At 44.7% G+C, this 288,358-nt stretch overlaps 3 protein-coding genes and 1 pseudogene across 8 annotated transcripts; 2 read left to right on the top strand and 2 right to left on the bottom strand.

Annotated features, from left to right (window-relative positions):
* Positions 1 to 52,835: 52,835 nt before the first annotated feature.
* On the top strand, positions 52,836 to 262,935 carry WWC2 (WW and C2 domain containing 2). Of its 6 annotated transcripts, XM_078445268.2 has the most exons (24): positions 53,251 to 53,364; positions 62,912 to 63,196; positions 153,677 to 153,786; positions 165,206 to 165,409; positions 166,219 to 166,295; positions 186,345 to 186,424; positions 192,782 to 192,911; positions 196,075 to 196,221; positions 197,247 to 197,320; positions 201,039 to 201,281; positions 206,889 to 206,978; positions 208,031 to 208,650; positions 211,824 to 211,953; positions 212,807 to 212,887; positions 212,988 to 213,074; positions 215,485 to 215,677; positions 217,313 to 217,477; positions 229,864 to 229,994; positions 232,184 to 232,382; positions 233,600 to 233,764; positions 235,146 to 235,238; positions 237,858 to 238,100; positions 256,765 to 256,892; positions 259,169 to 262,935. In XM_078445268.2, coding segments are annotated over exons 2-24 (3,459 nt in total). In that variant the 5' UTR covers positions 53,251 to 53,364; positions 62,912 to 63,194; the 3' UTR covers positions 259,236 to 262,935. The 6 variants fall into 6 exon arrangements, with proteins under 6 accessions (XP_081651772.1, XP_078301391.1, XP_078301394.1 ...); XM_078445265.2 differs by lacking the exon at positions 62,912 to 63,196 and having other exon boundaries at positions 52,837 to 53,364; XM_078445267.2 differs by lacking the exons at positions 53,251 to 53,364; positions 62,912 to 63,196 and adding an exon at positions 56,217 to 56,278.
* LOC132691508 (mitochondrial import inner membrane translocase subunit TIM14 pseudogene) lies at positions 169,161 to 175,500 on the top strand (annotated as a pseudogene).
* CLDN22 (claudin 22) lies at positions 262,801 to 263,716 on the bottom strand. The gene is made up of 2 exons (XM_078445270.2): positions 262,996 to 263,716; positions 262,801 to 262,878 (listed from the first exon to the last, which is right to left on the bottom strand). The coding sequence occupies exon 1, from the start codon at positions 263,714 to 263,716 to the stop codon at positions 263,054 to 263,056; it is 663 nt and encodes a 220-aa protein (XP_078301396.2). The 3' UTR covers positions 262,801 to 262,878; positions 262,996 to 263,053.
* A 1,544-nt stretch (positions 263,717 to 265,260) lies between these two features.
* LOC132691509 (claudin-24-like) lies at positions 265,261 to 265,923 on the bottom strand. Its single transcript, XM_060652877.2, has one exon. It carries the CDS (start codon positions 265,921 to 265,923, stop codon positions 265,261 to 265,263), a length of 663 nt encoding a protein of 220 aa, XP_060508860.2.
* Between the last annotated feature and the right edge of the window lie 22,435 nt (positions 265,924 to 288,358).

Below are 288,358 nucleotides of genomic sequence, written 5' to 3'. Positions count from 1 at the left end.
GCACTAATCATCACCCCGCCCCCCCGCACCCCTGCATCCTCGCCCGCTCCCAGAATTTTGCTGGCAAGACGGAAGGCTACGCCTTCACGTGACTCGGTGGTCTTCCTCCAGATCCCCACGGGGGGGGGGGAGGGGGTTCCTATTTTAAGAAGTGGCTTAGTCCAAAAGAGCCACTCACTTCTCCAAGCACCAGTCAGCACAACAGAGCCACGCTGGGACAGATACCTCGGAGAAAGTGCTTTCCTCTGCCAGAGGAGCCGCTTTGGGGTCCTTGAGAAACTCCTGGTTTCTTCTCGTCCTGACCTGCAGGGCAGCCCCGGTCCTGAAGGTGGCAGAGCGCGAGCAGCCGGGCGCCGCCGCCTCGGGACCCGGGGTCCCCCCAAAGCCTTGCCCGCCCCCCAGACCCTGGAATAGAAGGAAATGCTCCACCCGAGGAAGTGAAGCGTGCGCCCGACCCCGACGGAGAGGGAAGCATAGGGGGAAAGTGACGATCTTCAAGGGCGAAGGCCAGCAGTGAGAGCAACGCTCCGTCGGGCTGATGGAGGCGGAGGGGGCCAAGGGGGTGGGGAAAGCAAGTGCGGGGCCCTCTGCGGTGCACGCAGCACCCACGGGGGCCGCATCACAGCTGTGCCCAGGTAGGACCTGCCCTGGAGGAGGTGGGGGGCACAGAGGGGGCTGCCCCACTGTAATGCCCCCCGGAGAATCCCTGCCTGGGGTTCTGACTCCCTTCCCACTGCAGGAGACCTCGGGGCTGGCCGTTCTGCGTTCTCACCGGGCCCACCGAGCTAGCGGCGTCCGAAGATACAGATTTCACAGCAAGGTAAAGGAGAGGGATGCCTCTTCCTCTGTGAAGCCTTCCCTGATTTCCCCTTTCCTGGCTCTCATACCATCGCGCTGTGTTCTCACGTGTCGGCCTCTCCCACCGGGACTGTATCTTGCTCCCTGATATCTTCTCGGCGCTCCCCCCTCCCCATGGCGCCTGGAACGCGGTAAGAGATTAACCGTTAATTCAGTGGACAAATGAATGAAAGGAACAGTTCTTTCCCATAAAAAGGCAATGCTGGGCGTGATATTGTTCAACAAGACTGGAACCCACGTGTATGGTTTGTCCCTGTTGAGTGGTAGGTGTATTCAGCCCTCCGGGACACCGTGCCCCGGAGGATAGGTGTGCTTGGCACATACAGATCATTCTATTTGCTTCCATGACATCTCCGACCACACAGTGTTCTTTACTTAACCCTGTGAATCCCTTTACGTGTTCATTCTTTTTTTTTTTTTTTTAACGTTTATTTATTTTTGAGACAGAGAGAGACAGAGCATGAATGGGGGAGGGACAGAGAGAGAGAGGGAGAGAGAATTCCAAGCAGGCTCCGCACTGCCAGCACAGGGCCCGACGCGGGGCTCGAACTCACAGACCAAGAGTTCGAACTCACAGATCAAGAGTTCGTGACCTGAGCTGAAACCAAGAGTCGGACGCTTAACTGACTGAGTCTCCCAGGTGCCCCTCAATGTAGATAATATTTGTAAAATAACTAAGCGGGGTCCTATGGATGACAGACTATGGCGACAGAGCCTAGATGCTCTGGAATAACCATCATAGAAACAGAAATCAGAACATGGTCATTTTCATTTCCAAGGAAACTTAGAACGCTGATTTATTCACTCCAAGTGACCCCTTCTCTGCAGACAGTTTAGAGTTTAGTCCCTGGGAATGGAAATCACGTAACTTTCTTTCATCATTCAATTCCTTTTTCTTTACTTTTTAAGTAACTGGCTCAAATTGATCATCTTCTTTTTAAAGTGTGTTAACGTCTATTTATTTTTGAGAGACAGAGACAGAAACAGAGTAGGAGTAGGGGAGGAGCAGAGAGAGAGGGAGACACAGAATCCGAAGCAGGCTCCAGGCTCCGAGCTGTCAGCACACAGCCCGACTCGGGGCTCGAACCCACGAACCAGGAGATTGTGACCTGAGCCGAAGTCAGATGCTTAACTGACTGAGCCACCCAGGCGTCCCTCAAATTAACCATCTTTGAGAGACGAAGGGTAAATGAAGAGTCTGGTGCCTCATAGAAGTCTAACTGGCTAGAAACCCTATAGAGTGGATCGAGCTGGCCAGACCAGGTTCAGCCTCTACAACTATATGCTGAGTGACCGAGTCTCCCAAACACCTGCTTAGCTCCTGGGCTCCTCCAAGTGGCTCTGTCCCTCCCCTCCCCTCCCCCGTGCCTGTGTCTGTGTTCTCTGGCACTTGGTCCGTGAGTCCTCACTACTGTTCCTTCACCAAAATGTCTCAACCCGTGGCGCCGGTGGACTGACCATGGCCCACAGTCATAATTTCTTTGGCTCGCTTAGCAGTGTTAAAAATTTGCATTAGGTGCTGACATTTTTTTAAGTGGGGAGACCTCGCATTTAAAAAATAAATTCTAGATTTCCGTCTTCTCTTTAAAACTTGGGAAGTGCAACCCTGGGCAACACTGTATGGCCGCACTGAGCTCAGATAAGATTGAATGACCCTCTAATAACACCGGTCATAGTGGTAGTGGTGACAGCTAATGCTTTTTATTGTTAAGTTTATTTATTTTGAGAGCGACAGAGAGAGCGAGGGTGGGGGAGGGGCAGAGAGAGCGGGAGACCGAGAATCCCAAGCAGGCTCCATCCTGCCAGCGTGGAGCCCGGCGTGGGACTCAAGCTGACGAATTCGTGACCTGCCTGCACTGTGGGCCACACCCTGTCTTAAGTGCTTTGCATATATTGTCATCGAAGCCACACCCTGTCTTAAGTGCTTTGCATGTATTGTCATCGAATCCTCACCTCAATGCTACGGGGGGAGGGGAAACTATAGTTATCTATCTCATTATCTTTAGTGAGGAAAACAAGGCACAGCGAGGTCAAGTAACTTGCCTCAAGCCACATAGCTTTAACTGGCAGATCCAAGATTTGAACCAACCAGCCAGGCTCCAAAGTCTGAATCGTTAAGTCTAATTAAGTGTCGTCTCCCAGAAGATGCTGTCCAGGAAGGGACCGGTGTAGGCATATGGATGGTTAGATGTGAAAGTTACCGCAATTAATGCGTAGTGATTAAAGATCGTATGGGCCCTAGAGTCAGATTGCTTCCGTTAGAACCTGGGCTCTGCCACTGGGAGAATGTAGGCAACCTGGTTAATATTTTTACGCTTTAGTCTCATCTGTAGAAAGGGAAAGTAGTGACATTTCCATGGATTCATTGTACTTTACAGAATTGAGGTACTAGGTTTCTTTTTTTTTTAATGTCTTCTAAAAAATGTTTTTGAATGTTGATTTATTTTTGGGGGGGGGCAGACTGCAAGTGGGGGAGGGGCGGGGGGGGCGGGACACAGAATCCGAAGCAGGCTCCAGGCTCTGCACTGACAGCACAGAGCCCGATGCGGGGCTTGAACCCATGACCTGAGCCGAAGTGGGATGCTTAACGGACTGAGCCACCCAGGCGCCCCCTCGAGTTCTCATCATAGGTAAGTGCTGACACCTAGTAAGTGTTTAATTAATGCCCACTATTATTACTTTATGTGGGTAGCTCTTACAACGAAGAATTTCATCTGTGTTGGATTAAGAGAAGGCTTCAGCATCGAGCACCTTCTCCAATTTCTAACATTCTGCATTTTGTCACTTAAAAGAAATGTTTACAGACGAAAGTAATGTGCTCCGTGTCTAGGAAATAGCGTTCAGGTACGATTTAGCTGGAAAGCATCATTCTATAAAATAAAACTAACTTGGAAAAAACACGAAACCAACTTCTAACTTTAGTGTCCTTCAGCAAGTGTCTATTGAGCATCTAGAATGTTCCATTCATCATCGCATCGCTAATGCTTCAGCCGGGCTCTTGGTAGGGATGCAATAAAGATTTGTAAACTGCGTAAAAGATAAAAGCGAGAAGTTGACACAACTTTGTTGGTTCTTCTAAAAGGTAAGAAACCAGAAAAAAAAAAAAATTCTGAGAATCCCTTCACGTAGAGTAGGCAAGCAGACAAACATACGAAATGTAATCAAAGAAATTTTTCTTGCTAGGATCAGAATACATTAATACTAATGAAAACAGAACCCAGACCCCTTCTGACATATTTTATACTGTTTAAAGATAAACATTTGTGCACTGCAAGCCACAAATGGATTTAAACTCCAATGAGGACTTTATAAGCCATCTGCTAGTCTCCTAATGAGGCTAGTAACTATCATTGTTTACATCTAGGCACCGGGGGTCATGGATATTTGTTGTAATGAAAACTGCAATGCATCACTGCAGAATCTGAGAGTCTTTCTTCACAAGGGCTAATTACAAATATAATAAGACAACATTAAAAAAAAAACTCCTGGAGTCCGCAGAGAAACCTAATTTGGCACAACAAATACCAACCATAGTAAGCGCTCTGTTTTCATTTCACGAATTCGATTACAGAAGCCAAATCATATTTAACTACTAACAATACAAGGCCTTCAGTGGGTCCTTTGCTTCAGATCACTTAATCACAAGATGCTTCGTGAGCCATCTGGATCCGGAAGACGGTTGCTCTGACACTCGAGCATAAAGTGTGCAAATGCTCAGCAAGACCCACAGGTTATTTTGGGGGGGGGGGTGTTTTTAATAAGGTGCTACTTTGAACTGGTGCCCAAACTGAACTTGCTGATTTGTCAGTTCAGCTGGGGTGGGGGTTGAGGGAGGGAGCATGTGAAAAATCCTTTAGGATCATAGAAAAAAGAAACTGATTGGCTGACTGGATTTTTACCTTCCAGTTGGCAGTCTGAACATCCCAGAAATGTAGTCTGCATCATAATTGCCTTGATCTGCGTATGGTGGCAGTGTTTCCACAGTCCCCTGGAGAAAAAAATAGCCTGTTGCATTGATTGGTGATATCCACTTGAGTTCATTATTCTCAGCATCCCAGAAAATGGGAGGAGAGTCTAGGAAAATGTAGACTCTCGGTACGAAGGGTTCTTACAAAATGTTTCATATTGATAGCACTATCAGAACCTGAGATGTCAAAAATGAGATAATGTTTTTGATCTCACTTAAATTGCCTGTTAATGGTAATAATAAGACTACAGGAATAAACATATCTGGCCTTTGTAGAGTGTTTCTCATATATTCCGAAGCCTTGTGAATAAAACACAAAACCAAACAAAATCAAAACACAAACAACAACAACAACAAAACCCCACTAAGTAATGCATGTATCCCCTTGGGAGAGAATAGAGTTTGCCAATAATGTTTTTAAAATAGGAGAGAAATTGGGTGGATCCCGCACTACCACATATCAAAACATATTAAGCTTTCATAAGGTTGTATGGTCCAGGTACAAAAATAGAATGAGCACTCAAGGAACTGAACAGGAAGTGAAGATCCACAGGCAGGGCTGTTATGAATGGAGCCCAGGAAAATTGTGCCGAAGGTATTTAAGAAAGTGTATGTGATATTTGAAGTAAGTGGAGAAAATCTGGGTGGCTCACTTGGTTAAGTGTCCGACTCTTGGTTTCTGCTGAGGTCATGATCTCGCGGTTCAGGAGTTCGAGCCCCCCGTCGGGCTCTGTGCTGACAGCCCAGAGCCTGGAACCTGCTTCAGATTCTGTGTCTCCCTCTCTCTCTGCCCCTCCGCGCTCGCGCTCTCTCTCTCTCTGTCTCTTTCTCAAAAATAAATAAACATTGAAAAAATACTTAAAAAATTTAAATAAGTGGAGAAAATAAAAATTATTTCATCAATCACACCAAGATAAGAAGGTAATTTTGGGGGGCACGGGGGGCATCCTTCATATCTCTCATATGCCAAAACAAAGTCCATAGAATTAAGAATTGCATGTAAAAAATGAAACTGTGAAAAAAATCTTTTAAAAAATGTAGGCAGATATTATTATATTATATTATATTATATTATATTATATTATACTATATTATATTATTAATATAATCTCTGGGATGGAAAAAGCAGAAACCGCAAAGCTTTGTGGTTCACAGACCACAGATCGTCCCTAGCAGACTATCAAGCAGCTCGCAGGAATCTGCAGAGGAGAAGCTATAAACCGATTTTGTTCATATAGAAGCCATAAATTTTAAATGTGAGACAAGCTGTGATTTTCACAGAAATGCCAATAAATTACTAAAAAGATTATGGGTTTAGAGGTTGCACGTAAGCTGTAAGGTGTGTTGACCATTTTGGAGGGAACGCCGTCCGGTAAATAGAAGCTACTACCTTCTGGCTCATGTGCTTCCAAATCGTTCACGTGGTACCGCTTGTTTAATTAAATGTGCCTTTTTAGTTTTACCCTCACGTTGCATGGTAGCTCCATTTCACAAAAGTGGATTAGTGGCTCAGAATGGTTTATTGAAGGACAAAAACCACAATGAAATAATAACACGCAGACGACAACTCAGAGCAGCGTCATCTATCTACGTAGAGCACAGGATTGCGGTGTAAACCGAGAATGTGGGTTTGTGCATGCTGGGACAGGTGCGTCTGTGAAGGTGCTGATTTCACGTAAGCTTCGGAAAAGAAAAGTGTGCATAATAACGTAGGCTTCGGATATCTGAACATGGAATTTTCATTCCACTCATAAGCCAGGCACTTCGTCCCTAGTGCACTGCCTGCATTGAAATTTTGTCACACAATGACATGAAGCCATCACGTTTTTTGCATCGTTTTCAATCCGGTCGGTGACCTTTCTAGCATCCATACAAGGTTTGCTGGGAGAAAGGCGAAATACTGCTTTATAAGTAGGAAGCTGATCAGTGTCATCCCTAATGGCAAAGAAGAGGCAGTGATGCTACTAGGTGTCGGTGACACAACCGATAAGAAACGTCAAACCAGCCCCGGAGTCAATGGCAATATTATGCTTATGGGGAAGATAGGACAGTTCTTGGCAAAATGCCTCTGTCCAAGGCCACTGGTGGACATCATATCAGATCAGTGGCAAAGTGAGAAAGTTATTACCATGTCTGCCTCCTGGTGGAGATTTCTCTCTTTCCTGCTGGGCAAGAGCTCTGAGAAACAGAGCACGAGTCTGCTCTTATATGCACAGGACAAGCGCAGGAAAGACGTTCTTTGTGGCTTTTGACTCTATGTAACCTCTGAAAACCCTCACTCCATAAACTGATACTTTCTTGTTTAGTTAGCGATTATTTAACCAATTAAGTGACAACGTAGTTAATTTGTCCACCGCTTACTCATGGGGAATGGTTGCTGGACAAAAAGATGCCCCTTGACCTTGGTTACTAAGTGTTGAAGAAAATAGCGAAATAGGTAAATATCATCCAATTGCCAGCCCTACGCATACACTGTGTGAAGAAAATGACGATGAGTGTAGACTGCTTTTCCACACTGAGGTATGCTGGTGATTTCAGGGAAGGAGGATCACCCAAGACTTCAAAGTCTTTAGACAATTTCTGTAACCTCAGTCATACCTTGAACAACCATTTTATAATTTCCAGTGACTCGTTACCAGCGATCTAATAGAAATATATTTGCTACCGTCTCCCAGGTTGAAAATCTGTCTTACACGGCTTTGACTGTGACGGACTGTTGTGTTAGCGTCTCACAGAATAGTCAACATAGACCAGCTAAGAAGCTTGTCATATTTGCTAGGTTTTTATTCTATCTCAATATGCAGAAGTAGCTGACAAACCATCAACTACTCACTGCCATTCCTGAAAACCTGAAACTTATTCAGAACAAACTAGAGGGGGGAACATAACATAGTTCTGGGGCAAGACGACGAAGGCACCGTCTACTGTGAGTATGAGAAACGGCCCTTCTTCCTGGTGGGCGATGAAAGAACATACTTTCCAGATCAGCAGCCACATACCATATAGCCATTCTGAGTTCATCTGTCCTAGTAAACATACCACATCCAGAATGGCAGCTAAAACTGGGCCATTACATGCTAAGTCTGTGCTAGTCCACGGTCATCTGCCATGCCCCATCCAGATTTTGCAGGGCCAGACTGGTGAATTCAGTGGGGTTCTAATGAGGGCACCATTTTGAATTGCTTGGTCAGACTTTGAATTATTTGAGTCTTTGACGGTGGCTACAGTCTCCGCTATCCCTCCGACATGATCTAGTTACCGTCGTGTTTGGAAGGGGTAGTTTTGAGAGCTTCCCCTCGGTCTTTCCTTCTATGGTGGTTCCTGCTCCACTACCTATTCCATAGGTAGTTCCTATGCCAAGTGTGATCAACCCCATTATGTGCCCTGGAACTAGGGCGCAGAATAGAGGTGAGCAGGTGGGCAGGATATGTGGACTCAATGTGCCACAGGCTTTATTTTCAAGGGCTTTATTTTCTGACGTCCACACTGCTGGGCTCTCACAGAGAGGCCGCAATGGCATTTGGCTCCCTGACTATCAGTGTCAAGCCCGATGCTGTTCCCAAGAGCCCTGGAAGGACCCGGACATCCCCCTCTTTCTAGCAAATGGCACATGCATACACGGCCAGAGTTTCTTCTGGGATGCCCCGGGGGAATTCGTACTACAGAGCCTGTGCGGGAGATGCTGTATAGACAGGGCCTTCCTGCTGGGGACCTGGCCTCGCCTTCAGTCAGTGAGCTCTGCGTTGAGAATCAACTTAGATCTTGAAGTAGGGGCAAGAGGTTCTAACCTTCCATTGAAAGACGGCTGACTTTGACCTCCCGATCATCTAAGCTTCGTCTCTTTTTAAAGCTTAAGACAGCACTAAGACTGTTAGTATCTCAAGCGGGACCCGTGTATCTTGCTTCTAGAAACACCGTGTTCTGTGGGCCACAACAGACTCCCCACAGACTCTGCCACAGACCCCGTTACAGACGACCCTCTGTGGAACCCTCCAGTCCAGCTCTCATTACACACGTACTGTCCTTACAACGATCATGCTATCTAGCCCCTGACAATTAAGTTCTGCCCCTGCTACTGTGGAGAGCCCATCACCCTTATTGCTACCAGAGAGGACAGTTCTCTAACTGCGTCTCCTACGTCAGCCCTGGCCTGTGTAAAGACAGCCACCACTGAGTTCTTCAGTGACGCCGGTGCCCCTCACCGGTGCACGTCTTATCACCTTCGGAAACGAAGGGTCCCCTCAGGGAACGCAGTCAGCTGATCTCATGTAGGACACCTACCCTAGCACGCCCCCCTTGCTTGGTCTTTGATTCTTTGCCCCAGAGCCGGCCAGGACCCTTCTGTCATCGTTGTTCATCTCGCATAGGCCAACACTTTCTCCAAGTTTCTAAGAGTCACCCAAGCAGGATATTAGACCCAATTCCTGGGGCCTTTGCCAGGGAGTTAAATCCGGAGGGGTGGGGGGGGTGCTCCCACACTGACCAACTGCCCCCTTCGCCGGCTGTATTTTCCACCCCCACGACCCAGCTGCTCACAGCTCACTCCCAGGCAGAATCACAGGTTCCTGCCAGGACGTGTTAGCCAGGCTCTACGGCTACTTTGCCGTGGAACCCCTGCTTCCCTTCGCAGGCTTCACTGTCCCCCAGTCACGTCGTGCTGAATTGTTGGCTCTAATTATGGGTCTGGGGGCCAAGAACAGAGGTGCAGGCAGATCCTGGGGAAGCCAAGCTATTTCTCAGAAGGCACTGTCTTACCACGTCGTCTTCAGGCCGAGGGGACCCACTGTCTTCCAACCAGGCAGTGGGGGCCACTCCTGCCATCCTGCAGCTTTCAGGGGACTATCACTGTTTAAAGTTTTCGAGCACGTGTACCTACGTACCCTGTCGTAAGCCGTGAGGTCCTGTTCCTTCCCTAGCAAAGCCCTGAATTTATCTTCTCCCCAAATCACCGCTTCTTGGTTCTTTTCTTTCACATCACAGAAAAGCAGCATCTCTTGAGAGCGTTGGGTTAAATGTTGGAACGTAAAGAGATGTGACTGGTGCCTCCCTTCGTGGGGTTCCAGTGTAGGATGGAAAGCAGAAAATGTACATCAAAAGCAGAAATACAGAGGGACCGCTATTTAAGCCACATCTCTTGAAGTCACTGCCCCTGTCCCAGAAGCAGACACGGAAGCACGGAAGTTCACGAATCACTCTGCAGAGGGTAGCTGTCTCTACAGTGAACAAGCATAAAGTGAGGGTTTAGGATATATTCGCCATTCACTGTGTCATTGGGGAATTGTCACTCTTCCCTTGCCCAAACCTACCTTCAAATTTCTTGGTCACAGACTTCGCTGTTTACTCTTGCCTTTCCGAACTCTCCTTACCCCTAGATTTGTCACACCCAGCTCACTTGGCATGGAACCACCCTCCAGTAAGACCCCTTCTGGTTAAAACTGTCCCCCTGAGGCTCTCCCAGCTTAAATCCTGGCTTCCCGACTGAGCTGTGCGAGTCTAGGAACTCGGGAACATACCAACAGTGTGGAAACGCTGGCAACCGTTCAGTTCTGAGCTCAGGACACCTTTTTCTGTATTCGGCCAGTAAGCTAGGAACAGGAAACACGTCCCAGACTAAAGAGAGAATAGACGCTCTAAAACTCAAGGGTGAGAAAAGATGAAAACAAACTCCAGGAAGACAACAGGTCACTGAAACAGAGCTGTCTGTTCCCATCAGCAGGTGAGGAAGCCCCCCCAACGCTTTAGCTGGCCCTCCTCGATGCCCCATGAATCCCTCCTCCATGTGGTTGAGACATGGCTCTCTTCTCTCTTTCTATCCAGCAAGTAACCAGGGTTGTGGTATCTGTTTCTTTCCTTACGTCAAGCATACCTCGAGAGCAGGAACTATGTTTATTATGCAGTTCCCCACATCTACTTGGCCCCACTTGGGGGCGGGATGGGAAATGTCTTATGCAGAAAGGCAGGAAGCATTCTGGCTAGAGGTGTCCACAGCTCCAACATATGTGAATCCAGGATAAGCCAAGGAAGCGGGCCAAACCACAAGTTGCTGAGAACCGGGGTAAATTTTGCCAGAGCAGACAGATATAGGAAGCAGTCGGGACAGCGAAACATCAGGAGAACTGGGCAGGGGCCAAAAGTTTGAAAAAAGCATGTGGTCATTGGTTCACAGATGCCTGGAGACCATGAGGACCTTAAAGGTCATACGGGGGTGCCTGGCGGCTTAGTCGATTAAGTGTCTGACTCTTGATTTCAGCTCAGGTCATGATCTCACAGTTCGTGGGTTCAAGCCCCATGTCGGGGCTCTGCAATGATGGTGTGGAGCTTGCTTGCGACTCTCTCTCTGTTTCTCTCTCTGTCTCTGCCCCTGCTCAGGTGTTTTCTCTCTCTCTCTCAAAATAAATAAATAAACTTTTTTTAAAAAGGTCATGTGACATAATTGAGACCCTATGAGCTTAAGAAATAGGACTTGAACTTCCCTCCATCCTCAAGTGATAAGAACAAGTAGGGCTTGGTTTTCAGAGGAGTACTGGGATAGTAGGCAGAGGAAGAAAGAGTTAGGAACTTAGAAACCAGAAAGCTGGGTACAAGTAGTGTTCAAGGTTAACCTTGCTCCTAAGGTATAAGGAAAAATCAGTTACGAAACCAAATAAAAAGTCAGCACAGCAAAGTCTTACCAAATACATCACTAGGCCAAATGAAGACAAGTAGAAATATTTTGGGAATGGATGGATGGATGATTAAAAGGAATTTAAGATTCTAGACCATCTGTATACAAGGCTAGAACTCCTCAAATTCTTGCCTGCCAGGAATCAGATTGGTTCCAGATTCTGGACATTCTAGGTGAGGACAAAGTGGCCCCTATTGTGGAGATTCTCCATGCCATGGGGTCAAAGGAGGCACCAGAACATGGCAGAGCTTACAGTTAGAGGAAATAGCATGGGTGCCAACTCACAGAGGAGAGAACTGAAGGCTACGTCATCCCAGGTTTACCTCAAGCTAGAAGGGTTGGTAGCTTGGTCTTATATTCACCCTCTCAACCCAACCGACGGCCCATACCAACTCATCAGCCATGTGCGTGCGCCATCTTGAAAGTGGGTCCTTCAGCCCTCAGTCAAGGAACTGTAGCAAAGGCCAAGTAGAACAGAGATGAGCTGTGCCCTCCACGCACTGCCCAAGCTACCAAAATGAACAAATAAATTAATTTGTTGATTTCGGCCACAACATTTTGGGATGGTCTGATACACAGCAATAGACACCCCCGACTATCCTGTTGTTCCTTCTCCCTCATCATTTCTTACATGTGCCCCTTCCTCTTCATCTCTCTTGCCACTTGCTTATTTCAGGTCCTCATCATGTCTGACTGCAACAGATTCTAACTAGTCTCCTGTCTTCTGCTTCCTTTCTTTCCCACCCCCCCGCTTCCCAAAGGCATACCCTCAATCTCTTCTGCCGAGTAATTTTTCTAAAACGTCCATCTGCTAGAAATCCTCCACTGGCTTCCCGTGGCTATCAGAATAGAAGAGAATCTTCCTTACTGGGTGTGTAAGGGCTTCTAATGTCTACGGTCGTGCCCACTCATTCAAGTTTCAAAACATCCCCCTCCTTCACCGCCCTCTACAGTCATGTTGACCTACTTAAATTCCCCGAATGGGCCACGCATTCTTCTGTTTCTGTGCATTTGAAGACGCTCCCCCCGACTTCGAATGCCTTTGCACCACACATGCCCAGCCCGCAACGCAAGGTAGAAAACACTGAGCTCAGGCACCACCATTTCTTGAGAACTTTTGTTCACCTCTCTCCACTTCCCTTTCTCTGCCTTCTCACTGGCGCACTAGGAGGGGTGACTTCTCTGTGTTCTCACAGAGCCCTCTGCGTGCCTCTTCTCAGAGCTCACAACAGTGCTCTCTCTGTATACAGACCTTCCTGCCTCCACCCTATTATTTCGGGCTCCTCAGTGTGGGAACAGCATATATCTGAATCCCCAAAGCACGGCACGTTGTCTGAACAGCCCAAGTACGTACAACTCAGAATATTTTGTTGAGTAGATGATTGCGAGTCATTGCGGAGGACACGTGACGTTTGTTTTCCAGGCTCCGCGTTCTCCCGTGCTGGAAACTTCACTTCGGCGTCCTCTGGAAAACCACTAATGCTGCCGCCTGCTTATGAGTTTTGCATGAGGCCGAGCCCCCCTCTGACTGCAAGAGTGAGTTCACGGAGGCTCAAGCCAATCACTGTTTTCTACTCCCTTGCCCCACGATTGCTTCAGGGTTGGGGATTTAACCCTGGAGGAGCCAAGAGGACATGAAGACACTTGGCTGAGGCTTCTGGAAAGAGACGCTTGCGATCTTTATTAAATTGCCGTTCCAAAAGTGCGAGGCTGGCTGTGGCGTTCCCCTGCCACATCTTGTAACCAGGATGGGGAAACCAGGGCTTCCGGGAACTGGGGTCAGGAATTGCCACTGTAAACACCTGAAAAAAGGAGCCAGCCTAGGGGAAGTACTACAGAGAGGAGAATCCTGCCACACCGCTTCTTCTGTCAGTCAGGCCAATCGGAAGCCATACCCAACGGGATATCTCAGTTGTGGGAAACTATTTCATGCTATTATCTCAAAAGCTAGGGTGCCTGGGGGGGCTCAGTCGATTGGGCGGGCATCAGACTCCATTTCAGCTCAGGTCACAATCCCAGAGTTGTGGGATCGAGCCCCGAGTCGAGTCTCGTGTCCGGCTTCTCGCCGAGCGTGGAGCCTGCTTGAGATGCTCTCTCCCTCTCCCTCTGCCCCTCTCCCTCACTCATGCTCTATCTCTCTCAAATTTTTTTTAAGAAATTCAAAAACTGTTCAGCTTCACGTATCATCGTTTCTTTGTGTTTGCTTCCTGACTAGATTGTCTGCTCTGTTGGGTCTTCTCCAACAGAACGCGCGTCTATAGAAGACGCTCAGTATGTATTTGATATATTGATTGTGTGGAAATAAACGAAGACAAAACGAGAACAAGCAAAGGTGATTTATTCAGAACTTGCCAGAGCAAGGAACTCCGCTGTCATCACGTGAGTTTTGGCAGACTCGCGGCAGGCAGAGAGTGGGAAAGCCTTACCGTGGAAGAAAGGGAAAGCATCCGATGGGCCCTGCTTGGAGGCTGTTGACAGTCGGAAGCTAGAGCGGGCTAACTGGGAGCAGGGCATTTGGTGCGACTGGTTAGGGGTCATATTTGGCTTTCTCTGGTTGGTCCTAAGTTGGAAGCAGAGACAAGAATTAGGGAAGCTGTCAGTTACTAATTAAGTCTTGGCCTTTTTGGACCAATCTGGACAGAGTGGCTGTTTATTTTCCTGAAATTGCTACTAGAGGCAGTAGTCTGACCTCCCACAAGCCTGAGAGCAGGCTGGTTCCCGGGCTGGTTGCTGAAGGCTTGGGAGTCAGTTTTATGCTTACATATGGTCTGGCCGTTGTTTGTTTGTGCATCTCGTCTATTGTCGGATCCTTTCTCTGACCTACCTCAAGAGACAGACTTTTCCAGAACAGTTGGAAATTGTTATCTTTATTGCTAAAACTTAAACAAAAATGTGTCTACTATTTTTAATGCTCGGGGTTGGCTCAAATCCAATCTGGATTTGGAGCATCAGATCCAATCTGTGGTGATATGTAAGACAAGCTCGAAAAGAGAAAAACAACTCGGCCCACGTAAACCAGACAATAATGAATTGGATGCCGTACCTAGCGGTAAACAAAATAAGCTAGAAAGGCATTTCTCCACCTGTGTGGTGGCTTCAAGAGAAGCTGAAAACTCCCTGAGGATTAAGAATGTCAAGTTTCCCTTACGCTGCAGAAATTCTAGAGAATTACCGGTACATTTCACATATTGAATAATATACCAAGTATGGATATAACCTAAGTGCAGCCACATGTCCAGAGCTATAAAGTATATTTTTAGGCTTGAAGGGACTTGAAAAGTGCGCCACAAATTTTTTAACGAAAAAAGTAATAAGATTCCAGGGTAAATTTAATCTTTGTAAAAATTCCCCTTTTCACCATCGACACTTTATCGGTAAGAAAGCCTCCTGATAATCAGGTTCACAATGATACTGCTACATTTTCACAGTATATGTTCATAAACTTTAATTACTGGAATTAAAAGACAGCAGCACATATGGTAAGACTATCTTGAAATGTAAAGTGACAGATGTCTATAAATATTAAAATTCTGTAATTATCAGTCTAGTTCATTAATTATCTGCCTTTGGATCATAAAAATAGGAACAATACTGATCACAAACATTCAGTCATTTAATGAATAACGCCCTCTACGAGGAAAATAAGACGTGGTAAGCTGAGAGGCCTTTTTCGGGTACTATTTTACTTTTAATAATCATGCAGTCAGAGGTATTGTGTTGACTCTTTGTACACTTTCATAGTGTGGATATCGCAAACCAGGTCTCAATTTGGATTTAACTATATAAATTTCCTCCATATTTTTTTTTCTGAGGACAGAAAGAAAACCGGGACTAGTATATTGATGGGAAAAAATTAGAATATTGTTTGACCTGTTTGATATCAACGTGATTATTAGAGTCAGCAAAAGAGTAATGTTTGGCTTTCCTTGCACTAAGGATCCTTACCAGGGGGCCAGAGGGTTCGGGCAGAGTGATTTATGGCTTCCTCTCAAGATGATCGAAAACAGGGCTTCTCAGACTTTAATGAGCATACAAACTGCCTGGGGATCTGGGTCTAGGGTGGGGCCCTGAGTCTGCCTGTCTGCAGAGAGATGCTATGTTGCCAATCTAAGGATTCTGAGCCACAAGACCTGGGTTATCAGTCACCAAAGACCTTTAAACTGCCTTACGGTACTCAACACCTTCCTATAGCTTGGCTTGTCAAAAGTCTTATGAGCGTCTTTAAAGACATGTTCATGATACGCTATCAGTCCTTTAGCGCTGATTGCTTTAGGGAAATGTGTTCTTCAGGGCAACCTTCCCAATGGAAATCTCTATGAGCCCAGGGGCGGGGCAAATTCCCGTCTATCATTGACTGCGGGGTGCAGGCTGGGAGAGCTTGCCATCCTAGCTCTCTAGGAAACAGGACTGTTCAAAATGGTTAGCAGCAAGTGTGACTGTGGAAGGGTATTGTAAACGCCGGTGGTTTCAGTAAAGGAGGCTTCAGTAAGGAGGCTCTGTGCCTTGATTTACGCTCCCGCAAAGATCCCAGGGTCTTGGGATCCAGCCCTGCATTGGGCTCTGTTGGGCTCTGTGCTGAGCATGGAATCTGCTTAAGATTCTCTCTCTCTCTCTCTCTCTCTCTCTCTCTCTTCTGCGCCTCTCCCCCACTCGTGCTCTCTCTTTAAAATAAAAATTTTATAAAAAAAAAAAAGGAGGGTCTGTATTATGAAATATTCTGAAGTAGTCCAGTAAAAGATTTCTACTTGCCCATTCAAATTCTTCATAAATGAATGAACTGGTAAATTTTGACTATGGAGATAGTTTATAGGATTTGATTAATTTCTTTGAACAGGGGGGATGGCGAGCTCCTTCCCCTGTGCCTGGAGGGGAGGGGCTGGACAGGCATCACTTCCAGTTCCCTGCTGACACCTTGCCAGGCTGGATGAGAAGAGGGTTGGGGGGCGGGGGGTCTGGGACTTGGAGTTCCCAGACCACCCCCCGGCCAGGTCAGGTACTTAGCTAGAAACCCGAAGACTCTTTTATTCTCCAGCTTGTCTTAAGTGTGCCGGGATCCCTAGGGGTTTTCCTCTGTTTCCAGAATTTTGCCACTTCTTTCCTAATCCAGTGCACCTGACCCACATCCGTGTTCCTCAAGGCAGGGATGCGCGACTGGCAAATAATCCAAATATTACGTGAAAAAGACATTTGGGTAATTTTTTTTTTTTTTTTTGTCTGAACCCTCTCTCCATCTCTTTATATCCAAGTGTTCCCTGTCCTTCAAGGTCCACGCGGATGTCACCTCCTCAGAGCCTCCTGGTTGCCCACAGCCGACGATAGGACGTGTTATTGTTCTCACGGTGCTCACCCCATCTGCCTGCCGTTGTGTCCGAGTGCCCAGTCTCCCCTAAAACACTGCAGGCTCCTTGAGAGCAGACACTGTGTCTCTTTCATCTCCAGCAGGCACTCAAGAAAGATTTTGGAATGAAGGAATAAATAAAGGCGGGCAATGCCTACCAAGGTGTTACTGCAAAACTAAATCTCGGATGGGGCGCCTGGGTGGCTCAGTGGGTTAAGCACCAGACTTCCGCTCAGGTCATCACCAGGTTCCTCAGTTCAAGCCCATTGTTGGGCTCTCTACTGTCAGCGTGGAGCCTGCTTTGGATCGTCTGTCTCCCTCTCTCTCTCTCTGCCCCTCCCCCGCACTCTCTCTCTCTCAAAAATAAACATTTAAAAAAATTCTCAAAAAAACCAAATGCTTGGCTTATTCTTATGTGTTACCTTACCTTTGATAACTATAATGCCACTTAGCGTGTTAAAATTTATAAAGCATTTTGGGGCACCTGGGTGGCTCAGTCGGTTGAGTGTCTGACTTCAGCTCAGGTCATGATTTGTGGGTTCGAGCCCCGCATCGGGCTCTGTGCTGACAGCTCAGAGCCTGGAGCCTGCTTCGGATTCTGTGTCTCCCTCTTTCCCTGCCCCTGCCCCGCTCATGTTCTGTCTCTGTCTCTGTCTCTGTCTCAAAAATAAGTAAACATTAAATTTTTTTTTTAATTTGTAAAGCATTTTAACAACTGCTTTTTTATAGACCATTTTTTTAAACCATTGGTTTCCAATGCTGTGCCACGAATGCGATGTTTTGGGGTTGGCACCTCTGTTCTTCTGCCCCTGAATTACAACTAGTAGTTGGTTCCCTCACCCCCAACTGGAGATGTTGCCTGGGTAATAGCTCTCGACTCCACCAAAAGGTCATAGCCAGGGACTCAGGACGTGAACACAGCAGTTAATTCTCTGCTACAGCTGAGGGGGAAAGAAGAGTGTTTGGCTTAATATATTATCAGGGTTGGTGGATATTCCCTCCGTATTCTCTTTAAAAGTAACACTCCTTGTTCCCACAAATCTATTTTACTAGACTCAAATTGCCATTTTGTTTTATTCTACTCTTCATCTAGATTGCCTTATTTTATTCTGTTTTTTTTCAAATCTTTTTTAAAAAGTGTATTCATTTATTTTGAGAGAAGGAGAAAGAAAGAACACAAGCAGGAAAGAGGCAGAGAGGCAGGAGAGAGAGAATCCCAAGCAGGCTCCATGCTGTCAGCAGAGAGCCCAACGCAGGGCTCGATCTCACGAACTGTGAGATCACGACCCGAGCCAAGATCAAGAGTCGAACTCTTAGCTATCTGAACCACCCAGGCACCCTGCCTTATTTTGTTCTATTTCTTTTTTTCCTATTTCTTGTAGATTTTCACCTCTTCTTTTCTACTTGCCAATTCTTTGAGCCCTTTATGTATTTGTCGTCTAGCCGTTTGCAATGAACTGGATGTTGTATATCCCCCTCAAAATTCATATTTTGGAACCTAATGCTCAGTATAAAGGAAAACCTGCTGTCCGATATAATGGGATTGGGAGGCGGGGCCCTTGGGAGGGGCTGAGCCCTCACGAATGGGATTAGTGAGTGCCCTTATGAAAGAGACCCCACAAAGGTCCCTTGCCCCGTCCGCCATGTGAGGGGACAGTGAAAAAGATGAATCAGGGAGCGGGTCCTTATCAGACATCAAATCCGCCAGTGTCTGAATCTCGGACTTCTAGACACCAGAACTGGGAGCAAGAAGGTTCTGTTGTTTATAAGCCACCCAGTCTGTGGTATTTCGTTACAGTGGTCAGAACAGACTAAGGCACTATCTAAAGTGTGGTACCGACAATGGTCATCTTCTTCTTGTTTATTTAAATTTTCTTAGGGATTATTCATTACCCGTTCTTTTACCCGTGTCTCAATTTTATGAATGTTCTACATCATCACTTCCTTTATTATTTTGGTTGTTTTTCCACTTAACATTCAAATGACCCCCACCCAAAACAAACAAATCAGGAATCACAGTGTCATCGCTTCGGGCCCACCACTTGGCTTTACTTGACATTTTGCCCAATTTGCTTCAGATTTTTATTTTCTTGGAAAATGAAAAATCGCTTACGGAAGTTCATTTCTATTCCAATTTTGTAAAAACAAGATGTTACCATGAACTGACACTGAATTTTAGCAACCGCTCCTTCTGTGTTTTCTAAGACATTCTCCTTCTTTCCCCTTTTAATCTGTTAACATCACAAATAACAGAAACACTGGGGCGCCTGGGTGGCGCAGTCGGTTAAGCGTCCGACTTCAGCCAGGTCACGATCTCGCGGTCCGTGAGTTCGAGCCCCGCGTCAGGCTCTGGGCTGATGGCTCGGAGCCTGGAGCCTGTTTCTGATTCTGTGTCTCCCTCTCTCTCTGCCCCTCCCCCGTTCATGCTCTGTCTCTCTCTGTCCCAAAAATAAATAAAAAATGTTGAAAAAAAAAAAAAAAAAAAAAAAACAAATAACAGAAACACAACTTTCTCATTTTAAACTATTTTGCACCCTGCAATAAATCCAACTTGCTCTCGATGTATTCTTTTATTTATATATTGCCGATGCTCAGTTTGCCGAAATTTATTTAGGCTTTTTTGTGACTGTGTTCACAAACGAGATTCTTTATAACCTTTCTTTCTTGCACTGTCCTGGCCAAGATTGCATTCACTGGGAGCATTTCTTCTTTCTTTATTTAAAAGAGTTTTTATACCATTCAGATAATCATTCGTTATACACTTAACGCTTCTAGGAGTGGGGTTTTTGATTGGTTGATTTTTTTTAACTACTGATAAAATTATTCCATGATTATTGACAGGTTCAGGTTTTCTGTTGCTTTTCGAGTCCCTTTTGATAGGTTATATTTACTTCGGGAAATTGTTCATTTTATCAGTTTTCCTATTTTTTTAATTTGTATTTATTTTTGAGAGAGAGAGAGAGAGAGAGAGAGAGAGAGAGTAAGCAGGGAAGGGGCAGAGAGAGAGGGACACACAGAATCTGAAGCAGGCTCCAGGCTCAGAGCTGTCAGCACAGAGCCTGACGCGGGGATCGAACCCACGGGCCGCGAGATCATGACCCCAGCTGAAGTCGGACACTTAACCCACTGAGCCATCCAGGCGCCCCTTGGTTTTCCTATTTATTGGCTCAAATCGTGAAAAGCATTCTCTTCCGGTTTTCAAAATCTCTTCTCTCTTTTAGGCAGTGTCTCCATTTTAGTCCTTGTGTGCTGTGAGGGTGTCTCATTTTTTGTCCCATTGTTGTCTCATTTTTTCCAGCCCAATCTTGCTCGCTCACCCTACCATTTTATTAGTTTTTGCACTGAATCAGCTATGGGTTTTCTAGTCTTCTCTGTTGTGTGTTTGTTTCCTCTTTCATCAGTTTATGCTTTCAACTAATTCCTTGCATCTGGTATTTTGGGGTTTACTCTGTTGAACATCCCCGTATATCATTGTTTCCTCAGGTCTTTATTTTTTAAAAATTAAAATACAAGCAGTTAAGATGGTTAATTTCCCACTCATGACCACCTTTGTTGTACTCCCCACGTGTTCTTTTTTTAAATTAATTAATCATTTAAAAAAATTTTTTTTAGAGACAGAGCGTAAGCGGAGAGAGAGGCAGAGGGATGGGGGGGTAGGGAGAGAGAGAATCTTAAGCAGGCTCGGCGCTGTCAGCGCAGACCCTGACTCGGGGCCCCATCCACCACCCTGGGACAGTGACTTGATGTGAAATCGAGAGTCAGAAGCTCAACTGACTGAGCCACTCAGTCGCCCCGCCCACACATTTTCACGAATCTTACTTTCATGATCACTTGTCTGCCTGCTTGTTTTCTAAGTGAAGAGGCAGTTTGGGCTGTGATAAGGAGGATGGTTCTGCCCCTTGGGCAGGTTATCGAATCACTCTGTGCCTCAGTTTCCCGACCTGTAAAGCGGCGAAACTGATAGTTGTCCGGGTGCTATGGAGATTAAATTGGCGCGTGGGAGGCCCGGCGGCTTCTCCCACCTCCTCCCACAGGGCCTGGCTGGCCGAGCTTGCCTGATGCTGGTTGCTGGGGAGGTGCTGATTCCACACCCACGGGGAGAATGGAAAGGAGAAATCGCAGAGCTGTTCTGGCGGAAGGCTGTCAGGTTTCCGCAAACCATTAGCTGCTTTTTCCACGGGGTTGCCCAGTTGAAGAATCTATAGCAGTAAAGTGCTTTATGTACTGTTAAAGCCAGTGATAAATCAAACATCCGTGTAACTAAGAAGTAAACACAGGCAACACCCCAAAAGTCCCTCCCTCATTGCTTCCTGTCCCCAGTAGAAATAATAACCATTTGTCCTCTTTATTGTTTTTTTTTAATGCTTATTTATTTTTGAGAGAGACAGAGACAGAGCACCAGCAGGGGAGGGGCAGAGAGAAAGAGAGGGAGACACAGAACCCAAAGCAGTCTCCAGGCTCCGAGCTGTCGGCACAGAGCCCATCGCGGGGCTTGAACTCACAAACCGTGAGATCATGACCTGAGCGGAAGTCTGACGCTTAACCGACTGAGCCACCCAGGCGCCCCTATCCTGACCCTTTCGAGACTCATCTCCTTACTTTTGTTTGTAGTTATACCATCTACGAAAGCATAATTTTGTGTTTTTGAATTTTATACAAGTGGAATTTTATTATCATTATTTGTGACCTACTGCTTTTTCTTAATTGTGATAAAATACACATAAGCATGAAATTTGCCATCTTAACTATTTTTAAGTGTACAGCATAGTTATTATGCCATCATCAACACCATCCACCTACAGAACTCTTTTCACCCGGGGCACCCGGGGGGCTCAGTCGGTTAAGCATCTGACTCTTGATGTCGACTCAGGTCATGATCTCATGGTTTAGGGAATCAAGCCCCATCTGGGAGCACAGAGCCCGCTTCAGATTCTTTCAGTCCCTCTCTCTGCCCCTCCCCTGCTCTCTCTCTCTCAAAAGAAATAAATTAAAAAAAAAAAAAAGAACCCTTGGGGCACCTGGGTGGCTCAGTCGGTTAAGCGTTCACCTTCGGCCCAGGTCACGATCTCACCGTTTGTGAGTTCGAGCCCCATGTCGGGCTCTGTGCTGACGGCTTCACATTCGGATTCTGTGTCTCCCTCTCTTTCTGCCCCTCCCCCGCGCACGCTCGGTCTCTCTCTGTCTCTCTGTCTCTCTCTCAAAAGTAAATACCCATTAGAAACGTTTTTGAAAAAAGAACTCTTTCCATCTTACAAAACTGAAACGCTGTACCTGTCACATAATAAGTCTTCATTCCCCTCTCCCCCAAGTCCCTGACAACCACCATTTGACTTCTGTCTCTGGGAATTTGACTGCTCTGGACACGACAAATACATGGAATCCTACAGCGTGTGTCCTTTAGTGACAGGCTTATTTCACACAGCGTAACGTCCACGGGGTTCACTCACGTTGCAGCCGGGTGTCAGAATTTCATTCCTTTTGCAGGCGGGCCACTATCCCACTGCCGGTACAGACCACACTCTGTCTACCCATTCGTCCCCTGATGGCCACGTGGGTGGCTTCTGCCTTGTGGCTGTTGTGCATGAGAGTGCCGTGAACGTGGCTGCAGGAACATCCCCACCAGTCCTCGCTTTCACTTCTCCTGGGCACGGACTCAAAAACAGAATTGCTGGATCACGTGCAGTTCTAAGTCTTTGGGGGCACGGCCGTGCTGTCTTCCACACCACCTGCCCTATGTCACACTCCCACCAACAGGGCACAAACGTTCCAATCTTTCCACATCCTCACCAACACTTGCTAGTAGGTATTTTTTTCTCTTTTGACAGGAGCCATCCTGACGGGTGTGAGGTAGGATCCCACGGTGGGTTTTTTAAATATTGATTGATTGATTGATTGATTGATTGATGAAAGAGAGAGAGCAAGAGTGGGGGAGAGGCAGAGGGAGACAGAGAATCTGAAGCAGACCCCACCCCGTCAGCGCAGAGCCTGACGGGAGACTCGAACTCACAAACCATGAGATCCGTGACCTGAGCCGAAGTTGGACACCGAACCGGCTAATCCACCCAGGCGCCCTTGGATCTCACTGTGTTTTGATTTGCATTTCCCTAATGATTAGTCATATTGAGGATCTTTTCATGTGCTTATTGGCCATCTGCATATCTTCTTGAGAGAAATGTCTATTCAAGACCTTTCCCTATGTCTTAATAGGCTTGTTTGTTTTTTGTTACTTTGTTGTAGGAGTTCTTTATATATTCCGAGCATTAACTCCTTAACGAGATATGTGATTTGCAAATATTTCTCGAATTCTGCAGACGGGCTTTCACTCTGTTAATGGTGTCCTTTGATGCACAGAAGCGTTTCATGTTGATGTAATCTAGTTTATCTAATTTTTCCCTTTTTGGTCTGTGTTTTGGTGTCATAGCCAAGAAATCATTGCCAAATCCAACGGCACGAAGTTTTTCCTGTCTTCTTCTAAGAGTTTTATAGGATCTCGCAGTCTGTGGGTTGGAGCCCTGCATTGGGCTCTGTGCTGACAGCTCAGAGCGTGGAGCCTGCTTGAGATTCTGTGTCTCCCTCTCTGTCCCTGTCCCTCTCCTGAGTGTGCTCTCTTTCTCTCAAAAATTAATAAATAAACTTAAAAAAAATAAACTAAAAAAAATCATTTGACTATACGTATAAGGGCTTATTTCTGGGTTCTCTATTCTATTGCATTATTCTAAATGTCTGTCTTAATGCTTGTACCACCCTGTTTTGAAGATAGGGTCTTTAAAGAGATAATTAAGGTAAAATGAGGTATTTAGCATAGGCTCTAATCCAATATGACTGGTACCCTTATAAAAAGAGAAAATTTGGGCACAGATAAGGTTTATTTCCCACCCTCTAGATTTCACATAGCTTACCAAGACCTCTTGCCCATCCTATCCCATTGAAACTACGTGATGTGTAATGCATCATTGTGATATCATATGAGATGTTTTTATTTCCTGCCTCGAGAAGGGTAGTTTCAGAGGCTTCCACTTAGCTGTCTCCATTCTGAGAGCAGCTAAGGGACCCAACGTAGAAGTTAATGCAACTGCAAAATATGTTGATTCCAAATACACACTCAGGGACTGGGGCAATCACTCCTGGATGGGTCCATGGACCCGAGATCACTGTGGACTGGACCTTAGCCAGGACTCCATCTATTACCCGGCCAATATATGCCTGCAGTCTAACAGTTGGAGAGGAGCATGATGATCTTTTGGGTCTTTGGGTTATCCGTGTCACCTCAGACCCTGTGTCCAATAATTCTAGAAATGTCTGATTATCTCTCTTCCTCCAGTCTGCCCTCCTGTTTCGCTCCAAGGACACTATAGCTTACCAACTATTGGGCCATCTCCTTGCAGAGGGGGTTACCCCTTGGCTCTCCTCTCTGAGCTTTCATGGTCACAGTGATCGTAACCCCCTGGTGCCTAGTGCGTCAGGGCTCCGACCTCGCCTCCATTACTGCAGCTCCTTATTGTTCCATGGCTGACAATGAACCCAGCTCCTCCCATCAGCCCTGGCCGGCAAAGGAGAGCCATTGCCGAACTTCCCACCAGCCCCTCTCTGGAGCACATCTTGAATGGCTTTGGTCAAGACCCTCCCGTAGTACATAATCCACTAGTGGGTTTTTGGTCTCACATAACCTGTCCATCCCAGCATGATCACAATGTCTCAGACTCTACCATTTGGTAGGGCAACTCAGGCATTTCCACTCAGCTGGGTGTTGGTCATCCCTTTCTCCAGGCTTCCAAGAGCCATCCCGACAAGGAGTTTGCCCCGATTGCCTGAGGTCCTCGCCAGGATATTAAGTCTCATCTCCCAGGAAATTGCTTATCCAGGCTGACATTGCACTAGCCTTCACTGAGCATCATTAAAGTTCAAATCCAGGTTGCATCCTGGCTAATTGGTGCCATCCTTGTGGGATATGGTCTCTTTCCTCCCTTTTCATGTCCCACATGCCTTCAGGTGGGTTGCACGGGGGTTCAGTCCTAGCCATCATCCTGGCAGCCAAGATAGGAGGCAGGACACTCCTAAGATGGGACAACGGCTGTCTTGTGGGGAAAAGGCCTCCTCAGTGTTCTCCAAGATGGCAGAAGTGCTCTTACTGGAGAAGGCTGGGAAACCTGGAAAATGGGGGGTTACAGAGCCAACATCTGTAGAGCATTCATTCAGATGTCTCCCTTCCGGGTTTCAGAGTCCCCGGCTTTTCCCCAAAAGGACCCTAACTGTCGTGTAACAGATCTGTCTGGGCTATACACGCAAATGTCTCCAAGAGCTCTGTCTTCAGCCTGCTGCTCCACTGCAGGGGAGAAGGGCCCCTTTGGAATCTACCACCGAGGCTCTCACACTTAGCCATTAACTGCTTGTTAATGGCCCTTAGTTTGTCATTATCCCTCTGTAGGCCATCGATACAATTTAGCGGCAGCCAACTGTTTTCGTAGCCATCCCCACCCCCTTCCCGCCATATTGCTTGAATGCCTGCATCACTGACACAACCCCCTCACTGGGACATTTGTTCAGAGGACCACTGGTGAAATCTTTAGCAACTAAGTCTCCACTTTGTGCCAGGGACTACTCAGGCCCCATCTACCAATGGGGATAGTGCCCTAGTGTCCTCCCGGCCCCCTTGGCAGTGTGCAAAGCAATCTCAAATCCCCATTCATCATCTATGGTCTTGGATTATTCCTGGTACCACTTGTGTCAGTCCAGGTCTTCCAGAAAGCAGACACCACGACAAGAATTTATTGGGGAGATGCCTGTGAAGGAAAATAAGCACATGGTGAAGGGAACAGGAGTTGGGGGTTATGCTACAAGGCAGTTCTGGACCCTGGGAAGGAGGAAAGGGAGAAAAAAGAAGGTCAGGTGGGAGAGTCTTAAACCACAATGTAGTTGTAAGGAAGTGCAGTAAGGCCGTTAGGGGGTCATTAAGCCAGACTAGCCTGTCACAGGAGTCCTGTGTCTCCCAGAAATAGGCTTCCCTCGGGGTTCTTGCTGTGTCCAGTCATGGGCTGGGAGCAGCCTGTGGAAGACAGGTCCTCTGCACGAATGTGCTAATGGGTATCAGAGCACAGCAGCTGGCGCCATCAGCCATTTATGGTCCCCACCCAGAGATCTGAGGCGCATTTTCATGGCGGCCACAGAGACACTGCAGTTATTGGAATTCTCAAGGACAGACTGTGAAACAACTACTTCTAGGTATTAAGAAGTAAAAACAAAAACAAAAACAAAAAAACAAACTAGCTTGAAAATATCTCCAGGGAACCAGAAACTATAAATATTTCCTTAACAAAGAAACAAATAGAACATCTCAACTTGGAAAAATCTAGAGCTGAAATGAATTCCTTACATATAGTTTAACAGCAAGTTAGACAGATCTAAAGAGAAAATTACTGAGCTGGATGTTAGAAGAAATTGTCTAGAATGCAGCACAGAAGACAAAAAACACAGAAAAAGAATAAAAGATGTAGAAACAAGAATAAGAAGGTCAACTATATATTCCGTGAGAGTCTAGAAAAAGAGGATAAAATAAATGAGTAAAAACAATATTTAAAAAGATAATAGCTAATAACCGATAAAAGACACAAATCCACAGATTTAAGAAGTTCATCAAATACAAAGCAGGAAAAAAACATCCACATCCTGACATATCAAGTGAAACCAAAACAAAACAAAACACATTTTTTAAAGCCTAAAACAATAATAATTATTTTTAAGATCCAACGAGAAAAATCTTAAAAAGAGCCAAGAAATAAAATGAATTGCCTTGGAGGGATTTACAGGCAGATGGATACCTGGCTTTCTAACAGCAACAAAGGAAGAGCTTCAGGGTGCCGAGAGAAAAGAATTGTCAGCCTAGAATTATTTCAGGAAGGAGGGCAAATAAAGCCATTTTCAGACAAACAGAACAGAGAAATTCAGAAACAGCAGAAATTCACGAAAAGGAAATTCTAAAGGATACACTTTAAAAAAGGTAAATGATCCCATAATCGAGGGCCAGACATGAGAAAGAAATGAAGAGCGGAGGATGTGATAAAATAAATGTTTGGATTGGGGCACCTGGGTGGCTCAGTCAGTTAGGCATCATCTGACTCGGCTCAGGTCATGATCTTGCGGTTCATGGGTTCGAGCCCTGGGTCGGACTCTGTGCTAACAGCTCAGAGCCTGGAGCCTGCTTCGGATTCTGTGTCTCCCTCTCTCTCTGCCCCTTCCCCACTCACACCCTGTCTCTCTCTCTCTCTCTCACAAAAAATAAATAAACATTAAAAAAATTTTTTTTAAATAAATGTTTGGATAAGTCTAATAAACACTGACTGTTAAACCAACAATAGTGATGTCTTTGGGAATTTAACAGAATGATAGAAACATAGCTGGTATAATCTCTATGGAGGGAAATTTGGCAATAGCTATCAAAATTACAAATGTACAGGGGCGCCTGGGTGGCTCAGTCGGTTAAGCGTCCGACTTCGGCTCAGGTCATGATCTCGCGGTCCGTGAGTTCGAGCCCCGCGTCGGGCTCTGTGCTGACAGCTCAGAGCCTGGAGCCTGTTTCAGATTCTGTGTCTCCCTCTCTCTCTACTCTGTTCATGCTCTGTCTCTCTCTGTCTCAAAAATAAATAAACGTTAAAAAAAAATTAAAAAAACAAAACAAAACAAATGTACATTCTCTTTGATTAAGCAATTCCACCGGGAATTCTAGGAGTGTATCTGAAGGTTACATATTTCTTATTTTAATCAGTCTTCCCGATTGTTTCGACTGAAAATAAGGATATTTCAGACATGTGCACACTTCAGTGGAACTAAGAGAATGCTCAGAATTCTGAAATTGTGTAATTCTTACTAAATTCTTTAATCCTTACTGGCTTTCCGTTTACCCTCACTTGATTTATAAGTACGTCTATTTCTAAATGTTTTACAATTGAATCACAATTTAAATGCCTTCAGGACATCATGTTATTTAGACATTCCATGAGATGTTAGTCTATGAGATAACATTTTTTTTTACATTATAAACCAAAGAGTCCCCAATTTTTGTGTTTTAATTGCAGACAATTCTCGTCTTGAAGTGTTCTACATTTCTAAAGTTCTAGCTGCTTGTTTGGATTCAAAGTGAATTTTCCCTAAAAATGGTTTTATTAATGATGTTTACAAATAATCTGGAGAAAACTGTTTAACACACAACAGGCTGAGATGGTCTACCCTTATGATGAAAATTAGCAAAAAACATCATTTATTATTGCTAGAAAATTGAGAATGGATGGGAAGAATTAGAAATCTTTGTCTTCCATATTGGTGCCTCAGAATAAGTGGGTAAGAGTGCAAACATCATTAGGTGAGAAGACAAAAAGAGACTTTTGTGAAACTCTGGGCCCCTTGGAAGGCTTGAGAATTTCATGGAAATATCATAAAATTGGTGATATCCTTTTTTCCTGGAACAATGTCCAAGAGGGTGGCATTTTTACTTTAAGTCATGATGGGTATTAATGCTGGTGCACAGATGGAACCTAGGAAAGGAGAAGGGAAATAACCATTTCTAAGGAAACCAAGCAAGAACTGAGGGAGGGAAGAAAGGCAGAGGGTGAAAAAGAATGTTCCCAAGAAAGCGAGTGCATGGGATTAAACTGAAGCGCAAAAGTAAAGGAGATAGACAGGTCTGCCCCTAGGTAATTATCACCTGGCCTGACTCTCATGTAAACTCAATAAATGTTTACTGAGCAGAGCGAAACTGAACTGAACTGGGTGTAGGATGCCCTAGAGAAAATCGTTCGGGGGTAAATGTTAGTTACCCCTATTGACCGCCAGGTGGCAGCATCATCTCATGACCCCTTGGGTGTCCCAGGTAAAACCCCCACAGGCAAGGGGAGCCAGTCTACAAACACGGGATTGTACATGGATGTTCATTAGTCACGTGTTCACAATTTGGGAAGAGCTCGTATGGACTCTCCAATCAAGCCAAGTACAGCTAGCGTCATCTTATGATGGATTTTTGGTCCCAAATTCCCCACATATTTTACCCTGAAATCATTGCTCTTCAAAAATTGTCCCCCCCAAACTACATTTCTAAACACCAGTATCAAGTTAAAAACCCATGGAATGGGTAACATAGCACCAGTTTTGATGACAGACATTCAGAACGAACTATTGCTTTGAGATGTTACTTTTCTGATGGTAGTTGTGAGCTGACCTATTTCCAAAAAAAATACAATTATTCAGGTTTCATTATTTCAGGCTGATTCATACATGAATATTCTTCTGGGTATTACTAAAATAAAAAATCAGGTGAAACAGATTAAAACCTATATTTAATGGTCCCCAAAGAAACCCTTTTAAAAAAAACCTTCTCTCTGCCCATGCTAGAGAATACTATCAGAACAGTTTGAAAGTTGAAAGCAAGTAAAGTAGAAAGTAAAACAAAATGTCCTTAGAATGTGTTGACCAAGATTTGGATAAATGCTGAAGAGCACGAGAAACGTAACTGAGAGATGAGCCTTTTTGTTTGTTTGTTTCTTCTTTAACCTCTTGTTTATCTAAGTGCTGATTGCCAGATTGGGATCGCTTCCGTGATCCTCCTTTCTCTGGATACACTCGGAAGATTCAAGCCCTCCTCTTCTGCACTCCGTGGCTGACAATGCAGCCATCAGCACAGTTCTGTTTATCTCCAGGGGTGGAAAACTCCAAAATCGCCCTCTTCACACAGATCTCCCTTTCACTACCAAGACTCATTTCTCTGTATGCGGAACATCTACCACGGAAAACCCGTGGAGCTTGGAGAACAAGATAGAAGTCAGATGCCATTTCCTTCTCATGGCCCTGCAGGATTTCACACAATAACCATTATTTACCCATGAGTCATTAGCCTCACTGGAGATTCATTTGATTCCAGTGGACTTGAGTCTTGTACTTCTAACACTTTGTAAGGAGTGGCACTAGGTAGGCATCGACCGTTGAAGTAGTGAGCTCAGGCCATGGTATTCTTGAAGTTTTATAAATATGCCCAAGACGAATGAGGGACACCGGCGCTCAAACTATTACCCTCAGTTCTACAAAGTAATGTGGATAATACGTAAGGAGGTCAAACCCACAATAAGATATCAACTCGTACCTGTTAGCATGGCCATTGTCAAAAAGACAAGAGATTGACAAGTGTCGGTAAGGATGCGGAGAAAAGAGAAGCCTTGTGCACCGTTGGCGGGAATGTAAATCGGTGCAGCCACTGTGGAAAACGGCATGGACGTTCTTCAAAAAGCTAAAAATAAAAGTACTATGTGATCCAACAATCCCACTGCTGGGGATATATCTCAAGGGAAGTGTGTCAAAGAGATATCTGCTGCCTCATATTCACTGCAGCATCGTTTACAACAGCCACGACTTGAGAACAACCTGAGAAGTCATCAAAGGATAAATGGGTAAAGAAGCGGATATAGATGTACGCTCTCACTCGATACGTGGAATCTAAACAATAGAAGAAGAGATCGGATTTGTGGTTACCAGAGGTGGGGACAGGAGGGGGTACTGGTGAAGGGGGAGGTCAAAAGGTGCAGACTTCCCGATATAAAATACATGAGCTCTAGGGCTGAATGCACATGATGACGACAGCAAACACTGTGCTATGATATGTAGGAAAATTGTTGAGATACAGCAAATCTTAAGCCTTCTCTTCACAAGAACAATTTTTTTCTTCTTTTTCATTTTCTTCTTCTTCTTCAAAGTTTATTTATTTTTGAGAGAGAGAGAGAGAGAGAGAGAGAGAGAGAGACAAAGCATGAGAGGCAGAGGGGCAGAGAGAGAGGGAGACACAGAATCCGAAGCAGGTTTCAGGCTCCGAGCTGCCAGCACAGAGCCTGACGCGGGGCTCGAACCCACGAACCGTGAGATCATGACCTAAGTTGAAGTCGTATGCTTAACCAACTGAGCCACCCAGGCGCCCTCCACTTTCTTTCTTTCTTTTTTTTTTTTTTCTGTATCTGGTGAGATGATGGATGTAAACCAAACTTACTGTGCCAGTCATTTCCCAGTATATGTAAGTCCCAACATGGCATACACCTTAAACTTACACAGTGCTGTGGGTCAGTTATACCTCCATAAAACTAGAAAAAAATAGTGACTGGGAACAGGGAGAAGGTGGAAAGTAAGTGAAACTCTGTGGGGGATGGGTTTTGGGCCTTGGAGACAAGGCCTGAGGAGGGAAGGGGATTCACGACGGTTGAGTGACTTCATAGCTCGGGTCACCAAGAAGATAATCAAGTCATTAAGGGAGGGAGGGAAAAGAGGAAGACGTATGGATGAAAAGAGAATATTGGGTGAGGGAGTTCGAGCAAGATACAGCTGTGAAGGTGTCAACACGGCATTTGGAAAAGTCTGCGTAGACCTCAGGAGGGGTGAAACGAGGGCTGTAGATTCAGAATTCTTCAGCACGAAGGCCACAGTCGGGGCCACGAGCGTGAATACTGGAGACGAGATACGAAGAAAACATACAGAAAGATGGATAAGAGTGCTGAGAAAGAACCCAGAGAGCCTGGACAGTGCGGGGCAGAGAGAGGGGTGGAGGAAGCAGGGGGAAAGCCTGAGTTCCCAGAAATGGGGCACAATCAGCAGGGTTCAAGGACAGAGAACCCGCAGCGGGAGCCAGTTTCAAGGCTAGAGCTCGAGACTGCGCTGCGTATTAGCTCGTTAGGGATGTCGTAACGCCGGAGCAGAACATTAGTACCACAGACCACGTGCCTTAATTGACAGGAATTTATTTCCCGAAAGCTGGAAGTCCAAGGTCATGGTTCTGGCAGTGCTGCCTTCTTCCGGAGGCCTTTCTCCTTGGCTCGTAGATGGCCGTCTCCTCCCAGTGTCTTCACGTGGCCTTTCCTCTGTGTGTGTCTGTGTCTGATCTCCTCTTCTTACGAGAACACTTGTCACACTGAATTCAGGCCCATCCACAGGACCTCATTTTACCTTAATTATCTCTTTAAAGTCTCTATCTCCAAATACAGTCACATTTTGAGATACTGAGGGTTAGGACCTCAGCCTGTGAATTTGAAGAGGACACAATTCGGCGCATAATAGACTGTGGGATCTGAAACTTCCTCACTGATCAACCAAGGGACGTGCATTATAATGACCATAGCTAGTCCTTACTGAGCACATATTATATGCCAGACCAAGTCTGAGCACTTCACGTGTACTAACTCAGTGTATACTCTCAACAACCCTGTGAAGTAGGTACTGTTATAATCACTTCTTTCTCCCATAAAAAGAAACAGCAAAGCCAATGGATAACTTGGCCAAGGTCCCACAGCTTGGCAATACACAGTGAATTTTGGTCAGTGATTTCTGTTGGGTTTTTTTTTCAAGTTTATTTATTTATTTGGAGAGAGAGACAGCTTGAGTGGGGAAGGGGCAGAGAGAGAGAGAGAGAGAGAGAGAGAGAAAGAGAGAGAAAGAGAGAGAGAGAGAGAGAGAGAGAGAGAGAGAGAGAATCTCAAGCAGGTTCCACTCCACCAGCGCAGAGCCCGATGTGGGGCTCGAACCCATGATCCTTGAGATCAGGATCTGAGCCGAAGTCCTATGGTTAACCGACCGAGCCCCCCCCAGGTGCCCCGGTCAGTGAATTCTTAGTTTGCTACCAGCAGCACCAGAGAGAATAACGACAGAGGTTGCCGAATACTAAATGGAACAGAAGCATTTTCCTCTGAGCTGCGGTCGACCGCAGGCTTTCTCCGGCATGAGAGGAGAATTCTGGTGGCCAGAAGCAGCAACCTGAGGAGGAAGGAAAAGAAACAGTAACTAATAGATGGTTAAAATGCCTCAGACTGAAATGCAGAGGAAGCAACCCCATTTTGACTTCAAACCTATTACATCTATTATGACCAGATATTTATTTCAGTTCTGTTTCCTACCTTTGGCATTGTAGTCCCAGAAAAGTACTATAAAATACAGTGAGGATATATTCTACACTGCATTTCTATGCTTAAAGATTTTAAAAATGTGTAGTTTGCACAAGAATCTTATAATCCTGTATTTCCTATTGATTTTGGCTTTCTTGGTTTTTAATCAGAGGTAACTTTGTGACCTTCGACTCCAAGGCAGACTTTAATGTGAGAAGACTGGAGAGAAAGAAACACTAAGATTACACACACACACACACACACACACACACACACACTCAACATGTACACACCAATAAAGATGTGAGAGGAAAGGAAATAAAATTAGGTTACTAAAAGTAAATTTCACACAGCACCCATCAGTGAGGGTTCCTAAGAGAAGCTGGGTAGCCTGTCACTTTTACCTAGGAGACAGAGTCCCACGGCCATGGTACCAAAGACCAGAAATGGCTCTAGAAAGGTCTCAGACTGCTTTACTCTGTAGACCCCTCTCCAGAGGAGCAGTCTGGAACAAGAAGCCACAAGAAGTTGCATGAAATGAATTGCCTCTTCTGTGAAAACTGGGAGGTGATCCGTGGCTCGAGCTCTGACCACTGCTGAGAGTCTGGCCCACCACTGGCACAAGAGACCCTTGGCACTAGACCTCTGCAGTACTCGAAGTCCAGTGCTGAGGCTGCCTTCGCCCTCCATGCTTCTTTGAGTCACTCATCACGGTCACATCTCACTGGGAGCATCTGATTGGCTGGGCTAAGTTGACGCACCGCCTGTGTTCCCATCCTGGTCCCTCTAGCGGGAGGCATTACCTGCCTTCCATCGAGTCTCCCATGCTGGGCTGCACCCAAGCTTAGGAAGAGGGTTCAGATGTCGGGAAAAATAAAGTCCTTTACGATTTTTCAACAGCTATTGTCAGAGACGGTGAAATGCTTGAAATCATGAGCTTTCTAAATTAGAAGCTTAAAAAAATTAAATTTATTCAGTAAGGATTAAAATATTTTAAAATGTACTTCCAAGATAATGAGAATCACCTGTTGGGGTAAGGAGCTAAACACAGAGGGAAGGAGGACTAAGACAGACAAGACTGTTAGAGGCTGGAAAAGAAAGAAGGAGAAGGGAAAGTGAACCACTTTTGAGCGGTGCTAGCCTATGTTAGACACTTGCAGCCACAGTGTCTCAATGCTCACTGCAACTCTGGGAGGAAGGTGTTTGTATTCCCACGGAAGGAATAAAATTGGAACTCATAGAAAGTGATTGGTAGGGTCACCCAGCTAGTATATGGTGCTTCCAGGAATTTAACAAAGATCGTTCTGGCTCTCAGAGTCTAAGCTGTTCCCCTGGGCTCTTATAGCTTCATCTAGTGCTCCTACCAAAAGTTCCTGGACATGTGCACACACAAAGAATACAGTCCAAAAAAGAATGACAGAAAGGAATGCACACACATATCTCCATATTTGTGCATATGTCTGTTACCTCCACATTCACTGAAAGAGGAAGCCAGGGTAGCAAAGGCATTCGTCCATGCCCCAGGAACTCTTGAACGGAGCCGAAAGCTCCTACTTGGCCAATAGGTCAGAGGTTGCTTCACCCCCTTTGTAGGGAGAGTCTTCTAGCTTGCACCTTGGACTTTTCAGAAAGGGGACAATAGTGCCGTCTGCTAAAAGGAAAATCCCCTGTTGTCGACACACTTGTTTTGTTTTTTTTTTTTTTTGCATTGAGAAACCAAAGCAAAACATGGGAATGAACTTTGTAGCTATTTCACTCAAAGAAAACAAAGACCAACTGGAGTGGACAGCCATGACTTTTTACTGTGTGTTTGCAAACACAACGTGCACATTACCTGGAATATCTTTGTGTACAAAATTAGAATGCATGTGGACAACCTTTCTGCAGTTCGATGCAAATCGATACTGGCTCTGTGATACATTTCTCTGCTTTACGGAGTTAAACAGGAATCCACCAAGAGGATTAGCTAATAATATGTGGCTCTAGTGAATATATTTAAGTCAAGAACATCTCAGTGTGTGATTTCTCTGGGCATTGAGCCCAAATTAGTTTTACGGTGCTCAATCTCCCATATTTATTTTTAAGTGAATGCTTTATAAATTATTATTCTATTATCCATGATATAAATTTTGATGGGTCAATATATAAGAATGAAAAAGCATTAGGCTCTGCAACTTACAACCGCAATGGCAGAAGAATGGACTTTTCCTGCCAGTTACAGTATAAATGCCAAAATAGTCTGGAGAAACTTCTGGACTTTATGGCAGTTCAGAGCCCATCTGTTTCATCTGCTATCTGGCTGTCTGAGTGGTTGGACTTTATTTCCTCTATGTTCTACTGAACTTTTAAGAACAAAGACTTATAGACAAGGATTGTGCACAGATGTGTGGCATTACATATTCAAATAGGTTTTTATATGCACTTAATTTGTATACCTTAAATAATGTAGTGTATGATGTCTTCCGAATGATATTTTTTTCACCTGGTGTACTGAACAGTGTCTTACACAAAATAGCCATTCAAGCATACCGGATTTTTGAAAGGCCTTATTAGGCCACATAAACGGGAATTTTTCCAAAGAAGAATTATTTAGAATTAATACTATTTAGAGATGTGTGTGTGTGTGTGTGTGTGTGTGTGTGTGTTTAAAATTTTTAATTATTCTTTTTTGTCCCCCGAAATGTTAGTTCAGGAGATTTGGTTGTGTCATACAATAAAAATTGTTATACACAAAATATACGATGTTTCAAAATAGATAAGACCGACATTTCTTGGCTTTTGTAGATTACTAGCCAACGGTGCATGAAATGAATCAAATGAAATTCTTATTGAGCTGGAGTCATGGATCCGGAAGAAATTTCGAGATGCAAATGGTATCGCCCCCTCTGGTGCAGGTAGACCAACTTACCTGCTATAAAAGGCAACGATTGAATTTGTACATTTCAAGATATCTTGGGTCCTGACTGGCTCATTAGGAAGAGCATGCAACTCTTCGTTTTTTTAACTTTTTTAATGTTTTTATTTATTTTTGAGAGAGAGAGAGAGAGAGAGAGAGAGACAGAATCTGAAGCAGGCTCCAGGCTCTGAGCTGTCAGCACAGAGCCCAACGTGGGGCTTGAACTTGTGAACCACGAGATCGTGAACCGTGAGATCATGACCCAAGCTGAAGTCAGATGCTTAACCGACTGAGCCACCCAGGCGCCCCAAGAGCATGCAACTCTTGATCTCCGGGGTTGTGACGTTTGAGCCCCATGTTGGGTATAGAGCTTACTAAAAAAATAAGCAAAAAAAAAAAAAAAAGATATATCTATCTTTAAAGAGAGACATCTCCTGATTTCCTGTTCCCGTACAGTGTTTGAACTCACAGAAAAGAAGCTGTCTTAGGTCTACCTAAACTAATTTTCTTTCAGTCAGCTCTCTACTTTGGAATGATTTTAGGTTTACATACACACTGCACCCAATTGCCCCTAACGTGCAAATCTTAAAAGCCATGGTCCATTTGTCAAGCTAGGAAATTAACATTGGGACGTTACTACTCACTAAACCCCTGACTTTGTTCAGATTTCACCAATGTCTTTTCTGTTCCAGAATCCAACCAGATGCCTTTTAGTTATCATATCTCCTGAGTCTACTCCGGTCTATGATAGTTTCTCGCTCTTTCCCTGTCTTTCATGACCTGTTTTGGAGAATGTCCCTCAATCTTAGCTTGTCTGATGTCTTTCCCAAGATTAGACTGGGGTTAGGGGTTTGGGGCGTGCATAGTACAGGACAAAATACACTTCTTATGACATCATATCAGGGCACATGTTATCAATATGACATCACTAGTAATATACTAACCTCGATCACTTCATATTGCCAGATTTCTCCACTATAAAGTTACTGTTTTTCCCTAGTCTATTTTTTATTTTTTTTTATTTTTTATTTTTATTAAAAAAAAATTTTTTTTTAACGTTTATTTATTTTTGAGACAGAGAGAGACAGAGCATGAACGGGGGAGGGGCAGAGAGAGAGGGAGACACAGAATCCGAAGCAGGCTCCAGGCTCTGAGCTGTCAGCCCAGAGCCCGACGCAGGGCTCGAACCCACGGACCGTGAGATCATGACCTGAGCTGAAGTCGGACGCTTAACCGACTGAGCCACCCAGGCGCCCCCCCAGTCTATTTTTTAAAACGAGTCACTGACTCCAGCTCATACTTGGGAGGGAGGAGAATGGGCTTCGTCTCCTGGAGGGAGAAGTAGCCGCATAAATTGTTATGAATTCTTCTGTGAGAAAAATTTGTTTCTTTCCCACATGTATTTATTCAATCACTGACTTATTATTGGACTCACATATATTTATTTTATTTTGAGTTGTAACCCAAAACAGTGTTACTGATCTTGTTGGTCAAATAGTTCCAGCTTTGGCTATTTTATGCTATCTCAGGTTGGTGTGTTAAAATGTACCCATGAGAGGGGCACCTGGGTGGCTCAGTCGGTTAAGCGTCTGACTTCAGCTCAGGTCATGATCTCACAGCTCGTGGGTTCAAGCCCTGCGTCGGGCTCTGTGCTGACAGCTCAGAGCCTGGAGCCTGCTTCGGATTCTGTGTCTCCTTTCTCTACCCCTCCCCTGCTTGTTCTCTCTCTCTCTCTCTCTCTCTCTCTCAAAAATAAACAAACATTTAAAAAAAATTTTTTTTAATGTTTTTATTTTTTATTTTTGAAGGAGAGAGAGAGAGAGAGACAGAGCATGAGCAGGGGAGGAGCAAGAGAGAGAGGGAGACACAGAATCCGAAGCAGGCTCCAGGCTCCGAGCTGTCCGCACAGAGCCTGATGCGGGGCTCGAACCCACAAACTGTGAGATCATGACCTGAGCCAAAGCTGGCCGCTCAACCGACTGAGCCACCCAGGCGTCCTAAAAACTAAACAAACATTTTTACAAATTGAAAAAAGTTGAGGAAAATAAAATAATAAAAGACAATGTAGACTGAGTGACAACACAGAGAGAAAAATGGCATCAAAGAAGAATTTGTTACTTACGGTTCCTGAAAGAAGGGGACATATCACACCACACAGGGCCACGGGGGGAAGAACCAGGTTTGGTCAGGAGGTGGATGCAGGCGTGAGGGGAAGGCATAGGCCACAGTCTTGACTGGGGTTTCCTCAGGAGAGGCAAGACAGAGCGAGGCAAACACCGTAGGACTGGTTGGCTTTGAGCCGTAGGGACTGTCGCTGGCTGTCTGGTACCTGGCCCTGGCTGGATACGGAGCCAGGGAAATAGTGACTCGGTGTGCGTGATTCAACGAAGGAGGTGGCTGGGCACATGGATCTGGGAGTAGTTAGCGGGCTTGTGAAATGATTTGAACACACCCACAGAAACTGGATCGCAGGGGAGATACAGGTTTGGCCTTTAGTTTGGCCCTGTGAGGCCAGGCAGACAAATACAGGATCCAAGAAACACGGTTATGTCAGTAGACTCTTGTCTATGTATATCCCCATTGTTTTGTGCTTTGATCATTTCGTTACTTGCTGGCACCACAAGGTGTTCCAGGCTCAGCCTGGACTTTCCCTGGCTCTAGAATCAGCCATTTCTTCAAGGATTCCTGGTTCTTTTATTGGAGGGGCAGAGAGAGAGAGAGAGAGAGGGAGACACAGAATCGGAAGCAGGCTCCGGGCTCTGAGCTGTCAGCACAGAGCCCGACGCGGGGCTGGAACCCATGAACCACAAGATCATGACCCGAGCTGAAGTCAGACGCTCAACTGACTGAGCCACCCAGATGCCCCTATTATTATTATTATTATTATTATTATTTAAAGATTTTATTTTTAGGAGCGCCTGGGTGGCTCAGTCGGTTGAGCGTCCGACTTCGGCTCAGGTCATGATCTCACAGTCTGTGAGTTCGAGCCCCATGTCTGGCTCTGAGCTGAGCGCTCAGAGCCCGGAGCCTGCTTCGGATTCTGTGTCTCCCTCTCTCTCTGACCCTCCCCTGTTCACGCTCTGTCTCTCTCTGTCTCAAAAATAAATAAACGTTAAAAAAAATTTTATTTTTAAATAATTTCCACACCTAACATGGGGCTCGAATTGACAACCTCAAGATCGAGAGTCACATGCTCTTCTGACTGAGCCAGCCCGGTGCCCTAATGATTCTTAACTTTTTTTTTTTTTTTTAATTTTTTTTTTAACGTTTATTTATTTTTGAGACAGAGAGAGACACAGCATGAACGGGGGAGGGGCAGAGAGAGAGGGAGACACAGAATCGGAAGCAGGCTCCAGGCTCTGAGCCATCAGCCCAGAGCCCGACGCGGGGCTCGAACCCACGGACCGCGAGATCGTGACCTGAGCTGAAGTCGGACGCTTAACCGACTGAGCCACCCAGGCGCCCCGATTCTTAACTTTTTAAGAAAGTCTATGGCAGAAGATTTACTTGACCAAAACATCCAATAGCCAACAGTGACCTGATGATGTTAAATTTTACAAATGTTCATAAATATGATTCATAAATCAATACGAGACAGAAAGAAAAATCATTTTGCTATGGAAAATCTTCAGCAGTTTAATATTCACTCTGTATGAATCAACGCATTCCTCTGTGGCAAAGCCCTCAGCCATAACTTCTCCAAATTACACGTTGTTCCTTTAGTTCAGTGGTATAAGATCTACTCTCTATCCCTTTTTGTCATTATTATTGTTTTCTGCTGGACCTATTTCCTTTTTTGCTGAGAAAGTAGACTTTTTTTTTTTTTTTACTTGAAGCCCGATCTTCCTTTGGGTCTGGAGTTTTTATTTTATTATGTAGTATTTCATCACTTTAATATCCCCAGTGAGAAAGCAGCACAGTAGTATTAGCATGTAACCTTGACATTCAAGGAATATCTTAAATCTTTGCAGTGGCAGTTTCTTTAACAATGTAAAAATATCTGAAATATTTAGCCTTGACAAAGATATAAGAGATATGTTCTGAATCTATCATTCGTCCATATCTCATTTGAGCATTATAGCTGCTCTGTCTACAGTCTTCCTTTCAAGTTCATGGCTATTGGTTCATAATTAAATAAGATCTTGTATGATTAGGTGGAAGGAAAATATCATAGAACCAGAGAGACCATTCAGAGTCGATCAGGGCAATATTTACAAAACTCACTTAATCAAAGGAGTAATGTGGAACTCATTCAAGAGAACCTCAGGTTATTGGTAAACATAGATTCCACTCCCTTCCGATCGGCGAGTCTGATGCCATAGTCCTGACCCTGAACACCCGAATGCTTAACAAGAGTTCCAGATGGCGTTCACCATTAGGCAAGTTTGGAAACACTGGTTTCATCCAAGACCCTGATTGTGTGTTAGGAAACTGAGGCCCGGAGAAGAAGATCCGCTTTCCTCTGAGTGCCCCTCCCCCAACACCCGTTAAACACCTGCTTGTAGATAGCACCAGTAAAATGGGAGCAGATGGCAAGGTTTGGGACAGTGCACGGCTGTGTTCTGCTGGTGGAATTGTACATTGGTACAACCTTCCAGACAGACAGTTTGGCAATTCATGTCAAAATATGAAACGCGCTCATCCTTTGATCCAGGAATCCCAGATGAAAACGGTATTTCTTAGACTGTCGCTGAGACCAGTTGCATCAGAAGCACGTAGGAGCGGTGCTCCTGTGGAGAAGGCACCATTAGGATCCATTTTTGAGAGGTGAGGAAACTGAGGCACAGATATTTCAATTTGTTTACCCAAAGTCACGCAGCTCCGTGAGGAAACTGGGACTCAGACCCCAGGACACTGACTGGAGAGCCCGTGTTCTTGGCCATCTCACTGCAGGGCAGTGGTTAGTGCGGACCATGACTATGAGGTGCCCACTGCCTCTTTTCTTTCTGGGCTCATTCAAAAGTGAGTCATGGCTATTAGTGAAAGTAATTTAGGTAGACTTAGACCAGGCTTCTCACTGTCAATTGATGTCAGTTGGTGGTTGCACAATATGAATGTACTTCATGCCGCTGACCCGTATTGTTAAAAATCATTAAAGTGACGCATTTTGTGCTATATGAATTTTACCGTAGTAAAAAATGATGATAATGGGTTATAACACACTTTATGAAAAATAATCCATAGGTCCTTAATGAGCAATAATAATGGTAATAATGATGACGATGGCAAAAAGAGATAGGGAAAGTTCTCCACACACACAAAAATGCCATCTGCTAAATGTGGAAAAAACCCCCACCATTTTGAAAAACCGTCAAGGTAACAATTGATATGTGCAAGTATGGATCTTCAATAAAATGCCAGATCCAGTGGGTGAAAGATTCGTTTGGGAAAAGGATGTTCATGCGATCTCAAAGCGTCACCTCACAGATCATTTTTTTAGAGTTTATTTTTATTCTTTAAAAAAATTTTTTTAACGTTTATTTATTTTTGAGATAAGAGAGACAGAGCATGAGACAGAGAGAGACAGAGCATGAACGGGGGAGGGTCAGAGAGAGAGGGAGACACAGAATCTGAAACAGGCTCTGGGCTCTGAGCTGTTAGCACAGAGCCCGACACGGGGCTCGAACTCACCGACAGTAAGATCGTGACCTGAGCTGAAGTCGGACGCTTAACCGACGGAGCCACCCAGGTGCCCCAGAGTTTATTTATTTTTTGAGAGAGTGGGGGGGAGGGGCAGAGAGCGAAGGAGACAGAGATAATCCCAAGCGGGCTCTGTGCCATCAGCAGTGGGGAGCCGGGCACTGGGCTCGAACTCACGAACTGCGAGATCATGACCTGAGCTGCAATCAAGAGTCAGATGCTTAGCCGGCTGAGCCCCCCAGGGGTCCCATCACCCCACAGGTAATCAGTAACTACAGATGGAGAAAAGACATCTTTAAAATGGCATCAGAGGCCCCTGTCAGTTGCCGCGTTAAGTGAGCAAATCAGGTTTCGCCAGTGGTGGCACAACACCAGCGACACGTGCCTCCAGATGTGATGAGGTGGCCAGTGTGCAACCCCGACTGTGAAGTTCTCTTGACACGAATTTTAATCTGGAACTAATCCTGGGGAGCTCAGCTAAAACCAGATAGTGAGATGTTTTGCAAAACTGCTGGTTTAGACGCTATGTCGTTGCCATGAAAGATGAAAAAAAAAAAAAAAAAAGCAAGGGCATGTTTGAGATTAAAGGAGACTAAGCAGGCAGGACAGTTAAGTGCAATATGGTTAAGTTCGTTTTAAACAAACAAAGAGAGGACGTCTTGGGACAATGGGGGAAATCTGAATACTGACTGCATATTAGATAATATTTATTATATCAATTTTAATGTTTTAGGTTTGATAATAATGCTGTGGTTATGTGGGAAAATATTTTTTTAAGAGATATATCTTGAAATATTTAGGAATAAAATGCCATATTTGTAATTTACTTTCAAAAGGCTGAGTAAAAAAGTCTAGACCTCGAGCTATAGACAGAATTAAAAGCAGTGTGGCAAAATGTTAATATTTGCCTCTGAATCTGGAAGATGACACCTAAATGCTCGTTATTCTTTCCATTTTTCTGCAGTCTTTCCATTTTTCAAAATAAAAAGTCGAGTCTAACTCTCTAAGTTATGTCTCAAGAAGTAAATGGTTTGGATTTCTTATTTCAAATATACGAAAATAGGGGCGCCTGGGTGGCTCAGTCCCATCAAGCGTCTGAGTCTTGATTTCGGCTCAGGTCATGATCTCACGGTTCATGAATTGGAGTCCCCCACCTTGGGCTCCGTGCTGACAGTGTGATGCCTGCTTGGGATTCTCTCCTTTCTCTCTCTCTGCCCCTGCCCTGATTGTTCTCTCTCTCTCTCTCAAATAAGCATTAAAAAATAAGTAAACAAAAGTCACAGTATTACACCCATAAAATTATGGATATTTAAAGACACAAAAATAGCGCAATCTATGGGAATACCCAAATGCTGAGACTCAATATTGCGGGCCAGCAGGGACCTTGTTCTTATTCACCTTTTAGTCTTCAGAACCCTGTTCATGGTAAGGGCTTAATGCATGTTGAATGGAGAAGTGAGGAATTTGTTTTATTTTGTAACCGGATGTTTTAGGCAACTCCTTGGAAAGGTGATTTGGATGTTTTATGCAGAAAGAGGGGAGGTGAGCTGGAGGGTAAGAGTAACAGAAAGTGGCTTGCATGGAGTGCCTGGGTGGCTCAGTCAGTGAGGTGTCGGACTTTGGCTCAGGTCATTGGGTCTGTAAGTTCAAGTCCCGCATCGGGCTCTGTGCTAATAGCTCCGAGCCTGGGGCCTGCTTCCAATTCTGTGTGTGTGCCTCTCTCTGCCCCTCCCCCCCTCAAAATTAAATAAACACTTAGAAAAATTTTGAATTGAAAGTGTTTAGTAAGTAGGTAGAACCTTCCCTGTGTAGAATTATTGTTGTGTATAATTTGTTATAGTTTTTAAAAAGTTCTGGTACAGGGGCACCTGGCTGGCTGGGTCTGCAGAGCACGTGACTCTTGATCTTGAGGTTGTGAGTTCGAGCTCCACGTTGGGTGTAGAGATTACTTAAAAATAAAATCTTAAATAAAATAAAAAAAATTAAAACTTCTGGTACAGGATAATAATTTGAAGGATATAGTTTCGTTTTATGGAATTATCATAGTTGGATCTTCTTTGTATATATGTCCCCAAATCTGTAAATAAATGAACAAGGAAACTCTTAGTCTATTTTAGGAAGAATAACCTTCAGTGTGGCATTTGCTTTCACACACACACCAAACGTGCTAATTATAACTAGATTTTTCATCTGTTCATGAAAGCACGTTTCCCAGGTGTTGGGGTAGGTGTTGGGTATTCCTCACACTTCGAGATCAAACTACAGTATTTCCGTGTGTGTGTGTGTGTGTGTGTGTGTGTGTGTGTGAGAGAGACAGAGAGAGAGAGAGAGAGACAAAGAGAGAGCAGTTGAACATACAGAAAAGTGTGTAAAACAAGGCATACATTTTGACCAATAAATAGTAAGCAAACAAGTGAAAAAACAGAACATTTTTAGAATCCCCCTTCCCATGTCCTTTTCCCCAGGTTCAACATCATCTCTCTCTTTAGAAGTGAGCACGACCTTGACCCTTGTGACAATTCTTTTCCTGTCTTTCTCTATATTTCTACCTCTTTGTATACATCTCTAACCCATACGGCTTGGTTTTACCTGTTTCTGTGAACTTCATGTGAATGAAATCATACTGTACAAATTCTTCTGTTTCCTGCTTCTTTTCTCCAACATGACGTTTTTAAGGATTCACCCAAAGGGTTTTGTGCACGTGTGGACAATGCATTTATTATTACTGTATTGTACTCCATTGTTTAAACATGCTACAACTTATTCATCCACTATATTCTTTATTGTACATATGCAAACTTCAGTTTTGGGGTTACTGCAAGTAATATTGTTATAAACATTCTTGTACACAGACCTGATGCATATATATGTGTCTTTCTAGGGGTATACCTGGGAGTGGAATCACCAGGTCACAGGTTGTGGATATCCTCAGGTTTCTGAGATTAGGCCAGAATGTGATTATACCCATTTGTATTCCTACCTGTCATTAATAAGAATTCCTTTCGCTCTACATTCTGCCCAATACTTGATATTATTTAAAAAAATTTTTTTAAGGTTTATTTTTGACAGAGAGAGAGAGAAAGAGAGAGAGAGAGAGAGACAGAGCCCAAGTGGGGGAGGCAAAGAGAGAGAGGGAGACACAGAATCCGAAGCAGGCTCCAGGCTCTGAGCCATCAGCGCAGAGCCCGACGTGGGACTTGAACTCACTAACCGTGAGATCATGACCTGAGCTGAAGTCAGACGCTCAACCAATTGAACCACCCAGGCGCCCCATACTTGATATTATTAATATTAAAAATTTTTGCCAATCTAGTAGTTGTAGTAGTTATCTGGTTGTGCTTTGAATTTTCATTTCACTTCATTCATTTTACTAATGATGTTGAGCACCTTTACATGTGTTTATTGGCAAGATAGATTTCTTTGAACATGTTTTGTTCCATGGACCCTTCCCCCCCGCCCAATCAATTTGAATATCCCCCAAATCGGACACGTTTGGGAGATGATATTGTAGCTAAATTTTTTTTCTACTTTTTTACTTCTAGTTTTAATTTTTTTAAGCTTATTTATTTTGAGAGAGAGAGAGAGAGAGAGAGAGCAGGGAAGGGGCAGAGACAGAGGGAGAGAGAGAATCCCAAGCAGGCTCTACACTGTCAACACAGAGCCCCACTTGGGGCTCGATCCCATTAGCCATGAGATCACGACCAGAGCCAAAATCAAGAGTTGGGTGCTTAACTGACTGAGCCATTCAGGTGCCCCACTTTTTTTTTTTTTTTAGAGTAGGCTCCACACCCAATGTAGGGCTTGAACTCACGACTCTGAGATCAAGAGTTGCATGCCCTCCCAACTGAGCCAGCCAGGCACCCCAATTGGAGATAAATTTCTTAACATCAAATTCAAAGCATTGAGGTCAACATCAGAGAACCAAGAACTGAGGGGAAGACAGAAGATGAAATGAGGCAAGAGAGACAGGCTGATAAATAATTACTAGAATAATAGTAAACTTTTTAAAATGTTTATTTCTTTTTGACAGAGAGAGAGAGAAAACACAAGCGGGGGAGGGGCAGAGAGAAAGGGAGACAGAATCTGAAGCAGGCTCCAGGCTCTGAGCTGCCAACGCAGATCCCAATGTGGGGCTCGAACCTGCGAACTACGAGATCATGACCTGAGCTGTAGTGGAACGCTTAACGACTGGGCCACCCAGGCGCCCCAGAAATAAAAACTTTAATGGAAATTTCAGAGTGGTTGGAAGGGAGAGGTCAAATTCCCTCCATAGGAGAGAATACAATCCCACCTTTTATTTTATTTTTTAAAATTTTTTTTTTTGTTTAACCTTTATTTTTGAGACAGAGAGAGACAGAGCATGAACGGGGGAGGAGCAGAGAGAGAGGGAGACACAGAATCTGAAACAGGCTCCAGGCTCTGAGCTGTCAGCACAGAGCCCGACGTGGGGCTCGAACTCACGGACCGTGAGATCATGACCTGAGCCGAAGTCAGACGCTTAACCGACCAAGCCACCCAGGCGCCCCCCAATCCCACCTTTTAAAGAAGCTATTTTTCATAGACTGTAAAGCTGGATGGAAACAAATGCAAATTAAAGATGGCAAAAGAAAAATAGAACGTCGTATTATTTCATTATATAAGAAAGAATGTTAATGAACACCTACTCCAAGAGTCTACCGCACAGGGTATACAAGAGGTGCCCTCTGAGGGCCTCACTCACATAAATGTGCATTTAAGCTTTTGTTCCTTTCCACTATAAGTTGGAGATTCTAAATGTTCAATATCTTTTTAGCAACCATAGAATTTGCTCTGTGTGGGGCTTCCATCTGCAGTGAATAAGGTAAAACCTCATCTGTTTGATGTTGCTTACAATTGAATTGCAATGATGGTTGTTGCCTAAGGTGTTGTTATAATAATAATTAACTGGGGTTGGGGGGGAAGTAGCTTATGGTAATCAAGATTTCTGGTTTGGCCTAGCGCTGGGAATTCTTAAAGATCACATGCCTGTCTTCTGAAGGACTGTCTAGACCCAATACATTTTAGGAATTATGGATTCGGGCTACCTAGCCACAATAATAGAGGTGTTATTTATTTCAACCAGTTCCGTGGCAAAGAACAAAAACAAGAACAAAAAACCCACTCTGGTTTGATTCAGAAAAAAAGGGACGTTCTCTTTATGAAGAAGTTCCACTTTATATAATCGCTGATCTCCCGGAGGAAACGGGGAATATTAAAATATTGAAAACCTGGTCATCTCGTCCCACACGTGAGTTGGTGCAGTAGCATAAGGATAAAGGTTACGGCAAGAATTCATTCACAGATGGTTTACACGCTAGGAACTACTTTGCACACACATCCTGAAAATGGGGACCACATTTTACAAAGAAACAAACTAGATCATATCGCATGACTGAGGAGTCAGAGGCCAAATACAGGATTATAGATGGGTTGCTTACATCTTATTGACTTGCCCTGACATGTCCTTTCCCACATTCAGTCCAGAATCCTCGACCCTCTACAGACTTTCAGGTGGGTGACGCCCCACCATACATTTGCAGTCCTGGCCTTTTGTTTGAGCTCAAGTCCCGACCTTTCACTTTCTGCTGGGTATCTCTGATTTCTAGAAACAACCTCCCTATCAGATCCCCCTTTGGACTTCCTCATTTATTTCAGCTATTTGAGTCTCTCTTGACGGCCTAAAATCTTGGACTCCTACCAGACTCCTCCTTCTGGTCTATTCACTGCGCCCTTCTTAATCTAATCAGCGGCACATTCTTGCTAGATCATTTCTTTTCATCCCCCCTTCCCCCACCCCGCTTGCCTTATTTTTAATGCAGACCTTTATCTCTCTCATACCTATATTATCACACCAGCCTCCTAACTCCACGGCTCCAGCCAGTCTTGGGCTCTTTTGAGCCAGATTTATCTTTGAGCTTTGCACACCCGTTTCTTTGCACAAGCATGCCCTGCCTTGCCAGTCCGTTCTGGCGTCGTGTCTGAGCCCAACTCTACCCCATCCCCTTTCTTTAGTGATCATTTTCCTCATGTATACTTCTTTGACGGACCCCCCCCCCCCCCCGACGGCCCCCTGTCTCTCTTAAAACTCCCTTAGTTTACTGTCTCACTTCTTCCTTAGACACTCCGGAAGAGTGCAGAACACTGCTGTTGTTCTTTACATTTTATGATTGGCTCTACCTCCAGGGAAGTTAGCAAGCGTGTCTTTTTTCCACTCAGTGTATCCTGGACATCTTTTTTTTTTTTTTTTTTCCAGCACATATATATTTATCTAATGCTCTTTATTTTATTTTATATTTATAAGTAGGCTCCATGCCCAACGTGGGGCTTGAACTCACGACCCTGAGATTGAGAGTCACGTGCTCTACTGACTGAATCAGCTCTTTCAACGCCTGCTGAGTATGGGTGCATGAAAACTCATGGAACCAGTCTGTTACTCATGGACACTGGTGGTTTTGTTACCATCAAACACACTGCAATGAACACCCTTGCATATCTTGAGGGGCTATAATACCCATAGGTAAAATTGTAGCACTGGGATTGCTGGATTGAAAAATATTTTTTAAATATGTTTAAACATATTTTAAAAATATTTTTATCTCCTTTATATATTATATATATTTATATTTTTTACGTCTTTATATTTTATGTTTTCTATGTTTTATATTTATACATATTTATGTTTATTAGTATATACTTTTAAAACTTGGATTCACATAATTTGCACCCTCTGCTTTCATTTCTTTTCTTTTCTTTTCATTTATTTTTTTAATATAATTTATTGTCCAATTGGCTAACGTAGAGTGTGTTCAATGCGCTTTTGGTTTTGGGGGTAGATTTCCGTGATGCATCGCTTACATACGACACCCAGTGCTCATCCCAACACGTGCCCTCCTCAGTGCCCATCACCCATTTTCCCCTTTCCCCCTCTCCCCATTCATCCTCAGTTTGTTCTCTGTATTTAAGAGTCTCTTATGGTTTGCCTCCCTCTCCCCTCTGTGTGTATCTATTATTTCCCCCTTCCCTCCCCCATGGTCTTCTGTTAAGTTTCTCAAGTTCCACATATGAGTGAAAACATATGACATCCGTCTCTCTCTGACTGACTTATTTCACTTAGCATCACACTCTCCAGTTCCATCCACGTTGCTACAAAGGGCCATATTTCGTTCTTTCTCATTGCCACGTAGTACTCCATTGTGTATATAAACCACAATTTCTTTATCCATTCATCCGTTGATGGACATTTAGGCTCTTTCCATAATTTGGCTATTGTTGAGGGTGCTGCTATAAACATTGGGGTACAAGTGCCCCTATGCATCAGTACTCCTGTATCCCTTGGGTAAATTCCTAGCAGTGCTATTGCTGGGTCATAGGGTAGGTCTATTTTTAATTTTCTGAGGAACCTCCACACTGTTTTCCAGAGCGGCTGCACCAGTTTGCATTCCCACCAACAGGGCAAGAGGGTTCCCTTTTCTCCACATCCTCGCCAGCATCTATAGTCTCCTGGTTTGTTCATTTTAGCCACTCTGATGGGCGTGAGGTGGTATCTCAGCGTGGTTTTGATTTGCATTTCCCTGATGAGGGGCGACGTTGAGCATCTTTTCATGAGTCTGTTGGTCATCTGGTCTACTTTCATTTTAGATATCACTCATCTTCCTGCCCCCCGGGATTTAGACATTGACCGTGGGGGTTTTGTTTAATGGCAGCTCATCCCCTCAGACTATTACTACCAGGAAGGTGTTAAGCCAGGTAGAGAAGAAGGGAAATGAGGGCCAGAAAACAGACTCCTCAGTGGCCAGTGTATAGCTTCTGAGACTGGGGGAATCTGCTATCCTCTGCCAGTTATTACCTGGAGCCCAAATGAAATCTGAATGTATCTATTTATAAAATAGGGATAATCTTTACTTCATTTTTATAGATATGAATATAGATGAAATAAGATTTCAGTGTCTTGGGGCGCCTGGGTGGCTCAGTCGGTTAAGCATCTGACTTCGACTCAGGTCACGATCTCGCAGTCTGTGAGTTCAAGCCCCGCGTCGGGCTCTGGGCTGATGGCTCGGAGCCTGGAGCCTGCTTCCGATTCTGTGTCTCCCTCTCTCTCTGCCCCTCCCCCGTTCATGCTCTGTCTCTCTCTGTCTCAAAAATAAATAAACGTTAAAAAAACAAACAAAAAAAGAATTAAAAAAAAAAGATTTCATTGTCTTAACCATTAGGAATTCTCCAGGAGGTTGGTACTGTGCAATTGTGTGAACTCAGAACAGCAGAGTTCAAACTTGATCAAGATAAAAAAAAGCGGTAGAGGGCGGTGAGTTTCTTGTCACCTTAACCGCTTTTGTGTGACCAAATGCTTCCTGTGCCTACAAGTGGGAAAGAAGGAGTGAGCTTGTCTCTTAATTGCTTTAGAGTTTTATTTACTTAACGCACCTTTTTGAAGTCCCGCAATTTATGGAACAATAAATGCCATTTTACCGCAGTGTGTTATCTTGGCATGCTCATCGGTTTTAGAAGTTTGGGTAAAAATATTTATCTGAGGGGCGCCTTGGTGGCTCAGTCGGTTAAGCAGCCCACTTCGGCACAGGTCGTGATCTCACAGTTTGTGGATTCGGCCTCCACACTGGGCCCTGTGCTGACAGCTTGGAGCCTGGAGCCTGTTTCAGATTCTGTGTCTCCCTCTCTCTCTGTCTCTCTCTCTCTCTGCCCTTCTCCTGCTTATGCTTGCTCTCTCTCAAAAGTAAATAAAGATTAAAAAATATTTATCTGAAAGCTTATCAAATATGAAATTGTACCAAGAAGTATTTTGCAGTTATTCATTCTAGTGAAACAAATTAAGTTGTGGCAACTGGAAAGTTACTTTCTTTTTTTTTTTTTTCTAAATAGCAGGATGTAGACATTTTAGTATAATACATGTTTTTTAATGGGTAGGTGCGGGAGCCTGGAAGGAAGGCTGAAACAAGAATAGTTTGGCTGCGTTGCTGAATGATGTTATTAGTATACTAGAATGCAAATTTTGGCCATGCAAGTAAGTGAGCCAGTTCAGAGTGGTCCAAAACAAAGCCCCTTCACCTTCTCACACCTTAGTAGTGTGAGAGATTAGTTTCAGACAGGCCTCATTTTTTTCACACCATTCGGGAGTCCAAATTTAAGATTACCCACCAGGATGTCACATGTCACTGGAAACTGGAGAAGCTTGCCTTGTGTGATCACGTCTCGGTGAGTGGCGTGGGGGCAAAACGAGAGACCGGGAGCTGGGGGCTTCTCTTTGGAAGACCTAGAAGGACAAAGGGATTGACTTCATTGGATGACTCCCTTCCTCACCTTCTGCTTTTCAGAGTTTCTGGTGCTTTAAAGTTTCCACGCCAAGGGCAAATACAACTCTTTCTAAGACTCCGGCGGGAGAAGGCAAATCCAGTGGCTGCCGTGAAGCTGTTCCAAGCCTGGCCCTCAGTCCTTACTCTTCAGGACCTCACTCCTCCCTCCTCCACCTTCAAGACTGACTGCAGATGGCCGGACTCCCTGGGAATCTGAAAGCCCTCGACACCCCTGGGGCAGCTGCTACCCCAAACCTCGGTGTGCTGTACCACTGTCAACCCTGAGTCACTTGACTCCCTTACCGATCTGTGAGCCCAGGAGACAGGACTTTGTTCCAAACGCTCGGAAAGCCCCTGTCCCCTGTCCGACGCTGTGTCCTGCACAAGGTGGGGAAGTCATCTTGCGTTAGCCGGCAGGAGTAAGCGAATTCATACCAGGAGGTGAATGACTGAGCTCCGGGACCCTTCTTTAGGGTGTTTTACTTTTTAAAAATTATTTATTTATTTATTAAAAAAAAAAATTCTTTTAATGTTTATTTATTTTTGAGAGAGAGAGACAGAGCATGAGCGGGGGAGGGGCAGAGAGAGAGGGAGACCCAGAATCCGAAGCAGGCTCCAGGCTCTGAGCTGGCAGCACAGAGCCCGAGGCCGGGCTCAAACTCACAGACAGTGAGATCATGACCTGAGCCGAAGTCGGACGCTCAACCGACTGAGCCCCCCAGGCGCCCCTAAAAAACTTTCTTTAATGTTTTTATTTATTTTTGAGGAAGAGAGAGCGAGAGAGTGGGGAGGGGCCGAGAGAGAGAGGGAGACACAGGATCCAAAGCAGGCTCCAGGCTTTGAGCTGTCAGCACAGAGCCCCACACGGGGCTCGAACCCACGAATAATGAGATCCTGATTTCAGCTGGAGTGGGATGCTTAACTGACTGAGCCACCCAGGTACCCCACACTTTAAAAGAGGCTGTTAGTAACCCGGAAGAATATGAATGGGGGATGGTGTAGACCCAGGTGGAGAATACTTTTGGGCCTCGAAGACGCCCTCCCAGACCCAGGGGCTGGGGGCACTGAATGCCCTGCGACAGGGCTCTGCCAGTCCTACCGCTCCTGGCACTGTCCTACCCGGAGCCGGAGATCCAGCCCCTGGTCAGTGCCCACCGGGAAGCAGGAGAGGCTGAATAAAGAACTGCTTGTGGGCTAAGAAAGATCCACGTTCCATCTAAGATTCATCCAGGGCCTAGGAAAGCCTGGCTTCCGGGCCGCAGTGGGCTCCCTCCAGCGTGGTGGCCCACACCTTCTTGGCCACAGCGGGGTTCGGGTGGGGGACTTCCCGCCGCGGGGGCTGGGCGGAAGGGACCGGTTCCAGGATTTGTCCACGTCCAACTGTCCTAAACCCCTGCAGCGGAGGCCAGCGGCAGAGGCGCCCTGATGGCTGGCCTGGCCCCCGCGGGTTGAGCTGCCCGACCCGGCGGGAGGCTAGGGTGCCTTCTGCTCCCTGGCCCGCGTGGGGGTGGGAGGCAGTCGCTTCCCAGGATCAGGCTGGAGTTTCCCCCACAGGCCACAGGGGCAGGCGTGTCACTGCGCTCTGGGACCGCTGGACCCGCCTTCGCTTTCCGCCGCGAGGCCCGTGGCCTCTGGGCTGAGGTCATGGAGGGCCAGGCTCCCTGCAGAGGCCCCAGGGGCGACACCGGCCCGGACACGCCACCGACACGCTTCTGAGCGCTTTCGGTGCTTTTTACACTTTTCCACCACCCCGAACCGCCCTCGGGTGCCGAAGTAGCCCGGGGAGCGGCGTGGGGAAGCCTTTGTGCCCTCGCTGCTTGCTGGGACTTTTTCTTCCCGAAGAGAGCTTCCCCCACCCCTTTCCTCTCGAAAGTCTTGTGGTTTCCCTAGAAGTCGGAAAGAAGTTGCGAAGGTTGCGGAGCGCTCTCTGGCTCTTTTCTGTCCCGAAAGTTTAAAAATCCCAAGGAGTGTGGCCGCCGGGAGATACTTGGGGTCAAGGGGAGGGAGCGAACACCGCATTCCTTCGCCCTCTTCCCGCCCACCTGGTCCCTCAGCTCCCCTCCACCGCCCCCGCCCCGGGCTCGGCCCGGCGCCCCAGTTCTTGCAGCAGGCCCCGGGAGCTGCAGGGTTAAGCCCTGGAATGTGGCGGCGAGGAATGTGCATGCAGATGAGCCCAGCGTGGGGAGGGGCGGGTGAGGGCGGGCCCGGGGCGGGGCGCATGCTAATAGCATGCAAATGAGGAGGCCCGTCGCCGCCGGGGCCGCCGCTCCGCGGAGCTTCCCGGATCCGAGCCCAGACGGCGGCGGCTCGGGCAGCCTGGGCGCCGCGACCCTCGGCGGCCACAGGGGGACGGGGAGGAGGAGGAGGAAGAGGCGGAGGCAGCGGTTGCAGCCGCGAGGAGGAGGAGGAGGAGGAGGAGGAGGAGGGTTCGCTCGCCTGCTCCGACGCAGACATGGTGGACTGATCCCCGGCGGGGCCGAGAGCAGGGTTTCCTGAGGCGCCCCCCGCGCGTGGCCCCGCCGCGCCCCGCGCCCCGCAGCCCCTCGCCGGCGCCCGCGTCGGGTGCGGCGGTCGGGCCGGGCATTCGCGTTCCCGCCGCGTCCCGCGCCCGGTCCCTATGGAGGCGCCGCTCGCCGGCGAGGCCGCCGACCATGCCTAGGAGGGCCGGGAGCGGGCAGCTGCCGCTACCCCGGGGCTGGGAGGAGGCCAGGGACTACGACGGCAAGGTCTTCTACATCGACCACAACACCAGGAGGACCAGCTGGATCGACCCCCGGGACAGGTGGGCGGCCGGGCCGCGGGTGGGCGCGGGGACCCGCCTCAGTAGCGCGGCGGCGGCTGTTGTCCGGGAGATCCGGCCGATCGGCGGCGCCCGCGGCGCGGGGGGCGTGGGGCGTGGGGCGTTGCCGGCCCCGGGGTGCCGGGAGGGGTCTCGGGAAGGAGGCGCGGGACCCTCAGCCGGCGAGGAGCCCCGTAGGGGGCCAGTTGGAGCCGCCCCTTCCAGGGCCTCTTTGCCTTGCTCCCTTCTCGACGCCCCCTGGGACCTTTAGACACTCCCGGCCGGGAGGCAAGGGTGGCATTGGCGCTCCGGGCTGGCACTCCGTGTCCAGTTAACGGACCCCGAGGGGCCACCTGAGCCCCGTGGCGAGCTCGCTTCCGCCTGAAGTGGGCCACATTAGCGCTGGAGGGTATCTTCGGCCTTTGGGAGGAGGGGACGGGCCGGGAGCCTCCTGGAGAAGGCCTGAGTGCAAGGTGGGGAACCAGCCAACCAAGCCACCTGTGGCATCTTCTCTTGGCTGTCCTTGGCTCCCTGCCTTGACTGCAAGCTCTTGACGGGGCGCGCCACCGGTCAGGCCGGAGGTCCTGGGCGTGGAGCGGGGCTCCAGGCACCCTTCCTCTCCGAGCCCTGGCTGTGGGTGTGATTAGCTCTGCCCCTCAGAGTTTAGAAACACTTTTTTGGGGGTGGGGGGGGGGGTTGGTGTTACTGCGTACTGCCCTCACCAGAAACCTTGAACTGAGTCCCCACATCTTGAAAAGGCAGATTGTGTTTTGAAGAAAGAAATGCAGTGAACATTGAAACAGACTTGAGCTTATCACGATTTCTTGTAGTTTTCAACCCACACTTGTTAGTCCTGCTCGGAGGTAAAGAGGGGAAGCATAACCAAATCATCGTCTAGGAAGTTCCGGAGCTGAAGTTTTGCTGAATGTTCACAAATGTTGGTCCTTTATCCCGTCTTGTTACCCTTCAAAGGAAAATTTCTTATAGTGAGATTTATTATAAGAATAATAGGAGATATTCCTAATTGTAAATTTGTAAATTGGCCATTAAGGAGGTGTTCCTAACTGTAAATTAGGGGTTTATAACCCTTTTTTTTTTTTTTAGGTGCTTCTACTAAACATTGCCCCGTTTCTCAATTTGAAGCTGGAAGAGTTTCATACTATATGTTCTCAGTTAACTTTTCTCTTACGAATATTGTTTTTGAAACCTATTAACGAGTAATTATAAAAAAGTCATAAATGACATTATAAATTTATGGAACAGTCCTTATTAAATTATCCATGAGGGTATCAGTTTTGGTTTCCCTTCTGAAATGAGAAAAGGCACCTTGCTGAGGTTCTGGCTTGCCCCAGCCTGGCTGCCTGTTGCTGGCCTGATAAAAAGTTATGACAAACATCACACCTTCACAGTTTCTCCAGACATACTAGTTGTTGTCATAAACTTCCTGCTCCAGGTCAGTTATTTGACTTCTGCCCTTGCACTTGAAACTATTTAACAGATAGTAAATGTCAGTGATGATGGTGTGCACCCAGCAGTGACTTTTAAGGCACCTGTGTAAATATTTGGCTTTTACAGTTCTGTGGTCATTCTGCTTTCTGATACTTGGAGTTTCAGGCTATTGAAATCACAGTGAATTCTTGAAATATTTAGGCATTTCAGAGTCTCTTCATTTTGCATCTTCTATTATATCGTGTCATTTGTATTTACCAACAGAGATTACAAGAATATGTAATGCCTGGGTAAAGCAAATAGAAAGTGAAGTAAGAAATGACTTGGCTTATCCATATCACTACTTCTTAAACAAGTTAAGCATGCCTTTTATTTTAAACTGTTAATGGATTAACAATTATTATGAACTCTGCTTTCAGGAAACTGGGTAACCAATAACCAATTCATTTGATGTGGATAAACAGTTTTGACTAAGATAATTTGTTATGATTCTAGTTTTCTGTGAAGCGGTTAGGTCTTTAAGTATTTGGCAATATGAATTTGGGTTATACACATTTCTGGATCTCACTCTGAGTTTTCAAAGATTCTACGAGACCAGGGTCAATATTGACAATACTTAGTTTAAATTTGGTTGCTTTCTTTTAGGGCAACGAAGTGACTGTAGGTCTTGCTAAGTTGTGTAAGAGATGGTGGGAGAGGATATTTGGAGGATATATTGAACTCTAGTCGATTTTGTTAGACACGCACCAAACTTACAGAGAAAGAGATGTGACACGGGCCTTTTGGGGTGTGCCCCTTCTTCTACAGGATCACATGACAAATCCTGAAAGAAAGTGAGTTGGTAAACTGTGGGTAGGCAGTATTTTGGAACCCTCAAAGTCATTTAATTAAAATGGTCATGATGGCTTACCCAGTTCTATTTATGTTAAGAAAAACTCTGACAGTCTATCAGAGTTTGTGAAGTGTTTCCGATTGTATAGATGAATATGCATATTTGCAGGGGGAAGCTGGAGGCTTTCATGAGAACGTAATTTTGTTCAGTAAGTAGTGATTTTGGAATACCGAAGTATTAAAATTGCCCCAGCACTTATTGACTGAGTAAGCTTAGGTGAGTTTGTGAGTCCCTCTAAACCCCCATTCTCAACTCTAAAATGGAGGTAAGACCACCTACCTCATGGCGATGGTTAGGGATCCATAATTAGGGCCCAGCCGAATGGTGGTGGGTGTGGTGGTGTCGTTCCAGTTCAGGAACTGAGGGGTGGTTCAGGTTACCCCTGGAACTAGTGGGTGTACCAGCACATATTTATTCAGTATTTATTGTGTGACACTCACTGTGCTAAGCTCTTTAACTGTGATCTCCTTCTATTCTCCCATTAGTCCTATGAGGTCGATGCTAGGATTGTCTTGCAGTTACAGAGGAGATGGAGAGACGCCATGGCTGTTCAAGGTGGCCAGGATTTGAAGCCAGGTAGTTGGACTCTAGAACCTGTGTCCTGTGTCATTCCTCCAGACCGCTGGAACACCTGGACGTGCTTAGAGGTTGTTTGGGTGGAGTGGAACCTCTTTGCCCGGTGTTGATTTCTCAGGCCGATTGACCTGTCTTTATTGGTCTTCAAAGGTTCCTGTTAACTTTTTATGATCCTTAGATACATGGGGGATCTGGTTCATGAATGCTTTGAGCCTAATGGGTTGAAGGCCTGCCAGGTTGACCCCACTGAACAGCAGTGCAGGGCCAGGTAGAACTTGGAAATTCATTGCCCTCTTGGGCACATGAGAAGTTCTGTCTGGGGAAGAGTTAAGGGCTCTGTCTCATTCCTGAATAGACTGCAATTTTGCTATATAACAGGCTTGACTTTACCCGCCCCCCCCCCCCCCCCATCACCCGTTCCTGGGGAAATCTCCCTGTCCGTGATTCCTTGCTCCCCTCCCCCACCCCCCAGCGGGTCAGCTGTTATTTTGCGGGTCTACTCCCTCCCTCACCTCTTATTTTGCCCACCGTGGACACCCTTTTGACCACACCAGTTGGTGTTTATGGTGGCCCATAGATCATGGCCAAATGGTGTGGTGCTTAAAAAAAAAACAAAAACGGCTACATTCAGCATAGGAGAAAAAGGTAGGATTCATTGCCTCTGAAGGGACTAGGGGGCTAAGGTGGGCAGGCCTCGGAGACTTGGGTGAATGGTGGTACAAACTCTCAGTAGAATTTCTCTCATTTTCTGTGCTTGGATTGAATGTTATCCGGAGATACAATAACTTTGTCTAGTTGAACGTGAAAGATTTGCCAGCACACAAAAACTTGCTGATTTATATAGTCTTTGGTGTATGGCTGGGATCAGATATTGAGTGCCCTGTGTGCTTTCTAACTGAAGGGAAGAAGCTCTGGGGGGTGGGGAGGGTGACCGGGAGGAGGAAGAGGATGTCAGCTGGGTATCCTTGATGGCTGAGCTAACTCTTGGCTCTTTACACCCAGTTTATGGCACGTGATTAGGCTCTGAGGAACTCTGTATTGTCTTTCTTTCAAAGTCAAAGCAAGTAATTTTGCTAACCCTCCTGCTAGAGTGTAAATTCCTCAAGAGACCTAATTGCTTATTACTGCTTTCTGTGTCCTTTGTAGATGGTACATGTTAAATGAATATTGCTGAGGTCAATTAATGAAGAAAGTTGTTAAATTAATGAAAGAATGCTAGTTGAGCTACTCTCTTATTTCCAGTTGCTTGTTGTTCGGCTTTCAGAAAATAAACCCATAACCACCAACAACCAGAGACAATTGATTTTCCAGTTAGATTAAAAATAATGAGAGAATTAAGCCGCTACATTTTGACTAATCGTATAAATATGGGAATTACTTCTAAGAGCAAAGAAAACAAAATCAGTCCTTACAGTCTTAATCACCACTGCCGATGTCATAGATTTTGCCGGAAGTCGTTCCTCCCCGGCCGGCTGAGTTCGGGTGCCAAGTGGTTACTGTGAATTATTTGAGTGATTATGGTTTTTGAAGTGTGGAGAGGTTGTTAAAAGAAGGGTTGTTTTTGTTTTTTTGTTTTTTTGAAAAAAACAAAAAAACAAACCACTCTGGGAAGCACTAATTTAAACTCCACTGTGCTGTCTTCCAGAAATTCCCAAAGAAGTATTTCTTGTTTTCAACACAGTGTGCTGTAACGCTTGCAGGAGGGCATAGTGCTTGCTTAGTATTAGTACTGAGATTTCTGCAGTGACTTTAATAGTCCATACTTTGCAGTTTCATTTTGTTGCAAGACCTAGGGCCATACTTGCTTTTTCCAGAAAGACTGTTATCTATAAATAAGTGATTTTTTTTTTTTTTTTTTTTTTTTTTTTGTAGCTGCAGATCACTAAGTTGTGAGTTACATAGTCAGCCCTTGTGAGGCGTGGCCTGCCAAGGCCCTGCTCTGCCTGCCTGTGCCTTAAAAATGGCGCCCTCTAACTTGTTTCCAGTAAATGTCTGTAGGAAAAAAAGATGCCGCCATTAAAGAGGGGCGTGGCCACCTTCATTCCGCCGATGGGGGAGTTACTGAAATGGTAGCACACAGTGGGAGCCCTAATGCAGTGTAAATTCCAGGAGTTAGGGCCTGGGTCTGTGTATGCTCTCGTCCTGTGAACTTGATTTAAAATCGGTTGACCTGATTTCTTATTAGAATTTTGGACTAATTTCTTCATTTCTGAAGCTCCTGTTATTGGAAAAATGATCGCAGAAGTATATAGAATAGGAAAAGGGAATTTTCAGGACAGTGTATGTATAAGTTGTGGGTTAAAAGTAACATTTCAGAATGCTTTCACTGTCTTCAGTGGCTTTTCTTTCCACTTACTTATTTCATTTTTTATTGACAGAAAAAAAATCGCATAAAATTCACCATTTTAACCATTCTCAGGTGTACCAGTAAGTGATTTTTAGTATATTCCCAGGGTCGTGCACCCATAACCATTATGTAATGCCTGAACATTTTCTTCACTCCAGAAAGAAACCCAGTACCCGTCCGTTCTTTCGCCACCCCGGCTGCCTCTGGCAACCAGCAATCTGCTTTCTGTCTTCATGGTTGTACCTATTCTGGACATTTCATGTAAATGGAGTCATACGGTGTGTGTCCTTTGTGTCTGGCACAGTGTTTTCAGGATTCATCTGTGTTGTAGCATTGTGTCAGAGCTTGATTCCTTTTTATGACTTAGAAGAATATTCTGTTGTATGGCTACACCATACACACTGCGTTTATCCATTCGTCAGTTGATGGGCATTTGGGTTGTTTCCCCTTGTTGGCTATTCTGAATGATGTCGCTGTGGACATTCACGCGTCGTTTTCGTATGGACGTATGTTTTCAGTTCGCTTGGGTAGATACCTAACAGTGGAACTGCTCCGTCATGTGGTAATTCTATGTTTAACTTTTCGAGGGATCTGCCAAACCATTTTCCAGGGTGGCTGTGCCATTTCCCATTCCTACCAGCAGTGTCCTGAGATTCGAGTTTCTCCACATCCTCACCAACACTTGTTATTTTCTGTGTGTGTGTGTGTGTGTGTGTGTGCGCGCGCGCACGCGCGTGTGTTGTAAAGTATTTCTAGTGGGCATGAGGTAGTATCTTACTGTGGTTTGGATTTGCGTTTCCCTTTTCAGGGTGTTTTGATAGCCTTCATGTGACCCGAAGCTTTCCCGCCTTTCTTCTAGCCTTTTAGTCCTTCCCACTCTCCCCACCTTTTTGTGCCCTCTTGCTAATTACCTGACCAGGAAAAGTTAGGTAAGAGACATTAGTTCTTTTTAGTCTCGCATCGTGCTTCCCTGTTTCCCCTTTCTGACCCCTTTGAATCATTTTAACACTGAAGTTGAAGATACAAGTTATTCAACAGTTTTTACCGTGCCAGCCAGCTAAGTGCCCTGGACTCCCCAGCTCAGGCTACTCACTGTGTAGTTTGCATAAGCACCATTTAAAAAGTGAAAGTAGGGGCGCCTGTGTGGCTCAGTCGGTTAAGTGTTGGGACTCTTGATTTCTGCTCAGGTCATGATCTCAAGGATTGGGAGATCGAGACCCACATGGGGTTCCACACTGTCTGCTTGGGATTCTCTTTCTCCTCCTCTCTCTGACCTTCCGTGCTCAAGTGCACACACTCTGTCTTAAAACAGGTACAATTAAAAAAAAAAAGCTAAAAAAAAATAAAAATCTTAATTTTTTTTTTTTAAAGTGAAAGAAAGAAGATTTGGGTAGTGTGCGTTAGATTTTCTTTAGCTATCCCTTTAATTTAGCCTAACAGTGAGGAGGAAGAGTTGAGAGGAATTAAAAGTAGAAGACAGTGACAAATCATATTAACTTTTGTCTTCATCTCAAATATGATATGTTTAAGAGGCATAGATGTGAATCATATAAATAATGAATGATGATGTATGTGTATATGTGTATAGCCAACTTATTAAAAATGATTTTGACATTTAAAAGCTTTTAGTTTAGTCCTATATGGTAAGATTCAAGTTCATTTTCATTATGTTCATTTTTTTATTTTGTAATTTTTTAAAGTTTATTTATTTTGAGAGAGAGAGAGGGAGTGCAGGAGGGGCAGAGAGAGAGGGAGAGAGAGAATCCCAAGCAGGCTCCTCACTGCCAGGGTGGAGCCCGATGCTGGGCTCGAACTCATGAACGTTGAGATCATGACATGAGCCGAAACCAACTCGAATGCAAACGTTGGACACTTAACTGACTGAGCCACCCAGGCACCCTATTAATTTTTCTTTTTTTAAACAGTTGGAGGAAACCTGGCAAGACTGCTTCAGCCAGGTGATCAAGGTAAATGTCAACAGTGATGGTGAGTCCTGTTGAGGTACCCTTGATACGATGTGGTGACAATGGCACTTTTTCTAGGTGGTCTTCCTCCCCCCAAACTAGCATAACCCCAACGTAATCATGAGAAAAGCACCCACCAAATCTCAGAAGAGGGACATTCTACAAAATAACTGCCCCATACTCCTTAAAACTATTGCGATCATCAGAGACAAGGAAAGCCTGAGACACTGTCACAGCTGAGAGGAGCTTCGGGCGACATGATGAGGAATGTAATATGGCATCCTGGATAGGGTCCTGGAACAGAAAAAGGACGTTAGATAAAAGCTAAGGAAATCTGAAAAAAAGTATGGGTTGTAGTAATAATAATCATAACATCTTTATAGGGGGAACCGAGTGTGGGATATATGGAAGTTATGCGAACTACGTTTTTTCTATAAATCTAAAACTGTTCCCCCAAAACAGTTGAATTTAAAAAGATTACAAAAAAAAACCACACAAAACAGTTGGAAGTGTTTTTCTTTAGTCAAAATGTAGCCGTGCTATATAATTATGGTTTTTATGGTATCCTCGAAAAGCAGGGGTGGCCAAACTATGGCCCAAGGGCCATATCCCAGCCTGCAACCCTCTTTCCATATAACCCTCCAGCCAAGAATGGCTTTTACATCATTAAAAGGTTGTAAATAAACAGCAACAAAGAGGAAGATGTGTCCGAAATAGTACGTGGGCCACAAAGCTTCAAACACTTCCTCTGGCCCTTGACGGAAAGATTTTGCCGACCTCTGATATAAAGTGAGATGATAAAGTTCTTAAAATACTTTATATAAGCATTTCAAAGAAATATTGATCTTCTCTGATACAGTGGCATGTTGTGTATCAGTCATCCTTGATCGTTCGTTTATGCCACAAGTAGCCCGGGCTCTATGCACTGTGTACTATAATGATGAATCACACACGGATGCTGAAGGTGAGGAGTCGCCTTGATTTTCTTATCACTTTTCTTTTAACGGAACGCAGCGTGTCACGTGGTTTTCCAGACCCGTTCTTCTCTGAGGTAGCTGGAATTGTATGCAGGGACCTGAGAAAAACAGGCAAAAATGAACTTTTGGAGATACCATAGTTGTACCGTTTACAATTGGAAGGATAAACCTAGTGATCCGTGGTGATGGTTGGAAACACTGATTTCCCCGTGATAGACTGATGGTATTTATAAAATCACAAAGTGGGTGGTGATGATCAAGGAGAAAATAAGTCCACGTTTGACCTTGATAAAGCGGGTGCCTGTCACAGCCAAGGGTGTTCCAAAGATGCCGTGAAAGGCTAAGATTGTATTGCTCTGTGAATGAATTTTCCTGTGCTGTTAGCCCTGATGCCAATAAAGAAATCCTAGTTCTGAGAGACCCGTGGGGAAGAGCACTGAAGATGGAACCAGCTGGGCAGTTGGGCAGGATAGTGGGGTAACAGAGTTAAGCTCTGGGACCCGGTCTTTGACTCCTGTACCACTTGAGGAGTTGAGGTGGTCCCGACAGAGACTTTGAACAGAGGTGAACATCATTTACCTTACTTTGGTCTCAGTGGCAGTAGGGGTAGAAAATGTAAAGAAATGTATAGGTTATCTTTTTTTTTTTTTTTAGAGAGGGAGCGGGGGAAGGGCGGAGGGGGGGGGGAGAGAGAGAGAGAGAGAGAGAGAGAGAGAGAGAATCCCAAGCAGGCTCCGTGCTGGCTCTAAACTCCTGATTAAGAGCCTGTCTTCGGGGGAGCCCGTGGAATGTGTTGTGCACGTCACTGACACGGCTCCATTCTGTGAGAAGGTAACTTTATCAAGCGGCACTGATCCTCGGTAAAGTTTAAAGCTTGGGACACAACGCGTAACCGCGGAAGAGCGGGAGAGCACGCGGTTTCAGGCAGTGTAAAACTTTGCTCTGCAGCTTCCTCAGTGGGATGGTTTTTCACAGAGGTAGATGTAAACGCGGGCCTTTTTTTGTTTTTTCTTTGAAATCCTAAGCGCGAACGAACGTGTGGGATCCGTGTCGTGCGTGGCGTCCCCGGGCTGCCAGTTTTGTCGGCTGACGGGTGTAGGCCGGTTCATCTGTGGCCGGTCAGCGGTTCCGTCCACACTGTGGGTTCCTTCCCTTTTTGCCGATCGTCCGGTGTTTGAACTTGCTGGGGGTTTGCTTTCTCGCCTTGCTTACTTTCTCCCCTCATTGCCTCCCTTCCCCCCTTTCTGCTAAGTGGCCCAGCTCATGACATTTCTCATAGGACCGGATGACTGTAAACCGGTATTTAACTTGGCTAGACATTAATGCCCTGGTTTGCTGTTTGCAGATCCAGACTGCGGGGCTGACTTGGATGTCTAATACTCTGTCCGCACCCCCACCGGAGGGATGCCTTTCGATGTATATAGATGCATTCTTGAGAGATTTCCTAACGTCTCGCATGTAAGGAGCATCTGTGTGTCTGCATCACTAATGTTCTCGTAAAATTGAGTTCAAGTCAGTTGAGGACGGAGACCCGCTTTGCACGTACGCCGTTCCTTTGTGCTGTGCTCACGCCGCCGGTCCCCACGGGACGTTTAAGAACCGCAGAGCCCCGTGCCCCTATACACGAAATGTAAGTATTCGAAGGACCTTCGTCTTCTTCCAGCAGCTTCCATAGTCTGTCCCCAGCCTACTCTTGACTCACTTGACCCTCTAGTCACTCACGCACTCGTTGATTTATTCGACCCTTCATCAAAGATTTGTTAAAAACACTACATGCCTACCATGTGTCTTGGGGACATGGCATGGAAGGGGAGAGGCAAGGTCTCTGCTTTCATGGATTTTACATTCTAGTTCAGGGAAGAGAAAGGATAAAGGCAGTAGTGAAGGTGTTTTGATGAAAATAAACAAGGTGACACGGTGGGTGGTGTCCGTGGGAGCTGCTTTGGGCGGGGTGCTAAGGAAAGGCCTTTCTGAGGAGTGGACGTTTAACGAAAACATCAGGGTGAGAAAGAGCCATCCCTGGGAAGAGCTGTGAGAAAAGTGGCCCAGGCAGAGGAGAAGGCTAGGGGGAATCCCAGTCTTGTGTCATAGCTGCTGGGAGTATGTGGCCATTTAAATTAATCAAAATTCAGTAAAGTTAGAAACCTGCTTTCTCAGTCTCACTAGCCACGAGTTAAGTGCTCAGGGGCCACACGTGCAGGTCTAGGGCATTTCCATCAGGGCAGAAAGTTCTACTGGACTGCACTGTCCTGAAGAGAGCTAAGGAGGTTGGTACGTTCAAGGAGCTGACTGGCAGCCTGCATGACTGAGGTGTAGAGACACAGAGGGACGAGGGTCTCGTGAGAAGGAGGCGGAGAGGTGGAAAGGGGTCCGATCGGGTATGCCTTGTAGACCGTCAACGCTTTCAGGGCATTTGGGAGCCGTGGAGGAGTTTTAGGTTGAATGGAGGTATGGTGTGCCTGTGTGTGTTCCTGTCTTTCCATTAAGGGCACATCGCTTTGCAAGACCTTATCCATTTTCAAAAAGAGGTCACTGCTCTGTGGAGAAGGAGTAGTGGATGTTACTGCAAGGAGGTGATCGAGGGGAGAAACCATGAGATCTTGGCTTTGGCGGTGGAGAGAGCAGTGAATGGATTGGGATGTTTTTTAGGTAAAAGTGACACAATTGCTCACGCGTTGGCTCTGTGAGGCGTGAGGAAAGGAGAGGAACGAGGGATTTGCTGGCACACCGATGGGGAAAGGGTGGAGTACAGCCGGTTGGGATGCAGTTGGGTCCGTCATCTGGAGTAGTTCCGTTTCAGATCCGTAGGTCTGAGATGCCTGCTAAGACGTACACATAGATACCCAATAAGCAGCCGGATATAGAGTCTGGAGTTTGGAAGACAGCTCAGAGCTTGAGATAGTAAATTTGGGCGTAGATGGATAGCATTTTTAAATGGTGGGATGGGATAAGGTCCCTGGGAGAGAAGGAAAAGAAGAGGGGCCAGGACTAAGGACGGGCCTGAGGCTCAGTACAGGTCTTTTTTGTTCGTTTGTGAAGCCTTGTTCCAACGACGATAGATGGTTTACTTATCATCATTGGAAAATCCCTTATACGTTGCACCAGGTGAAAGATGATGGGGGCAAAGATGACGGTCATTGTGGTGGCCGTCACCGAAGCCTTCAGGTATGTCATCTCGGGCCCCATGAGGGTACGTACTGTGTCTGTCTTGTTCACCGTTGCATTTCAGCGCCTAGTTCTGTGGCTTCATAAATGTTTATTGAATAAATGAAACCTTTGATAGGTACCGTTATTGCCCCCATTTTAGGAGGCTGAGGCTTCGCAGGTTGAGCGACTTGTCTCGGGCACAAAGCTGTTAACGTGGTGGCGGCCGAACTCATCCGTGTCTCTCTGACTTCAGAGCTGTGTGTTCGGCCATGTTCTGCCTCTGACAACCGCCAAGAAGAGCCCTCGGCCTCTTCTCTGGGGTTGGAAGTCATAGTGAAGTTTCAGCACTTGGAGCTCTCCCTTAACAGCTTAGCCACATGCTGTCCGCTAATGCCTTCGTCCTCGCGGCACTTGGTTTTTGCATCTGTACCGAACCAAATTGTGCGCCGTGTCGTCACCGTTCAAACTGAGCTATTCGTTTTTCAGACTTCATTTTTTATTTTCCCGAACAAGTTGGTAGGCTCTATTTGGGTTAAGTCCCATACACTGTGGTTTAGTCAGGTCCCTCCCGGGATGGCCAGCACGTCTTGTGAGTAACCTTGCGTTGATTCTGTCACTTGTGCCTTATTCCAACGCTTTGAGTTCCTTCAGAGGCCGAGATCCCATATGCGATATATCCTCTTTATCCTTGTCTTCTGGTGCTAAAAACCCTTTGACCTTGTACCACAACCTTCTCCCAATCCAGGCTTCTGTGGGATCGTCCCTTTCGCAAGTGTGCCTTATGCTACCTGCACCCTTCCAGGTGAACCGATTAGTAAGGATAGAGAATTTTCAAAGCATAAAGCTGAATCCCAGGGCTTCCAGATTCTTTTCTAGAGCTCTCTTTCATCGGTGTAAACCCTGGTGGGTGATCCATTCATTGTCTGAGAATACCTTGGTTTTACCACGAGTGTGTACCTTACAGACCTTGACTGAAACTGCTTTTTACTTTGACTCCTGTGGTTGAGTGTAAGTCTTGGGGGGAAAATCATCTTTTTCTGTAAATTGCTATGCCCCAGTTTGCTTTATATTGCTTGGATTTGGAGTCAAGCTCTAGTCTTCATAAATGGGAAGTGATAGAAACTGAGAGAGTGTGTGGTATATTTTTGTTTGATTTACTAATGCTGTGAAACTTACCTGGAAGGATACAAGCCCTACTAAAACGATGGTTCTTAAGGAACCTTGTAACTTGTATATTCTTTAACCTCGGCACAAGTCGCCGTACTTGTTTTGGTCTTTGTGGTAGCTAAACAATATATGGTGTATCTGCTTCTGCTTGGGAATCTAGTATTCTTACATTTCTACTTTTGACTTGGTTTGAGATCCAAGTTTGTGAATTTTAATTAAATGCTTAGATGATGCATGTGAAAAATCTTTTGTTCCTGTGTTGCTATGCGCAACGGTTGTTAAAGTTCACCTTCCCCTTTCTAAAGAAATGTAGACAAATAAATACATGAATTGTAACGCTCAAAAAAGGGTCATCATTTAGTGTTGTGACTGTTCTGCTTATAAAATAAATCGTTCCTGTGACCATAATTATCATGGCGAAGGGAAGAATGCAGTAGAAGTGAATAATCATCCGACACATTGACAAAACATTCCTAAAATACTATTCAAATGAGGAAAGACTTACGGGGCTGCAGCGAGTAGCCGTAGCCGAGCGTTGAGTCCTTTTAGTCGGTGCGTCTGACTGCGCTTACTGTTGTGGCTGAAAAGAAGCTGTGTGTAGAGTGGTTTGCATAGAAAAACCATGACTTATCTGAAATCCCCCAACCTTTTTTCTTTTTTTTAAAAACCCTGCCTCGCATCCCCCCACACCACACTTTATCTCACTCTTAGAAGACTTCTTTTGTCCTGACAGTATTTGTTTCGTTGCTTTCCACCCTCCTTCCGTCTAAACTTTACTGACTCCTGGTGATTGCTTAGGCTTGCCGTTTGATTCTGTTGTGTGATTTTTGATTACACTCCTTTGTGCTGTTTAAAGTAGCAGTGTTTACCTAAATTAGTGGTGGCTGCCAAGGACTCAGGTTGGCCCATTTGAATGAAAATCGAGACAGCGTTGCCCGATGCATTTCCCTAAGCTCACTCCGCCGAGGGGCGCTAAGGAATTTGGCCGGACGGGGAAGCCAGCTCCCCGGTCAGAGGCAGGAGGGCTGGGAATGGCCGGCTTAGGGACTTACAGTGATAATGTAATTCATTCTCCCGCGGGGAATACAGGACTCCGGGAAGAGACGCCCTTTGCCTCCTGCTTTCTTGCCTCCGCCCGGCCCGCTCTGGAGAACGGACCCCCCCACCCAAGTGCCAATCCTTTACACGGTTTGCAGGGAGAAAACAGGACTTTCTTCTCCCAGATTTCAGCACCTCCTGCGGAGCTCTCCACCTCGAGGAAGGGGTGTGGGTTCCTCCGCACGCCAGCGTCTCTGTAGCCGCGTGCTTTGGATGTTGGGAAGCAGCGATTTCTGTCTCAAACGGAAGTCTTATTTTTAATTCTGAAAATGTAAATTGGGCTTTTGCTTTGTAGTTTTTGGTTAAGATGCCAGTTTTAAAAGCACAGGTAGAGTGTTAGCATGCTAACTCTAAAATACATTCTGGGGGCGCCTGGGTGGCTCAGTTGGTTAAGCGTCCAACTTCGGCTCAGGTCATGATCTCACAGTCCGTGAGTTTGAGCCCCGCATCGGGCTCTGTGCTGACAGCTCAGAGCCTGGAGCCTGTTTCAGATTCTGTGTCTCCCTCTCTCTCTGACCCTCCCCTGTTCATGCTCTGTCTCTCTCTGTCTCATGCTCTGTCCCTCTTATCTCAAAAATAAATAAAAGTTAAAAAAAAATAAAAAAAAATACATTCTGGGAGAAGAGTCGGAATTTAAAATGAGCATGTAGTATTTGGGATGGGTATTCATTCACCCAAACCCTGCCTCTTGTGTACGAAGTTCATTTCCTTTCCACTCTTGTCAATTCTTGTTCCAAGGGCCATCTTTAAGTGCTTTATTGTGATATTCACCCACGGTGTTAATTATAGAGTTCCTAAGCAATCTGTCCAAAGAACTTGAATTTGTTTATTGATGGGTTTTTCAAGAAAGTCACAGTGGAAAGTCACATTTCTGGATGGAAATCATCTAGACATCTGGTTTTATCAAGGTATCAGAGGTGACGTCCTGGCGGTGGAAATGAAAAGTTACCTTTGCAAGTATGGAGAAGATGTTTTTACTCCTTTAAGATGAACTCCTTCTAAGTTAACTAATAATTTCAGGATTAGAAAAAAAAGCAGGTAAGCTGGTTTTCCTTTTGTGGCCTTGAAGAGTAAAATGAAGAATCACTTCGTTGGAAAACCAGTTATTTTAGAATTTTTAAGGTCACGAGGTCAGTTGTTTGAAAACGGGTGTGTGTGTGTGTGTGTGTGTGTGTGTGTGTGTGTGTACATTTCATTGAAAAACACCTTTATTCATGTTGAACAGTCATGGCACATAGAAATGAAATACTGTGAACTGATAAAGACGTATGGGTGCCGAGATAACAATGAGAAATCTCTGCTGTGGTCCCATCTGAGTTAAAGCATGAACGCACTCCTCCACACTCCTGCATTCTGATACTTGTCGACTGGAATGGTTTTGAGCAAGGAAGCTTTATTAGCAGCTACTTCGGGGGAGGAAGACTGCGATTGGGATAAAAACTTGGATTTTCTACGATCACTTCTGGGCCACATTTATTATTATGTACATAACTTCTCACTTATTGAAACAAAGCTCCTCTTTACAGAGAAGAAAAAGCCCAAGTATTTTATAACTAAAGAGTGTTAAAATCATAATATCCCTAAATTTCCATCAATTAATATTGTATAATTTTCACCCCTCTGAATTTTGCAGGAAATTCTCTAAGCTCCTCTGGGATAAGATGGATGGAATAAATAAAACACATTTATTAATTTGTGAATGTTATTTATTGTTCTTAAAACTACCATTGTGGAGGAAAACAATGAGATTGTTGATATGTGTGATTCTTGCTGATGATTGTTTCCCAAAGATAGAAGTAGAAAGATGTCTATAATCTGTTGGTTGTCTGTGGAGAGAACATTTCTAATATCTACATATTTTAGTTTTGCCAGGTAAAATAGTTTAAGTGTTATGCAGTTGCCTGGTTTAGTTCGAAAATTAATTTAAAAAGTTACATTTAAAAAAAATAAAAATAAAAATAAAAAGTTACATTTTATTCAGTGCGTATCATCTACACATGAAATATCTTTCTTCTCTTTGAGTGAGGACTACTCCAGGGGAGTGGACAAACCGTGGCCTGGAGGTCAGATCCCGCCCACATTTGGTTTTTTAATGGCCTGTGACCTAATCAAGGGTTTTACATTTTTCAGTGGTTGAAAAAAAATCAAACGAAGAGGATTTTGTCACGTGAAAATCATATAAAATTAAAACTTTTGTGTCCATAATTCAGTTTTATTGGAACATAGCCACACTCATCCGTGGACATGTTGTCTACTTTCAGACTATAAAGGCAGAGTTGAATAGTGAGACAGAGACTCCTTGCCCCCAAAGGCTGACTTACCTGTTATCGGTCCTTTTTAACAAAAAGTTTGCTCAGCCCTCAAATAAGATAATACTAAAAGAAAAAAGTAGGAATGCATTTCTTTGTGGAAAACTATGGATGACAGTGAGTCTTCTTGATAAATCGTTTACCCTAATTTGGCCTCACTACATAGCATGTGTACTGGATCTATGGCTGTGTGTGTGTGTGTGTGTGTGTGTGTGTGTGTGTGTGTGTGTAAACCAACTCACCTCCTTTGCTTCTCTTTGCTAACTTTTTCTTACTTGACTTAAATTTCATTTTGCTAGGCTATGTTTTTATAAGCCGCCATCAATAGAATTGGTAACCATAATAGCATTCCAGTTAGTTTTTGAGGGCCTTTAATGTGCCAGAAGTATGGTAGGTGTGTTAAATATATCATCAATTATCATAGCTTTTTACAAAAGTTGTCAGAAAACACATAAAATTTACCGTCTTAACCTTTTTTAGCATATAGTGCGGTAGTGCTAACAACATGCACATTGCTGTTGTGTCACAGATCTTTAGAACCTTTTCATCTTGCATAACGGAAACGGTATCCCCTGAATAGCTCCTCTTTCGCCCTCCCCCGCTGCCGACAACCACCACTGGCAGTTTCTGAGCGTTTGACTTAGCTTCCTCGTGGAAGTGGAATCATGGAGTACTTTCCTTTCTGTAACTGGTGTATTTCACTTAGCATAACGTCCTCAAGGTTCATTCATTCATGTTGTTGCACGTGACAAGATTTCTTTCTTTTCTAGGGCCGCATAATATCCCGTAACTTGTATATACCATATTTTCTGTTTCCATTCATCTGGTGATGGACATTTATTTATTTAAATTTATTATTATTATTTTTTAATCTTTATTTTTGAGAGAGTGAGAGACAGAGACAGAGTTGAGAGCAGGGGAGGAACAGAGAGAGAGGGAGACACAGAATCCGAGGCAGGCTCCAGGCTCCGAGCTGTCGGCACAGAGCCCGACGTGGGGCCCTGAACCCACGAACCGCGAGATCATGACCTGAGCTCAAGTCCGACACTCAACCGACCGAGCCACCCAGGCGCCCCTTACTTTCTTTTCTTTTTGTTTTTTTTTTTTTGGTGATGGACATTTAGGTTGATTCCATCTCTTGGCTGTTGTGAATAATGTTGCCATGAGCACAGCTGTGCACATATCTCTTTGCGATCCTGTTTTTAATTTTTTTGGATACATACCCGAAGTGGGACTGCTGGGTCATATGGTAATTCTATTTTTATTTTTTTAAAGAACTTCCATCGTGTTTTCCATAGAGGCTGCACCACTGTACGTTCTCACCAATAGTACAAAAGGGTTCCAATTTCTTCACATCCTGGGGCTCCTGGGTGGCTCAGTCGGTTAAGTGTCTGACTCTTGGTTTTGGCTCAGGTCACGGGGTCGTGTTTCCTGAGTCCAAGCCCTGCATTGGGCTCCGTGCTGACAGTGCAGAGCCTGCTTGGGATTCTCTCTCTCCCCCCTCCCCGCCCCTCCCCTGCTTGCTGTCTCAGTCTGTCTCGAAATGAATAAATACACTTAAAATTTTTTTAAATTTCTTCACATCCTTACCAAATAACATCCTTGTTATTTGCTGTTTCTTGTTTGTTTTGATTTTTGTTTAGTCGCTATCCTCATGGGTGTGAGGCGATACCTCATTGCGGTCGTGGTGCGCATGACTGCTGATGGTGAGCATCTTTTCATATGCTTCTAGGCCGTTTGTATATCTTCTTTGGAGAAATGTCTATTCAAGTCTTTCGCCCATTTTAAAATTGGGTCGTTTGTGTTGTTTTTGAGTTGAGCAAGTTCTTTGTATATATCAGATATTAACCTCTTATCACATATATGGTTTGTAAATATTTTCTTCCAGTTCATGGATTGCCTTTTTACTCTATTGCTCGTTTCCTTTGTTGTGCAGACCTCTGAAGTTTGATGTAATCATACATGTCTATTTGTGCTGTTGCCTGTGCTTTTAGTGTTGTAACCAATAAATCATTGTCAAATCCAATATCATGAATCTTTTCACTATCTTATATGAGGTTTAGTTTCTGGTCATGTCTTTAATCCACTTTAAGTTAGTTTTTGCATATGGTGTAAGCTAAGGATCCAAGTTCATTCCTTTGCATGTGGATGTCCAGTTTTCCCATCATCGTTTGTTGAAGAGACTACCCTTTTCCCGTTGTGTAGCCTTGGCACCCTTATTGAAGATCCTTTGACCATACGCACAAGGATTTATTTCTGGGCTTTGTTTTCTGTTCCTTTGGTCTATACGTCTGTTTTTTATATCAGCACTTTTAGCAGGATAGGTAATATCCCCCTATAGCTAAGAAAACAGGTTTAACTAGAAGATAAGGAGTGAGAATTTGACCACAGGCTTTGAATTTATACAGTACACTAAGCTAGTTTGTCACTCTTCAGAAATCAAAAGGTCGTTAGTACATATCCAAAACAAGAAATATCTGAAGATGTAACGTGTTTCACTTTTAGATATGATTATATGTGTATATAAGTATATATGCATGTTTCCTGTCTCTCCTGCTAAATTATAAATTGACTGAAGGTTGCAATGAAGATTTTTTGGTATGTTTCCCAGCACAGCATATATCACCTGCTGGGAAGTAGAGGTTGGTATACACTTGAATGAATGTGACCTAGATGACATAATAATGATCTTACATTTGTAGTGTTTACTATGAGCTAGGCACTCTTCTAGGCTCTCCACATGCCTTATCTCATTTAATTCTTACCAAAACACCTTGAGGTAGCTAGGTTCACAGTCTTCGGTGTTAGCCTTCTGACGTCGTTTGCTTCGTTATTCATTTATACGCAAAATTCCATCACCTGCCCTGTCTTTGCTCTCTCTCCTAGGCTCTGCAGTTCTACTGTTGTTATGGTTCTGTCTTTAGGGGGTAAGTGAAATCCTCTTTCCCCATCCTAGTAAGAGGTGGAAGATACCTCATTACTTTAGCAAGTCAGGATCAGTTAGCAATTTTTTCCCTTTATTTTTCAATTTTTCTCATGTTTTGAATAGGTGGTTACATGTTACACAATTCAAGAGCAAAAAGATAGTGAAAAGTCAACCTCCTTCCCACCCCTCTCGGTGCCCCATTTCTCTCTCCAAAGGGAGACCTCAATTACCAGTTTCTTGTGTATTCTTCCAGAGATATTCTTTGCATAAGCCTATGTGGGCACATGTATGGTTCTCCGAATATCTTAGCTTTTTATTTTTTGATACAATTGTACTGCCGCTCCGTGTTTTCCTCTTAGTAGGTCTTGGAGGTTGTTCCATGCTGTTGCATATAACCTGCCTCTTAACACTCTATTTTGTGGGTGTACTGAACCTTTTTGAACCATCGCTTCATTGACGGACGTTTAAGTTTCTCCCAGGTTTTGTTTTTCTATTACAACAGTGCTTCACTGACACTAATGTGTGTTAAGTTTCTTTAATGCAAGTGAATATCTAGGAGTGAAAGGCTGGGTCATCGGATTTGCATTTACAATTTTGATAGGTTGCTGTCCGTTGAGGTACCCGGTTCTGCTCCCGGCAACTTTCTAATTAGTGACTTTTCCCCACACCTTTGCCAACCATTATGTTTCAAAACATTTGGTATTTTTTACTGATAAGAGAGATGCAAATTAAAATGACAGTGAAATAGCATTTTCCACCTTTATGAGTGAGATAGAACATTATGTCACTTACTTAAAAGCCATTTATTTCTCCTCTTTTGTGAACCAAGTCTTTATATTCTTTTTTTTTTTTTAAAGGATTTTATTTTTAAGTAATCTCTATACCCAATTGGGGCTTGAACTTACAACCCTAAAATCAAGAGTTGCACACTCCACCGACTGGGCTAGCCAGGCACCCCAAGTCTTCATATTCTTTATTTATTTATTTATTTTTTTGCTATTACTGATTTGTAGACTTTATTTTATATTAGGAAATTGTGAAATCAGTGGGCAAAAATAGATGATTCAAGAAAGGGTGCTGGCCCAATAGGCCATCCATACCAAAAAATCCAATTCAGATTCCTGTGCTTTCCATACACAAAAATTTGTAGATTTATCAACGTGGAAAAACAGATTTTAAGCTACTAGAAAATTAGGTAGATGCATGTCTGTGTGACTCAGTAGCAGGGGTTAAGAAGTCCAGACTGTTTAAGAAAAGGTTCATACATCTGACTACAGAAAAAACTTGACATGGCAAAAGTTACAAATTTAAAAGACAAAAGGGTAGGAGGGACAGGGTTGCATATAACCATAGAAAGTTAGTATTTAAAAAAAATTTTTTTTAACATTTATTTTTGAGAGAGAGAGAGAGAGAGAGACAGAGCACAAGCAGGGGAGGGGCAGAGAGAGAGAGGGGGAGACACAGAATCCGAAGCAGGGCAGGCTCCAGGCTCTGAGCTGTCAGCACAGTGCCTGACACGGGGTTTGAACCCACAAACTCTGAGATCATGACCTGAGGCGAAGTCAGGTGCTCAACTGACTGAACCACCCAGACGCCCCAAATGTATGGAGAAATCTTGATCTCACTAGTAATAAGCGAAACACAGAGTAACACTCCCAACGAACTACCATCTCATTTTCATCAGATTTACTAAAGTTAATAAGTCAAGATAACATCAGATATGGAGAGGATGTGGGACTTAGGAGCTTTTATCACTGCTGATAGAAATGTGAGCTGGGGCACCTGGGTGGCTCAGTTGGTTGAGCGTCGGACTTCAGCTCAGGTCATGATCTCATGGTTGATGAGTTCGAGCCCCGTGTCAGGCTCTGCACTGACAGCTCAGAGCCTGGAGCCTGCTTCGGATTCTGCGTCTCCCTCTCTCTCTGCTCCTCTCCCGCTCCCACTCTGTCTTTGTCTCTCTCTCTCTCTCTCAAGTAAACAAACATTAAAAAAAAAAAAAAAGACACGTGAGCCGATAATATCACTAAGGAGAGCAGTTGGCAACGTATGTCTGCTTAAACATTTGTACTCCTCTAAGTCCAGGGTTCCATTTGCATGCCCTAGAGGAGGGCATATGTACAAGTGAGCTCATTGTAGCATGATTTGAAAAAGCAGAAAGTTGGCAACAATCCAAATGTCCATCAATAGGGGATTGTAATGAACAACTTTTATGGTTTAGTTATGTAATAGAATGCTATACAGCAGTTAAAATAAATGAGCTAGACTCTTCTTACATATATCAACATAGATAAATCTTGATGACAGTGTTTAGAGAAAAAAGCAAGTTTCAGAAGTGTATATTCATGTAAATTTTTTAAAAAACCCACAAAACTAGAGTTTATAGCATTTGTGGATACATATGTGTGCGGTCAAGATGTAAAAACAAATGATCCACCCTGACATAAGGAAAGTAATTGCCTGGGAAGGGAAGGGTATGTGAGGGTCTGTCCTCAAAGAGATTCATATTCTTGGGGTGCGTGGGTGGCTCAGTCGGTTGAGCATCTGACTTTGGCTCAGGTCACGATCTCGCCGTTCGTGAGTTCGAGCCCCTTTGCCGACAGCTGACTCAGAGCCTGGTGCCCGCTCCTGATTCTGTGTCTCCCTCTCTCTCTGCGCCTCCCGCACTTGTGCTCTGTCTCTCTCTGTCTCTCAAAAATAAATAAATGTCAAAATATATGTATATATATTAAAAAAGAGATATTCGTATTCTTTGTGTGTTTAAATCTTCGTTCCTTAAATCTTGGTATTGTACACATAGATGTTCATTTGTCTCTGTATTCTCTGATACACTTTAAATATACATTTTGAATCTTGCCACGGGCCTTTTCACTGTGTAGAGATACTTTGTGTTTTAAGCTAATAACATAGTGAAATTTATTGATAATTTAATGAATTTTATTAATTTTGAATTGTGATATAAAGCCCACTCAGTCATTTAAAAAGTGTATTGCTGGATTGTTTTCTAATACTTTATTTAGGACTTGTACAGTAATATTCATGAGAGTCATCTCATTTTTTTCTTCCTCTCTTTTGATGCTCCCTTTATTAGATTTTGGTCTCAGTGGTACACTGACTTCCTAAAATCAATATGGAAACTTTCGTTCGTTTCCATGGTGCAGCTCAAGTATCACTGGAATTGGGTGTTCCTTGCAGCGTGGTAAGGTTCACAGTTGTGACTTCCCGTACGTATTTGATCTGCTTTTCCTGAAGGGTTAGTTCTTGCATAACCGTTTTCATAGCGGTATGGCTGATCAGGTTTTTTGTCCCTGTCTTCAGGGATCAGTTCAGTATTTATATTTTCCTGGGAAATCATCAGTGTTTCAAATTTATTGGACAAGATAATCCCTTAATGTTCTTTTCCTTTCTACTACATCTGTGGCGGTTTTCCTGTTCTCATTTATTACTTCGTGTATTTGTGCTTTTTCATTTTTTTATCCTAGTTTAGGTTAGCTAATTGCTCAGCTATTTGGGTATTTCTTCTTAAAGCAACCAGCTGTTGAATTTATTCTTATTAAGTCGTCTTTTTCTAATTCAGTAGTTTTTGCTTTTATCGTTATTCATTCCTTCCTTCTGCTTTGTTTCTCATTTTTTGGGTAATTTCTTGAGATTGCGTAATTTATTCTCATTGTTATTTATCAGTATTAGCAGTTAAAGCTATGAATATTCTTTGGATCTGATGGGGTTCAGGACATACTACCCCCAAATATGGCACACTCCTTAGTCTGTCATATTCCTCAACCGTTGTCCACTCTTCATCAGACCTAGCGTAAACATACACAAGTGTAACCACCTCTTTGGCTCGTCGTTTCCTTAGGAAGGCTTCCGTGTCGCATAAAACCTATTACATACATTTCTATGTTTCTCTTCTGTTAATTTGTCTTTGTCGATTTATTTTTTTAAAGTTTATTTATTTTTGACAGACACAGAAAGAGAGAGAGAGAGACAAAGTGCAAGCATGGGGAGGGGCAGAGAGAGAGGAGACACAGAATCTGAAGCAGGCTCCAGGCTCTGAGCTGTCAGCAGAGAGCCCGACGTGGGGCTCGAACCCACGAACTACGAGATCATGACCTGAGCGAAAGTCAGATTCTTAACCGACTGAGCCACTCAGGCACCCCTGTCTTTGTCAATTTAATTTTTGGACCCAGCCAGGGACCTTAAGAGAGTCAAGGAGAAGTTTTCCCTGTTTTAGTTGTATCAGAGCTTCTAATACGTTATGACTTCGTCGTTATTGTTTACTCATTCATCATTACACAGTTTTGAATTCCTCTTTATGTCAGAATTTAGAATCTCTGGTAACTCGGACTTTCTCCAGAGAAGCATAGAAATGACTAACCTGCTAAATTATTCAGATGTGTTGTGTAGCCAAAGAGATGATCCCAAGTGTGGGAAACGTCCCAAGTGTGGGAAATGTCCCCGGTGCTGCATCCCTGCCAGGGGTTTGGAGGTGACACGGGCTACGAGGCTGTTTGTAATGTGCATGGGGCACTGGGGCGGGGAAGGCTGGTGTAGAATTGCAGTCTTTTCTTTCAGTTGCCTTCATTCCCCTCATAGCTCAGGGCTGGAGGCTCTTACATGGAACAAGGTATTTTTCTCGGAACAAGGTGCAGGGGCGTGCTCGATTTTGCCAGTTCTGTTTCCAAATGACTCCCATTCAGGGGTGCCGTGGGATCTGCCTTCATATGCCGAATTCAGGTTATCTGACACACAGTTTTAGCTGCGAATGGGTGCTCCCTGGCAACTGTTCTGTTTCGGTGTCATAGCCATGATTGCCTATAAAGCACTGTTTTCGTAATTATGAAATTTTAGATAAGTTGGTTGTTATTTTATAAAAATGAATGCTAAAAAATGGAAAATACTCCTACGAGTGAAAAATATGACGACTCCTTCGCTTCAATCAAATGCTTATTTGATTTAAGGTAGCTGTCTCTATGTTCAGTTGTGAAAGAAAATCAAAATTAAAGATACTCATGTTGGCATTGTATCATACAATATTAGGTCTAAAATTTCATGATATCGTCTACTTCCTTGCTCCCTCCCGCGCCCATGTAATGTAAGGCCTATGGAAAACTTTTCCTACTCAACTTAGTGTGCTTTTTTTTTTTTTTTTTTAGTGTGCTTTTCTAGGAATTTGTTTTTTAATATCAAAGCAGAAGATTCTGTATACTCCTTGCTCAAACTGCCTCCTGTCTGTAGGTGTCTTCAGCGTTCCGGCAGAATTCATGCTCCTTCTCATGTCCTTCCCTTCCAAATTAGAGGAAGAGTAACCTCCCACCTTCTCAGCCGCGCCGAACGGAAAGGCCTTTAAGACTGTGTAATGAACGTCCACGTTGGGCAGATGGCAGGTGTTGGCATCGGTCACGTCCAGGACTGGACGGGGGTGAGGCATAGGACGCGGGACCCGAGGAACCACTCCCCCCTGTGCCGGTGCAGGTTTGGGCTCAGCCGTCGCATGGCGTGATGCCGAGAGGGAGGGCCTCCTCGAGTTTCGTGTCCTGGGGCCCCGGCTTGCCTCCCCGTAGTCCCGGCCCTGTCCGCTTCCTCCGCCCGTGTCCATCTTTCCTACTTCTGCACAGACCGTCTCTGGGGGCCTGTTTGTCCCCCGAGTAACTGAGACGCCACCATCTCGTCCACTGAGGTACCCGGGTAACTTTTGTCCGCTGCCGACCAGAACCGGGTGAGAGCCAGTTCTTGTTCTGGATGGGTTTGAGAGATGATGCCAGTGCTGCTCTCCCGGGATTGCACACTGTGGAATCAAGACCTGCCCCTGGTAGCTTGTTTCTCAGTTGAGTCCTCCAAGACCCTATTATGGCAGGTGCAGTGACTGGCCCTTGTCCTCCTCGGCCCGGGAGGCATCCTGGTGCTCCTCAAAATAGGACTTGGTGGTAGACGTGTGATGTCCTCCTCTCTGCTCTGGTCATTTTCAAGGCTACTAACACTAGAAGTTTCTTAGGAGTAGCAGAGGAGCTATTGTAGATGAAATGGAAGTGATTTCCTTAGAACTTTCCAGGATTTTCAGGTCAGAGGATAGATGAGCTTTTTTTTTTTTCATGAAGTTTATTTATTTTTGAGAGAGAAAGTGAGTGAGCACCAGCAGGGGAGGAGCAGAGAGAGAGAGAGAGAGAGGGATACACAGAATCTGAAGCAGGTTCCAGGCTCCGAGCTGTCAGCACAGAGCCCGACGCGGGGCTCGAACTCACGGACCGTGAGATCATGACCTGAGCCGGAGTCGGACGCTCAACCGACTGAGCCACCCAGGCGCCCCCGGATAGATTAGCTTTTACATCAAACCTGGTTGAGTGAATAGGAAGAATAATTTGGAAAGTCTCTAAGGCCTGTGTATGCTCACACTAGTTTATTTTCACTTACGAGTGAGAATGGGGAGATGATTTGGAAAAGGAAGCAGAATGCTGTACCAGAACTCTCTATTATTTACTACGCTCTGAGATTAGTTGCATTTTGAATTAGGTGCAGGGATGAGTGTGGGTAGATATTCGGCACATCAGTTATTTATTGCTGCGTAACACGCTACCTCTAAATTTAGTGGCTCGGGGGTGCTTACGAGTAGTTTCGTGACTCCCAGGCTCACTTGCACACCAGACTTCCTTCAGAGTATGAGCCACGTTTCTCTAATGCGAGTGGGGTCTTCACTGTCCAGTGAACAGACACATTTGTGTTTCGGGCTCCCCACCGTCCCCGCTTGGAATTCTCCTGTTCCTCTTGTCATCCGTGTCCTGTGGATTCAGTAGGAGACACTTGCCGTTTTCGTTCTCTTTCAATACATCTGTTAACTCTTCATTCCGTCACTGATACTTAGTGTATGCCCGTTGTGGGAATCTACCCCTTTTGTTGAGGACTGGGTCAAGAATGGGCACGTGACCTGTTCTGGCCAGTGAGAGGTCAGGGGCAGTCCGCTGGAGGCCGGGGGCGGTGGGGGGGTGGGGAGGCTGGACGAGAAGACGGTCTTGTTCTCGTCCATGGTGTTTCGCCTGGAACTGTGGCGTCCGTCGTGCTGCCCGCAGACGGTGAAGCCACGGACAGCGGCACGGTCCTTACCGTTGAGGCGCCGCAGCCGTCGGCTCTGGGGTGCCCACTGTCGCTGTGATCGGTGGAATAAAAGATTTTCTTACTGTCCGAACCAGCTTCAGGCCCAAAGCTTTTACTGGCAGCAGAAAACTTGTAACCTCACCCATGGCCCTTCACATAGTATTGCGGTTCTAGAAAGCAGGATTTGGAATCTGATGGACTCTTAACTTTGTTTTGGTGCCTATGTAAGTGTATCATTTAATCCTTCCAATGTGATCCTTTTGTAGAGTAAGGAAACTGAGGTTCCGAGTTAGCTGAGCTTGTTGGGACTGAGCTAGGGCCCGAAATAAAATCAGGTCTATGTGACTCCGCTCCTCAGGGCCTCACCATTTAATGTGAAAAGTGGAGATAGTCTATAATGCTGACCTCATAGCGTTGTTGGGGGGATTAAATAGGTAATTTAGAGTTTTAAGTATATGGTCTGCTGAACAGACATCAATAAACAGCTGCTGTTATCATTCGTGTTGCTGTTATTTTTCCCTGTCGTGTGCTCACCGCTTCGTATGGTATCTGGCACGTTTCAGGCTCTGCGTAAGTATTTGCTGACTCATGAATGATTCAATGGCTAATTTCTCGGATTCTGTGACTTCTGGTGCTCAGGCATGTGGCACCTCATCGTGCGTGCCATTTGACTACTTCACTAAGATTTCTGGCCTCCCCAGTGACATTGATTTGCATGTTCCTTGGCAGGAGGGAGCAAATCTTACCCTTTTCAGTTCTCCTACCTGGTTCAGTGGTAGGCATTTGAAGGCTATTAAAAATTAAATACTTGCCGTATTAAGAAGTGTGTTTCAATAACTTTCTGTTTGGAACACTTGGCCCCTTGCGCTGACTATAACATTTTCATGGGAATTGAAAGTTTTGTAAAGTATCCTATTTGTTACCAGTTTTTTGGGCCGGGTTAATAGATTGAAGAGAATTTATTTTATGGATCACTTCTGAAATTCCTGTTTGCCTTACGCTTTGTATCAGAGGAACTAAAAAATTCTTTAGAAATATTTCCTTTGTTTGTCAGATTCTCACTGAGACGTGAACAGAGATATAGCACCTCCGTCTCATGAGTTGAATAACTTTTTTTTTTTTTTGCCTTCTGAAAGACAACTGAATCTGAATTTTACTCTGAATTTCTGATTTCTGGCTTATTGTTATCTACTACATCATACTTTCTCTCAGGAGCTATAGATCTGTATTCTTTCCTATGACGAGAACAATGGACATTCCATTCTGTCTGCCCTCTACGCGAGAAGGTCATGGCACAGGTACAGTGAGACCTTGGAGGGATAGTTTACGTTAAATGTGTTTGGAACAGCCCAGTAAGCTCAATTTCTCTGTTTTAATCCATTGTTTTACTGTTGTGATAATCCTTTTTTTTTTTCCTGCCTACATAGATAACTTTGCTGTATTTGTATTACCCATCAACACAGAAAAGAGTTGTCATTTTGTCCGTATGCTTCAGTAAATTAAGAAATGCTTTTGGGGCCTGGTTTCCTCTTTCTTTTTTTAGGGATTTTATGAAGAATGGATATGCATTGTTTTGTGAGAATTAAATCTGATTTGCCAATAATGAGTAGGGTTGGAACATACAATTGTCTTTTATTTCCACGTCGAAGTGGTGTTCAAGAAGATCGTGGATCCTTTGGGTCCTAGAGACCACGACTAAAAACGACCCAAGCCCCTTTGAAATACCTTGATACTTCTTTTCTTTCTTTTAATTGCTCATCTCCTTGAAATAAATTCTTCCACATTCAACAGTCAACAAATAGTTAGTGGGCATCTGCTCAGAAAATGATGTGACTGATGCTGGACTACTTAACGACAACAACCACCACCACCTGAAACCCCTGGTCTCGTTTTCCTGCTCCTTTGCTTAATTATACTCTGACTTTTCAAAAGTAAACAGAGGCATGGGAATGCAGGCTGGTGCAGCCACTCTGGAAAACAGTATGGAGATTCCTCAAAAAACGAAGAGTAGAACTACCCTAGGACCCAGCAATGGCACTACTGGGCATTTATCCATGGGATACAGGTGTGCTGTTTCGAAGGGACACATGCACCCCCAAGTTTATAGCAGCACTATCGACAAGAGCCAAAGTATGGAAAGAGCCCGAATGTCCATTGATGGGTGAATGGATAAAGATGGGGTATATATATAAATGGAGTATTACTCGGCAATCAAAAAGAAGGAAGTCTTGCCATTTGCAAGTACGTGGATGGAACTGGAGGGTATTATGCTAAGCGAAATTAGAGAAAGACAGCTATCATATGACTTCACTCATAGGAGGACTTTAAGAGACAGAACAGATGAACATAAGGGAAGGGAAACAAAAATAATATAAAAACAGGGAGGGGGACAAAACAAACGAGACTCACAAATATGGAGAAGGAACTGAGGGTTACTGGAGGGGTTGTGGGAGGGGGAGGGGCTAAATGGAAAAGGGGCACTAAGGAATCTACTCCTGAAATCATTGTTGCACTAGCTGCTACCTAAGTTGGATGCAAATTAAAAAAAATAAAATTAAAAAAAAAAGTAAACAGTGGTCTTCTTAAATCCAGTGGCGAACCAATCACGGCTGATTCAGGAAGACAGAAGCTATTCCCTTTTCTAAGGCATAGCGAGCCTAGGACGCGGTCAGCTGCGCATCGCGGAGCGAGGAGAAGCTGGTGTAGAAGGTGCAGGCCTGAGCCAGCACGGTCGCTTCTCAGGGTTCCTGGCAGTGACTGCAGCTCTGGCCGGCTTAGCTCCTCCGGCTGCAGGGGTGCAGTTCTCCCGATCTGGGGGGTCGGAAGGCTGAGGCCAGCCTCTGTAGGGGTTCCACCTTCTACCTTCATTTGTGCCTGCTGATCTCACGGGAGCTCCTCTCCTTGCAAAGCCGCCGCGAACCCTCCAGGCGGAGGGGCGCGGGGCCAGGATTTGTGGCCGCCCTGGGTGGTGGGTCGGGGGACAGCCAGCAGTCCCGCACGAGAGAAGCCTGCTTCTCAGGCTTCCTTTCATGTAGGACATGGTGGCCCCTTTCACCTGCTTGGGGCTTATCCGCCTTGCCTTGCATGAGGGTTCCCCCCCCCCCCACCTTTTGTCTCCTCTCCCTCCGTGTGTGGCCCTCTTCCCGTTCCCTCCTCCCTTCCCACCCACAAAGTTTTGTGTCACAACGTCTTAAGAGCTTCGTCCTGGTGTCTTCGTTCTTCACCATGCTCTCTCCTTTGGGGGCCACTGTCGTCACACGGGCGATCATTGTTTTCTGTTAGCCAGCCTCCCTGTGCTATGTACATCACGGAGACCAGGCGAGTCCCTCGTCTTTGCGTCGTTCTAGTAGTTCCCACAGTCGTAACTCCCTCCTTTACTGGCTGTATTATTACACAGTGGAGTCTCCTGCAGTCCCACCTCGAAAGAGGCTATATCGTTAGCAGTGTGTTATGTATTTGTCACCTTTTCTAAACAAAAAAAAAATGCCTGTACTGACATATTTACTTTTTGTAAACAAAATGGGATAATATTAGATACAGTTTCTAGCTTGAGCTTTTCACTTAATATCTTAGTTGTCTTTCCCTATTCGTTCAGGTAGCTTTAATGCAAGCTTTTAATTAACAGCATCGTATAGAAGTTTCTTATAGTATTTACTTGTAGTATTTACGTGTCTATTGATAGGCATTGGGATCGTTTCCAGTTTTTTGCTCTTGTAAACGATACCCCAGTGACTGTCCTTACATGTACAACGGTGTGCGCTTTTGAAAATGTAAATCTTTTACGGGCACCTGGGTAGCTCAGTCCCTTAAGAGTCCGATTTAAGCTCAGGTCATGATCTCGAGGTTCGTGGGTCTGAACCCTACATTGGATACACTTCGGATCCTCTGCCCTCTCTGCCCTTCCCCCTCGCGCTCGCTCTCTCTCAAAAGTAAAAAATAAACATGCAAACAAATTTAAATCCTTTATTTTGAAATTATTTTAATCTTACAGAAAAATTGTAAAAGTAGCACAGAGGACCCTGCCTCACCTTTTCTCCAGGCTCACCAGGTATTGTGAACATTTTTGCCGCATTTGCTTTATGATTTTTCTCTTTTGAAAATTTATGGAGAACTTTTGTTTTCTGAACCACGTGAGACTTTGCATATACATTTTGTCCCTTTCCCCCCGTGTTACTTCAGAATGTGCACGTTCAAGAACAAAGTTGGTTTCTTATCCAACCGCAGTACAGTTTCAAGATTCGGGAAATCGATGCCGCGCTCTCATCTGCTGTCAGCACAGCATTTCATCAAGGGAGCATTGCTCCCTTGATGTCCTTCCCCGCTGCCCGCGTAGGGGTCAGAGCTGAGCATCGCAGTTAGTTGTCACGTTTCTTTAGTTTCCTTTAATCTGGAACCCGGATCATCAACCCTTTATGGCCCTGACATTGCTGAAGACTGCAGGTCAGTCGTTTTAGAACATGGTCCTCAGTTTGGGTCTGTCCGATGCTACTCCGCGATTAGATTCTCGACTCTGTGTCCTGGGCAGAGTATACTGTCACCTTGTGCCGTGTTGTGTCCTTTTCATGCGTCACAGCAGGGGCGCGCGGGGTCCTGGTCCTCCTCGGTCGTGGTCGTGCTGTGTTGATCACATAGTTGAGGTGTTGTCTCGTCTCTTCCCTTGCTTCTTCTCAGTCTCCCGTGTGCTCCTCTCGATGCCAGCTCACCGGGAACCATCCAGACAGAGGGGTGCTGAGAAATTATTTACTATTTTCTACCTTGTAAGCGAACAAGGGGTGTGGGGAAGACACTTTGAGAACGTAAAAAAGTCCTGTTCCTCTTCAGAATTCCCCTTAGATTCAGCATCCATTGATGCCCACGCTTTGCCTGCCTCCCATCTTGATAGATTTCAGAATGTTGATTTTCTGTCCTTCCCATTCCCCCCGCTTGTACTCCTCATCATAGTATAAGGACGAGCCTTCTGCTGTCACCTATTTTTATGTGTCCGTTTCATTATCATTGTGGTTGATACGCTATTACTGTCCTGCGGGTACTTAAATTCTGACCCCTTCAACGTGCAGGATCTTTTTGGAGGATACATTTCTACGTGTGAAATGGCCTTCTCTGTACATGTACGCTTTTCATAGCTATTTTCAGTGTTGCCCTCACAAAGTGTGTTCATTCCCACCAGCAGTGTTTGAGAATGCTTGTTTCCCTCACAACTTTGCTGTGATTCTGGGGTCTGCCTGTCTTTCCTGATCTGACGGGGTGGAGTTCTTTAATCGTTAGACTGGATTCTTTTAGTAGCTTCCTTGGAAAATGTTTTTCTCATGTTTAAATTTGGTTGTTTTTTTTTCTTCTTATAATCTGCAAAAGCTCGTATTTAAATGCTTATAGCAGTTAGTCATTTGTTAATGTACTGTATTTTTTTCCATATAGATGTTATAGAGTTTTATGGTGTTTAATGTTTTGAATCTTTATTTAATGGGTTTTCCCAGTCTTTTCCCTTGTGCTTTTGGGTTTTGTCAAATGCCTATACAGGCCTTCTCTGTCTGAAGATTATGAAAATATTCTTCTATTTTTGTCTAGTCTTTAAAAAAAATTTTTTTTTATGTTTTATTTTTTATATCTGAGAGAGACAGAACATGAGCGGGGGAGGAGCAGAGAGAGAGGGAGACACAGAATCCAAAGCAGGCTGCAGGCCCCGAGCTGTCAGCACAGAGCCCGACGCGGGGCTCGAACCCACAAACCGTGAGATCATGACCTCAGCTGAGGTCGGACTCTTAACCGACTGAGCCACCCAGGCGCCCCTTGTCTCGTCTTTTTTTAAAAAGAAATTATTTTATACATTTAATCTTCAACTCATCAGGAGTACATTTTCCCGTTATTATTTCACATGTTCGGGGCCAGACTCCCCTTTCCGCTGCACAGCAGTTGCACCTTCTGGCGATGTTTGTACCATTCTCGTTTCCACCACCCAGGAACAGGGTCTTCTTCGACTCTTTTTTTTTTCAACTTTTTTTTTTTTTTTTTTTTTTTTTTTTAAATTTATTTTTGGGACAGAGAGAGACAGAGCATGAACGGGGGAGGGGCAGAGAGAGAGGGAGACACAGAATCGGAAACAGGCTCCAGGCTCCGAGCCATCAGCCCAGAGCCTGACGCGGGGCTCGAACTCACGGACCGTGAGATCGTGACCTGGCTGAAGTCGGACGCTTAACCGACTGCGCCACCCAGGCGCCCCTTCTTCGACTCTTCTCCAACGATTCTTTCTTTGGCTCTTGCTAAGGCACTCTCCTTGTTCTCTACCTTGATCTTTGACCGCCCTCCCCCCCCCCCCCCCCCGCTACTTGTTTTTTTTTTATCGGGTCTTTAAAAATCAGTCTTTTTAAAATTCTGTGTCCGTAGGGGCCATGTACCCGTGACCGTTGCATCACCACTGCCAGCCACAAATGCCTGGCACATAGAGAAGCTGCACTTCTTGAGTTGACCGGCTGTTCCAGGATTTTGACAGTAGCTCTCAGTTCAGTCTTTTTTATTAGTGTCTTAGAGGAATGTCTATCACATTAGCAGATTAGATAAAGCGGGGGAAAGATCAAGTACACGGCACATCACAGTGCATTGTGGATTTGAGTAAAGTAATGAACTCAGTGAAACCTAATGCAACAACGTACGGCCTTGTAGAAGGATCTAAAAACCTATTGTATAAGTACGGTATTTCCTGATGGAAACGTAAGGGGAAATGACTTAAAAGTTTTCATTGATAACTTGGGTTTAGCATGATTGAAGAGGGTGATCTTGTTTCTGAAGATGTTAAGGTGTCCTTATATGACCAGAGGAGTAAATTCTGCTTTTTCCTGTGAGGAAATATATTTAGAATATTCTGTCTGGTTTAGGAATGTCAGTCCTGTGGAGCGCCTTCAGAGCCGAGGGCTTAGGGGATGGTGCGTCATAGGAATTGCGTCACAGGAGGATGCTTGGTGAAAAGGCAGATGCTTAGCCTGAAGAAGAGAATATTTCAGGGGGCAGGGAAGTGTCTCACAACTGGATGATCATATAATTTTATTGTCTAACGCAGGACTCTTTGAGAGTGAAAGAGGTCAGTGTTAATAATTATGCCGGGATGATGGGCGTAAACTGGGACTCTTCAGGGCAAGTGGAAACATATGGTCGTCTACTTAAAATAGTCTTCAAACATTTGAAGGTCTGTTATGTGAAAGAAAGATTAAACCTCCTCTGTGGGAGAGATTGGGCCAGTGCATTTGTACCAACCCATCAAATATTTGTGTATGTATTTTTTGCAGGTACCGTGCAGATGTCCATTTTCTCATTACCTGTAGCATAACCATTTGTGGGCTGAGGGTCCTGTACCTTTCACTAGAGGAAGTTAGAACCCATGCCTTTGATGGCTTTTATGGAGACCTCGCCCCGCGGTCGTGGGATCAGAACCTGTGCATTCTGGATTAGGGCGTGGCCCCTCCCGCCCATTCTCCACAGTACTGGCCGGCAAGCCCTTTGTCTCTGGCCTTCCCCCCCCCCACTTTCAGCTCTAGTGCTGTTGTCTTGTTCACTGTAACACCTCTCCTCCTAAATACCTTTCTGTTAAATGTTTTATTTCTGTGAGTCTTGGTTTTATGCTAAACAAAAGAGGTACCTTTTCTTCCTCGTGGCAGGGCCATCTCTTCAGCTTTAAGGGGTACAGACTTTGGATGTGCTCATTCTTTCTGTGGGTGCTGTGGTCATTCCTTGGCTTCCACCGGGCGCTGATGGGGTGCTTGGTCCTCTAGTACCTTGTTTAGCCCTTCACAACAGCTCTGAGTGGCACATGGGACTGTTTCCATTTTCTGTGTAAGGGTTGAGAAGGGTTCATCTCCACTGGAGGTGACCCAGCCCGTAGGTATACCAGATGGATCTAAGCCCAGGTCTCTTCCTTTGTCCCCTTATGTATGTATTTATTTATTTAAATTTTATTTGATGGGGGGAGGGGCAAAGGAAGAGAGAATCCCAAGCGGCTGCACGCTCAGCACAGAGCCCGATGTGAGGCTCGATCCCACGACCCTGGGATCATGACCTGAGCTGAAATCAAGAGTTGGATGCTGAGCCGACTGAGCCATTCAGGTGCCCCATCCACGTATGTATTTATTTGACCAGTATCAGAGTGCATTGTGCCAGACTTTGTCTCTCCCAGATTCGTAGCAAGTCTCCTCCCCCTGCTTCTTCCCACAAGCGCACGCTCGAGTCACATGGGGCATTTTTCTGTCTTCAGAGTGCCAGATTTCTTCCTGCTGGGGTCAGTAAGACAGACCCAGCCACTGTCCCCATGTTGTTGGGGGTCTAGTTGAGTAAACAGATCGAGAATATCAGTTTTGTTTTACATATCACGATATTTAAGAAGACAAGTACAGAATGTAATGGCAGTGTGCTGTGTGGCCCTTGACCTACTCTGGGAGTCAAGGAAGCTTTCCAGGGGAGCTGAGGAAGTGCCATTGAGACAGAAACCTGAAGGATAGTAGGAGTTAGCTAGAGAGGAGTGGGATGAGACTGCTTTGGGGGATAGAGGACAGTGCACGTGTAGAATCTCTGGGGGAGAAACTTGATGTCCTAGAGGTTCAGAAGGAATCCGTGTGTGTGTGTGTGTGTGTGTGTGTGCATGCGCACCTGTATGAGGAGAGAGAAAGAGAGAGGGAGATGCTTGATACGAGACTGGGGAGTTACGCAGGGGCTAGATCAAGGTCTTGGTAGATTCTCTGGACCACCAGGTAGTTTTTCTTTCCTTTTAATTTTATGTGTTTTTTGCATACGTGAAGCGATCACGTAATTGGATTTTCAAAGGACCGCAAAGGGCCCGGTGGTGTTGTCTCCTTCCTGCCTCGTGTCTTCCGCCCTCCAGTTCCCTTCCCTGGAGACCCCTGTAGCCTCACTTCTTGTGTGACCTTCCACAGAAGCTTGTGCACAGACGGGTAGATAGGCGACGATGTATTTTTCCTCCCCCCTTTTTACGCAAATAGCAAAATATTATACAGACTGTTTGGCATACGTTACTTTTTTCAGTTAACATGTTTTAGATGCCGTTCCATGGCAGTAAAGAAAGAGCTATTTTGTTGGCCCGCAGCCCTCTCGGTGGCTTCCCAGGTGTCATCTGAAACCGGCCTCCATTAGTGGAAGGCAAGGAGAGACCGGACAAGAAGGCAGGCGCTCCAGGTGTAGGTGGCAGTTTTCACGAGCAAAGGAAACTGCCTCGCAAGGCTTCCCTGGGTGGCAGCAAGACAAGTGGATCCCTGCACCGCCCGCCAAACCGTGGAAGTCTGTACGGAGGCCCAGCCCGGGTTCAGTCAGCATACCGTGCAGGTGTTCTCAACATCACATCACTGTCGCAAGGCTCTGTCCCTGGAGCAGCCTCTGGGAGCGGGACAGGCAAGCCGAGCCTACTTCCTAAGAACAAGGGAGGCGGTGAGGAGCCTCTGATTGCCCAGGTCCGGTCATGGGTCACTCGGCAGCTATGTCTGTCCGATGACCTCTCTCAACCGATTTCGTTCTTTCTTCTGGCTGCATGGTATTCTGTTGCAAGTATATATCTAACGCCAATATACCTGACGAGTGCAGTATTGCCGAGGTAGAAGATAACTAGCAAACCGTTAGTGTTTCAGGCGGGAGATGATGGGGCCTTGGATTCAAACAGCGGGGGTGGAGCTTATATGTGATCAATCGATCTACAACAAAAGAGGCAAGAATATATGGTGGGGACAAAACCATAAATGTGAGACCTGCAACCATAAAACTTTCAAAAGAAGACATAGGCAGGGATCACTTGAACATCAGCCTTAGTAAGACATATTTATGGAAAGAGAAACAAAAGCAAAAATAAACTAATGGGACTGCACCAAGATAAAAAGCTTTTGCATAGCAAAAGAAACTCTCAACAGAACAAAAAGGCAACCTACTGAACGGGAGAAGATACTTGTTTTTTTGTTTTGTTTTGTTTTTAATTTTATTTTTTAAAATTTACATCCAAATTAGGTAGCATCTAGTGCAACAATGATTTCAGGAGGAGATTCCTTAGTGCCCCTTCCCCATTTGGCCCATCCCCCCTCCCACAACCCCTCCAGTAACCCTCAGTTTTTTCTCCATATTTATGATCTCTTATGTTTTGTCCCCCTCCTTGTTTTTATATTATTTTCGTTTCCCTTCCCTTATGTTCATCTGTTCTGTCTCTTAAAGTCTTCATATGAGTGAAGTCATGATTTTTGTCTTTCTCTGACTGACTAATTTCACTTAGCATAATACCCTCCAGTTCCATCCACGTAGTTGCAAATGGCAAGATTTCATTCTTTTTGATTGCCGAGTAATACTCCATGTATATATATACCACATCTTTATCCATTCATCCATCGATGGACATTTGGGCTCTTTTCATACTTTGGCTGTTGTTGATAGTGCCGCTATAAACATTGGGGTGCACGTGCCCCTTCGAAACAGCACACCTGTATCTTGTGGATAAATGCCTAGTAGTGCAACTGCTGAGTCGTAGGGTAGTTCTAATTTTAGTTTTTTGAGGAACCTCCGTACTGTTTTCCAGAGTGGCTGCACCAGCTTGCATTCCCACGGGAGAAGATATTTGTAAGTAATATGTCTGATAAGGGGTTAATATCCAAAATGTATAAAGAACTTACACTCAACACCAAAAATCCCAAACAATCCAATGAAAACGTGGGGAAGGACATTTTTCCAAAGAAGATACACAGATGGCCAAATGACGCACGAAAAGGTGCTCACTGTCATTCATCAACAGGGAAATGCAAATCAGAGCTACAGTGAGAGATCACCTGATACCTGTCAGAATAACTAGCCTAGAAAAGACCAGAAATAACAAGTGTTGGCAAGGATATGGAGAAAAAGGACTTGTGAGCTGTTGGTGGAACGTTGGTGCAGTCGCTGTGGAGAATGGTGCGGAGGTTCCTCAAAAAATTAAAACTAGAAATACCATGAGATCCAGTAATTTCACTCCTGGGTATTGACCCGAGGATAATGAAAACACTAATTTGAAAAGATACTCGCAGTGCTATGCTTATTGCAGCATTATTTATAATAGCCAAGATGTGGAAGCAACCTAAGTATCCATTTGTAGATGAATAGATAAAGAGATGTGGGATATATAAATGGAATTTTATTCAGTCCTAAAAGAGAATGCAGTCTTGCCATTTGTGACAACATAGGTGGACTTAGAGGGTATTAAGTGAAATAAGTCAGAGGGACAGATTCCATATAATTTCACTTATATGTGGAATCTAGAAAACCAGATGAAGAAACAAAAAACTGAAAAAAAACAGACAAATACAGAGAACAAATTGGTGGTCGCCAGAGGGGAGGTGGGTAGGAGTAAGGGCGAAATAGGCGAAGGGGCTTAAGAGGTATGGAGTTCCAGTTATAAAATAAGTAAGTCGTGGAAATGAGAGGTACGGCATAGGGAAAATGGTCCATAAAATTGTAAGAACATCGTATGGTCACAGATGGCAACTACACTTACTGTGATGAGCACTGAGTAATGTATAGAATCGTTGAGTCACTGTATTGTACACCTGAAACTAATAGAATGTTGTAGGTCAGCTGTATGTCAATGGCTTATTTAAAATTTTATTTATTTACCTATTTTTTCACAGAAAAATAGTGGTGATGGAAAGAGAGCTTAAGTGGCTTTATACAAGAGAGATTTAGTGTTAAACAACGGGAGGTTCTGTTGATTGATGGCATATTAGGGGTGAAACACAGGGCTGTCTTCCAGCCTTTCAAGCTTGAGCAGTTGGGTGGACGATGATGTCATTTTTTAGGTTGGTTAACGCTAACGGAAGGTTAAGGTTGAGTTCAGTTGTACACCTCTTGAATTTAAGGAATGGGTGAGACAAGCAGATGTGAAGCAGTCACTTGACTGTTGGGAGTCCAGAGCTCAGGAGAGAGGATTAGTCCTAGGATATAATTTGGGAGCTGATATTGTAGAGTGATACACAGTGACAACAATGGTAATTCACATTTGGGGAACGGGTGAGGTCACCCTGGTCGGTGACCTGATGAAAATGTTGTTGTGGTGGAAAGTGCTTAAAAAAGCATGTCCTTGTAGTCTTTGAGATAATGACATATAGCTGACCCTGGAACAGCATGGGTTTGAACTGCATGGGTCCACCTACGTGTAGATTTTTTATAGTACAGGACTGTCATTGTTTTTCTCTGTCTTAGGATTTTCTTAACATTTTTCTCTAGTTCACTGTATTGTAAGAATACAGCATATAATATATATATATATATATATAAAACATACACAATATGTGTTAGTAGACTGTTTATGTTATTGGTAAGGCTTTCCGTCCGTAGCGGGCTATTGGTTAAGTTTCAGGGAGTCCAGTTATACGTAGATTTTTGGGTGCATGGGGTTCGGTGCCCCTAATCCCCGTGTTGTCCATGGGTCAACTATACCCAGTGTTATAGGGTGTTATTAAAGTCCAGTGAATGAGTGTGGAGACGATTACAGTTTGTTGTTCGATAACAATTAGCATATGAATAGAGTTTCTTGTGAAGTTGGCTATCACACAACTTGACAACAGCTTATTTATTACAAATGCATTACAGATAGTTGGAATCATTCATTTATTCATGTAACATGTGTTGAGTTCCCACCTCGTTCTGGAAGGATGTTCATATTTAGTGTTGTCCGGAGATAGCCATTGTTTCCGGTTGCTTCTTTCACTTTGTAATTCTTGATTTCAGTTACTGGGGTGTCGTTGTCTTCAACTGAGTTGTCGGAGTTATTTTAGCTGAATGTAGTCATGCATGTTTACACCAAGGGTATCTTTTACCCCTATTTCCTGACAAAACTTCAGACACACTAATTAGGGTTAAAATATGAACTGTCCCATATACGTGCTTATTCCTGAATTGGGAGGTATTTATAATAGTCATCCCAGACTTTTCTGAGATAGCTACCAGCTTTTTGTTTGTCCTGAGTTCTTTTTCCCAGAAAGAGGAGAAATGGTGGGTGGAGGAAGTGGCCCGTGAGGAATTTCGCTCCTTCAAGGTGGCTACCTTGGCCAAAGAAATTTCCGAGCCATTGGTCTGGTGTAATGGCTGTCAACTCTGAGGTAAGCAGTAACTAAAAAAAAAAAAAAAAATTATACGTGCTTTGTCCTTACCCTAGAGAGAAACAACACAAAACCAAAAAATTTTTAGAAATGGAAACCATTACAAAAAGCAAAAACATTGTGTAACTGTTTGGGAACTATGAACATTCTGGTAGTTAACGTATAATAGTTTTGTAAGGGAAGTAGGGTGATAGATGCAAAGTTTAATACTGTATTTGATAGATACAGTCCCTCTTTTGGGAGTCCTGGCTGTCTAAAAAACCGTTCTAACCACATTAAAACTGAGCTGTTTCTCACAACTCAGTAATTAGAAAGCCGGCAACGTAATAGAAGGTGGCAAAGGATTTGGGCAGACTCTTGACCGAAGAAGATACAGTGACGGGAAAACAGTACGTAAAAGATGCTCAGTATCATTTGCCATTAAACTGCAAATTAAGTCCTCCAGAGGTCCCACCGCACACCTACTGGAATAGCGAAAGCAAGCAAGGCAGCAAACGGTTGCTGACGCCGACTGCTGGTGACGACGTGGCCGCCGGACCGCTCGCGGACTGCTGGTGTGCAGTATGGGACGGACGCTCCGGTGAGCAATTTCATCTGCCTACACAGTTCCATCCAGCAATCCCACTCCTCGGTTACTATTCAAGAGAAATGAAGACACGCGTCCACTGATTTCTCGTAAACAAACTGGCGCTTCTGTATCGAGATCCTGCTCGATCGTAAAAAGCAACAAGCTGTTGGTACATGAGACAGTATGGATGCATCTCAGGTGCTACGTCGGTATTTATCAGCCTTGAAAAATTGCTATACGTCCTCTAACCTTTTTAGATTTCCCCCCCGAACTGCCCATGTCCCTTGTAAAATTTTATTTATTTATTTATTTATTTAATTTATTTATTTATTTATTTAGGTTTGTTTATTTTTGAGAGAGCGAGAGAGAGCTAGAGTGTGAGCGAGGAGGGGTAGAGAGAGAGGAGACACAGAATCCGAAGCAGTCCCCAGGCTCTGAGCTGTCAGCACAGAGCCCAGCGTGGGGCTCGAACTCACGGACGGCAAGATTGGACGCTCAACCAACTGAGCTATCCAGGCGCCCCTCCCTCATGAAAGTTCAATACCTCGGGCCTTATGTGCTGAGGCCCTTTGGAGGACCCAGACCAGTGTAATATCTCAGGTTTTTGCACCTGCCCGGAACCAGTTTTTACCTCCTTGGGGACAGTATCGCTCTCACTTCCCCATTGAGAATGCATGGGCTAACTGAAGGAAGCCGAATTCATGAGTTTATATGCCATTCTCAAAAAGGAAGGATTGTCAGGTCACAGGAAAGGCCCGTGCTTACCAGGGTAGAAGGAGGGGTCACAGACGGTCATGAGGCAACTTTGGGAGGTGATGGGAAGGTTCTGTTTCTTGATTGATTGTGGTGGTTGTGCTGCAGTATGCATTTGTCAGACTTACTAGAATTGTACCCCAAGAGACCGAATGTTACGGGATTTACACTTCAATGAGCCTCCCTTTACCAAACGTAGCGTCCTGGAGAAGCCTGGAATGGTTCGTGGGGAGTAAGAAGATCGGAAGCGTCAAAGGCTGATCACTTGGGAATCCTGCATCACAGAGTGTGGTCTGTACGCTGACAGATTAACGTATGAAATCATAAGTAAACCCACAAAACTTGCTGGAAACACATAGATGAGTGCGTGTTTGTGTGTGCACGCACGTGTGCACACAGGCATGCGCACATGTACACACACTCACCCAGTGGGAAGCCCAAGGGACAGTAAACGATGGTGTAAATAGAGATTGTCTAGGGAGTCATTGAGGGTTTGATGGCCCAGCCTCCTGAGGACAGAGGCTTGATAAATCAAGGTCAAAAGTCCTAGTTTTCCCTAGAGACCTGCTAAAACCAAGTGGAGGTTTGATTTGCAAAAAGAGAACAGAAGAAAAGCCGCCTTCTGTTTCTTTGTGGGAGCTGAGCTGGCTTTTTGTCTGTCAGTCTGACTTCAGGTAAAAGTTCCCCAGTTCCTGTGGCATCCAATTGGGGAGAAGTTTTTATGCTACATTTGCTTTTTGTTAATACACTTTTTTTTTTTTTTTTAAAGTAAGCTCTGCGTTCAGCGTGGGGCTTGAACTCATGACCCTGAGATCAAGAGTCACTTGCTCTACTGACTGAGCCTAGCCAAGCGCCTCTACATTTGCTTTTTCTTCAGTTAAATCTGAGACTTTTTTTCTCCTACTGCAGTCTCCAACTGAAGTACATGTTATCATCTTCTATCAAGAGGAGCCTGGCGAAGCAGGGCTGGTGGAAATACAGGTTTTGCTTTTGGAATATCTTTAACAAAGGTATTTGAATTTGCAAGTGTTGCCAAGCAATGGAGATTCCTCTCCCATCAAAGCTCTTATGTGTAATCATTGTATGCATCTCTGAGCCAAATGCATGCATCCCTGTATGCATTCTGAGCCAAAATGTTATATTTTTAAATGCTCTGGTGACAAATGAGCTTTTTTTTTTTTTTCCCTTTTCTTTTAAAAGCCCTTACTGAATTATCACATATTTTGGGAAGTTTCGCAGATAGTACTGTAAGGAAAATTCTGCTTCTTGTAATCTTTCTCTTGCGGTAGTAGGCATAGGGGTTGTAGTAAAGGTTGTTGACTAGTGCAGATATTAAGGACAGCACCTTATGGACTGCATCTTAGTATATCTGAAAGCCGTGAAGAAGATATTACTGACTTCGTTGATCACAGGGAGACAGGCATCTTGTCAATACCTGTTGGTTGATATTTACAGCATGCCTTCTGGGGTTGGAGAGTGCTTTTTCTAGGAACACAGGGAATACAAATGAAACTGAAGATATGCAGTCTTCAAGTTCAGTCACACTTTCAACTAGCCTCGTGGATCACTGGCCCCTAACCTGTCACCTACCGCCGTTACCACAGTGCTTCTGTAAGATTTATCACTGTTGACACGGCCTTTAATTTGGCTGAGGTAGTGTCTTTCAGGGTTCTTTTTGCTACAGAGTTACCTCTTCCTTCCCTCTTCCCCTGCTACACTACGCGTAGCCCTCACTTAGGGAGTGGGGGCTTATGCTCTGCCTCCTTGAAGGCACAGTATGTACATACGTGACGACAGTGATTTTATAAGCTGGCAATAGAACATTTGAAACCAAAATTATAACAGTAGCATTACCAAACCTAAGGTACACAAAACTACCATCTTTAAAGTGCCTAAAATGCCAGTGGAAGAAATCAAGGGATACCTAAATGAATGGGGAGACATAGTCATCGATGGGAAGACAAAATAGTACGGATGCCCACTCTTCTCAAACTGAGTAAATTCAATTCCCGTAAAAAGCTCAACAGGATTTTCTTTCTGGATATACACACGCTGAGTCTAAAATGTATACGAAGAGGTCAAGGAGCTAGAAAAGAGAAAAGAATTTGGCAAAGGAAGCGTAAGTTTGGAGGTATCGCACTATCCCCTGGTAAGACCTACTGTGCAGCTGTAGTAACTGTATTAGGGTTCACCAGAGAAACAGTCGCTAAGAGGTATGTTCAAGGAATTGGCCCACACAATTAAGGAAGCTGCTAAGTCCCCAATCTGCAGGATAGGCCAGCAGCTGAAGACCCAGGAAAGAGTCGATGAAGCTTGAGTCTGAGGGGGTCTGTAGGCAGAATTTCCTCTTCTTCTGGGATCCATCTTTTTTTTTTTTTTTCTCTTAAGGCCTTAACATCTAATGTGAATTTCTTCTAGAAAGTACCTTCACAGTCATGCCTAGGCTCAGGTTTGACCAAATATCTGGGTACTGTGGCTCAGCCAAGTCGACATATAAAATTAACCACCAGTAACTAAGACAGCGTGGTACCATGAAGGGCAGACATGGAGATCAATGGGGACATAATAGAGAATCCAGAGATAAACACACAAATATGGGCAGTTGATTTTTGGAAAAGGCTCAAATGCAGTTTAATAATGAAAAGATACTCTGTGTTCAACAAATAGTATTAAAACAATTGAATATCTATGCAAAAAAACAAACTTCCATGTAAACTTAACATTCTGTACAGGAATGAATTCAAAATGGATCATACATGTAAATGTAAAATATAAAATGAAAATTTTAGAGAAAGCATCAGAGAAAATTTTCATGACCTTCTGTTAGGCAAGGAATTCTTCGACATGATACCAAATACATGATTCACAGAAAAGAACAGTAGCTGAGACTTCATCAAAATTAAACAGTTAAGTGAAAGATGTTAAGACAATGAAAAACCAAGTTAAAGGGGCGCCTGGCTGGCTTGGTTGGTGGAGCATGTGATTCTTGATCTCGGGGTTGTAAATTCAAGCCCCACATTGGGTGTAGAGATTACTTAAAACTAAAGTCCTTAAAAGAAAAGAAAAAAGAAAAGTCAGCCTACAGATTGGGAGCAAATATTTGCAATCACATATCTGACTATATTTTATGTAAATTATTCTTAAAACTCAACAATTGGAAGCATAAATACCAATAAAAAGGTGCCCAAAAGAAAGCCTATATGAAAAACCCACATCCTCAATGTGGAAAAGTGGAGAGCTTTTCCTCTACAGTCAGGAATAAGACAGAGATGTCCACTCTCACCACTGTTAATCAACAGTACTGGAAGTTTTAGACAGCTATCAGACAACAAACAAGAAATGAAGGGCATCCAGATTGGCAAGGAAGAAGTAAATCCCTTCCTATTTGCAGACGACATGATGCTCTATATGGAAAACTTGTAAGATTCCACCAAAAAACTGCTAGAACTGATACCAAATTCAGTAACGTCGCAGGATACAAAGTCAATGTGTAGAAATCTGTTGCATTTTTATACATCAGTAATGAAGCCGCAGAAATTAAGAAATCAATGCCATTTACAGTTGCACCAAAAACATTGAGATAGCTAGGAATAAACCTAACCAAGGAAGTGAAGGCATCCACGCTCCCAGATCGGAAGAACAAATACTATTAAAAGGTCTATACTACCCAAAGCAATGTACACATTCAACGCAATCCCTAGCAAAATACCAACAGCATTTTTCACAGAACTGGAGCAAACAACCCTAAATTTCGTATGGAACCATAAAAGACCCTGAGTAGCAAAAAGTAATCTTGAAAAAGAAAAGCAAAACTGAAGGTATCACAATTCTGGACTTCAAGTTGTATTACAAGGCTGTAGTCATCAAAAACAGTATGACACTGGCACAAAAATAGACACACAGATCAGTGGAACAGAAGAGAAAACCCAGAAATGAACCCGTAACAATATGGCAATTAATCTTTGACAAAGCAGGAAAGAATATCCAATGGGAAACAAGTCCCTTCAACAAACAGTGTTGGGAAAACTGGACAGCTACATGGAAAAGAATTGGACCACTTTCGTATAGAATACACAAAAACGAAATTTGAACTAGATTAAAGACCTTAAGTGTGCGACCTGAAACCACGAAAATACTAGAAGAGAATACAAGCAGTAACTTCTTTGTCATTGACCATAACAACTTCTTTCTAGATCTGTCTCCTGAGGCAAGGAAATAAGAGCAAAAATAAGGTAGTGGGACTTCATTAAAATAAAAAGCTTCCAAACAGCAAAGGAAACAATCAACAAAACCAAAAGACAACTATGGAATGGGAGAAGATATTTACAAATGGTATATGGGATAAAGGGTTAGTATTCAAAAACCAAATAATCCAATTAAAAAATGGGCAGAAGACATGAACGGGCATTTTTCCAAAGAAGATATATGGATGGCTAACAGACACATGAAAACATACTCAACATCACTGATCATCAGGGAAATGCTGATCAAAACCACAGTGAGATATCACCTCCCATCTGTCAGAATGGCTAAAATCAACAACCAGAAACAACAGGTGCTGGTGAGGATGTGGGCAAAGGGGAACCCTCTTGCACTGTTGGTGGGAATGCAAACTGGTGCAGCCACTGTGGAAGACGGTACAGAGGTTCCTCAAAAAGTTAAAACTAGAACTACCCTACAATCTAGCAATTGCACTATAGGTGTTTACGCAAAGAATACAAAAATACTAATTCAAAGGTATACATGCCCTCTGATGTTTATAGCAGCCTTATCTACAATAGCCAAGTAATAGAAAGAGCCCAAGTGGCCGTCAACTGATGAACGGGTAAAGACGTGGTGTATGTATATGCTGAAACATTAATTACTCAGGCATAAAAAAAGAAGGAAATCTTGTCATTTGCAACAACACGGACGGAGCTAGAGAGTGTTATGCGAAGCAATAGAAGTCAGTCAAAGACAAATACCGCATGATTTCACTCATATGTAGAATTTAAGGAACAAACTGGCAAAGGGGAAAATTTTAAAAGAGGGAGGCAAACCAAGAAACAGACTCTTAACTGTAGAGACCCACTGACGGTTAGGGGAGGGGAGGTGGGTGGTGGGGATGGGGGAAATAGGTGATGGGGATCAAGGGGTGCACGTGTCACGATGAGCAACCCGGTGACGTACAGAAGTGTTGAATCACTATATTGCACACCTGAAACTAATATTACGCTGTACGCTAACTGGAATTTAAATAAAAACTTAAAACAATGCTTCAAAGGTTTGAATAGACATGCCACCAGAGAGGATATACACATGGTAAATAAGAGAATGAAAAGATAAGCAGCATCATTAGCTTTTAGGGAAAGGCAAATTAAAACCACAGCTCTATTACCGCTGCCTGCCTATTAAAAAGGCTAAAATGAAAAAAAAAAATGGTGACAATAGCAAATGCTGATGGGATGTGAAATGGCACAGCCATTCTGGAAAAAAAGTTGCCTCGCTTGTTAACGGAGTTACACGCAAACTTAACATACGACCCAACGATCCCAGTTGTCCATCTGTTTTTTTAGAGAAGTAAAAACTTACATTCATTCCAGAACCTGTACATGAATGTTTCTAGCAGCTCGGGTCTAAATGCCCCCTACCTAGAAACACCCAGACGTCCCTCAGTGGGTACAGGAACACTGCTCAGCCGCAAAACTGAAGGCAATAGATTGGCTGGATCTCAGACATCTTACCGAGCGAAAGACTTCTGTCTCAACAGGTTACAGACTGTCTGATTCCATGCATATGATATCCTCAAAAAGATAAATTTATGGGTGGTTGGGTGGCGCAGTCAGTTAAGTGTCCGACTTTGGCTCAGGTCATGATCTCAGGGTCTTGAGTTTGAGCCCCGCGTCCGGATCTGTGCGGACAGCTCAGAGCCTGGAGCCTGCTTTGGGTTCTGGGTCTCCCTCTCTCTCTCTGCCCCTCCCCCACTTGTGTTCTTTCTCTCTCTCTCAAAAATAATAAGTGAATACACTTAAAAAAATAAATTTATAGCGATAGAGAACAAAGCAGTGTTTGCCAGGGTTTGGGGGTGGGTGGGCAGAGGACCCCGTAACTACAAAGAGGTCAAATGAGGGAGTTTTTCGGCGTGATGGAATTGTTCTGCGTTCTGTTCATGGGGGTGGCAGCTCTAATCAATACGTTTGCTAAAATTCACAGGCTGAACACTCTCCGAAATGCCAGTTTAATTGTATGTCAATTAAAAAATAGCTCATAATAAAAAGGACAGACACATTAAGGTCAACACAATGAAAACTTTGTATTTATCCATGTGGGTGACTGTCACTCATTTACAGACATTGCTCTGTCATCTTACGTTATAGAGGTACAGCCCGGGGTGGGGGGGGGGGTCCGTGTCCGGTTTTACCCTGTGAGGACAGTCCTACTCCAGGCATATTTTACACGGCTCTTCGGGCACATGCGCAAGGGGAGATTCCCCAGAGTGCGTATCGAGGGCTGGGTCTGTTGGGCTGTTTCACTAGGTAAAGCCAACTTTTCAAAAGAAATTTTTTTTTTTTTTTTTTTTGTGAAGTAGTTGCCACTCCAGCAGCAAATGAGATTTCCCATTTGTATACATTCTTGGCAACACTTGAATTTGTCTGACTTCTAAACTTTTTTTCATTGCGTGGGTTTCAACTGGGATCTCATTGTGGTTGAACATCTTATGTTTAGAGGCCATTTATTTTCCTTTTCCTAGACATTTCTGGATGGGCTTTTTTTTTCTTTTCTTTTCTTTTTTTTTTTTTTTTTTTGGTTGCTCACCTTTTTATTGGTTTGTTGTTTATTGAGTCTTAAGAGTTCCTTATATATTAAAAAAATTTTTTTTTAACGTTTATTTATTTTTGAGAGGGGGAGAGACAGAGTGCGAGCAGGGTAGGGGCAGAGAGAGGAGCCACAGAATCTGAAGCAGGCTCTGGGCTCTGAGCTGTCAGCACAGAGCCCGACACGGGGCTCAAACCCACAAACTGTGAGATCATGACCTGAGCTGAAGTCGGACGCTTCACCAACTGAGCCACCCAGGAGCCCCGGGAGTTCCTTATATGTTTTAGAAACGCATCCTTGTGAGTTATATGTGTTGCCAGTATCTTCTGGTTTGTGGCCCATTTTGCACTCTCTTTATGGAGTTTCTTGTGAATGGTAGTTCTTAAGTTAATATAGTCAGACCCGTCTATCTTTTCCTTCGTGATTGTGCCTGTTTCCTATTCAAGAAACCTGTCTCTTGTATCCTGAAGTCATAAAGCATCCTGCTATATTATCTTTGCAAAGCATTAGTGATTTGCCTTTCACATTTGGGTCTTCAAATCCCCAAGACTTTGGTTTTGAGTATGGGGTATAGGGTGGGACCAGTTTCACTTTTTCCCCGGTGGGTCTAACTTGTCACCACAGCACTCTGTATCCAGACGTCCCAACTTTTCCCACCCAAGCAGCCGTGATACCTTTTCCAGGTCAGTTTCTATACATCAAGTGTCAGTCTTTGTGTGGCTCTGGTTTTGTATTGCTGTTCAGTTCTAGAACAAATTTCAGTATTTGGTAGTGAAGGTCTCTTAGGCTATTTGTGTGAAGACAGTGACTACATTTGCAAATAATGACATTTTTGTTCTCCTTTGCTGTATCCTTAATCCTTTTCCCCCTTTTTTCTTGCCATACAGTACTAGCTTAGATTTGCAATACAGTGTTGAATTCAAGTAGTAATAATGGGCAGCTTTGTTTTGCTCTAAATCCTACAGGAAATGCTTTCAAGGTAAATAGGTGTTTTGTGGATACCTTTATCAGGTTAAGGAAGTTCCCATCTATCCCTAGCAAGCTAAGAGTTTTTTTTTTTAAAATGATGTTGAATTTTATCAAAAGGTTTTCTGTTCTTTTTGAGATAATCAGGTGCTTTTTTTCCCCCATGAATGGCACAAATTTCATTAAATGCATTAGTTGATATTTTAATGTTAAGCCAACCTTGCATTCCTGGGATAAACTTAAGTCGGTTATGAATTATTTTTTCAGAGTTTCATTTGCCAGTACTTTTTTTTTTTTTTTCAAATTTAAAATGCTGTTTATGTAAGATGCATTCCTATTTCAGGAATGTTAAATTTTCTTTCTTTCTCTTTCTTTCTTTCTTTCTTTCTTTCTTCCTCTTCCTTCCTTCCTTCCTTCCTTCCTTCCTTCCTTCCTTCCTTTCTTTTTAAATGGCTAATGATGATTAGATTGTAAAATGTATTGTGGTTTTGAGAGAAGTTAAAATATTTGAAATGTTGTGTCTTGATGCCAATTAAATGTTCTAATATTGTATGTTTTGTGTTTGTGTTCTTAAGTGAACTTGACCTACAGTTGTCCTTCCTCATTCTTTTCTTGTCAAACTTAGGTATTAAGGCTGTGCACTATAATAAAATGAGTTGAATAATGTGTTTACTTTTTCGATATTCTTGAATAGTTGATGTGATATTGTCTTTATTTTATTCTTGACTTCTTGGTTGAACAAGCCTATAAAATCATATAGGTGTAACATTTTAACTACTGATATAGTTTCTTTAATCCTTATGAAACTATTCAGGTTTTCTTTTTTCTTTTTTTAAAGTTTATTTATTTAAATAATCTCTACACCCAACATGGGACTCACACTCATGACCCCCAAGATCAAGAGTCACATGCTCTTCTGACTGAGCCAGCCAGCTGCCCCTCTATTTATTTTTGATTCAGTTCTTTTGAGGAATTTGTTCATTTCATCCATATATCCAAATTTGTTAGCCCAAAGTAATTCATAATAGGTTCATAGCATATGGTTGTTTAATCTATGTAGCATCTATAGTTGTCTACTCTTCATTTGTGCTATTGTCTATTTGTGTTTTATTCTTTTTTCTTTACCTGTCTTTGTTAGACGTTAGTCAATTTCACTGTTCTTTTTAAAGACATGAGTTTTGACCTTGACATTTTTCATTTTCTTTATCACTTGCTTTCTATACCAGTTATTAATATACTTCTACTTTGGGTTGATTTTGCTGACTTTTTAAAACTTCTTGGGGGCGCCTGGGTGGCTCAGTCGGTTGAGCGTCCAACTTCGGCTCAGGTCACGATCTCACGGTCCGTGAGTTCGAGCCCCACGTCGGGCTCTGGGCTGACGGCTCAGAGCCTGGAGCCTGCTTCCGATTCTGTGTCTCCCTCTCTCTCTGACCCTCCCCCGTTCATGCTCTATCTCTGTCTCAAAAATAAGTAAACGTTAAAACTTCTTACAAGGGATATTTAACATATTACATTTTGGTCTTTTCTCTCTCTCTTTTCTTAATGTTTATTTATTTTGAGAGACAGAGAGGGAGAGAGTGAGGAGGGGGCAGAGAGAGGGGGAGAGAATCCTAAGCAGGCTCTGCACCATCAGTGCAGAGCCTGATGCAGGGCTCGGTCCCATGAACTGTGAGATCATGACCTGAGCCAAACCAAGAGTCAGATGCTTAACCAAGTGAGCCACCCAGGCGCCCGTTGGTCTTTTCTCTTTAAAATTGCACTTGCTAGGGGCGCCTGGGTGGCTCAGTCGGTTAAACATCCGACTCTTGATTTCAACTAGGGTCATGACCTCACAGTTTGTGAGTCCTGCATTGGGCTCTACACTGGTAGCATGGAGTCTGCTTGGAATTCTCTCCCTGCCTCTCTCTCTGCCCCTCGCCTGTGCACTCTCTCTCTCAAAATAAATAAATAAACATTCTTTAAAAAATAGAAAAAACAAAAATTGCACTTGCTAGATAATAAACTAAGTACACGGTGTTTTACTTGAATCATATATTTTTACATGCAGGGTTTTCTTTATTGCTGTTTTATGAATTTTGTAATTTATAGCTATTTTTTTCTTTTACCCGTAACTCATTTTCCAAACAACTAAGGTTTGTTATTGATTTTGATTTCTGATATAATTGAACTGGTGTCAGAGAATATATATAATATATATAGTGCCAGTCTTTTGACTTTGTTGGAACTTGGTTTATGGCCTGTTACATTATCATTTTAGTGAACATTACATGTGAGCTTGAAAACAGTATGTATAGTTATTGCAATGATTTTTTTGTATACAGATTTGAGACCATTGCTTCCAAGGGACAGTGGTCAGTGCTGGCAATAAACAGAGAAAGACAAAGGCAGATTTGCTTCATTGTTATTAGTGGGAAGATATTGATCCACATGGGGTCATGGATATGAACTATTAACTTGGAACTTTTCAGTGCTGTCAAGAATATATTGAGATAACAGCTATTTTTTAGCGTATATATAGAAACATTCTTTTTTAATAAGCAGATAGAATTATGGTTTTATTATCAGATAAAATGATTCATGAGCTCTTATAGGAATAGCACTGGAAAGAAAAAATAAATTACTCTCTCGATCTGGGCCCACGTTTGCTTTTTTTAAAACTAATATTATAGTATGACCTTCATAATAAAAGCAACCACCTTTACAGGTTTCGTTCTGGACCAGTCATGAGTTAAGAGCCTAGAGTCCAGAGTCAGGCTGCCTTATTTCAGATCTTGACTTCTCTGCTTAATAACTGTGACCTCTCTGTGCCTCAGTTTTCCTGAAATGAGGATGCTGGTTGTACCCACTGCACAATGTTATTTTGGGAGCAAAATTTGATAATTGTGCTCCTAAGAATATTTGCCAATATTATGTAGCATTTACTCTGCTACACGCTGTTCTGAACGTTTACCATAAGTTAATGAGAGCCTCACCACAACCCTATGAGGCTGACGTTTAGATTTACGGAGGCTTAGAGAAAGGCACAGAGAGAGCAATGAAACCTTTCCAGAACTGCTGACTTGTGTTACTAAAGCGGGGAAATCCTGACCCGAAGAGCTCCTCTGTGTGGATGAGAGAGGTTTGAGGGGAACCAGCTGGGGAGCATTTGACAGAGGAAGAGGAATGGGTTTCTGAAGGATTTCAAGGCTGTTAAAGATCATTTGATTTCCATCCCCTACATCTTAGTCGGCTCGGGCTGCCGTAACAAAATACCATAAACTAGGTGGCTTAAGCGACAGACGTTTGTTTTCTCACAGTTCTGGAGGCTGGAAGTCCAAGATCAAGGCGCCACCAATTGGATTTCTAGTGAGGGCTCTCCTCCTGGGTCTCAGAGGCCACCTTCTCACTGTGTCCTCACACAGCCTTTCTGTCTGAGTGCCCATGGACAGAGAAAGATTCCTCTCTCTTTAGGCCACCAGCACTGCCAGATCAGGGCTGCATCCTTATGACGTCATTGAACCTTACTTGACTCCTAAAGATCCGCTTCTGTGTATAATCACAGTGAGGGTAATGGCTTTCACATATGAATTTTGGGGGGACACAGTTGAGTCGGTAGCATTCTGCCACCACCCAAGGAACACAGAACATCCTCCAAGACTAACTAGGTTCTCTGCTACCTTCTAGTGAGTGTCAGGTTTTTGTTTTGTTTTGTTTTTTTTATTTACCACCAGAGTGGTTAGATTCACGTTTCTATCACCAACAAGCTTATTTCAAAGTATTTGGCATTTCTTTTTTTTTTTTTTAAGTTTATTTTGAGAGAGAGAGAGAAGGAGAGAGGCAGAGAGAGAGGGAGAGAGAGAATCCCAAGCAGGCTCCATGCTGTCAGCGCAGAGCCTGGCATGGGGCTCGAACTCATGAACCGTGAGATCATGACCTGAGCCCAAATTGAGAGCCGGATGCTTAACCGACTGAGCCACCCAGGCGCCCCCAAAATATTTGGCATTTCTGTAGGTAGCAAAATGGTATTGTTTTCCTAAAATAAGGCAGACCGTGGCACCGCTGTGGAGACCCCCAGAGTATGTCTTTCTGTGTACTGGGAGGCGTGTATAATTATGCCGAGGTACAAATCTGCTATCTTCATGTGTCATGCATTTTTGACTAAACAGATGCAGTCTAGTAGTCATTCATTTAACAAACACGTAACTATCCTGCTGTGTGCGCAGTACTGGCTCTGATGGTATAGTGAAAAGTGTATTCTCAGAGGGCCCTGCCTTCACAGACTATGTACTCTAGGAGAGGGACACACGTTTTAACAAATAAAGAAATACATAGATGCATCTGTGCCGTGAAGAAAAAATACAGAAAGGTAAGGCGACTGAGGTTAGCGGTCTGGAGAAAACTTTAGAAAAGTGATAGGAAAGTAAGAGAGCGAGCCAGGGAATTATCTCAGAGACCAATGTTTTGGGCAGAGAGGACGAAATACGCTAGTGGGGCTACGCTGGGCAAGTCGTGCGAGGGTGATGATACCCGCTGGCCCTGGGGCCTCAGTGCCTTGGGAGGGCCCAATAAATGTTCAGTATCGCTGTGACTGTCGTCGTCATGGTCCAGACGGAACTGCGATAAACACAACTTTTTTTGCCCAAATGTACCCTTATTGGAAGCTACACTGTTAACAGGGATCAGTTTGCCTCCCGTCTCTCCTCTGAATCAAGAGAACTTATTTTTTCCGCGCCACTCCTCAGTTTATGTATGCTAATAGAGTAATATTGTGTTTCTCTAAGTTTTCCACCAAACTATTCTTTTTTTTTTAATTTTTTTTAATGTTTTTATTTATTTTTGAGACAGAGAGAGACAGAGCATGAATGGGGGAGGGGCAGAGAGAGAGGGAGACACAGAATCGGAAGCAGGCTCAGGCTCTGAGCCATCAGCCCAGAGCCTGACGTGGGGTTCGAACTCACGGACCGCGAGATCGTGACCTGAGCCGAAGTCGGACGCTTAACCGACTGAGCCACCCAGGCGCCCCTCCACCAAACTATTCTTAATGCGAAGAAGATTGAACCCAAAGGGTATGTGTGCATAAGCGTGCGCGCACGTGTGTGTGTGTGTGTGTGTGTGTGTGTGTGTGTATGGAATCGTTCCATAAAGGGAACTTTTTTGGTAATCTCTTATTTTCTTCTAAAGATTCGTGCCGGTCTTATATTCTTGTAAATAATATTATTTGTGCTTATTTTAATATTTAAATAAAGTTGTAAATGCCCTGTTTTGTGGATTTGAAGACCCTTGCCCCAGGTACATCACCTGGCCTGCAGCAGAATGAAAAGCCTTGGAACAGAGCCATGCGGTGTATGTTCTGGCTTAGGTTCAGCAGCAGGCTAATGTTACCCGAGGGTGTTTGGGTGTGGGCTGGGTGGTTTTACTCCTCGGTATCCTGTAAAGCAACACACGAGAATGTTCAGCTTCCTTCCATAAATTCTATATAAAGTAAAAACAAGGAAAATGCAGGGTTTTCACCCCCAGAATGAGCAGTATAAAGCGAAGCATCAGAAAATCCAATTTGCGGCCAAGAATGAGCCGTGAAACTCATCCCGTCACCACCAGAATTGAATCACCAGGTAGAAGAGGGAGCGACAAGCCTTTTCCCCGAATCACTTTCATCCGGTTTTGGAATTGAGAATGTGATGCTCACTTCTACGGGCTAATTTTCTTCTTGAATTATGTTTCATCGAATTAGTGTTAAAATTAACTTGGCCGTCATCGAATATTTATTAAGAGTGGGCGTAGGTGACAGGCCCAGTGTAGGCACCACCACACCCTTCACTCGCATCCTGGCCTTGGCTCTCCGCTGCCTAGAATCATCAACACCGTGCTCCAGGAAGTCGTTAACTAATTCATTAGAGTCATCCTAGAGATGAACTCATTTGCTAACTCTGTTAAGTACATATATGAACTTGATTAGATGATTGGGAGTCCACTATAAAATAGCGGACCCTGACGATCATTCTTTCAGTTGTATATATTTTTAATAATAGAAAAGCATTTGTCCAGGCAAGAATTATGTTCACTTCCATTTCCAGGATACCAAATGAGATACACTGAAAGTTTTTCATAAAAGTAAAAACGGTGCGCATTTTGAGCGAAGCCATGATTTTGCATGGGGTTGACGTTCTTAGCGTCAGCTCTTCCTTAACGGGAAGGCCAAACTGCTAGGGAATATGAAATCAGGGTAATGGATCCAGAGACATAGAGAAGGAAATTAGAATAAACTGTTCTCAAGTATCTCCTTCGGGCACCTGTTTCAGAATCCTGTGGGAACGGGAGCTTGTGGCTATGCCATCGGCACATCCTCAGAAACTCTGAATGAGTTGTTTCCCTACTTTGAGTTACGTAATATTCGAAAGCCACAAAGGCAAGCTTCTTTTAAATAGCTGGTTAGTTCATTCATTGCTTTAGTTTTTAGGTGTTTCATAGCCCGCATCAGGGACCTTTTCCTCTGATGTGAATGTATGTGTTGAAGTGTTTGCAGAGATAAGACTGTAAGGTAAGAGTCTGATGAAATGTGACCGTTTTGACTTGAATGAGGCATAACTGTTTCCTGTGAAACTTCTGTGTTTAACTTAGTATCCAGTTGTAGTATTTCAGTTGCAAACTGAAAAAAATTTACAGATTTAGAGAGGATTTTATTAATAGGTTAGTACTGAAATGACCTTGAAGAAAACTGCTTGCCATTAATTTCAGAATTTTGGAGCATTGCTAAATCATTCTTTGAAGGTTAAAATTAATATTTGAAAGTAATAATTAAGGCCTTGGCTGCCAGGACTAATTGAAATTTTTGTAGAGAGAAAATGTATGAGCCCAGATGTCATTACTCATTCATGATATGTCTTACTAATGAGAGATTATTCTGGCTTCAATTGTTTCCATACTGTTTATAACAGGACAAGACTTGTTTAATGACGTCGATTGTACGTGGAATGCTATTCGTTGCACGTACAGATTGCATTGTAATTAGAAGAGAATTACAAACAAACATTATCGATTTTGAATTGGAAACAGTGTCACCTCAGTAACATCTCGGGCATTCTTAAAGCCACTCTGCTTTTCTTGTATATCTGAGTACTGATTAGATTTGGTTTATTTAGCTGACGAAATCTGAATCAAAAAATCCCAACCCAAGGAAGCATGGCCATCGGCAAGATAGTGGTGTGCTCGTAGGACTTTTTTCTTCAGAGTTTGGACTCCGTTGGTAGAGAGAGGGTTTAATGAACTTAGTTAGCCCCACAGTTGAGAAGCCGCCAGCCTGGTCGTTGAGAGTATGGTTCATATCCTGGCACTGGGAGCTACTAAGTAGCCCCGCGGTGAGTTTCTCTGCTTGTTCCCTCCTAGGCTTTTTTCAGGGGTTAAATGTGCGTTAATAAAACATTTAGGATCACCATTGCCTCATCGTCCCTGATTGTAAATGACTTTTAAATACATTTAAAAATTCCAGGCAGTATTTATTTTTAAGCTTTTTTGAACATATATCTGGCAAACACTTTTTCTTTTATTATTGAAAAGATAAGAGATCAGCAGTATTTGAAAAAAAAATTTTTTTTAATGTTTATTTTTTATTTTCCGAATCCGAAGCAGGCTCCAGGCTCTGAGCTGTCCGCACAGAGCCCGCCCGACACAGGGCTTGAACTCATGAACAGTGAGACCATGACCTGAGCCAAAGTTAGATGACTTTGGCTTAGCCAACTGAGCCACCCAGGCTCCCTGATAGATCATCAGTATTAAAGAGGAATTTAAAATAATTATCCATACAACCAGTTTTTAAAAGTAATGTTTGTTTGCATATTATCTTCTAATTATACTTTATTTGTATGCATATTCTATGATATTGAAACTATGATGTATATAGCAGTCACTGTAGGCAACCGGATATGATTGGTCCATCCTGGTCACATGCTTGCTAAGGAGGGGGGCGGTCATAGAGGTCGTAGCCATAGCCACACGGGAGGGGGCATGTGGTCTTCCCTCAAAGAGGGAGAAGGAGTGCTACTCTAAGCTGCTGAAGGAAGAGAAGTCCACTATGATGAGCAGTGGGCTTTCTCCTACCGTGTGAGCGGTATTTCTCGTCCAGAAGTGTATGTTCATTAAACAGGTACAATCTCTGTGGCAATGACAGCCTAGTACTGCAAAGACTCCATTTCCTTCGGGGATTCGAGCTGAGATCGTGATGTGGTAGGAAGAGTGTTAGACTGAAGGGCCAAGGGAAATGCCGTCTGAGCTGAATAACCTTGGACAAGCTTTCTAGGTCTGTAAAATAAAGCATCAGATCAGTTGACGTTCTTTTCTCCACCCCTAAATTTACCCTGTTTAAGGTACAGAACTGCTTTTTGATATTTTTGTTTTGCCATACTGCTTATTTAGGATCGTTTATCAAGGTGTTTTGTTTCACGTTTTGTTGCCTTCCGCCCTCTTCTTTTTTTGTCTTTAAACATTTTTTAATGTTTATTTATTTTTGAGAGAGAGAGAAAGAGAGAGAATGAGCAGGGGAGGGGCAGAGAGAGAGGGAGACACAGAATCTGAAGCAGGCTCCAGGCTCTGAGCTGTCAGCACGGGGCTTGAACTCATGAACTGTGAGATCATGACCTGAGCCGAAGTCGGATGCTTAACCGACTGAGCCACCCAGGTGCCCGTGCCCTGTTCTTAATGGTGTCTGAACAGAGTAAGTAAAAAGTACATGTTTATCAAAATTGCCTTGCAGCAGTTTGTTTAAAGAAACGATCTCTAAAAAGAAGAAAGGCGTGTGTCCATTTTCTAAAAAGGTGAAAAAAATGTACAACTTTTTTAGTAATCAAAGATACATGAGGGGCGCCTGGGTGGCTCAGTCGATTAACTGTCCAGCTCTTTATTTCAGCTCAGGTCATGATCTCACAGTTCGTGAGTTTGAACCCCGCATCAGGCTTTGCACTGGCAATGTGGAGCCTGCTTGGGATTCTCTCTCCTCCCTCTCTCTCTCTGCCTCTCTCTCTTTTCTGCCCCTCCCCTGCTCGCATGTGTGCTCTCTCAAAATAAATAAACTAAAAAAAAAAAAAAAAAGATCCATGAGGAATAAAACCAATTCTCCCGCTTTTGAAATTGACAAAGCCTTAAAAACATCATTACACTCAGTGCTGTAAAAATATCATTATACTCAGTGCTGGACATAATGCAGGGAAATAGAAGCACGTAACAGTAGTCAGACTGTAAGTTGACAGATAATTTCTGGAACAAATAGGGTGAAACAGAGTAATTTTCTGATGTGAACTTAATTAAAAATATAACCTCAGGTTGTCACATCTGTTGAGTGCATATCTCTGACTTCACCTGTCAGAGATACACACGGTTCCCCAGGTTTTGAGGTTTTGGTTTGAGGTCTTTAAGTACTTACGATGATACTTGTAGGGGTAAACTCCTCGGTTGGGTATTTCATCGATAGCTGGAAGATCTTGGTGCCCGTTTTGGTTTGTGTCTCCTCCAGACTCCACCAAGGCAGAAATTGAAGTGGCTTATCTTTTAGAGACCCCTGGAACAATTCACTGCCAGGGTGATGGTCTTTGTCTTCTGTTCCCCCCGAGTCTGGCTCTCATACTGAGTGGGTGCTGATGGGAGCTGGTGAGTATCTGCTGGCAGAGAGCTCGTCTCTTGTACCCAAGCAAATTGGGCCACAGTTTCATTCTAATTCTCAGCCTTGGGTATTGGTAGAACTAGACTTTGACAGGACAGCATTCCAGAGAATCAGGAGAAGTAGGATATAGGTTACCAGGACTTGGAAATCACAGATGATGGAGTGTCTTCCTCAACTGGCTAATGCTCTCAGGCCAGGCCAGCAGCTGCTGGTTTGAACACCTCAGGCAAGTGTCCACCGTATTCATTTGCAGGGTTGAGACTCCCTTTGTCTTGACTTGGGGCAGAATGATTGAAAAGATCTCAAGTGTGATGAGCTGCCTCCAGAACACTGGCAGTCTGTCCACTGAGACCGGCGGTCTGTTTTTGGATGAGCACTTTCTACAGTTGGGGCAGAGAGAGAGGGGGCGGGTGTGGACTCAGTTATGGTAAACAGAACTGCGAGTTTTGTCAAACCTTCGTCACTTGACTTGGAACGCAATTCCAAGAAAAGCCTTAAAAGTGAGGTATAGGACATTCAGAGTTCTTGGGGATTCTTCCATGCCCCAGGCGCCGTGGATCTGGCAGAATAGTAATTTGAGACAGAACGGGGAAGGCTCACTTCGGGTCTGAGTGTGCATAGGCCGGCCTGCCCATGAGGGCGTTGTACAGCTTGGGTGAATACCAGGCCCTTCTAGGTGTCTGTCTGTGTATCAGGGTGGTGCTGGGGGTGGTGATGGGACAGTTACCACACTGTCAGCGGGAGAGGAGTGCCAGGACGGGTAGCAACCAGCTGTGGTCTGGGAGGCGAGCCACTGAAGTCAAAAGTTGAAGCTACACGGCTGGGCAGTTGAAGGAGCTGGGGTGGCCAGCAGGAAGGAGGAGGAAGCATGGGTTAGAACATGGGATAAGGAATCACAAGAGGATGCTGCATGGAAATGCTTCGTATTTCTAGATCTGTAGTTCTCAAACGTTAACGTTCTCAAGCAACACCTGGAAAGCCAATAAAACATAGCTTCCTGGGCTTGTCCCAGAGATTCTGATTCGGGAGGTTGAGCTGGGGCCCACACCTTGAACTTGCATTTCTAAGAGGCTCACTGCTCGTGTCAGTGCTGCTGGTCCTGGGACCACACTGGAAGAACCACTATTTCAGATCTACTGGGTATCACAGGCAAGCTTTTCTTACCCCTCCAATCTCAGTGTTTCTGCAGAGAAGAGAAAGAAATAGGAACTTTTGAGTTCTATCCCAGATGCTTATATATATGTATAGCATCAGTTGATTTTCACAAACATAAAGTTGTATAATCTGTATTTTCTGTGAGGCTGTGGAGACTCAGAGAGACCACGTAATTTGTCCACAGCCACGGAGCTCGTCTGTGTTTTGATTCTCCATTCACCGGGACCCAGAGTGTGTGGCACCAAGTGAATTTCAGAAATTTGTCACTGGCAAAACCTCTTCAACCTTTCGCTTAAAAACCTTGTAAGAGGGGCGCCTGGGTGGCGCAGTCGGTTAAGCGTCCGACTTCAGCCAGGTCACGATCTCGCGGTCCGTGAGTTCGAGCCCCGCGTCAGGCTCTGGGCTGATGGCTCGGAGCCTGGAGCCTGTTTCCGATTCTGTGTCTCCCTCTCTCTCTGCCCCTCACCCGTTCATGCTTTGTCTCTCTCTGTCCCAAAAAAATAAATTAAAAACGTTGAAAAAAAAAAATTAAAAAAAAAAAAAAACCTTGTAAGAGGACGCCATTATTAAAAAAGAATGGAATTTCGGAACTTTAGAGTCAAGTTGAAGATAGTACAGACATTTCTGGCATATTTTATTTGGCATTTCCATTAAATCTTATGCTGAGAGATTTGGGGTGAGGTTAAGACAAAGGGTTCTGCAAATAATTTATTTCTTTTATAAAAGGCTGTTTTCTGAAACTTCATAAAGGCAAACATGAAAGCATATCAAGGCAAATACAAGAACAATACGGTGAAACACTTTTTCAACAGCGAAGTATATATTTGCGCGTGCTAATAAATTTCATTCTGTCTCGTTGTTCAGTATGAATGGGGACGGCCTTTATAAAATGAATACTTAGAATGATTGTCCTGAATAATCTTTTTGTTTTGAATAGCCAAAAAAAGTAAAAGTAGGTTATAAGAAATTTTAGAACTCTGTGAAATTATAGTCCTGCGGTTAGTTGATCTTACTAAAACCGCCCTTAAACTCTGGTTTACCTCGCCGAGTACAAAAGATACATGTGGTGTGTGAGATCGTGGCTGTCCCACAGGGCTTTAGGTGTGCATATTTCCCCCGTCAGGTAAAAATACTGGAGTGGGCCAGAGTGTGGGGTTTTTTTTAATATAAGAAGAATATTGTTAAAAACAAACAAATTAGTTTGGTAATGACAGATCCCATGTTGATAATGCTAAGGAATATTGTAATCCAGTACACTTGGAAAATAGGAAACCTGTAGATGTGGAACTTAGATTTTTAACTAAGCGAGTACGTTTAAGGTTATCATGCTGCTTCAGTATTCCCCTCCCCATTTTAACCTCAGGTAACGAACATCGACAAACGGCTCTGTTTCTTGGTAAGCTAGTGTAATGTTTACTAAACTCCGCGTTTACGTTCCTTGCTGCCTTCTCCATTTCTCTGCTAGATTAAGTGTGGCTTCTTCCTCTCCAAAGATGGCACTGTTAACCGAATTAAGTAGGCTCCGGATTTCAGGGAGTGACGGCACGTCTTTGTTCCTTTGCATATATCCTGGCTCTTGCTCTCAGCTCGGAGAGGGATTATCCATGTGCCTGTGCCACTTCTGTCCCCTGGTTTGAACTTGTTGCAACAAGGACTTTCTTATTCAAGTTGGAATCTCTAGAAGAAGCTCTCTCTTTCCCAAACCAGGGTGTCCTAAACGAATTTGGCTACTCGCGTAGTCCTCTCGATTTGGGATGAATTTTCTCTTCGGAAACGTTTGGAGGGTTGTAGGTGTCCTCTTTTCAACTACTTTTTCTCTCTATTTTAGAGGAAAATAAAAGAAGAAACACATTGAAAATTTTTTTCTCATTTGAGCTGGGCTCTTGGGTTTGTGGAACTGGACTGCAGTCCTAAGAATTTCTTTCCTTTTTTTTTTAAAAATTAACTTTTAAAATTTAGATGTAATTGACCTGTATCATCACCATTATGTTAGTTTCAGGCGTACAACATAATGATTCAGTATTTGTCCGTATTGTGAAACGATCACCATAAGGAGTCTAGTTAACGTCCATCACCACACATAGTCACCCCCAGAGAATATCTTGAAATGATCTTGAAGCCCTTGTCCTGAATGACGAGGAGAGAGAGGTCGGGTACAACCCTTGCATTTTCCCCAGTGCTGGATTTCTGTCTTCACCAGCAGGATCTCCATTCCTGCAACCGAATAGGTACGTCTCCAATAGAGATGTGCCCTTCGTTACTGCTGTCCTTGAAAATGTGGCAGCATTTCATTAACTTAGATTTATCTAACCAACAGTTCTTTATCATTTGAACTGGTCTAGACGGAGTCCACCCTTCTGTCCGTGGGCAGTATTTGCTGACTACCCCTCAGGCCCTCCTCCCTCCCCAGGAGGGATAGATTATGCTGCCAATGGCTGTGTGCTGGGAGCACCGTGCCTGCCAGTGCTGCCTTGCCCACACTCTGGCTCCTGCTCTCAGACCTCAAGCACCGCTTCTCCCTGCGCCACCTTTGGCTTTACGCCTCCTCGAGAACCGTAATGCCTTCGATAGCTGCGCCATCCTGTTGGATTGTAGAATAAGCACGTGCCAGAGTACTTGCAAAGCTCGAGCAATACAAGAATGAAAGTAGGGGTAGGAATGACGGGCAGGACTCAGATTGTCGATATTTAAAAAAATGAGAGGGGCGCCTGGGTGGCTCAGTCGGTCAAAGCGGCCGACTTCGGCTCAGGTCATGATCTCGCGGTTCGTGGGTTCAAGCCCCGCGTCAGGCTCTGTGCTGACAGCTCAGAGCCTGGAGCCTGTTTCAGATTCTGTGCCTCCCTCTTTCTCTCTGACCCTCCCCCATTCATGCTCTGTCTCTCTCTGTCTCAAAAATAAATTTAAAAAATTAAAAAAAAAAATGAGAACTCTAGGGCTTCTCTATTCTTCCTCCTTCTTCCCCACCCCCCACCCTGCTACGTGCAGCAAGTTCTAATTACTATATCTTCCAAGGAGAGGGAGAGGGTTGAGGTAGTGAAGACAAGCTTCATGGAGTTCGTGAGCCCCCAGGTGGGCTTTGAGGACCGTCAGGACGAGTGTTAGGGGTCAGCGTAGACATGGTGGCCAGCCTTGGCTCAAGGGGAATTGGAGAACAAGTTTGGAGAAGAAACCGAAGACTAGATAGGAGACGCTGCATATTTAGGGTAAGATTTTTGAACCTGATTGTTTCTAAATGTCTTTCACAGGGTTTTGATAAAGGTGTGGTGGCACGGAGAGTGTATGTTAGAATTCGGACTCTGGGAGAGTGTAGTTGGAGAGATTGAAAAGGAGAGTGATGGGCAAGAGGGAGACTAGCTTAGGTAATATTATAATGAGCTAGGAATGAGGCGGGCGCCTGGGTCCCGTGCAGGTACCGGAATGGAGTTATGTAAGAGTTGCCCTGTCATTCTTTCCTCTGTTGGCAGTTGGTTAGCCCGTGTGCATTTGAAAGCAAATAGCATGTACTTTACAGGGCAGCTGGGTGGCTCAGTCAGTTAAGTGTCTGCCTCTTGATTTCTGCTCAGGTCGTGATCTCACGGTTTGTGAGTTCGAGCCCTGTGTTGGGCTCTAAGCTGACAGTAAGGAGCCTGCTTGGGATTCCCTCTCTCTCTCTCTCTCTCTCTCTCTGAAAATAAATACACACTGAAAAACCACGTACTTAAAAAAAATGTCATATAAACTTTTTGCTTGGTTCCTCTCTGTATGAGGAGGAACCTCATACAGAGGTTATTAGCCTGCTGCTAATACAGAGTCTATTTGTAGTCATTGTCTGTGGGACACCCAGCGAGAGGCTATAGTTTCTCCCTGGGCTACCTGACAAGGCTGGTGTTTTAAATCCGAATTTTCCAACCTGTATTATGGAGCCTGCTTAGTTTACAAGGTTATTTTTTTTTTTTTTTAATTTCTCAATTCAGAGTTTTAGATGATAATGCTGATGTTATTTGTGAAATTTCAATTCTCTTCTTCTTTGTTCTTTAATTAATCTCCCGTCTACTCTGCCATGGCCTTTCTTCCCCGGTGAATGAAGCAAGGCCTTGTCCAGAAAGTACACACTGGAAGCCTGGGCACAATTTCTCTCTTTTTTTCTCTAACTTGTTATTTTGAAATCATTTCATACTTACTAAATAGTTGCAAAAAGAGTACAAAGAATCCTGGTTTACCCTTCATCCACATTCCTCAAATGTTAACATTTTACCGTGTTTGCTTTATTATTCTCTCTCTCCTCCCCTTTTCCTCCCTGCCACACCCACTGCCTTAGACACATTAATTTTTGCTCTGACATTCATGCTCTTAACGTTTGACAGTAAGTTGCAGACATGATGCCCTTCGGCCCCAAACACTTCAGTTTGCATTTCCTAAAAACAAGGACATTCTCTTTGACAGTCACGGTCCGATGATCCATTTCATGTGCTTCATTCGACTTGTGCTAAATTTTTAGCCCTACTTACAGTTCTTTACAGGACATTTCCCCTCCACCCCCCCAGTCCACTCTACAATACATGCTCACCTGTTTTATTTAGCTGTAATGTCTCTTTATTCTCCGTTCTCCTGGGATAGTTTCTCAGTACCTGTCTTTCCTGCACTAAACATTTTGGAGGAGTATAGGTCATTTGTTTGGTATAATGAACGTCCCTCAATTTGTGTTTGTCCGATATATAATCATGGTTAGGTTCAGATTATGCATTTTTGCTAGAAATGCTCCAGAAGTGATCTTGTGTCCTTTGCAGTGCGTCGTGTCAGAGGGCACATGATGTCTGGTCTGTCGCATTGCTGGTGAGGTCAACTTTGGTCTCTCGTGTTAGGGGGTGTCTGGCAAGGTTCTGACCGTGTACTTGCTTGACTTGGGGAAGACGGGAAGGATTTCCGTGCCCCTCAGTGGTTGAGAAGTTTTTTGTTTTTTATTTTCCTTGCAGGTTTCTCAATTTCCCTCTCGCTTTTGTAAAACTTTACCGTGCGCTTTCCCAGGAGCGACTCGCTTTTTTAACCTCATTTCCCCCCACACAGTTGTCTTTCCAAGACTGCCTCTTGGTGTCCAGGATGCACTTTTAAGGTTGCCTCTTTGTTGTAGTTCTCTCTTTAACCCCTCCGTTTCAGTGGGCTTTCCCGCTGAGTGGTGACTTTGACCGAGCTTCAGGACCACAGCTACCGCCCCCTTCTTTCTTCCGCTCCGTTTTTCCCAGAGTCCCGTTGTTCCTGCTCTTCTGCAGCATATGCCTTCCTAAAAAGTCATCATGCTGTGCCAGATCGCACCATAAAAGCCACAGCACCCGTGGGGAAGATGGGTTTGGGGGCATGCGATGGGTTGCCAGGGCCACCGTAACAAAATGCCACAGGCTGGATGACTTCAACAGCAGAGATTTATTCTCTTCTGGGGGCCAGAAGTCAGAGATCAAGGTGTCGTCGCAGCGGTTGGTGTCTTCTGACATCTGTCTGTTGGCTTGTACATGGCCTCCTTCTCCCTGCGTCCCCACAGGGTCTTCTCTCTGTGAGTCTCTGTCCTAATGTCCTCTTCTGATAAGGACACCGGTCGTGTTGGGTTAGGTCCCCCCTGGATGACTTCCTTTTACCTTAGTTACCTTTTTAAAGGCCCTATTTCCAATTCAGAAGTACTGGGGGGTTTTAAACATACACATTTGGGGCAGAGGGGACACACAATTCAGCCCCTAACGGGGTACAGCACTCAAAAAATGTCAATGGCACGTTTAAAGAAAAGATAGGAACCTAATAAAAACCGTAGCGCCATTTTGCCCATGTTGAGTCATTAGAAATATACATAAATACTCCAATAAATATGGTGCTTTAGAGAAAGACCTGGTGTCTGCTTGTGGGAGTGGCTCCGGGAAGGACTATAGCTCGTGGGTTATGTTACCAGATGGAAAGCTGTGACAGCCGACCTGGACGGCGGTGGCTCAGAACTGTGGTGAACCCGGGCAGCTGGTAGATTTTTGAGGGGTGCGGACGCGTCTCCTAGTCCTCCCAGCTCGGTTCTGCCACGCTAAATGCCGCTTTCTGCATTTACCCACTACTGTTTCTTACAGGTAGGAGGCTCGCAAGCACATGGAGAACTCTCATTACGTTCTACTTGTTCCCTAACGTATCGATCATATTTGAACCCCAGGGTTTGCATTTTCAAAAAAGTGTTACAGCTAAACTGACAGTGACTCACTGGGCTATGGTGTTTATTTATTTATTTTTAATAGATATATAGATAATCTGAAATCATTCTAGCCTTCTGGTTATCCCAAAGGCCTGGGACATATGGTTTTATTTGTTCTTGCTTCTTAAAGTTGTCTTTTTGCATTTTGGAGGATTGTTGGGAGATGTGGTGTAATTCCTTTTTGTAAAATACTTCAATCCCAGTAAGTTAATTTTGTCAGTTAATGTACTATATAGTGAAATTTTATTGTAACACCTTCTTTTCCTCTCTTCTCTTTCCACATGCCTTCTATGACCTATTTGGTCAGACTTTAGGGTTCTTTTCTAATTTTTCCTGAAGTTTCATTGTTTCAATAAGATTTTTAAATTTTGCAGCCTTGTGGGCCTGAATAATTTTTAAATATATTTTTTTTTTTGAGAGAGAGAGAGAGAGAGGGAGAGAGAGAACGTGTGCACACACATGCACGCCTTAGGTGGGGAGGGGCAGAGAGAGCGGGAGGGAGAGCGAGAATCCCAAGCAGGCTCTGCACTGTTGACTGGGGTCTGACGTGGGGCTTGAACTCGTGAACCGTGAGATCATGACCTGAGCTGAGATCAAGAGTTAGATGCTTAACTGACTGAGCCTCCCAGACACCCCTCGCCTGAATAATTTCTAAGCAGAGTTTGGAATGAAATTAGGCAGTCTTCACTTTGAATGATTGTAATGCGCACATACGTACGTTACCATGGTTTCCTTAAATGATGGCAGTTCTGTGGCAACGTGGTTCGCACTTCAGCCACCCCAGTCGATCAGCTGTGCCCGCATGTACTATAGACTTTGCTCAGTCCGCAGATCGTTGCCTAAATAACAGATGTGCACCGTGACCAGTGACAGAGCACAGCACCTTTTTTCACCTCTCAGCGACCAGTCACTTTGTGTCTGTTAATTCTGTTCACATACAGACAACAAAATGTGTAGTTGTAGTGGTAAACCCACAGGTCATTTAAACATTTTTTTTTAACATTTATTTATTTTTAAGAGAGAGAGAGAGAGCGAGCAAGCGAGCATGAGAAGGGGAGGGGGAGAGAGAGAGGGAGATACAGAATCCGAAGCAGGCTCCGGGCTCTGAGGTGTCAGCACAGAGCCCGATGTGGGGCTCCAACCCACGAACCGTGAGATCATGACCTGAGCCGACGTTGGACACTTAACCGACTGAGCCACCCAAGCGCCCCAACCCGCATGTCATTTTATAAGGATGAATAATTGAAAGGGGGAATCGGCCAACAAAAATGAAAGTGCAGCAAAGAAATGAAAGGTGATGATGTTAGACGTGAAATTGGATGTATCAGAAGATTTGAGAACATTGACAGCAGGACCAAGAAGGGATGGATTGATTAACGTTGGACCATCAGGTGAAGCTATAGCAGATTGCAAGGATTAGGGAAGGCCACTGAAGTTCTCCATCGTCTACTGTTTCAAGTTGATGAGACACGTTGGAAGCCAACCCCATCAGGAACTTGTGCCACCAAAGACGTAAGATCTTGAAGTGGCTGTAACGGAGTCAGGCACAGGGTGACTTTTGCATTAGGAGGCAACACAAGGACTCCTTTAAATTAAAACTGGTGCTTATCTACCAGTCTGAGAATCGCAGAGCGTTAAAAGAAACACAAAGAAGCATCTCGACCAGTCACTTGGCAGGCGAATAAAAGATCCTGGGTTATAATCTCATTGTTTGAAAACTTGCTTCCATTGTGTTCTTGTCCAGAGGTAGGCACGATAATTTAATTTTTGAAGCATGATTGCTACTGTTAGATAATGCTCCAAGCCACCCTGCTTCTCTTGGGGACTTGAATGGACGGGAAAACTTGAGTTTTACTAGCAAACACAACTTCTTTAATGGAGCCAGTGAACCAAGGAGTTATTTCAGCCAGTAGAGGCTAGTTTATTTCCTTCCTTCCTTCCTTCCTTCCTTCCTTCCTTCCTTCCTTCCTTTTTTCCTTCTTATAAAACCTAGGACCTTAAATGGACTTTCAGACAGGTTATTGATGCTACGGCTGGAGATCATGCATTTTCTGTAGCTGAATTTTGGAACAGGTACGACATACAGCATGCATTAGAAAACATCCAGGCATCACAGCCAGAAGTAACAGTGACTAATATGTGCAGAATGGCAGCAACTTTTACCACACTCTGCAAATAACCTTGAGGGGTTGGAGCTGAACAGAAACAGAGTTGCAGAAGGAATAGCTGACCAGGCAAATGTTCTTCACCTGGAGATACGGAGCTATAGGAATCTGGTGAAGGCAAGTTTTTTGGCATAAAGGAGGCAAGGATCAAAATGCCCCAGAGGAAGTGATGCCACCAAATATCTTCGCGTTAAAGGAGCTCTTGGAGATAATCATGAAATCACAAAGAGTAAAATGTTGGCATCCAATCCAGACTTAGCAAGAGTGTGGCACGGGGCACCTGGATGGCTCGGTCAGTTAAGCCTCTGACTTCGGCTCAGGTCACGATCTCACAGTTTGTGGGTTCGAGCCCCGCGTCGGGCTCTGGGCCGACAGCTCGGAGCCTGGAGCCTGCTTCAGATTCCGCATCTCCCTCTCTCTCTGCCCCTCCCCCACTTGCACTCCGTCTCTCTCTCTCTCCCTTAAAAGTAAATAAACGTTAAAAAAAAATTAAAAACAAAAAAGAGTGTGACAGTTTGTCGAGGTATGGAAAAGGTTCTCTCTTCGTATCTTAAGTGATACAGCCTAAAGAAGGCAAGCCCTGTTGCAAGTACTTTTGAGCTTCTTACGAAGAAATAAACACTTTCATTCCCAGCTTCTAATGGTTTAAATCACAGCATGCTAAGCCAACATTCGTTTTACTGTTTTGTTCGTCCCTCTCTCCATTAATAGAGAGCCTTTAATATTTTGAATAGCGGGTTTCCAAGGTCATAGAACAGTTGTAGCCTCTCCCATTGATTACGAAGATGACTCGGCACGATTTCGGCCGGCACCTTCGCTTTGATTGCACAGCACTGGCAGGCAACGTGGGGACTCGAGATCCAAGTCCCTGGCCGTCATCCCTTCGGCAACCACCGTCGGCTGTTTTAGCGTCTGCGCTGAGCTGCTGACGTCCTACCCGCTACCGCCGCCTGTCTCACATTGTCTCGCCTCCCCTGTCCTTGTCGTGGTCTGTTGAGTTGGCAGAGCTGTTTTCCGGGGGCCGTGTCGGTCGTCTGACTCGGAAGGAAGTACTCTACTCCCGGGTCAAGTCTTCCTCTCGCTGCCCGTCTCCCCGCCCCGTAGCAGTGCTGTCTTCCCCTCGTGCAGCTGTGCCTTCAGTGGCCCTTTGCTTCCTGCGGCAGGTGCTTGGAGTCTCCTCCACAGTCTCAAGGTCTCATCAAGGCCTTTGCCTTTTCCGACGTCTTCGTCTTTCGTCTGGGCTCCACCAGGCCTCGTTGTTTCCGGTGTTGGATCCCTGTCCTTCTCTAGAGCGCCCTGGGGAGGTGAGACGGCTTCAGGGAGGAGCAGCCGTCTCGCCTGAGTGCCTGGCACCGCAAAGCCCTCCGACAGCCAGCGACTTGCATGAGGCACAGGAGGGGCCGGGGCCACGCCGTAGGACTGCTTCCTCGGTGAGCTGGAAGGACGGGGCTCCGGATGGGAAGAAAAGTGGCAGCAGATGAAGAGTGAAGCAGCCAGACCCCTCCGCCTGGCCGCAGAGAGATCAGAACCTGAGCGTCTTGGAAAACGTGCCAGCGGGAGGAGCCCTCGCTCTCTGTCTGGTCCACACCCGCATTCCCGCTCGGCCCGGGCATGCCGCTGGGAAATGTGTTCCCTCGCCTCCGGAAGAAAGGCCCCGAGTCCACCGCTGAGAGGGTAATGAGAACGGAATGACGGCGGAAAGCTTGCCATATGGTGGGGAAGACCAGAGACCTTTATGTCCGTAAACCGTGAGGGCGAGACTTCCGCCATCTGGTCTGGGGGCCCCACCAGGTCAGCACCCTGTGCGCTGACCGGCTGGCTCGCAGACGAGCTCTTGGAGCCTAACTCCGGGTAAGCAAGGGTGGCTTTTAGATGTGTTCAGCTCTGGGAAGAGACGTGGGGTGTTTTCGAGGTCATCAGGCAAAAGCGACGAGTGACCTAGCTATTGGGTGCCTTGTCATTTTACGACGTAATTATACTTAGAATTGAATCATAAAATACAGTGGCGGGATTAGAGGGAGCGGTCTGGTCAATGTTGCAGGTTGCATTAATTTCAGCTAAAATGAAATTAGTGTTCCTTCGGACTGTTGAGCCCAGTTACCGGATTGCTGTATTCAGTTGGGACTGACTCAATTTAACAAAATGGTACTTTTAGAGGTTTTGAGGGTAATGAGAAAATGGAACAGAAATTAAAATTCTCTTTCGCAGTTTGGACAAAATAATTTCTGTAAGCAGCAATTAAGAAGGTCCATATAAGAAATTCACTTCCTGCTCTAAATTTCATTTAGTAAGGTTTCATAATCTTAAACTGCCTTTTCTTTTGCTTGGAAAGCGTTAGGACTTAATGCAGGTCAGCGTCCTCTGCGTTATGTGACTTGACCCTTTTTTAATGGGTCAGAAAGAGGTGGGAACGGAAAGAAGAGATTGGGAATGAGTCTTTAAAAGACAGAGAAAGTTACAGCTAAGTTAGTGATTCTTGCCTGTGTAAAAATCAGGAGTATTTGGGGAAACTCTGAAGCCAGTCTATACCGTTGGAGGCAAGTTTTACGTGGCTTCGGAGCTGGCGGAGAAGTTTGTCCTTTCTTGTGGGTACGGGTCCTAGAGAAGATCAGGGGTAGGCCAGCTTGACCCACCCGTTAGGATGTCCCGCAGTGGAGCCAGACCTCTGGGTATTCTTTGACATTCACTGGCTTCTGGGGACATAGGTAGATTGCTCAAAAGCCAGGCAAATTATAGCTGGCAGTGTGCCAGTTCTGTATGACAGCCTCCAGTGTGGTGACATCCACACTGTCATTACCATAATGATTTTTTTCTTGACCAGTGGTATCCTGTAGAAAAGGCACACTTTGGACATTTAATAAACCAGAAGTGCTGCCAGCTGTTACTAGGTGCTGTCCCAGAGGGTACGGATAGCTGATGAATGTTAGACTCATCGGAACGGTGTGCTAACGATCCCGACCTCTAATATCCCGTCCACCAACATTCCCGAGCCTGTGCGCCTCACATTCCATTTCTTACTTGTCCTGGGTAAACGCCCGTGGGAACTCAAACCGAGGTTGGGCAGAGTTGATACAAGGTGGGTGAGGGAGCAAGGGTTAGAGAGGTGGAGTGGGGGGGGGGGGGGGCGGGGCGGGGGAGGGCCTCTCCTGACTTGGAGAGTCAGAGCCACGTTCACGTCCAACGGTGGAAAGGCCTCTTGATCAGGGTTTGGTATGTGGAGAATGGAAAGCCGAGTTGGTAAGCTTTCTTCTTTTCCTCCGAAATTCCACCCTGATAACGACAGAAAAGCATATTTGACCTGCACGGCATTAAAGTATTTGAGCATTAAGGGTCAGGGGTTAGGCTGGAGGAGGTGTTGAAGCCGGGCTAAATGCAACCGTAGTGGAGATGTGGTATCTAAACACACTACGGGATAGGTGCACTACTTCTATCAGTAACTCGTGTTTAATTTTTAAAGAACGCAGCAGGCCTTTGAAGGCGGTTTAAGGACTGGGTGTGGAAGGGGGTGTGGGGGAAGGAAATCTCAGCAGAATGCTTTTAGATGCTTCCTGTTATATAAATGCTACATACTTCTCATGCCTTCAGACCCGTAGCAAATGGGAATGGAGCCCGTTGAGGCTGAAATTTAATTACTGTTACAAAGAAAGAATGTAGAAACTGTATAGGTAATGAAGGGACCTTAAATACTGGCATAAAGCGCAAGTTTTAATTTTTCATCCGAATCCTGTGTGTGGCATTTAAAGGTGGTATCATGAAATACACTTGGACAAAAGAATACGCGTGTTCGAGGTTTTAAAAGTGCTTGTGTTTAATCCGTAAGACGTTCTGTGTCAGTCCCAGAGTCCATCGCCAGGTGGACGTTCGGCACGATGAAGAGCCCCTTTTATTGTGTCCCCAAAATAGCTCGATGCGTTTATGTAGCGACATCGTAACGTGTGCTCGTGATGAATGCGTGTGCTCGTGATGAATGCGGTGCCCGTGCTGATACTCTGGCACTTAACACTTTCTGCTTCTAAATTCCTTATTTCTCTCAGTTGTGTTTTAATTTTTCTCTTTTTACCCGACTCTGACATAGCTAGGTCTGTCTGTATCTGAAAGCAGATCATGAAAGCTTCTCTCCCTTTGTTTTCAGAAAATTAATAGAAACGCCTAAGACCCTGGGAGCCGTTTTCTGTTGTAGCCTGTGGCACTCGGGGATGAGAGTAGCTATCGACTGGTAACACCTCCTGTTACATGCATGCCAAATCTGTCAAGTTCATTGCCGTGTGGCTGTGTGAACCGAGATAGTCCTATGGTCAGAATGTGTGGATTTAAGAGCTGCCGCATCACTTAGCAGCTCTTTCTGGACGGTGCTCTGCATTTCTCTGAACCATAGAGTGTTTTGTACCATGAGGACTCATCATATCTATCTCATGGGATTTTTGTACATGGACAAAGCAGGCGTGACTCACTGTATATCTGAAGCACATTTCAGCAGGGCCACGGAAATTCTTCCTTTCCACGTAAGTAAGGCTGCCGCACAATTTCAAGTTACTTACGTATCGATTTAAAATTAATTCAGCCCATATTCATTGAGTGAGTACTATGTATGTTATTCTGGGCGCTCGGAGGATACAAAGATCAGCGAGTACAGATCTGGACCCCACAGTGTCTAGAATGTATCACTAGAAATTAGTCAATATCCTAAGAAAGGAATGGATGAAATACTTCGGGATTCAGGGCGGTCAGAAGCCTATTGGATAGGAAGTAATCTCCCAGCTCTTAATCCTGAGGTGTAAGACTGCCAAGGGAGAACAAGGCTCTTCATGAAACATCTCCTCACAGATTGGAAACAGAATTCTGTAGATCTCGATTCAGGCTTAGACGTGTAGCTGTTACCAAAGCACCAAGTGGTGGGTGATAGGGAATCTGTCCCAACACATGACACCGTATGTGAATTTGGCAGAAGGGAAGTTTCATACCAGGACGAATCACCATAGTGTGTGAACGTGGCCATTTCCGAGGGAGATGGCTCTCTGGCGTGGCCAAGGAGTGTGGTTCTTCTCTGTGTGAACTATGGCACTGATTTTAGGACGTATGCAACCGACTTGAAAGAACCTAATGTACTATACCAGATTTAGACATACCTAGGAGCTCAGCCATTCATCAGATATTTACTGAGCACCTACTATATATGTTAGACCTTGAGGGGAGTATAATGCTGAATTATTTCATGACTCAGACTGGTAAGAGAGATAAAACCTGTTATACATGTAGCTCAAATATACAAGATATGACCACTGAAAAGAGATACATAGATTCCTGGCGTCCTCGTCCTCGTGTCCCACCCAATTAACATCCCCTTTCACTGTCAAATCGTCCCAGTTGAGATGATAAGTTATATGGTCCCTCTGGCTTGATGATTAGGTAAAACTTGACTTTGTGGAGACAGAGAACAGTCTCTAGGTAAGGATAGTACCATGAATAAAAAAAAAAAAAAAAACATGGGCAATGGGAAGGCTTTGGTGTTCAGTTTGGAGCTTTGGGAACAGGAAAGGGAATTATTAGAGATAAAAGTTGGGAAGGCCCGTTGAGGTTCTGGGTATACCTGAATGCCAGACCACATGTATACCTTGCATTTTATGTAGCTGGCCACGGGAATGAGTGAACAATTTTTCTCTTAAGATTTATAAAGATCTTCGTATTTCCTTCCAGACAGAGTAAAGGGCTCTTTTGGGGGCACGGGGGTTTAAAACAAAATTGTTAGGGGCCCTGCCAATTAAGGATCGTATATATTTCTATCTAAGTCCGTGGGAAAATGAGATCTGAATTACTGCAATCTACAGTGAATATTGCAGAATCCAAAAAGTCATTACACTTTAGAGCGTGAGTTGACTTTGAATCAAAGCCTGTTGTTTTACAGATGAAGAAAACTTAACAGTCAAAGAGATTGTTAAGTGTTTAAGCTCTTCGAGCCAGCGAGCTATGGGCAGAGATAGATCCTCTCTACCCCGATTTCTTGCGTAGTGAGTACTTCACTGTAGAGCTGTATTCTGGGGCCTCTGTGATAACGTCTAGCCCGGTGATACCAATGTCATCGTGTCTCGGCTTAGTTGTGATAAAGTAAAGACGTCTACTCTACTTCAAGGATGTTGAAGCCTACTTTTTAAAATGTCGAGTGCCTAGAAATTCCTTGAAGAAAGCAGACATTAAGAAGGGAGATTGTGAAGCCATTTGCTTCTCGTCTGTCCCCGGGTGTCAGAGCGCATGCTACCTATGGTAGAAATCATTAAAGACAAAAATTAAGAGCAAGGACAGTAAGCACCATTTTCACACATTGAAACAGGATTTTAAATTATGGCTTGGGTAGAAATGCAAGAATTTTTTAAAAATATCTTTCATTATGAAATGTTATCTTTTACAGCAACAGCATAAAGCGTCATAAAGTCTCGATCTTTGTATTTTTAAAAACACTTGGAAATATTAAAATTAGCAAAATTGATCAAATAAGGACAGGCTTACAAATCATTGGCATGCGAGAACTTTATTTTGCTCTAATTAGACACAATCATGACTGATACTCATTGAGGTTAGATGTGTTACTATAAAGCTGTAAAGGTCTGAGGAAGGACCAAAAGCATGTTTTGTATATTTTTTTTATGCTTTATGGAAAGTTAATTTTTTTTACCATTATATTTTTGGATGTCCATCAGAGAAATCCGGAGAAAATACGTTTGGAATGACCATGGTGTATACCCAAGCAGTGGGGTGAATATTTTCATGCGTAAAAGCCTGATCGTGTATATCACATAATATTTATGGTAAAGGAAGTAATTTTGGAGATTCAAGACTTGATATAAAGAACGGAAGTGTTATATGAAGTGCTACAACTTTCTCCTGTAAGCCGTTAGTTGAATCATCAAATAAACGTATCATGTAAAATTAGGTTTTCATCCCAGGAACACTCTTGGAACCTGATTCTGGCTTATTTAATATAGTGTGAACAATCAGGTAGAAGTCGCTATAAAATCAGTAGTTTCTCACAGACATCACTTAGAGCTTCAAAAAGAAAGCATACTTCGAAAGGATGGTTTTATTTTCTTTGGGAACTAGGTTTTTCAAGTTACTTAGAGAATAATAGCTTTGGGAGTGCCTGGGTGGCTCAGTAGGGTAAGCACCCGACTCTTGATTCCAGATGCATATTCCAAATGCTTATTAGAAACTCAGAAAGGCAAAGACATATTAGCAGTTGCTATGGCCTTGGCCAGAGAATGATTTCCACTGTAGAAAATAGTGGGTCTTCTTTGATCTGTCATCTGTCTTAAAACGTCAGATTCAGGAGGCAGACGCTTGAAGTCACAACGGGGGATGAGCTAGCCAGGCCAGCCTGAGGCTCGAAAGGTATAGAAATAAAACATTCTAAAACCTTCCATGAGTGTGATCTCCAGATATCTGACAACAGCTGCAGGACTTCCATGGGCAAACTTTTCAGCTCTGAGGTCCTGAAGTTTTTGTCATTTGGAAGAATGCGTGGGGTGGGGGGGGGGGGGTAGTTGAGGCGGGAGGAAAGCACGTCCGCCAGGTTTGGGGCCTGGTAGAGTACTGCAAAGAGGCGGGGACCAGAGGAGCTCAGAGCAAGTCCTCCTGGGGGAACGCTGGAGCCTCGGATGTTGAAAGGCGCTTTTGGGGCATAGTTTTTCACTTATACTGATTTTTTTATTTGATTTTTTGAGAGCGTGGTAGACATAATGGAGCAGAGAAATGGTCGCCTATTAGGACATTTAAGAAGAGGGATTCCTTCAAATTAATGTGTATTTCTGCTTCTTAAATGGGGAGAGAGAAGGTAGCTGATGAGAGCTTAGCATGACAACCACCATCTCAGATGCATCCAGATGGAATCTTTTTCTAAACTGCCTTCATTTTTTCATACCATTCACGCGGTCCTCAGCACAGACCGCCTTATGTGATACTATTTCTGTGTGTGCCTTATCTTCCCAGTTAGACTGTAGCCTCTTTGAGAACAGAGTCAAGGGTTCAAAAATGAAAATAAAAGCATTAGGGTTGTGCTTTAACAGTTCAGGGAATACTTTCCATATATATTATTTGGTATCTCTTAATGGTGTATTGCACGTAACAGGCTTCTAAATGAAAACTAGAAGTAAAAGATGTATGATGTGTATTTTCTATTTTATTTGAGATTCACTAAAACTTGGTTTATACTAAAAGACCACATTGGCACGATTTTCAGATGTTTAGGTTATGTGCTTTCGAGTTCCAAAAAGTCTACGTAAGTTCCGAGCAAATGTAATGTTATCAATTTATTTATTTTTTTTTATTTTTTTTTATTTTTTTTATTTATTTTTGGGACAGAGAGAGACAGAGCATGAACGGGGGAGGGGCAGAGAGAGAGGGAGACACAGAATCGGAAATAGGCTCCAGGCTCCGAGCCATCAGCCCAGAGCCTGACGCGGGGCTCGAACTCACGGACCGCGAGATCGTGACCTGGCTGAAGTCGGACGCTTAACCGACTGCGCCACCCAGGCGCCCCTAATGTTATCAATTTATATGAAATTTACTTAGAGATACATCTGAAATCAGTAAATAGAGACAATAGAGAAAGGTTTCAGACTTTTGAAATTAAAGTTGGAAACTTATGGGAGATTTTACAACTTTATTTCAATCCAAGTTATATCTGTAAGTGATTAATAAACACAAAATAAGTTTGCGGTCTCCTGATCGACTTCCTCGCACCCACACCTGATTCTCTCTCCCCAGAGTCAACTACACATGTAGATATTTAATGGTTTCTTTTGGTATTTACCTCTGTGTTTTTATTTTTTATTTATTTAATTTTTAAAGTTTATCTATTTATTTTGAGAAAGAGAGCGTGAGAGAGCAGGGGAGGGGCAGAGAGAGGGGGAGAGAGAGAATCCCAAGCAGGCTCCACACTGTCAGTAGAGTGTGGAGAATCCCAAGCAGGCTTAAACCCATCAACCGTGAGATCATGACCTGAGCCAAAATCAAGAGGCTGATGCTTAACTGACTGAGCCACCCAGGAGCCCCCTACCTCTGTTTTTAAATAGCATATTTATATGTCTTAATTTTTTAGTTGTAGGTTTTGAGAGTCAACTTCCTGCTCTGGATGAGGATTCACCTCTCTTACCGGTGCCCTTCCTGCACACACACACTTCCTTTCCCCTCATCATCTCAGAGTATTCTGTAGCCTTGTAAAGAAATCAGTATTCGGTGTTTACATATTTGACTATGTAAATATTATTTCTCTATGACCAATCTAGTGTCATAGAATTGAATTTCCTTTGTGGTTTTTTTTTCCCCGTGGTTAATAGTTATCTCTTTTCTTTTTCCCCATCGGTTCTATTTTCTACGTCCCTTCCACCAAGTAGCTGCCAAAATTATAAAGCTCCTCTCAGCGCATTTAAACCCAACAGATGTTCTTTTGGTTTCAAACTTCCTGCCTCCTTCTGTTCTTGGTCTCCACTTCAGACTGGTTATCACTGTAACTGCTACACATGTCATATGTTTATGGGATCTCCATTTACTGCCATATCGTAGGTTTCATTTGTCGTTTACCTGTGCTAGATATTTTAATTTTTGGATCCCAGTCTTCCTGGTTTCTTCTGTCATTTTGGTAGAGTTCTGTTAGAAAGGGGCCATAAGAGATGAATTTGTTGGGGCTTCTCATCTCAGAAAATGCCACATTATTCTACTCTCATATCTGATTGATATTTTAGCTGGGGATATAATTCCAGGTTGGAAATAATTTGCATTCAAAAATCTGATGATATTGCTCTACTGACTTGTAGCTTTCAGTCTTGTGTTTGAGAAGTCTGATGACTCTGATTCTTGCTTTTCCAGTTTTATTGAGAAATAATTGTAAGTTGAAGGTATACAACATGATATTTATTGTGAAATAATTATAGAAGGTTCAACCAATATCCATCATCTGATATGCATATGATAAAAAAATAGAAAAAAGAAAATTTCTCCTTGTGATGAGAATTCTTCGTATTTATTTTTTTTTTGCAACTTTTCTGTATATCATATAGCAGTGCTAGTTATAGTCACCATATTGTACATTCCATCCCTGGAACTTATCTGTCTTATAACTGGGAGTTTGTACCTTTTGACCACCGTCCTCCAGTTCCCCCTTCCCACACCTTTGGCCTCTAGCAACCACGAGTATGATCTTTTCCTATGAATTTGTTTGTTTTATAAGATTCCACATGTAAGTGAAATTGTCCAGTGTCTGTCCTTCTCTGTTTGACTTAGTTCACTTGCGTAATATCTTCAAGGTCCATCCATGTTGTTGCAAATGGTTGAATTTCCTCAATTTTTAAGGCTGAATAATATTCCGTTGTACGTGTATACCATAGCTTCTTTATCCATTCATATATCGGTGGACACTTAGGTTGTTTCCATGTCTTGGCTGTTGTAGAGAATGCTGCAGTGAACATAGGGTGCAGACACCTCTTGGAATTAGTGTTTTCATTTCTTTTGTATATATTCCCGCAAGTGGAATTGCTGGATCCTATGGTAGTTCTATTTTTAATTGTTTGAGGTTCCTCCATAGTGGCTATACCAGTTTATATTCCCGCCAACAGTGCACAAGGATTCCCTTTTCTCCACATCCATACCTGCATTTGCTATCTCTTATCTTTTTTGATGGTGACCATTCTAGTAGGCGTGAGGTGATACTTCATTGCGGTTTTAATTTGCATTTCCCCAATGATGTTGAGTATTTTTTCATGTACCTGTTGGCCTTTTGTAGATCTTCTTTGGAAAAATGTCTATTTAGGTTCTCTGCCCATTTTTTTGAATGGGCTATTTGTGGTTTGTTTGATTTTGCTGTTAAGTTCTATGAGTTCCCCAATATTTTGGATATTAACTCCTTATCAGGTATATTGTTTGCAAATTTTTTTTTTCTCATTTTGTAGGTTGTCTTTTCACTTTGGCGATGATTTCTTTTGGTGTGCAGACGTTTCCTTGTTTGATGAAATCCTACCTGTTTATTTTTTATTTTGTTGCTTGTGCTTTAGGTATCATATTCAAAAATTCATTACCAAGACCCATGTCAGGGAGCTTTATTCCCATGTTTTCTTCTAGGAGTTTCATGGTTTCAGGTCTTACGTTTAAGTCTTTAATACATTTTAAGTTAACTGTTGTGAGTGATTTAAGACAGGGGTCAGTTGCGTTCTGTATATGTGAATATCATATGTGAATATCATATATTTTGCCTTCTTTGTCAAATATTAGTTAGCCTTATATGCGTGGGTTTACTTCTGGGTTCTCAATTCTGTTCCCCTGGTCTATTTGTTTTTCTGCCAGTATCATAGTATTTTGATGCTATAGCTTGAAATCAGGCAATGTGATGCCTCCTGCTTTGTTCTTCTTTCTCAGGATTTCTTTGGCTCTTCGGGCTCTTTTGTGCTTCCATATAGATTTTCAGAGCGTTTTTTCCTACATGTGTAAAAAATCGCACTGGAATATTGATAGGGACGGCATCAAATCTATATAAGGCTTTTGGTAGTATTGACACTGTTAGGATTCTTCCAGTTCTCTCAGCATGAGATACCTTTCTGTTTACTTGTGCCTTCTTCAGTTTCTTTCATTAATGTCTTGTAAATCTCACAGCAGGGGTCTTTCATCTCCTTGGTTAAATTTATTCCTAAGTATTTTATTGATTGATGCTGCTATGAATGGGATCCATTTTTTAAATTTCTTTTTCAGAAAATTTATTGTTAGTGGATAGCCTTTCTGATTCTTAATTTGTTTGTTTTTGGTGACCTCTTTCCTCTAGGAAGCTTTGAGACTTTTCTCTTTGCATTCATGTTCTAAAATTTAACAATGTTGCGCTCTGATTCAGGTCTTTTCTTAACCATGGTTCTGAGTGGGCCATATACAATTTAGAAACCTATGTCATTCCGTTCAGAGACATTTTCTTGCACTATATCTTTGATAGTATCCTCTCCTTCATGTACACCTTATTTTCTGTCTCTGAAACTCCAGGCTGTCAGATATCAGTCCTCCAATTTTCCTGTCTTTTCCCTTCTTCTATTGATCTTACTGTCTGGGAAATTTTCTTAACTTGATCTAACACTTAATAATTGAGTTCATTTCTACTATCATATTGTTTATTTCCAAGAGTTTTAATATTCTGGATATTTTTCTTTTGATCTGTTGTAACTATCTGCAGGTGCTGATTGAAATGTCTGCTAAATTGAAATTTTCTCCTACGCGTTACATTGCCCGTTTCATTGTTTCAGTATGTTTGTTTTATTTTTTTATTTTTTAATTTTTTTAGTGTTTATTTTGGGGAGAAAGAGAGAGCACGAATGGGGGGTGAGGGGGGGTCAGAGAGAGAGAGGGAGACACGGAATCCAAAGTAGTCTGCAGGCTCTGAGCTTCAGCACAGAGCCTGATGAGGGGCTTGAACCCACGAGCCATGAGATCATGACCTGAGCCAAAGTCAGATGCTCAACCAACTGAGCCACCCAGGTGCCCCTCAGTATGTTTGTTTTAAATGTTTGTTTATTTATTTTGAGAGAGAGAGTGTGTGTGCATGTGTGCGTGTGTGCGTGTGTGTGCGTGTGTGTGTGTGTGTGTGTGTGTGTGTGTGTGTGTGTGTGTACGAGTGGGGGAGGGGCAGAGAGAGAGGAGGAGAGACAGAATCCCAAGCAGGCTTTGAACTGTTAGCGCAGAGCCTGATGTAGGGCTTGATCTCACAAACCATGAGATCACGACCTTAGCCGAAATCAAGAATTAAACACTGAACCAGCTGAGCCACCCAAGTGCCCCAGTGTGTTTTAGATTCTGCTTTTATTTTACAGGTTCTTAACTTCTATGTTAGACATAATTAATATTAGTCATTCTGGTTCTTAACTCCTTCGAGGCGTATGAGAGGATTAACTTCCCTGCTTTTATGTGACTTGTTTTGGCCAGTGTAACATGAATAGAAGTGATGTGCACGTCTTCCCTGCCCACAAGATGCATGTAACCTCGGGATGGAGGTGCCACAGTCACCCGGAATGTGTTCTGGAATGGCTGAGCCATGCTATCGAGGCCAGTTGCCTAGAGGAGTCATCCAGACTCACTTTGAACTTGGCTCGGGTGGGAAATGGGTGATTGTTCTGTTTAGCCCCTGAGACTGGCATTGTTTTTTACTGCAGCGTCACCTGGCTTGTCCTGACTAGTACAGCTATCAGTCCTATTTAAGAATGAGGCATTTAAAGCTCTTTAGAAGCTCTGTGTTTGTGGGTCGGGCTTCACCGGGTAGCTATCGAGCTCAGGCTCTCTGCTGTGGTACTCCCAGACATTCGTGCCAACAGCTCTCTTCTCCTGCTCTTGTTAGTTTTCCCAGGAAAAGCTCCACCGTCACCTACCTACCGTAAACGTAAGCCTAGCTACCAAGATTCTACAAGCTGAGCAGGGTGGGGGGGCTTGGGAGGCTGGCCGGGCAGTATGTAGACTGTCCCTTAATCGTCCTTTCTGCCATACCAGCTGCCTGGAAGCCCACAGTCCCTCTCTGATTGAGTCTGTCTAGAGAAGAAACCTGCAGTTGCTGACCTGGATGGGCACCAGCAGGCTGAACCTTTGACTCGTTCCAGACGGACTTCCAGCTCGTCCTCCCAGCCCAGCCTGACGTCTGAAGTCCTCGATGCTGGAATTACAGAACCGTGTTAGGGGTTTGGAGGGTGGATCACTCAGCTTCCGAGCTTGCTTTCTTGCCGATTAGGTTTCCTATTTCACGCGTCTGCTAAGTCGGTTACTACTCAGCCAGCCATTTGCTTTTCACTACCTCAGATTTTGTTGCACTTGTCCGTTGCTCTGCCCTTTGTCGTTTTGTATTTGTGCCTTTTTTCACCCCGTTTGCTGTGTTCCAGAGGCGTGTGTTCCAGAGGCAAACGTGTATTGAGTCTGTTGTGTTTATAGGAATTTCCTTAACGAAGGATGTTCCCCCACCTTTTTATTATAAAAAATTTCAAACAGACAAAAAAAGTAGAATGAATGCGCATACACCTTCTACTTAGATCTGACAAATAACTTTGGCGGTATTTGCTTTATCCTCCCTTCATCTGTTTTTACATACATGTGTATATTATATTTATATCTATGTTTAGCTTTTTTGCTGGAACATTGGAAGGTGAGCTAAGATACTATGACCCTTCCCTACTACGTAGTTCTGTATACATCTTCCAAGAACAAAAATATTCTCTTACACATCATAATACCAATTATCACAGCTATGGAAAGTCAAAAAAGGTTCTATGATATTACTTAACATCTAGTATATTTAAATTACCTTAGTTGTTCCGAGAATTCTTTTATAACCTTTTTTCCCCTTAAAAATTGGAACCTAATTGAGATAAACATGCTGTAATCGGTTGTTATTTCTCTTTTGGACTGAAAGCCAATTCTTCAAACTTTTTGGGTTTTGCATTTTTTCTTTTAATTCATCTTGACCAGTCCCAGCACCTATAGAACTGGATAAATAACTAAAGATGAGGTCCTGATAAGGAGAGGGGAATGACCGTATGTGTGAACGGGCTGGGTTTTATTTTAGAAAGTAATTTTAGTGGCTTGTTTTTCTAAGTCAGGGGTTGCTCGTCTAAAAACTAACCAAGCAATATGCATTGCACATTCAGTTCATTAGCATTGTAGATAAAGAAGCAATATTTATCTTTGCAGTGATGAAGAACTATATTTAGCGCTTTTCCCGGCCCACCCCACTTCACCTTGTACCCTTTGCCAGCATTCAGCCTCATGACTTGTGTTTGCTTCACAGTGAATCTGAGTCGAAGCTCAGAGGGCATGCATTTTTGTTTACGAGAAGGGCTGATCTCTGAAGGTAGTATAGTTATCAGACATTCCTGGCATTCCATATGTCTAATTCTTAGTGCTTCGAGGGCCTGGTGCTATGCCAGAGGAAAATAGAGAGTGAGAGCACAAGGAAATACCACCAGAGACAGTCTTCGTATAAGTTACAAAAATTCAGTCATGTGTTTAACTAGCCAAGCGAATGCTAGGTATGGAATTGATTTGTAGCGTGTTAGTGCCATCGCTTAGGCTGCTTGGGAACATTTTCTTAGTTCTCTCAGATTTGATTCTTGAAATCCCAACCCTGGAGGTGTAAAAGATTCTGTGATTCTTTTGGTTTGTGTGTTAGCTGTCCTCGGGGCCAAGATGAGGTGCTTTTCAATGCAGGAGTCTAGTATCCCGAAGGTGAGGTAGCGTGTGGTTGATGGGGGCATCGGTACAGATGCAGTGATTGGCGGAAAGCGCATTCATTGATCGCGTGTTGAGTGAACACTGGCCTTTGTTCTGGACACCGAGGACTGCGGTGGTGGACAGGACGGGGGTGAGGAGGTACCAAGAAAGACCACGTCAGTAAGCAAGACGAATCAGACCTGATAGTAACTTTGAGGAAATCAACTGAGTGATATGATGTATAGTGATTATTTTAGATAGACTTGTGTATTACTCAGCCCTGCTGAGTTAACAAGCAGCCTGCAAATCTCAGTGACTTCTACACAAACGTCTGCCTCTCGTTCATGTTATATCAAGTCAATTAAAAAACAAAATAAGAAGGAAGATAGTCACCTAAACTATACGTTGAAGGGATGGGGATTACACGTGATCTATTAAATTGGTCACTGAAAACATGTGCTTTAAACAAAACTTCAAATTTGGGGGCACGTGGGTGGCTCAGTTGGTTAAGCATCCGACTTCAGCCCAGGTCATGATCTTGCAGTTCATGGGTTCGAGCCCCACATTGGGCTCTGTGGTGACAGCTCAGAGCCTGAAGCCTGCTTTGGATTCTGTGTTCCCTCTCTCTCTAGCCCCTCCCCCGCTTGTGTTTTCTCTCTCTCTCTCTCTCTCTCTCTCTTTCTCTCTCTCTCTCTCTCGTTCAAAAATAAACAAAGCCTTTAAAAATAAATAAATAAATGAATAATAAAAAATTCAAATCTGGCTCAGTCCAGTATATGCATGTCACAGAAGAGGCAAATTAGGTCCCAGTGTTAATACCTTAAAATTATAACTTTTAAATTTAATAGAAAACAGTCTATTACAAAGAAATGGAAGTAAAGTGTAGGATCTTTGGTCAGAAGCTTTAAATGTTTGTTATACTCCTTTGATGTACACCAAGAAAAGTTTAAGAATGGCTAAATAATAGAAAGATGTTTTCTCTTCATAATGAAGACACTATACCTAAAATACTTGAATGGATGTTTCCTCCTCTTAACGGTGACATTATATATAAACTATGTGAATAGATACTCTATAGAAACTACTGACCACAACTTAACTAAGTTTAAAAAGTAGGGGGCGCCTGGTGGCTCAGTGGGTTGAGGGTCTGACATTTCATTTCACCTTAGGTCTTGATCCCAGGGTCGTAGGATCGAGCCCTGCGGCTCCGCACTGAGTGTGGAGCTTGCTTACGAGTCTCTCTCTCTCTGCCCTCCTCCCCCACTCGTGCTCACTCTCGGTCTCTCAAATAAATAAGTAAATAAATAAATTATCTTCAAAAGCCCGTAGCCGATGTTATCCCCAGAATTTCCAAGTGACATTTATGGGTACAGGCATACATTTCTTGCCTGTTTATAAACAGTCAGCTTTGAAACAAGCACGGCCTTCCAGCAGGTGCGTTTCCTCTGGTATGAGAAGCCTCAGGTACACAGAGGCCGAGGCCTCCTGCACCTCGGAGCTCTCTTTGGAAGCAGCCGGACGCGGTTTAATGTGTGGGGATCTGGTCAGACGTCTCCGTGGTCTTCACGTTCTCGAAGACCTGTGTTTACCTGAGACTCCCTTCTCCACTCTGGGCCCCTGCAAGGTCCCTGACGGTGAAATGCTAGATCCTCCATTTGGGTGGGTCCTGAAGAGACCCCTTAACGCAAGACCGACCAGGCTCTGCTAATAGGATCACCAGAGCATCGAGGAAACTTTTCCAGTCAAACCTATCAGGAATGCAGTGCTCACGGGGCCAAACCCACACACTTTCTTGGGGCGTTCATCCGGGCAGGCTTGACAGAGCGGGGATCTGCTGAAACAACACAAGCTTCCCGTGACAAACAGTATGCCATGCGTTGGCTTTGTCCCTACATGGAACAACGTCCGTAGACGTAAACTATAAATAGTCAAAACCAGAGGGTAGGAGTGAAGCACCAGATCCGTTCCCGCAAGTCACCAGGGCTTTTAATTCTCAGAATTCTCCAGCCTTGAAACCAGCGGCCTGCTCGTGGTGGCGGCCAGAACCCGGCCCGCCGTAGCTGTGCCCTCCGTCCCACAGCCACCGGGCTTGGGGCTGCAGAGCCAGAAACACCCCCCCACACCAGGCACCTCAGCCTGAAGTCACCTTCCCCTGAGGAGCTGCCCTCCTGCGAGCCTGTGGGTAGCTGTGCAGCGGGCAGTGCCTTCTGGAATATTCAGTCCGGTGTTGCTTTTAGATACGGTTCGAGTGTCCATCAGTCCTGGACTGTGCCGAAAAGGCTAAATAAACCGCGATCTAAACCTGTCAAAAATGAGATGGCAAAGGAAAGGTCCCAAGTTACATTGTTGAATGAGTAAAGGGAACTGCAGAATGACACCTGCAGTGTATTATTTATGTTAACGCTGCGAATGGTTTTCTAGCTATGTGCAGAGACGGATCTGGAAGGATACGCACCGCACCGGTAAGAGTGGGCGCTTCCGAGGAGAGGGGTGTGGGGGCCGCGGCGAGAGCCGGCCATCGAGGGAGGTGGAGAAGGTGAGCCGTGTGGGTGGAGGCTGCGTCTGGAGGCTGAGCCTGCAGGATTTCTGATGGATTGATCGGGGGGGGGGGGGGGGGGGGGGCATCAGGAGCTGTGACTCCAGCATCTGGGTTGAAGATCATGGCATTTTCCAAGATGGGGAGTCTCAGGGAAGGAGTGCGGTTGGGGGTCAGGGGTTATGTTTCATGGGAGTTAAACATTCCGTGTGGCTATGAACCCCCCCCCCCATGGAATTATCAGGTAGATGTTGGCTCTGATATGCAGTATCGCCACGGAGAGGTGTGGCTAGAAATCACTCACTCACTGGTTTTCTCTAACATCTGTTGAGCCAGTGCCGTGCTACGCGCTCAGAAAAAAAACCCGGGAGGGACTTAGTGAACAGAATAGACAAGTGAACTAGAAAAATATAAACAGTGCGGAAAATGACCAGTCTGAATGGGAAAACCAGTTCCCAAACTGGAGCTCACCCAGTGCAATTAAACGGCCCAGCCTCGGGGGCAGGAAGGCTTGCCTGGGAAGAAGATGCTTTCTGAACGAATGACCTCTTAAGGAAGTTGGATTTTAAAGGACAAGGGTAAGGAGAAACTGGGGAAGGAGAGAGCACCGGAAAAGGGGAGGGAGGGAGGGTGTCCAGGCCGAGGGAGCTGCACATGGCACACGAAAGCACGTTTCTGCTGCCTGTGTATCGGGCTCACGGTTTTTTGCTTCTTGTGGACTCACTGAGGATTTCAGCAGTCGGTGAGGCAGGCATCCGAAGTGCAGATGTCCTGCTTCCGGGCAAGCGAGGTCGTGTAGGACCGCCACCCTCCGCCAGCCGGCAGACATCGTGATTTTCTGGTGTTAATGAGGTTAATAAGCGAATGCCTTCTTGGTCCGAGCTGGTTTTTCCTCCTTCTCTCATGTTTTGCGTTTGTGGCCCACGGTGCCAGTAGCTTGTGCCAACCGCGTCGTGAAACTTGGCCCTTCACGTCGAGCTTGAAGTCTGATCATTTTTTTTTTTTTCCTCTCGCAGACGCTAGGTTTGTTTGCACATGTTTATAGCAGCCTTATTCACACTGGCAGAAACAGTCCCAAAGTCTGTAAAGCCGTGAGCGCATACAAAACGTGGTACATCCATACAATAGAATGCTATTTTGCAAGAAAGGGAACAGATTCTTGACGCGCACACAGCAATATGGATGAAGCTCAAAAAAAACCCAAACGACGTGCTGAATAAAAGGACAGGCACAAGAAGCCACACGCCGTAGGACTCCGTTTAGGTGAAATTCCAGAAAAGCAAATGTGTAGAGACAGAAGGTAAATTGGTGGTTGCCCGGGGCAGGGGGTAGGGATCAGGGGGTGACTGCACCTAGGCACAAGGGATCTTCGGGGATTGGTGGGAACGTGCTAAACTTAGCTTGCGTGGTGTTTCTAACTCCATAGATTTACTCAAAATCTCTGATTTGTACGCTTAAGCAACGGGCAGGCTTTATGGTGCAGAAGTTACATTCCAGTAACGCTGTTTTTTTTTTTTTCAATTTTTTTTAATGTTTATTTATTTTTGAGACAGAGAGAGACAGAGCATGAACGGGGGAGGGTCAGGAGAGAGGGAGACATAGAATCCGAAGCAGGCTCCAGGCTCCAAGCTGTCAGCACAGAGCCTGATGCGGGGCTCGAACTCACGGATAGCGAGATCATGACCTGAGCCGAAGTCGGGTGCTTAACCGACTGAGCCACCCAGGCGCCCCTCCAGTAACGCCGTTAAACAGTACGGACAACAGCTGGGCTTGGGGTTACGAGGTCTCGGCGCGAGCAGTGGCAGCTCCCCGCGGTCAGGTGGCAGGAGAGCACGGTAGTGAAGGCCTGGTCAGCGTGTGGAGGAGAGGCCGTCCCCGTGTCGCCTCTGCCCGCCGGGTTTCCCGGCTGCCGAGATTCCTTCCCTTGTAACAAACATGGGGTCGGTGGGACATAAGCCGGAGAGCTGGGTGCTTCGGTCCGTGGAGAGTCTGATACGGTGTTAAGAGGATTACCTTGTGTTCGGCCGAACGGCCTCCCTCGTGTTAATTCAGTGATTTTCTGGTCGTACGACAAACAGGCACGCACTCAGGGATGGGTTTTCAAAGCAAACACTTAGCGATCACGGGTCGAGAATTTTAGGCCAGGCCTACATCTAGAGGGCAGCCGGTCACCGGTCATCTGTGGAGAAACCACTGGGGGACGGACGAGACCCATGCCTCACACATCCTGTAAGTCCGGAGCTTGGAGGAGACGTTCGGTCGATATTTGGTGACCCGATGCACGCGTGAATGAAATGTTCCTCTGTGGGGAGTTTCTCATTACTTCCTATTGGCAGGAATGAAACGATCAGAGAGTGAACTGGGGCTTTTTCCCTCTTCCGGTGGAAGTCCGTTTTCTAAGCCTTCTCTTTGCCATCTGCTTTTGTCCGGTTGACTGTGGGCACGTCCCAAGCAAGGCCTCGTCTGGCTCATCGATCTCTTCCAGCATCCCATCCCCCTGTGGAAATTTGGGTCCATATTTTACCTGTGTGTCCCTCTGCCACCTCACACATGGCATATCTTAAACTAATTCCCGATGACTTTGCTTACCCATGCTGATCTCGCTCTACTCAAAGCACAGAATCGGAGACTTGCTCCGTCAACCTCTTTCGTGTGCAGGGAGCGCTTTGTTTCCGTAACACTCCAGCACTTCTTTATCCAGCTTCCACTTCAAATACCCATGGCCGGGAACTCTGCATTTACTAGGAGGCTTTTCTCCTCCCCGGCAGCCTCAGATGCTACTCTCACCTTCCCTAGACAGCCCTCCTGTCTGCCACCATGTTGGTTTCCTTTCTCCTTGTTAATTGCCGTTGCTTACGACGTGATGGTAAAATGGAACCTTGAGATGTTTCAGCGTCTCTCCAGTCCAGGGCCTCTCATCCTGTAGCAGGCATCGGAGGCAGGTGCAGGGTGCGGCCCCACCCTCCGAGTTCCTGACTTCGTGGTTTGAGGGGAGGGGGTCGATCACTTGCATTTCTAATAAGTCACCAGATGATGCTAACGCTGTTGGTTCGGGGACCACTGCTTCACTCTGTTCAGTGCGCTGCCGTTAGGTTCACTTTCCTAAATTAAAATCTGTCCCTGTTATGCCAGCTCCTTGCTGGGGGTCTTCCATTGGTCTGGGACCAGGTTTCCCAAGGTGGGGGTAGTAGAACAGGGACATCACATTAGTCATATTATTTTTCTATTTTAACTTTTCTTTCAGCTCTTCCAGTCAGGTAAAGGAGAAAGTCTGGCGCTAATATGACTTCAGCACCTTTCTGATTCTCATTAATTGCCTTTCCAACAAAGAGAGCAACCTGTAAGCTTAACGTCTCTTGTCAGCAGCTCTTTACAATTTCTCGTACGATTGTGTTCTCATTGTATTTATCTTCAATGGCAAGTGTTAAAGGACCACAATTTGAAACACTGGATGTGGAAATGGAACCCGGAAGTCTTAAAGAATTTTTGTGTATCTTTTGTTCTAGTTGGTTTCGTACTTCAGTTTCATTTATCCCATGCGATTCTTTTGATTTATCTGAATTAACTTTTTTTGGAAGGATGATCTGGGGCCTAGCTTTTTTCCCCTAACTGGCCATCCAATTTTCCCAACACTTTTATCTTATTTTATTTTTAATGTTTACTTATTTTTGAGAGAGAGCGTGTGAGCGTAGAAGGGACAGAGAGAGAGGGAGACACAGAACTCAAAGCAACCTCCAGGCTCTGAGCTGTCAGCACAGAGCCCGACGCGGGGCTTGAACCCACGAACTGCAAGATCGTGACCTGAGCTGAAGTCGCACGCTTAACTGACTAAGCCACCCAGGTGCCCTCCCAACACTTTTAAATAATCAGTCTTAGTATACTCATCGTAAACAAAGTTCACGGACAAGTAATATCCGTGGGAAAAAAATATTTGCAACTTGACAAAGGATTAACGCCAGCATATATCACAGGTTGCTACAAATCAGTAAGAAGGGCAGACCGCACAGTTTCAAAAAGGTCAATTTAGGGACTCCTGGGTGGCTCAGTCAGTTGAGCGTCCAAGTCTTGATTTTGGCTCAGGTTTTGATCCCAGTCGTGGGATTGAACCCTGCATCAGGTTTAAATTCTCTCTCTCTCTTTCTTCCTCTGCTCCTCTCTCCTGTCCTTGGTCTCTCTCTCTCTCTCTCTCTCTCAAATTAAAAAGAAAAGAGCAATTCACAAAGGAAGCAAATAAACATATAGAAAAGTGACAGGGGCACCTGGGTGGCTCAGTTGGTTAAGCGTACAACTTCAGCTGAGGTCATTATCTCAGGGCTTGTGAGTTCAAGCCCCACATCTGGCTCACTGCTGAAAGCACAGAGCTCGCTTCAGAGTCTGTTGCCCTCTCTCTCACTGCCCGCCCCCCCTCCCCATAAAAATAAACAGTTTTTTTTTTAATGTAAAAAAAAAAGAGAGAGGAAAAAAATAAAAGTTACAAACCTTACTAATAATTATTAGATTCCTCCCCTTACGACCATATCGGGGTAATGGCGCTCACTTCCATTGTGGATGGATGCAAATTGGTAATGCCCACGTGGAGGAGAGTAGGTATCAGAATTAAAAAATTTAAATGATGGGGCACCTAGGTGGCTCAGTCGGTTTAGCGTCCGACTCTTGATTTTGGCTCAGGTCATGATCCCAGGGTCATGGGATCGAACCCTGTGTCGGGCTCTGCACTGACAGTACGGAATCGGCTTGGCATTCTCTGTCTCCCTCTCTCTCTACCATTCCTGTGTGCACGCTTTCACTCTCTCCCAAAATAAATATGTGAACATTAACAAAAATTCCAATGGTAATATGTCTTTAACATCTCTCTAATGCACATTGACACTTTTGAATTTTACAAGTAGGCATGTTCTTTGACTCATTGTCAGAAATTTATTCTAAAAAATACTCTGAGAGCTAAAATATTTACGAGTATGTTCATTGAAGCATTAATTCCTCTCGAAGGAAGTTGAAACTGATGTCTGTTAATTAGTGATTAGTCAAATAATGGGCTGTAATCCATTCTGTGTATGTAGATATTAGAAGATTGAGGTCAACCTGTAGCGACGATCATTGAAAGGTTTCTAACTTGTATTGCAAACTAAAGTCCTAGAAAATGCACACAGTATGAGCCTGTTTGTATGTTTGATAATCGCATGTGGATTTATAGATGGACTGAAAAGAACCAACGTATTGGAATATAGATCATTGTATAGGGAAATGAAGGCAGGACTTTAATAATAGTTTATTCTATTTTATATATTTTTCATAATGAGAATATATTAGTTGCGTTTTTTAAGGCAAGGCTCAAAACTGTAGTGTCTGTATAGTTTATTTAGTTTAACACCAATCTAGTAAAAATGTGCATAATATTGTATGTGCTTCCGTATATGGGTGCATACGTTTATTTAAGAAAAACAGCCTGGAATGAAACCACTTGTTACCTGGGGTTATCCCTATGTAGTAAGGTGTTAGGGATTAAAAAACATCTTCCTAATTACTTAGCTGTTGTTGTGTTTTTTTTAAGTTTATTTATTTATTTTGAGAGAGAGAGTGCAAGGGAGGGGCAGAGAGAGAGAGAGAATGAGAATCCCACGCAGGCTCCACACTGTCAGCGAAGAGCCTGAGGCAGGACTTGAACCCACGAACCGTGAGATCATGCCTGAGCCGAAATCACGAGTTGGGCGCTCAACCAGCTAAGCTGCCCAGGAGCCCCCTAGTTCCTTAGCTTTTGATCAAATGAGTGCAGTGATCATTGCAACCATTCGGGAAGCCTCTTGAAGGAAGAGGACGAATCCAGCAAGGTTCTAGCCATCCAGAGGGGTGTGCTGTGGGTCCCTTCTTTGTTGTTCTGGGGACAGCACATCCTCCAGAGTAAGTCCTTCAGCGTCTTGCAGTCTTGTCTGGGATGGAGTCCGTGGTGGTTGTCCTGTCTGAGCGGGAGGCAGGAGGACGGGGCAGTCTTGGTGGTGGGTTTGTTTGTTGGGATAACAATCTGTTAAGCCCTCTTCCTCTCGCCCGCATTCCCGACTTCCCGCATTCCCTTCTTTACCGACATAGCCACTTAAAATCTCAAGCTGTTTTCCAAAACCAAGTAATCCAGTGGGCAAACATTTCTTGACACTTAGGACACAGAAGAGGTTCAGGTTAAAGTGTGTTGACCACCCTGTTTTCTTCCGTAGGGTCAGATACTTGGTAAAAAATTGCCGAATTATTGAAACACCTGCAATAAATTCTCTTACCTCTCTGCAACGAAGAATGTGTTTTCTGTTTAGCTGTTCATTTGTGGTGCACAATGTAATTATAATAATAATAAAAAAATGTAATTATAATAGGCTAAAATAAGTTACAGGGCCAGAGATTTTGGGGGCCGTATTGAAAGATTTTTCTCCTAGCCTGTCCCATAGTTAACTCTCACCTTATTATCGACTGGTCATCCGCATAGTCATCAACTATCACCTAAATACTAACCTTCATCTTGCTCATAGTAAATGCATTTACTGTTACATTTATATACATTGAAAATTAAAAACAAACAAACCAACAACAGCCCTTCCGTAATTGTTTTCATTCCTTTCCAGTTCTTTCCTTCTAACCTGCGTCCATTCAGTCAGCATGGATTACGAGCTGGCTACGTATGAAGTGGACATGATGCCGGGAATGCAGAGAAGAGAGCGGGGGCCATGCCTCTGAGAAGCTCAGAGAACAGGCTGGTGGCGGGGGAGAGCAGGCAGTCAGCCGCCTTAGATGGCAGCCGAGCCTGTGTTGGGGTGGTCCTCTGGGACAGGAGTCAGGGGGACTGGATAAGAATGGCATTCCTAGGGTAAATGGAGTCAGCATTTCAATGGTTTTTTTTAATACTGCCAAGTTGTCTCTTAAAAGGAATGTATCAAGTTGCGAAATTACCAGCAACAAATGAAAGTAACTGATTCCTCACATCCTCGCCAGAACTGCGTTTCATTAAGACAAAGCAAAACAAAAACATAAACTTGATACCCTCATAGGCTGCAAATTAAATCAAGCCTCCTTGTTGTTTTCTTTGGCGCTTCTTTTTATTATTAGTGAAGTTACGCATTTTCACGCATTTTTATTACTTAACTTCCTCTTGTGAAAATACCTTACTCACTTGGAGTCTTTGCATTGTTACGACTCGTTCCTATTTACAAAAAAATAGTTTATTGAGGTTCGGTTCACACACCACATAATTAACCGCTTTAAAGCGAACAGTTCAGTGGCATTGACGACAATTCCCAGGGTTGTGCAAGCGCTATCTCTGTCTGATTCCAGAACGTTTCTACCCTTCCAGAGTCTCTGTCCGCTCACTCCTCCCCCTAGCTCCCGACAACTCCTCCCGTACTTTCTATCCGTGTGGATTTGTCTGTGCTGGGTACTTCATATGCCTAGAATCATATCATATGTGGCCTTTTGGGTCTGGCCTTACTTAGCATCGTATTTTGGAGGCCATCCGCACGGTAGCGTGCATAGGCACTTCCTTCCTTTTTATGGCGGGATAACAACACTGCGTTGCATGTACAGACCGCACGTCGTATATCCATTCATCCACTGATGCACGTTTGAGGTGTGGCCACTTCTTGGCTCCTGTAAATAGTGCTTCCGTGAACATGCATGTACACGTAATTGCTTGGGTACCTGTTGTAAGTTCTTTTGGGCGTGCACTCAGGAGCAGAAATGCGGGGTCATAGAGTAATTCCGTGTTGAACTCTTTGAGAAAGTGCCAGACTTTCCTGCAGAGGCTACACCATTTTACCTGCCCGCCCACGATGTATGGGGTTCCCCTTTCTCCACCTCCGTGCCAGCACTTTCTATGTTGGGGGTGTTGCTGCTGTTGTCTTACTCATAGCCATCCTGGTGGGATGAACTGGTACCTCATCATGTTATTTATTTTCATTTTCCTGACGACTACCGATGTTGAGTACTTGTTACTATTTTGTTGTATGCAGGTGAGAAAATGAAAGAAAAAGGAAAGCCTGCTTTCAAAGAACTTATTTTAAAATTGTTTCAATGTTTCTTGAGGGGAAAAATGCTTACTTAAAATTAAATGAAGTGGCCCTAATCTGAGAATTATTAAGCCATTAATTCCGTAGTTTTCGTAATACGGGTATTTATGAAGCACAGGCTTTTGCCTCCAGTTTCAGTTTCTTTATAAAACATTTTTTAAAATTTTATTTACTTATTTTGAGAGAGAGAGAGAAAGAGAGAGAACAAGTGGGGGAGGGACAGAGAGGAGGAGGAGGGGAGAGAGAGAGAGAGAGAGAGAAAGAGAAAATCTCAAGCAGGCTCCACGCTGTCAACGCACAGCCTGGTGTGGGGCTTGAACTCACAAGCCGTAAGATCATGACCTGAGCTGAGACCAAGAGTCAGAGGCTTAACCAACTGAGCCACCCAGGCTCCCCTCCAGCTTCATTTTTAAATGGAGTTTGTCTTCATTTCTCCATCACCTGGGTGGATTAGGGGTGTGATTTTGTGGTTTAACTGGTGGTTCTCAAAGTATGGTCCAGGGACCACAGCGTCACATCACATGGGGACTTGTAAGAATCGCAGATTTCCAGACCCCAGCTCCCCAACTACTGAGGCAGAAACTCTGAGGGTGGGCCCAGCAACCTGTTTTAATAAGCCTTTCAGATGAGTTGGATGTACACGTAGGTTTGAGAGTCACTGCTCTAAACCCACACTTTCAGTCTGAGCTTACATTAAAGAGCTCCTGTTGGAAATGTAATCCACGATTTTGACCTTATAGGCACCAACTTTTTTCAGTTAAAATAGGCAGACAGTATAATCAATTCAGGCGAACCAGTTTATAACTTCCTGTTTCAGAATGGCGTGTATAAATCATATAGTTGTATGTAGAAATTGCAATTCAGGGGCGCCAGAGTGGGTCAGTTGGTTAAGTGTCCGACTCTCGATTTCAGCTCAGGTCATGATCTCTCACGGTTGTGGGACTGAGGCTCCACATCCGGCTTAGTGCGGAGTACAGAGCCTTCTTGGGATTCTCTCTCTCTCTCTCTCTCTCTCTCTCTCTCTCTCTCTTTCTCTCTCTCTCTCTGAAAAAAAAAAAAAAGGGAAACTTCAATGGAGTCTACACATCATGTAAAAAAGATAAGTATCTTTTAAAAGCTACTTTTGATCTTTGGGCAAGTCTTTAAAGAATGTGAGAGTTGTGTGTCCTTGATCTGCCTCTTTCCTGCTCTCTGTGATTGGACTTTACCTTCTACTCCCTTCAGAGCCTCTGGTGAAGGTGGCTGGCGTGAAGGCCCGTGTAGGGGAGCTCGCGACCATTACCTCCTTACGGGAGCCACTCGGGCGGTGACTAGGGCCGCAGGGTGCTCCTGTGCCCCTCGATGCTGCTTCAGCGTCCAGGCCCTTCTCCTCTCCCTCCAGAGCTTTTTAAAGGGGTCCCTCCCTTGCCACTTCTTCCAGAAGCTGGAGGAGAGTCACGTGCAGATAGCATATGAACAGAGGAATGCATGCTTTAGAAAACAACAGTTACGGCCACATACTGCTTGGCACAGCAGATGGCTGGAAACGGCAGATGTTGACCAGAAGAGGTGTATGTTACCCAGTCGTGTGCTTACTGGATCATAAGTAAAATTTTTTCCTATACAGGCTATTCATTTTTTTTTTCTAGTTTTTTTTTTTTTTAATGTTTATTTTTGAGAGAGAGAGAGAGAGACAGAGCATGAGCGGGGGAGGGCCAGAGAGAGAGAGAGAGAGGGAGACACAGAATCAGAAGCAGGCTCCTGGGCTGACAGCTCAGAGCCTGATTGACGCAGGGCTCGAACTCACAAACTGCGAGATCACGACCTGAGCTGAAGTCAGACGCTTAACCAAGTTGAGCCACCCAGGTGCCCCCTACACAGGCTATTCAAATGCAACAATACTTGTATCTACTTTGCAGAGTTTTATGAGGATTTAACGTGCACATTCATGTGTATTGACGCATGTGTGTGGCACGTGGTAAACAGGGAGTGTTTTATATTTTTAGTGTAATTACTGTATGTAAAAGTCAGCTTCTTTTTACATAGCATATTCTAAGCTTCGACATTTTTGCAGATGATGTAGCTGAGTCCCCAAACCAACAGCATAAGCAGTGTGCTTTTTCCAAGGTGAATTACCCACAAATGCTGCCTTTCGGTAGTATATTCATGAAGCAGCTATAGAAGGGGTTAGGTCTAAGGGAGGCGATAGGGCCTCCTAAAGTCCTCCACGGATTTCAGATCTCTAGGTTGGAATGAATAAATGATTAGGAAGTGAATGTCAAAGAGGAGCCAGAAGATTTGAGGCAAGGCTTTTTTAGGGTGGAGGGATTGGATATGTTTGTAGGCTGCCGGGAGGGGAAAATGAACTCTAAGAGGGGAGATCCATACTTGATAATCATTGATGGGACGTGATTGCAGAGCAGGGAGAATGGGGTGGATTACGGACTGACGATTGGCAGGCTTTTGAGAAGAGAAGGAATTATGAGCGCGCTGAAGGGAACCAGGCATTTGGGTTCTAGGAGAGCAGGTCTGGGAAACAAGACTGTTGTGTTCAAATAGTTGAAAGCCCATCACATGGAAGAGGGATTACACTACTTCTCCTTGGTACCAAGGGATACCAAAGGGATCAAAGGGATGCCAAAGGGATAAAGCGTGCACCAGCGGGTAAAAGTTACAGGAAGACCAGACCCTGGGCCGACACAGGGAAGGAATGTCTGGGAGCCCGGGCAGGTGCAAAGAGTACTTGAACTCAGTCTGAAGAAATGGGCTGGTTGGGCTGCCCAGTTACACGCCTTCCCAGCTTTGAGACGTTGGGCGAGCCATTGATATCACGGAGCCCCGGTCTCTTCCTTGACCCGGTGTACCGGGCTCAGCACTGTCCCTGTCTGTGGTTCTCCTATCTAATATGACTCCTTTTGAAGAATCTTAGTGAATTTCCACAGAGACACAGAGTTAACCTTCTTACCCTCTTCTGACTTGGTTTGTCCAGTTTCTCTTAAGAGTCATTTGCTCGGGACGCCTGGGTGGCTCAGTCAGTTAAGCCTCCGATTCTCGACTGCGGCTCAGGTTATGATCTTAACGGTTCATGGATTCAAGCCCCGTGTTGGGCTCCGTGCTGCAGCGTGGAGCCTGCTTGGGATGCTCCCTCTCCCTCTCTCACTCTCTGCCCCTCCCCTGCTTCTCTCTCTCAAAATAAGTAAATAAAGATTAAAAAAAAAAAAAAAGTTGTTTGCTTCTTGCTGCCCCTCTTCACGCCTTCCTGTCATTCCCCTCTTTCTGTCCCTTTGCTGCTTCCCCGGACTAGCACGGTGATAGAAGCAGAGGGGCCTAATCAACATCATTATAAATTAAAATTAGAAAAAATTTTGCCCTTCTTTCGAAATCCAAATCGTGAACCACATCCTTACTTCTTCCCTGTTGTTTCAGAGCAGTTCAGCAGTGTTAGCGTGGACAGATTCTGCAGTGATCATAGACCGCTCACAATACGAACTCTGCTTTGAGTTAGCTCAGCAATGGCCACAGCAGATGCTATGAAGTAAAAATAACTGTTAAGACCTTTATTAACATTCAGACCAAACTATGCATTTGGGGGACTTGAATTGTGGCAAGAGTTCTGTTAACCTGAGAATGGTTTTCTCTGTCCAGTGCCTTTTCTTTTAGTGCAGTGAGTACAAACTCCGTTCTGGTTTTGTGCTTGCTCACACGCAGTGTTCAGCGTCACATAATTGTCAATATTTAGTCTGTGTGGCGTCTCATGTCATAGGACAGGTATCCACGATTGACAGTAAATACTAACCGACGGCTCATGTACGGGGAAGACATACTGCCCGCAAAGAGGGGAAATACCACGCGAAGTTCAAATTTCGTATGTCAACGTTGGCACGGTGCCGCAGTAAATTGCCATTTTCTTCACATTAGTCACGGTGCAAAAGAAGGCTGTTTTTCAAGCAAAGAGTAGTCTCTGGAATGTAGCAGAAAGACTCTTGTTAGTTTCGGGCTTTTTGCATGATGTTGCTCCTTTGTGAGGAACCAACAACAACAACAACAACAAAACTCCATCGATATTCACTTCCTCAACATCAGAGAAAGATTGAATGTTTCAGAGATTCCTTGTCCAAAACAAGATGAAGAAGTTTGGAAACTAATCAACATTTCCGCTTTACTGTGTTTGTTCTAAGTCATATTGTTTCTGATTTTGGAATGCACCTGTGACTTCTTTTTGTTTTGTGTTAACTTCTTACTGTGCCATAGTAATATGTTCCCATTATCAGGATAACAGCATAATTGAGTGCTTAATTCTGTTTGGTATCTGAGAATGTCATTCTATTTGTATCTTGTAATTCGGGTAAGGATTACATTCCAAAATTTTGAAATTTACAAATATGTATTTAATGGTTTTACTTACTGATAGAGTGCGGAGAAAAGATAGCTATCTATCCAGGTACAGAATGTAAAGCATCTGATTGATTTTTCAAGTAACACTGCAAATAACTTTTATGTTAAAATTCCCGAGGATGGAAACGTCTGAATTTTTAACTGAGCTCATAATTACATGTGTACCTATAGATGTAATTCTAGTCTTAGAACAGTGACAGTTAATAAAATGCTTATTTTCTACTGAACAATTAATAGGAGAAACTGGATTATTTCCAAGTGTAGTCAAATTACCATAACTTGTAATCATAACCCATGTTCTGAAGCTTTTGTGACTTTTCATTCTTCGAGTGATAAATATATTCCTATCCCCCTCATGCTTAAACATGTTGATTTGGTACCAGGATAAAATTTGTGTAATACCACTCTTTTGTCATTTCTGGGTCTTATTCATTTCTTTAGGATGTGTGTGCGTTTTAGACGGCATTGATAAAAGGGGTTAGGTAAAGAGAACAGAATAATATGCAAGGTAACTTGGCCAAGGGGCTTTATCTAATAATCCGCTTTATCAAGGTAGACAGAGATCAGTCTTACAATGGGTGAAGACAAGGCCACTTCCTATGGTATGGAGATTTTTTGATACAGTATCTAATTCCTTGGTCACTTTTCCTGGGCGGTTTATGATCTGAGATGGAATTTAAGCACAGCTCCAAGAGCACAGTTTTTTTGACTCAGATGGGGTTCAGATTGACTCCAGGTTTGCAGAGGAAATATGGCGAGTTGCCATATTCGGGCACGTTGCCCGAGGCTCACTTCACTAACGTATAATGTCTGATGTATATTGAAGCTCACCGTTTGTCAAGCATTATGCTAGTCAGGTCTCATTTAAACCTCGTAATCCACCCACCTTGAAAGGAAGATTGAGAAACGGGTTTTTTAAGGTTAACAACCTGCCGTAGGTTGTATAGCAAGTAGGTGGCAGACAAGGAATTTGACCCATGTCTCTGGTGCCAGATTTCAAGCTCTTACCTCCTGAGCTAGTGGTTCCCAGATTTTCCATAACTGCCTGGAGAGTTCGATGAAACATGCATTGCTGGGCCCTAGAGTTTCTGATTCTCTAGGCCTCTGCTAGGGCCCAGGAATTTGTCCTTTCTGACCGGTGCCTGCACGTTGATGCTGCCAGTCGTGAGGGCTATACTTTGAGAACCAGAGTCTGACTCCGTCCCTCTGAAGAACGAATGAGAGAACTCACGTGTTGTGCTGGTATTGATAATCTCTAACCTTTGTTGACCGTTTACCATGTCCTCAACAGTGTCCTAATTTCATTCCTTTTTTATCTCACCTCAATCTTAGGAGGCGGTTAAATTGCAGGGAGAGGATAAGGGAGTGTGGTCACCGCTTGGAAGAGAAGGAAACTGAGGTAGATAGAGGCTCCCAGTAAGGTGGCCTCGTAGTGAATCAGTGACACAGCTGGTTGTTCTCATTATGACTTCGGCCAGCTGACCTGGTTTCAAAGAACTGTGTCCCTGGAGCTCTGTCCGGATGCAGATTTCATGCTATAGGAGCATTGAGAGGAAAGGAGGCACTCCCTCCGTTTCATCCGTTGGTATTTTATGTCCTTGGAGGAGGCTCCTGTAGGCCAGGCCTGGGAAGAAAGGGTCTCCCTCCTGCTCATATTGTTCCTGAAGGGCGTTCTGAAGGGTGCAGACGACACAGTTTGTTACTCTGATGACCGATGAGGTTCTGGAAACGAGCTCCGTTTCAGTTGAGCTCTGACATGGTTGATATTCGCGAGCGCGGATAAAAGGGACTCCGGGTGATTTTGTGTGTAGGCCTTGTGCTGGTGTTGCTAATACATTAAATCAGAAGGTGTGCCAACTCATGTTGGCCACCCAGGAACGGGGCATTCGCTAGTCTGTAGGGTTAGCCTGCCCATGGGTGGACCGACAGCCAAGGAGAAGCTCAGAATCAAAAAGGAAGGAAGTGAGAGAGAAAGATCAACCCGCGATCAGGTTTGAAACCTGCTTAAGAAATTGTAAGTTTCCCCATTCATTTTGAAGCTTAAAGAGAAAGTGTAAGGCAGTTTCAAAAGGTGACATCACATCGATACGTAAATACCTTGTGCGTTTGCATTAAAATTCGTGTTGAGTGACTGTTATGTAGAAGATACTTACAAAAAGGAAATAAACTTGTCCCTCCCATCAAGGAGAACTCATAGCGGACCTCACAACCAAGGAAGTGTTCCGTTAATTTATGTAGGAGCCTCTAAATCTAAAGTTAGCGTGGGCTGATGCATACTTTGTCTTGGGGTTGCTGGTATGGTGATTTCCACGATGCCAGCGTTTGAATCCTGAGACAAAATCGTCTTCGTACTGAGATAGCCATTTAGCCCTAGAGCTAGAGCCTAGGGCCCAGGCGTCCTTACTGTCAGCTTGGAATGGTCTTATTCAGGGCACTTGGGTGGCTCCGTCAATTAAGCGGCCCAGGTCATGATCTCACGGTCGCCCTGGGCCTGGAGCCTGCTTCGGATTCTCTCTCTCCTTCTCCCTCTGTCCTCCCCTGCTCACTTGCAGGTGCGTGTGTGCACTCGCTCTCTTTTCCTCAAAATAAAATAAAATAAAATTAAAATAAAATAGTCCGTATTTATTTTTTGTATGGATTTACCGCCCAGTCTGAAGCTGTGAACTTTGAAAAGGATGTTATGACTTACTGCTCCTTTTCTGGATGTCCGTCTCTGTATTTTACCCTTGTTTTTCCCCTTTGAGATTCCAGACACAGCGGTGCCCACTCTAGATACAATCAAGAACAGCAGGGAAGTGCGGCCTAGACATGTCTTCCCTTGTGGGGAGGGTAACTAAATGTTGACACACGTGGTTTGATGGAAAGAATCACCTGTACGTGTATTCTGGTTTGTTGTAGGTTAACGAAGCCCTTGTCGTTTGCCGATTGTGTTGGGGATGAACTTCCGTGGGGATGGGAAGCAGGGTTTGACCCACAGATTGGTGTCTACTACATCGATCACGTCAACAGTAAGTTTTCCATTTTGGTAAAAGTAAACATAGCAGAACAGTGATCCCCCCCGCCCCCCCCCCCCCCCCATCTAGAATCATGCAAAAGCATCAACCCTCTACAAAGTGAACTTCTTTATTGTAAACCCCACTTTGTCAGTGACTAACATTAACACGTGTGCCTGTTTTGCAAGCTGGGGCACGTATAGAATTGGGCTTATGGGGGCAGAGACAGAGAAACGAATCTGTCTGTCCGTGTACGTGTCTACCTGGTAGGAGGGGAGTTTCTCGAGCACAGGTCTAGAGGCCTGTGGAGACCATGAGCCATTTGCCTTGTCCCGTCACCACCGCCCCTCGGACTGGGTTTCCTCTATTTCTCGTCCTTGCCACGGACAGAGTTGGGCGTGCGTACGGCCCAACATGAACAACTTTTTGAAACACATGCTTGGGGTATTTTTTATATGTCTGTGTGTGTGTTTATGTTTGGCTCTCTATCCACCCCTTTAAAAATTTTTTTCAGGTGGACACGTGTGATACTGGTACTCGCTTTGCTTATTTCACTTGAAAACTAACCCTTTTATTTTTCTGGGTTTTGAGTAATACCTCATGGTTTGTACTCTGTTAACTTATTTCTCATAGGTCTGTTGCACTAAAGATTTATATAATGTAGTACTCTTTTTTAATATCTTTAGGAATAATATTATAGAAGAGTATCTGGGGCGCCTGGGTGGCTCAGTCAGTTAAGCGTCTGATGCTAGATTTTGGCTCAGGTCACGATCTCGCGGTTCGTGAGTTCGAGCCCCACATCGGGCTCCTCGCTGACAGTGCGGAGCCTGCTTGGGATTCTCTCCCCGTCTCTGTGCCCCTCCCCCGCTCCCTCTCAAACATATAAATAAAAAGTTGAAAGAACAGCAGTATCTTATTTGATGCCCGGTTATTAGTGGTGGCTTGCAGCCTCCCTTGTGTCGGTGTACGATGAAGTCTTGAAGAGACACAAAACGCCCGTATTAATAACAGTTCTCTCTTAGAAACCTCCGTATGTTAAACATACAGAATAGGCTTACAGCACTTCTGTCTGATCGGCACTGGTTTCCTGTCAGGATCTTTCTTTACCTGTGCAAATACTTCTCAGGACAACGGGGAAGGGTTCCAGAACTAATAGAACTGCTCCACTCCTGCCCGGCGCCTGCAGAGGCTGAAGGTGGGGGCGTGTGCCGAGCTGGGGGAGAAGGCCTGGTGCCCCCAGGAGATCTGGTGGGAGGCTCCATTGCAGGGCGGTCGGGATGCAGGTCCCCATTCCAGCAGTCCACACCACGGGGAGGGGCTCTGCCCGGAGACCACCGAGAGCGGCGGGGAGAAGGCTCCCCCACAACCCAGTGGCCGCCAAGCAGCCAGAGGAGAGGGCAGTTAGGAAGTATGGCGAGGCGAGCGTGGGTTCCACCGTGTCGGGCCCGCAGGCGGCATAGGGAGTCCTGTCGCGGGATAGGCCTGAGGGCTGGAAACTTGTCTGAGCCTCACACAGGTCGATGGGATGGAGGGATTGAAAGGAGCGAGGACACGGGAGAGTGAAGCCAGTTTTCCAGTGAACACCGACAGCCGGTGATCTGGGGCGTATAGTTTGGGAACCAGCTTTCATGCACACGTTAGTTCAGTGTAAGTGCAGGTGACAGTTTGTGCAGGTTTTGCCGCTGTCTCTTTTCTGTGTCATTAGAAGAAGTGCGACTTTTGGGTAGAGAGATGTTTCCCTGAAAGTTGCCCCGGAGTCCGTGAAGAATTCATAATTGTGGGTTTTAAGGTTAGCTTTCATTTTTGTATCTTTCAGTAAACGCTTCTCTCTTCTTTAAAAATGTTCGTTTATTTTGAGAGAGAGCGAGTGGGGAAGGGGCAGAGAGAGAGGGAGAGAGAAGGAATCCCAGGCAGGCTCCGCGCTGTTATCGTGCCCAATGTGGGGCTCAAACTCATGAACTGTGAGATCATGACCTGAGCTGAAATTGAGAGTCGGACGCTTAACTGACTGAGCCACCCAGGCGCCCCAAACCTTCCTTGATTGTATTATTGTAAGTGGGTTCTGTTGCTTATCAGTGACTGACATCTAACTATTTGAATGTTATTTTTTTTTTAAAGATTTTATTTTTTTAAGTCATCTCCACACCCAACGTGGGGCTCAAGCTCACAACCGCAAGATCAAGAGTCACGTGCTCCAGCAAAGGAGCCAGCCAGTCACCCCCAAATATTTTAATGTTACGATGGAAGGGACTACTTTTGGTAAAATTCTGACAAATAAACGGTCAGTGGAATACCTGGAATGCGTAACTATTTAAATCTCACTCGCATCCTTACTTTATACGGACACGAGTTTAGCTTGTCTTCTTTAAAGAACATTTGCGGAAGCAGAAACAAGCCTACCTGCCCTGACTCGCCAAAACTAAACTCCCGTGGTACCAAACGAGGAGATGAACGCCCTCGGCTTCCCTCTCGCTACCCACGGGCCACCTGTGGGGCTTCCTCCCCGTCTCGGTAGGTTCTCCTGCACCCCCATCCCCAGGAGCCCTCTTAATAACTTTTATATCCCATCTTCCTCCCCTCTTTCGTTTCTTTACCCGTCATTTTCTGGTTTTAAAAATTCCTCCCTCCACTCCTTTACCTAGTGGTTCTGTTGTCTTCGTATTTAAACTCTGGAAACTCTCAAAATGAAATCAAACCAAAACTACCAGAAGAAACCAATAACAGCCGGATCCCCCCGACCCCACTCATTCATACCCAAAACCGTCTTTCAGCCCAAGTCCCTCGCCGGCCGTGGCCCACTCTTTCTCCCCGTCTCGGCGAAGCTTCCCAAAAGCCACGGCCTGCGTGAGGCCTTCGTTCTCCGTCGTGTCACAGAAACTGCCCTTGCTGAGCTCGCCTGAGACCCCACAAATGGCCCGATCCAGGCCACACCGGGGTCTCGTCTTTCTTCATCCGACAGAGTCACTGTGGGTTATTTCCTCTTGCTCTTTACTCCTTTGGATTTCACAGTACCTTCTGCTGGGATTTACTTATTTATTTATTTTAACATACCTGGCTGCTCTTGCCCGGTTTCCTTTGCCTGTCCCTCGTCACCTGCCCCTGGGCTTCTGTGTGCAGCCTGCGGGTCCCCTGGGGTGAGGACCTCAGTTACTTCCCGAGACTGACGGCTGCCAGGTTTGTCCCTTCAGCCTTGTCCAGAGTTCCAGATGCACCTACTTGATTCCTTGCTACGGGGCCCTTTCCTGTCTGCCCCCACAGGCCTCCACTTGCCTCCTTGCCTCTGCCCCGCCCCCACACCGGAGACATAGCATCTGTGCTGGGAGCTTCCTTGCAACTATTGGCTCGAGCCCGGAGCGCTCTCGGCCCAGCCCCTCGGCTCTCCCTTTTGGCCACATCCTTCTCGACCCCTCTGCCCAGACCTCCCTGCTTCCCACAGACCTTCTCCGGCACCAGCCCTCCTTGCAGGTGCCCGCCGCCCCCCCCTCTGATGGGGTGCCCGGTCCGGGTATTTCTACAGTGCCAGGTACCTAGGGATTTTTGGAAAGCACGTGGCAAACGGCCTTTAACTTATTGATTTGTGTGTTCTCCTCACCAAGTTGTGAGCTTCTTGTGGACAGTGCCTGTATCTTCATTTCTTTAACCTTGGGTGCCTAGTAGAAGGATAAACTCTTAAATGTTAGAAGGACGGAAGAGCTCGTTGTTTAACTCACACGCTAAAAGTTTTCTGTTTGTTTTTGAAGAAACTCAAGTTCATTTCAAGTGTATGCTGTGCTTCAGAAAGCACCACCGTGGATATTTAAAAACTCAATTATTACAATGTAGGTTTTTAAATTTACCATTCTGCTTTAGTGCGATAATCGTATCCCAGTGGCCTGATGGACTCACTGTGCCCTAAAGTGCCCAAATTACCCACAGCAAGTAGTTTTCCCACTAAAAAGGATCTGGTCCATTATCTCATTAATCTTAAAGACAGTCCCGTGAAGTAGTTTAGGGAACAAATGGTATTATCTTCTCATAACAGCTGGTCCGCACATATGTTGTGTCTTGACATTGTATAGTTTCAGCATTATTTTCTCTTTATTTACAAAAAAAAAAAAAAATGAAATGAAGACTGTTTGGCTGTTTAATACCATTTCTGTGTAACACTGTTAAGTATCTAGAAGGAAAAGATTTGACCTTGACAATAAAAGTATTTTAGGCCTTAAGTGTTTTATGATAGAATCCACCTTTTCGTGGGTTTGTGTGGAGTGGGGGTTATGGATATTGGTGGGGGACATTGGTAACTAATGGAAAGGTAATTATGAAATACTGTTTATAAGGTTTTGATATTATCACTAGAAGCAGAAATAGATCACCGTTTAGTAGCTTTAGAGTTGTGCCTTAATGTTTTTGTCTTTCTTTTGATAATGGAGGTCTCATTGATATAAAAGAAAATATACAGCTCTTAAGTGCACCTGGGTGAATTGTGGCAAATGTATAAATCTTTTGTCACGGCCGCTCCGGTCAAGATGCGGATCACCCCCCTAAGTTCTTTCCTGTCCCTTCCAATCACCCCCCTCCCCACTGCTACGGATCGTCCTGACTTCTATCAGGATGGGTTAGTTTTGCGTGTTCCAGGACCTCACGTACACTGAGTACATTTGATTCCGTGAATGGGATCTTTCACTCAGCATATTTTTAAGGAATAGGATACTGATGGCACACGGTATCGTGGATGAATATTCGTGCCTTCATCTGACAGAGAAGCCATATCCAGGCCAGACACAGAACTCCTGGACATCCACACTAAGAAGCAAATAACCGAATTTAAAAAGGGCCGACCTAGACACTCTCCCAACTCTCCTCTCTGCCATCTTGCCCCATGCCCTCTGGCTCTGTGGAGCCTCCCGTCTGGGCATTCTAGCAGGTACTCTGTGGCCTTAGCCTCGCCACACGCTGCCGGCCGCTCCTCAGGACAGAGCGGACAGGAGACGAGCTGGCGCAGGGGGGACCACGCCACCACCGTTGGCCGCCACGGGGTTCGGCCCGTTTTCCCCGGGCTTCTCCGGATGGTCGTGGGAGACGCGCCCTTCGGCGCCCCCTCTCCCTGCCGGTCCTCCGACAAGACAGAGCGGGGTCGGGCTGCACCCATTTGCAGTACCTGGGGGTATGGGAAGCACCAGAGGTGAGGGATGTGTAAAACAACAAGATAGGACTCACTGCCATGTGATGCTTCTGCGAGTTCCAGTTTCCTTCCACGATCCTCCTTGCTCTTACTTACTGTGCCGAGTCTTGCTTTGATTGCTTTCCGGACATTGTCGCTGTTGTTCTTGTTGTTTTGTTCTGCTGTCGTCGGTTTTTAGTTGTGGCCAGTAGGAGAGACCGGACAGCGTGCGCTTACTCCGTGTTAGCTGAGCCAAACTGCTCTGGATTAGTTGCGAAGCCACACCTGTTGTGTTGAAATTTGATGAAAATTCCTCAAGTGTTGGCGATGTTTTATGTGGAGCTGTTTCCTTTAGGAGAAGGGAAATAAATTTGGGACCCTCCTGTTTCATCTGTGTCTTATTTTATCCTTTATGTTTCCCTAGGAGGGGAAACCGTCAGGATATTTTATAAAGAAGCGTTCTAGGTACTTAAGACATGCGAGTAAAACGGATTTCAGTGGTAATGATACTCGTTTTTAGTGAGAGTAACTAACAGTTGTCAGTATCACTGATCTGTAATAATCCACATATTTCACTTCCGGGATCTCTTCTCAGTCGCAGCGGTCCTTTCCTTCCACCCAGATGTAGGGTTGGCGTAGGTGACCGTGCCTTTCCTCCTGAACCTGTAGCCTTCCTTCCTGCAGACTGTTCCCCCTCTCCCCTCATTTGCCACGTATTGAGAGTCCCTGTATCTTGTCACTCCCCGAAGATGTGACCTCACCCTCATTCCCCAGCGTGCTGTCATTTATCTGCCGGACGATTGTTCTTTGCCCTTCCCGTGTGAACGACTCTTCTGCCTTTATTTGTGGCTTTGAGGGTCCTAATATTTTGTCAGACATTTCATTTATAGGACACTGCTGCATCTGTTGTCATCAAAACTTGCAAACAAACAAGTACAAAATGGGATTCTTCTGTTTTCCCTTTGACATTATTATTTTTTGATACATTATAGTCTTCATGATTATTAACTTGAAAAAAGTAGAATCGTTTTGTCAGTTCTTATAGAACTTTTATCTGTAATGTAATATCACATTTGCTCCTCTAACCTCTTTTCCACTGTCATTTTCCTAATTCAGACCCTCGTTGCCTTTGCCTTTGCTTTCTGTCTCTTTTTTTAAAAAAAACAAATTGCGTGAAAGTAATGCACGTGCATAGGAGAAAAATAGAAAATACAGGTAAATCAAAGGAAGAAAAGTATTGTCCGTATTCACACCACCCAAAGAGAACTAAGTATTCTAAGTCTCTTCGTGTGTATCCTTCCGGACTTCATATTACTACAAACAGACACACAGAATTTTAAATATAATTTTATATCACAAGTGGGAGTAGTATGCATACGGTTTTATAAGCTCTTTTCACTTACCATATAATCTTTTATCAAAAAAACTTGCTGCGCAATTATACAGACTCTTCTGTAGAGTTAGTGCTGAGTTGCGCAGAGATGATAGGACCTCACATTTCTGTCAGACGTTCTTCCTCAAATGCAGCCGAGATCCTTTCCCGGCCTTGCCTAGAACCTTTGTGGTACGCCATCGCTTACAGATGGAGTTTCATGTTTATTACCCTGGTATTCAAGAAACCACAGGCTCTTGGAGTATGGGGGAAGAAATGAGAAAATACACTAGCATGTGGAAAGAACCACCCATCGGGCCAGCAGAACAAAGGAGAACACGTAAAAATGCCCTGTTTCGGATGTCCTGAAGGGTGTCGCTGTGGCTGCTAGAGACAGTGCTTTGAGCTGATACCCAAAGAATGACTGAGTTAACCGGGCCTGGGGGAAGAGGGGCTGGGGTAGGGTTTGGGGGTTGGGAGAAGGATACCTTCCCGGAAGAAGAGAGACCACAAGTTAAAGCCGAAGTCTAGAGAGGCCACAGAAAGCAGGGCTTGATGAAAGAAAGAAATTCAGAGCAGCTGAAGGCTGGTGTGTGTCTTTGTGGGGGTCTAGGGAGGTGACTGGAAAAGTCAACAGGGGCCAAGTCCTGAGGGGCCATTGTCTGGAACCTTCCAAAACCCGGTTCCGTCACTGCCTGTTGCATGGAACGTTCCTTTTCAACCAGAGAAAACCCTGTGTCTCTAAACGGCCGTGGCACCGCATTCTCCTCTCAAGGCTTTTATCACTTTTTACTGCACAGACTAGTTGTGTGTGTGTGTGTGTGTGTGTGTGTGTGTGTGTGTGTGTGTGTTTAATTCATGTGTCAGAAGTTTTTCTGTATTTTGTAAGTTCTTGGAAGGAGGGACTCATGCCTGAGCATCTTGTTTCCCTGTTGTGTGTAGCAGATGGTCGGCACTTGTCTGCAGAAGTAACAACAGATAATAAGCATGGCGGATATTTTCTAGAAAGGAAGACAAGGAAAGCTACTCATGTTTGTTTCATCCATTCTTCCCGAGCACGACAGAAAGGACAGAAATAGGCGTGATAGACAGAAATCACGTTCCTTTCAAGAATCTGATGTGATCTTCCATGGTAAAGCTCTTAGAACTCACAACCGTGTTCTCTGTCTGTAAAGTCCCACATCTAAAACTGACGCCATGTCCGTTCCCTCGAGGTACGTGACGTTTTCGCAGACATCATGCAAATTATACAGCATTCTGACACAGTGACTTCCCAGGGTCACCGGGTCTTAACGCTAACATACCACATTTTTATAATGCACTTTTTTAGTATTTACATTTAATAAAAATTCTTCACAGTCCGTTCAGCAAATACAGCCAATGGAGATGAAGCACGATCCTGCTTTATGAAGCCTTCGGAGGTGCCTTCGGGAACCCTCTTTGTAGCTCATATTTGATTTGGATGGCATTTCAGAAATGTAAATGTTCCCTCTGCAGCCCTTGTAGCATATAGTATTTAAACCAGCCTACTGGAGTGTTTCTGCTGATCTATCCAAATAAATGCTCATCGTTTATTATTACTGTTATTATTATTATTATTGTTATTGTTATTATTGCACTTTATTCATTTAAATGTCAACGTTACTTTCAGTGTTTTGTGGCAATTTAGCCATCGACAGGTATTTTATTGAAACTACACCAGTTCCCCAATATGTAGAGAAAATACGAGTAGACGAAACCTCTGAAGATACTGAGGGAGAACTCGGGGTACATACCTTCCTGTAACTATTGCAACTTACGAATATCTCAAGTTGTTCGCCTGCACTTTGTTTTTGTATCAGCCCTTTAGTTGTGTAGTTTATTAGTTATATATCTCACCGGGACACATCACCCCCAAACCCAGCGGCTCACAATGCATTTATTACCTCACGGTTCCTGTGGGTGATGAGTCCAGGCAAGGCTTCGCGGGATCCTCTGGCTCGCCGCGTCACAGGCTGTCTGTCCTCAGGGTGTCAGCCAGGTTTGCTGGGGGAGGATCCGCCTCCACGCTCACTCACGTGGTGGTTGTCAGGATTCAGGTCCTTGATGGCTGTGGGCCAGCAGCCCCCCTCATTTCTTGTCACGTGGGTCTCTCCATAGCACAGCTTACAACATGGCGGTTTGCTTCACCACGGAAGGAAAGCCAGGAGCCAGGGAGGGAGGGCACGCACAAGGTGGCCCGCACGGCCTTTTGTAATCTAGTCCCAAGTGCCATCCCTGTCGTACTCATTAGAAGCAGATTACTAGGTCTAGCCCGTATTCAAGGGGCAGGAATATGAGGAGGTGAGGATTATTACAGGTCATCCACAATGGGGAAAACTTTTCTAAGACCATAAATTCCCATTCGTTAGAGGATGAGTTCTGGACTTTGAGTCAGATGGCATTTACATGTTGGAAATGCTTGGATAGCCGGAGACCTGAGTTGTAATGAATATCGTCAATTGAGAAGTTTAGGCTCTTGGGGCGCCTGGGTGGCTCAGTCAGTTAAGCCTCCGACTTCAGCTCAGGTCATGATCTCACGGTTTGTGAGTTCGAGCCTCGTGTCGGGCTCTGCGCTGACAGCTCAGAGCCTGGAGCTTGCTTCGGATTCTGTACCTCCTTCTGTCTCTGCCCTTCCCCCACCTGGGCTCTGTCTCTCTCTGTCCCTCAAAAATAAATAAATGTAAAAAAAAAGAAAGAAAAAAGAGAAGTTTAGGCTCTTAATTAGCTGACAGCTGCCCGTTCTCCTTATTCTCCAAGGTGGCTGGGCTGCCCCACCGTGATGATGTCCTTGAGGATTCTGGGCTGGAGGGGCTGTCCAACCGGGACTGTCCCCTCCTACATCTCTTTAGACATTGACTCCAGCATGGTTTTTTTCTCATAATTACATGAAATATGCCTCTTTTGCATGTTGGGATATTTACGTCTTTAAAAATTAGAGCTCAGGGGACACCTGGGTGGCTCAGTCAGTTAAGCATCCAACTCTCGGATTCGGCTCAGGTCACGATCTCGCGGTCCGCAAGTTCGAGCCCCGAGCCGGGCTCTGGGCTGATGGCTCGGAGCCTGGAGCCTGCTTCCGATTCTGTGTCTCCCTCTCTCTCTGCCCCTCCCCCGTTCATGCTGTGTCTCTCTCTGTCTCAAAAATAAATTAAGAAAATGTTAAAAAATAAATAAATAAACCAAACGAAACTTTAAAGCAAAATGAGCGTTCAAAATACTACTTTAGAGGACGCTCAACTTTTTGTACCAGTGATTGTGAAGCAAAGATTCTAGGCCCGAGTCAGTGGCTGCAATGTGTCTGGCTAACTCAGGCCATTTTGTAAATCATCCAAAGCCTCTCTAAGCCCTAGGGGACCCGGGGGTCATAGCTGAACCACTCCAGTTTAGTGCTATCCCTTATCCCTTATCCCCAGACACCACATTAGTTAGACGTTTCCAGAACCAGCCTGGCCCCTAGAGGTTCTCGTGGTCCACGTCAGATCCCCTCATATCACCGTCTGGGTTTTGACTTACTGCAGCCTCCGGGGCCAACCGGTAATACTGAGTTGGGGTACCGGAAGATTGGGCTTCACACGCAAAACATCTTAAACAGCACGTGCCATGGAACATTCCAGCAAATTAACAAATTAATTTTCCCGTCCTAGTTGGTCAGGAACAGGTTCTCGTATTCATACAGCGGCAGACCCGTCTTGACACACCTGTTCTGGCGGTAACTGATTTAATTCATAGAGGTGACTGCCTGTCAGCCCAGGGAGGTCGGTGCCATGGAAGGAAGTTGTACCACAGTCCCCCTGTCCATGCTTGCAGGGCCACAGGGGGAAGCCCCTGGTTCGGTCAGGAGGCAGGAGGAGCGAGCGCTGGCCAGAGCCTTCTTGGCAGTTTCCGTGGGGAGGAATGGGCGAGGCAGGGCGGGCAAGTTTGGGCAAGCTCGAGATTGGATCGTTTGGATAATTTCATGGAGAAGGCAGTGTGTGGGCCATTGCAGAGGGGTTCGTTGGAATCTCTTGTGGAACTTTGAAACCCGCCATTGCTTGGGTTCTACCCACAGAAACTCTAATGGGCTGAGATTTTCTTTTTGTAAGAGCTCTCTGGGCGATTCTAGTATCCAAAACTGCAGAACCAAGAACCGGGCCGTAGAGTGTTCTTCAACCAGGACCAGGCTTTGGTTTGGCTTTTTGGCTTCTGCGTTGGGCTTGTTTTTAAATGTCACACCCACTGTGGAATGACAGATATTTCTGTAAAGTACAGTAAAAATGAATTCCTTGAAAAAGGGAAAAAAAAGTAGAAAATGCAAGCCCCAATATTATTAGAGTCATCACTATACAATAACTGTATAAAATTGCTATGAAGATTTCAAAATGTTTCCTCGTGACCTCTCCACTTTTTGCAGTGGACGCATAAGAGAGTTCGTGGACCCGCGTAGTCTGCCCGCAGAGACTCTGAGTAGCGCTGAGGTAGGGGGCAACATGGCGTCCCGGATTAAGTAAATGGAAACATGCACCGTGGGAAGCAGATTGGGTTCAGATCACACAGGGCCTTGAATGCTGGCATAAATAGCTTGGCTTTTATTCTGTAGGTGTTGGGGAGCCAGAGAATTCTTGAGAGGAATGGCGGGACCCCAGCTAAGGAAGCCGACTTGGGCAACTTGGTGTAGGATGGCTTCCCAGTGAGGATAAACTGTTAACGATCTGAAAGGGAGTGGACAGTGGGGAGCCCTGGGGATAAATAAAACTTGTATCAGATTTCTGGAGAAGTCACTTCACAAATAACCAACAAACTGCCTAGAGTATATAAGACTTAAAGCTGGTAAGTTTTTGTTTTTTTTTTTTTAAAGCTTAAATAATCCAAAAAAAAAAAAAATCATTAAATTCTAAATAATAACCCACCTGGTGTATTTTCAGAAACCACACAGATTGAAGATCCACGGAAACAGTGGAGGGGGGAACAGGAGAAGATGCTCAAGGACTATCTCTCGGTGGCCCAGGATGCTCTCAGGACACAGAAGGAGCTGTACCACGTGAAGGAGCAAAGACTGGCCCTGGCCCTCGATGAATATGTACGATTAAACGACGCCTATAAGGAGAAGTCAAGTTCTCACACAAGCTGTAAGTGCAGTGTGGCTGTTCAGACTGTGAGAATGGGGACCAAAGTGTAGCTAAGAGAAGGCCACCTGCGTTTCGCTGGAGTTGCCTGTTGAGGCCTGTCCCTTCCTAGGCAGAAAAAGTCCCCGGAAGCCAGGAGAGAGGGCGAGGGTACCCCGCAGACTTCTCAGCAAGGCCCCTCCCCTCCGTCCAGGCAGCAGTCCCTCCCTCATTTGTGGATCATCAATCCCTGGTGGTTTTCACTCCTCTGCCTGATTGCCTTTTATTTATTTACGAGTTAATGTTTACCTCTGCGGGTCAAGGCAAATCATTCGGCCCCCTTTGCTGCTCTTGTACAATATTTTAGCGGGAGGAGCTAGAACTGTTGGCTGGAATGAAGTTTTCTGTCGATCACCCGCTTACATCTCAGAAATGGATCGCCTGGAGCTGGTTTGTTTAAAGAAGCGGTTTTGATGTGAGCGGCTCAGAAGTTCTGCTTAAATTACCGGTTTCTGGGTAACGCACAGCTCTGACAAATCGTGTGCACAGGAAGGTCCTCTGAGAGTTCGCACATAGGTGTGAAATCCAGAAACCAGTAGGCTCCATGGTCTTTAAGGCATTCCTCTTTCTTGAGTTTTTTTTAAAAAAAAAGTATAAAGGTTTGAAGACTACTTTTTATATTTAGGTGTCTGATGAATGACAATAAAGGAGTTATAAAGTAAGTATCCACAAAAGCATGTAAATCTTGTTTTTAGAGTTTGTAAATTCCCAGCTGAGGACTAGTTCTACAACTGGTAAAAGTTCTTTTTTTTTTCTTTTTTCTCTTTGAAAAGTATTCTCAGGATCTTCATCCAGCACTAAGTACGATCCCGATATTTTAAAAGCGGAGATCTCCACTACGCGATTAAGGGTAAGGTTTTTCTCCATCATGGTTCTATGTTTAACATAGGCATCGAATCTGAGGGTGACGGAGAGGGCTTTAGGGATCTGGCAGGAACGTCCTCCACTTTTTCCTGGAAGCCAGCCATTCCGCCTTTGTTACCACGTTCAGTGCCCGAGACCGTCCTTGTTGGAGAGACCGGGTGTTCCGTTACTCGGCGATTGTTATTACCTACATCGTGTTACGTGTATTATGCGCACCCAGTATGTTAAATGTACTTATTTAATGTACACTAATGTGACATTACAATAGACTTAGAATATTTAGTATATTAAATCAAGATTTGAGTCTCTGTAACCTTCCCTGACCATGCTGGAAAGCGTCTTCCAGAGCTGAGGGTAACTGCCCTCCCGTTGGACGAGCTGGTACTTACAGGTGCCCACAAATCGTGTTCCCACATCATCCCTTCTCTCGGTCACACTTCACTCGTTCCTCACACTGCCTCATGCTTTGTTTCCTGATCTTTTACCTTAAATCTTTTTGACCAAACTGCTGCTAAGGCCAGACCTTGTGTATCCTTGATGTTTGGAGTCTAAAAGACCGTTCGTCGAGTAACTGCATTCATGCAACCAGGACGTAGGTCACGAAGTAGATTATTATCATGACTCCAGAAGCCCCCACTGCGTCCCTGCATCGACGCTGTCCTTCTCCCGAAAGGTCACACTGGCCGCCTCAGCATGGTAGGGGAATTTTTTGCTCGCTCGCTTTGGATTTTGTAAAACGGGAATGTTACCGTACGTATCATGAATGGCTTCCCTTGAAGGAACATTTCGAGATTCATCCACGTTAGCCTTCACTGCGTTAAAGCATCCCACTTTTGTCTGCACACCCTGATTTCTGTATCTCGTCTAACTACCAGTGTACGTTAGCGTTTATTCCGATTTCCGGTAATTAAAAAAAATACCTTTCTGTGATGCATATCTTTTGGTGCACGTAAGTACACGTTTTCATTTGTTGTGAAACTCGGAGAGGACTTGCCATGTCGGAAAACACATGCTTCAACGTTAGCGCTTGCTGACGAAGGGCTTCGGGCCTTCTAATTTCCTGATATCTGCCCTTAAGGTTTAAACTACTTTTTACACATAGCTTTTGCATTCATCCCCCAGGTTTTGAACTTTGTATTTTTATTATCAGTTCAAAATATTTTCTAACTCTTTATGATTTCTCATATAAGGGTATTAATTTTTAAACAGTTGAGGATTTTCTTACCTTTTTTTTTTTTTTTTAACTGATTTCAGCTTAATTCTCCACTGTGTCTTTTTCAGTTCTAAAATTTCCATTGGAGTATTTTTTATTTCTAGTTACTTGCCCACATTCTGCGCACTGATATGTAGGTTTTTGAACAAAATAATCCGTTGCTTTTAAGCTCCACATCTTTATTAATACAATGTCTAGATTTCCTGTATGTTGGATTCTTCAATGTGGTCTGTTTGTTTCTCATGACTTTTGGTCACTATTTGGGCAAGCTTCGTATCGCTGCTTACTTTTTATTAAGAGTCATATATTATGAATGAAGAAGTATAAGGATAATTTGAACTTTGGGATGATCTTGTCATCCTGCAGTGACGATTCAGTTTTGCTTCTCATGGGCAGTTAGGCCAGGGGCCGATAATTATAAATCCGTCTCGGGTCAAGCTATCTGAAATCTGGGCTTCATTCTTCTTCTAAGAGCGGGTCTATTTCCCGTCTACCCTTTGTGTTAGGGCAGAGCTCTTCAAAATCCCAACTGAAATTTGAGAACGTTTATGAGGGCCCCTTCTGCTCGACTGAGGTCAAACTCCAAATCTCTCCCCTGAACCTCTCACCTCTATGGGACCAATAATAGCTCTGTACTTGTGGCTTCAGTCACTGTCTTCTCCCACCTTTTCAGCCTCTCTGTTGTACACACAAATGCTTCAAAAGGAAAAACATCGCCTAGTCTGGATCCTGCCTATGAGCTTTCCCTACCTTTTGAGTCTTTAGCACAAATTCCTGCTGCCTTGGTAGTTCTCCAATGTCTTCATGTAGATGTTTTGTTTTGTTTTGTTTTTTCTCACAACTTTTCTATTTGTTCTCAGAGGAAGAGTGTGAAAACACTTTGTATTCTTAGAAGCTGTATCTCCCTTCAGTTTGGATTTCTTGGTTTAATTTATGAAATCATTAATAGAAGTGTTCTGTGTCGTTCTGCCATAAACATCCGTCCAGCGTATCACTGACCCTTTACTCCGTCAGCCCGCCATATTCCTCTGTACGTTTCTTGAGAATATCATGCGATGGCTGGTCAGATGCCTTGTTGTTGTACCTCAGTCCTGTGTCTACACATTTCTGTGATCCGCTTGGCTAGATACCTTACCTAAAAAATGGAAATGGGGATATTTTGTCCAATTTACTCTTCGTAAACCTCAGCACTCACTTGAGCTATGCACTTCTCAGGAAATTACCACTTATGATTGCCCTTTGAAATTTTAACAGTTTTTCACAGTTCTTATCTTTGTAAAACACGTTGTAAATGGAATATTACGCAAGAGGAATAGTGTTCCATTTTTTCCTTTTAGGAAAGATGTAAACCAAAGAAAAGATTTAAAAGCAAAAGCATGTAGGATATCTCATCCACATAAGCATTTAGAAGGAAATGAAGTCCCATTGGAATTGGGGGAGACCCCAAGTGGTCACATTCCCCAGACCTGTCTTCTAACGCAGCTGGCCCTCTTAGATAAAGCTTATCTTGGGGGGTGGGAGGGAGGGGAGGGTGGGTGATGGGTATTGAGGAGGGCACCTTTTGGGATGAGCACTGAGTGTTGTATGGAAACCAATTTGACAATAAATTTCATATATTTAAAAAAAAAAAAAAAAGCTTATCTTGCCCCAGGTTTGATATACTCTTACTATCAACAGTCTGTATTTCATATATACGTTTCATCACTGTGAGGCCACAAAAATGAGCTCTAAGGGAGTGCCCGCCTCAAGAAAGCGCTTCCCTCCAGAAGAGGGTGTAAGACATTAATAACCAGCTGGAATGTGGGAGATCAGAAATGACTGTCTTCGTCTTTGTCGTTGGTGAATAGTTTAACACTTCCTGTCAGTGTAAATGCCTTTTTATAAGCACTCCCACAGAAATTGGCCCTTGTGGTCTATGCTGCTACTGTCGTGGTCTGAACACTGTGAAACAGATGGTGCCCTCACTCTGCTGTTTGTGCGCATTTTGGCCAGGTAGCCCTTTTGGAATGCCCCCGCCATCTGGAAGTAGATGGGTGACTTGGCAGAGTCTCCTAGATTTTGGTGACTTGGCCCTTCTTGGCTTGCCTCCCCTTTAGAAATCCCTGTGTCTGTTAGTCCCTGTCACAAGCTGATGCCACAGAAATAATAACTCATGAATGAACTAACTCTTCCTTGCTTTGGGGTCTCAAGTACCTGCCTGCATTTTTGGTCACCAGCAGGTGTTCAGGCATAGCCAAACACTAGCTTCATGCTTCATTATCTTGATGTAATGGTGTAAGTAGATGTCGTGCACTTGTTTTACTGAATTAGAGCTAGTTGGTCAAGTATTGGGGAGCTAGGTGCTTAGGAACATCTATCTAAAACATCTGTTTTAGGTCATAGGTATTGGTGATGATTGGGTTTTCTTTTCCCCCTTGGTCAAGGGATAATAGTACTTCTCGACATCTTATTCCTCATTATTGAAATGGTGAAATAAGTAAGTTCGTGCTTTTTATTAATATACTCATGAGTTTTAGAGGTGTCACTTAATCGTATGAGAAAATCTTTCTTGGGAAGAGGAACGTAAAAACTTTTTACTGCAAAATTTATTATTTCTACAGGGAAGTCAGCTATTTCTCAGAAAACTGGGAAAAAATACTATTTAATTTATTCATAATAGATACTTAGACCATAGCCTTCTTGGGATAGAGAATGGAATATCTCGTACAAACTAAAACTTTAAATTCAGCTGATATTTTAAAAAACTTATACTCCATAACACACATTCATGGTAAAAACTCTCAACGAAGTAGGTTAGAGGAAACATACCTCAACACAATAAAGGCCAGATAGGAAAAACCCACAGCTAACATTGGACTCAGTGGTGAAAAACTGAGAGCTTTCCCCCTAAGGTCAGGAACAAAACAAGGATGTCCTTTGTTAAACACACTTTTATTCAACATAGTACTGGAAGTCCTAGCCACAGCAATCAGACCACAAAGAGAAATAGAAGCCATCCAAACTGGTAAGGAAGAAGTAAAACCTTCACCATTTGCAGATGACATAATACTACATATAGGAAATGCCAAAGAGTCCACCAAGAAACTACCAGAACTGATAAATGAATTCAGTAAGGTTGCAGGATACAAAATCAGTATACAGAAACCTGTTGCATTTCTGTACACTCATAATGAAGCAGCAAAAAGAGAAATTAAGGAATCAATCCCATGTACAATTGTACCAAAAAAAACAAAATACCTAGGACTGAACGTCATCGATGAAGTAAAAGATCTGTGCGCTGAAAACTATAAAACATTAATCAAAGAAATTGAAGACAACAAAAAGAAATGGAAAGACATTCCACGCTCATGGATTAGAGGAACAATATGGTTAAGATGTCTAAACTACCCAAGCAATTTACACATTTAATGCAGTCTCTATGAAAATAGCAACATTTTTCAGAGAGCTAGAGCAAACAGTCCTAAAATTTGTATGGAGCCACAAAAGACCCTGAACAGCCAAAGCAATCATGACACAAGAAAAAAACAAAAACAAAGCTGGAAGTGTCATAATTCCAAACTTCAAGTTATATTACAAAGCTGTAGTGATCAAAACAGTATGGTGCTGACACAAAAATAGACACATAGATCGATGGAACAGAATAGAAAGCCCAGAAATAAACCCACAATTATATGATCAATTAATTTTCAACAGAGGAGGCAAGAATATGCAATGGGGAAAAGATAGTCTCTTCAACAAATCGTGCTGGGAAAACTGGTCAGCTCTATGCGAAAGAGCAAAACTGGACATTTTCTTACACCATACACAAAGAATGAACTCAAAATGAATTCAAGACCTAAATAGGAGAACTGAAACCATAAAAATCCTAGAAAAATCATAGCAGCATCTTTTCAGATATGTCTCCTGAGGCAAGGGAAACATAAGCAAAAATAAACTATCAGACTACATCAAGATAAAAAGCTTCTGCACAGCAAAGGAAACAACAAAACTAAAGGACAACCTAGTGAATGAGAGAAGACATTTGCAAATGACATATCCAATAAAGGGTTCGTGTCCAAAATATATAAAGAAGTTGTACAACTCAAAAAAGCAAACAATCCAATTCAAAAATGGGCAGAAGACATGAACAGACGTTTCTCCAAACAAGACATCCAGATGGCCAACAGACACTTGAAAAGATGCTTAACATCACTATCATCAGGGAAATCAAATGAGAACCACAGGGATATGTCAACGCATACCTGTCAGAGTGGCTAAAATCAAAAACACAAGAAACAGGTGTTGGCGAGAATATGGAAAGAAAGGAACCCTCATGCAGGGTTGGTGGGAATGCAAACTGGTGCAGCCACTGTGGAAGACAGTAATGGAGGTTCTAAAAAAATTAAAAACAGGTTCTGTGCCTACTGGTGGTGGCCACCCCACTGTCTGGTAGAGGCGTGGAATTGGTGGCTGTGGCTTTGGACCGGGATGAACTGCACTCCACGTGGAGCCCGGGGCGCCGAGCCACAGCCATTGCCAGTACAGCGGTCGCAGTTGGACTGACCGTCGCCGCAGCAGGATTCACAGGCCGTTATGTTGTGCAAGCCATGAAACGTGTGGAGCCTCGAGTAAGACCAGCTTTCCGAAGTCTACCAAAACCTGCGTCAATGGAGAATACTAGAGAGGTGGGTTTGAAGTGACAAAACGAGAAGCAGCGTTCATAGTAGATGTAAGCCCTGCTGTTACTAAAGGAAAAATAAGAGCTGCTTATTGACAAATTATGCTTTTAAATCATCCAGACAAGGGAGGATCTCCTTAGATAGCAGCCAAAGTCAGTGAAGCTAAAGATTGACTAGCAAGTCAAGCTAGTAAATGAAGTCAATGTGTGATGAGTTTAAGTTCTCGTTAGTTTATGTATATGAGTGCCAGCTTTTTATAAGATGCCTCAAAGTTAAAAAAAAAAAAAAAGAAAAATAGAAAAAGAAATCCAGGAATTGCACCACTGGGTGTTTACCCAAAGAATACAAAACATTAACTTGGAGAGATATATGCATCCCCATATTTATTGCGACATTATTTATAATAGCAAATATATGGATGCAGCCCAAGTGGCCATCGATAGATGAATGAATAAAGAAGATATGGTGCATGTGGAATATTTTTTCACCCATAAAAAATGAATGAAATCTTGCCATTTGAAGCAACATGGATGCATCTGGAGAGAATAATGCTAAGCAAAGTCAGACAAAGACAGATACCATAGTATTTCACTCGTATGTGGAATTTAAGAAACAAATGATCAAAGAAGAAAAAGAGACCAAAAAACCCCAGACTTTTAACTACAGAGGACAAATAGATGGTTACCAGAGGGGAGGGGTGAAATAGGTGATGGGGATTAAGAGTCCACTTGTCTTGATGAGCACTGAGTAATGCATGCAACTGTTGAATTACTATATTGTACACCTGAAACTAACATAACACTGTATATTAACTGCACTGGAATTAATAATAACATATAAACACACACACACACAAAACTTATATTCCCAGTTACATATAGGTGAGAGTTGATGAAAATTTGGTGGAGAAAATAGGTGGTGAATTTTAAATTATGACTGTTGTTTATTAAAGTGAAATAAAATGTTAGAAGTGTAAAAGAAAATCCCTAGAAATACAAATGCATTTGAGAAACTTATTGAGCACTATAACATATTATGTGATCAAACTTTTACTGTTGCAAAAATAAATAAATAAATAAATAAATAAATAAATAAATAAATAAATAAGGCCCCTTTAGTTAAATTATATACACTCCACTCCAAACACATGGCTGGTTAGTGAGCCACTTCTGTTAAAAACTGTGTACTATATTTTGTTCTCAAATATATTTACTCCCACATTGTTAACGTGAATTCACTTTGAATTATTTTTAGCAGCGGTGATGGACTCGGAAAAGTCGTCTCTCATCTTACCTGTTTGTAATGTTGTGCATAGATTTATAAGAATGGCAGTTAAAGTTCAGTTTGTCCCTTCCTGTGGATAGAGTTAACTCATGTGAACATCGAATTATTACACTTTAACTAACGACGTAACTAACACCAAAATCCTAGCGGTGTGCTTCAGATGAAGAAAAAACATGCCTTCTGCGAATGTACATTGCTGCCGATAAGGCTTGTCTTTCGACCCGACACAGGAGGTGTCTTTATACTCACGCTACATTTAAGACTTAGCGTACGTCCCAAGTTCTTCCAGCTGTGATTTACCGGATATTGAAGGAGCTGGAGCAGTACTGAAGCCTCTGGCACCAGCCCGTACGTTAGGCAAGGCTCTCGTTCCTTCAGGATGTTCAGAAATGAATTTGCATTGCAGTCGGTGCTGGGCTAGAAAATAGTACACCGGTCTCAATCGTGAGCGAAAGGAATGATGTGACTTGACTCACATTCCTTCAGAAAGAGAGAGAGCAGACTGAAAGAGAAAAGGAGGCAGGAGGACTCTACTGAATGCAAGAACCGCGTTATAGTTGTCTCTATGATGACGTGCTAGGAACCTGAAGTAATTAAAATTCATAACCTAGGAGTGCTTTTTTCGAAAACCGTATTCACACCTTGAGGAAAGTGACTCTGGAACACTTAGTCACATCCATTGATTTCATCATATTTTCTTTCTTTCTCTCTAAGGATTTTGGTCTCCTTTTCTAGCTTTGACAGGGCCATCCAGCAAGCAAAGCGATATATACTTGAAAAGAAATCCTTTATTGACACTGTGCTGTTGGGGAGAGGCTTCGTTTCTTCTCACCCAGATGAACTACCGTCTCAGCCTCTCTGGCCCTGACCTTCAATCTCCTCCCTCTTAACTCAAAAACATTCTTACATCCGTAATGCTGACGGCAATTTATAAAATGAAATGCAGTTAACTTCTTTTATGAGAAAATATGTAGTCACAGGCAGACAGGAAAAGGATAATTCGTAAGTGATCAATTTTAAATGATTCTGTAAAGCCCGGAAACTCATTCTCGCATTTTTGAAAGGCCGTGGGAGTTCAGGTTTGTGAAACTGTATGTGATAAAGATACTACAATGCATGTATTCAAACTAGTACTTATATTCTGATACTTTTTCTTGATACTTGCACAATAAGCACATTGACCTAATGTGTTCACATAAATAAATAGCATATTTATACTATATGCATTTTGTAATCTTCAGCATTTTCATGTGCATGTTTATTTCTAGAGTTGAGAGCGGGAGACATGGTACTAACCGTTTCTACTTTATCAGAGAACCGGAATCAGAGAGCTCCTTCAAGGCGTAGGAAAATAGAGTTTCATGATTTGAGATTAGCCAATCGGACACCAGATTTAGATCTTGTGCCTTTAGAGAGAGAAAGGAAGATTGAGGAGATAGGTCCAAAAGGGAGATATTTTGTAGGCTGTTGGAAACATACAAATCTCTTTTATCTTTTAGTACATATACATTTTTAATGTTTGTTTTTATTTTGGAGAGAGAGAGAGTGAGTGCACTAGCAGGGGAAGAGCAGAGAGAGAAGGAGACAGAGAATCTGAAGCTGTCGTCACAAAGCCCGACGCGGGGCTCGAACCCACAAACCGTGAGATCATGACCTGAGCCAAAGTCGGGCGCTCAAGCGACTGAGCCACCAAGGCGCCCCTCCCACAAATCTCCTTTAAAAGCTCGAAATGGCTCAAATTATGGAAAGAGCCTAAATGTTTATCAACTGATGAATGGATAAAGAAATTGTGGTTTATATACACAATGGAGTACTACGTGGCAATGAGAAAGAATGAAATATGGCCCTTTGTAGCAACATGGATGGAACTGGAGAGTGTGATGCTAAGTGAAATAAGCCATACAGAGAAAGACAGATACCATATGGTTTCACTCTTATGTGGATCCTGAGAAACTTAACAGAAACCCATGGGGGAGGGGAAGGAAAAAAAAAAAAAAAGAGGTTAGAGTGGGAGAGAGCCAAAGCATAAGAGACTCTTAAAAACTGAGAACAAACTGAGGGTTGATGGGGGGTGGGAGGGAGGGGAGGGTGGGGGATGGGTATTGAGGAGGGCACCTTTTGGGATGAGCACTGGGTGTTGTATGGAAACCAATTTGACAATAAACTTCATATATTGAAAAAAAATAAAATGCAAAAGAAAAAAAAAAGCTCGAAATGGCTCGTTACAGCCCAGGAAGGATTAGCTGCTATAGGAATTGGCTTCTAACAGCTGACAATTAAAGAACTGGACAAAATCTATAAAACAGCTGCTCTCAGACACTGGACAACAGGCAGTTGAGCACTGTAATCTCTTACCGAAGTGAAACCGAATAGGTGAGCCCTGAGATCACACCATCTCCAGTGGAGGGAGAAGGTCTAAAACATCGTCTACTTGTGTGCTTGAGCTGAAGAAACAGAAGAATAAAGTTCAGCGAGGTGGAAGCGTCTGGAATTGTTGGGAATCCTAGCGAGGAAGGAGCTACAGAGAGAGAAGGAACAAGAAAAAGCTCTGGAGCCTTCCAGTGTGATCTCCTCAAATCTCTGAGAGCTAAGCATGGTATAAAATATGACAAGAATGGGGAAGGAAAGCAGTAGGGCAAACAATTCTCAGAGCTCGTAGGGCTCGGAATAATTTGTGTTCTATGAGCCAGAATGGAGAGACCTCATACGCCTTGGGGCAGTAGAAAGAGAGCTCAGTAGTGGGACCACATTAGTCTAAGACTAAAGGCTGCTCTGGAGCTGCCCTAACAAAAACCACAAGCGAGCCTTGAACAGATCACGTTTATTTAAAACAGTTTAACTCTGTGCTGGACTAAAGCCCAGCACTCTTTAAAAGAATACATCAGAATTCAGCACCAATGGTGTAAAATTCACAGTGGCCAACATCTAGTCGAAAATTTCCAGGCACGTTGGGAAATGAGAGTAGTGAGGAGAGGCAGAAGGGAGGGCCCCCGAAGGGGCATGAGGAAGCTTTCAGGCGAATAATGGATATATTCTTTATCTTGATTATGTTGGTGGTTTTGTGGGTATATACAGGTCAGCACTTATCAAAGTGTATTGTTTAAACACACTCACTTTATTATATGCTGGTTATACACCAATGAAGCCGTTAAACATTGCCAACCAAAGAAGCAAGAAAATATGACTTGTAAGAAAAACAAGAAGTGACAGCTGTTATTTAATTAGCAAGCAAACATGTTAAAATATATTATACAAATTGTTCAACAATGTAGAGGAAAATAGGAGAGAAATAAAAATATAAAAAAGATCAAAATAGAAGTTTTGTAGATTAAAAATACAATCTCAGAAGTGAAAATGACACTAGTTGAGAAGAACCTATATGCTAAGTAAGATCAGTGAATTTGAAGACACTTGACTAGTTAACTATCCAAAATGAATTACACAGATGAAAAAAGCCTGAGAAAACTTTAACAGCGCATTAGTTTCCTCTGATACAATCTTACATGGCCTAATGTATATGTTAGAGCCCCCGCTAAAGAGCCAGGACGAAGAAATCACAAAAAATACTTAAAGAAATTAAAACTATAAATCCGTAGGTACTCCAAAGCAGAATTAAAAACAGAGATCACACCAAGGTATATTATAATTAAATTGCTGAAAATCAGTGATAAGGAAAAAAAAATCGTAAAAGCAACCATAGAAATTAAACACGTTACATGCAGTGGAACATTAAACACATTAGGTACAGTGGAACAAAGATAATCAGAACAGACTGCTCATCAGAAACTATGCAAGCTACAAGACAGTAGAGTGATATCTTAATACTAAAAGAAAAAATGTCAACCTCGATTGCTACACTTAATGAAGATACCTTTCAAAACTGAAGGCAAAAACAAACAACCCACTTCAAAAATGGGCCCGGGACTTAAGAGACACGTGTCCCAAGAAGAGACGCAAATGTTCCATAAGCATATGAAGAGATGATCAACACTGCTATTCATTAGGGAAATGCAGATCAAAGCCACATGGAGATATCACCTCACACCATTAGGAGGTTTTGGTTTTTGTTTCTAAAGTGGAAAATAAACCAGTATTGCTGAGGATGCGGAGAAATTGGAATGCTTGTGCATTGCTGGTGGGGATGGAAAATGGTCCAGCCACTGTGGAAGACAGTATACCAGTTGCTCAGAAACAGAATTGCCATGTGAAATAGCCGTTCTGCTTCTAGGAGTACCCAAGCAGATTCTTGTACACCGGTGGCCATAGTGACATTATTCACAATAGCTGAAAGGTAGAAACAACCTGTATTAGTCAGAGTTTTCCAGAGAAACAAAACTAAGTGTGTGTGTGCATGTGCGTGTGCGTGTGTGTGTGTGTGTGTGTGTGTGTGAAAGAGATTCATTAATAAGAATTGGTTCACATGATTGTGGAGACTGGCAAATCCAAATCTGCAGTGGAGACGGGCCAAAGATGTGGTTCCTATGCAAAGCTTACAGGTGGAGACCCAAGAGAGCCAGTGGTACACATGAAGTCTGAAGGCAGTCTCTTGGAGAATTCCCTCTTACTTGGGGAAGCTCATCTTTTTGTTCTAATCAAGTCTTCAGCTGATTGGATGAGGCCCACCCACGTTATAGAGGTAAAGCTGCATACTCAGTCCATTAATTTAAATGTTAATGTCACTCAAAAACATTCTCCATGTTGACACACAAAATTAGCCACTACACAACTTGTGTATCCATCAGCAGATGAATGGCTAAACAAAATACGGTGTGTGGGTATGTTTGTGTGTGTGTGTTATTCAGCCTTAAAAAGGAATGAAATTCTGATACATATTATAACATGAATTAATTTTGAAAATATGATGCCTAGTGAAGTAAACCAGACACAAAACAATACAGTGATCATTCCCCTTATGTGAGGTGCCTAGAATAGGCAAATTTAAAGAAAGAATAGTTGTTAGCAGGGACTGGGGGAGGGAAGAATGGGAAGTTAGTGTTTAATGGGTACAGAGTTTCAGTTTGGGATGATGAAGATATTCTGGAGATGACTGGTGATGATGGTTGCCCTTAATACCGCTACATTGTACACTTAAACATGGTTAAAAGGTCGGGGCGCCTGGGTGGCTCGGTCAGGTGAGTGTCGGACTTCGGCTCAGGTCATGATCTTGCAGTACATGGGTTCGAGTCCTGTGTTGGGCTCTGTGCTGACAGCTCAGAGCCTGGATCCTGCTTCAGATTCTGTGTCTCCCTCTCTCTCTGCCCCTCCCCTGCTAGTGCTCTCTCTCTCTCTCTCTCTCTCTCTCTCTCTTTCAATATTAAAAACATTAAAAAATAAAAATAAATACAAATAAAAATGGTTAAAAGGTGAATTTTATCATATGTATATTTTACCACAAAAATTATGTAAGAGAAGGTAAGATAAAGAATCTCTTCAGACACAAATTCTGTGAGAATTGATTGCCTTTAGAACTGTAATATACTAAATGCTAAAGGGAATTTCTTCAAGTAGGGCGAGAACAATACCATATGGAAATTTGGATCTCTATAAAGTAATGAAAAATGTAGGCAATAGTAAATAAGTGTGTGACTAGAAGACTTTTTAGTAATTTAAAGTCTTTTTAAATATATTTGCTTATTTAAACAAACATAATAAAAATACGTGATGGGGTTTATGAAATATTTAGAAGCAAAATACAGGATATCGCAAAGGTTGGGGGAAAAGAAACTGATATTGTCACAAGGCACGTAAGAAATATAATACCATTTGCAAGTAGCCTGTATATTTTATACACTAAAGCAGGAGTGGCCAAAACTTTTTTAATAAATATCCAAATAGTAAAAAATTAGATTTTGAGAAATGTTAAGCAAAATTATAAGGTATCCTCTTTGATTTCCTGTTTTCCCACCTTCCCTGGTGATAGTATATACTCTACGTAATCTCCAAGCTGAATATGGTGGATCTTACTTTCATGATTAAGTTATGTTATATGGCATATTTAACTTAAAAACAGGAAGATCATCCTGGTGGGCTGGAAAGAATGACATGAGCCCTTTAAAAACAGAGCATTTCTAAAGGGAGACAGAGACAGAGAGAGAGAAACAGACTCTTAACTGTAGAGAACAAACACGGTTACCAGAGAGGAGATGGGGGGGGCGGGGAGGGGCGCGGCAGGCGGATGGAGGAAATAGGGGATAGGGATTAAAGAGTACACATATCATGATGAAATAAAGTAAAATGATAAAATTTAAAAAACAGAGCATTTCTGTAGCTGGTTATAGAGAAGGAAGTCAGATGTTCAAAATACAATAGGCATTTAATGCACCATTTCTGTATTCAGGATGGAGGAACCCACAGGGAAAGGACCTGAAAGTGACGTTTGCTGATAGCCAGTGAGGAAACTTACTCTCAGTCCTTTATGGAGCCATGGGAATTAAATTCAGCCAATAGCAAGAATGTAATTAGGACTGAATTTTTCCCCAGAGCTTCCATATGTGAGAACTCAGCCTGGTTGACACCTCAATTTCAGTTTTGTGATACTTTGAACAGAGAACTCACAAGCTAGAGCTTGCTTGAGCTATTAAATGAGTGTAATTTTAAGCAGCCAATTTTGTGGTAATTTGTTCTGCAGCAACAGAAAACTGATAGAGAAGGCCACATACAGTCTCTGCCCTAGGTTTTCTTTTCAGTTTTGGGGGAAATTATTAAAAACATGAAAACCATGGTTAAGTCATGAGCCATAAAAAATTAGGCCACAGGGTGTGTTTGACCCACAAGCTGTCATTTGCTGATCTCTGCCCTAGAATAACCACTGAGAAAATATAGATATTTTAGAGTTATTACTAATAGTGGAAATAAAATGGAATCATAAAAAAGTTAGTTACTCCAAAACGAGGAAGGAATAGAGGTAGAAAGGATAAAAGAATATATGTGACAAGTAGAAAACAAATATAGTAGATTTAAACCCAACTGTATCAATAATCACACTAAATGTAAATGGTGTACACTCTCCAATTAAAAGGCAGAAATGATCAGAATGGTTAAAATAAGACCCAACTTTATGATGGCTGCAAAAGAGCTATTTTAAATATGAGGGCCCAGGTAAGTTAAAAATGAAAGGAATGAAAAATATCTACCATGATAATGGAAATACAAAGAAAGTTGCAGTTGCCATATTAACATCAAAGTCAACTTTAGAACAGAATAGTATTACCAAGGATTTTATACTAATAAATCCGTTCATCAAAGGACATAAATATGTGTGCACATAACCCTAAAGATGTATACACATAACAGAGCTTCAACTGGGTTTCAATATACTCATAATTGTATACCTTTAGCCACAATCTAATTTTAGAACATTTTGGTTTCCCCCAAAAGGAACCCTGTGCTTATTAGCAGTTCCTACCCATTTCCCAGACCTTTCTTCTCCACCCACAAGCCCAAGCAACAACTAATTTATTTTCTGTCTCCAGATTTATCCATTCTGAACATTTCACATAAATGGAATCATATACTATATGGTCTTTGTGACTGGGTTCTTACACTTAGCATAATGTTTTCAACGTTCATCCATGTTGTAGCATATATTAGTACTTAATTCCTTTTTATTGCTGGATAATGTTCCATTGTACAGATATGCCAGTTTCATCTATTCATTCATTAATTGGTGTTTATTTGGGTTGTTTCCACTTTCTGGCTATTATGAATAGTATGAACACTACTACACAAGTGTTTCGTGAACATATGTTTTCATTTTCCTTGGGTAAATACCTGTGAGTGGAATTGCTGGGCCATATGGCAATTTACTGGCTTATTTTAATTACTTATAGGGATCTAGCATTGACCTTTTGTATTTTTATCTAATATGTGTATCTTGGGGTAATATGTTTCATAAATATATCGTACAGTTTTTTCCAGTGGCTTTTGTTTCATTTTCTTTTTATTGTTGTTAAAGTTTGACTTATATGTATACACACACACACATACACACACACACATATACATACACATATATTGTATTCAGTCATCTTGTTTCTGATGATAGAATCCTTGTATTAGTTATCACAAATGGCTCCAACAGCATCTGGGATTGTTTTCTTTATTCTTTTTTTTTTTACATATATATATCATATATATATATACATATATATATGTATACACACACACATATGGAGAGAGAGAGAGAGAGAGAGAGAGAGAGAGAGAGAGAGAGAATCTTAAACAGGCTCCATGCTCAGGACAGAGCCCGACTCAGGGCTTAATCCCACAACCCTGGGATCATGACCTAAGCCAAAATCAAGTTGGACACTCAACTGACAGAGCCACCCAGGCACCCCTGTTTTCCTCTATCCTTTAGTAAAGTCAAAAAATTGTTTATTATTGATCCTTTATCTATCTGGAGCTGATTTCTCATTTTCTTTAAAGGTGACTTGAGATGAGGCAGGGTGGTGAAGGATACTTAGTGAGGTGCAAGCAATTGTGAAGAGAAAGATTTCTAGAAGGAGCAAGTTGACAGTTGCCCTTTGTGGGTTTGCTAAAGGAGCTCTCGGCAAGACAGTAGAGAAAGTGGTGAAAAGGAAAGGTAGTCATTAGTAAAATGCCATTTTGCTCATTATAGTTTTAATGGTGCAAGGTTCACTTTTAGGGCAGATGTATGAAACCTGCCTGTCTTGTGATCCTTCCAGGGTTCACAGATTTCCGGAATTTACTTTTCTTTCAGTGTCATCTTCTTTCTCCTTCTTTTAAAATAAAACTTATTATACCAGGATTGTAAGAAACGATAAGAAACTGTGATTTCCAGTCACACTCATCACGTTTAATCACAGTATCTTCCTGGTTTTCAGAAATAACTTCGAAATCAATTTAAAATGTCAGTTGCTTTAGTGTAGTCAGTGTAGAAAGCAGGAAATGTGTAAAAGCCATGGGTCTTTTGCCTCCAATTTGATACTCTGTGTTGTGAGATTTGATTCCTTAGAAGTAAGTCTATGAAATTAGATGGTTGGCTATGGCAGAAAGTTGAGTATGTAAGAGAAAAAAACATAGGCCCTAAGGCTTGTGGACTGTTCGTGTGTTCAGTTTGGTGGGGATATAAGAATAATGAAGTTTCTAAGGTAAATAAGGGCCATAGGTTTTATTTGGGTCATTTTCCAAAACTCTAGTTTGTCTTTTGTATTAGCAAAATGTATTACCGTGCCATTAATAGCTAACACTTGTATAATTACAGTTCGTTTTAAAATCCATCTCCTGGGTTCCGGATCGTTCTCCACTCTTTGGTAGCAGTGTAACCTTCAGCACATTACTTACTTATTCTTTTTTTGGTTTGAGAGTCCTCACCTATAAAATAAGAATTAAAACTATCTATAGAGTAGTTACAAGGATTTAAAATTGGCATTTATATTTAGCACAATGCCTGGAATACATAAAGTCCCCCTGAATTGTAGCTCTCGTCATTGCTTCCCTACATTGTGCTAAATTTCCAAGTCAGTGTTAGCTTCGTCCTTTAGCTGTGATTGAAGGACGTTGGTGTTTACATTCCATGTCTTACCTTGAGGGTGAGCTGGACAATGAAAGAGTAGACACTGTGATCCTCTAGTAGCTAAGGATGTCCAAAGGTTCTCGGAGAAGAAGGGCTGTTGCACTAGTTCAGACCATATTTTTAAAACCAAACATAATTGGAAATGATGTTTGATTGGAAATAATCCCTGTTTTCACTTGTCATTATGACAGGATCAGGCTTTTTCATAGGTTACAATATAAAATGCAACACTGAGACTCTGAGGTAAGAATCCTTTAGGTAATTCACTAAGAGGACACCCCCCCCCTCCACGCCCCACGATGAAAACAGTGGCTTAGAGCCAACTTTAGGGAAAATTAATAATGCAGAATGAAAGAAAGCACAGCTTAACTTCCTCTATCCTGGTCACTCGACGACGTACGATAAAATCTCACATCACTTAAACAGAAGAGTCTGAAAGGTCAAAAGGTAACTTTAGATTTTGAATGAAAAGTTTTGAAAGAAATGAAAATGAGTGGGTCGAGTGGGTCATTGCAGTCCAAATGAGTTTAAGTGGAATGCTATTTTATGTCCATGAGATATGCTCATTGTTTTAATTTGGTTGTTCTAAGTGGGTTCCACATCACCGTTGTTTGTATCAATGGTGTCTTCAAAGGTAAAGTCAGGCCTCAGCCAAGCTATTTGAGTTGCTCTTGATGTTTGGATTAACTCTGGTTGTTGTTGTTTTAAAATAAAAATGTTACAGTCTTTGGTAAACAGCTCTTTAGAGTGCTGTCAGAAGCAGAAGTTCATGTGGAAAGAGCTATTGATTGCTGATGGCTTTTTTGACATGATAATAATCGAATCAACTGGAAAGTCTTGAGGATCTGCTGTGAATGAGCTCCTTGCTGGTGATGAATATTCAAGCACTTTCAAATATCCAGCTCCAAAGTCCCCTGCTTCTGAGGACAGCCACAAGTACTCCTGTTCTTTGGATTCTGGTAGCATTGTTTGCACCTCTCTTTGTAGTTCTAAATTGGGCCTTGCAACATCATTATTTGTTTTTTCCTTTTCCCTAATAAAATGGAAGTGCCGTGGGACACAGACTGTTAGCCATTCAGATAAGCTCCACAGGTAATTTATCAACAGATGAATTATTGAATATCCATAATGCCCAAAGCCCTGTGCCTTAGGTATACAAACAGGAGACTTACACAACTCTTGTCCTTGTCATTTTATTCTGCATAGTGCCTCGTCTCCTCCTTGACTTTTTTTCTCTCCTTTTCCGAGATGCCCTCTTTTCCCTCCAACTTCTCTTGCCACGACTTCACAGTGTGTTTTGTTCCTTCCTCGAGTAGACTTCTGAGTGATGGAGGTGCCTGAGGCGTGTTCCTGAACTCTTCTGTTTTCAATACGCACTCTCTCTAGGGGATCTCATTAATTCTCATGCATTTAAAGTATCATCTTTATGTCAGTGACTTTCAATTTTATGTCTCTGGTCCAGACACTTCTGAACATCAAGCCTCCATATTCTAATCGCCTTTGAAGTTTCATGGGTATCGGAAAATTAAACGTCTTAAAAAACACCCTCGGTCCTACCCCAGGATCTGGTCCCACCCTCCAGGGAGGCACCTTCGTGCACCCACCTGGCAAGTAAAACTCCTGGCAGTGATCTTGGGCACATCGTCTCTTTCACCCTGCACATGAGTCCGTCACCAAGTCCTGTTGAGTCTGCCTCCCAATATATTCTTCCTCTGGGCTCTACTCTCTATACACTGCTCAAAGGCCAGCCCACGGTGCAGGTAGAACGGCCCCTTTTGGCCCCGCTGGTCCAATCACTTGAGTCATCACGGCGGTTTCTTAAAGATCATAAAGCAGATCATGCTCTAAAATTCCTCCTCAGCTCTCATTGTTCTTAAGGTTTAGAAATCTTCCCCATAGCTTCACGACTCTACAATAAGGCTTTCATTTCCAGTCCCATCTCATGCTACGCAACACTTCCGTAATTCAGCAAATGGTAACGTCCTTTAAATCCCAAATTTGCCAAGTACCCTCCTCCCACAGTTTAGGGTTTGTCCATGAGCCCTACCTTTTGAGGACCCCCTTTACCAAACGAAGCCCCACCGACCCTCTCTGCTTAACCGGCCTTTCCACACACAGGCTCCATCCAGCTTCTCACTAAATCAGGTCCCATCGTTCTTTTTTATCCTGAAGTATCCTGAACCCTTCCTTTATGTCCCCGTGGTAATTGGTAAGACTTAGGTCGTTAGATGATTATTTGCCCAACGTCTGGCTCCCCTGTTGTTCTGTAGGACCCATGAAGGCAAAGGTCTCATCTGCTTTAGTCACACTTCAGACCCAGTACCTGACATGGTGGAAAGTCAGTAAATATTTGTGGAACGCATAGACCGAATAGGAAATAATAGTTCAAAAGCGCGTGGAAATACTGTGTAACAGAATGTGCTTAAAACTTAAGGCTATAATACGGAAATAAATTTGACAGCCCCGTGAAGACCTTTAGTTTGTGATGAAACCAGGCTTCTGCTCTTTTTTTTTGACCTATCACATCTTAGCATTGTCATTACCAAGAATATATGGGACCACAGGAAAAAAAAAATATATCTTGTATCAGTTTGATGGCAAATGTTTATCGATCACACATTTTTTGTCGTTGTCGTTTTATTTCTCATGGTGCCTGGTACTTTTCTAGAAGTTTGGGATCTAGCTGGTGTGATATATGTCCCCTGGGGGACAGACAGTAAGCAAGAACACAGAAAATGTCAGTGCTTGAGAAATACCATGAACTAAATAAACCAGAGTGATGGCATGGGTGGGATGGTTAGAGAAGTCCTATTTGAGTGAAAAGGCGACCTGGGAGCTGAGGCCTGAGTGACAAGAGTCAAGCCTTCCAGCCGGAGGGAACAGCATGTGGCAGAAGTACATGTGGAAAGAGCTATTGATTGCTGAGGCAGGTACTGCCTGTTGTGTTTGAGAAATGGAGCGATGGCCAGTGGTCCCGGAGCAGAGAGAAGAGCAGAGAAGGAGGAGTACACGCTTTGGGGGGTAGAGAAGCCGGGGTTTCAAGTTCTGACTCTCCCCTTCCTGGTTATCGATCACAACAAAATGGAGGCAATCATGACGCCAGCTCGTAGGCAATGTTGCTAAATAAGACGGTGAGGGTAAATGTTAGTAATAATGCACATCATTGATAATTTAAACATCATTAACCTACCTTCCACAGAACTTCTGTCCAGGGAAAACCGGTAGCCTGAATGTTAAACTAATGGCTGTGTTTGTGTGTTTAATAGCTTGCTAATAGACAATCTTTTAAAACGGCGTTGCTACTTATTTACAAACATTCATATTTACATTGATGTCTCGCAAAAGGTTAAAAAGCTGAAGAGAGAACTCTCACAGATGAAGCAGGAATTGCTCTATAAAGAACAAGGCTTTGAGACATTGCAACAGTGAGTATAAAAATACTGAAATTCACTTTAGAATAATTGAAAGCCCCCTAACTAATACAAAGAAAATAGAAGTACATTGGGGCGCCTGGGTGGCTCGGTCGGTTGGGCGTCCGACTACGGCTCAGGTCATGATCTCGCAGTTTGTGAGTTCGAGCCCCGCGTCGGGCTCTGTGCTGACAGCTCGGAGCCTGGAGCCTGCTTCGGATTCTGTGTCTCCCTCGCTCTCTGCCCCTCCCTCGCTTGCACTCGGTCTCTCTCTATCTCAAAAACAAATAAACATTAAAAAAAAAAGAAAATAGAAGTACAGATTACATAAGAGATTTCTCCAAGAAACATGAAGTAAAAAGCTCAGAGCTCTGCACCAGAAACCAAAGAAAACCAATCAACCAACAAAAATCGTGGGGGAAATCTGTACACGTTGAAGAGGTCTGAAGTTTTATCCGTCATCGGAGATCCAAAGAAACCAGTGGGAGTGTTAACTTTGTGCCCCGGGCACCTGCCAGCCTGCTCTGAATTTGAGGTATGGAACCAAGGGACGAGGCACAGGAAGTGCCTCCACATTGGGCTCCTGCGGCTGCACGAGGTGAGCCTCTGCTGCCCTGAGCCCCGGGTTGACCTCAGGGAGCAAGTCAGGTTGTCCGAGAGGAGCTTGAGTGAGTTCCTCATTTCCTGTGTCCCTTCTGTCCTTTCCAGTTCTGTAGTCAAGTCGGATAGGCTGGGCCAAGTTAAGGAAAATATGGCTGACAGAGGGCAGCAGAACCTGGGATCTCCCGCCCCATTCCCGGCCCCCAGAAGCCACTGTTCTCCCTGCTGACGAGGTGCGGCCCAGCTAAAGCCTGGCAGGCACACCGAACTTTCCAGCCCTCCCGATCCTACCACAGGGTCTCTGGTGGGAGGCAAGAAGCTGATGGTTTTCACAGCCACATACATGACTGCAGAGAGGATTAAAGGCATGATCCCTCAAAAGGCATTTAACTGTTTTTTACTTCCCTCCTCTGTGTACAGGGCCCTCTGCCAACCGCGGAGCAGTGTTTACAGAGAGAGTCCCTGATTGCCTGCTTGTTCCTCCCCCGCCCTCCCCTCTGTAGCCACCCAAGGCAGATGGCATTACCCCTTTGAAAGATCCTGTATATTTGTTGGCCAGACAAACCACAAGCTGGGTGTTCTGTGTGTTTGCACGATGAGTTATACGTCAGGACGCCAGTCATGACTCTTGACCACCAGTCCCGTGACTTTGGCTTCAGAGACTGGTTTTATGGCTCAGTCTTCTTTTTGGCCACTCACTCACGTCATCATAACCATTTTATTCTTTCAGATGCTCCTGTCCTAGTGGTTTTCAAACCTGACGGCGTATTAGAATAATCTGTTTAAATAAAATACCTATTTTTGGTCTCCATCTAGGTATATTTTATGAGATCCCCGAGTGGTTCTCAAGTATAGCTGTGTTCTAAGAACCTCAGCAGACTGCAGAGCCCCCCCCCCCCCCTTCAAAACTGAGCAGATCTAGAATGCCACAGATGTGATATTTAGTAAATTGCATGTCAACATAAAGGAGGGCTTTGTGGTGCCAGTGGAGAGAGGACACAAACTTTGAAGAGTGCCACAAAACGTTTAGCTATACGGTAAACATTCTTAAGGCACATGAAATTCTAACTCATGTCACCACCCGGGATTAAAGGTTAGCCAAACTTTGCTGTTTTTGTTATATTGATATAACAATGCTGTATTGTTTTAAAGCAGTTTGCTTGCAAGCAATTTTTATAGGAATCTGAGGCATGTTTAAGAATCGGTCAATAACATTCCACAAGAAAACAATAGACATCTGTTGTAGAAATTCAGGCATTCTCTTGCAATGATTCTAAGCCCTTGAACCAAAGGCAGAAAGATACGATATCTAACATCAGAGACCTCTCTTGTTGATCCTAACTATAGACAAAATAAAGCTGTTTTCATTCAGATGTTAACTACCATACTACTAGAACATTGGATAAAAATTGATTGAACCCAGAGACCATACTTTCCAAGAAACCACATTCCTGATACTATAAAGGAACTTTTACTTGGGGTTTTGACAGAAAATATATTTCAGGAAAAGATGTAAATAGAATCCTACTGCGTGCTTTACCACCTCTCATTTATTCACGATAGAATGGGATATTTTTGCCAAATCTGGGGCTATAATATAATTTAAACTCAGGCTTTCATTTTACTGGGTACAGTAGTTCATGCTGGATGAATGAATGTAGCTTTATTCTCTACATTATTCATTTCAGTCTGTGGTCCCAAAGTTGACTTTGGCCTCGGCAACAGCAGAGCTTATGTGTAGATGGACATTTCTACTTTGCCACCTGCAGCATCCACTCAAATGTGGCAAATGAGAAGGGATGGATGAAGCACTGAGCAAGCCAAAAGTATATACCTATTGTGTGAAAATTTGGCTCAGGGGGTACATATTTGCCAGGGAAGGTGTGCAAATGGGACTCTCTTATCTTTCGGGAGAGACGAAGACACAGGGGAAATTAATAACAGTGCACAGAAAAAAAACAAAAGGAAAACGTTTGTTTGCTTTTTATTTTGTTTAGGGAAGAATATAAAATGGCATTTCTCAAATCAAGAACAAAAAACACAGTAGTTTGTCTTAAAGATCAGCAAATAATGCCCATATTTTGTTTGGTTTTTGTTTGGTTTTATTTTATGGTCGGTTAGGGTCGAAAAAGAGAGAAGAGGTGGGAGACGCAGAGTTGAGGAGAGAAGAAGAGGAACAGTTAGAGGAGAATGGAGGTGTTCAAAGGAGGAAGAAGAAGGGAGAGGAAGCCCAGAAGGAGCTCCGCGGTGGGCGCTGAGTTGAGATAGCCTGTCCTCGTCGTGTTTAGCACCCAACTGAGCGAGCAGTGGGCAGCCAGGAGATTTTTGTCTAGTTCTGAAGCTCTCTGAAATGTAAATGAGCAGGCTTGAAGTAGTCCTGCCTTTATTTTTAAGTGTTAAAGTTAATTTCTGAGAACGGCTCACCTACTTTTTTTGTTTTCAGATGTTAAAGTTGATTTGTGACTTCAAGACCTGTTTTGCGGTTAGATTCTGAAGGTTTTTCACAAATAGAAAGAAATCACTTGGGCTTTAGAAATTCCCTTTGACACAGTTTAAGAGTCCTGTGTTAGTAGCTACTTCATGAAATCTCAGGGCTTTGTGGGTTTTTTTTTTTTTAATTAAAATAAGTTTTTTTGCCTCAACTACTCAGTTGGTAGATACAGTACTTAAGGGAGCCAACAATTTCTCTGATGAATCCTTTCCCAGAGAAATGGAATTCACCAATATTCAAAGTACCCCCAGTGATTTTTATCGAATATTCCAAGTGTAATAGGAGAGCCCGAAGCCCGAGTCTGTCCTTTTGAGGATTATGACCCGACTAGCTAAGTGTTTATGCAATCTCAAGGCTAAAGTCGGGTAAACTTCCTGGTCTTACTTCTCCTACTTGGAGGAAGTGTGACTAATAGATCTCTAGAGTCCCTTCCCACCCTAAACACTGTGTGCGTGCGCATGCGGCTGTTTAATTCAGTGATGCCGTTGGTTGTACTGTATTATCGAACAACCTGATGATGAAATTTATTTGATCTTAGGTTAAGACTGTTCGGCAATAAAATACTAAAACAGTACTTGGGGAAGTAGGTTATCTACAAACTGCACTTGCTCGAGTCAACTTTGGAAGAGTAAGATGGCATCATTGGTGGGTGGTTGTTTGGTTTTTGTTTTGTTTTTTCAGATTAGTCCCTTCACACTGACATAAAAAAAATGTCCATCATTACATGTTTTAAACCGAACGAGCGCAGAGCCAGTTTTCTGTGGCTTCATGGATGCCATTTCTCTGTGGACAAGACTAAGAATTATGTCCAAGAGTGAGAGCTCTTGGCCAGTGGGGCAGAAGCATAGCCGTATGTTCTTCAAGTGAACCCTGAATTGTATTCAAAATGAATGCCGGGCAGCATCAGTGGCTGGAGAGTGATAGTGAGGGTCTTGTTAAACCATTTTTTTTTTTTAACGTTTACTTATTTTTGAGACAGAGAGAGACAGAGCAGACCAGGGGAGGGGCAGAGAGAGAGGGAGACACAGAATCTGAAACAGACTCCAGGCTCCGAGCCAGCAGCACAGCGCCCGACGCGGGGCTCGAACTCACGGACCACGAGGTCATGACCTGAGCCGAAGTCGGACGCTTAACCGACTGAGCCACCCAGGCGCCCCTGCCACTTTTTTTTTTTTTTTTTTAAGAATTAGGTAATTTGGTTGGGCCCTTCATGCACAAAGAATTAGGTTACTTGAAACCCCCTGACATAGGGTGACCATGCAAACTGTAAGGACATTTGGTGAGCAGATCTGCAGGGGTGACAGATGAGCTGGTGGAAGAACTCTTTATTCAACGTTAGCACCTCTGCTCTTCTGCCTGGTTCCTAGATTTGAACTCGTCCGCAAGGCAAGCAGTTTTACCTTGACTCATAACGGCCATAAAACAGAACGAGCATTTTTCACGTATTTGAAAACCAACAGGAAACTAACCACACGATCCAAATATGTAGGATTCTCACTGGTATAAATAATAATCACTCCCGTTTACGCATCGCCCACCAGCTCCTAGGCACCGTACTTGGTTTTGCACAGACATCAGGGCATGTAAGATGAGGCGACAGTGAGGGATCTGCACTTCCTGTAGTCGTTCAGTTTATTGGCACTTCTGTCCTGCTAAATCCTTTCCCGGTGGCCTTAACCTGTCTCAGGGTGGAGGTCGGATTAGCGTGAGGAGGTTTGAATTCAGCCAGTGGAAGGATCGCCCAAACTGACTCAAGACAAAATGACTGAGCTTGAAAATGTTGAGAAACGGACTGGGCGTGAGGTGGGCGATGGGGGAGTGTGAGCTAGGAGTGGTTGGAAGAGAAAACGGGAGAACAGTCGGCTTGAAAGCACGATGTCGGTATGTGGGGAGAAAGTCGCAAAGTCATCAGCCAACTACGACCGTCCAAAAACCAGCTCCTGCTGTTTGTGTAACTTGTACTCTGTCAACAGTCTTTAACATTTTTTTTTCTCCTTTCTTTCTTTCTTTCTTTCTTCTTCCTTCCTTTCTTTCTTCTTTCTTCTTTCTTTCTTTCTTTCTTTCTTTCTTTCTTCCCTCTTTCTTTCTTCTTTCTTTCTTTCCTTCTTTCTTTCTTTCTTCCCTCTTTCTTTCTTTCCTTCTTTCTTTTCTTTCTTTCTTTCTTTCTTTCTTTCTTTCTTTCTTTTTTCTTTCTTCTTTCTTCCTTCCTTTCTTTCTTCTTTCTCTTTCTTTCTTTCTTTCTTTCTTTCCTCTCTCTTTCTTTCCTCTTTCTTTCTTTCTTCCCTCTTTCTTTCCTCTTTCTTTCTTTCTTTCGTTCTTCCCTCTTTCTTTCTTTCTTTCTTTCTTCCTTTCTTCTTCCTTTCTTCTTTCTTTCTTTCTTTCTTTCTTTCTTCCCTCTTTCTTTCTTTCTTTCTTTCTTTCTTTCCTTTCTTTCTTTTTGCTTTCTTCTTTTTTTCTTTCCTTTCTTTCTTCTTTCTCTTTCTTTCTTTCTTTCTTTCTTTCCTCCCTCTTTCTTTCCTCTTTCTTTCTTTCTTTCTTCCCTCTTTCTTTCTTCCTTTCTTCTTTCTTTCTTCCCTTCTTTTCTTTCTTTCTTTCTTTCTTTCTTTCTTTCTTTCTTTCTTCTTCCTTCCTTTCTTTCTTCTTTTTTCTTTCTTTCTTTCTTCCCTCTTTCTTCTTTCTTTCTTTCTTTCTTCTTTCTTTCTTTCCTTCTTTCTTTCTTTCTTTCTTCCCTCTTTCTTTCTTTCCTTCTTTCTTTTCTTTCTTTCTTTCTTTTTTCTTTCTTCTTTCTTCCTTCCTTCCTTTCTTTCTTCTTTCTCTTTCTTTCTTTCTTTCTTTCTTTCTTTCTTCTCTCTTTCTTTCCTCTTTCTTTCTTTCTTTCTTTCTTCCCTCTTTCTTTCCTCTTTCTTTCTTTCCTTCTTTCATTCTTCCCTCTTTCTTTCTTTCTTTCTTCCTTTCTTCTTTCTTTCTTTCCTTCTTTCTTCTTTCTTTCTTTCTTTCTTCCCTCTTTCTTTCTTTCTTTCCTTTCTTTTCTTTCTTTCTTTCTTTTTGCTTTCTTCTTTCTTTCTTTCTTTCCTTTCTTTCTTCTTTCTTCTTTCTCTTTCTTTCTTTCTTTCTTTCTTTCCTCCCCCTTTCTTTCCTTTCTTTCTTTCTTTCTTTCTTCCCTCTTTCTTTCTTTCTTCCTTTCTTCTTTCTTTCTTTCCTTCTTCTTTCTTTCTTTCTTTCTTTCTTTCTTTCTTTCTTTCCTTCTTTCTTTTCTTTCTTTCTCTTTTTTCTTTTCACAGAATTGATAAGAAAATGTCTGGAGGCCAGAGTGGCTATGAACTCAGTGAAGCCAAAGCCATTCTAACTGAACTGAAATCTATCAGAAAGGCTATCAGCTCAGGAGAAAAAGAAAAACAAGATCTGATGCAGGTATGTTACAAACATTTTGTGAAGTCGGACAGCTACCTTCTGGGGCCCCAGAAACTCTTATCGGGGCGGAAGCTCTCCATCGGAATCCGGATGGCCCTTTATCACCCTGCCTCATTCACACAGAACTTGCTCCCATAGGAGATGTTTGTGGGCACCAAGGCAACAGGCTGCCGTGAACGCGTTGGTTCCGAGGTTCTGATGTGCTTGTTTGAAGGCAGGCTTTGGATGGCTTTTGAGACAGGACGTGCTGGATCCTGGAGTCCACGTGAGATTAGCATTTGGGGGCACCTGCAACTCACTGAAACTTCACGTGGAAACCAGATAAGCAGGGTTACCTAAATTGTGATCCTCAGCTGGGGACACACAAAGGGTACGTCACCTGTCAACAGCAGGTCGAGGATATGCCCTGAGGAGTATGGGAAAGGCATGTGAGGAGCTTCAAAAAGCTTCGCCCCACCCTAGGTGATTCTGAGGTGCCAGCTGGGGGTGGGGAATGCCGACCCAGCTGGGGGGTGCCCATCTAGTCATCCTAGGAAAGCTGCCGGTGGCAGAAAATCCCCGTGTGAAACCTGTATAGTTCTCAGCCCAAAGGTGAGCCAGCCTTGTGGGTACAAGAAACAACCATTCAGTGATCATTGTCCTGCATTTTAAACACGTATAGTCAGCAGATGCAGTCAGATTTGGGTTTTTTTTTAAGAGCATATCTGTTCCTTCTCTTACCTTCCCTCCATCCCATAATGATCACAAGGTCCAAGAATTCTTTGTATTTCAGATATTTGGGGTTCTGAGTAAGGATTCAGTCCGTGTCTTCGGGAAAATGTTAGAGCCAGCGGCAATGTTTGCATTCTTAGTAGAACCTCTGCATTTAAATACTATATTCAAGTACCTCATGTCAGTTTTCAAAATGCCAGCGGAATGTAGGTACATGTTCTACATGTACCTATAATTTTGCATTTGGGGAATTTTGAAATAACCTGCAGGAAGAGATCAAATAGAAAAGACAGTAGTGATAATGGCGAATCCTTGTTAAGTATAGACTGTGTGCTGGGCAGTCTTCTCCCTGCCTTGCATGAAAGTAGTTCAGTTAATTCTGACAACAGCCCTTGGGCATGTATTGTTCTCACTTACAGACAAGGAAATTGCAGGACACAAAAGTTAAGTAGCCTCCTTAAAGTCACACAGCTTAGGAGTGGCAGGACTTTGGTTCAAACCTATGCAGTCTTGCTCCAGAATATGTGGTTTTAAACATATATGGGAAACATAGAAAACTTTATTTGGATATATTTCTATTTTGTTCTAAAGCAATCCTGATGATTAAAACAGTAATTCCTAAAATGCACATCAGAGGTCCTTTGGAAAAAAATTAATAGTTAGCTTGAGCAAATTTATGTTGGAACTTTATAATTCAGCCATCTTAGGTTATCTTTGATTCTTCCAGTAACGAAGAAATTTGGATTTACAAACAGACCAGATTAAGTTAAAAGATTAGAGTCCTTTTCAGTTACTAAAGTATATAAAATAATTGACTAGTAGATACAGAAATCGAGAGTAGAGCTAAGAAGGACATTAGGTGGGTAGCTTCCATGACTTTCAGACCTCTTTGACCATGACCCACAGTAAAGGATACATTCTACATGAAAACCCAGTCACACACAAATGTCTTTATGTTTGGACACACACACACACACACACACACACACACACACACACCATATATCACAGATGTTTGCCTGCTGTTAATACTAGTAATGCGGTCTGAATTGACTTTCTAGTCTCTTCTTTTTCAGCACAAAACATACCAGTCATGACCTACTAAATTGATAAGGTATACTGTCATCCCAGACAGGCTTGAAAAAATACTACTCTTTCCACTCTACAGGTGAAAAAATAGAAAAGACTTGCCCAAAGTCACTAAAAGGCTTCTATGTTCTTTTCTGTGATATATTTGATATGATCGTTGAAGTCTCATCCCTCTTGTATTTACATTTTGCATAAATGAACCTTTGAAAAAGAAAATAAAAAAGGCCGGGTAAAAGGCACATGTCAGATCTCTGATATTTCTAGTTTTTTGGGGACACTTCTCATTTTTTATTGTAAAAATTGTAAATATCAGGATTAAATCCTGCCTTTTCTTAAAGTTGGCAATAATGAGCTTCTTACCATTTTTATTAGTGTTAGGGCCAGGGGAGGGTTGGGAACAATTTAGTTAAGATTTTTCTCTTTCTTAATACTTTCACTTGCTCACATCCTCTCTTGAAAGTAAGCTCAGTATATTAAACACGGGTGGCAATGACAGGCACATTCATTGTTGATTATTCACTTTACAAAACCAGACATTATCACTCTGGCATTGCCATGCAGTCAGTGTAAAGATGGGCTGGGACCAGCTGCCAGCACTTCAGCTTCTGGGCCTCAGTTTCCTCATCTCTGACATTACCAGGACCAGATAATCTCTTGGGTCCCATCCAGACGTAAAATGGCATTATTACGGAAGTCTGCTAAGTAGGAAGTTTTCTTCTATATCTAAAATGAGATTGCACTGTAGGTATTCCACATAATTTCTGCTGTATGAAGTGAGTAGTTAAGATGAGTCATTTTAAAATAGAGATCTTTTTGGGGCTCCTGGGTGGCTCAGTCGTTAAGCATCCGACTCTTGGTTTTGGCTCAGATCATGATCTCACGGTTGGCGAGTTTGAGCCCCACATGGGGTTCTGCACTAACAGCGTGGAGCCCGCTTGGGATTCTCCCTCTCATCCTCTCTTTCTGGCCCTCTCCCGCTTGGACTCTTTTTCTCTCTCAAGATAAATAAATAAACCTTACAAAATAAATAAATTTTAAAAATAGAAATCTTTTCGATTGTTAAAAGTAAGAAATGTATGTACTAAATGTAAAGGTGCCATTAAGCACAGCGTGAATAATTCCAGCTTGGGAAAGGTAAGATAATCTGTTTATTATGACCTCACACACTTCCAGAGTCACACGGGTGTATATGGGAAATTAGGTTCTAATCTTATTTTTTCAATAATTTAAAGTGATACATACCTGTTAAAGTAGCTGGTTTTTTCCTATCGAGATCACTTCTTTCAATTTAATTTTACCTGCTGGGTGAGTCTTGCCATCCTAAATGTTAAGTTTCACGTACGACTTTGTGTTTCCTGAACAGAGTCTCGCTAAGCTGCGGGAGCGGTTCCATTTGGACCAGAGCACGGGCACATCCGAGCCAGATTTGAGGTCCAGTCCTGTGAACTCCCATTTATCTCTCTCCAGACAGACCCTTGACGCCGGGTCACAAACCAGCATTTCCGGAGATGTAAGTTACCCACGTGAACGGTTGGCCCCAGCGCTGGCCGTGATGGGCCTGAATTACAACATGGATGGCAAGTGGGACAGGTGCTCGCTAGGTGGTTTGAATTCCAACTGCGTGGGTTCAGTATTTCATATTCAGAGATTGGTTTTAAAAATCAGAGCCTTATCTTTTCTGTCTGGATGTCACACGTATCAGGATTTGTCCGTATGAATGGTTTTGCTCAGACTTTCTCGTATTTATTCAGAGACATTATTGAAAGGTTACAGACACATAAAAATTTAAGTTTCCCCTATTAAATTTAGAGTCTTAGAAATTTAGATCTTTTCAATTAAACATTGAGGCTGATGAGAAACAAAAAAATATGCCTTTAAAAGCTAACAGATTTTTTTTTATATCCAAGGTTGTTTATACTAAAATGCATGTATGGTTTATGCCCAGCATTTGAAAATATTTACTATGGCTTTGAAAACTATGAACTATTTTGCCTTCTCTTTGGGATGCTGTTTAGCAGACCTTTACTTTTCAGTACGTTCCCAGTTTGCGTATTCTGTTCTGCGTCCTTGAATTCTGTGCCATGAAAATAAAACAGGCAGAGATCAACAGTAGGACTTACCTGTTTGAAAAATCATTTTTTTGAAGTTGTTTAGTTAATATCATGCATTTGGAAGCTAAATGATGGAAATTTTGGCTCATGGAGACGAAATTAGTTTCAGTTCGTAAATTTTATTGACCTGTGTTCCCTTCGTAAACTCTAAGATACCAGAAACATTGACATGATACTTTTTATCTTGAATCTGATGTGTGGAGAAAATGATGTTGAAGTCTTTGAAAAACAGACAAGCTTGAATTAAAAAGAAATGTTTTGCCCCCACTGAGACTGGAAAGTAAGTGCCTTTTTAACTGGCGTTCCTGATTTCAAGACCATCTTCGTTAGTTTTCCAATTACTTGTGCTTCCTAGAAACAAAAGCAGTTTACCTTCATTCATTAGCAGAGTTAATTGACTTTTTTCCCTTTTGTTTTTTACCAGATCGGAGTGAGAAGTAGATCAAATTTAGCTGAAAAGGTCAGGCTGAGCCTACAGTATGAAGAAGCCAAAAGAAGGTAACAACAGGGGAGCTCTTCAGCGTTCGGTGGTCAGCGGGCGCAAACAGAATTTTCTTTTCCAGAATTAATCTTTACTCGTATAGTGACATCTGCTGGGTGCTCCCCACGCCTTCTTACCAGGTCTGCTCTTCAGGGTTTTTAGACGTAAGGGTTGCAGAGTTCCCCCTCTGCTCGCTGTCTCCCCCTCACCCCAAAGCTGAAGGAAAAGGAGAATTAATGAGAAGTGTGGGCATGTAATTGCCCCCTTGTCTTTTGGAAGAAAGAAGCTTTGAACTTGTCCAATCCTTACTCACAAGTACAAGCGGGAAGATTGGCTTCTTAGGTGGAGTCGTGATATCGGCTCAGGTACAGGACTTAATAGTAGTTCAGCTCTCAGGTAAATAGCTTTAATTCCTTTGATTTGAGGGGAAGACTTCCTGCTAAGGTGCTTGAAGACGCTGCAGTGTCTGTTCCTGCGACTGCCTTCAGGACAAAGGAGAGATTCTATTTCCCTCCATTCCCTTACAACCCTGTGCTTTCTTTTCGTACTTCGTGATTCTGTGGAAGGTTCAGGAGACTTCTCCCTCCTCATCCAGTGCACGGGCTCACCTTGTTTTCATAATATGGACACCTTGCTCATTTTATGGGGGAGGGTCATACAGCTCTGTTTGATTTCATTATTTTCCTTTTAAGAGTTTAAGAATGCTACTGATTTGTGATTTGGGAAGACATTGGCAGGAGAGAAACTTCACTGTCACCCTGTAGGTGACAGAGAAGCTTATGTTCCTCCTCAAGAACATGAAAAGCTCAGCTGAGAACCTGCTAGAATGTCAGTTTCCTATTAAGACCATCAGATAGATATTGAAGTATACCCATTATTATTGGTGATGAGGATTATTTAAAAGTAATTAGCAAAAATTCTTAGAGGTTATCTGGCTTTAACAAAGCAATTGTTTGATTTGCCTAAATGCAGAATTTCCCTCTTTATAGCCTCTGTTACTGCTATTACTGGGTTCTTTGATTTACCGAAAAAAAAAAAAAAAAAACAAAAAACCCTAACTAAGCTCTGTTCCACAAATTATTAACTGTGTGAGTTTGAACAAGTCACTTAGTCTCTCTGAATATTTCACTCAGCTGATTTTAATGCTTGTAAGTTTTCCTTATCAGATTTTACATTTCCTGAGGTTCTGAAAAATCCGGTATACTTTCTGGCTGCTTCTCAGTGCCCAGGCCGTGCCTTGCCCTCCACCATAAGGATTGAGGATTGCTTTGTGGTTTCGTGGCCCGGTGATGTGAAAGCCTCTGGTGGATGGTGTTTGCGGCCCTCCAGCTGTGAGCACACCAACCCCTTAGCAGCCACAACTCCTGGGCTCTGTTGTAAACAAAGAGCGTTCTGTATCTGGTGTTCTGAAGGAGAATGGCCATAACTCAGAATTAATTTTGGAGAACCACGCCTCATGCCCTGGGTTCTCTGGGGCTCCACTTGGCTTCCCCTGGATCAGCTTGAACTTTCGCTTTACTTTTGCTGCTAACAGTTTATTCCATCTGGAGTTTATACACAGCTCTTCTCTCCCCTGGGTGTCCCCAGAAATCTTCATCATGTCTCGTTCCCCAGATTTGGTGTGCTCTTTCCAAATAAAATTCAAGACCCACCTAATGCCCGATCACGCAAGTAACAGGTGCGTTTCTTTCCTTCATTAAGTCGTCGCTCCCAGTTCTGTTGTTAAGTCAGTCACATCAGAACTTAAGACATTGGTTCTTTCCCACTTGGTTGCATTGCTGGCCTATTACCATTTGGGGTTTTATTTTAAAGTTACTAGCGATGCTGATGAGAGGGTAGATCTCGAGGGTTTGTGCATATGTTGAAAATGCTTTTCTTCCTCAATTCTGAGTACGTAAAGAGGCGGGTTGTATTTCCCTGAAACCTGTTTTCTCCTCCAGCCTTTGTTTTCTGTGCTTAATGAAGCTAATAATATCATGCTTATTTAGCATTTTGATGATTAATTTTCTAGTACGCTGAGACAGTTGTGTACGGTTTTGTGGTTAAAGCTGATGTTACATCTATGGGAAGTGCAGACGGTGGGGGAAAATCACAAGTACGTTGTATATGCAGGGCCAGCTTAAGATGGCAGTTTTTTTTGTGTTTTTTTTTTTTTAAACTAAAACCAGAAACTGTGGAACTACTTCCATCTTTGTCCAGAAAACATTATTTTGTTCATCTTTTTCCTTTCCTTCTACAACTTCTTCTGTCTAAAAGTAAAAAAAAAAAAAAAAAAATACCCCCTTTCTATCTACTTCTCATATTCCAGTATGTGCTGTAACAGCATCCAAAGTAACCATCCAGCTTTGTTTTTTAATAAGAATATAGATTCCTTGTGCTAACCTCAGTTGCATTCATAACTTACCTTGATGTTGCGCTCGTGGTCAAAAACAGCCACGTGCCATTTACCTCGTGAACAGTCCTGATGGTCCTCACGGTGCCACAGAGCAAGTTCTTTGATTCAGATGGTCAGAACATTTTTTTTTAAGTTTATTTATGTACTTTGTGAGGGGGGTGGGGAAGGGGCAGAGAGAGAGAGGAAGAGAGAGAATCCCAAGCAGGCTCCACACTGACAGCACAGAGCCTGACACGGGGCTCGAACTCACGATCCGTGAGATCATGACCTGAACGGAAGCCAAGAGTCAGACACTTAACCGACTGAGCCCCCCACACGCCCCCAGAACATTCTGGTTCAGTCAGAAGTTAACTTTACCAATTAGCGTTAAGCAGTACACATAGTAGAATCGGAGGTCAGGCAAAATTATGAAACCAGTGAAGTTCCCCTCTGCTGGTTTTTCCTCCTCCTCCCCCTTCTCCTCACCCCTGTCCCCCTCACCCCACCACCTGCTGTCACCGTGGTGGAGCCGCTTCGGCTGCCCGTGCCGGCGAAGGTCCACTGGGAGCTTCGTGCTCCTGGACGGCTCCTGCATACTCAGGGAAACCGGGTCAAGTGCAGGGATGTCTGCGGTGCTGGCTCCATGAGTGCTCCGTAAGCGGCGTGGGCACCGATGTCACAGTGCACAGCTTCCGGGCAGCAGGAGGCCTGGGGAGAGGCAGGGCTGCTCCCTTTCCCTTGGCGACGCGGAGCCTGCTGGATCCACTTTGTTGTAATACTGGTCAGCCAAGCCACCGCTCCGTCTTCTCCCCTCGTCCTCCCCGACGGGCTGATAACCCGGCTGCCCCCCCAGCCGACCCCGGGGACCCCCATCTTACTAGGGGACAGCGTCTTCACCCAGAGGAACAAAACCTATAGTGATGTCACGGCAGCCATCATTTACCTGAGTCGTTTTTTTTTTTTAAACGGAAGCCATCTGGGTATCCCTCCTGCCACCCTACCCAGGCAGTCGCACGTCCCGGCGGGCCTGCCCGGGGCTCCCAGCGCTCTCTGCTTTTTAAGCTTCGGTGTACTTTGACCTTCGCTCTTCTTTTTAGCTAGGCGGGTTTGCTTACTTGTGTCTTAAAGGTGAGGAACATGCAGCAGACCGGAGCCAGGTGTGGGGCGTCCCGGGGCTGGAGGGCAGGCTGCTGCTCTTACCTGCCTCCCAGCAGGCGATCACGGCCCCCCCCCCCACCCCGGGGAGGGTCACCGGGTAGAGTCGGGAGGGCATCTAGACCCCCAGCCTTGGCTGGGTTGTGTCTTCCCTTTCCTGGGAGTTCTAAGTCTGTGCGCCCCTCTTCTTTATCGCTTTATTTTAGTATGGCCAACTTGAAAATTGAACTGTCAAAACTGGACAGTGAGACCTGGCCCGGGGCGCTGGACATCGAGAAGGAGAAGCTGATGCTGATTAACGAGAAAGAAGAGCTTTTGAAGGAGCTGCAGTTTGTCACGCCACAAAAACGCACCCAAGATGAACTGGAGCACCTGGAGGCCGCCAGGCAGCGGCTGGAGGAGGAGCTGTTGTCCGTGAGGGGTCCGCCGAGCCGGGCGCTGACCGAGAGGTTCGTTTTCCTCCCTGGGGCCCCGGGCCCGGCAGCCCCCGGGGGTGCGTCTTCCCGCGCCCGGGTGCCCGTTCCCCGGTCTCCGCAAATCTGCACTGCGGCCGTCCTTAGTGGCCCGAGCCCCGGCACCCAGGGCCTTTCTTTCTGTAGGGCGGTGGAGCGTTACCCTCCTGAGGCCCCGTGGTGTCAGCTCCCCTGTTGGGAACGTGAACTGCCGCGACAGACGTTGAATAAGTAAGGAATGTGGACATAAAACCAGGAATGCAGCACGTCGCTGACTGCGTGTGATAACAATGGCTATAAACTCTTGCACCCTGATAAGAAAGATTATCTGGACTGTTAGAGCCACTGAAGCTTCCTACTCTGGGTTTTACGACTCACAGGAATGCAAAAGTTTATCGCCTTTCATTTCACAAGGCAAAGACAACTTGCTCCCTTTGGGTGTCTTAACAGGTCGCAAAAGGTTCGCTTGGATTTGGTTTGTCGGTCGAAACCCTCCTGTGAAGCAGGTGAAGATGTAAAGGGAAATACTTGAAGCAGTTTCCCGATCTTTCTGTGGGAGGGTGGGAGTTGACCACTCCACGTAAAACAGCCAGTTGTGTGAGCGGGAATATCAGGCAGGCGCTGTGCCCAGGAGCCCCGTGTCCAGGCCTCGCTGACGGACGTGGTCGGACAGACGCCTGTTCCAGCCGTGGACCGTGCAGCCTTTCAGAACCACTGCACCAGGGGCGTCCGGGCGGCTCAGTCGGTTGAGCGTCCGACTTCGGCTCAGGTCTTGATCTCGTGGTTTGTAGGTTCGAGCCCCGCGTCGGGCTCTGTGCTGACAGCTAAGGGCCTGGAGCCTGCTTCCGCTTCTGTGTCTCCCTCTCTCTCTGCTCCCCTACTCACTCTCTGTCTCGCGCTCTCAAAAATAAATAAAAACGTTAAAAAAAAAAAAAAATCACTGCACCAGCAAGCGCTTTAGGCCAGGCGAGCAGTGCCTGTCCCGGAATGACAGGAAGGAAGGTCACGTTCATATAATTTCAAGTGACCTGGAAGTAACTTTAAGACACCCAGCCATAATCCAACTGCCTTTTTTTTTTTTTTTTTTTTTTTAATTTCTTGGCCTCTTGCCTTCTAATTCCTTGTCCCCTTAAGGTTGTGTGGCCACATAATATCAAAATATTTGAAGTGTGGGGCGGGAAACAGTAGGAAGGAGAACCGCTGACGTTCCCGGGTAGGTGTTGGCCTGTGGACTTGCCTGCCCCGAGTTTAATCGCCTGGGGAGAGTTGACTTCTGTGAGTTAAATGCCGGTCGAGAGGATGACTGGCCACAGCTTTACGGAGCAGGCACACGCGTCAGAAGGGAAAGCCTCTGCACCTCACATTCCTGAAAGAATTCTCGTTGCCCACCTGCCGCTTCTTTCCTCCCCTCCTGCTCAGACATCTCTGTCTAGCAGTGCCGGCTGAAGGCTCTCCCCAAAGGTAGATGTCAGCGAGGCCGGCCAGGGAAAGATACACCCAACAAAGAGCAGAAGGAACAAAAAGTTCCGGAGAGAAGGCAGAGTCCCGTTGTATTCCTGAACTACCTTGATGTCCTGTCTGTCTTTACAGGTCTTAAATTTCTAGGGTAAAAGTTTGCTAATCACCAGTGAATAGGATGGAATGAGTAGTTTTTGTGTGGCCCACACACAAAGCAGCAAGCGTGTTTGCATCCTGTGTCACGCTTACTGAGTGTTATCTAATGACACATGCCTCACGGGGCCAAGTGCGTCCCAGCCATTGTCCGTGGTGTGTGTCTGGGAAGGGCCCCTACACGGCCTTTACGTTTGTTCTGGGAGAGAGAAAATAGGTGTGTGTTTGTTTTAATCAGAGTAGCGTCTTGTTTGTCTTTTTTATTAGAGCTAGAACTTCAAAAATGACTAACGAAGTAGCATTAGAAATAGTTTGTTCCCAAGCGCCGAGGCTTTGGCTTTCGTACTTTGGCTTGCGCATAATCCAAGAAATAACTGGAAGTAACTGCCCAGATCCCAGCAGAAACAGTAGGTGTGAACCCCTCAGAAAGAGGAACTATGAAATACATTAAAAAAAATTACCAATTTAGTGAGATCCAGCCCTGGGTTTTGTATCGGATGGGGAGTAGGCAGTTTGACTCTCCTCCTGACTCAGGATACTTGCGTGACCCTGTCTCCCACAATCGGATGTTAATGTTAGCAGGAAGGGAAGTGTGTATGTTTTATATTCGGAGTATGTTGTTGGCCAGAAGCAAATCTCCATCATTATGTCGTAGTCTGAGGTTGAGGGGACTAACACCCTCTTGCTTGAGCAACTTAAACTTTCCTCACTGCTGTCCTTGGATGTAAAACGGCCCAGCGTCTCCCATGTCCAAAAGAGCAGAGCCACCTGCCGAAGGGAGCACTCTGGGAGCACCGAGTCTTTTGCTGCCCGAGTAGACCCAGATGGGTCGGCTTTGGAGTTTGTTGTCGTCGGTTCTCCTTTACTCCCCTGCGCTGTCACCTTTTCCACTTCTGCATTATTTCCTTCTACTGTCTGTGCATAGAGTATTTCTGCTCTGCTTATTGTTACTGTTGAACTGAAACAGGTGTCTTAGAAGGCAAGAGGGTGGCTCTGAACAGCGGGCTTCCTCGGTGCTACAGCAGGTGGTGGCCGGAGACACTTCCGGGAAATAAGGGTCACTGCACAAGCCTTGGTTTCATCATAGAACAAACTGCTTCACCAGTACGAAACCCCTCAGCCTCCCCTTGGCATCTGCACGGCTGTCAAAGAAACCACTTCTGGGTCCCCCCAACTCTCCCCGTTTTCCATTTATGTTGTGGGTTTCTCATCATTTGGGGGGGGGTGGCCTCAGGAAAGATTCTGAGCCATGACTGAATTTACATCTCTGAAGGAGCTAAACTCTCCTGAATTTCGTGACCCCAGAGACCCCCAGCACCACCACTCTGTGGGCAGAGCACTCAGATGAGGCGAGGACGCTCCCACCTAGGGCAGCAAAGCAGTTTGGGAAGAGGGAGACCTCCCTGTGAGGGATCAGCAGCAGAGAGAAATGGTTCTCAAATGAAAAACGTCACGGCGTCTAGGATTTCTCACACAGCTTCCGTATTCTCTCCATACAGCTGCTGAAATTCTAAAACTTCTGTGCTTTTCCGCAGCTGATAAGATCTTAACACTGCTCCTTCTTTTCTCACAAATCTCGTCTTAAATCTTGCCGAGGTGTCTTCGTTGTTCCTTAATTATATGAATGTTTTTGTCTCTGCTTCTGAACAAATGTTAAAGCAAGTAGGTGGGGGTATGAGTGTCATTTATTTTTTAACGGAAAAGGAACGGCTCACTTGTATAGATGGCGTGACATTTTCCCTAGGTGGAAAGTTCTGGGTAGTCTTCATCAGGGGGCCCCGGGCAGGTGCTTCTGTCTCTCAGGGCGTGAGGGCAGAGAGAGGGCGGGGTGAAGGCCCTGCCTGGGTCTTGTGTAGAGCAGAGGAACGGAGAGTGTGGACCAGCGGGAGGGGCCGAGTTGAAATGACCCTTTCTCAGCTTGGAGAAGGGCTCGCGGAGCCTGGGATGCACCCTCGGGAAGGGGCTGATACCTGAGCAGTTTCTTCTTATCCCTGGTCCAGAGGAAGTTGGGGAGAACGCTTCCTACAAAGGACCCCTGGGATCTGAGGGAGGCTGCGGGCTTCAGTGACTCCCTCAGAGACGAGGGTCAGGTGCTTGACCGAGGACGGCCACTCCACGGGAAGGGCTTCTGTGACTCTCCCAGGTGCTTCGTTGTGCTTCTCCCAGCAAAGACACAAGCACAAGGGAGTGTCTTCAGGCAGCCTGGGCAGACCTGGGGCTCGCCTTCCAGGAGCTTCGGGTCTGACTGGGGAGCATGCAAACAAGAATACGAGGCCAGGTCTCAGTGGTTCAAGTGACCCTAAGAGGGCCTTCGCAGTCGGCTGGGGGAGGCCGCAATGGGGCCGTCGCTTGTGCCTGAGAGGCGGAAAGCTTTGGATGGTAAATTTCGCAGGAAACACGGTTATGTCATACCGAGGCCTCCTTAACACACTGGAAAAGCCTTCATTTGTTCGTGCAGGATTTAGTTTTAAAACTTATCTAACAATGTTTCTCCTGTTTCGGAAGACATGGGTTTGGGTAGGTTCTTGGGCTTTCTCCAGACCTTTATACCTTCTGATTCAGTTAATCTAATTCATATTCATTTTCTCCCCTGTTGAGTTTTTGTTTATATTTAAGAGATTAAAAAAAAAAAATAGGGACTGTATTCCTTTTCGAAATACACCTTTGAAAGCTGGGAATTAAGAATTTATCATGCTTTGAAGTGCTAAACAAAATGACAAGAATTGCTTTTTTTTTATTTTAACATATAATGAAATTGTGTGGGTGACACATCAAAGGACAGATAGCTATAAATAAAATATGGGCATGTTTCCTTACTGCCTAAAACATACATTTCAAAGAGGTTAGAAATTAGGGAGATTTTCTCTTTCTCCAAAAAAAAAACAAAAAAAAAATCGCTAATTTTTATATCCCCACCTTGGAAGGCGTGCTGAGGCTCTGAACAAAAAGCATGTGTTTTGATGTCTGTGGAGTACTTTCTCGTACATCACTGCATTTGATCCCTTTAACAGCCCTCGCGGGCAGACACAGTAGGATTTTAATCGCCGATTTGCAGAGGAGAAAACTGGGACCCCTTGACTAAAGTGACTCGTTTAAGGACACACGGTTCACAGCAGCAAATCCACTGGAAACCCCGGTGATTTTCTGGGTCCCACTCTGCCGTGGTTGGCCGTGCCGGACGGGCTCAGGCCAGGGACGTCTGAAGACCTTCAGCTGACACTGACCACAGGCCCGTTAACATCTTAAAATAACTTAGTCAAAAACACGGTTCTCTAACCCTCGAATTTTTTTTTTTTTTTTAAACTTGTTCGGTTGAACGTGGATGAAATTTCACGGTAACGGGCACAGGCAATGAGATGCGTTACGGTAGGAACCGAAATCACTTTTGTGCCTTTTCCTTGTTTAAACTGTTAAGCCCAAATGAGCTCACACTGGCAATATGGACTAATTTGTTTTTTAATCGCTGAAATTCTCATCCAAGTAAAATTGGAATTGTTGTCACTAAATATTAGTCCGGGACGGTCCTTGTCAATTCTAGCCCTCACAATGGTCCTTCACAGATTGGCTGTCGCTCCTGTCAAGTGTCGTAGTAATTTAAGCCCAGGTCCCAGGCCTGTGGAAGGATTCTGTAATCTGTGTTAGTGGTTTGTGGTTTTCCTCCTCGCTGTCTTTCTCTACCTCATAAGGGCACAGAGGCTTTTTTTTTTTTTTTTTTTTTTTTTGTAATCCATTTAAGAAAATAGCAGGTTATCAAAAGTTTTAAACTTCCCAGTAAAGTTGGAGACTCGGGCTAGGTGTCCCTCTTCCTCTGGCGTGGCTGTGGACTCTGATGCCCACCTCACTCCTCGCTGCCCTTCTGTTTTCTCTCTGGCCGACCCATTGGGATTTCCCCCTCGTGGTACATAACGTCTGTGGAATCAGAATCTTTTCCTTCGGTTTCCACGCCTTAGCGTAATTACATGGAAGTAAATGCATTTGTTTCTTTTTTTCCAGATTGCATTTGGAAGAGCGAAGGAAAGAGCTGCTACAGAAACTTGAGGAAACTACTAAATTAACTACTTATTTGCACTCCCAACTGAAAAGGTAAGCCTGTTCAGCCCTTGAGGGAACAAGAACATTCGGGCATGTTTTGGTTCACCCTTGATGACTTTGGTCAACTCTTTGAAAGTAAATAAAATAGTGATGCCAGTACAGCTGAAACTTGGATGATCAAATTTAAAGTTGCGTAGATTTTTTTTTTTCCCCACGAACCCCAAGGTCACAATGTGGAATATGTGTGAAATATGTTGTGGGAAGAAGATTTGTTTTAGCTATGAGTGCGTACTTAGGAAAAGGACACATTTCTCCACCTCCCTTTTTCCTTGAAAAAGGGAGGGCGGGGATGACTTGCCTTCAAATAATTAACTGTCCATTCGCTCCTTCAGTGTGCCCACAGAGGAGAGGAACGGACAGGGAGACAGGCTTGTGTGCAACCCCCTTATTCTTATAAGCTTGCCTTTTCCCTCTCTAGAGACTAAAAGCTTTATTCTTTAAGCAGAATAACTGCATTAACACTCTACCAGTTATGCTTTTTCCCCTCCTTCAATATTATTTTTTTTAAATTTTTTAAGTGTTCATTTTTTGAGAAAGAGAGAGAGAGCATGAGCAGGGGAGGTGCAGAGAGAGAGGGAGACACAGAATCCGAAGCAGGCCCCAGGCTCTGAGCACGGAGCCCGACGTGGGGCTAGAACTCACGAACCGTGAGATCGTGACCTGAGCCGAAGTTGGACGCTTAACCAACGGAGCCACCCAGGCGCCCCTCCCCCTCCCACATTATTAAACTGCGTAGTTGCTTCTCGATATCTGTGCAGGTAGATTTATCAATAGGTAGTTATCACTTTTTTTTTCTTTTTTAATTTTGCAACAGGGAAATTAGAACAGAACTGCTATTTAGAGAGGACTCAGGGAGCCAGCTTGAAAGTGCTCAGGAGTCACCAAGGCTATAGGTGGTATAGTGGCAGCCACCACCCCCCCCCCCCACCCTGCCCCCGTCATGACGTTATTTGGCGCCTCGGGGGGCCGAAGGGGCCGGAAGGCACGGTGCTTGGGTGTTGCGTGTCGTACCAGGCGTCACAGTGAGTGCTTCCCCCCCTCAGCCTCTCTGCCAGCACCCTGTCCGTGTCGTCCGGGAGCAGCCTGGGCTCCCTGGCCTCCAGCCGGGGATCTCTGAACACCTCCAGCAGAGGGTCGCTCAGCTCCCTCAGTTCCGGAGAGCTCTATTACACCGGCCAGAGCGACCAGGTAGACGCGGATTATCAGTGTAAACTGGACCTCCTTCTGCAGGAGAAAGGCGGCTACATTCCTTCTGGACCCATCACCACCATCCATGAAAACGAGGTGGTCAAGTCCCCCAGCCAGCCTGGCCAGAGCGGCCCCTGTGGGGCGGCAGCCACAGCCACAGGCCACACTCCCCCACGGACTGAGGCCCCCAAGTCTGTGACGTCCCTGTCCTCACGGTCCTCCCTCTCCTCCTTGTCCCCTCCCGGCTCCCCCCTGGTTCTGGAAGGCACGTTCCCCATGTCTTCCCACGATGTCCCTCTCCATCGGTTCACTGCTGACTTTGAAGACTGTGAATTGAGTAGCCATTTTGCAGACATTGGCCTCGGTGACAATCAGATCTTGCTGGACTCGAACTCGGGAGGAGCGTCCCAGTCTCTCGCCGAGGATAAAGACCTCAGCGAATGCTCCCGGGAGCCGTTGTATGAAGGAACTGCAGGTAAGCCGAGACCTTTGCCTCCACGCTTTCCCTCTTAATTATTTTCAGAAGAGTGACAGGAGGGTTACGTTTTCCACATAAACAAATTGTGCTGGCCCCCTTCTCTGTCTGCTGCGAATTCATTTTGGCTTCACTCGAGGAGGAGTTTTTATTGATATACCCGGACTAGACATTTTTTTCTTTAACAGCTAAAAGTCACTTTCCCTATTTAATAGACTTAATCGTTAAGTATCTGTCCTGTTGTCCAGAAACCCCCTGTACGGTGGCAGCTGGCTGGGAACATGTTTTGTGAACACACGTCATAACTTCCACATAGGTTCTCGTTCTGAAATAGCAAGGCAAAGAAGAGGGCTTTCTTTTAAAAGTCGGTCTAAAACAGATTAAAACCAAGGCAATTAGCATACCAGCTAATTAGTACCGGGGTTCAGTGTTTGGACTGCTCAGGGAGTTCTATATAAATACAATTTTTGTTTCGTGCCAGACTCTCCCTTTCTGCCTCAAGTTAATTTGGGGAAAGCCGGTTCCCAGGTGCCGGTGTTACCCTGCCATCTTGTGGCCACGTTACTTTTTGCAGCCCGGGGAAGGAGCTGCCCGTTGACTTCTCACTGAGCCACAGAAACAGAGGGAGAATCGAATTCTTTTTCTTTTCATGTTTGTATCCCTTTGCAAGGCGGAAGCTTTCCGTATATTCGGTGTGGCTGTAAAGGAAACAAGATGCCTTGCCTTGCTGGCAAATGACCATAGCTGTGGCCTGAGGAGGACGGTGGGTTTCGGAGCTCGCCCGGAACAGAATGTGAAAGAAAAGCCCCAGTGGTGGTCCCCAGGAGCCCCGCTCCGATCTGCACTCGGCTACCTCGTGCCCCCACGCGAGGGGACAGGCCTCTTTACAAGCATTTTCCTGCCGTTTCGAGAAGACTGTTTTGTATTTCTGGTCCTAAGAATTCTAAGCATGAATGGACTGGCCAACTCAGACGTTTAAAGAGAGAGGCAGATCCAACGCGTTTGTGTGGTTTCTAGTACGGAAGGCCGAAGCGCCACCTGTTGGTGGCCCGGAGCAGGGGCAGAGGCAGGGCACGCGGGACACGGGTGTGGCGTGTGCGGCGCTGCCTGGAAGGAGCCAAAGTTACAAGTCGCGTGTTCACTCAGATCATCAGCATCAGAGACCAGAAGCACAGGAGTGGCGTTTCCCTAGTGGCCAGGAGGAAGCAGAAGCCAGCCGTGGGGCCGCCCTCCTGCCCCCCGGAAAGGAGTGCGGTGTGTGGGCCTTGCGTTCTGGCCCCGGAGCCGGTTCGGGCCTGCGGTCTTACTTCGGTGCAGTGAGCGTGAGCGCCTCACCCAGGCCGTCCGCCTTGTTGCTCCTCCCCTGCACAGTGGGAGTGACACAGTGTCCACCTCGTGGGGTCCTGGGAGGACGGGTGCCATAGCACCTGTAAAGCATCTCCCTGCGCCGGCGCTCGGCTCTGAGTTCCCGTGATTAATACCACCGTGGCACCAGAGACAATACAAACCGCGCCAAGCACAGCTCCTTCCACAACACGCTGAAATTTATGAAAGAAAGACCAAGCAAGAGAGGAGAGCCGAGTGTATTCTGTGCCATTCGTCTGTGCTTTGGACCTGAAGGATCTCGAGCGTTGCGGCTCTTTGCCCTCTTTGTGCGTCTGGAATTCTCTAGCGACTCTTCTCCACACTCAGTTCTCAGGGGCGGGGCAGGGAGGCCGGCCCGACAGTCGCCCGGGGTCCGAGCCCACCTGGGTCCTTCGGCCCCTGCCCGGCCGTAGCCTCGCTCCTGCCACTGGGTCTGCGGCCGTGTCTGCGAAGTCTGGGTCCGCGGCCCAGTGTCGCGGAAGCTTCCGGGACACGGCTTTTAGCTTTGAAACGCATATTCGATCGGAAAGCTGCTACTAAAAAGTCCCCCTAAAAGAATTACGTCCGAGAGTTTTATTTGTGAAGAGTATCCGGTGCCGAAGACAACTAAAAAGCACGTTTTTAACCGTAAAGGCTAATAATCCCCTTCAGGCCAGATCGCCAGCGCTCGGTCCTCTCAGGGAGCGTCCGCCCTCCGTGCGGGGGCGGGCGGCCCCTGGTGGTGACACGGCTCGGCCTCCTCACCACTCTGGAGTCTTCCGCAGGTGAAGTCGGACTTCTCTTATGTGCGTCTTGCCGGAGGACAGAGACCCCGTCGGAATGACGACGAAGTCCTTCCAGTCGGTCTCTGTCATGGTCAAAGTCAATTTCAGCTGCTGTGGCTATTCCTGGGGGTAATCAATAAATCATGCCGTCACCTTCACCCCTCACAAAGGGGGGGGGGGCGGAGAGCGGCACTTCGTCATCGAGGAAAGAGCCTTCCCACCGCCAGAAATAAAAGGGGAAATGCAGCAATCAGTCCTGTAATCTGAAGCCGTAAAACTTAAACATCTTAACAAGATGTCAAGTCACGACTCAGAAGGGGGGCGAAATGCCTACGAGTCCTGATCCCTGCTCCCTCGCTGGAGGATGAAAGCGCTCCACAGGCTTGCTGCTTATTACATAGGAGCGCAGCTTTAAATGAACGCTTCTTGCTCACTGCAGGATGCAGAGTATGAATATGAGTTAGAGATAAAAGTTAAGTGGTAGTTGGTGCTAAGGATTCAGTGGCACAAAGTTTTTTTCAACGGTGTTAGCCGGTGAGGAATTCTAGAAGTCAAAGACTTTTTTTTTTTTTTTTTTTTTTTTTTTTTGCTTTTACTTCCGTGAGAGACGCAGAATATGGCATGTGGAGAGAAGGGGAGGGCAAAAGAGGCAGGAGCCTGTCTGCCATTGAGTACTAGATACCCTCTGTTGCAGAAACACCTTTAATATTGGAGGGACGCGGCCTCCTTGCCGAGTGCGTGGTGACTGCAGTGACAGAGAGAGGCGAGGGCCCAGGGAGGGTGTCTGTCGTCTGCCCCTTCCCCTCACGTCCGTCAGGACAGAGAAGAACCGTAGTCTCTCCAACGACGACCAAACTAACCGGCGTCCCGAGAAGTCCCGGTGCCTCGAATCAGCTACATCTGTTGATTCACAAGGCAACGTCCTTGAGTCTCAGGTGGAAGGAAGTGTTTTGGATTTCTCGTGACCAAACCGCGTGTGTGGTTTTATACTTAACTTTTCTGAATGATAAATCCTAAGAGGAACTATCGCTCGCCCCTCCCTAGATGTGGAAAAATCATTACCAAAAAGAAGAGTGATCCACTTGCTTGGGGAGAAAAGTGCTTGCGTGTCAGCTGCTGTGTCCGATGAGTCTGTGGCTGGAGACAGCGGGGTCTACGAAGCTTTCGTGAAACAGTAAGGACTTAGCGGGAGTGCTTTTCGGTGACCCTGTATGTCCTCATAGCTGCGCACGGAGGTGGGGGCGGGGGGAGGACTCTGGACTGTGAGTGCACCAGCGCCCTTAGTCTGCTCGTGCAGTGGTAAGGGTCGTTGGCCCTTAAGAGGGGGTAAGGGTCGTCGGCCCTTAAGTGGGGGTAAGGGTCGTCGGTGTTAAAAGAGGTGAGGTGCCTGAAAATTTCTGTACACCAAAAACATCCCACCTGATCCTCTTGGAGACTTAAAATTTGATTAAAAAATTTTTTTTGTTAAAGTTTATTTTTAAGAGAGAGAGAGAGAGTATAAGTGGAGGAGGAACAGGGAGAGAGGGAGACACAGAACCCGAAGCAGGGTCCAGGCTCTGAGCCGTCAGCACAGAGCCCGACGTGGGGCTCGAACCCAGAAACCGTGAGATCGTGACCCGGGCCGAAGTCAGACGCTTCACTGACTGAGCCACCCAGGCGCCCCTAAAACTTGATTTTAATGAGAATATTGGAGGTGTTGGCCAGTACCCAAATGGCACATGAAGTTCCTTGTGTCTTTCTGAAAGCCTGGAGTATGTCTCGGGGTGTGGTGGGCCCCAAGGAGGCTCAGGAAAGTCTCAGGCATCAGGAAGTCTTTCCCCTCAAGGTTCGGAAGCAGACTGCTCTCGAAAAGGTGAAGAAAGATTTAAAAGAGTGAGCTTTCGCTGGGGTCAGGTCCACTGGGTGGTGTCGGAGGGCTGTGAATTCAGGTTTTCATTCGGAATCATTAAGTGGCAAACGGTAACCATCACGGTCAATACCCCTGCTCCTAAATGGGTCCCCTACACCCGCTGTCGCCCTGTCCCTAGGCCTAGTGAAGTTGAAGATGTTCTGTACAGTGAAGGGGATGTCACCATCGTGGAGACTGCCCAGGTGCAGATCGGACTCAGGTAAGGGAAGGCCCCCCGGGGACGGACGGTGTTCTGGAACTCGGTGCCGCGACGAGTGGCCTGTGCTCTCTCCTGGTCTCATCAGCTCCTCTCTTGACAGATATGATGCCAGAAGGTCAAGTTTCATGGTGATTTTAGCACAGCTCCGAAATCTCCATGCCTTCCTGATACCTCACACTTCAAAAGTGTAAGTAAAATTAGCGAAGAACAAGTAGGGGAACTGAAAATTGTTCCCGTCTGATAAATCGTCCGTTGTAACCGAGCAGTTCATCCAGATAAAGATGAGAAGGACATGGCCGGGCCGACCACGTCTTAATCCATAGTGGATGAAACAAAGAATCGGAGAATGTGCAAAAACCATATTAGATGTTGATCCTTACGCAGCCAATTCGTTAATTAGCCTGGGAACCAAGATTTTTGAATCTCCCTTTACAGTCAGAAATTCTATATTGTGCTATGTTGGGGCCTGGTTGTTGTTGTTGTTGTTGTTGTTGTTTTAATTTAATTAAAATGTTTGTGGTTGCCTAATTATGACCGCTGTTGGTTTGCAGGGAATTTCTGATCTGTTACAAGAAAATGTGGTGATTAAATTTATCAGTACAACTTTGCCAAACACCTTATCGTGTTACGTGTAACGTGTCCTTAACATCAAGTATTCGTTTCCCCGTGACCATTAATTTCTTAAAGTTACTTCACGTCGTCAAATGAAGTGATGTCATTACTGCTCCGTAGTCTGTTGCTTAGGGACTGTGTTTCCTGACAGGTATTTCTAGCAACCTTTACCACCATTCACACTTTCTGGAGTCAGCGTTTCAGGGACTCTCTTAACAGCCCATGGCTATAGAGCACCAGAAGGAAGCCAGATTTCAACTGAGCATCTCTGACTTCGAATCCAGAATCCATATGTCCTACAGCCTTGCACTCAATAATATGTTCAGTCTGCCAGTACAAGGGCTTGGAAAGAAGAAAGTCCTATTGAGGGGTGACTCCCCCCTCCCCAGACTCTGTACCCAGCCAGGTGGATGTTTTTCTTATTGATAGAGTATATTCCTCAATGAGGAAGACATTGAATAGAGTAAATGTAAGAGTTCTGGATGCTTTCTCTATGGGTTTACTTTTAACCACACCTGAATATTCTAAGAATTGTCAGAAAAAAACTAGATCTAAATAAAAATGTAGCTAGATGGAGATCATTCAGTAGGCAATAGATTAGAGCTACTGGGTGTCTGTGTGTTAATGATCGTCAAAGCCTGAGGGGCATAAGATTCCAGGGGGGGAGTGGGCTCACAGGACCTCCTGAGTCAAGGTGTGGGTGGGATCCGCATTAATAGCAAAACCAGTAAAGAAGGAATGCTTACTGGGGAGTATCTGGATCACCCCAGAGAGCCTGCTTCCCGGGACTGAGATTAGGAAGTCCAGCCAGCGAAGACTGGCTTCGTATTGTTATTTGTGACTTCTCCCTGCCAGTAAATCGCGGACATACTGGAGCGTTGGCAGCCTTTTCATTTCAGGGTGGCGGGTCTGGGAGATGACGGTTCCCCCAGGGATCGAATCTATGAACAGGGAAAGCCAGCCCACAAGCCCAGGAGACAACCACAGAAGGGCCCAAGATCAGGCATTTTCTCAACCTCGTCCTGTCGGGGCAGGGCTCCCCAAATGTCCTGCCGCTGCCACTCCGGTCACTCTCACGTTCCCCCCAGGGAGTCACAAAGCGCCCCTGAGGTACGGTGACAGCCAGCACAGCTCAGGACCCGTGTCAGCACTCAGGCAGTGAGTTCAGCAGGCTCTTCTGCAACCCCCACCCCCTGTCCCCGCCAGCTCGCAGGCAGTCACTCCTCTAACTGGTCTGAACTTCGCCGAGACGCATAGCGCCACGTTCCTAAACCCGTACCTGAAAGCCTTGGCCCAAAATAATGACACTGCAAAAAGTGACAGCTTGTGTGAAATATCTTCGGCCAAGGCCCACTAGTCTACTAATGCTGAACCTCCGTAATCAGTGTCGATGTCAAATACGGAAATAACGTGATGTGCCTCGGCCCTGCACGTGAATTTACAGCTTTCATAATTGGAGAAAGGCATCTTTTAGAGTATGAATTAGACAAGGCTGGAATTGGGGATGGGGGAGGGACTTAATGGGTGTTCTCTTTCTGGGATTGAAAAGAAAATACGTCGCGCTGTTTCTAAGAATTGTGAACCCTCACATAACGGGTGCTTAGAAAAATCATTTGAAGGTAGTGTTAGAAGTTACCGTTTTCCGCGAACTCTTCCTCCGAATTTTACAAAGCGTAAGCCTCTTAAAACAGTTTGTCGTATCTGAAACTTCCGTGATGCTAGACAATTAAAATTTTTAAGTTTTCTTATATGCTACTTAGCCTTTCTTTTTCACTAGTAGGATAATGTATTCCATTCCTGGGAAATGATCATAAACACCTCTTGTGTAACACTGAGGGTGAATATTCTTTGGGACAAAGACAGCATGATTCTGTCTTCCCAGGCTCAGGAAGCTTTCTCTCTTTTGCGGATCATTTCAGACGGTAACTGTGAGTCTGGGATCACTGAAGTGCGCGTGAAATCCGTTTTATTCTTGTTCTTCGCAGGTATTTCAGGGTTGCTCTGCTTCCCTCCTCAACTGACGTCAGCTGTCTGTTTCGAACGAAAGTCCATCTAGCCACAGAATCCATTCTGTTCAACGACATGTTCCGAGTGGCCATCTCCCAAACAGCCTTACAGCAGAAGACGCTGAGAGTGGATCTCTGCTCTGTCAGTAAACACCAAAGTGAACAATGCCTGGTAGGTCGTGTTGCAATTAACCACCATCAAGTAACACCTCTGGCTGCATATCCTGACAATGGCCGTCTAGCTGCCGTTTGCCAGCCCCGATACCGCTCTAGATCCGCCCAGTGCCTTGGACACACCCAGTGATGGGTTCCTTTTTTTTTTTTTTTTTTTTTTTAATCTGGAGTAGTGATTTCTGGCTTTCATCCTCTTATTCGAGAACTTTCAAATCTGCTTCTTAACTGTGATTTTCTGGAAACCTACCCAGTCTACCCTTTGGCTAAAGCCGAACTCTGAGCTCTGTCACGACTGTCACTCCGAGCGTGTTTATTATTCCCAGCACGAGTGTTGTGCTCGGTGCTCCGTATGCGTTCTGTCATTTAATCCTCGCGGCTGTCCTAGGGAAAAGGTATGATGACCCTCCTTTCAGATAAAGAACTGCCATACGAGGTAGCGTGTCCGGGGTCACACAGCTGGTGAGGGATGGAACCAGGTATCAAAACGCACCCCACGCATAATGCACCGTCACAGATTGAAATCAGGCGGGAGTCTGACTGTGTAGTCCCATTATTCTCCCCTGCCCTGACGTTGCAGCTTCTAGGAAGACTTCAGTGTTGCTGTTGAGAGGAATATGATATTTAAACGCTAAAGCAAAAGACTTCATATGTCACTAAAAGTGAGTTTTGCTCACCACTGTACATAATAACCAGAGAACCGTTGCACAGCAGGCAGGTGACACAGGGGGGTCAGATGTGAGCCTCTAGAGGTGTGCCCGTGCGTTCAACAACAGCACGGGTCTCTGGTTGACTCTCCTTGGCGGTACAATGGGAAGCACGAAAACACGCTTCATGACGAGCAAAGTTTAAAAGGTAGAGAGACTTCTTGTAAGTATTTCCTTTTCTTTATATGAAAACAATATTTGATAATATTACCTGAGCATAAAAAAAAAGAAGCAAAGCTAACAGACAGACTCATTAGGCTGTCAGAAAGGCGTGTACCGCAGTAGATATGGATGTCGGGAGCTCTATAAAATTAGTAGGTATGTTAATTAATCTCCTTTAAAAAAAATGATACAGTTCAGTTAGATTCTGGCTCATATGTGTGATTCGCTGGAATGTAAAAGCTTTTTTTGACGTACTACTAACTTACCCAAATTAAAATTTTGCTGTCTGGTCTCTCATTTAAGAACCACTATAGAGTTTTTATTTGTTTTTGAACTTTACAGTGGACAATGGGTTTTTGTGAGTAATAATCAAACGTTGCAGCGTATTGTGAGAGGTATTATGGTTTCTGCTTAGTCGTTTACTCTTTTAATTTTCATTTTTTGTCTTTTCGTTTAAAAATAATTCCACACGTACAGAAAGTTGCATGCTCTGTCATTAGGTTTTGGCAAAATAGTATCTCACAAAATAATCCCAGGGTTGGCCTCTAGATTGGGATTATTTCTTATTTAGTCACACCTAAAAATATAAGACATCTTCAGGTTTAAAACAAAAAATCCACCGATGCTTTAGAACATGAGTATTGCATGTTTTAAATCCTAACACAAGCTTTCCCAATAATCTTAATAGTATGAGAGGAAGCAAATATGAATTTAAACATGTTATTTTCTCTCTTCTTTGCTCCCCCCGCCCCCTTCATTTCACATAGGCTGGAACTCAGATCAGTTTGGCCGACTTACCGTTTTCCAATGAGATTTTCACTCTGTGGTATAACTTGCTGCCTTCTAAACAAACGTCTCGCAAAAAGAATGGCGAAGAAAATGAGGATTCCGTATTTCGACCAGACCAGCCGTTAATCGAGCCTATAGACTTGGTGAGTCACGTTCGGAGAAAGGGCTCATAGTATGACCAGATGAAACCGTGCAGAATGGCCGCGGTGCCCGCTTGCTCCCACGTGCTTTCACATAACTGTCCTCTTCTCCTCTGACCGCTCACCCTTCCTCCCGGCTTCCCAACAACGACGACACCAGACGCTCATTTCTGCTCACACGTCCTTCCGTCACAATAAACCGATGCAGAGCCTTCATTGGTTTAGGTGACCGTGGAAGACCTTTTGATTCAAATTTATACTTCTGTGCGGTTGTGTGCGTGTCTTTGATTCCTCTGCCAGGTTATCCGTTCGGAACTCGGGTAATTTGCAAATGTTAAATCGCCAAGGCCAAAGAGGGCCTTCGTTTCTATCTGTGGCATCAATATCCATAAATAGTTTTCCAGGAAAAAGGGTTTTTTTTGTAACCAACAGCCATACCTCCAACCTTTCAGAAAACGTACAGAGGGGCATTTGGGGAGGCCGTTCATCGCTGACTTGGCATTTGTGAACCTTGTTGCCGAGTTCAAGTTTATTTTCGATTATCTGTGGGGAAAGAGCTTACTAAGCAGAAGTCAGATCATCACTGATCGTCGACCGTGTGCAGGGCGCCAGAGTGGACGTCGCGGTGGGTGGTGAAGGGGGCGCAGATGCCGGGAGAGCTCGCAGTCCGTGCCCGCGGCCGGCCCGGAGTCAGGCCCCCAGGACGATGGAATGCGACGTCGCCTTTGAGAGTGCTTCTGTAATGGTCACACTGTGGGGAAATGGCTGCTCACAGCTCGATGCAGTGTAACTCACATACCACACGGTTCCTCCACTTAACACGTACCTCACCCATGTGAAGCACGCAGTTCAGTGGCTTTTAGTATGTTCACGGGGTTGGGCCTCCAGCACCACAATCTGGTTATTAGAACATTGTCGTCATCCCTGAAAGAAGCCCTGTGCCCGTTAGCGGTCCCTCCCCGTTCTCCCTAACGCCTCTCCCCCAAGGCAACCACTCGTCTTTCTGTCTCTGTACATTTGCTTGTTACAGACATGTCAGATAAATGGGATAAGACGGTATTTGTTCTTTTGTGACTACCTCTTTCACTCAGCGTACTGTTTTCAGGGTACATCCGTATTCCAGCATGTATCAGTACCTCATTCCTTTTTATTGCCAAATAATACCGCATCATATGGATATACCACCTTTTTTCTGTCTGTTCATCAGCTGATGGGCATTCGGGCTGTTTGTGCCTTAAAAAACTTTTTTTTAATGTTTATTTTTTGAGAAACAGAGAGAGCACAAGCAGGGGAAGGGCAGAGAGAGAGGGAAACACAGAATCCGAAGCAGGCTCCAGGCTCTGAGCTGTCAGCACAGAGCCCGACACGGGGCTCAAACCCACGAGCCGTGAGATCGTGACCTGAGCCGAAGTTGGACACTTAACCGATTGAGCCACCCAGGCACCCCGTTTCCCTACACTCTTACCACAAATCTGGCCTTCTGATTTTAGCCATGTTAGTGTTGTGTGAAGTACGATCTCGTTATGGTTTTGATTTATACCCCTAATGACTAATGATACTGAGCATATTTTCATGGACTTACTGGCCGTTAGTATGTTTTTTTCTTTTTTTTTTTCTTTAAATCCAAGTTAGTTAACATATAGTGTAATAATGATTTCAAGAATAGAATTTAGTGATTCATCACTTACATACAACACCCAGTGCTCATCCCAACAAGTTCGCTCCTTAATGCCCATCACCCATTTAGCCCAGCCCCCCACCCATCGCCCCACCAGCAACCCTCAATTTGTTCTCTGTATCTAAGACTCTCTTATGGTTTGCCTCCCTCTCTGTTTTTATCTTATTTTTGCTCCCCTTCCCCTATGTGCATCTGTTTTGTGTCTTGAATTCCACATATGAGTGAAACCATATGATATTTGTCTTTCTCTGACTTGTTTCGCTTAGCATAATACACTCTAGTTCCATCCACACTGTTGCAAGTGGCACGATTTCATTCTTTTTGATCACCAAGTAGTATTCTATGTATATATACACCACATCTTCTTTACCCACTCATTAGTCGATGGACATTTGGGCTCTTTCCATAATGTGTCTATTGTCAATAGCGCTGCTATAAACATTTGGGGTGCATGTGCCCCTTCGAATCAGCATTTTTGTATCCTTTGGATAAATACTGAGTAGCGCAATTGCTGGGCCGTAGGGTAGCTCTATTTTTAGTTTTTTGAGGAACCTCCACATTGTTTTCCAGAGTGGCTACACCAGTTTGCATTCCCACCAACAGTGCATTCCCACCGCATCCTCGCCAACATCTGTTGTTTCCTGAGTTGTTAACGCTAGCCATTCTGACAGGTGTGAGGTGGTATCTCATTGTGATTTTGATTCGTGTTTCCCTGATGATGAATGATGTTGAACATCTTTTCATGTGTCTGTTAGTCATCTGGATGTCTTCTTTGGAAAAGTGTCTATTCATGTCTTTTGCCCATTTCTTCACTGGATTGTTTGTTTTTTGGGTGTTGAGTTTGAGAAGTTCTTTGTAGATTTTGGATACTGACCCTTTATCTGATATGTCATTTGCAAATATCTTCTCCCATTCTGTCGGTTGCCTTTTAGTTTTGCGGATTGTTTGCTGTGCAGGAAGCTTTTTACCTTGATGAGGTCCCAATAGTTCATTTTTGCTTTTATCTCCTTGCCTCCAAAGACATGTCAAGTAAGAAGTTGCTGCAGCCGAGGTCAAAGAGGTTATTGCCTGTTTTCTCCTCTGGGATTTTGATGGCTTCCTGTCTTACAGATTTAGCTCTTTTATCCGCTTTGAGTTTACTTGTGTGTATGATACAAGAAAGTGGTCCAGGCTCATTCTTCTACGTGTCGCTGCCCCGTTTTCCCGACACCATTTGTTGAAGAGATTGTCTTTTTTCCATCAGATATTCTTTCCTGCTTCGTTGGAGATTAGTTGGCCATACATTTGTGGGTCCATTCCTGGGTTCTCTCTTCTGTTCCATTGATCTAGGTGTCTGTTTTTGTGCCAGTACCATACTGTCTTGATGATTACAGCTTTGTAATCTAGCTTGAAGTCCAGAATTGTGATGCCTCCAGTTTTGGTTTTCCTTTTCAACATTACTTTGGCTATTCAGGATCTTTTTTGGTTCCAGACAAATTTTAGAATTGTTTGTTCTAGCTCTGTGAAGAATGCTGGTGTTATTTTGATAGGGATTACATTGACTATGTAGATTGCTTTGGAGAGTATCTACATTTTAACAATATTTCTTCTTCCAATCCATGAGCATGGAATATTTTTCCAGTTCTTTGTGTCTTCCATTTCTTTCATAAGCTTCCTGTAGTTTTCAGGGGATAGATCTTTTACCTCTTTGGTAATTTGGTTTATTCCTTGGTATTTTATGGTCATAGTGCAGTTGTAAATGGGATCAGTTCCTTGATTTATTTCTCTTTCTGCTGCTTCATTATGGGTGTATAGAAATGCAACCAATTTCTGTACGTTGATTTTATATCCTGTGACTTTGCTGAATTCATGGATCAGTTCTAGCAGTTTTTTGGTGGAGTCCTTTGGGTTTTCCATGTAGAGTATTGTTTCATCTGCGAAGAGTGGAAGTTTGACTTCCTCCTTGCCAGTTTGGATGCCTTTTATTTCTTTTTGTTGTCTGATTGCTAAGGCCAGGACTTCTAACACTATGTTGAGTATCAGTGGTGCGAATGGACATCCCTGTTATGTTCCTGACCTTAGAGGGAAAGCTTTCAGTTTTTCCCCATTGAGGATGATATTAGCTGTGGGTCTTCCGTATATGGACTTTATGATCTTGAAGTATGGTCCTTCTATCCCTACTTTCTTGCAGGTTTTTATCAAGAAATGATGCTGTATTTTGTCAGATGCTTTTTCCTCATCTATTGAGAGGATCATGTGGTTCTTATCCTTTTATCAGTGTGATGTACCTCATTAATTGATTTGCGGATTTTGATAAATCCCATTTGATCATGGTGAATAATTCTTTTAATGTATTGTTGTTTCTGGTTTGCTAGTATTTTATTGAGAATTTTCGCATCCATGTTCATCAGGGAAATTGGTCTGTGGTTCTCCTTTTTAATGGGGTCTTTGTCTGGTTTTGGAATCAAGGTAATGCTGGGCCATTTGTATATTTGAAAAAAATTTTTTGAGAACTGTCTATTCAGATCCTTTCTCTTTGTTTTAAATTCTTTATCATTGTATTTTATTATCTCTTTATTAATTATCATTTTATTATTGAGTGATAAGAGTTCCTTGTATAGTCTTGACACAAATCCTTTATCCAACAAATGACTTACAAATATCCTCTCTCATTCTGTGGGTTTCTTTTCACTTTTTAAAAATTAATTAGTTAATTAATTTTTGATAGAGGGCAGGCACAAGTGAGTGAGGGGCAGAGAGAGAGGGAGAATGGGAGAGAGAGAGGGAACCCTATGCTGACATCATGGAGCCCAATGTGGGGCTCAAGCTGACCTGACATGGGGCTCAAACTCATCAACCATGAGATCATGACCTGAGTCAAAGTCAGATGCTTAACTGACTGAGCCACTCAGGTGCCCCTTCACTTTCTTGATGGTTTTGTTTGAAGTACAAAATTTTTAATTTTGATAAAAGTCCAGATTGTCTGTTTCTTTCTTTTATTGCCTCTGCTGTTGATGTCGTATCTAAGAAGGCTTTGCCTAACCAAACATCACAAAGATTTATGCCTGTGTTTTCTTCTGAGTGTTTTACAGTTTAGTCTTATTTTTAGGTCTCCAGTCCACTTGGATTGTTCTTTATGTGTGATGTCAGGAGTGTGTCCAACTTCATTTTCTTGTATTGTGGGTGTGTGATTGTCCCCAGTACCACTTATTGAAAACACTGGTCTTTCCCCAGTGAATTATCTTGGCACCGTTTCTAAAAATCAGTTTGCCGTAAGTGTGACTGTTTATATTTCTGGACTCCAAATTCTGTTCCATTAATCTGTATGTCTGTATTTATGCCAGCACCACACTACTGTGATGACTGTAGCTTTGTAGTTATTTTGGAATCATAACATGTGCATCATCCAACTTTGTTTTTCTTTTGTAGGATGGTTTGTCTTATTCGTGGTCCCTTGCATTTCCATATTTCTGCAAAAAAAAAGAAAGGCAGCTAGGATTTTTATACAGATTGCATTGAGTCTGTAGGTCGGTTGAGGGGTGGGGTGGGTATTGTCATCTTCACAGTTTTAACTCTTCTTATCCATGGATTTGGGATATCTTCCCATTTATTTAGGTCTTCATTAACCTCTTTAAAAAATGTTTTCTAGTTTTCACAGCCCAAATTTGCACTTCTTTGATTAATTTTATTCTTTTTGATGCTATTGTAAATAGAAATATTTTCTTAATTTCATTTTCAGATTTATCTTGCAATCCTACAACCTTACTGAACTGGTTTATTGGGTCTAATAACGTTTTCGTGGATTCCTTAGAATGTCCTGTACATAAGATCATATCTTCTGCAAATAGAGTCGGGTTTACTTCTTCCTTTCCAATTCCTTTTAACTTCTTTTTCTTGCCTCGGAATCCTGGCCTGAACCTGCAATACAATATTGAAAGAAATGGTGAGAACAGACAAAATTCTGTTCTTTGTTGTGTATGTGATCTTGTAGGGAAGCTTCCAGTCTTTCACTATTACATATGATTTTTGCTGTAGTTGCCCTTTGTTAAGTTGAGGAAAATCCTTTTCCTAGTTTGTTGAGTGTTTTATCATAGAGACTGTTGGATTTAACCAGTGCTTTTCTTCTGCATCTATTGAGATGACATGTGTTTTTTGTCCTTTATTCTCTTCATACGGTTTACTGATTTCAGATGTCAGACCAGCTTCTCATTCCTAAGATAAATCCCACTTGGTCATGGTGTATAATCCTTTTTATATGATATTAGATTCAGTTTTCTAGTATTTTGTTGAGAACCTTTTTTACGTCTGTATTCGTCGTCTTCTTCTGATCACCTTGTCTAGTTTCAACATTAGGGTAATTCTGGCCTCAGGGAATGAGCTAGGAAGCGTTCCCTCCTCATCTACCATTTGAGAAGAATTGGCATGAATTCTTTATATGTTTGGTAGAATTTGGCAGTGAAGCCCTCTGAGTTTGGACTTTGTGGGAAGTTTTTTGTTTACTAATTCAATCTCTTGTTCTAAGTCTACTCAGAATTTTGTTATAATACCACTTTGAGTAGTTTGCGTCTTTCTGGAATGTGCTCACTTTATCTAGTTTATCCAACTTGTTGGCAGACGGTTGTTTCTAGTAACCTTTATCATTCATTTTATATCCCTAAAGTTGATAGTGATGTTCCCTCTTTTGCTCCTGATTTCAGTAATTTGAACTTTCTTTCCATTTTTCTTGGTCAGTCTAGCTAAAGGTTTTTACTTTTTTGAATCTTTTCAAAGAATCGACTTTTGGTTTCCTTAATCTTCTCTAATATTTCTCTATTCACCGTTTTGTGAATTTCTACTCTGGTGTTTATTATTTCCTTCCTTCTGATTGCTTTAGGTGTACTTTTTACTCTTTTTTCCATTTTCTTCAGGTGGAAGGTTAGGTTATAGATTTGAGATCTTTCTTCTGTTTTAACACACGCACTTAACACTGTAAATTTCTTGCTGAGCACTGCTGTAAGCAGCATCTTACAAACTTCAGTATGTTTTAATTTTCATTCAGCTCTTTAGTATTTTCTAATTTTCCTTGTGACTCCTTTGACTCATTGGTTATTTAGGAGTGTGTTGATTCTCACATCTTTGTTATTTCTTATTGTTTCCTTCTGTTATTGATTTTTCATTTCCTTACAGTGTGGTCACAGAATATATTTTGTAGGACTTCAGTCCTTTTAAGTCTGTTGAGGTTTGTTTCATGGCCTAGCATGTTCTGCCATTCCTGGAGAATGTGCCATGTGCACTTGAGAAGAATGTGTATTCCGCTCTTGCTGGGTGAGTTTTCTATAGGTGTTTGTTAGGTCTCGTTTGTTCACAGTGTTGTTATATGCATACATATGCCTTCTTATTACACTTTTTATCATATCCTAATCTCACTTTAACTTGTTTCTTTTGTGGAAGGGAGTGATGGAGAGATTTATAGCAAAGCGTACAGATCTGATATGAATTTTCCAGTGACTTTTCACAAAGCAAGCACACCTGTGTAGCTCCCACCCGCATCAAGGTATAGTGCATTATCAGCACCCCAGCGCCCTCCCTGGTGCCCCCGTCCGAGTCATTACCACGCTCCCCTAAAGGTAATCTCTACTCTGACATCTGTCTCTGAACTTTACATAATGGAATCTTTCAATATATGTTATGTTATGTCTGGCATCTCGTGCTCACCATTATGTCTGTGAGAGTCATCTATGTTATTTTGTGTGATTGTAACTCATTCGTGCTCACTGTTGTGCAATATTTCATTGTGTAATTTTATCACCGTTTATTTATCCATTCTGCTATCGATGGACATTTGAGTTTCTGATTTGGAGGCTACTAGGATTAGTGCTGCTCTTACCATCTTGTACATGTCTTTATCTTTCATTTTAGCCATTGTGGTAAGTATATAGTACTCTCATGTTTTTCCATTTCCCTGATTATAATATTTAATGGCCAAATGGATGTCCTTTTTTGTGAAACATCTGTCCAAGATTTCGCCCATTTTTCTGTTGGATTCTCTCTCTTTTTTTTCAGTAGGTTGGTAGCCGTTCTTCATTTTAGATTTGAGTGTTTTGTCAAATATGTCTATTGCAAATATCTTTGCCCATTCTGTGGCTTGCCTTTTCATTTTCTTAATGTTGCTTTTTGGTGAATAGAAGTACTCGGGTTTAACGCAGTCTTTTTTATCAGTTGTTCCTTGTCTGCTTAGCGTTTTCCTTTGCTATTTAAGAACTATTTGGCGCCTGGGTGGCGCAGTCGGTTAAGCGTCCGACTTCAGCCAGGTCACGATCTCGCGGTCCGTGAGTTCGAGCCCCGCGTCAGGCTCTGGGCTGATGGCTCGGAGCCTGGAGCCTGTTTCCGATTCTGTGTCTCCCTCTCTCTCTGCCCCTCCCCCGTTCATGCTCTGTCTCTCTCTGTCCCAAAAATAAATAAAAAACGTTGAAAAAAAAAAAAATTAAGAACTATTTGCCCACCCCAGGGTCATGAAGATGGTTTCCTGTCTTGTCTTATAAAAGCTTTATTGGTTTACCTTTCACATTTAGATCTGCAGTTCATCTGAAATTAATTTTTTTGTAAGGTGTGAGGTAGGGATCGAGATTTCTTTTTATCCACGTGGTAGCCCATTGGCTCAGCACCATTTGTTGAAAGGACTTTCTTTCCCAGCTGCATTGCATTTTCATCTTTGTCATAATCCACTGACCTGAACATGTGGGAGTCTGTTCCTAGATATTCTGTTGTATTCCATTGGCTTAGTTGTCTACCTTTGTAGAAAATAACTCTACTTTTTTCAAAGTGAAAGCTTTCAGTAATTTGTCGTGTAGAATGATTTTTCTGAGGCTATGTGTAGATAATCACTATCAGATTAAAGAAGTTTCTTGCTCTTTCTAGTTTGCTAAGACTTTTTATTATGCATGGATATTGAGTTTTCTCAAACATTTTTACTGTCTACTTAACTCTTAAATTGATTACACAGTTGTTCTCTTTTATTCTCTTAGTGTGCTAGATTGTACATTGATTAACTTCTGAATGTTAAACCACGCTTGGATTGCTGGAATAAAACAGACTTCATCGTGATGTATTTTATATGTGTTTTTATATATGTTGCTGGTTTTGATTTCTTGATTTTGTGTTTGGGTTAATTTTCATTTATGTTCGTGAGAGAGGTTAGTCTTTAATTTCCTTTTTTTTTGTAATGTCGGTTTTTTTTTACTGCAAGGTTTACCAGCCTTCCTAATGTAAATTAGAAAGTATTCCTTTTTCACTTCCTGCGGAAGGTTTTGTAAGGTGGGTATCATACCTTCCATAAGTCATTGGGAGAATTCCCAAGAGAATTCACCAGCCCAGCCTATAATTTTCTTTGTGAGAAGCAGCCTTTCACAACCAAGGCTATGCAAGAAGTAAACATTTACCAAAAAAATATTTTCGATGACTATTTTCTTATTTCTCCCAAGGATGGCACATAACTCACACCATTTTAGATGTCATGTTTTGTTTTGCTTTAACATAATGGATGCTAGAGGGCACAAGGGCTTAACTCTAATGGAATCCCAGTTGAAAAGTGCTGGTGGACCATTTTTTATTATAGATTCCATTTCTTTATTAGATACAGAACTATTCAAGGGGCGCCTGGGTGGCTCAGTCCGCTAAGCGTCTAACTTCAGCTCAGGTCATGATCTCATGGTTCATGAATTTGAGCCCCGCGTCAGGCTCTGTGCTGACAATTTGGAGTCTGTTTGGTATTCTCTCTCTCTCCCTCTCTCTCTGCCCCTCCCTGACTCATGCTTTCTCTCTCTCTCAAAGTAAATAAATAAACTTAAAAAAAAAAAAAAAAAAGATACAGGACTATTGCAGCTTTCTATACTTGTATTCATTTCAGTAAGTACTATTTTCTACAGGATTTGTCTATTTTACCTAAATTATCAAAATTTTAGCAAAGCTATCCAAGGTACCCTCTAATTTTTCATATATACAAGGATTTTGCTATGTTTCTGTTTTATTTCTCACATTGGCAAATTTGTACCATTTCTGCTTTTTTTCTCACTCTTGCTAGGGACTTGTCAAATGTTTTATTTTATTCAAAGAAACATCTTTTGGCCTTGTTGATTCTTTTTCGCTATTTATACATGTGTTTTTTATTTTATTAATTCTGCTCTTTTCTTTATTATGTCCTTGCTTCTGCCTTCATTAGGCTTAATTTGCTGCACTTTTTTTTTTTTTTTAAACTTCTTGAGATAGGTAATCGTTCAGCCATCTTCTTTTCCAATTTATGCATTTAGGGCTTAAAAATTCTTTTTGAGCACAGCTTTGTCTGCTTTTCACAAGTTTGATAATATGATATTATCAAAATATCATTGAATTTAAAATAGTTTTTAATTTTCGTTGTAATTTCTTTTTTGATCTATGAGGGTTTTTTTTTAGAAGTATATTTACTTAATTCCTAAACAGTGGGGTTTTCTAGTTATCTTTTTATTATTGATTTCTTCTAGCTGTATTTCCCTGTTTTCAGAGAACAGAGAACATACTATTCAATCATACAGAATATTGAAATTTCCTTTATGGCTTAGTATATGGTCAGTTTGGGTAAAAGTTCTGTGTGTTCTTAAGAGAACATGTTCTACAGCCCAAGTTTGTCAATTTTTGTCTTTCAAATCTTCAAATTTTTCAATTTGCTTATTTTACCAGTTATTGAGAGAGAGATTAAAATCCACCAACTTACGATTGTAGATGTCTGTTTCTCCTTTTAGTTTGTTAGTCTTTGCTTTCTGACTTCTGTGTTTATGTTCACAGATGAATATAAATTTAGCGTTGTGTTGTATCTTTCTGTTCAGCTGGCCCTTTCGTTGTTATAAAATAGCCCTCTTTATCTGTACTAATACCCCTTGTTTTAAAATCTGTTTCGTCTGGTATTGATAAAGCTGTATCCACCCTTTTTCGGTTAGTGTTTTCATGGTTTATCTTTTTCCATCCTTTTACTTTCAATCTTTCTGAATTCTTAGATTGAAAGTGTTTCACTTGCAAGCAGTATATAGTTGCTTTTGGTTTATTATCCAGTCTTATAATCCTTACCTTTTAATTGAAATATTTAGTTCATTTACATTTAATGCTATTAGTTATATATTTGGGTTTGAACATATTATCTTACTCTTTTTTTTTTAAGGAAAGGAAAATTTCATTTGCCCTTCTATTAGATCATTAGTAATACAGTCTTTTTTTTTTTTGCTGTATCCCTAGTGATTACAGCATGCATCCTTGCCTTCTTAAGAGAAGCTACCTTAAATTCATGCTTTTACTTTTTCCCACACAGTACAAGAATTTTAAAAGACTTGAACTCCATTTATGCCCTTTCCTCCTTCTGCGAAATTATTGGTCACGCGCTTTAGTTCTGTATACTTTAACGTATATCCCACAAGATACTATTGTTCTATTGCCAGTCAATATTCATTTAGATTTCCCCACATCTTTACCCTTCCTGGTGTATTTCATTTCTTTCTGCATTAGTGCACTCCCATTTGGGTCATTTTCCTTCTGCTTGAAGAACTCCCTTTAGGATTTCTTTTAGTGCACATCTATCAGTGTCTTTATTTCCACTTGAAAAGGAATTTTTTTTTCCTGCACGTTCAGAATTCTAGGTGGGCAGTTAATTCTCTGAACACATTACAGATACCGTTTTGTTGTCATCTGGCTTCCACTGATTCTGTTGAGCTGCTGGAGAACAGTCGATCCTTAAAAAGTAATACATCTTTTTTTTTTTTTCACTGCTCATAAGATTTTCTCTCTTCCTTTGCTTTTCAGCAGTTCCACTCTGATGTGCTAATGTGGGTTCGTGTTTACACTAGTGAGATTCTCCACCATTTCATCAGTTTTCTTGAACACATTAACTGTAAAAACTTAAATTCCTTCTCTAAATAATGGCAGTGTATGGGCCACCTGTACGTTCCCTCTTTTATCTTATCCGTTGTTGTTCTTGGTTTCCAGTAGCTGCTGGATATTATGTATGAAGAATTGTGGAGGCTCTGGCTGATATTTTCCTCCAGAGAGGATTTAGTATTCTTCCAGAAGGCAGATTACAACATGGGCAGATCACCTGAGTCACTTGGAGGGCCTGAATTCCAATTTTTCCCTCCCTAGGACCGTGAAGAAACTGAAGTATCTGCCTACTGTTTTAGCCTCCCTGCAGCTGGGCTTTGCTTAGTTTCCCACCTCTTGCTGTCGGATCTGCAGCTGAGGAGTGGGAAATACCGCAGCAAGAACATCGTGCAGAATACTGGACTCCCCTTTCCGTTCGTTTCCCTGGGCCCCAGTGTGCTGGCTGCCTTGGGGGCCTTGTCAGTTTTCATCTTCACGTTCTATCGATAGTGCCGCTGTTCTGCACAGCCACAATTTTAGCCTGCGTGCCTCAACCGCTAGAACTGATACACGTCCCTGGGGGGAAAGAGTGGCAGTGACGTCGCTTCACCTGCCTGCGTTTCTCCTCTCCCCGGGGTCTCGGCCTCCAGTCCCGATTGCCTGTGTCGCTCTTGGTTGCTTTAAAAACGCCGGAGGTTGGTTTGTTGCCTTTTGTTTTATTTCCATCAGCTTTCATATTTGTTCTCTGCAGGAGAATTGGGTCTGGTGCCACCTTCTTTTCCACAACTGGAAGCTTCAGTCCCCATCTGATGAGTTTTTGAATCGTTTCTCACAATATGTGATGTTAATTGCCGTCCGTACACCTTCTGTTCTCCAGGATGCCGTGTCAGCCCTCCTTGCAAGAACATCAGCTGAGCTGTTGGCTGTGGAACAAGAATTAGCACAGGAGGAGGAGGAAGAAGAAGAGCCAGGGCAGGAAGAAGAGGAAAGGGGTCCAGATGGAGACTGGTAAAAACCCTGGGTTCCTTTTGCTATTCGGGAATGCAAAGAGGGTGTGTGTATCACAGGGAAACCTTTATCGGTTCAGATATTACCCTGGAATTATGGAAAGCGGTGCCGTGTTAGGCTGCTACCACTGAAGGAAGGACCCTCTTTGGTCATTAGAGAGTTGAAGAAGGTAACAGCAAAATTTTGGGCCGCATCAGAGTTAACACAGGAAGGACTTTCTTTGTTCCTGCCTCCATACGTTCTGACACTCTTTTCTGGGCTTTTTAAAATTCTTGGTCTCAGCTACCTGTTTTGAGGGGCGCCCGGGTGGCTTAGTCAGTTGAGCGTCTGATTCTTGATCTTGGCTCAGGTCATGATCCCAAGGTCCTTGGATTGAGCCCCGTGTCGGGCTCAGCACTAAGCGTGGAGCCTGCTTGGGATTCCCTCTCTCTCCCTCTGCTCCACTCTCCTGCTCTCTCTCGCTCTAAAATCATCATCATCATCTACCTGTTTTGAAAGGTGTGGTAGTTTATTGTCAATTTGTAAATAAATTTTAAAACTTACTTTCTTTTTCTTTAAATTACCAGAAGTACCTCTGTACCATTTAGGTTCAGGTAAAGCAAAGCACATATCTGAGTACTCATTTTCTATTTGTTCACCTCTGCCTTCTTTTTCTGTTTCCACCTAATTATCCATACCCCGTCCTTTGAAAAAAGAAAAAAGTTATTTATAGATTTTGTCCAGAATCACATATGTATAAAGAACTGCCTTTCCTGGTTTGCATTGTTTTCTCTAAAAACAAATTTTAGTGAATGCATCCGTTTTTAAAGTATAGATGTAAAATTATTTGGATTAATTTTAATGTATATATAGTTGCTTATACTGTTGTGTTTGATTGAACTCCTGTTAACACATATGCACATACATATATAACATGCGTTTGTGTGTGTGTGCATGTGTGTATAAAACTTGTTACAAACGAAGACTGACAAGATATGTCATAAATAACAAAATCTTGGACATTTGGAAGGAACAGCTCACTACAGTTAGGCAAAAAGTACAGATATACATTGTTCTTGGCAGGAGCCTTTTACAGTGATTACCAGTCAGAGCACTGCAAAAAATAAATAAATACGAGAGTGATTATAAGGCCCATCAAGATATATCTTTAAACACTAAACCTTTGTGTGTGTAAAACACAGTTTGTTTCACATACATTTCCAAAAATACACCCAATTTGTAGCATAAAGGAATTTATAGCTCGTGGAATCCTTTGCTAGCTTCCCTGTGCTCATCTCATGACTAGGCAGTTAATAACAGGCGTGTGCCCATCTGTCAAGAGTCTCACCAATCACAATTACAGCCCACCCTTCAGTTATCAGTGGAGAAAATGTTACTGTCCTAAGGACATGAAACTCAACAGACCATGAGATATTCTAAGCCACGCTGGTACCCAGGCTTTCCTGTCGATGCAGTTTATTCAGAACATAAATCCATATGTACATTCTGGGGCCCCGCTTGTAATACCACCCAAGCCCATGCTGTGGCTTTGGTTAGAGACAAGATCACATGGCCTTAGGATTCCTGTTATTTCAGGTGTAAAACTCCCTTGACACAGGGTTTTTACCCCTGGTAGACTGTAAGCACAGTCGTTTTTTATAAAGATTTTTTTTTATAAAGATTTTATTTTTAAGAAATGTCTACAACCAGGGTGGGGCTCAAACTTGTAACCCCGAGATACAGAGTTGCACAATGCACCGAGCCCGCCAGGTACCCCGACGATGGATATTTTCAATGCTTATGTCTTTATTCGCTTTTAGCAAAGTCACTCCATTCTGCTGGAAGATTAATTTTATAACAAGTAAACACCTGAAATCAAATTACATTAAAGTGAGTGTCAGTGCTTTTAAATGGCGGGGCTAAATGTTATACGTGATTTTCAGAATATTTCTAATTTAACGCCTAAGAATTCGGTCCGATTCCACTAATGTAACTTTGTAGTACCCAATTATGGTGATTTTGCTGCATATTGCTGGAGGGTCGGTTGCTGATTTCATTTTGCGTGTAGCAGTTTGAGCCGGGGAGATGGCTTGAGTCGTTAACGTGAGTCTCATTCCTTGTGGGAGAGCGGTGTCCGCCCCAGGTGGCCCTGCTCACGCGTGCACCTGCCGGACCCAAGTTGTGTCTGGTTCTGCTCCGTCTCACCGTAGGTTGACAATGCTGCGGGAGGCCTCTGATGAAATCGCGTCTGAAGAAGAGGCCGACGTGAAGTTGCCCGAGGGCGGTCGCCGTGCAGGAGACCTGTGCTCGCGCCCCCGCGTGCCCGAGGCGGAGGAGGTCGTGGGCAGGAGAGAGGACGGCGGTGCTGAAGAGCGCGGCAGCCGGCCACCCGGCGGGCCGTCCACCCTGGTGAGCACTTTCAGCCACACTCCCCACCAGCCTGACCTCCGGCGGCAGCGCGCAGGCCAAGTCTGTCTCCTCGGGTGTAAATCCGTACCAAGATCTGTGCCGTAGCTGCTCACGGCAGGCGTTTGTGAAAGGAGGCTTTAAGATGTTCATATGGGCCCCAGTATTCATTCGTGACTTACGTTTTATGTAAGAAGATGAACAGTGCTATTTAGAGCTGTGTAAATGGTCTGGGAGGATTTATCAAAAGCGTTTCCAGAATTTCCCGGCTAACACCAGGACGACCACTGAATTGCGTCACGTTTCGTAAATGCTGTGAGTGGACACGTTCAGAGACGTGGTGCTCTGACCGGAATCTGCTCTGGAACGTGGCAGGTCGCTCGGTGTAGCGATGGGTGCTGGTTACGGGAGGGACGTGTTGGTAGAGAGCGCATCCCCAGAGGGAGGAAATCATTTTCAGGCTTGGAGGATGCTTGGGATGTCGATGATGGAGTCTACAAAACTCCAGCCCTTTGTTCCTGAGGAAAATAGTATTTTGCCCTGACCCAAGACTTCCTCCGATAAAGGAGCAAACCAGCACGAGGCAGCTTTTGAATCCTTTGATGCACATGAGATCAACAATAAACGTCTGCCTGTGCCTGTAGAGTTAGTGCCCTGAGAAACTTCTGTTTTTACTTAAATTTTATTTTTTATTACATTTCCAGAGGTACAGCGAAAATCCAAACACAGCTTCACAGCAGTTGCTATTTCCGTGTATGCATAACTGCGTATTCTGTGTAAACCTATAACTTTGTAGTATATTTTCATTTTCTTATATGTTGATTACTTGTATCGTTCTGAAAAAACAACCACCACAAAAACCAGGGATCAGCATGTTGAACGGTATTTCGTGTTGAAGTACTCCTAAACAAGATTCTCTACAGAACCACATTTACCCTGTGGAAATTGAAGGCTTCCTTGTATAGGTCAGATGTGTTGGGGGGCACCTCCATTTATGGGTGACACCGTCCTGCTCACTGCAGGTCGGTCACTTCCCACTCGGCAGAAAACCATCTCCCGGGGTCCCGTCGGGAGGAACGCCAAGCCTGTCTCTCAGAAGCGGCCCTAGTGCCGGATGAGGCTCTGTTGGGAGATCAGCTGTTGCCTTTGTAGCTGGGCGAAAGGAGCAGAAATGTATCCTCATCCATCCGTGCCTGACAGATGTCTGACTTCCGTTCTAGGTTGATAAAGAGACAAACACGGATGAGGCCGGCGACACCAGTGTGGCAGTTCGCCCCAAAGACCGCAGCGGCCTGAGCACTAGGCAGCGCCCCTTTGTCCGCAGCAGCGTGATCGTGCGCTCACAGACCTTCTCCCCGGGGGAGCGGAACCAGTACATCTGCAGGGTAAGGGGGACACTGCCCCCCCCCCCCCGCCAGTGGGTGGCCCGCCGACCACCAGGGACAGTCACCGGGGGGGTCTTCCGATTCCGCCTACCAACACGGATGGGTAGAAATGCCCCGAAATATACATGAAATACCACACTCTCATGGGTCTTTCAGTTTGGGTTGTTTTTTTACCTTTTCTTAAATTTCATGTCTCATTAACTCTAAGCCATTTATTTGGCAAATAAGTGAATTAAGGACCTGGCTGCTGAATATATTTGTACTTCAGTGTGTATTTAGAAGCTTCAAATGACCTGAGACTTAAATATTTCTGCCGCATATCATACATGCCTCAAACCATGTTAATCCTGCAGAACCAAAATTAGGTTTTAGAACAAAAATCATCTTTTAATAATGCCTCTAGACACTGAGTCCCATCCCTCCCTGCCTCTGTAGACAATTTGGTGGGCCTTGCATCGGTTTGCCAAGTTCTACTTCCAGAAGAAGCCATGAGTGATAGTAATAGATTAATATTATATTATTAAATATTATTAAATTATATATTATTAAATTATGTTGTTAAATATTATTAAATTATATTATTAAATGTATTAATATTATATTATTAAATATTATATTTATTATTAAATATTATAAATAATATTATATTACTACATGGGTTAGAAAATACCCTCAAAATTCTAAACTTACTCGGTGCAGCAAATATTTTTATTAACCATCTGCTGGTAAGCATGTTTCTAGACACTTGACTGGACTTCCTCTGCGAACAGAAGAGGCCCAGAGCCCTGCCCTCGCACAGCTTACACCCCTGTGTGTTGAGGCACAGTTACCGTAAACAAGTTGTGAAGTGTCTTGGGGGGGACCGATTCTCTGGAAAACAGTAGAGCAAGTGAAGGGGGTTTGGAAATGGGGAAAACGAGGGTCTCAAGTTTAAAAGTAGGGTCCGAAGCAGGTGAAAGAGTGAGTACAGGCTGTCTGGGTCAAGAACATTCTAGGTTGTTCTAAACTGTGACTGAAATCTGGCCTGGAACTCTGTATCTTATACAGACCCTACTTTTGAAAACTGAATATTGCAAATTCGCTAAAAATACAAGAGATAATTTTATTTCAGTCTGTATGATTATCTTAATGCATGAGTTCTGATGACTGCCCCCAAATGGCAGCTGTTGAAATTATACATAAGAGAACTTGGTTGTTTAAGGAAAGCACAGAACAGAGAAGAACTTGTTTAGCGAGGATTTTCTTAAAGAAACAAACTCCTGTAATCACTAACCTGCTTCATCTGGTAAGCTGCTCAGTTCTAAACCGCTAGCACGCTGTTATGCAGTGATTTTCTTTCTTTTCTTTTCTCTCTTTTTTTTTTTTTATCCTTTGTTGCCAGTTGAATCGAAGTGACAGTGACAGCTCAACCCTGGCTAAAAAATCACTGTTTGTGAGAAACTCCACCGAACGGCGCAGTTTGAGGGTCAAAAGGGTATGTATTCCTTTCGCAACATCTCACTGTGTCCGACCAACCCAGAACCACAGATCGTGAAGCATAAGTACCAGAACTCTTGAGCATCATTGCTGCACACTCGTGGACTATTGAATGAGGCCACTATACTTCCAGAAAGACACAGATGTCGTGTTAGTTACGGAGATGGAGGGAGGGTGCCCCGGAGAGCGGCCACTCAGTGCTGATTTGGATCCTGTGCTAATTAAGCCAGGAAATTCACTCTGCGGTATCCATGGAGAGGGGGCTTGCCGAATGGTTGATGGCTGCTAGGTCCCCACCCCACATCTGGCTCTGGAGCAGTTGTGGGAGTAGTGTAACACCCAGTACCTTTTTGGAAGGACCGATGTTCTGGTACAGGAGTACACGGTTTTAGTAACTTGCTTGAAAACAGATATTTCGGGAAGGTTAAGGTTAACGTGGACGGGAAAGCTCCAGCTGACCTGGGGACATCGGGCTCTGGACTGGCCTTAAAGGATGAGTGTGAGAGAATGTTTAAATACGTTAAAAGGTTGGACTGTTTGGGTACTTCAACAATTCCCGCTTACTTACAGCTGAAATACTGATGGAGAGTTATTTTCCTGCTAATAATTTGTTTAGTAATTTATTAAGCCATCGTATTGCAGCTTAGATGTGTCGTTTAAGTGAGGACGAAGCCTCGTGTGTGCTGAGCGAGGCAGACATGGCCGCAGGAGTTTCCAGTCTACAGAAGGCGTCCAGGGAGCACACAGGGCTGGGAAAGGTGCCTGAGTGAGAGAGAAAGGACTGAGCTCATCTGGTTGTGGGAATCTAAAAGGCTTGATGGGGGAGGTCTGTGGCCTTGACCCCTGTCTGAAATTTTAAAAGAAGATGGTAGTTCTGTGGGAGGTGGGGAGGAGGGATACCTGTGCGGTCTTCCCAGTGCAGTAACTTCGAGTTTACAGCATGAAAACTGGGATGACAGGAGTAGTTACACCATGGAAATCAGCAAATTCTTACAAACCCAGGCTGCTGCTCCTTTTTTTTTCTGAGAGAGAGAGAGAGAGAGAGAGAGAGAGAGAGAGAGAGAGAGAGTCGGTGCACCTGCACAAGCATGAGAAGGGCAGAGAGAGAAGGAGACAGAGGATCCCAAGCAGGCTGCGTGCTGCCAGCCTGGAGCCTGATGTGGGGCTCGATCCCACGACCCTGGGATCATGACCTGAGCCGAAATCCAGAGTTGGATGCTCACCTGATTGAGCTACCCAGGCGCCCCCGACCGGTGCTTTTTTCTACACCCGTGCCCCCACCCAGAGCTGCTTATGAAACATCAGCCAGCACAACACCACACGCGTACACATAACCACTAGGAAGGATTTCTTATTCTGAAAAAAAGTAATACGGCCAAAGCACGTGTGGTGATTCTGCTGTGTAATAAGTTTGTTAGAGCAGAGACCGAATACAGGGGACCTAAGAAGATTATAAAATGTTCGAGAATGTTACAGCAATATGTGTGGGACGAGGAGGAGGGGGTACAAGCTATGCAGCCCTGAAACAGGAAGAGGGACAGCAGGCCTCCCTCTGCCATCTGTCATGAGCACCCCTGTCGTCCAGATCTTCAAGCCCGAGTACTTCTCAAATTTGAGTCCCTCCTCTCTCGCATCAAACAGTACCAGTTTTTACTCTTATTTTCCATTCCCACTGCCAGTGGTCTGGACAAAAAATACCCTCTTTGTTTCCCCTCTGCTTATGCAACCTTCCCAGCCTCTTCTGACTTCCTTTCGTCAAGTAGGCGTGACCAGCTGTGAGTGGTCTCTCCCTTCCTGTGGCACAGAAGGCGCTACCTCACAGCTCACGGCTGGACGTCTTCAAGGTCAAGGACTGGGTCTTCTCTCCCTGGTGTGTGGCCCACGGCCAACCCCCCACCCCTACCCAGCAGACATTTATTCACACGTATTCAATCATTATTTCTTGGCAAATGGGTAAGATTGGCCCCAGGAAGAGCACCAGTGACTCGCTGGTGAAAGTGGCTGTTAGACAGCGGGAACTCGAGGAAGGGGTTGGGGTTTGAGCATATCGATGGGGGAGGCGCTCAGACTCTCAGCCGCGCCGAGCAGCTGCATTCTGGCTGGCGCTTCCAGAAACGAGGGCCCGAGGAGTGAGCGGTGGGGTGCCGCCGTGTGTCCTGAGCTGGAGGGAGTGTAAGTTTCTTGTGTTTGTTTTGCACAGAGGGCAGGCGCCGGGTGGTAAAACGGTCAGGCTAAGTGAGGCTTGTGCTACGGCAACAACTTCACAAAGCCTCTGCGGTCTGAACCAACACGGGTTCGTTTCTTACTCAGCTGCTTGTTCATTGCCGGCTGGCTAAATGCTCTGCTCATTTTGTCTTCCCTCGGGACCCGAGCCGACGAGGCCTCCACCCCCGAATCTTTGCCGTCCCTCTAGCCGGGGACGGAGATGTCCACACGTCACACCGGCCTCGAAAGGCTGCCGCCTGGCGGTGCCCGGCACCGCCACTCACCTCTCCTCGGCCGCTGGCGCCTCCCTGCCCGGGAGCACGGAGATGTGCCAGGAGGGACGAGGAGCCGGATGGCCACCACCAACCACCATAATGAGGGTGTTGTGCTGTTCTGTCTTCTGACCCTGCAGACGGTGTGCCAGCCCGTCCTGAGAAGAACGGCGCAGGAACGGCCCGTGCGCACATCCCTGGACCTAGAACTGGACCTTCAGGCGTCTCTCACCCGGCAGAGCCGCCTCAACGACGAGCTGCAGGCCCTGAGGGGCCTGAGGCAGAAGCTGGAGGCGCTGAAAGCTCAGGGGGAGACTGACCTTCCACCGGGCGTGCTGGAGGACGAGCGCTTCCAGAAGCTCCTGAAACAAGCTGAGAAACAGGTACAGGTCTCCGTGTCCCCGCTGGCCCCGAGGGGCGTGCAGAGATGGGTGCTAAAGCCTGTCCCGTGGAAGGTCCCCAGCTTACACTCGCTTTGACAAAGTCTGCAGGTGCTTTTCCTGGAACTCGGAACTCTTTTTTCCCCTTGTCGTAGGCCTATTTTTTTTTTTTTTTTTTGACCTAGGATATTGCTAAGAGAGCAGCACTGCCACCCCCCCAGGTAGACAGCAGGTCCCCCGACCACTCCGCCCCCACCCCTCCGGCCACCTGCCGGCCGGGAGCATGGCCGCGAGGGGGAAGTGGCCATCCCGTTCCTGCTCCGCGGTTCTCACCGTCTCAACATGAGACTGGGCAAAGAAACTCAGTGGAACTTTTCACATCGGTGACAGATTTCATCTGAATCTTCTGAGTAGCCCTTTAGGACTCATTAACCACCTCAACTGTTAACGCCTTGTCAATTTGAAGCCTTCAGAATTTTCAGTCTTTCTTCCCTTCAAAAAAGATCACACGTCCCATATTGGCATTTTTGCCTCTCACCCCACAAGTAACCGTACAAAATAAGATCCGATCACCGATTAAAAACTAGGGTATTGTTAAGGGAGTATTTCTATTGTCCTGCCACCTACCTGCAACCAAATTTTTTTGGAGCCTGCTTTGTTGGTTTATTCTCTAAAGTTTAGAATTCGTATTTGGGCAGAAGAGAGTGTGTCCGCAGCCGTGTGTAACGTACAAATAGAACTTCCCACGTAGCCAAAATATTACAAGTGCCAAAACATTAGTCTCTTTCAATCACATTTGATGCAAATCCGAAATCGATTAGAAACTTTCTTAAACTAATAGAAATTCTTGTCCATAGTATAAACTTCCCTTTTTTGGCCCCTCGTTGTTATTTGGTCACTAATGTGTGATACTATGGAGAAACTGAGTCATTTAATTGACTAGCACTACTAATCCTGGATGGAACTCAGAAACTTAATGAGTTTTAGGGATCAAACTGATCCCAATATTTTTTTAAGGAAAGTCCAAGCAACAAAACATATCTCGCATCTGTATTATGTCCCAACCGACAGACAGAAACCTGGGCGTACAGTAGAACGTCATTAAGTATCTGTTCAGTGGGGAGTTGAATTATACGCCCTACGATTGGTACTTTAGAGACTACCAGGGTGATTGGATGCTGTCATGCCCTCCTAGGGCTTGCGGTTTGGTAAAGGCGATGAGCCAGATAGACCAGGCCCTCAAGAGAAATCACTTTCTAGCGAGGTCGGGAGAGGTTTCATGGAGGAAGTGGCGAAGTGTTCTTGAAGGCGAGTAGTGGGACTTCATCCACCGTGGTGGGGAGGCCAGCAGACATGGGAACCCGCAGTAGTCAATGTCCGGGGTAGCTCATGACAGCGAAGGGAGAGCCCAGAGCCTGGCTGTCCCTTTGCCTAATGGAAAATTGCATTAAAAGCCGAAGTCACCAACTCTTACATTTGTCACCTTGATAATAATAACCATTGCTTTTATTCTCTTGAGTCTTTCGACTCACCATTAGCAATCATTTCAAAGTCTTGGTTAACACTGACCAACTTTAATATCATGGAAGCGTCACAGACCTTTGACCCCTAAAGGTCAAAGGCTTTCAAAGCTGGATTAGAGTTTTACAACTACAGATTTAAACAGAACCTTGCATCTTTAGGGGTTTTTGTTGTTTGTTTTTGATTTGCCACAGTCTGAAGTTCTACATCCTTGGGTAGCAATAATTATAAAAACTTTGGGACTTTGTGCACTTCGTGTCATATTGCTAAATTCATCCATGAATCGCTTGGACCATTATTCTGGTTTGTTTCGACTGCTTTCTAATCTCCAATGTGTAGAGAAAAGTTCAGTACAGCTAATGTTGGTTATTTGAAAAAAACTAAAAGAAAGAAACAAAAGTGGACAAAGCTCTGGCAAGATCCACGAAGAGAAGATCCACATAAAGACAACTATAAAAGGAAAGAGGGATAGAATTACAGGTAAATTTGCGATATAAAAGATAATGAATAATATCAAAGATAAAGGCCCACAATTTGGACAAATATCTAGGAAAATATAACATACTAAAACTGATGGAAAGGGGGAAAAAAGATTAAAAACCCTATACCTCTTTAAGAAATGAAAGCAGTGATTAAAAATCTATCCACAATGAAGACATAGGTTTAGATGTTCTGTAGGCAAGTTCCACCAAACTTTCAAAGAATAGATTATCTCAATTTTATGTAAACTCTTCCAGATGCTAGAAAAAGAGAGAACATTCCACAACTCATGCTATGTGACCAACAACCCTAATACCAAAACTAGACAAAGATATTATCAAAAAGGAAAATCATAGGCCAGTTTCATCCATAAGTATAGAAGTAAAAATCCTAAATAAAATATCAGTAAATCTAATCCAACAATATATTTAAAAGATACGACATTTTGGGGCACCTGGGTGGTTCAGTCCGTTGGGCGTCCGACTTCGGCCCAGGTCATGATCTCACGGTTCGTGGGTTCAAGCCCCACATCGGGCTGTGTGCTGACAGCTCAGAGCCTGGAGCCTGCTTCAGATTCTGCGTTTCCCTCTCTCTCTGCCCCTCCTCAGCTTGTGCTCTGTCTCTCAAAATAAATAAAAACGTTTTTAAAAAATTAAAAAAAAAAAAGATACAACATTTTGACCATGCTGAATTGTGCAAGGCTTTTTTCACATTAGAAAAATCTGTTAGTGCAATGAATCCCCTCAGCAGATTAAGGAGAAAAACCACTGGATCAACTCAGTCGATGAAAGAAATATATTGACAATCGTCAGTGTCCATTCGTGTTTAAAACTCTTGATAAGTTAGCAAGAGAGGACTTCTTTAACTTGATAGAGAGTAACCTAAAGGAAATAACGGTCCTAAAGAGACAAACACTGGAATCATCACCTTTAAAATCAGATGCAGGCGTTCAACGCTCTTCTGCTCAACATTGGATTGGAAATTCTAACCAAAGTAAGGCAAGAGAAAAGTGGAAGCAGAAGGATTGAAAAGGAGGAGATAAAGCTGTCACCACTGGCAGGCACACCTGGATCGTGTACGTTAAAGATCTGCAAGTGACTACGAGGAAGAAGAGAGTCTAACAAGAAGCATAAGTAGAATCATCTACAAAAAGTCTGTTGCATTTGCTGTATGCCAACCGGAAACAACTAGACATTTTACTTACGAAGATGTTTTTTACCACGGTGTCAAAGAATATCAAGTGTCAAGGAATAAATGTAACAAAAATTTGCATTACAGCGAAAACTTAATAACCTCGTGAGAAGAGCAGAGGCGAAAACAACCTCTGAATTCATGGAGACGTATATGCCACATTCATGTAGAACAGAGGTCAGCAAACTTTTCCTGTAAAGGGCCGGAGAAGAAATATATCACTACCTCTCAACTCTGCCGTGCAACCACAGGAGTCGCCATGGACCAGGTGTACCCGAATGGCCCGTGTTCCAAGAAAACTTGGCAAACACAGGTGCAGGCCACAGTTAGCCATCCCCCGATCCGGAGGAGGAGTTATTATTGTGGCTGTAGTCGATTCTCGCTAAAATGTACACAGATTCCATGTCACTCCAAGCAGAATGTCTACATGCATCTACATGGAAATGGATGAAATTAATGGAAGAAAAAGGTCAAGGAATAGCCTTGAATGCTGTGATGGGGGGCCACCAAACGCTTCTTGAGAGGAGGTTTCTTTGGGAAGCCTGTGGTAGGGATGTGTGTGTGACATCCCTAGGGCTAGTGTGGGAACCCCCCCACCACCCCGTCCATTTTCCGCAAAATACAACGAAAGGAGCTTGGGCGACATCTAAGCTGTCTAATCCTGATTGGAAGAAACGGGATCGAAGCATCTTTTCAAAGATAAAAGTATTGTAGATGCACTGTTTCTAAGTGAGCTTTTTAAATCTTTCATCATATAGAATTCTAAGACTTTTACTGGTGTTACTAGAGGATTCAAGGTTTGCAGGTTTTTCGGGTGACTCTTGTTTTCCTTCCTTGTTAAAGAAATCCTTAGCACAAGTGGATGGAAACGGGGAGGGCTGTAGAACAGCAACCACGGTGATCTTCAGGGCCAGCCTAGGCGCGTTGCTGAGCCTCTAAAAACCTGAGTGTGTCTGTTCTCAGCTGCAGAAAATTCCGGGAGGGGTTTCCTGGGGAACTTGAGCAGAACTGTTGCCTGCAAAAGAGAAACAGCTCTTGAGTGCGAGTCTTTTCTCTCCTGGGTGCCTCTGGCCTAGCAGGTGAGCTCCCGCATAAACCCCCCAGGGCATTGGCGGGGCCACCCCCTGTATCACGATGCCACCACAGGGGATGTTCCATCTGACCTTGGCAGAGGTCTCCTCTGCCTCATGAAAGCCTGCTGACTTTGCTTACCAGCCAAGATTTTATCCTGTTTGGAGTTTTGCTTGTCCCTTACCCGCCACTAGAGCACACAATTGCCCCTGACTTGCTTGTGGATGGGTAAATAGAGCATAGACAGGATGAGGACAGTCGGTGGCCCCAGGGTAGCTCAGCCACCTGAGGCCTAGTCCCCACCTTCAGGGTTAGGCCCGGCCGTGGTGTGGGCATGTTGGTCTGGGCTGTGCCTCCAAGCTCCAGGAGTACCAGGGTTCAGGGCTGTTATCAGGTCAAACCCAGGGGCTTAGGTAAGACACCGCTTTGTGCGTGAACCTCAACAGTTCTGAGAGACGGTTCTGAAACAGGGATTTATGCTGTTCTGATCCCAGCATCCCACGTAATGTTCATAGTCACGATCTAGGAAAATAATGGCCGTGATACAGAGAAAAGTGGCCTGCTCACGCTTTCCAGGCTGGCGAGATCCTTGACTGCCCTCTGTTTTCAGACCTGCCGATCGGCCCCTCTTCCTGTTCTCACTGGCAGAAGTAATCCTAGGAACGTCAGGCAGATCTCCCAGGCGTAATACGAGGTTGAATTAAATTCCCTTGGAAGTGGCCTCTCTGAAAACTGTTAGAGCTCGGTCATTCGGGCAGCCATCTGTGTGACGTGGGTGGTAGTTTCACCTCCCGTGTCCTAATTATCAGCGTTTTGATTGTCCCCGTGGTAAGCCACCGTCTAGGAAGCGGGCGCTGCTGAACCACTGGCGGCCGCTCTCATCTCTGCGTCTGCCCAGGGCCACCGTCTCCACGAAGGTGCTGCTGTGGGTGTGTGAGGTTTTTGCGGGCCCCAGACCCCAACACAACCCAGCACACTTCTGTCCAGAGCCGCGTGTCGCTGGCCTGGCCAGCCGAGTTCACTTGCACGCCACGTTGGACGCATTTGCCCCCGGAGTGGGTCTTCTCCTACCACCGGGTGCCGCTCACTGAGAGAAGGCGGGAGCTGGGCGCCCGGCCTTACCGCTGCCCAGGGACCCTTCAGAGTCCTGGGCCTCGTCTGTCTGCTGCGGGGAAGCAAAGATTCCCCGTCCCTGGATGCTTGTCCAGCGCAGGATAGAAGCACGTCTCGTTCTGGCTTTGGGAAGTGTCTTAGAGGAGTGACACTTGAGAATTCTCTCTTGTGAAATGGTGGTTGGTTTTTATATTAATCTGCAGTTGTTTAGTCATTACACTGTACCCACTTATGCATGATTCTGGCCTCATAATACGCTACTGATGATTATAATCATCCTTACAGAAGTTGCATTGATGGTTTTGCTCAGAAATTTAATTATATCTTAATAGAGGTCTTCTCATCTGTGTATCTGATGAAGCAGTGCCGAGTTGGGTTCGTAATCAGCGCGCACAGCGAGATCCCGGGGGGAGAGAGGAGCCCAAGGAGGATTCGCTGGAGACTGTGCAGAGCAGGAGATAAACACCCCCCCCTCCCCCCCGTCGCTCTGCGCCACCCACGGGCCGCCGCCCGGGGAGCAGGGAAGGAGGAAGGAGATGGCGCCTTTGTGGGTGCCAGGCAATCCCATGGCACGTTAGGGCTTCAACAGGGAAAACCCACGGCAGGGACTGGAGGCTTGGAGAAGGGACACGAGGGGAGGCTGTGCCTTCGTGAAGTCCCCGGGGCCCCACAGGGAGCTGATGTCCCCCGAGGGCAGCGGGAAAGGATGAGAGGGCCTGGGCTGACGTGTTAGGAGTGTCGGATTCAGAGAGAGACTATGGTTTTCCAGTTCTCGTCGGGAAAATCCAGCGGGACGAAGCAGGGGTGTAGCCAAACAACTAAGGGCCAATAAGAGCTGAGGTAGTTGTTCGTCTTTATCACTTTTTTCTTCAAATGTCCATGCCGTCGCTGTTATTTCCTAGATTGTTACTGTGGACGTCAGATGCGGATTCTATTAATAGCGCAGGTCGCACTCCTTTGCTGGGGAGTTGAAGTTCACAGTGAGCAGCATGCTATGCTTGTGTGCACAATGCAGGGCTAGCTCTCCACCCAGCCTCCTGATAGTGAAAAACCCTCCGGTAGACATTGGGGGCCTCGGTGAGCATCCTAGTGTGAAGGAAGAGAGTGACTGTGACAGCGAGGCTGGCCGGGCCCTCCCTCCCCTGCGCCGGCTCTGTTTTCTCAGCGGGCCCCTTCCTTCCTGCCGCAGCTCCCTCCCGTGTTTCTAACAAAAACATGAACACAGATCCGCGTGAGAAAATGCCATTAAAAGGTGCCTATCTTCGGCTTCTGTGTTCTCCGTGCTCAGGTGGAGTTTCACATCCTCACCTACAAAATAGGGGGATGGGACTAGATGACTCCCAAGACCCCTGGTAGCGGCAAACTCTGTGATCTGTTTGTTTGCAATCGAATCCAACACGTTCCCGGGATGAGCGCAGGTGCTGACCAGCAGGTGCGCCTGGAAGGCCACGTGGCCCAAAAGCCAGCCCTTGAGGGCACGTGCCGGACCTGGACAACTCGGAAGTCTGCGCCGAGCTGGGCTCCCCGCTTCTCCACCTGAAGGCGCCCCCCAGTCGGCCCTCCCACTGGTCGCCGGGGCAGCGCTTGCGGCCCCGCCGTCCCCGCACCTTGACCCACGCCCACCTCGGGGCCGTTCCCGCCGCCGCCGCCGCAGCGGGAAGACCGCGCCCCCGGAGCCCGGTGTGCCCTGGCCCCGGGTACAGTGATGGGGGTCCCGGGGACGGGAGTTCTTCCTCACGGCTACCAGCCCTGCTCGTGTGGGCCGCTTGAGTCACGGACCTCGCTTTCCCACCACCCAAGTTCGCGGCAGCCTCGCCCGTGAACACGCGGACGATTCCGGCGGCGTCCCTTTTTCACCGCGGCCACCAAAGTGGGCAATCGCGGCGGACTACCCCGTCCCGCCGGCCCGTTTCCGCACCCACGTCGCTGTGCACACGCGGACACGCCGGCACGCACGCCCGCCGCCCCTCGGGGTAGGGATTTGCAGGTGCGCGGCGGCAGGGCCATCAAAGGCGTGTCGGTGAGCGCTGAGCCTGCCAACCGCCACGAAAACTACGGCGCCCGGAAGAGCGGTTCGTTGAAGGCAGCGGCAGGGCCTCGATCCACCTCCGTCGCCCGGAAACCCGCCGGGGCCCAGGGTCGCGCCCCATAGCCCCCCTCCTTCGTGGCCGGAGGTCCGTTTTGCAGCTCGGAATAAAAACCGACGCAGAGCCCGTGGCTTCGCGTGTCGCACGACGCCCTTGGGCAGCGGAGCAAGAAACGCAGGGCTGTAGATCACGACGGGACTGCGCTCCTTAGGCGGGTGGGCTGCTTAACGCGGCTGTGGCCAGATCACCGGACGTTTCCGCAGGCCAGGCTCCCGTGGCCAGGCTCTTCTGGAATCTGGGACGTCTGAAGTGGCTTCCTGTGCCGGGCCCCGGGCAGCTCGGTCACGACCCGTTGGGGGAGAGGCGAGAGGGGTGCCCAGGAAGGCTTGGCGTTTTTCCAAAAGAGCCTCGTGTTGCTTCCGCAGCAGAAAGTTCTTGTTCTTCCTCAGGGTGATTTCCTTGTCAAAATGCCTTTTTTTACAGCTTAAAATGATACAGATGTTAACATATTTTTTTTTTTTTAAGTTAGAATATGCTGAGAAAATGACGTGTCAAAGATACTAATACACGTCGTTGGACAGAATAAATCTTAATGGTCACAGGGAAGTATCCGGCATGGAGAGGTAACCGCCTGAAAGTTGGCTACCCTGGATGATGAACAGCTGGCAAAAGCTTTATGGTGCATTCTGTCGCCCAGATTTTTCGAGAAAGATACACAGAAATCAATGTAGTTTTCAGTGAAGTGTGTTCTTGCACAGCGGGGAAAGGAACGTGTGCCACGGTCAGTCTTAACTTCGCACAGAACAAAGCCGAATTTCTCAGTGATTTCGCAGCGACCGCAAACACGCTGGTAGTTGACAGTCAGCAGACGTCAGGCTCCGTAGAGAGACCATCTCACCAGGGCCCTTCCGTAGAGAGCAGAACAGGCTCCCGCACTTCCATTCCTGCGGAAGGCACCCACAGGCACAACAGGATCCGGGGAGCCCGTCGTTCATTCTGATCTGATAAAATACATCCTGGGGAACCTGGCCCAGCTTTTCTTACATAAGTGTAGCCAGCACGTACCTTCCTCGTCTGGCCTCTCGCGATCTGCCCATTACTTAAGTCAATAAGCCGATGGCTATTTCAAGATTGGTTTATTCACGTTGTAAGTTGCCAAGAACTAGGAAAACTGGGCAGACTCTCCAGTCTGCTCAGCAGTTCGCCACTGTGATGGAGACCGCAGCACGGCAGAAGCCAGGGGCTTCTCTTTACCGAGTCCGCCGCTCCTTCTCTGGGACCTCACGAAGCACGAGTGACAGCTACCCGGCCTCGTCAATGGCAAGATAATCAAGAGAGAATTACCGCTTGGCAAATAAAGGCCACTTTCCTAAACAGAAGCCTCCAAATCAGGGAATGGGGAAGGGGGACAGTGAAAAAGATCTGGCAAAGGGATCCTTTGCGGTGACAGATGCCAGCCGCTAACTGCAGGGGACGAGGAGTGCCCTTGTGCTGGACATGTAGCTTCTCACAGAGCCGTGTGACTGTGATTGATTCTTCATACGCACTTACTGAATAAATAAATTTTCAAAAATCTCATCTTTCGTAAGAGTGCCTCAGCATTTTTACTTTCAAATTTTAAATGAGTTAGTACGCTTACACTTTGAGAACAGTTTGAGATTTAAAAAGATTCTCAAAAAAATTAACATACGCTTATTATAACAAGTCAAATAGTAACAGAACTGTTAACCCTCCTTGAAGCCTCATTCCCGTGGGTATTTGTGCCTCTGGCTCTTTGTTAGCCTCTAGGGTTAGTTGAAAGGGTTACACAAAAATAGGGTCATAAAGACAAATTGTTGCAAAACTTGTTTTTCTCTCTTCCTCCCCCCCCCCCACCACTTAATTCTATATTCTTATACAAACAACAGCTTTCCTGGGGCGCCTGGGTGGCTCAAGTCGCCTGGGTGGCTCAAGTCGGTTGAGCGTGTCAGACTCTTGATTTCAGCTCGTGTCTTGGTCCCAGGATCGTGGGATCGAGCCCTGCATGGGGCTCCGTGCTGAGCCTGCTTAAGACTCTTTCTCCCTCTCTCTACCCCTCTTCCCCGCTTGCACTTGCCCTCTCTCTAAAATAAAATTTAAAAAAGAATAGCTTTCCCGGGGCACCTGGGTGGCTCAGTTAGTTAAGCATCGGGCTTCAGCTCAGGTCATGATCTCTCAGTTCGTGAGTTTGAGCCCCGCATCTGGCTGTCCACTGTCAGCATGGAGCCTGCTTCGAATCCTCGGGCTCCCTCTCTCTCTGCCCCTCCCCTGCTTGTGTGCTGCTCTCTCTCAAAAACAATAAACATTAAAAGAAAAAAAAAAAAAAGAACAGCTTTCCATACTAGTAAAGGCTGCTGTAATTCATTATTTTTAAGGCATTCGCTTGGTGGCTATGTCATAATTATTTAGTTATTCTAATGACAGTTTCCCAGATTTTCGGTTATGGACAATGTGCAAATGAGCAGTCCTGTATCTTTCTGGATTCAGTAGTGTTTCCAAAGCTTAAATACCTAGTAGAAGAGTTGCCGGTCCTGAGAGCTTGGCTGTGAACCACGGTCAACGGTCTTGTCTCTGCCACGTCTGATGACCTCGTCCTTCCGCTTCCTGGCCTTGACAGTGTCTGAAACAGCGGGCGCGTGTGGGAAGCCAAGACCCTTGCAATCCCCTTTTTGCCGACACCAGTTTATCTCCTTCTAAACGTTATAACTGCCCAAGTTAGTAACAGGAGGACTTGGCTTTTTCGAGCGCAGAAGGTTCTCCGTGGTGGGATTGTCCAGTCAATTTAGACTGCAGGCTAGCGCCCTTAGCAGAGCGGTTTTTCCTTCCCTTTCCTTGTGCCAGTGCTGACTTCTGGCCTGAGTTGATCTGCCTCTAGTAAGACTTCGCTCCAAGCTACAAACGAACACAGACTTTCCTTTACAGTTCCGGCTGCTACCACCGTGACCAGTGGCCTCCACTAAGCAGGGCCACGTTTTATATTCTGTCACTGGAGCGCAGCACTTGGGAGGTCATGGCGAGAGAGGCTGACCAATGCTGGGGCGGGGGGTGGGGGGCTCCCAAATGAGCTGAGTCTCCCCAGCCCCTAGCTCCCCTCCCCCACCCCAAAACCCCCTTAGTGGGGCGGGGTAGGGCGGGACGGCAGTTGTGACTCCAGATGCTTCTTCCTGGCTCAGTAGCAGCACAGTCCTCTCACCCGTGGAGGCTCAGGCGTTGGGACATCCGCCTTGCTGTCCCTATGATTCCAGTCCCGTAACTGTTCACAGTGTGGTAGGTGAGAATGGTAGCACTTTGGTGACACGCATTGATTTGCCATTAGTGTTTATTCTGTGTGATGCCTGCTCCTGCCCAGTGTCCTTTTTCCTGTTGTGTTTTTCTCCTTGGAAGGCCTTTTAGACACCTTTCTGTTATTTGAGTTAAAAATGGTTTTGTTCATTCTGCCATTTGCCTTTTGAACACCTTTCAGATGACAGAAGTCCAGATGTTTGTTTGAGTCTAAATGCATCAGTTTCCATTTTCTGACTTTCTAGAGAGCTGTGTTGGTAGTAACCACTGGAAAAAACCCAAGGTGGTTCTAAACCTTTTGAGACTTACTGAGGCCTATTAATCTTTAAAAGATGGTCACCTAAAAACCCGTTTTCCCCAAAGACTGACACGCATTCATTCAGACTGTGTTAGCTGTGCCCCCACTGTGTGCAGTGGAATCTCCCACTGGGGATTCCGGCACTGAGGGGGCCAGACAAGTCCCCACCCTGAAGCCACTTGAGAAAGTAAGGCAGGGGCAGGGTGCCTCGAAAAGAATCTCTAGTCCCTGTGCTGCCCATGGGTATCACTGAGAAAATGGCCGATGCTTAGTAAGATGTGCCAAAAAGAGCTTAAGACACGGATTGGAATAAACCGAGTCACAGCCCATCTTGTCCAGGAGAAAAGTGACAGTTTCTGTTGAAATTAGAGCTGCAAGGCGTGGGTTCCCTCCAGCACGAGGCAGCTTCCCAGAGCGGGCTTGGCCGGCTTGCTTTCCCCAACACCCTGGCGAGAAGTAGGAGGGAAAGCGAAGAGGAAAGTTACCCTGTATCACCACCCCAAACTGTGTTTAGACTTCCTTTTCTTAAAGCAGCTTTCCAAACAAATGCCAAAAATTAGCGCACATATTTATTAGATCTCACTCTCCCTCAGAACGCAAAGTAATTTGAATTAGATTTTTGTTTCTGTCAGGTGCGGACAACTACTGTTTTGCATTAAGTACACGGTGACAAGACTGCTTCTGGATGACATTTCCCCTCATCTGAGTACGTAGGTCGAGTGAAGTCTCCAGCCACTTGATGTAATACAGTTCATTGTATAACGCAACATCACGAGCAGCTTCTGCAAATATAGGCAGTTTTCGAAAACAAACCACTGGCTTCAAAATCTTTATTGAGCACTTGAACCTCTATAAATCACGTCAAACAGATGCAGTCCCTACCCTTCGGAAGCTTACGGGCCCACGTAAACAGCTCAGACCCCAAGGCAAACCATGAGCCAAAACCAAAATTAACAACCAGGCAGCCTCTTGGCTTCACCTGCAAGTGGGAGTCCGGGCCTTGGTGGAGGCCGGCGTCCACATGATGAATAAGCCCCATAGTTCCCAAATAAGAAGGTAGGAAGAGTAGTAAGTAGCACGTTTATACCTAAGCCTCATTTCCTACTTCACAGTTTATTTATATAGCTAAGGAATTGTCTTTTTAGTTGATGTGCTTTTAAGCTCTAAGTATAACTGAAACAAAATTGTGATTAATTTTTCCCCGAGATAGTCGGGTAGTATAAAACATACCACACACACACACACACACACACACACACACACGCAGATGTACTTATTGTGGATAGTTTTCAGAATACACAGGACATGCCTGTGTCCCCTCTACATCTGATTTAACCACATGTTCATGGATCTAGATGTTTAAATGCTAAATCCCAGGTGAATGAACATTGCAGCCTGGAAATAATTGAAACGTGAGATTCTAGAAGGTTAGTTCAATAATTACGCCCCAGCTATTAAATACAATGTTACAAAACTATTAAAAAGTTACGGACTTCCATTTCCTGGTCTGGCCTGTTAGGAGCTTAGAAGTCACTACTCTGCCCTAACAACAAGGAAAGAAGCTGAACAAACTGAAAAATCAACAGCTCTTCTTAGATCTGTCAGGAAGATGAGGTCACAGGTCAAAACATTGCCCCCCCAAAGTAGAAAGACAGGCAGTACAGACAATGACCATTCACCAGAGCAGAAACTCCAAGGGGGCCAGTACTGGGGTCCGAGAGCCTGAACTGGAATTGGTGAACTGCGGGAGGTTCCCGGTCAACAAGCCTAAGACCTAAAACCTCCAGGGGGCAGCCATGGGAAGCCCCCCACCCCGCACTTCTGTGAATTTTCCGTCTAGGATCTCTACTAGGTCCTCAGGATCAGAAAAGAAAACCTGTGCTTCCAGCAGCGTGAGGGGAAAGCGACCATTCTGAAGTAGGCCGGAGCATTCTGCTAACAAGACCCACCCTCGGAGCAGCTAGAGTCTAACCTACAACGGTTTTTAAGAGAGCCTAACCAACTTGGGGGTAGGAAAATACCCACTCCAGCCACCCTGTCTCACCTAAGGGGGGGGTTGGGGGACTGACAAGCATTTGTGAAGTTCTCATTTGGGGACACAGGCCCACCAAGAGACTGACCGGATTCAGACATGGCAGGGATGTTGGAATTATCAGACCAGGAACTTAAAACAACTGTGATCAAGGCTCTAAGGGCTCTAATGGGAAAAGTAGGCAACATATGAGAACAGATGGTCAATAAAAGCTGAAAGAAAAAGGCAATTCTAAGAAAGAATCTAAATGAAATGCTGGAGATCAAAAACACTATCAAAGAAATGGAGAATACCTGTGATGGGCTTGTTACCAGACTAGATATGGGCTGAGGAAAGACTCTGAGCTTGAGGAGATGTCAGTAGAAACTTTCAAAACTGAAAATCAAAGAGAAAAAAGACTGACGGGGAAAAAAAGGAAGAGGGTATCTGAGACCTGTGGGATAATTACAAAAGGTAAAACTCACACACAATGGAAGTACCAGAAGACAGAGGAAAACAGAAGCAATATTTAAAGCAAGAATGGTTGAGAATTTCTCTAAATTCATATCAGACACAAAACTACAGACCCAGGAAGCTCAGAGAACACCAGGCCAGCTAGATGCAAGAAACTCTGCACCTAGGCATGTAACATTCAAACCTCAGAAAATCACAGATACAGGAAAAAATCTTGAAAGAGGCCAAAGTGAAAGAACACTTAACTTATATAAGAACAAAGATAATAATTATACATACGACTTCTCAGAAGCTATGCAAGCAAGAATAGAGTGGGGTGAAATATTTAAGGTGTTGAGGTGGGGGGTGGGGACACCACCAACTAAGAATTCTATACCCAACAAAATTATCCTTCAGGACTAAAGGAGAAATACTTTCTCAGACAAATGAAAATTGAGAAAATATGTTGTCAGTAGACCTGCCTAGCAATAAATGTTAAAAGAAGCCCTTCAGGGATTAGGAAAATAGTGTAGGTCAGCAACTCAGATCTGTATAAAGAAAGGAAGAGCATTGAGGAAGGAATTAGTGACTGTAAAGTTAAAACTTTTATTTTTCTTATTCTTAAATGACCTAACAGATAACAGTTTGTTCAGAATAACAATAGCAACAATGTATTTCACATATATATGCTTACGTATAAGTGAAATGACTGACACCAATGATACGAGGGACAAGAGGGAGATATTTGGAATATTTTATTATTATATGGTACTTGCAGTATCCATAAAGTACTGTGGTGTTTTGCATATTATGAAATATTAGACAACCACTTAAAAGTTTAAAAAAGAAGTACAATTGACAGGCTAAGAAAGGAGAGAAAATGGAATAAGACAAGTTGCCCAATTAAAACCACAAAAGGCAGAAAAAGAGTAGAAGGCAAAAACAAAGAACAAGGGCAGTGACAAGAAAACAATAATAAATATGGCGGGTATCAATCCAGCCATATCAGTAATCCCTTTAAACACTGATGATCTGAATTTGCCAATTCAAAGAAATTGTCAGAGTTGAACAAAGGACAAGACCCGACTACATGTTGTCTACCAGAAACCAGTTTTATACATAAAACACATAGAGGCTAAAAGTAAAGGTATAGAGAAAAATATGCCATGCTAACACTAATCAAAGCCAAATTAATCCGAGACAGACATCTGAGCATAAAAAGTGTCCGGTATAAAGAAGGTCGTTGTATAATGATAAAACAGCCAGTTTTCCAAGAGGACATAACATATCCTTCACGTGTACACACTTAACCACCCAGCATCACAATATGTGACGCAAAGACTGATGGAGCTGCAGGGAGGAACAAGTGCATCTACTTTTACCGTTGGAGACTTCAATGCCCCCTTTTCAGAAATGGACAGAGCCCAGCAGCAGAAAGCCATCAAGGATGTAATTGAACTCAACCACGCTATTAATGAGCTAGACACAACTGACATCCATAGACTACTTCATCCAACAACAGCAGAATTCACATTCTCCTCAAGCTCACATGGAACATTCATCAAGATAAACCACGTTTTGTGCCATAAAATATAACTGAAAAATATGAAAGAATACAAATCATACAGTGTCTACTCTCAGACCACAATGAAGTAAAGCTAGAAATCAATAACGGAAAAATAGCTGGAAAATCCCAAAGTACTTACAGACCTATGGCACATTTTTAAATAACACATGGGTCCGAAAAAGAAATCTCAAGAGAAAACATGTTTTCAACTAAATGAAAGGCCAACTTATCAAAATTTGTGCAATGCGGCAAAGAGGAAAATTTATAGTAGTCAGTGTATATACTAGAAAAGAAGAACGATTTAAAATCCATAATCTAAGCTTCTGCCTTAGGAAACTAGAAAAAGAAGAGTAGAGGGGCGCCTGGGTGGCGCAGTCGGTTAAGCGTCCGACTTCAGCCAGGTCACGATCTCGCGGTCCGTGAGTTCGAGCCCCGCGTCAGGCTCTGGGCTGATGGCTCGGAGCCTGGAGCCTGTTTCCGATTCTGTGTCTCCCTCTCTCTCTGCCCCTCCCTCGTTCATGCTCTGTCTCTCTCTGTCCCAAAAATAAATAAAAAACGTTGAAAAAATAAAAAATTAAAAAAAAGAAAAGAAAAAGAAGAGTAGATTAAATCCAAAGCAATCAGAAGAAAAATAATAAAAATTAGGTAGTTCTCAATTAAATTGAAAACAAGAAATCAATAGCAAGTTTGCAGGATACAAGGTTAATAGAGTCAATTGCTTTTCTGTATGCTAGTGATGAACAAGTGGAAATTGAAATTAAAAACAATACAATTAGCGCCCCCTAAAATGAAATACTTAGTTACATATCTAACAAAATATGTATAAGACCTAAGTGAGGAAAAATACAAAACCTGATGAATGAAATCAAAGAACTAATAAATGGAGAGAGAGTTCATGTTCATGACTAGGAAGACTTAATATTGTCAAAATGGTCTTCCCAAATTGACCTATAGATTTACTGCAATTCCAATCAAAATCCCAGCAAATTATTTGGTGGATGTAGACAAAATGATTCTGAAGTTTACATGGCGAGAGAAAAGACGCATGATAGCTAACACAATATTGAAGGAGGCAGGGTTGTGGGACTGACATTACCCAACTTCAGGACTTCCTGTGAAGCTAAAGTAATCAAGACAGTGTGATACTGATGAAAGAACAGACAGATAACTGGAGCATAATAGCCCAGAAATAGGTCCACATAAATGTGGATACAGGCAACTGACCTTTGACAGAGGAGCAAAATCAACACAACGGGACAAGAGAGTCTTTTCAACAAGTCAAACAACTGGACATCCACATGCAAAAAAAAAAAAAAAAAAAAAATCTAGGCACAGACCTTACACCCTTAGCAAAAGTTAACTAAAAATGAATTGTAGGCCTAAATATAAAACACAAAACGATAAAAGTCCTGCAGTGTAACAACTTAAGAGAAAACCTAGATGACCTCTGATATGGCAATGACTCCTAAGATACAACACCAAGAGCATGACCCATGAAGGAAAGAATTGGTAAGTTGAACTTCATTAAAATTAAACATTTCTGCCCTGTGTAAGTGTCAAGAGAAAGAAAAGACAAGTCACAGAGCGGGAGAAAATATCTGCAGAAGACACATCTGATAAAGCCCTGTTATCCAAAATATACAAAGAACTCTTAAAACTCAACAGTGAGAAAATGAACAGCCCAATTAAAAAGCAGACAGGGGCCCCTCGGTGGCTCAGTCTGTTGAGCATCCAACTGCGGCTCAGGTCATGATCTCATGGTCTGTGAGTTCAAGCCCCACGGAGCCTGGAGCCTGCTTTGGATTCTGTGTGTGTGTGTGTGTGTGTGTGTGTGTGTGTGTGTGTCTTTCTCTCTGCCCCTCCCCCACTTGTGCTCTCCCTCTCTCTCAAAAATAAATAAACTTTGGAAAAAAAAAAAAAAACTACTTAGAGCAGTGCAACCCAGAAATCTCTCCTGTTAACGTTTGGCAAATACACTTTCAATCTCATTCATCTTTCCAAACCTTTTTTCTTATATTAGCCATTTTAAAAACAGTTTATTGGAGTCGAATTTACATACGAGATTAGCTTCTTTTACTTAGTGATATACATGTAAGTATATCATGTGTTTCCATGTGTTTCTATGGCTTATAGCTCATTTCTTTTCAGCACTGGATAATATTCCATTGTTTACAAGCACCACAGTTTACCTGCCTGTCACTCACTAGAGGACATTTGGCTGCACCCAAGTTTTGGCAATTTTTTTTTTTTAAGATTTCATTTTTAAGGGGCGCCTGGGTGACTCAGTCGGTTGAGCGTCCGACTTCAGTGCAGGTCATGATCTCATGGTTTGTGAGTTCGAGCCCTGTGTCAGGCTCTGTGCTGACAGCTCGGAGCCTGGAGCCTGCTTCAGATTCTGTGTCTCCCTCTCTACCCCTCCTGCACCTGCACTCTCTCAAAAGTAAATAAACATCTTTGAGAGAGATTTCATTTCTAAGTAATCTTAACATGGGGCTTGAACTTACAACCCTGACATCAAGTATGCACACCCTACAGACTGAGCCAGCTGGCATCCTCCCCCCGCAAATTTTGGCGATTATAAAGGAAGATGCCATAAACATCTGTGTCCATAACTTTTCAACTCCTTTGGGTAAATACCAACAAGTATGACTCCTAGATCATACGGCAAGAGCATGTTTATTTAGTTTGGTAAGAAAACGTCAACCTGCACCTTAAACTTATACCACAGTATATGTCAATGGTATCTCGATAAAGTTGGGAGGGGGGGAAGAATTGAAAACAATGCCAAAGTGTCTCCAAAGAGGCTGTACTATTTTGCATTCCCACCAGCAGTGAACACGAGCTCCTGTTGTACCACATATTTGCCAGGATTTGGTGTGGCCAATGAACTGTCAGTGTTTTGGATTTGGGCCATTCTAATAGGCGTGTGGCCGTATCTGGTTGTTGTTTCAATTTGCATTTCCCTAATGACATGCGACTGCAGGGCATCTTTTCATATACTTATTTACCATCTGTGTATCTTTTTTGGTGAGGTGTCGGTTCAGGTCTTTTGTCTACTTTTCTTTAATCTTTTTTTTTTTTTTTTTACATTATTTAACATTTATTTACATGTAACATTTAATGTTTGTTTATTTTTGAAAGAGTGAGCGCCACCAGGGGAGGGGGAGGGGGAAAGGGAGACAGAGGATCCGCCGCAGGCTCCAGGCTCTGAGCTGTCAGCACAGAGCCAGAACCGGGGCTCGAACTCATAAACCGTGAGATCATGACGCCGGAGTGGAAGTCCCAGGCTCGAGCCACCCAGGCACCCCGTCTTCATTTCTTTTCTGAGGGTTCTTAGGCTTTCCAGATGCAATAAAACGATCACATATTACCCGCGTAGTAAGATCTTTCAAATGCGCTGCAGTAAACTCGTCCCCAGCGGCGGCCGCGCCACACCTGCAGGGGGAGCCGCGCGGGACTGTCGCTGCGGAGGCTGCCCTCCCGGCTCAGCGCCCAAGCCCTCAAGCCTTACACCCTGTCTCCGGGACTTTCTAATTAGCGTCCTGTGGGGGGTTTGTTTTTATTTCCTTTGCCAGGCCGAACAGTCCAAAGAAGAGCAGAAGCAGGACTTGAACGCGGAGAAATTGATGCGGCAAGTGTCCAAGGACGTGTGCCGGCTGCGCGAGCAGAGCCGGAAGGTGCCGCGCCAGGTGCAGTCCTTCAGGTAAGCGGCCCGGGCCCGCCGGTGCTCCCGGACTGTCCTCCGCGTGGTCTCGGTTCGGCGGGAGCTCACGTCAGCAGTGACAGCGGGGGGACCGTATGTGCTTCCATTTGCTCCTTCGTGAGGTTACACCCCCCCCCCACGACAGCGGTCCTGACCCGATTAAAGCCTGGCTCCCCAAGAACCCAGGGTGTCCCCGCCGCTTAGAAGCAGTTGGCACATCCCGCTGAGAAATCTTGACGCAAAATACGAAGGGGTGTATATCTTTGGGTCTTGTGTTGTTCACTCATTCAACAGACGCCCCCCCCCCCCAACCCGTGGACGTGGATGCCCCTCACCCTGGCCCCCCAGGCTGTGCTGGGCTTGCAGGGGGTTGGGAGGGATACCCGTGGGGAGCCTGGGGCACAGGCCTGGGTGGGAGAGCCGGATACTCTGCCCCAAGCATGGGGGGGAGGAGGAGTGGAGGGGGGACAGTCCTGGTTTCACCTGCAATCAGGGGCCCCGTGTTCCCCGGCCGTCTGATTTGTCAAGGGAAGTTGGAAACAGGAGTCCTACGTGAAATATCTCAAATGTTAACATTGGCAACTGACTCTGGTATGTAAACCCCTCCTGAGCCAAAGAAATCCATTAGCAGGGAGTGTTCAGTTTGTGGTTCCACCTTAAGGCTTTCAGTGACGTCATGATCAGGCTTACTTGCCTTTTTTTTTATTTTTGCTTTGTATTTTTATTTTTTAAGAGTTTTTTGTTTTTTTTGTTTTTTTTGTTTTTTATGTTTGAGATAAAGAGCAAGTGTGGGAGGGCAGAGAGAGAAGGAGAGAGAGAATCCCAAACAGAGCCGGGATCAAGAGGAGAAACCACAAGAGCCAGATGCGTGGGGAGGCGCCTGGGTGGCTCAGTAGCTTGAGCGGCCAGCTTTGGCTCAGGTCGTGATCTGGCGGTCCGTGGGTTCAAGCCCCGCATCAGGCTCTGTGCTGACAGCTCAGAGTCTGGAAGCTGCTTCGGATTCTGTGTCTCCCTCTCTCTCTGCCCCTCCCCTGCTCGTGTTCTGTGTCTCTTTCTCAAAAATAAGTAAACATTTAAAAAATTAAAAAAAAAAAAAAAAAAGAGCCAATGAATGCTTAGCCGACTGAGCCACCCAGGCGCTCCAAGGGTTGTGTTTTTGTTTTTTTTTTTTTAAGTAATCTCTACACCCAGCGTGAGGCTCGAACACACAACCCCAAGATTAAGAGTCACTCACTCTACCAACTGAGTCAGCCAGAGGCCCATCAGTTGCCTTTTTTTAAGTTTTGCTTTTATCTCTTCTGGAATCGAACAAATCTAAAGGATGCAATACCACAAAAATAACTCATTCCAGTTTCCACAATTCTGTCATTCCCCCTTTCTTCTCTTCCCTTTCCTTAGTCTTTTGAGCTTTTCCACCTCAGTGCCTACTTCTTTGACCCCACACTTTCTCCACCATGTAGACAGACCCGTAGTTTCCCAAAGGAAGGCTGGTGCTGTATTCTTTTTTTCCTTTTTTTTTTCTTCTTTTTTTGCTTTGTTTTTCTTCATGGCTGCCATCGTGCCCCACATAATGTAACACATCCTCAGTAAATATGCATTGATGGGGTACTCTGTACGACATGAACATTATGTACCAAAGTGGATAGATTGCTCCTATCTTTCGTAACTATACAATCCCAAAACCTTATTTATTTATTTTTTTTTTTTTCAGTATTCTCCTAACCTCTGAAAACCATCCTACCCTGTTTTCTCAGCTTCTCCCTTTCGGGCTGTTTCTCCTGAGCGCTGTTTTGGGGCGCAGGACAGACCTGCCTTTACCACAGTCACTCTCTTTCTTTCCCTTTCATTTGGAGTCACGACATCACTCCACCCTTTCCTTAGCATGGTACTGATTTTAAAGGACTTTCCCGATATCACGTACTTCTCTACGAGGCCCTGAGAAGTCCCCTGGGACTTTGGACTTCCTGCATCCTTGACTGCCTAGTTCAGAAGCACTTCTAACTGACCCGCTGATGCTTTAAAAACTGTCTCACACTGGAAATGCAGGAGGGAACGTACTGCCTTTGTCTGTAGGTGATTTACCGTAAGCCAGAACTGCCCTTCTCCCGCATTACATCCTGTCGTAACAGGCAAAGACGATCTTGACCTTACGGGGTTCTGCCTAAGGAACAGATCCCCTATCCAGGCTGGCAGAGAGCTCTTGGGGCTATTTTCCATGGCCACAGAGTGTTTTCAGCTTCCTCCTGAAGTCCATTTATTTCTCACCCCCACTCTAGGGAGAAGATTGCCTACTTCACCAGAGCGAAGATAAGCATCCCGTCCCTGCCAGCCGATGATGTGTGATCACATCCCTGAAGACATTACGTTGTCTCCTGTTCATTCTTAGGGAGGGTACAAGACTGAACGTTTGTTTTGCTTCGGGGGGTTCTTTTTGTAACGTAACTATCAACTCTTAAAGAGCTTTTATTTCACAGCAGATTTTCAACATGTTAATTTGTAAAGTATCTTGAATGTAATTCTTATATGTTTAAAAAAGAAAAGAAATCCGATAACCAAAACGGGCTGATCTGGTACACGAACGTCCAGTACCTGCGAATTGCCACCGGGCTGCAGTTTATAAAAGTGGAACGGAGGCCGTGCCCCGTGCATATCCCAGTGGCCCAGCTGTTGAGAAATGGCTCGGTTTAGCAGAAGGTCCTTTTTGCTTTTCCTTGGTTGTCCCGTGAGCAGACCGAGGATGGCAGCCGGCCGGGCGGTATTTTGGTACCAAGGGGCAGCTCTTTGAGTTTGAAGTCAAACGTGAGTACGGTTCCGGCTCCACCTGAAACAGGTGTCTGCGCTCACGTCCGCCACCTGTGTCAGAGCCCCTCGTTTCCTTAAAACAACTTCCTTTTTGTCCTTTTCTTGGAGTCTAAAGAAAACAAACCGCTGGAGCAGTGCTCCTGGCCGCGGGGAAGGCCTTTTGATGGGTCACCTCCTGAGCGGGGAGAGGAAGGGGGAGAGCCGGGGACCCTACACACACAAGTCACCTCCTCGGCGAGCACCTGCCGCCTCGGACGCAGCCCGGGCCCGGGTACGTGCTCCGAGGGCCGTGCCCGGCCTGCGCCCTTGACGCCGCGTCCTGGGGGTGAGGCTGGTGCCCCGCACGGCGCCGTGGTGGCCGGTGCTCTAAGCCCAGAGCGCGCGGGCGATGCGGAGGGAAGCGCGTCAGCACGCATCTGGTGAACCTGGGAGTCCCGATTGGATCAAAGTTGCCAAAAAAAAGATTTTTTTTAAAACTTTATTAAACAGATTTCTAACATTTACTAGAAACTATTTGGCAGCTCTCGCGTTTAGGGGATCCTATCTGTAATTTGTGGTGAGGAGGCCAAGAGAAGAGTGTGCCTGGGGACATTATTAACTTGAAATATCAGCCAAGGCGGTTGGTTAAGAAAACAATTCTAGATGATCTCGTGTCGAGAGGGGAAAAAGGCTCTAGGTCGTCCGTGTAGAATGTGAGCCCACCCGCCCCAGGCCCTGCTTGCGAGAAACGTATCTGCTCTGCCAGCATAAAGGCTTTTGAAGTAAAGAGTATTTGTGCAATTTAACTCATACTTATCATTCAGTCAGTTCTACTGGAAGAGGCAGTTTTTGGTCAGCCATCTTACATAGCAAACTAAATCTTGGTGGTTTTGCTTTGTTTTGTTTTTTGAGAAGTACAAAAATCCTCTTAACGGAATGGATCCCTTAAAAAAATAATAAGTTCTATTTCTAAGATAGCATCCTCAGCAAGAATTCTTAAGTTTCTTGAAAGTAATTCTACATATTCTGGAAAGTTCGTTTTATCAGAATCAAAATTCGAAATAAGCAATTTCTGAGCCGAGAACTTTAATTGTCTCTTCCTAAGTTATCCCACCACTTACATCTAAAATGTCTCCGAAGCCATAACTGGATGTGACACCACTCTGGACGAAAACCAGCCTCGTGACTGCGCACCGTCCTTCGAGGCCGCGCGGCCCATTCTTTCAGATGACTAAGGAAAACCAGAGCGGGAATGCCATTCCTCCTTGTCAAGGTCAAATGTGAAAGACAGAAGTTTATTTAATATAGAGCTAAATGAAGGTCAGCCGTTTTCAGCTTCGTAGTGTGACCGTGAAAATGTTTATAGAATTATGTGTAGTTGTACCGTACGATTTTATTTTCATCATTTATTTATTTACGGTCTTATTTATGTTCTGTTTAATATATAGTTCGGTTCTGGCCATTTTAAATGTTTGACCCAGAAGAGGCTATATTGGACTATTTACACCTTTATAAATCTTCCTCAGATTAGCAAATCACTCTTTGTCATACAAAAAGCTTCAGACCAGTATACAAGAATTAAATCTGTCTCAGGCTGGTAGTTAACAGTTGTGACCAAGATGCTTTAGGTTTTATTTCACAAAATGTGCTCCTTTCTAACCTGAGAAACGAACTTATTTTAGTATAATCCTTTTCCACACTTTAAAAATCAGCAATAGTGTTATGTATTTATAGGCAGCTTTTCACAATTCTGTCATATTTGTACTAACCCAAATGATTCACAGTGACAAAACATTTTAATAACTTGATCACAAAACCGTATGAACAATATGAATTTTAATATTATAAATACTATTTTTTAAAGGTAGAATTTATTCTGCACAGGGTAAAAAGAATGTAATATTTAGGTCTCAAGTTTGAATTATCAGTATGTTATTATAATTTTGTATATCAGAATCTAAGTTGCAGGTACAAAAAAAAAAAAATATTGGTAGCCAAATGAACAAAGTTTAGCTGAATCTCTGTGGCATGCAAATCAAATTTAAAATCTTTTTTTTTTTTTTCGCTATTACTTTATCTATATTGTATTAAATATCAAAAGCTCAGGACTGAACTAAATATTTAATCAGGTTAAATTCTGAATATGTTTCTGTTTTAATTTGTCTCGTTTGTAAAAGTATGCAAATACATCACATACATTAACTTTGGTTTCTGCACTTTCCCTGTGTTTGTGGGTGGACAAAAGTTCGGTGGGTTTTTTTGTTTTTTTTTTTTTTTAAACAAAGATGCATATTGCCTCATACTTTATTTCAGTGTCGTTTATTGCTTAATTTCCCTAATTGCTGCAAACAAGAGTTTACTTGAGCCACACACCGAGCAAGCATAAAATCTCTCACGAGGAAATTCCCAACCCCACAGTTTGCTATGGATAGTTCTTGGTTGGAAGATATGTATTCCTGAGAGGAATAAAAATGGCATATTTTCATAGTGGGAGTAAAAGAAGGGGCTTCCAAGGTGAGCTCTGGGGTCCCCACCCATCCCAGCCTGTGCTCTGGTCGGCTGGCCGGGCCGTGGTCCCGGGAGCTTCTCGGTCAGTGCATCCAGCCCTGACCCTGAGTGCCCCCCGTGGCCGCTCACCGAGCCAGGGGTTGGCCGGGGCGTCAGTTGTCTGCAGAGCACGGGACACAGAAGCCAAAGCACACCTGTGGGGTAGGTTTTCCGTGACTCTTCCCATGCACCAGACCGCCCCCTCTGCTTCTGCCCCGGTGAGGAAGCATGGATGAACCCGGCTGGCTCTTGGAAAAGGCTCCGTAGAGGCGCTGAGGTCTCCGAATAAAAAGGAGACGGCGCGTCCCACATCTCTTACCTCCCAAGCTTTCAAAGAACCAGCAAGTTTTTAGGATACTCTAATGACATTTGCAATCGGTCTGCAGCAAGACTTTAGTTTCAGTATAATAGGTGATCTTACACACTTAAAAGCAGTAGGCGATCAGCAGTAACCTTTCCAGCTGCCAGAGTGACCCATCTCTACGAATGACACCTTCAACGATACGGAGGCACTGATATAAGGCTTTATTTACCGGTTCTGTGCAATCACTGAATCTATTTTAAAATTGAGAAAACTCATCCGCAGTACTGAGTGTGATTACTATCGAGTCTTGAGTGGTTTTGGTCTCAGAGTAGAAGAAGACAGTGGTTTACTCTCCTAGAAGGAAATTGCAATGTAAGAAGCCAGTAGCCACAGTGGAAAAAAAAAAAACAAGTGCATTTTAGAAAATTAAACAGCTCAGTGAACCGGCAGCTGTGCAACAGGAGATCCTACCAAACCCAGACAGGAGTGAGCTTCACTTGAAGAGTAGACGCCACTGATCCTTCCTGGCTTAGACTTTCAGATGGGCTTTTTTCATCTCCAGGTGCTGACGGTGACACTGTGTTTCTACCACCGCGTAGGGGCCCGGAGCCGGAACTGCCTGGGTAACGCAGGCCACGCAGTTCAGCAGGCAGCCTCCCAGGAGGAGGGAAAACCCAGCAGACCAGCCCAGAAAGAGGGCTTCCCCAAACTCCCACCTGGGCACAATCTCTGGCATGGTCTCGTCCCAGAACTCCTGGACGGTCATGTGGGCGACCCAGGAGACCGGAACCAGGGTCGCGACGCCTGCTGCCCAGAGCACAGTCCCTCCCAGGATCAGCAGTCCCTTCTTGAGGCCTGGCCGCGTCTCTCCGACCCTCAAGCAGTCCAGGCCAAACCCGGAGGCCAGCAGGCCCAGGAGCCCCAGCCCGTTGGACAGGAACATTAAGATCCTGGAGATCCTGAGTTCGGCAGGCAAAGCCAGGAAGGATTCAAAGTCCTTGCACTGCGTCCCCCCTTCCTCTTGGACGACACAGACCTGCCAGAGTCCCATGGTCCAGTTCTCCATCTCGTTTAAGTCCAGATTGAGGTTTTTCCATTGTGGCAGGTAGTTTGTAAGACAGGACAAAACCCATCCCAGCAGAGAGAGTGAAATTCCAGCTAATTGCGCCACGCTTCGAACTACTAAAGCCATTGCAGATCCCCGGGAGCTTGAGCCAAACTGACTCCTGCCTTTCGATCTCTGCGTGGGGACGTGTGACACCTTACGCTGTCACTTCAGAGCTCGGAAATATTTCTTCATTGTGTGTAGAGGATTCTTGCCAGAGCTGCTATTGTTTGAAAAGGTGTTGACTAGGTTTCAGCAAAGGATACAAGGAAGTAAGTCTGCCAACCAGTAATGCCCAGGTGTGGCCAGCACCGTGCCCGTGTCCTAGGAGCTGACTCCGTAGTAGCAGTTTGTCTCTGCAATAACATCAGGTAGGACCGATCCTCCTTTCATTGTTAACATTGCTAGCTCTCTAGCGAGTCAAAGAGTGAAGAAGTCTCAACGCAAAATGTGTACCCGACAGCTTGGGCTCCGCTCCCACCGCTCGCTTTCTTAGCAGTTGCACCCGTCCGGATTGCCATCCGTTGCCGCTCTCCTGTTTCAATACGTACGTCGTGGTAATACCGGATGTTACCATTTTCTAAAAGTGAGTTCCAGAAAAGTATTTCTTATCGGAAATCTCTCTAGACCTTGCATTGTGTGTGTTCAGAAGACCCATAAGCTACATCCAGCACATAACCTAGGAAGCAGTACCGAACTCCCAACCCCAAATACCCAGTCTACTTACCTACACGCCTTTTTGTCAGATCCGTGCACGTGTGCGTACGCGCTTGTTATTTATTTATTTATTTATTTTTCCCTACGTGGGCTTTCTGCGTCGTGGAAAAGTTAAGCTGTAGGACTTTGTAGGTCAGGACGGACATCTCCCCTGGTTCACTTACTAATGTATGTATCCCCATGTCTATCATTTTTCACTGAACCAAGGAAAGTTGTTACTGAGCAAACGAACGGTCACTATCTGGACAGCAAGCAAAATATTTTTGGAGTTGTTTATTTTATTTTATTTTTTTAATTGGAAACTTTGGAAGGGAGAGACAGGAGAGACTGGCCAGTATGTTGACTCTTGAGAGTATCGTGATATACTGAAAACCGTAAGCCCCCTAAGACCCCGTCACACAGGGTACCTAGTCATCTCCTAGATGCAAACCACCCGTGTTCAAAGAAGACCAAAGTCCCTGTGGTGGAAATAATACTTTGGGACAGGCTTAACAGGGGATATTGCTAATGCAGAATGTTTAAAAGATCGCAGATTGGTTTTTTTCCTTAGGAAATAGAAACTAATTATTATTATTCCCAGCTATCAACAAAAGCAAAGTTCCTCATATAAAATTTAACACATCAAAGCTTAATTCTGATTAGAATGGACGGCCGCTGCCACGTTTTGATTTAAATAACCGGGTCGATGAAATTATCTTTGCTCATCCCTGTGTAATGCTTCCCATGATAGTTTCCTTTTAGATATAAGACTTGCCTCTTTCTTACTTCTCCAGATTTGGGGAGGAAGAGGGGACCTAGGATCGAAAAGTAGTTAATGAGAAACCGAGTAATTACATAACAAAGACCCCTTTCTAGCATAGACCCCACTTCACGGTTGATGTGGAAAGATGTGTCTTTTTGCTCTTGCCAAAGTCTTACACTCTCGGGTCTGCAGTTCCATTTTCCAGGTACAGACACTGAATTTGCATTTCTGCCACCGCATAGGGGCCCGGAGCCGGAGCGGCCTGGGTAGTACAGGCCACGCAGTTCAGCAGGCAGCCTCCCAGGAGGAGGGAAAACCCAGCAGACCAGCCCAGAAAGAGGGCTTCCCCAAACTCCCACCTGGGCACAATCTCTGGCATGGTCTCATCCCAGAACTCCTGGACGGTCATGTGGGCGACCCAGGAGACCGGAACCAGGGTCGCGACGCCTGCTGCCCAGAGCACAGTCCCTCCCAGGATCAGCAGTCCCTTCTTGAGGCCTGGCCGCGTCTCTCCGACCCTCAAGCAGTCCAGGCCAAACCCGGAGGCCAGCAGGCCCAGGAGCCCCAGCCCGTTGGACAGGAACATTAAGATCCTGGAGATCCTGAGTTCGGCAGGCAAAGCCAGGAAGGATTCAAAGTCCTTGCATTGTCTCCCCACCTCCTCTTGGACGACACAGGCCTGCCAGAGTCCCATGGTCCAGTTCTCCATCTCGTTTAAGTCCAGATTGAGGTTTTTCCAATGTGGCAGGTAAGTTGTAATAATGGACAAAACCCATCCCAGCAAAGATAACGAAAGTCCAACGAGCTGCATCGCTACTCTAAAGACTAAAGCCATTGCAACAAGTCTCACAACTTTGGCCACCCCTGTGGGAGTCACTGTCTTTCGTGCTTCACAGTAGTGTGACTGTTTTGGTCCTATGCTGCCCGGAATATAAGCTTTGGCCATTAACTCTTTGGAAACTCTGAAATGCGTTTTTGTTCTTCTCGAATATAATGTTTCATGTAAAGGACGAAGGACCCTGTTAAAACTATGAGTTAGGCTTTCTGATAAGGATTTGATCTGTTACCTTCCAATTTGCTTGGTAAAATTATATCCCCAATGCTTGATGATTATAAGTCTAAGGATGAACAAAGAGGGCTCTGTGACCCCTCACCCTAAAATACAACAGAAATCTTTGTGCTTCAATATGGATTAATTAGATTTTAAGTGGTGATAAAAGGCCGGCTCTTTCTGCAACAGGACTTCATTGTGATAGCTGAATCTGAGATTTCAGGGATGCAAAACAAGACCTTGTAAAGAAAGGTAGACTGTTTCCCTATAATCTTTATTCTCCTCGGACTTCCTTAACCTACACAAGAGCCTGGCCCTCCTTCTTGAGTGTCACAGGCCCTCAGTGGGGACTTGGCAGGAAAGTTGCCCCAGATTCCTTTGAAAGGTAGAGGCGGGTTCACTGGGTTCATTAAAATGAAAAAGACCGACGACTGATGCCCAAGAGGTGCTAAGTGAGGAGGGGAAAATCCTGGGAAGCTCTGGGTCTCACTCTTAAGATTTTCTCCATCCACATTAGGGACTTGGTTTTCCAAGTCCCACATTAGGGACAGTGTTTCTCGGTATCTGAGAAGCGTGTGTGTGTGTGTGTGTGTGTGTGTGTCCCCGTCCAAAGCTGAGCTGTGTTTGCTGTCATTTAAGCCACACAGACAAAGCACCGCCAGGCAGGAAGACTCCCGACGGGTCCAACACAAAGGTTCTGGTGAAAAAACAACAGCCACAAGGGGGCTGACCTTTGAGGCTTCATCTTGTTTGTTTTTTCGATTTAGGCCCCACCTTGAGAGCATACTTCTGCAGAGGGTGACCCCTGAGAGAATACAGGGCCTCCCAGGTGGGACAAGAGGTCACGTGCTCCAGATTCCCAGGGCTGCTCCAACCCCTCTCCGCAAGGGGCCCCGGGACTCCTGCACCCACAGCGGGAAGGTGGGATCTGACAGGCTTGGGGGGGACAGGACGGGAAGGTTCCTCAAATGGAGCCGTTGCCCTGGAGGATTCTAACCGGCTGAAACAGAACCACTGCCCGTCGCAACCCAGTGGTTGAGTCTAGTCCAGGGTCAGAGAAGAGCTTTTATGATATTGTTCAATGGGAGATGGGAGAGAAACAGAACCCAGAGCCTGATGTAGCCAAAGTAAGCCTCAGAGTCATTAGGTGAATGGTGTTCTCTTGAGTATTTGCCATCATTTTATGTTTAAAAAAAAAAAAAAAGATGAGTTCTTAACTTTTACAGATTTTCAGAATCCCTTAAGTATATTGCTGTCCTCAATGAACTAAAATAAAAGGTGGTTCCAGTTTGCACAAAGACGTAACAGTCCACAAAGGGCTAGCGATTTGTCCTGAGCCCTTATCACCAGGAGCTGGGATAATGGTAAGCTAGGGCTTTCCTCCAGGCAGGTGGCCAGGATGCAGAGAGCTCTGGAGAACAACCATTAAGAGTCACGAGGAGATGATTCCGAATATCACAATGAGATGTGTGTGTGTGTGTGTGAGAGAGAGAGAGAGAGAGGGAGGGAGATGGAATGGAATAGGCCGCCCTGGGAGGCAGTGACCCTTCCTTCCCAAGGATGTTTTAAAAAGGCTAATTTCTCACCTGTCCGGGCCACCGTGGGGGACGTTTGTGCCATGCTGGGGGGGGGGGGGGGGGGGCGGATGTGTGACCCCTCAACTCCTTTATTCTTTCAGCATTTAGAAAAATATTTTCGAGCACCTCCTCCTGGCCAGACTGTTAAGTGTGAAAGACACAATCAAGACCACGGTGGATGCAGGCCCCGCCCCAGGGGCTCGCATCCCAGTGGGAAGAAGCCATCGCGGAAACACGTGAGTAAGAGAATTCAGAGAAATACAAGGAGCAGGGGAAGTGAGTGCTCAGGGCGGGGAAACCCCAGTGCAGCATCCCTGGGACGGGAAGGTGCGAAGCCCCGACCCACAGCCGCATGCGCCTGGGCCGGTGTGTGGGCTCCTGCTCAGGCCGCGTTGGTCCCGGAGTGGGTGTGGGGGCGGAATTTGGAAAACAAAATCACCAGCACAACGTTCAGTGAGTGGAGGACCACAAGATCTCTGTCTCCCAAACATTAATCTGAAAACAAAAACCCCAAGGGCGCCTGGGTGGCTCAGTCAGTTGAGCATCTGACTCTTGATTTCAGCTCAGGTCGTGATCTCAGGATCGTGGGATCAAGCCCTGCGTCGGGCTCTATGCTGGGCGCAGGGCCTGCTTAGGAATCTCTCTCCCTCGCCCTCGGCCCTTCCCCCCCAACTTGTGTGCGCCGTCTGTCTCTCTCTCAAAAACTAAATGAATGAATGAATGAATGAATAAGTAAAATTAAAACAAAAAGCCCTGTTTACCAAAAGTCACACACCTGGGGAAACCTCTCAGTCCAGAGCAAGTGTTGACGAACGTCCCCAGGTAAACCATCCGTAAATTTAGTTGCTTGAAAACAGCAATCATGCAGATGTATTTACTCGCGAATCTGCAGTTTGGGACAATGGTCTCTGCTCCCAGTGGTGTCGAGTGAGGCTGAACATCACCCTCACAGACAAGGCTGTCACAGGGGCCTGCCCCATTCTAGGAGAGGGCACCGTCTCTCGGTGGGGAAGCAGCAAGTCTCTGGAAGAATTGTGGGACTGGAGGTACTTTCGTGGCCATTTTCGGAAAACGGATCTGTCAATGCAGCTGTGAGCCAATCTAGATCGTAGGAGACACGTGGCAGGCATCGCGTGGGGAACACGACCTTCCTTTCCCTCCTGGGTTTTATGTTTTCACGTTCAAGGTGAAGTCTGTGGTCGTAGGCAAAATGGGTTGCTTGCCCTCCCCTGCCTGCTGTCCTGGTCCCTGCCGTCGGGGAAGGGAGTCCCTTCGAGGGTTCACGGATTCAGCCTCATGCGTTTGGGTCCCCGCTCTGTGCCAGGCAGCACGTGAGAACCAGGGCTGGAGAGAGCGGTCGTCAAGCAAGACCAACCCAGAGAAGAAGACGGGATGCTGAACACCCTGATGGGGACAGCGCTGGGGCAGGCTGGCTGTTTCAGGGGAGGGACGCTGGCAAAGGGGTCTGGGGGTGGCTCCTGAAAGACAGCTGGTGCCTGGCCGGAGATCGAGGGCGCCCGTCGAAGATGAGGCCGGGTCATGGGGCACCGTCATGCAAGCTAAATCATTTGGAGTTTAGAATATAGATCATCAAAAGCCTTTGCAGGATTGTAAGCAAGGGTCATTTATGTACCACCTAACCGGTGGCCCCAGGGACGAGCTCCTTTGTATCATTAAGTCACAGAAGCCCCGGGGGCACCCAGGTGGCTCAGTCGGTTAAGCGTCAGACTCTTGGTTTTAGCTCAGGTTGGCATCTCACGGTTCCTGGGTTCGAGCCCCATGTCGGGCTCCGCACTGACAGTTCAGAGCCTGCTTGGGATTCTCTCTCTTCTCTCTGCCCCTCGCCCACTCTTTCGCTCAAAATAAATAAATAATTTTAAAAAGAAAAAAACGTTTAAAAAAAAAATGGAGTGCCTCGGTGGCTCGGTCAAGTAGGCGTCCGACTCCCGCTCAGGTCATGATCTCACGGTTTGTGCGTTCGAGCCCCGCGTCGGGCTCTGTGCCGACAGCTGGAAGCCTGGAGCTGCTTCCGATTCTGTGTCTCCCTCTCTGCCCCTCCCCTGCTCTCTTCCTCTCTGTCTCAAAAATAAACATAAAAAAAGAAAAAAAAAGACACGGAAGCCCTAAGAGCAAGACCACCTGAAAGCTTGGCTGCTGCCTGAAGCAGGTGGCCCCCTGGGCAATGGCAACCCTAATGCAGGGGAAGATGAGCGGGGAGAGGGATTGAAGAGAGAAGGGGCCTGGGCGCGAGATGTCTTTTGAGAGCGTTAGAGTCTGAAGGCAGTGGAGAGACACAAGCCCCGTGATCTCAGAGTTTCCCTAACAAGCCCCATCGGCCCTGGGAGATCAGCGTGCACCTTCCCGGGGCCCAGAGAAGACTCTGGAATCCGCATTGCGGGGACACGCGGGGGGAACAACCAACCACAGAAACTGCAAACGTCCCTCCGCATCCCGTCTCCCAGCGGGGGCTCCGGCGCTCCACGAAGGGGGAGAATCCGCCTCTCTCGTAACAGGTGCTCAGGCCTCCCTGCCACTTTGACATAAGAGTAGAGACAAAGGGGTCCTCCTGTCAAACACAATTGTTTTGAGCAAAAGAAAACCTGTGGTGTATGACGTTTCTGAAAAACATCCCTTGTCCCGCTAAACAGAGATTCGCACTCTGAATCCTGGGAGGGCACCCATGAGGCTAAGATACCCTGTCGCCCTCACAGCCCCCCAGGGCACGATGCCTTGGGTTCAACAAATAGTTGTCTATTAAGTAAAAGAGGTGGGTCCCTCCAAATGATAGTGAATGGAGACATACGGTCCCAACGCTGTAATAAATGCCCATCACCGCCGATTCCCTTTCGTGACGATGATGACACGGCCTGGCCGTCCTGGTTTATCTGAGCATGACCGGTGGGAGGAAATGTTACCCAAACATCATGAGTTAGCAAACAAGAGTGTCCTGTTCCGGAAGGGTGTCAAGATTGACCTATTCTAGGTTTGGGAAAATGCCATAAAGGCCGGGGGTGCACCGAAACGTTCACTGGGTGTTAAAGATGGGGGCTTTTCCTTTCCCACATTTTCGTTAGTTGTGTTTTCTAGATGTTCTACAAACCGTGCAGGATTCTCAAAAGAAGGGGAAATAAGGGTTATAAAAGGGGGGGGGGGGTGGCGGGGAACTGTCGGACTAAGCTTTTTTTCTTTTGTCAGATCATAATAATAGGTAACAGTTGCCACATGCTTTCTGCTTCCCAGGCACTGTCCCGGGGGCCTGGAACACACGTTAGCTCGCTTTGTCCTCACGATCGCCGAACGCGGAGGCACTAGCCGCAGACCCATTTTGTAGATGACAAAGCACACACAGGCGGGTAACTTACCCACAGTCACAGGGTCCTTTACAGAGCTCTGGATGCAGGCGCCTAAATTCTTTTCCCAGAGCACAGACGTGGGCTGGGGCCCGGTCCCCAAGTCTGCCTTCAGCAGAGTTGCTCTAAGGCTCTGGGCTTCAGAACCTCCTGAGGGACTTCATTCCAGCTGGACTTCGGGGTTCTGCCCCCCAGTGGTGCGCTGGTAAACATTTCAGCAGCGGCTCCTGGGCTGTGGGAGCCCCCGTTTTTAGCCTTTGCCAGTTTCCGCGGTGCAAGTGCTCTTTTTTTTAATGTTTATTTATTTTTGAGAGAGGGAGAGAGAGAGAGATAGCGAGTCGGGGAGGGGCAGAGAGAGAGAGAGAGAGGGAGACACAAGAATCCGAAGCAGGCTCCAGGCTCTAGGCTCTGAGCCGTCAGCCCAGAGCCCGACGCGGGGCTCGAACCCACAAACCGCGAGATCATGACCTGAGCCGAAGTCGGACGCTCAACCGACTGAGCCACCCAGGCGCCCCAAGACACCGATGGTTTAAAAACAAACAAAAAACTGTGTTAAAGTTTATAGCCCTTATCCATCACTTGGATTGACTGGTTTGATTTATCATTGCCAGGCAGTCTATTCGTGGAGCGTCCCTGAAACTGTCACCAAACAACTTTGAGAAGAGAGCAAAGGAAAACGATCCAGTCCTTGCCGACTGGAATCAGAGAGAGAAGAGGACATCGAATACCGTAAAGAAAAATATCTCCATATGTCTATAAACAAAAACAAACTATAACTGCTCTGCAAGCGGGAACACGTGTGCCTGGGCCTTTAAACTTGAAGCCAGTAGCTCGCTCGGATGTCTGGGGGGTCGGCGCCACGAAGTTATTCCCCCTGGCCTGCCGTGTTGTGCCCAGGACGGTTCTGGCGGTGAACGCAGTGAAGCAGGTGGCCGCGATAGATATCCGGGGCACGGATCGGGGAGGCGGTGTGGACCCTTTCCCCGGGATGCGTCGTCCATACGCACTGGTTCTGGTTTGGGAGCAGCTCCAGGGTCGGTTTCAGGCGATGGCATTTAGGGCAGGAAATAGAGGAAGCCTGGTCCCCGTTAACCGGTCCCCCCCGGCGTGCCCCGGCGTGAGGGGACGTGTGGGGTTCCAGCGGCGGGTCTGAAAGCCCTTTTTCATAGCTGGGTGTGTGGGGCTGCGGTGTCTCTGGAGGCCCCGTCGCCTGATGTTCCCGAAGTCCCAGCTGAGATTTGGTTCCAAGCCTTAAGAAAACTGAGGCTGAAAAACTAATGTGAGGCCTCGACTCCGGGTGGTGAAGGGAGCCTCCCGTCCATGCGGCATCTGCTAGGGAAAAACAGAACAGAACAGAACAGAACAACCCAGGATGAAGGCTAATGCCAATAGCCAGGATTTGATGAGCGCTTCCTGCTGGCCGGGCATGGGGATGAGGATTGTATCTGTGGTACCTTCGTCCTCCTCACGAGAGCTCTATGATGTAGACGCTGTTATTACTCCATCTAACAGGTAAGGGGTCTGAGGCTTAAATAAGCCAGTTAGCCTCATAGAGCAAGGATTGAAGCCCAAACCCATCCAGCACCAAAGCCCAGGCCTTAACCCCTTCAGCACCGTGGAAGCAGCCGTCACCCATCGTCGCGCTTGCCTCTCCGTTTTGTCCAGACGCTTTGCACCCGCGGGGCACCCTGCTCCCTCCTCGAACCAGGGTCAGGCGCTGAGCGCACCTCGGCTTGGTGCCACGAAGCCCACCCAGGCTTTAGGGCTGGGAAGTTAGCAGCTGCGACAGCAGGGGCGCCCGGGGGGGCTCAGTCGGTTGAGCGTCCGACTTCGGCTCAGGTCATGACCTCGCGGTTCGTGCGTTCGAGCCCCGTGTCCGGCTCCGTGCTGACGGCCCAGAGCCCGCTTCAGATCTCTCCGCTCCTGACCCGCTTGCGCTCGCTCTCTCTCTCTCTCCCTCTCTCTCAAAGTAAATAAATAAACATAAAAAAAAAAAAAAGAAAGAAAGAAATGCACAGTTTTGTCCTTCGGTTGGGGAGAGGGACAGGGGAAAACAAAATGAGCACAAATCTGGTGAGAGTCATGGAGGCTGGTCCAGGTGTCTGAGAAAGTGCCATGTGAGCCAGGAACTAACTGATAAGTCAACCAGACAAAGACCTGGGGGGACCGGGCCAGCCACAGGGAGCAAGAGTGGGAAGTTGAATGGGAACATGCTTGCCGTGTTTCCAGAACCCAGCTGAGGGCGCTGTGGCAGGAGAGCAGGGAGCAAAGTGAGGTGCTGGGGGGCCAGGTGAGGCCACCACACGCCCACTGGGGGTTGTGGAGAGGGGCTTGGGTTTCACCGTGACTGCTTCCCTGCGCCGCAGCCTGGAGGACGGACGTGATCCAACGTGTGTTTTGAAGCGATTACTTTGGCAACTGGAAGGAATGGCCAAGGCAGCGCTTTGCGCGGCCGAGATGATGGTGCCGTCCTGGGAGGACGGTGAGAAACGGAAGAATTTCGGCTGTGTTCTCCAGAGGTTGAGTGGGGAGGACGTGTTGACGCCTGGCAGTGGGGGCTGAGGAGTGGACGGGGACCCAGGATCTTGGCTTTAGCCCCCGGGTGGCTCGTGGCACCATGTACTGAACTGGGAGAGACTTGAGGAAAGGACAAGAGAGAGAAGAGGCAGGAGGTCTTCGGGCCTGTCTTATATTTACGATCCCGCTTGCCATCCACACAGGGATGCCGGGTGGGAGGCTGGATAGACGCGTCATGCGCTCGGAGATCTGAGCCGGAGGCCTAAATGGGGAGTCTTTGGCCTTCAGGTGGGATTTGGGAGCATGGCCAAGATTTATGGGGGATTCGGAGGGAAGAGAAGAGGGCTCACAATGAAGCTGTGAGGAACACCAGCCCTGGGAGAGGGTAGAGGAGGGTGAGTGGGCGGAGGTGACAGGGAGAGAGGCACCAGTGGAAAATCGGATGTGGGGGCGCAGGACCTGGGACAGGAGAACATTCCAACCCCGGTTGGTCTGACCAACTTGTCTAATGCCGCCGGGCAGTGGAGAAAGGGGCAGAGAAGACTTTTTTGCGAGGCAAAGGCCTCGCCTTGCATTTCATGGGAAGTCTCCTGAACTTTGTCCTACAAGGAAGGAGGAGCTCAGAATGACTGACAACGAGCTGGAGGGAAAGAGACCGCTTTGAAGGTTCTTCAGTAGTAAAGGCAACACCATGAGGGCCGAATCTAGGGCCAGAGCGGTGAAATCGAACAGGCAAGAAGAGAGAGTCAAGGTAGCATCACTAGGCGCCTGTGACCTATAACGCGGAGAGGAAGGGATTTCGATGTTGATATACGGACGGACCGTGACATCTTTGACCCAGACGGAGCTAGCGGGGCCACAGGTGGGAAGGTGGGGACAGGCAGAACTGAGCCCGTGTGCCTGTGGCACCTCCCTGTGGCTTTAGGGGTCTTGTGCTCAGGGGAGAAGCTGTGGCTGCTGGTGGAGTTTCTAGAGAGACCAGCGGATAAGAGTTGAAGCCCTGGGCTGGGATGAGCTTACTCAGAAAAAGGATGAAAAGCAAGAACAGCAGAAAAAAAACTGTTTTAAAAAAAAAAGGGAGCGCCTCGGTGGCTCAGTCGGTTGAGCCTCCAACCTCCGCTCAGGTCGTGATCTCACGGTTGGTGAGTTCGAACCCCGCGTCAGGCTCTGTGCTGTCAGTGCAGAGCCCGCTTCGGATCCTCTGTCTCCCTCTCTTTCTGCCCCTCCCTGCTCACTCTCTCTCTCAAAAATAAATAATTATTTTTTTAAAAAAAGCTTTAAGAACAGCAGAGGCTCTCTAAGTGCAAGGTTCCCCACGGTGGACACAATACACGGGACTCTTCAAGCCTTCGGTAGATGAGTAGGATCCTTGGGACTGTCATCCCCTGGGGGGTGGCCACAGGATCTGTTTACAGCCTTTCTGGTTCTGGGGCTCACTTTCACAAAACTTGGGTGTAGACTCCCACTGACAAGTGCCTGCACTCGCTCGTGAAGGGTGGGGGCCCCACTCGATCAGCATTCCCCAACCTTAGGGAGCTCTGGACTCTGTGAACAGAGGGGGCTCTGGTCCTGTATTCCAGAATGACTTGACTTTATTTTATTTTATTTATTTAATTTTATGTTTATTTTAGAGAGTTGGGTGAAGGGAGGAGCAGAAAGAGAGAGAGAGAGAGAGAGAGAGAGAGAGAGAGAGAATCTCAAGCAGGTTCCATGCTCAGTGTAGAGCCCGACATGGGGCTCGATCCCACGATCCTGGGATCATGATCTGAGCTGAAATAAAAAATCAGATCCTCAACTGACTGAGCCAACCAGACTCCCCCAGAAATTAAAATTAAAATTAAAATTAAAAATTAAAAAAAAAATTTTTAATGTTTATTTATTTTTGAGACAGAAGAGACAGAGCATGAGCGGGGGAGGGGCAGAGAGAGGGAGAGACACAGAATCCGAAGCAGGCTCCGGGCCCCGAGCTGTCAGCACGGAGGCCGATGCGGGGCTCGAACTCACGAACCACGAGATCATGACCTGAGCCGAAATAGGATGCCTAACGGACTGACCACCCAGGCGCCCCGCCCCCAGAATGACTTTAAAGGAAACATCAGCCTAAGGACCTGTACCAGTCTTAGCCAGGAGTCACGACATGAGGAATTTCTGGGAACAAAAGGTAAAATCTGAATTCGCATCGCTGCCCGGGTCAAGTTTCCCCGAGGTCACTACGTAGGGGGAGCCATTTATATAGAATGCTGTGGAAATACTTGTCCCTGGAAGTGGGCAGCCCGGTGAGGTGCCAGTTCTGTTCCCTTTCTTTAAACACCACCACCAACAACACCACCAACAGCAACAAAACAGGCTGCAGAAAACGTTAAGAGTCTCAGTCACATGATCCAGAGTTTACTGAGCACCTATGGCCAGCCACAGGGCTGGGCCCCGGTGGGGGGGGGGGCGGGGGGGGGGGGATGGTGGTGATCACGGGCAGTCATGGTGCCCGTCCTCCTGGAAGGAGTCTAATGCATTTTGGCTGGAAATACGAACTCAATGCCTAAATGAAGCCATCTATGGAAAAGCAATCAACTGAGTTAGGTACTATAAGCCATCCATGTCTGGTTTAAAGCTTCTGGGAACTCTGATCCCCAGCCTGGCAGGGTCAGTACACTCAGAGGCTCACCAGAAGAGGGGAGAGACAGCCACCACGAGGTGGGGGTCCCAGGGCACAGGGAAGGCCCTTCTCAGGGCAGGTGGGCCTTGGGGAGCTGGGCCGGGGAAAGCTCTGTTTCAATCATGCCCGAACCCCAAATCTCAAAGAGTGTGGGGCAGAATGGAGGAGCTCAGGTCACTTGCTCACAGGCCTTTCCAGAGCAGTGAGCCTTTCTGGGGACCCATATTAGCAGCTGTGTCCTGAAGACTTGAGCCCCGGAGGAGGGGTGTCTCCAGCTCAGAGCCGAGCGGGCGCCACCCAGCCCTCTGGTGGCTGAGTGTGGGCCGTGGAAAGGGTCTGTGGGACGGCAGTGAGCACCTGGGCCTCCCCAGAGGACACGCCTGTGGCCACCGGGTACACATGTCTCTCCCAACACAAGGCTCTTTGTTCTGTCAAAAGGCTGTTCCATCCTGGTTTCCCAAAGACGCTGTGCTAAGGGAGTCTGAAGGAGGTTTCTCTCTTAATTCCCCTGACAAAGGAAATCACTTGTATCCCAGTGACATTATTTTTGTCATGGCCTTTTCCTTCAAAAGCTCCTTGTTATTGAAACCGCTTCAAAGCACTGAGTTGAACAAAAATCAAAATGGCTGCACGAATGCTTCAGTGGAGCTCGGGTTTAAAGTAACCTTTTTCCTCTCTTTCACAAACCTCCCCACCTCCCCTCTAAGCTTTTTTGTTTCAGGAACTGGTTACCACCCCAAGGACAAGACAGAGGAGACTGGCAGCAATTTCTGTCAAAATGAGCTAAATCCTGAGGCGACTGGGCAGCTCAGTCAGTTGAGCATCTGACTCTTGATTCAGATCCCAGGGTTGTGGGATTCTCTCTCTCTCTCAAAATAAATAAATAAACTAAAAAAAAAAAAAAAAAAAAAAAAGGCAGCATATAATCTTACAGGGAAGACAAGACATTCACCTGGCAACTACCATAGAAGGTAAAGGTGAGGAGTCCCCTAGGCCAGGTACAGATTACAGGAAATGCCTCCAAGGGGATCAAGGGCCAACGATGGAAGAGAAGCAACGGGTTGATTTGGGAAGGCGTCACTAAGAAAGTGGTCTTTGACCTTAGCTCAGGAAGTTGGGCAGGATTTGAATAATATTGATTTCATATGGTTTAATCCTTGCCAGGAGAGAGTAATTCCAGACTGGAATTCTTTATCTTACTCCTTGATATTTCCTTATTAAAGGTCCAGCTCACCCTCCCAGGTATTGTGAATAAAGCTTCCTTATCTAAATTTTATCCAGTGTGCCTTCAGCATTTGGTGAATGCGACCGTGACCTCTTACATAATTTGAATTTTACTTTTGTAAGGGTGACAACGTGAAGCTTTCAAACAGTTCCACGACCCTTACAATAAGCAAAAGATAAATGTATTTTATTTCACGTGTGGAATTCATTCAGCTCCTGCTTGCGTTTTTAACAACGATGAAGAAAATCATGGTCCTGGGTGGGGAAAAAAAAAACCTCTCTTGGCAAATGTTAAGACCTGTTCTGGAAAAACAAAAGTGCATCAGGAAATTAAAATAGAAGTAGATCTTCTACAACCGGGGACTTTGTTTAATGCCAAAAAGATATTGCAAACTGTGAGACACGGTGGTAATACGTCATTCATTTGAACCTCAAAACCGGAAAAGAATGGACTTTGAAGTGTAAGGATATGTACTCTAGCAGTGGTCTTGAAACTTGAGGAATTTGTAGGGAAATAATTTTGTTTTAGTTCTCTCAGAATTTGTTCACGAAACCCAATTTGTGAAAACATAGACTTAAGAAATGTAAAATCTTCTTCTAAAACTACCAAATGTAAATTCTCTTAGTGAGTTTTGTCTTTAAACAGTACTCATTTTTAAAAAGTATCGCTGGGGCGATACTTGGGTGGCTCAGTTGGTTGAGCATCTGACTTTGGCTCAGGTCGTGATCTCACAGTTCAGGAGTTCAAGCCCCGCGTCGGGTTCTGTGCTGACAGCTCAGAGCCTGGAGCCTGCTTTGGATTCTGTGTCTCCCTCTCTCTCTGCCCCTCCCCTGCTCACTCTCTGTCTCTCAACAATGAGTAAACATTAAAAATTTTTTTAAATTAATTAATTAATTAAATAAAAAGTATCGCTAAAACAAAACTGCAAAATTAAAATTCGGTGGGTGTGTAACCATTTATGATTCCCAGTTTGAGAAACGATTTTAGAAAATTATAATTAAGGCAAATTATATCTCTAATTGCCTGAGAAATAGTAGTAGCTGTTGTCTTTAAGTACATGATATACTGAAAAAAAATGTAAACTTTAATTATAAATGGCTACAACCTATGGTAGAGACAGAATAGTAGGACCAAGGGAGCCTAGTTTTACTCTGTAGTTTATACTCTATAGCCCACCTCACCTACTACTTCTTTAAAGAATCTGAAGTTGGCTAAGACAATTAAAACCTCTGCAAAACAACACTGTGGCAAAAACTTCTGGTTTTATTGATTTATCTCTTTCGCACAGAGTACGCGCGACTTCAAAATTTTGAAGATGACGTTAAAAGATCGGTTTACCCTATCAACAAAAATTTTTTAATCTTTATTTATTTGTTTGTTTATTTTTATATAATTTATTTTCAAGTCAGCTAACATCAGTGTATACAGTGTCTTGGCTTTGGGAGTAGATTCCTGTGATTCATCACTTCTATACAACACCCAGTGCTCATCCCAATAAGTGCCCTCCTTAATGCCCATCACCCATTGCCCCCCACCATCAACCCTTAGTTTGTTCTCTGTATTTAAGAGTCTCTAATGGTTTGCCTCCCTCTCACTAGCTACCTTTTTTCCTTCCCTTCCCCCATGGTCTTCTGTGAAGTTTCTCAAATTCCACACAAGTGAAAACATATGATATTTGTCTTTCTCTGATGGACTGATCTCGCTTAGCATAACACCCTCTAGTTCCATCCATGTTGTTGCAAATGGCAAGATTTCCTTTTTTTTGATTGCCAAGTAGTATTCCATTGTGCATATATATACATATATATATATACACCACATCTTCTTTATCCGTTCATCGGTTGATGGACATTTGGATTCTTTCCATAATTTGGCTATTGTTGATAGCACTGCTGTAAACATTGGGATACATGTGCCCCTATGCATCAGCACTCCTGTATCCCTTGGGTCAATTCCTAGTAATGCTATTGCTGGGTTGTAGGATAGTTCTATTTTTAATATTTTGAGGAACCTCCACACTGTTTTCCAGAGCGGCTGCACCCATTTGCATTCCCACCAACAGTGCAAGAGGGTTCCCCTTTCTCCACATCCTTACCAATATCTGTTGTTTCCTGAGTTGTTAATTTTAGCCACTCTGACCGTATGGGGTGGTATCTCATTGTGGTTTTCATTTGTATTTCCCTGATGATGAGTGATGTTGAGCATCTTTTCATGTGTCTGCTGGCCATCCGGATGTCTTCTTTGAAAAAGTGCCTATTCATGTCTTATGCCCATTTATTCACCGGATTATTTGTTTTTTGGGTATTGAGTTTGATAAGTTCTTTATAGATTTTGGATACTAACCATTCATCCAACATGTCATTTGCAAATATCTTCTCCCATTCCACGGGTTGCCTTTTCGTTTTATTGATTGCTTCCTTTGCTGTGCAGAAGCATTTATCTTCATGAGGTCCCAACAGTTCATTTTTGCTTTTATTTCCCTTGCCTTTGGAGACATGTCAAGTAAGAAGTTGCTGCAGCCAAAGTCAAAGAGGTTATTATTGCCTGTTTTCTCTTCTAGGATTTTGATGGTTTTCCGTCTCACATTTAAGTCTTTCACCCATTTTGCATTTATTTTTGCGTACGGTGTAAGAAAGCCATCTAGTTTCATCCTTCTGCATGTTGCCGTCCAGCTCTCCCAGCACCATTTGTTAAAGAGACTGTCTTTTTTTCCATTGGATATTCTTTCTTGCTTTGTCAAAGATTAGTTGGCCATATATTGGTGGGTCCAATTCTGGGTTCTCTATTCTATTCCATTGGTCTATGCTACCATTTTTAATATAAAAGACATAAAAGGTAAACTCTTGGCTTAAGCGAAGACTAATGTGCAGCCTGTCTAAGCTGACAAATAAAAAAGTTGTTGTTCACATATTTACCATCAGTGTAAAAAAGTTAAATGATCATGGATGGGAACTAATTTTTGTTTTTCCCAGTACGTTCTGTGGGTGTGACTAGTGGCCTGTTTCTCTGTCTGCCTTCCCTGCTGACTGGATAATTGAGGAAGCCCTGGAAGGCAATGGCCATATTCTATTCCTTTCTGGAAGCTTTTTCTACTCCTGGTGCATTTGGCTCTTGAGACTGCATTTTGCAGTGACGACTTAATGCAAGGCTTTGACCATACAGCCTCCCCTTGACCGACACCTCTGGTCCATGCCCTCAGCTCTCCTCTTTACTGGCTACGTTCTTGAGAGCTTTGGTTTGGCACTCCCTTTAGCATCATCCTTCTTGTTCTTAGACCTTGACTGAGCACCTCTCTCAGCTGAAACCTACTGTTATTTGTTTGGTTTGTTTCGTATTCTTTGCAGTTGCCTCAGATTAGAATTTCTGTACCCAGCCACCCAATGTGAGGACACCCACCGTGGCCCACAGGGATTCTGGAACTTTGCATTTGCTCATTAACGCTTGTGGACTAAACCCAATGCGGTGGTAACAAGCAGACTTGGACCGCCAGTGGATGGGGTACATGTGTGACGGTTGATAGGGTCTTTGTAGATCAACCTGGAAGAAAAGGAAAGCTGTTTCCTTGGAACAAGGTTGTGATTCATGGATTTTTGTGTATTTTGTATTTTCTGGTCTCGTTTCATAAAAGCCATTAGAACAAAGATGAGAGCCTGAAAAATGGTTGGAGGAAGTGATCCTAATTTCACTGAAGCGGAAAGATAACCATGGAACAAGTCTGCCAGCCCTCAACCCTGTCACTGAAGAGGTAGGTTCTTTCCCTACCGAATGCCTTTTGCCAAGTGACTAAACAGTATTTGTCAGCAAGTAGGTAACTTATTCAATGGCCAGAGAATGGAGAAGGGGGGCTCAGGCTCTAAAGGCACCTTCTCCCCAAAACGTCTCATGGTCAGGGAGTACTGAGTTTGGGGTCATTAAGGGGCCCAGATGCAAGCTGGCCTGGGAGGTTTTGGGGGGAAGGAGAGAGGGCTTCTCAGAATCAGAGTGCCACCTCTTTTCTTCCCTTAAATGGGCACAGTCACATCTGTCCCCACACTCATAGGTGTGTTCATGGTCATTACAATTAGAAGTAACGATCCCGAGGTCTTGTGGGGAGTTAGCCTTGCATCAAAACTACATCAAACTGGTTGAAAACGAGTTCATCAGGGCTTGTTTGGAGCTTGTTAGCACATCCATGGTGACCACTCCTTCCCCTGCTCCTGCCCCAGGAGTCAGGCTCATCTCTAGGCTCTGAAGTGAGGAGTACCCGTGGGCCCCCTTGTCTAGAACGTCTCACAGATTTCTGGTTCCGCCCTGGGTTGCTGGACACTGTGAGCCCTGGCGGCCACTGTAAGTACCAGGGCTGATTAGTTCATTCTCTCATCGATTCACCCATTCTTTCACCAAATCGAACCACGCCCTGGTCCCAGGGAAACATGGCACCAACTGCCACAGTCCAGTGGGACGCGTGTAAGGAGGGACAGAGGGCAGGATGCTGTGGGAACACAGACAGCAGCTCCTAACCCAGAACGGCAGGTCGGGAATGAACTTCTTGGAAAAGATGATCCACATTTATGGGTATTAGCAAGAGCTGAGAGCAGGGGGAGGCGTCCTGGCTGAGGAACCAGCAGGTCTGCAGGCTGGGGACTTAGGTCAGAGGGGAAATGCACCGGGATGCTGGTGGCGCTTTCTCAGTGAGCCCCTCCTCCTTCCCTGGGTGGGGCTCACTGCCCGCTTTCCTGCTGGGGTCCCCACATGGACCTTTGGACGTCTGGCCCCACGCCAAACTGGTGGATTTCAAACTCCCGGCAATGATAGAAATGTCACTTAAAACAATCTCCCGGGGCGCCTGGGTGGCTCAGTCTCTTGAGCGTCCTACTTCGGCTCAGGTCATGATCTCACGGTTCGTGGGTTCGAGCCCCGCGTCGGACTCTGTGCTGACCTCTCGGAGCCTGGAGTCTGCTTCGGATTCTGTGTCTCTGTTTCTCTCTGCCCCTCCCCCACTCATGCTCTGGGTCTCTCTCAGAAATAAAGAAACATAAAAAAAAAAAAAAAAACAATTTCCCACCTATTAAGCTAGCACAATTTTTTTTTTTTTTTTTTTTTTTTTTTTTTTTTTTTTAAATAGAATAAAGGACAATGCTGGCAGGACTTTAGGGAAATGAGCACATGCTTACATGGCTGGTGGCTCTTCACAATGTTTCTCCTCTTCTTGAGAAAAATTGGACAATAGGTAACAAGAGCTACAGAACTGTTTGACCCGGTAACTCCACTTTGGGGAATATGCTACAGGAAAATAATGCTTAAGAAGAAAGAAAAAAAAAACCCAACAACCTAATATGTACAAATATATACACAGCAGCTGCAATTTAAAGCTGGAATCGGGCCAGACACGCAGAAGAGGGGAAACGGCTGAGCAAACTGTACAGTGATCTCAAATACCCCGCGGCCAGTAACGACAAGGACGCGGACCACGTCAGTGCACTCGGGTCTGACTATTTAAGCCACGGCGGAGGGTAAAAGCACCCTGCGTGTGCGGGGTGAAACTATACTCTTTAAAGCATGGAAGTATTCCGCAAACACTACACGATAGCTTAAAAGGAAGTAAGTGTAATTTACATGTTCACTGGCTCATTTCTTTGCATAGAAATTCAAGTTCATGGTTTACAAAGCGCGGTTTTGAGAGGCAGTTGTCTGACCATCTCTTTAGAAGGCAAACCACCCGGACCCGGGAGCGAGGGGGCCCTACGCCACGGCCCGGGACGCCCCCTGAGGACGGAGGGCTGCAGCGGGTGGTGGGTGCCGCTTGGTGTCGGACTTGCACCCCAGGCTTGCACACCCGCCTCGGGCGGATTGCACACAGCTCTTTTCTCCGCGCACCGTGGGGCGGCCGAACGCCGGGGAAGCCACGTGTCTCCTTTCTGCGCCGCATCGGGCTGGCAGGAACTAACAAGGGCGGCAGGAAATTTCCAGCTCGATTTAGAATATGCCGAGATGTCCTCCTGACCTCCAAGGCAATCCGTCTGGCTGGGCTGGCATTTGCTGCACCAGGATGTAAAGAAGTCACTCACAAGGAAGTAAATGAGCAACAGGCCGGTATTTAGGATTTTCAAATGGGTCGAGTAACCAAGACGTACGGGCTCCGGTCCTGATGCAGACTAGACCTTTCAGGAGATAGTCGCCATCAATTCTCTTTTCTTCACTGCGTTGCTATTAAATTCCAATCCAAAGGCTACTTTTGTGGTAACGGCTTTATTTTTTAATTTTTTTTAATGTTTATTTATTTTTGAGGGACAGAGAGAGACAGAGTGTGATTGGGGAAGGGGCAGAGAGAGAGAGACACAGAATCTGAAGTGGCTCCAGGCTCCGAGCTGTCGGCACAGAGCCCGACGCGGGGCTCAAACTCACAAACGGCTAGATCATGACCTGAGCCGAAGTCGGAGGCTTCACCGACTGAGCCAACCAGGTGCCCCTGTGGTAACAGCTTTATTAAGATGTAATTCACACACCATACCATTCCTTCATTTAAAATATATGATTCAATGGTTTCTGATATACGTGGAGTTGTGAAATTATCACCACGATCAATTTTAAAACAACTTTATCACCTCAAAAAGAAACCTCAAACTCTTTGGCCATCACTCCCTAATCACCCTTACAACTAGGCAATTAGATACTTTCTATCTCTATCAATTGCCCATCCTGTATGGCAATTGCCCATATTTCCTATATGGACTCCTACAATATGTGGTCTTTTGTATCTGGCTTCTTTCCCTTAGCATGAGGTTTTCAAGGTTCATGTTGATGTTGTCACCAGGAACAGTACTTTACTTCCTTTTTATGGCAAAATAATATTTTATTGTATGAACATATTATCTTTTATTGATCCATTCATCAGTCGATGAGCATTTGGTGTTTCTGCTTTTTGGCTATTATTAATAATGCTGCTATGAATATTCAGGTACAAGCTTTTATATGGACACATATGGACACATTCGTTTCTCTTGACTCTGGACCCAACAGCGGAATTTCTGGGTCATATGGTAACTCTACGTTTAACCTTCTGAGGAGTCACTAGACTGTTTTCCAAAGTGGCTGCACTGTTTTACGTTCCTTCGACAGTGTATGAGGGTTCTAGCTTCTCCACATCTTAGCCAAGACTTATTGTTCTCTTTTGCATTCTAGTCGTTCTAGTGAGTGTGAAGCGGTAACTCATTGTGATTTTCTTTTTAATTTGAGAGAGAGAGAGAGTGCAAAAGCTGGGGACAGGGGCAGAGGGAGATAGAATCCTAGGCAGACTCCGTGCTCAGCACGGAGCCTGACAAAGGGCTCGATCCTACGATTCTGGGATCATGACCTGAGCCGAAAATCAGGAGTCGATGCTCAACTGACTGAACCACCCAGGCGCCCCTCCTTGTGATTTTGATTTGATTTCCCCGATGACAAGTGCTGTTGAGTATCTTTTCATGCTCTCATTAGCTATTCACAAATCTTCTTTGGAGAAATGTCTGTTTAGATCTTTTGCCCATTAAAAAAATTTTTTTAATATTTATTTATTTCTGAGAGAGAGAGAGAGAGAGAGAGAGCATGAGCAGGGAAGGGGCAGAGACAGTGGGACACACAGACTCTGAATCGGGCTCCAGGCTCTGAGCTGTCAACGCAGAGCCCGACGCAGGGCTCGAACCCATAAACTGCAAGATCATGACCTGAGCCGAAGTCAGACGCCTAACCAACTGAGCCACCCCAGCCCCTCTTTTGCCCATTTTTAAGTCCGGTTGTCTTGTTATTATTGAGTTCGAAGAGTTCTCTAGATATTCTAGCTCCAAGTCCTTTATCAGGTATATGATTTGCAAATATTTTCTCCCATTCGGTGGGTTGTCTTTTCACTTTCTTGATGGTGTTCTTCACATTAATAAAAGAAAAGATTAGAACCATATGATCCTGTGAATCGATGCAGAAAAGGCCTTTGACAAAATTCAGCAACGTTTCTTAATAAAAACCCTCGAGAAAGCCGGGATAGAAGGAACATACTTAAAGATCATAAAAGCCATTTATGAAAAGCCCACAGCTAACATCATCCTCAACGGGGAAAAACTGAGAGCTTTTTCCCTGAGATCAGGAACACGACAGGGATGCCCACTCTCACCGCTGTGGTTTAACATAGTGTTGGAAGTTCTAGCATCAGCAATCAGACAACAAAAGGAAATCAAAGGCATGAAAATTGGCAAAGATGAAGTCAAGCTTTCACTTTTTGCAGATGACATGATATTATACATGGAAAATCCGATAGACTCCACCAGAAGTCTGCTAGAACTGATACATGAATTCAGCAAAGTCGCAGGATACAAAATCAATGTACAGAAATCAGTTGCATTCTTATACACTAATATTGATGGTGTTCTTCAAAGCACAAAATTTTAAATTCGATGAAATCCACTTTATCTATTCCTTAGTTGCTCGTGTGCCAAAGACTCTTGCAGACTTTGGTTGTACAGAGACATCCATTCGGTCCTGAACTTTCTGAAGAAATTTAATTTAAAATTTCTGGACTCTTACCGTATTACAAACCCCAGTTCTGCATTCAGAAAGTTATCAAGTCTGTGACTAGACTCCAGCGCGATTCACTGGAATTTCAACTCGCCACGCTCTGAGTTTTAGAACAGGACTTGCTGAGCGATAAAGAGGACATCCTCTCCTCAGGAAGCCCCTAAGCCGACCTCCATCACTGCTTCTCTAAGTAACTTGCCAAAGTCTCCATCGGTACCAAAAGAGGAGCCGGGAGCAGGCCTAGGCCTCCTCTGCAAGCCCTCCCTCGCTGCCTTGCGCTGTTACCCCCTAAGATAGTTCATGGCTCCTGGAGGCTGGTTTCTTCCCCGGGCTGCAAAGAGCCTTCTGCGTTCGTGTCCCACCTGTCACCCCTCAGACCGGTGGGAACGTACCTTGGCGCGTCTGACCCAGGCGCGGGACCCAGAGTATGCCACAGCTCTACTTAGCCCCTCTAAGCCTCAGCTTATAGAAACACGGAGATAAGAACTCTCTCGCGCAGGGCTGTTGTGGGGGATTCGATGGAATAATGCATGTAAAGCACCTGTCACAAACTAGGCTTTAAATGATGGTAGTCTACTGCGTGTCCGATGTGTGGCTCATCCCACCGTCAGTTCAATTCAGGCAGCAACTGATCCTCGTTGTGAAAAAGAATGATCATGTAGACGATCAGTAGCTCACACATTATGAATCCACGAGGTTAGTCAGGGCTATGAGCCTTAGAATTCACAAACCAGGAATCCACAGACTGAGACTGTGCGCTTTGTCTGGCTTTCTCAGTATTTCTGTACAATTGAGATAATATTTTAAAATGCAGAGGATCCGGGGCCCCTGGGTGGCTCAGTCGGTTAAGCGTCCGACTTCAGCTCAGGTCATGATCTCACGGTTCGTGGGTTCGAGTCCCGCGTCGGGCTCTTTGCCGACAGCTCAGAGCCTGGAGCCTGTTTCAGATTCTGTGTCTCCCTCTCTCTCTGCTCCTCCCCCACTCACACTCTGTCTCTCTCTTTCAAAAATATATAAACATTAAAAAATTTTTTCTGGCTTCTGCTTGGGGTCCAGAAGGCTTCACGAAAGCACTGGGCCACCCGCCCTGCCCCGGGGCTCCCACCAGCTGTGCTTTTGATATGTGCGGACAGCTTCTTTTCGCCACATCTGCTGTGTTCTTTATTTCAACTAGAAAAACCTTCATACTTAATCATTGTTCTCAGGTCTTGTAAATGAATGCCTTCTTATTCCTGTTTCGTATTGCCAATAGCTTCACTTTCTATAAAATAAATATAAGGAGTGTTTTAAATTTTTTCAATGTTTTTATTTATTTTTGATTGAGAGAGAGAGCGCACGAGTGTGAGCAGGGGAGGGGCAGAAAGAGGAGACACAGAATCCGAAGCAGGCTCTGAGCTGTCAGCACAGAGCCCGATGCAGGGCTCGAACCCACGAACCTCGAGTTGATGACCTGCCCTGAAGTCTGACGCTCAACGGACTAAGCCACGCAGGAACCTGGATAATTAGTGTTTCAAAGCCTTGCTCATCTGTTCCAATACTTCTGCTTTGGATGTTATATGTTGTCCCACTTTTTGGTCCTTCTTTTGTGATATTTTGCTCCTTGGAGAGCCTAAGTTCGTGTTCTGCTCGTACCCCTTCTGTAGGTGGTGCCCATTGGGGTTCAGGGCCAATTCCTGGTGCCTCTCGAGAAGCAAGGCAAGAGAAGAGATGAGCCCTAAGACAGAGAGTCACAAACCCCAAGACCCCTGGTTAGCCATATTTATCTGTAGGTGTAAAGAGTGTTCCTACACATTTAAAAGGAAAGCGAAGTGTATCTGTGTCTGTTTTTCTGACACCTGGCCCATTTTGCTCCCACATGCTACCTGCCTGTCCCCTGTGAGCATCGGAGTTTGTCACCTCCCTGCCAACGATTGTGTGGGCTTGACTCAGAGGCACGTGCCAACCGAGGACGGTTAAAGGGGATGTGCGTGACCTACAGCCAGTGCTGATTTGTGCCGATTCCTGGTCGAAGGGGAGACAAGGGGTGAGCAACTCGCTGAGTAGAGCAGAAGCCCTCATGTCGACACAATCGGCGTTGGTAGTTAATCGTCTCATGGAAACAGCCTCGAAGCGGGGAATCGTGAAAAATGATACACGTTCACCTTAGTCGGGTCATTTCCCTTTCAAAGACATAGATATACACTCACCCACTCACCTTGTGATGTCAGGCCAGGCTGTCCACGACGGCGTGTCCGCTGACCCGAGCCTCTTTGTACTCTCTCGTGCAGAAACTACCCTTGAACACGCTATCCGCCAAGGCTGCTCCTGGGTTCCTTAAAGTGGAGTGAAAACTTAAAGCACGTGAACATTCCCGGTGCAGAAGACGTCAAGATTC

The sequence above is a fragment of the Panthera onca genome, chromosome B1, assembly GCF_046562875.1.
Source record: "Panthera onca isolate mPanOnc1 chromosome B1, mPanOnc1 haplotype 2, whole genome shotgun sequence".
In the NCBI taxonomy this organism is placed as follows: Eukaryota; Metazoa; Chordata; class Mammalia; order Carnivora; family Felidae; genus Panthera; species Panthera onca.
This window is presented reverse-complemented; position numbering and strand designations above follow the sequence as displayed.

Bases quoted from the DNA above. Each gene is read 5' to 3' on its own strand.
- WWC2 (XM_078445265.2), top strand. From the start codon at position 53,234: ATGCCTAGGAGGGCCGGGAGCGGGCAGCTGCCGCTACCCCGGGGCTGG. The intron at 186,425-192,781 runs GTGAGTATAAAA...TTCTTTTCACAG, and splicing joins GGCTTTGAGACATTGCAACA to AATTGATAAGAAAATGTCTG. The intron at 212,888-212,987 runs GTAAGGGAAGGC...CTCTCTTGACAG, and splicing joins CAGGTGCAGATCGGACTCAG to ATATGATGCCAGAAGGTCAA.
- CLDN22 (XM_078445270.2), bottom strand. From the start codon at position 263,716: ATGGCTTTAGTAGTTCGAAGCGTGGCGCAATTAGCTGGAATTTCACTC.
- LOC132691509 (XM_060652877.2), bottom strand. From the start codon at position 265,923: ATGGCTTTAGTCTTTAGAGTAGCGATGCAGCTCGTTGGACTTTCGTTA.